This window comes from Myxocyprinus asiaticus, chromosome 6 (assembly GCF_019703515.2).
Source record: "Myxocyprinus asiaticus isolate MX2 ecotype Aquarium Trade chromosome 6, UBuf_Myxa_2, whole genome shotgun sequence".
Lineage (NCBI taxonomy): Eukaryota > Metazoa > Chordata > Actinopteri > Cypriniformes > Catostomidae > Myxocyprinus > Myxocyprinus asiaticus.
The window spans coordinates 29,080,426-29,364,077 of record NC_059349.1 but is presented as its reverse complement, the minus strand read 5'-3'; the positions used below and the strand labels follow the sequence as shown (position 1 = coordinate 29,364,077).

The 283,652-nt window shown below is 39.1% G+C and overlaps 6 protein-coding genes and 1 pseudogene across 10 annotated transcripts; 3 read left to right on the top strand and 4 right to left on the bottom strand.

Annotated features, from left to right (window-relative positions):
• Positions 1-5,102: 5,102 nt before the first annotated feature.
• LOC127442351 (zinc finger SWIM domain-containing protein 5-like) lies at positions 5,103-70,018 on the bottom strand. Of its 2 annotated transcripts, none has more exons than XM_051700307.1 (14): positions 68,624-70,018; positions 26,541-26,897; positions 24,305-24,453; positions 22,801-22,951; positions 20,192-20,368; positions 19,919-20,095; positions 18,960-19,106; positions 18,256-18,393; positions 14,310-14,567; positions 13,573-13,708; positions 9,666-9,823; positions 9,386-9,549; positions 8,908-9,031; positions 5,103-8,785 (listed from the first exon to the last, which is right to left on the bottom strand). In XM_051700307.1, exons 1-14 carry the CDS (start codon positions 69,120-69,122, stop codon positions 7,923-7,925), a joined length of 3,498 nt encoding a protein of 1,165 aa, XP_051556267.1. In that variant the 5' UTR covers positions 69,123-70,018; the 3' UTR covers positions 5,103-7,922. The 2 variants fall into 2 exon arrangements, with proteins under 2 accessions (XP_051556267.1, XP_051556268.1); XM_051700308.1 differs by having other exon boundaries at positions 8,950-9,031; positions 68,624-70,017.
• Positions 70,019-129,291: 59,273 nt separating this feature from the next.
• Positions 129,292-136,807, bottom strand: LOC127442713 (elongation of very long chain fatty acids protein 4-like; annotated as a pseudogene).
• Positions 136,808-136,910: 103 nt separating this feature from the next.
• si:ch73-382f3.1 (uncharacterized protein LOC100151273 homolog) lies at positions 136,911-151,657 on the bottom strand. Its single transcript, XM_051700360.1, has 4 exons — positions 151,165-151,657; positions 150,863-151,016; positions 140,971-141,143; positions 136,911-138,786 (listed from the first exon to the last, which is right to left on the bottom strand). The coding sequence occupies exons 1-4, from the start codon at positions 151,387-151,389 to the stop codon at positions 138,412-138,414; spliced, it is 927 nt and encodes a 308-aa protein (XP_051556320.1). The 5' UTR covers positions 151,390-151,657; the 3' UTR covers positions 136,911-138,411.
• A 198-nt stretch (positions 151,658-151,855) lies between these two features.
• Positions 151,856-159,224, top strand: LOC127442367 (target of EGR1 protein 1-like). The gene is made up of 7 exons (XM_051700339.1): positions 151,856-152,359; positions 152,484-152,524; positions 152,611-152,707; positions 152,797-152,955; positions 155,451-155,710; positions 155,833-155,995; positions 158,297-159,224. Exons 1-7 carry the CDS (start codon positions 152,246-152,248, stop codon positions 158,951-158,953), a joined length of 1,491 nt encoding a protein of 496 aa, XP_051556299.1. The 5' UTR covers positions 151,856-152,245; the 3' UTR covers positions 158,954-159,224.
• Positions 159,225-160,268: 1,044 nt separating this feature from the next.
• Positions 160,269-219,619, bottom strand: LOC127442361 (dual specificity testis-specific protein kinase 2-like). Of its 4 annotated transcripts, none has more exons than XM_051700325.1 (12): positions 219,564-219,619; positions 215,277-215,576; positions 193,817-193,938; positions 185,404-185,452; positions 172,848-172,994; positions 169,109-169,191; positions 167,882-167,966; positions 167,696-167,779; positions 167,412-167,498; positions 165,075-165,216; positions 163,844-163,903; positions 160,269-162,396 (listed from the first exon to the last, which is right to left on the bottom strand). In XM_051700325.1, exons 2-12 carry the CDS (start codon positions 215,499-215,501, stop codon positions 161,483-161,485), a joined length of 1,998 nt encoding a protein of 665 aa, XP_051556285.1. In that variant the 5' UTR covers positions 215,502-215,576; positions 219,564-219,619; the 3' UTR covers positions 160,269-161,482. The 4 variants fall into 4 exon arrangements, with proteins under 4 accessions (XP_051556285.1, XP_051556284.1, XP_051556286.1 ...); XM_051700324.1 differs by lacking the exon at positions 219,564-219,619 and adding an exon at positions 219,003-219,557; XM_051700326.1 differs by lacking the exon at positions 219,564-219,619 and adding an exon at positions 216,900-216,968.
• A 1,572-nt stretch (positions 219,620-221,191) lies between these two features.
• On the top strand, positions 221,192-231,729 carry LOC127442370 (protein disulfide-isomerase TMX3-like). The gene is made up of 16 exons (XM_051700352.1): positions 221,192-221,284; positions 221,428-221,482; positions 221,614-221,653; positions 221,770-221,893; positions 223,248-223,293; positions 223,450-223,530; positions 223,656-223,755; positions 223,908-223,985; positions 224,087-224,153; positions 225,803-225,901; positions 227,149-227,206; positions 227,335-227,388; positions 227,516-227,572; positions 227,762-227,891; positions 227,988-228,056; positions 228,257-231,729. The coding sequence occupies exons 1-16, from the start codon at positions 221,263-221,265 to the stop codon at positions 228,488-228,490; spliced, it is 1,314 nt and encodes a 437-aa protein (XP_051556312.1). The 5' UTR covers positions 221,192-221,262; the 3' UTR covers positions 228,491-231,729.
• A 103-nt stretch (positions 231,730-231,832) lies between these two features.
• Positions 231,833-240,291, top strand: LOC127442350 (dermatan-sulfate epimerase-like protein). Its single transcript, XM_051700304.1, has one exon. The coding sequence runs from the start codon at positions 233,346-233,348 to the stop codon at positions 236,949-236,951; it is 3,606 nt and encodes a 1,201-aa protein (XP_051556264.1). The 5' UTR covers positions 231,833-233,345; the 3' UTR covers positions 236,952-240,291.
• The last annotated feature ends 43,361 nt before the right edge of the window (positions 240,292-283,652 follow it).

The following is a 283,652-nucleotide window of genomic DNA, read 5'->3' as shown; positions in this document are numbered from 1 at the left end:
TTATTTCCTTTGTTTTTTACTAATCTTATGGCATGGGGAGTTATTTTCTTGATCTGTGTTTACAGTCTCTCTCTCTCTCTCTCACTCACGCACACACACACACACTCTCTGCTTTTGCATTTAGTAATAGAAATGTTAATCCCACTGGATGTATTAGTGAATGACGTATAAGCACCCTGGGTCAGCAAATCCTTAAATCCAGTTGGTTTTTGTTTGTGGGAGGGTTGGACATGGGAGTGGGATTCCCCAGCAACATATCATATGATGTGACGTGACGTATGCCAGATGTTTTTGAAAAACCCAGATCTTCAAAACAAGAATGTATTAGAATTAATAAACATGTTTCCATTGTGTTCGAGCTCTCTGAAGTGCAATTGAATACATAAAACTGTGTTCAGTTGAGATTAATTTCACTGTTTTTGTGTCCCAGAGATTCCATAGCAAATACAATTTTAAATATATATATATATATATATATATATATATATATATATATATATATATATATATATATATATAATGAATTTTTTTTTTAATGACCAAGATATTTTTTAAATGTTATCCCTTTGTTTTACACAAAGTATGCATGCACTTTTCAGAAATGTGACTAAAATGTTAAATTTGTTCCTGGCAAAAACGCATACAATAATAGTAATAAAAAAAGTGGACATTGTGTTTGGGATCAATTCTCATAAGATTAGAAACAGTCATGAAGTATCAACCTGATACTTCAATTTGAAGTATTTTTCTAGGTATTAAAATGGCTCTCTCAGACCCCAAACAGAACATGAGTGTTAAGTTGTTTACTTCAGACTGTCTGTTTTACGAGAAACCACAGATTGTAAATTGAAACAACATGATAGATATTCCTCCCCACACACATACAGTCTTTTAGCATGAAATGGTGGCAGCTGCAGCCCTCTTTTAACCTCGTCCACAGTGTGCAGTGCTGCCACAGTGCAGGGTACGTCAGGCCTTGACTGTGTGTGTGTTAGATGCTGTAAGCCCTGGTGAAAGGAGAAATGTCCTGTAATCAATTTGCTGATTAGTGTTGTAGGATTTTTAAGGCCTGCCGCTCTGTGCTTGTTTGTGTCCATAGAGCACAGCTGTGATTGAGGAGGGCTGGGCAGTTTCCTAGAGAGGCACAAGCAGATACACACACACACATGTACACACATTTATTCCATGTTACCTCAAGGGGCTCCTGGCATTATTTTTAATTGCAACAATGAATCCACTACAAAAAAAAGCTGAATTCCCTAAGGCCTCCTTTAAGAAGCCACAAGGGGGATAAGTCGTGGGGGTTTGTGGGGCTTTGGGTTCATTCTCTCAGCAAATCAGCAGGCCTGAAAATCCAATATGTTCCCCAAGACAGCAGGCTGAACATCATTTACTGCCTTTGCCTGATTTATTTATAATCATGTAATCCATAAAAAAGTAACTGTAATCTAAAAGTAAGTATTTTAAAATGTATTTTAATCTAATTATAAGTACTTGATTTTTGTAATCTGATTATGTAATCCAGATTACACGTATTCATTTCTACCCAGAACAGTTGATATTTTTTTTTATGTTAAAAATTCTGATTGGATAAGCCATGATCGAATCTGTAGTAAAACGACTCTAGAGCGCAAAAGTGTCCGCCCACTTTTTCAACCACCTTTGTTCCGGTGTCATGTCAAGTCATGTTTATTTGTCATTTCAAAGCAGCTTTACAGAAAATTATACTTTTACAGAAAAAGAGGCTGTTATATAGTGATGTCTTAGAGTCAAAATAGTGCGGTTTAATAATGAACATGATTGAAAATTGTGCCTATATATAATATTTGTATTTAGACAGAGACCTTTTAGCAGAGATGAGCCACTTCTAATAAAATAAATGGGAGAAATTGGAACACCCAGTGGTCAACGGATGTAGAAAGGAAGTCCCGCCTTACAGGTAAAAGTGCCAATCACCTTTTCGATACAGACATATTATTTTATTTATTTTTTTATTTAACGTTATCTGAGGTAAAGAAGTGCAATTTATGATTCCAGTGTTGTCAGATTTTATTGCTGATTTGAAATATATTCTTTGATCATAATCTTGACCAACCGTTTTTGCGATTTTGGTCTTTCTTCATTTACTGACTGTATTTATGTGTGCTTCAAGTAACACTTTCAAGTGATTTTAATAAGGATAATTTAGAAAATCTTACCAAACCATTTGTGCAAATTAGCTTCAGAAAAGGTGACTTTAGCTGAAAGGCTAGCAGTTTGCATCGCTGAATGACCCAAACCAACCAGCTCTGAGGTGAATCACAACATTTAATTTTATTACCAAATTTTCAGATATGCTCGACTCTATCGAGACTCGATTGCGTCATTCACTGTGCATCAGAGTAGTGGGTGGTCGCTGCTCAGCTCCTTTGCGGCAGTTTGTTTGCTGCAACTCTTTGATTGATGGATCTTTCTTTTCATGATTCATGGGTAATGAATTTCTTCACCAGGAATTCCAGTAGGATTTTTATTTTTTTATTTATTTATTTTTTGTAAATTGCAATAAAAGTTTAAATAATGTGGACTGATGAATTCAATAGAAGCATATACCACTGATCAACAACCTCAGAGCTCATGGTAGATCTTAAGGTATATTTTTCATATCTTTCATTTCTTTAAAAATAATTTCTTCTACAGAGAAAATTAATGGGATTTTACTTCCAGAACCTGACTGTCGCACTCTATAAATACAATGTAACTGCAAATTCTGTCTTAATGCACAAGATGTTACATTGCTTGGCAACTGCAAACAGCCTACAGTTTGTCAATGCACTATAGTAATTGGTGTAAGACCAGTTTATTCTTATTATTCTTATTAATAAATGTAGCTCTTTATTTAACATTGGTACCTTTTATCATACTGCTGTTGCCAATGTTTTATAAAATTATTAAGTAACACGAGTCAGGTTAGGGAACTTTATGCATGTGCCTAAGAACACCCATTTCCCGTGGTAAAATCAATTAAATGCACAATGTTTTTTTTTAGAGAGACCATGCTAATACAGCAACCCAAATTATACTTCTATCATGACTGTAATTGCATTATGGCTTGATCTTTTATCTGGTTCTCAACATATGTTCTTCCTTCCATAATTCACTACAATACTTCATGCCCGCTTCACCCTCTCTGCTAAAAAGTCCCAAGCTGCCCCACCCCTCCTTACCCAGTCTTCCAACAGCCCAATTACAGAAGGATTCTGGGAAAATCAGAGCAGCAGAACAAAGCTCTGCAAATCAGCTCCCCTAAGAACACAATGTGTGATTACGCTAAGAGCAGAACCTGCCATGCAGGGTGCAGAGGACAAGGCTCCCTCTCACTGCGCAAACCTGAAGCACAACCATTTTCAGAGTTGCCTGACAGGCTTGCTTGTTCCATGACTGCTTTTAAGACCTCCTCTTTCTGATGATGGGTTGGGATCTAATTAAAGAAAAGGCTCTCTAGTGTTCAAACATTGTTACACTTACAAACAATGCCTGTTTTCCCCCCACAAAGCCGAGCACCTACTCGTTCCAATCTGACAGCCTCACATCCCACACTGGAAACTCAAAACAAGGTGGGAAAGCCAATTACTTGTCTCTCTTTACCTGGTGTGTCACTTCTGCTAAATCACTGAGCTAAGGAAATGCCTTCTCTGTGCAGCGTGGCTAACAGCGCCAGCCCTATCCATATTTCAGCCAGCAATGCTGCCATGCTTGACAAACACTTACACAGTGGTCCTCACAGGAGCAGAGCGCTGCACCAGGTCCAAGACACAATAAAGAGCAGCAGCTGTGAGGGGACCCTGATTGATGGGATAGTTTGTATAAGCATGCCCAACGAGCATTGTTCCTGTCAACTGCATCTCTAACACAGTCTATCACTCTGACACAAGGTTTTCATGGTGTTTAGTGTGATTTTACAATAAACTTATTAGTTTCCTAAGCGGTGACAGGAGGAGAGCTGAAGATATTGTCTGGACAAGATGTGTGGGCCACTAAGTGTGCATTAATATATATTAAAGACCCCATGAAATTAAAATGAAAGTTTTGTAGGTTTTGTTCATGTCTGTTAGTTTTGAGGCCATCTATAGAGTAGTGTTCTCCTAAAGGTTGACAGAATTAACGACCATTTAAGATTCACAGTCTTTCTCTTCTAGGAAAAGCCCGAAATATTGATGAATATTGATTGGTCTTAAAAAAAAGACAACGTCCAATCCCTGTAAATTATAAATACAACCTCCTTTTGACTAGCAATAGCAAGTAGCAAATCATGGTTTATGCATGTGTTTTTGGTTGCACCAACTCCCATACTTCTTTTGGCATTACTTTGTTTCTTTCCAAATCATTAATCAATTAAATTGCAAAGAAAGTAGCTTAGTGTGCTTTTGTCAAGTTGTAGCATGAACTAAAGCCTATTGGCAAATGTGTTTTTTTTTTTTTTTGTTTGTTTTTTAAAGACAAGCCCTGTGATATGTCCTGCCCCAACTTCCTGATTTAATGGATAATATGTCAACACTTGAAAGAAAACTGCTCATTTTAGACAGTGCCTGGTTGCACCAAACCTATTACTTTAAGAAAACTTTCAGGGTTCCCGCTCTTTTCACTGCACAATTTTCCAGGACATTTTATGCATCCATCTGGTGTTATATTTAAGCAAAAACATACGAGAGGTCATGATGTATATTATGGATTTTTTCTGAATTCCGTATTTGATAGTTTAATTACATTTTATTATCAAAACGGTGACAACAGAATCATTTTAATTAATTTGATTTTTCAAATTAACATTGCATTTTTTTACATGACAAGGCAGGGCTTCGTTTATGACGGCAGCAGTGACAAATGAATTTGTGTATTTGACACCTATCCCGAGTCCTGATCTTTACCATGCTTTTCTACATGTAACAAAAACCTTGTTAGCGATGCAGTCAAACAGTTTAATTATACTAAAATATTTTCCAGGACAAATAATTGTTTTCCAGGACTGGAAAACTGCATTGCAAAATTCCATGTTTTCCAGGACGCATGGAAACCCTGTTGTTGCAACCGGCTACAACATACATTATGTTATAAGCAAGGCAAACTACGTGTTTCACACTTTATTTATAGAAAAGCACTGAAATTCAACACAAATCATATAAAATGGTAGTAGCATTACATAAATAGTAATAAATTTTTGTTTATAGACATTAGCTCAAGAGGTTGCACAAACAAAAAGTGTTGATGAACTATACTTTTGTGGCAACAAATACTGGATACCTTTTTATAATTCAGTAGCACAAAGAGGCGACAAACACTTTCCCTTAAATTAAAACGAAACAAAATTAAACAGTAGATGAACTAGTGAACAATCTCTACCAGCGATTTTTTTTTTTTTCCTTCTAAACTCTAGGGACAGATCAAAACACTGGTACAGTTAACACATACAGACACTGAGAAATTACAGAGAGAGAAATTAAAAGCCAGAGGAGGTTATTCTCTTTTTGCAATGCCATTGGACGAACTAGTTAGCTACAGAAAATGCTTGTTTTTTTCCTTATTTTGTATTTATTTATTTTTTTTTATTTATTATTATTTTTTTTTTAATCAAACAGGCAGCACTATGATCATCCTGCAGATGAATGAAAAAAAAAAAAAAGTAAAGTTTCCCTAATCTGTGAACTTTCTCGGGTCCTTCCATTGATCTCCCTGACTGAGCAGGTTGAGGAAAAAAGGCTGCATAATGTGACTTGAGGATGCCACAATTGAGGCAATTAGTATGAACTTTGAAACTAATGCTGTGAACAAAGCTGGAAACTGGAAAACCATTTAAATTAAATCGACCAACCGTAGCCATCAATATTTAGAAATCTCCTTAAGATTTAGCCATTAATGAAATATTAATGTCTTAATTAGGCAATGGTAAGTCACAACCTCTAAACAGACAGACCTTACTGCCCTCAATGAGCCCCAATACAGGATATCACGACCCTAAAGTGTGTTGAACACGTCATCACAAAGGAAAGCAGTAGCAGATGCCCTTCTTTCTTGTTTGGGCAATCTGAAGGTGTAGGTCCATTTTCAGTGCTGTACTCCATTGATATTGGCAACACAATGTCCTGAAACACATGCAGTGCTTTCAGTAAAGACTATAAGGCTTCAAAGTAGAGTCATATTTAGAGCAAAGGCTAAGTCCATCCAAACTTGCAGCTTGTGCCGATTACTTACGGATACAAACTGTTAAATTTGGGGAGAGCACCTTTACCCCCGAGCCAAACAAGGAACACCCCCAAGAGGAAAAGACAGAGGAAGATCGGGAAGAAGAGGGAAAATTCGAGAAGTGGTTCTGCATAGTCTGTTCAATAACATTTGTCCTCTCCTTTCTTCAAGCTTTACATGCTTCCTCTTGCAAAAAAAAAAAAAAAAAAAGTTTTTTTTTTCTCTTTTTTTTTTTTTTTTACAAAAAATAAAAAGGATTCAAATAAAACAGTAAATCAGAAATGTACACAGGAACACCTGAGAAATGTTTCTGAAGTCTTTCCTCTTACGGTTGTCACATTCCCAGCCCAACAAATTCAAGTATCCGAAAAGAAAAAACATACAGTTCTCATAAATAATTATAACTTTACAATTTTTTGAGTTGACACTTTCATATTTACAATATCTTAAATGCTTATGCTACTATTTTTTCTGTTTTATTTCTTTAAGTGATTCCCTGAGAATGGAGTTGAGCATCTCTCTTCTCGTTTCTTCTTTCTTTTCGCTTTCCTTCAGATGGAAGCCGCAGAGTGCATTCTAAGTGTTCGGATCCACTGGGGCACTTGTGGAGGGCGGAGGTCATGGAATGTGGAAGATATCACGGCAAGTAATTTGTCTATCTGCCAATATAGCCATTTTTGTCAAAGCATTTATCTTTAGTAATATGCACATCTATACAATTGAACTAATTTGTACACAGTAAATAATTCCTGATCCAAATGCATCATGTAAGGGGTGGAATTTAATGAAGTGCTAGTACATAAATATTATTACTGCTACTCAATCTCACACAAGTCTTTCTGTTTCTGTTTTGTTTTTCACTGAAAGGAAACAGCGAAACATATGACTGATTATGTTAGACTCTGACGGGTAAATATCGCTGTTTTGTTCAAATTCAGCAAATTTAGGAAACAGCATCCTCTGGTGTGCCCTTCACACGCAAATATAGAAGGATTTAGCAAACAGGTATTCTCTTTTCTTTTTTTTGTCGATGCATTCCACAAAAGTACTTGCACTGAATTTTGGAACAGAGATACAAGATGAGCTGATAGTAAGAAACACAGGAGAGAGGGGAGGACTTATGTCTTGTGGCTCACTCAAGTCATTGTTGGAGGTTGGAGTTATGGTTCCTTTATTTGGGTTTGAGGTGATGTGCCCATCTGAATCTCAGCCGCTTTACCCCTCCGTGGTCATTCTTAAAATCAGGCCTTTTTCAGAGAGTTAAAGCTGATCCTTAAAATACAATCGAGGAATGACATTAACACTGTGTGCGAGTGTTTTAGGAATGATCATTTGTTTCGAGTGTCCTTCCAAAACTAACCGTCACCCACGAGGGTACCCCAAGCTCAAATTTACCACAAAATCATTTGGTTTCTCTTTATGTGCCACTTTTACATTTTTATCACAATATCTCAATTAAACAAAATCAAGAACCAGCCAAAACAAAACAAAAACATAATATCATAATTACACTTGTTCTCCCCTCCAAAGGTTCGACCTGGTAGAATGACTTGGGGAACAAGGACTGTTCATGATAAAAACGAGACAAATCAAAAGAAACAAATAAAATGTAAAAATTCACCAAAGATTACAAAAAAGAAGAAGAAAATAATGCCTTAAATAAATGAAGAATGAAAGAAGAGTCCCTTGTTGTCATCAGGTGAGGTTTAACCAAAACGTTCCCGTACCAACATCATGAGTTTCTTTTTGCCCTTATAGATCTGTTTGAGGTTGTCTATAAACTGGGCAAACTGAATGTGGCCATCTTGGGCCAATAAGAAGGTCTCACGTGCCTTACTGAGGAACTCTATGAACTCTCCGTAGTGGCGTGGGCTGATGTGGGTGAGGCGGGAGTGGGTGGTGTTGATGTAGGCGCTGATGGTGGCATCCAGTAGCTGTCTTAACGGTGCTTTGTCAGTGCTCATAAGCTTGCCCGAGTTTCGCCTGCCAGGTATGCCGGCCAGACCGGGGGCAGTCATGGTACAACGGCGCAGAATGTCCGATAGCACTGTGGCACAGTGAACGCTCTTGACCACCAGGGGGATGATGGCGGCCAGTTCATTTTTACCCAGGGAGTGGCTGAGGGCGCAAGCCCACAGCACGTCGTTGATGGCCGGATGCGTGTCTTGGTTGTAGGCCAGGTTCAAGTGGGTCATGGCGAGAGACGCCAGTTTGAAGGCTCGAAGGGGGTACCCGCGGTGCTCCATGTAGCGGGCGATGGTGAAGAGCTGAGAGTAGGTCATACCCGTGGAAGCGGCGTCGATGACGATCTGATAGGCTGTCTCGAAGGCGATGTGGTCCTTCTCGCAGAGGGTGAGGGCGGACAGGGCGCAGTTTTGGGGGTCCTTCATGGCGCATTGCAGGGCCAGAGTGCGCGCACAGCTGGCGAGCTCCTCCCGCTGCGGGTAGTCGAGGCTCAGGCGCAGGATGGTGTTGTGGGACATCACTGTCGCTGCCACTATACTGGTAGCTTCAGTGGGGGTGAAGAGTGTGTACCAGCTCTGTAAGATGCTGACCAATGCTCTTAGACCTACAATGGAGCAATAGAACAAATCAGATTAAAGGTGTCCACATTTTAGTGCTCCATGCATTCACTTTATCTCAGTTAAATAATTATGTTATTGTTCATTTCTTGGAATAGAAAAGATTTACTAAAATCAGGAAGGACTGGAGTAGATTTTGCTTGACACAGACCGACTTCAGTAGCACATGTGACTAGCCAGCGAACCATCTCCCTCCGCCTCCAGTTGAGTGTGGAAAGAGTCATTCTCATCACCTACAGAGAAATGTCATATTGCATTAGACACACAAAAGATGCACAACAGTATATAGGGACAAATACACACAATGATACTAAACTAACAATCAACAATACTTTTACAGTATTTATAAATCTTGGTACTAAATTTATACAGTACACTAATACATTTAACATTAAAAGTTGTATGCGTTATTATTAATTAATGCATTATGAACTAATGTGAACTAACAATGATCAATTGGATATTTGTAAATTACCATTAACCAATGATTAATAAATGTTGTAAAAAAAAATAAAAAAAATATTGTTCTTTGTTAGCTCGTGATACTACTGTTAATGTATAAAATCTTCAGGACCAATTAAGTTTACCTGAAGGCCAAGCTCCAATGCTACATTGAGAAGAGTGATGTCAGGAGGGTTATCTGCTGGAGTGGCAATCTTGAAGGCATCCTGGGCCAGTTTGAAGATGAGGGAAGAGGAGTGGATGTGCTTCTGAATGGCTTCCAAAACAGTCCGCAATCTCAACATGTCACCTAAGACAGAACACAGACTTCTCTTAGCTAAACATGGCACAAAGCATAAAATTAAAATCACAACCGTGTTTAACATCACACTCATGAATTTGCGAGTCATTGTGTGTAGCACTCACCCTTAGCAGCAGTAAGCATGGTGGAAGCCAGCTCGCATTGCTGAGACTCCAGGTGACCCAGTGTGAACCAGCGTGGGTATCGGCTGGGCACTATGGAGATGCCATGGTGAGGGTGCCCAACGTCACCTGAGGGAGCTGTAGACTCTAGCACTGGAAGCCTGCAGTAAACATGATTAGATTGGATTAGGCAAGTCCAATATCAGCTTAACCCCTCTGTTTTCACTCATCGTGGACTGCAAAGAACTACCATTTTGTACAGTATAAAGTGAAGTGGGAAACTATGATTAGCAGTATACAGAGTGCTATTTCCACACACTTTCCCTAGTGAAGTGTGGTGTTAACACTTTACAATAAGGTTACATTAGTACTAGTAATAAATGCATTTGGCATCATGAACTAAAAATGTACATTTTTTTTTTTTACAGCATTTACTATTAAAGCATCTTCATTTATAAATATGCTGCTGTTTACTGTTAGTTTATGTTAATGTAAAATGCATTAACTTATTTTAAAGGGGACATATTATGCAAAATCCACTTTTTCAATTTTTTTGAACATAATTTTGTGTCCCCAGTGTGTGTAGTCAACCACAAAATATGGTAAAAGACCATCCCCTTGTTTCTTTCCTTTCCCCATCAATAAAAAACAGTGTCTCTGAATGAGCCGTTCAGGTTTCCAGCCCCTTATGACGTCAAAAGTGGAAAGGTACCGCACACGGCTGGCAAAAAGATCTGCCCAGGTAGCTTAGATCCACCCACTTTAAAACCTGAGCGAGCAGCGCACAGTCCGCCATATTTATCTCCTCGCTTGAGCCGCTTGTGCTAACTCGGAGTGCTTCATCAACGATGGTCAACACAAGACTGGATTTGCCTCAAAGCTAAGGATCAAGGATGGATCGATACCAACTCTGTGACCCAACTTCAGATTTGCAAGTCATAATGTTTGCACTTTAAACCTTTTTTAATATTTGCAATATGGCTTTCTGAATTTGCTTGTTTGCACATTGCGTGAAAAATGCTTGTTGTAAAAACATTGTGCTTTGTGTAATCTAGCAACTAGTCCCGGACTACATTATTCCATAACAATGAAGCTGTAGCTCTCTTTTGGTTACGATATAAACTGATCGGCATCCTCCACAGTCCCGCTTGAGTGGTCATGCAATTGAGATTTTTTTTATTAACCTTTGTTATGCACAATACAGTAAGATGATTGACTTAGTGTGATCTCTGTGTTATTAATAATGTTTTAACTGTTTAAGTTCTCCTGCATTGTTGTCGCTGGGGTATCCATGGCACCAGCAGGAAAGGTACAACCCGCTTCCAGAAAGGGGTATGGGGAGCTGCAGCTCTTTTGCATTTAAAGCTACAGACACTAAAGCAGCCCGTTTGGAAAAGGGCTACAAACAGGGGTATACAGGCATGGTAGAATAAACGATCTGTGAAGTATTTTGAGCTTAAACTTGACAGACATTCTGGGGACACCTGGGACTTATATTACATTGTGTAAAAAGGGGCATAATATGTCCCCTTTAATGCACACACTATGTAAAAAAGTATTAGTATATGTAGAAATTAACATTAAACAAGATGAATAAATGCTATAAATGTATTTTTCATTGTTAGTTCATGTTAAGTGTTGTGTTAAACTAATGGTAACATATACAACCTTATTGTAAAGTGTTACCAGTGAGGCAATATCAGTGCTCTGATTATAACTAGCTCTGTCTGATGGCATTTGTGTGGAAATACTCTATACTCTGCTACTGTCTGAGTGAACATATTAGACCACAGTAGGGTTGTGCCAATAGACGATGGTCAGAGTGATTGGCAATAGCTGATGCCTTTGACGATGTCATGACGATATTTGGCTCGTTTTTCCCATTAATGTATTCAATTATTATTATTATTATCATCATCAAATAATATTAAAAATAATTTGCCCATTGACACACAGACACGTGCTTGAAGAAACACACTTTATTATATTATTAAGAACAGATGACAGAAAAGCCGTCTATGTGCATGTATGACACGCTGTTTGTTCGGAGACATGCAGTCTTGTGGAACACGCACATGTAAAAGGTTCTCACTCTTTCTTTGTTTCTGTCTTCTGAGTTTTTTTTTTTTTGCAAGAACAGTATTGTCTATGAGTGCTGCAAATGACCTCAGACATCTCAGCTCAGGAGGTGTTTTGAGTTCAGTTCACTTTATTTCCACAGAGCAGTTCATTGTGAACACAACCCTGCAGCCTATATATCTGTGATTAAAACATAAAATAATATGAAAACACTTTCACCTCGAACCATGATTTATATTTCAGTGATTATTATCATCATTATAATTATTATTTTTACATTTATAATTGTTTTTATATCTTCATATGTGTAAGTAATTTTCTGCCTGCATGTTTAGCCGGATACTTGCCTGACGGTAAATGGAAAGGTGGTAACACACACACACACACATATATATATAATTATTGTTTTGATCACTTTTTCACTTTGATCACTTTTTCATTTGCAATTTGAATTTAGAAATGTATTTGATTTAAGTTTTTAGTTTTTTAAATAAATTCATTTAATTTTCAATGCAAAATCACTAAAGCAAGAATATTCACCGATCCCTCAGCCCCCGGTTGCCGATATTGGATTGGATATTGCGATATATATATATATATACATGTGTGTATATATCTATCTATATCTATACACTACCGGTCAAAAGTTTTGAAACACTTGACTGAAATGTTTCTCATGATCTGAAAAATCTTTTGATCTGAAGGCTTATGCTTAAATGTTTGAAATTAGTTTTGTAGACAAAACTATAATTGTGCCACCATATTAATTCATTTTGTTATAAAACTAAAATTTAATAATAAAAAAAAAGGTTTTGAAATTGATGACTTGGACCAAATAATAAAGAAAAGCAGCCAATAATTGCCCAACATAGATGGGAACTCCTTCAATACTGTTTAAAAAGCATCCCAGGGTGATACCTCAAGAAGTTGGTTGAGAAAATGTCAAGAGTACATGTCTGCAAATTCTAGGCGAATGGTGACTACTTTGAAGATGCTAAAATATAACACAGTTTTGATTTATTTTGGATTTTTTTTTTTTGTCAACATAATTCCCATAATTCCATTTATGTTATTCCATAGTTTTGATGACTTTACTATTATTCTAAAATGTGAAGGATTTTATATATATATATATATATATATAAATAAAGAATGAGTGTTTCAAAATATTTGACCGGTAGAGAGAGAGAGAGAGAGAGAGAGAGAGAGAGAGAGAGAGAGAGAGTGTGTGTGTGTGTGTGTGTGTGTGTGTGTGTGTGTGTGTGTGTGTATGTATGTATATAAAAATCGTGAAGGAGGGAACAAAACAAATTTATTCACACATGACAACTAAATACCTAACCAGTAGAGAATGCACAGATGAAGTAGGTTCTTTGCCAGAGAGATGAACTGTTGTAAAGCCATCTTTCAAAAAGTTGAACAACACACATTTTAATTGCATTTAATTTTTTTCCAGTTTCATTTAAATTTTTAGTTAAAATAAATTACCCCATAGTACCACCTAGCGTCCAACCAGTGGTAATACCAGTATTCGTCGGTTTGAACGTGAACACCACTTTTAAGATCTGAGTTGTTTTTTTTCACGCACAAATTACCATGCGCCCCATTGAGAGCGAGAACCACTAATCATGACCACAAGGAGGTTACCCCATGTGACTCTACCCTTCTTTGCAACCAGGCCAATTTGGTTGCTTCGGAGACTTGGCTGGAGTCACTCAGCACACCCTGGATTCAAACTCACGACTCCAGGGGTGGTAGTCAGCGTCAATACTCGCTGAGCTACCCAGGCCCCAGATCTGAGGTTTTTTGGTGGATAGAAATTGAGTCTCACCTCATTGCACGAAGGCCCAGTTTGTACGCCAGATCTGTGTCATGCGGTAGGAGAGCAGTGAACAGGTACTTGGCAAACGTGTGCATGGGAATGCTCTCCCTGTGAATGACCTCACCCATACCACTGAAGGGACCACCTGCACACACAGCCAGAAAGAGAGAGAAACCCACATCAGAAATGACTGAGCATGTCCATCATACAAGATTCCAGGGGAGAGTCAGGGGTGATGGACAGGAGGCTGGTTAGTCAGTGAGGACATGCACAGCAAGTGAGAGAGCAATCTGAGTGAAGTGTATAGCTCAGTGCCGGGATGGTTGGGGAGGACGAAAAGAAGGCAAACAGGCAGAAGATGCCTCATGAGCTTTGACGGAGTCTGTCCTCCCTGGTAGCAGCACAGATGTCTGCTCTAAGGTTACATTGCGTGTCAGTGGGAGGCTCAGATGCAGGGTGGCTCAGACGCAGAAGTCTGCAGATCTTTTTACAGCAATGAGATCTCTCTCGCTTTCTCTCTCTTTTCACACGCACACACACACACACACACACAGGCTGGGGAGGAGAAGGAAAAATGCAAGTAGACCTAGATCTACATGGGGGAGAAGGTTATGGGAAATATTCTAAAAAAGCAATCCTCTAAAAAACATAAAAATATATAGATATTACTCACAAAAATTAGGTAAAATAATATATTTTATTTAGAACCGAAACTTTTCAGTATTGAATTTAATGTTTATTTGTACCTTCTAAAAGAAGGATAGCTTGCTTGCGGAGTGTCTGCACTAGTACATCATCCAGCTCCATCTCCTGTAGCTTGGCCACGATCTGCTCCTCATTGCGGCACACCTTGTCCTGGGCGTACAGTCCCTCGGGCATCAGCCGCTGCTGCCCCATGCCCATTAGCGCAACCTCTAGTGCCAGCGCAAGGTACGACTCCCCTCCGTCTGGACATCCCCACACTGGCACATGCTGGTACACTGGAGGCTTGGGCTCACCCGAGTCTGTCAGGACATAATAGTGTTGTTTGTTAATTTTACGGTGATAAAATGCATGATACTGCTATCACAATGCTTACATTGTATGATGGTGACATACATCCTCTAGCTTTAAGTTATGAAAGAAGTCTAATAGGGAGATTTCACAGGGTGACAATGAGCATTAAACAGGGTTCCCACACCTTTTAACCAATGATTTTCCATGACTTCTCGATTAATGCATTTTATTAAAAAAAAATCATTTTATATACAGTACTGTGCATAGAATGCATAGAATAGAATAGAAAAACAGGGAGCCCTGCATCAGATGCATGGCCCCCACACAGCCCCCCAGTGAACACCGAGTCAGTCTGGGATTACATGAAGAGACAGAAGCAATTGAGACCTAAATACACAGAACTGTGGCGAATTCTCCAAGAATCTTGGAACATCCTATCTGCCAACAACCAAGAAAAAATGTGTCCAGGGGTACTGGTGCTGTTTTGAAGGCAAAAGTGATCACACCAAATATTGATTTAGCTTTTTTATGTTTACTGGACTTTGCATGACGTTAAAGCTGCACTACGTAACTTTGTGCTCTCTAGCGACATCTGTGGTTGAAACTTAAAATTACAAGCAATTTGCGGAAGAATATATTTTGGCAGTCATGTTCTGGCACTTCTCTTCTGGCAGATGAATCTCCCAATTTGGGCTTAACCTGGACATTGACCGTGTGTGATCATGACTGGAGCCGGAGTCATAACGTGCTATTTTCATGTTGATATTATGTTATATGATAAAACATTTGAAACGGAAATATTACTTGCTTTGATAAAGATAAACAACACTCTTATTCACATATTTGAATGAATTTTACACTTAAATAGCTTTTCTGACACTACACAAAGCACTTTTAAAAAGAGAACAAGGGACTCTCCACAGCCACCACCAGTATATCTTAATATGATTATTCAAGTGTTTTATCTACTATTAAAATTTGAATTGTACTACAATTTTCAATTTAAGAGGTTAAACTCGTGATATGGCTGATACAAATTCAATAGAATACTTAAAACTATCAAATTAAAACTAAAGACATAAAACGGGGATTCAGTAATGATGGGGATAAAATATACTTTATTAAATGTAAAAACAATATGCTTAAATATGCAATATAACAATTACAAGAAGTCAGTTTCAGAAGTCATACATATTAAACATGTCACAGTAACTTAACCAGACAACATAGATACATCGCAATCGGATAACGCTAGGGGTGTAACGGTTCTCGGTAAAAAACCGAACCATACGGTTCGCCACCCATGGTTCGGGAAGCATTGGCACCACGGTCGGTTCACCTCACGTTTAATGACGCATCTGAAGCACAAGTTTTGGTCAAGAAAACAAAGCGTCAAACAGGCACAGTCACAACCTCCGCTAATGCACCTGAATGGATACGCTCTGCCTGTGTTTCACATGGGTCAACTTGATGACTTCACTGTTCTACAAGCGTTGTGTGTAGTTGAAAATGGCAAGTGGAGAAAACGAAAAGCCAATAGAGAAGCCCCCTGCATTTCTCCTTTCTGGGTACATTTTCTTTTTGCTGTCAATTACAACAGTGATTGTCAAAAGACATTTACAAAACAGGCACTGTTTGCAGACATCACCCGACACGAGTGCCGTATACTGGTAATATGTCAATAATGCGCGAGGGTTTTCAAACGTGCACACAAGTTCTTCCTGTTTCCTCGCGCGGCTGTAATCTATCACAAGCGTCAATAATGAGCTTTGATTAATGGCATTGAAATGCCGTTATAGTTAATACATTGATTCATGATTAATAATTTACGCCGACATCACCCAGGGAAAGAGCCGCAGGTGAGCCGAAACTGCACACACTCCCTTCCATTTTTAAAAAAGGCACTCAGTGCTAATTCGGACAGACATGAAACGATACCTAAAGCATTTGTGGTGTTCATGTGGGATTTCCACGTATTATTATCAAAGCAGCATTATCAAAACATCCCTTCTCGTATGCATTTTAATAGCAAAGTTATTCAGCTTCAGAATATTGAATATATGTTGAGATGAGTTTAAAATTCACTTTATGTTGATGCATGTAGCGTATTAGTGCAGGTATTAAGGTAAAATGTTGATTTAGGAATTAGAGAATTTGTTTTTTCTTTTTTTTTTTTACAGTAGTGAATCGGGGTAAGGTAAGGACATTGTTTTGAACACTGTTTGTTGATGTACTCAATCAATAATGGCAATTTGTTATTTTTTAAACAAAAAAATCTTACATAGTGCAGCTTTAATTGATAAATTTAAACCTATGGCGTTACTTGTGTAGACATGCTCACTATGCAACATTTTTCACAAGTGCCTAAAACTTTTGCACAGTACTGTAGATTGCTCTCACAAAAAGACTATTCTTGCCATTGAAATATTTTAGAGCCAAGCATAACTAGAAAAACCTTTACTTACAATAGTAATTTCCATGACTTTTTCAGGCCTGGAAATCGCAATTTAAAAATTCCCTGATTTTCTATGACAATGGCAAGCCTAATTAAAGGAACAACATCCTGCCTAGCATCTCCTTTTGTGTTTTAAGGAAAAAAGTAAGTCACATGGGTTTGGAATGAGGGTGAGTAAATAATGACAGAACGTTCATTCTTGGGTTAACTAACTAATGGCAGTCAAGGAATTCATCCAGCCTCTCTTTCAACCGAGCAGTGCTTAACTGCTTAAAAACTACGTCCTCTTGCATTGTCGAGGGTCTCTATGTGAGTGTTTGCATGAAACCAGAGAAAAACACCATCTGTTTGATAAGAACTAAATCACCCTGGTAAATTATCTTGTTTGCCAATCCTGTTTGTACAGTGTCAGTGAACAGGGATCAAGAGGTACACCATCATCTTACTGCACTGCAGAATACATCACTCTCTCCAGTAGCTGGTCACATGAACATAAATGTCTGAACAAGTTATCCTGCTTCATAGACTCAGCAGAGATATAGAGAGCAATGTTTTGGCTTTCCACACTGCTTGTGCTACAGCTGCTGTTGCTGGTCCTGCTAAGCTAAGATCCTGACCTTCGAACATTCTGATTGGATAAAGCCAAAAGCCCGCCCCCAACCCAGCACATGCCAGATGTTTCCAACTATGCAACAGAGTCAAACAAAGAGCTGTGCTCTCTAGCACACACATACACACAAACATACACTGTATTATATACACTACAGGCACACAAAAACACACCAACAAGACAGATATAGCGGTGTGGCCAAAAGGGGAATGCTACAACGGGACAAGCACACAGATATGCACAAGCTCTTCCAAGTCACAGTACCATTTGCCAGTATTATTCAGGCACACAATGCCTCTCTGTGGGTTCCTCACTACAGTAATACAATGGCCAACACTTTCCATAGGTCTGAGCTGGGAGGGATGTATGGAATGCAAATGCTGATTGATTTTATACGTTGTACACCACTGTGTGGGCAGAATGACCTTTCTGATACAATAGCTCCCCTTAACACTGCTCAAAAAGGAGAGCAATTGTAAAGACTGGGGAGATGGGGCTCCAGTAGGCTGAATGAAGCTCTGAAAGACACTGGCCAGTTGCTGAGTGAAGAACCGAATAATGCCCAAGGCGTCTTAGAGACTCATAAAGGGACAGAATCCTGCAGACATACTGACAGCCTATAACTGTGTACCTCCAGTATCCATGGTATTGTCATCCTCCACTCGACATGTCTCCGTGAGGGTGGCGAAAAGGCAGCCGATGGGGTCGAGGGGGTGGCCCACCCAGCCCTCCAGATTGGTGGTGTTAGTCATTCCCCTTTGCAGCAGATCTGAGGACAGAACGAGATATTTATTCTCCATATCGAACATAAATGTAGAGCATATGAATGTATTTACATGCCAATGCTTTAAAATTAAAACAAGCAATCTTTTGAATTACCAGCTACCCCAAACAAAGTTCAAATATAAAGATGTACCCATTTTTGTTTTTTTAAATATGTCTACAAGTATCAGAAATGAACTTTTTTTTTTTACTTACCATCAGATTTTTTTCTAACAATATAAAACTTCATTGTCAACCATTTAAAGGCTTTAAATACATTCATTAAAATAAATTCAGTCTGAAGATTAGATAGGCTATTACCTATAAAATCTAATTAACATAAATATAATATCCATATTACTGAGTAGGCCTAAAATCGAATACAACAAAATACATTAGATGTTATTAAAAAATAATAATAAAAAAATAGATTCATTTATTAAAAGGACATCTTTTGCCATTTAAAATTTTAGTGGCATTTTAGTCTCTTTCTATGGTATTTTTGTAAGTCAGGTAAGCCTTGCATTAAGCAAAGCATAATGTTGACCGTATCTTATGGTCAGTGTGTGTTACCTTTTTTCTGATGCTTGTAAATGTCTAACTGTCGTTGTTGTTGGAGCCGGAGGGTGTTGATTATGGCTACAGCCAGTCGCAAGGCTTCCCGGGGGTAACCATGGGAACGCAGGGCATCTACCCTGGCACATGCTGTAGGCACATGATCTAGAACACAAGTCACATGACACAGTAGAAACATGAGAGGATGATTCTTTCTCACTATACTTGTCAGACTAGGGTTGCAGAATCAGACCAAACGTTAATGGAAGCTGCTTATTTCAGGTCCTGGATCACGCAGAAGTAAAATCAGACAGATTACAACACTTGAGCAGGAAGGACCTTACTGACAGGAATGTTTCCCTACTTAAACCTAAGACTCACTGATCAAGAGTACTGCTCACTATTCTGGGTTACTTCTGCTGAACTGGCTCCACAAAAAACAATCAACATGACTACACATGACTTGAAATGATGAAAAGTATGTAAATATGTCTTTAGTGAATCTTACAAAACCTGTAAAATCCGTGCCATATGTCATCACAAAACCAAAAGAAAGAAATAAAAATTAACTTTTACGAAAATTAAGCTTACTTTTAGGATTTATTTCATTGACATTATCATGAAAATTCAGCTTTATAATAATGACTAATGCAAAAAATCTCATTCTCATTGCTGTAATGCAAAAAATCTATATTGTTTTAATTCTAGAGTATATTTATATCATGGTAGTATGTTTTTGTACTGATTTAAATGATTAAAAAAACATTGTACTACAGTGCATTGTCCACTGAACTATTGGTACACTATAATATTTATTGTAATGCAGTAAAAAAAAAAAAAAAAAAAAAAACTGTTACAGTAATGAGAATCATAAAATCACATCACAATGGTCCTAAAAGGGTTCATTTTCTTAATGCAAAATTTTGGGGTGAAATGTGACCCGCACATGTTTTCACATGTTTTGACATTACACTTACCCAACCACAGTGGCAGACCCTGGGGATTGAAGAGCAGGCTCTCTCCCTCTCTCTGATAGGCTGGAGACATATAGAAGTCACTACTGATGATTCTCTGCAAGTGACTATCCTGCCAGTGCAAGTCGCAGGCTTCCATGGCTCTTGTGAAAACCGTTCTCCTAGGCCGGGCCAGTGAGTCTACATTAAGTAAAAAAACGGTCATGTGAGCCATCAGACACTGAGAAAAGTGAAGTTTAAGGAGATTTCAGATTCAGAATTATATGTAAAGCTAACCCTGTGCCAGGTTGCTCTGTGGTAGGGCGTTGGTGATGTTGGGCAGCTCGCTGCCGTAATTGCCATCCTCTAGAGGACAGATGTCCATGTCTCCCCATTTCTTTAGCTGTCTCAGCCAGCCGCTCTTCTCGTCGCTCTTACAGTGCGGATTCAGCACGATACACACCCACAGTGCACCTGCAAACCCACAGCACACAGAGGTATTTAGAACTGAAGTGTGGCTTTTAAAAGGAAGTGTGAAAGAGAATAAGTGAAAGGTAAAACGAGTATTAAGTGATGAAGACAGAAAAAGGTGAGGGGAGGTATAGAATTTTGGGTTAACCCCTTTCAAAGCTTCATACATTTTGACCCCGTTTAGTCCTAAACACTTTTGATTGGCTCCTAAAAGTTAATGGGAAATATCACTGTAGTACATTTAATGGAAGAGGCTCTAGTGCATCAATGTCAAATCACTGGCACTGCGGAGTGTATGGAATTTGGCAGGTGTAGGGTTGTCTTGTGGGCTCGTATAACTGGAGGGGCTGTGCATTGCCTTTTTGTATCTAGGTAACAGATGGCTAGTCTGCATCTTTTTCCATCACCGTCATGTTCACATAGCACAGATTGGCTGAATTGCTGAACTCCAACCAATAAGCAAGGCTGTCAAGTGAAACACTGAGACGTCTGCACATTTATTAGATGATCTGGTCATAGTGATGGGCCCAGACGACTCATCTTAAGAAATCAGAATTCATGTCACCCCAGAAGGTTTGACTTATTTACAGCTTCAAGCCTTTCTTAGGAAGAGAGAGAGAGGGAGAGGGGAGAAAGTCAGAGCAGCAGCAAAGTCCTGCTCTCAAATGAGTCTCCTCAGGATGTTCTCTCATCAGTCTCAAATGGCCCAATCAATAGGAGGCAGCTTTAAAGCTCATTGATCCTAGCCCTTTCAAGCCATCCCGATAGAGGTGAGTGGCCCGTTCTCTGCATGCACCACAGAGTAAGTCAGTCTTGCTCTGATTCACTGGCCCTGTTTGAACTGCTGCAGGTCAGACGCTACACACATAAATGTGCTTACGGTGTCTGATATTGAACCAAGGAACAGAAGAGTAAGTACTGATGTTTAAGGTTCAATTCTGTAGGACTGTATAAAAAATTGATTAGGAAGAACATTCATACTCACAAGACTGGGCAGAATACTTAATACACTCTCTTAAATGTATTCAGAAATGTATTCCGATACATCACATAAAAACAGTATTCAGAGTACAAGAATACTTTTAGAATATATATTTATAAAAGGCGAGGCACAATTGGAAACATTGTGTGTGGCAAGTCATTATCTTATCTGAAACGCTACATCTCCACTATTAACATCTAAATGAGTCTAAACAGCTAGCTAGCAATTTGTCAGAAAATTTAATGAACTTAGCACTAACTTGATTTCTTTAAATTAGACGTGGAGTTGGACGCTGATGTATTTATTTATGGAAGGCAGAAGACAATTTGCGTCTACTTTCCAACAAGAAAAATGCTGCCAAGCAGGGATGTTTGTGAATGTTCAGAGTGGCATTTGTAATGTTTTAACTATTTTTTTTGTATTTTAATCTTCTTAACCCATTATTTGATTGGACTGACAAAGATGAATACATTTTGACACAAAATGGGAAGCAAAATGCAAATGAACCATATTTTCGAGATGATAACTGGATGCCACTTATTAAACATGCAACATATCAAGGTCCTGTGAGAACAATGTAGTATATGAATGATTTTAACTAGGCTTTGCTTTTATATTTGGCCTATTTTCTACTTTTTTTTATTATTATTATTACTGACACTTGTTTTTTTGGGTACTTTTAATTCATTTACTCTTATGATTTGAATTGTCAATTTTATGTATATTTTTTGAATTACCTTGTATAATATGTTAAACAAATGTATTAACACAGCAATTACAAATCACGGGATACAATGTATCATGCGCTCGATTGTAATATTTGTGTAAAATGTGGCTGTATTGATTCTGGTACACAGCTGACTGTGTGCTGATTATGACAACATTCTGGTGTGGTTACCAGATATTCAATCCCGGAATCATTATGCATGACTAAGACTTTTCGTGATCTAGTGTCCACCATCAAACCTTTTGGTGACCGCAGTCCATTTTTGAAACATCCCAAAAACCACAACCCACAATGCCATAATTTTAACCCGTGATTGTGTTTTCAAATTAGCCCAATTTGGCATGAAACCCTGGCAACACAGCTCACGCGCTGCAGCTTCCTTAGGGAAGAGAGAATGAGAGGACAAGCGTGCACTGTTCAGAAAAACAATTTTTCATTTGATTGACAATTATTTTTTCTTTCTGCCTTATTTTGTGGTCATTATGAGAGAAGAATTATAAAAGTATTCAAAAAAAAAAAATTATAATGTAACTGTACTCTGAATACAGGTGCCTGAAAACATAACATGGGCTGAACACACTTTTTGTATTCTGAATACGTAACTTGTTAAATGTATTCCGGCACAGCCCAACCATGCGTCTCAAATGAGATCTGTGAAGTGGAACTGGTTGATTGTGACTACCACAATCACACGGCAGTTAAACTATACTGGGTCTCAAAACTCACCTAGCTCATCCCAGAGTTGTCGGCATTTGTCGGTCATGCCTGTGCCCTGTTGTCGCCATAGAGACAGGCGTGGGTCAGCCATGAACTGCTCAGTGATGAGAGTGAGCATCCGCGCCCCATTAGAGTCCCGCATCCGCAGCATCTCCCTCACCTGCACAAACATGCACCGAAAATAAATCTAATTATAACACATTCATCTTTGCAAAAGACCTGACAGGCAGCATAGGTTAATATTTTGCTCATCCTGATGTACCATGTAGAGGATGGAAGCACACTTTTACATCAAACAATTCAGCATTGTGTTATGAAGAATATAAAGCAAACACAAAGTATCTATGTATGGAAAAATATCATGATACATTTTTATTTTATTGAAAAAATGCTAACATAATTAGTACATACAGCATAATATACAGGAAGAGTAGCTCAAGTGTTTTGTTAAAAGGACTAGATTATGCTTGTGTATTAGGGCTGAAACGATTAGTCAACATTAATCGACAATAAAAAAAAGAAATTGTGTCGAATATTCGTTTGATCTCATTTAACGTAACATGAGATCACATTAAACTCTAATGATGCTGCGCAGCTCGTGCCTGACTGAGGAGAGGAAGAATTACACAGCTCACAGTCCAGATGCACTCTAAACTTTCCGAACACTTTCAGGTGATGTAGATTGCAAAGTATGTAAAGTAAAGAATATAATACACTTATATTCAAGATACATTCTCTTAAAGCAAGTCTAAATATCTTTTATGTTGCTTCTCAAGTAGATGTATATTTTTTTAAGGATTTTTAGACAATTTTAAATGGAAAACAAGACAAAAACACTTGATAACAATAGGAGTTTTTGCAGTGAATTTTTTTACTTAATTAAACTTAACAAAAAGTATGTTTTCCCCTTTAATTCAGTGAATGTCATTTAGAGGTATTTTGAAAAGATGATTTTGTCCTCTTTATTGTTAGTAAGCACATTTAATACAATCTTTTAAGTCGGGGCACAAGCTGAATAATTGGTTAAGAGCTAATGATTAATCGTAATAAATAATCGCTCGAATAGTCGAATAATCATTCTAATAATCGTTAGATTAATCGATTATCAAAATATTCATTAGTTGCAGCCCTACTGTGTATGTATCTAGATTCAACATTTATGTTGGTGCAGCTATCATTATGAGGACTCTCCATAGACATAATGATTTTTATACTGTACAAACTAGATTCTATCCCCAACACTAACCCTACCCCTAAACCTAACCCTCACAAAAAAAAAAACTTTCTGCATTTTTACATTTTCAATAAAACATTGTTTAGTATGTTTTTTTTTTTGTTTTTTTTAAGCGATTCAAATTATGGGGACACTACAAATGTCCTCATAAACCACATTTATAGCATAATACCTTTGTAATTACCAGTTTGTAACTTAAAAAAAAAGTCCTCGTAAACCACTTAAACCTGCCCCCCCCCCACCACACACACACACACACACACAGGGAGAGTGTCTCACCTTGGCAAACATGGAGTTAAGCTGCTTGCCTGAGCCATAGTATCCTCCCTGCGAGAGGAACTGCTTGACCTGCTCCCTCACTTGCTCTTCATCTAGGTGCCAGCAGTTTTCATCATCAATACTGGCTCCTGCTGTGGGATCCGGGGCCCCTGAGAAAGAAATACACCTGGTTACTTTGGAAAATTTCAGGATCAGTAGAAAATAAACTGAGCGGATGATAGAGTTACAAGCTTTTACACTACAAAATAAAATGATAACAGGGACGGTAAAATATGCTAGTACACATTCTTAACATGTAAGAATGCATACAAGCTCAGTACGTTTACTCTAAACCACATCCTAAATCAATAATATCACTTCCTGTTTGCAGAATACTCATTTTTGACCATTTCAAACTGATAATAGCACTGAATGGAGGGGAGTCAAATCACCGCTATTGAGGCTTGATTCTCAAAAGATTGCTTCCCATCACTGAGCTACAGTGTGGATAATTTTGCTTTTTCAATGAGCATCACACAGTGATTTGCAAAAGGAAAAAAAAATGGAAGAAAAGCAGAATGCATTAGAGCCAATCACTTTATCTAAGGAAGGTATTACTGTATTTCCAATATGTCAATGCACTTTAGGTTTACAGCCTCCACCATTCCAGAACAAAACACATCAGCACATTCGGCCCTATTGAATTCCACTTAAAGATGCCATGAACCTGCTTGATATACAGACTGCACAGAGAGAGCTGATCTGCCTATTGGCTCCCTTTGGGTACCCCTGTGGGTATTAAAAATATACATAAATGCTATATATGGATTCTTGATTGGTTGCATGTTTCACTGTCCTTGGCATGTGTTATATGATAAAAAGAGCCATCTTCAGATAGAGATCAGCTCTTAAAAGTCTTGGATAGACTTAGGGGAGCAATAATAACTTGCATACTGTAGATTATCATCAGTATGTGACATAAGCATTGGCATTGTATACTATGAGCCAAACAATACACAAGATATATATGGAACTGACTGTGGTGCTTACAAAAGCAAGGGCATGCTGTGCTGCATGTAAAATACAATTGGTACAAGTCAAATTAATAGCACTGAATAAAGAAAGCCTGGCAGATACTCCACATCAGACTAAGGCAGACTAATACCATACGACCCCGTTATAAAGGGACGCCAGCATAATAGTAAATTATTAGTGTACTAAATGGCTTTATAATGGCTGCGATAGGTCTTGTGAGGTGCAAACTGTTATAAACAGAGAGTCCTGTGTGTCCTTGTATAAGCAGGATTCCAGCGTAGGTGTTCGTTTGCACTTTTGATCTGCCCAAGTCCCACATCTTGGCAGGTTGAAACATTCTGCACATTCCGGAATAGAAGCGTAGCCACTGATTAAACATTGATAAGGGGCTTCTATCTGACCCCTACATTCCCATTCAAAACAAGGTCGGAGGGCAGGAGGTTGGACTTCCTTGTTTTGGAGGCTACTTGGATAAATGATCAGGAAGTGATGTGTGGAATACATTTTTTGCACAGTGCTGAATATAGCTGAAAAAAGGTAAACAATCTAAGTATCTGATCTCCTTCCCTTCTCATAAGCATTGGAAAATAATTCATAAAATTTGACAGAGGAAAATAAATTTTGGTCATGTGGCCATTATAACATTACAGAACCCCTTAGAGAACAGGGCGGGAATTTTTTTTTTTAAATAGTTTTGCGTACCCTTGCAATAGGTTTTGCGTTAACTCGCAATAAATTCACCACGGTTTTACTGTAGTAACCATGTTTTTGGCGGAAACCATGGCTTTACTATAGTAGTCACCATGACAATTCCATGTTTTTTTTTTTTTTCCCAATACAGTATACTGTCTCCATAAAGTCACGTATCTTGTAGTTACTATGGTTTTATTACAAATAACAAACAATGGCATTCGTAAACTATGGTAATAGTCAAATTAATTAGAATTTGTATTACCGTATTTTTCATTTTCCTGTATTATTACTACGGTTTCACTATGAATATAATGGTTAAAATATATTTACTGTAGTAAAAACCATGATAAATTAATTGCTAGGGAAAGCAAAACTATTGCGAGGGCACGCAGAACTATTTCAGAAAAAGATTCTCGCCATTTCCTTTAAGGGGCTTTATTCTATGAAAACTGATCCATCTGAACAGCAAAATAATCTGCACACAATGTGTTAGGCACAAACATCTAGATCTCATTAACGCAGCTCTCACCGTGTAGTTGGTTGATCTCGGAGTTGGAGGACAGGATTTCATCAGCCAATTTCTGGGCTGTGGGCAGCACTTCTGTGTGGTGGGCCGTGATAAGGTACTGCACCAGCTTTTGCAGCTGGTCTCGGTTCATCTGGAAAAGTGTCTCTGATATGGGCAGCCGCAGTTTGACTTGCTCGGGTTTGCGGATGCGGTATAAGGAGAGTGCCACCACGTGCGCACAATAGAAGATATCGCGGTTGCCACATCCGCATGTCACTGAAGTGATCTTACAGCGGTCGAAGCTGATGGCCACCTTGTGTGTCGTCTCCGGCTCAGATTGCGTGGCCAGCTCCGTGACCGTGCCACTGAGGTGAAAACCTGGATAGGAAAAAACAAAGAAAAGTGATAAATAAGCAAAGACATTTGATGTAACTGAACTCCATGAGCGTAAATGGATCTTGAGGTTGTACGTCAAGATTGGTAACCAGAAATGCCTGAAGTTATACTAGGCTGGTATGAAATCCCTATCTGATTGTTTGATTGTACAAGAGACTAGTTTGTGGTTACCAAACCACAAGATAGGTGATAGGTTTAGCATATATAGCCATGGTGAGATGTTATCAAATTGCAGAGCACAATCCATCTCTAAGTCCCAGTTGACCAACCCCCAATTGAACCAAAGAGGAAACTGGATGTGCTCCGAATGTCTTTAAAATTAAAAGGAAAAAAAAACAATACTCTTAATCATTGTTAGAAAGGGTTGTCTGGAAATATAAGATGATTACTGTAGACGTCCAACAAGAGAACCTGTAATTCAGGCTTAATTCTAAAAGGTGCTTTAGTTCAAGCATCTGCATCACATCCCAGGGAACATGGAGACTAATGCTTTAGGCAACTAGGCTCCACTCAAGACTTTTATCTCAGGAAAGAGAAATAAGCAAGAAAAATTAAGGAAGCAAGACTATGTATGCCTTTTTGACCAATAGGAGGCCTAGCTCTTCACTTTGACTGCTAAATTATTAATGACAGATGCCAAAGGAAGGGGGTTGGGAGACTAGGATTACTGTATAACTCTAAACCACTGCAATAGAGACTTTCATCACAACACACAGAAACTGTAATAGTACATCAGCTCACTCAGAAAGAGAAACATCTGGATTTCAAATACAGTGATGTGAAAAAGTATTTGCCCCCATCCTGATTTCTTCAGTTTTTGTGTATATCTCATACTAATTTTTTTTTTCTTCAAAAATTCAAAATATAAAAACACACAAAACAAAGGCAATCTGAGTAAACACAAAATACAGTTTTTAAAAGATAATATTTACTGAAGTAAAAAGTTATCAAATACCATCTGGGCCTGTATGAAGAAAGTATCTGCTCCCTTAGTTACTAAATCCCAAAATCTATGAAACTGCATTCATAATGGGGTTCAGCTGACATACAGTGCTGTGAAAAAGTATCTGATTTCTTCTGTTTTTGTGCATATCTCATACTAAATTGTTTCAAAAATTCAAACAAAATCTAAAATAAAAAACAAAGGCAATCTGAGTAAACACAAAATACAGTTTTTAAATGATAATGTTATTTATTGAAGCAAAAACGTTATCCAATACAAACTGGGCCTGTGTGAAAAAGTATTTGCCCCCTTCGTTACTAAATCCCCAAATCTACGAAACTGCATTCATAATGGGGTTCAGCTGGACTAGACACACTCAGGCCTGATTACTGCCAGCCCTGTTCAATCAAATCAACACCTAAACAGAACATTTTCAGCAGCATGAAGTTGGCTAAAAGGCCTCACCCAGTAGCACACTATGCCAAGGTCGAAAGAAATTTCAGAAATGAGGAAAAAGTTGATTGAAATACATCAGTATGGGAAGGGTTACAAAGCTATTTCAAATGCTCTGGGAATCCAAATAACCACAGTGAGAGCCATTATCTCCAAATTATGAAAACTTGGCACAGTTGTGAACCTTCCCAGAAGTGGCCGACCTTCCAAAATTCCTCCAAGAGCACAGTGACAACTCATCCAGGTAGTCTCAAAAAAGCAAAGGACAACATCCAAGGAACTGCAGGACTCTCTTGCATCAATAAAGGTCACTGTTCATGACTGCACTATCAGAAAGACACTGGCCAAAAATGGCATCCATGGAAGAGTGGCAAGGTGAAAACCACTGCCAATGCAGAAGAACATTAAGGCGGGTCTGCATTTGGCCAAAACACACTTTGATTATCCTTAAACCTTTTTGAGAATGTTCTGTGTTCATGAATTACTATTATTGTCAGTTAAGTCACAATAACAGAATTTAAGATTTAAAGTAATATATGCTTCAACATGAACTTTTCAAAATATTACTGTATCCAAGAAACATGGAATGCTATATGATATTTTAAGACAACAGGATTTCTTAATAATAATAATAATAATAATAAGGCAGAAGTTATTTGCACTAAGTGTAAATAGCAACAAAGTGCTAGACAGATACTATTTGCACCCCAAATTAAATACTAACAGGGCATCACTGCAGTGTTTATTTAGAGTCCCACAGACACCCTACACCAACCTATCACTGCGAGGAAATCAACCTTTATATTAATTTATTATTAGTAGTAGTATTAAAGAACAAATATTTAGAGTGAAGACAGAAAACAGAGGGAAAACTGGGTCAAAAGGAGGATTAGAACCCAGGTCATCCGCATAGAAAAAGCACATTCATATGGTCTTATCAGACCAAGCCATTGCAGAGACACTCAAGGAGCAGTTTGTCTTTCATTTGTTTGCTTCCCCCAGACTATTTCAGTGCAAATAGCCGCACTTTGTGGCGGGTATTTACACCTAGTGCAAACAGTCACTCTATGATAATGATAATAATAATAATAATGTTATATTATTGATATTATTGAAGTTTCTAATGCTTTCCATCATTAATATGCTGAGATGCAAGCAAAAAAAGCACAGGTGAAAGCATCTTAACAGAATGTGCATACGCGAGAAGTTGACAACAGAGGGATCCCTTCTACACACGGCCAACAGGCAGTTCAATTCTTATTCGGGTTACCACTCCAAATGCCCAGAAATGTGTCCAGCTCATGACTAAAGCTCTATACAGTATCAGAGCCTCCATGACCAGAACAACGTGTACCAGAGACAGGAGGTGTCTCTACATGTGCCCACACATGCATGTGCAGACAGACATACAGCAGCACACATCCACACATCACAATTAATTCTAAGGTTCGACAGGGGTGCCTAATAAGCAAGAGCAAAGCTGGCTGTTCCCTTGCCAAATCCCACAAAAGTCTTTTCCAGACGAGTTCTTCTGAGAATTCGGCCCCCTCCTCAGCCCGAGATTTTGCAGAAAAGAAATCCGACGTCCAATTTACTGCCAAACCCTTTCAGGCACAGCCAACACAACAGAGTCATCTGATTAAGGGGAGTTTATGGTGATGTCTGTTTTCATTTTGATAAAAGACAGAAAAAGGAGAGGGAGTGCCCCTATGTGTTGCAAATTACTTTTGGCACAATGAAGAGTTCAAAGCGAATTTGGAAAGAAAGACAAAGATTCACGGGAGTGACTATGAAAAGAGTGCTTTTATAGGGTTAATTTTTCTTTTAAGCAATATGGCGAGCGCAATCAAGCTGTGCGATTTCACTGTGATGCACTGTAAAGAACTAACATCTCTTTACGAAGAAAGCACAGCTCTAAGAGCACTGACTGCGTGAACATTATGGGAAAGATCCTGTTTGCAAACAGTAATCCATGGAGGGGGGTTTATGGCTTTTTTTTATTTTATTTTTTTTTTACCCAATTTGGAATGGTCAATTCCCAATGCGCTTTTAAGTCCTCGTGGTCGCGTAGTGGTTCGCCTCAATCCGGGTAGCAGAGGACGAATCCCAGCTGCCTCCACGTCTGAGACCACCAACCCGCGCATCTTATCACGTGGCTTGTTGAGTGCGTTGCCACGGAGACATAGCGTGTGGAGGCTTCACGCCATCCACCACGGCATCCACGCTCAACTCACCACACGCCCCAGCAAGAATGAACCACATTATAGCGACCACGAGGAGGTTACCCCATGTGACTAACCTCCCTAGCAACCAGGCCAATTTGGTTGCTTAGGAGACCTGGCTGGAGTCACTCAGCATGCCCTGGGATATGAACTAGTGAACTCCAGGGGTGGTAGCCAGCGTCTTTTACCACTGAGCTACCCAGGCACCTATGGCTTGTTTTTGACATTTGCAAGGCCAACAATGAATCACCTTGCCTACTGTGACATACAGTGCTGTGAAAAAGTATCTGATTTCTTCTGTTTTTGTGCATATCTCATACTAAATTGTTTCAAAAATTCAAACAAAATCTAAAATAAAAAACAAAGGCAATCTGAGTAAACACAAAATACAGTTTTTAAATGATAATGTTATTTATTGAAGCAAAAACGTTATCCAATACAAACTGGGCCTGTGTGAAAAAGTATTTGCCCCCTTCGTTACTAAATCCCCAAAACTACGAAACTGCATTCATAATGGGGTTCAGCTGGACTAGACACACTCAGGCCTGATTACTGCCAGCCCTGTTCAATCAAATCAACACCTAAACAGAACATTTTCAGCAGCATGAAGTTGGCTAAAAGGCCTCACCCAGTAGCACAAAATGCCAAGGTCGAAAGAAATTTCAGAAATGAGGAAAAAGTTGATTGAAATACATCAGTATGGGAAGGGTTACAAAGCTATTTCAAATGCTCTGGGAATCCAAATAACCACAGTGAGAGCCATTATCTCCAAATTATGAAAACTTGGCACAGTTGTGAACCTTCCCAGAAGTGGCTGACCTTCCAAAATTCCTCCAAGAGCACAGTGACAACTCATCCAGGAAGTCACAAAAAAGCAAAGGACAACATCCAAGGAAAGGCAAGCCTCTCTTGCATCAATAAAGGTCACTGTTCACTACTCCACTATCAGAAAGACACTGGCCAAAAATGCCAGCCATGGAAGTGGCGAGACGAAATCCACTGCTAACACAGAAGAACATTAAGGCTTGTCTGAATTTTGCTAAAACACACCTTGATGATCCTCAAACCTTTTGGGAGAATGTTCTGTGGACTGATGAGTCGAAAGTGGAACTGTTTGGAAGACTGGGGTACCATTTCATCTGGTGTAAATCAAACACAGAATTCCACAAAAAGAACATCATACCTACGGTCAAGCATGGTGATGGTAGTGTGATGGTGTGGGGACGCTTTGCTGCTTCAGGGCCAGGACGACATGCAATAATTGAGGGAAACCTGAATTCTGCTCTCTACCAGAAAATCCTAAAGGAGAATGTCCGGTCATCAGTCCGTGAGTTGAAGCTCAAGCACAACTGGATTATGCAGCAAGACAATGATCCAAAGCATAGGAGTAAGTCCACCTCTGAATGGCTCAAAGAATTAAAGTTTTGGAGTGGCCTAGTCAAAGTCCTGAATTGAACCCAACTGAGATGCTGTGGCAGGACCTTAAACGGTCAGTTCATGCATGAAAACCCTCCAATGTGGCTCAACTAAACTAGTTCTGAAAAGAAGTGTGGGCCAAAATTCCGCCACAGCATTGTGAAAGACTGATCTCCAGTAATTGGAAGCATTTTTTTTTGCAGTTGTTGCTGCTAAAGGTGGGACAACAAGCTATTAAGTTTAAGGGGGCAGTTAGTTTTTCACATGGGTGATATAGGTGTTGTATAACTTTTTTACTTCAATTAAAAATATATATTTTAAATCTGTATTTTGTGTTTACTCAGGTTGCATTTGTTTTATGTTATATCTCGTTTGAAGATCTAATACAAAAATAGAGGAAATCAGGAAGAAGGCAAATATTTTTCACAGCACTGTAAGCAAAGAATGAATTGTTTTATGTCAAAACTGCCTAAGGCAATGAGGGTGTCTTTATGCGAAACTTTGCATTATCAGATTATGCCATTCTCTTGCACTGAAAAACAACAGTTGAGACTAAATAGGCCTGAATTTGAACAGAACAATGCATCGTGCTGGGTAACACCATCAGTTTTGCTTGATCTTTCCAGTGACTGGACCGCATTAGTCACATGAAGCACACACATGCCACCCAGTATCAAATGCAGCTGACAATTGCTGAACGAGCCTCTCTACAATGATAACGTTTGCAGTAATGGTGGATGAAATATATAGATCTGTGCTTTAAATCTCCCAGCTGCTTTTAAGAGGAGTCACTCTACTATTCTGTGCTGTCGGAGTATACTCCCCCCTATATGTCATCCTTTATTAGATACAGAATCACTTCTTGCAGGGGGATGACTTAGTGCTTTTATTTTCAGACAAAGGAGAAAGAGAGAGAATTATACAGAAAAAGAGAAAGAGTAATAGAATAAAGACAAGAAATGCAACAGCAAAATAGTACAGACAATTAGAAAAGATAAAGATAAAAATTGGGAAGGGGCAACTCTCAGCTTCAAAAGCTACAACAAAGATTTTGTTTGTGTCAAAGCTATAGTGCAGTGGCTAAGTGGATGTGCTTTAAAACACTGGGCCTCCTTTAATGCAAGTCTTTAAATTTTTTTGATCGTTTTATCGTTTACCATAGGAAAATATTAAGTCAGATCTCTTAGAAAAGTAATCACTCCTCTCCTCAACAAGACGCATGATTTGAGAAATAGCACAAACAGTGCAGGATGAGTTACACGCTGAGCCTTAGCTTGTTCACACCCCTAACCTTATGTATTTGCAACAATAATAGTGTTAATAATAGTGCCTTAGCAAGCACCACTAATTAAAAAAAAAAAAAAAAAGCTCTTTTGCTCACACAGATAGCGAATTTGAGGTATGCGAGGTAGAATCGGCCACAAAAGTGTCTCTGACACGGTCTGTTGGTGGGGTTACCGAGGAACAGATGAGCCCATAGGCTCATGTGATGGGTTGCATTGGAGAGAGCATGCATCTGCTACTGATGGACATGAAGAGCCCTCCTTGTCTTTTTATTCTCTGTGTCATCACTGGCTCTCCCCCACCCTCTCCAGTGGGCTGTACGATTTGGACAAAAAGTCATATTGCTATTATTTTGAAAAATATTGCAATTATGATAGACAACAAAAAAAAAAAAAAAAAAGTAATATTTTGCATATGTTAAACTGCCAAAACATTACTGGGGTTTTAACACTTTAGTCCTCTTAAAAAGAACCAAACGGAGACCTTTTTTTCAATTCACCCACAAACAAATAGATATTTAAACAGTGAAACAAAGAAAAAACATTATCTTCTTCATATTCAAATTGTACCCATCTACATGTTTTAGTCCTTTTTGAGATAGTGTCTCAGTCCACTAATCATCATCATTAGTTTTTGAAACCCAGTCAACTGGAATATTAGGGATGCTCAAATCAGGATTTCAACATCCGATACCAATATCCAGTTTACTTTTCATCTAATCGTCTGATGCTGATAATTTAGCTTTTTATCAGCAGCTCTGTAAAAACTGGTTATACAGTTGAAAGTTTACATACACCTTAGCCAAATACATTTAAACTCAGTTTTTCACAATTCCTGACATTTAATCATAGAAAACATTCCCTGTCTTAGGTCAGTTAGGATCACTACTTTATTTTAAGAATGTGAAATGTTGGGGCCTGGGTAGCTCAGCGAGTATTGACGCTGACTACCACCCCTGGAGTCATGAGTTTGAATCTACGGGGTGCTGAGTGACTCCAGCCAGGTCTCCTAAGCAACCAAATTGGCCCGGTTGCTAGGGTGGGTAGAGTCACATGGGATAAACTCCTCATGGTCACTATAATGTGTGGTTATCGCTCTCGGTGGGGCGCATGGTGAGTTGTGCGTGGATGCTGTGGAGAATAGCGTGGGCCTCCACACGCGATACGTCTCCGTGGTAACGCGCTCACAACAAGCCACATGATGTGCAGACTGACAGTCTCAGATGCGGAGGCAACTGGGATTTGTCCTCTGCCACCCGGATTGAGGCGAGTCACTACGCCACCACTAGGACTTTGAGCGCATTGGGAATTGGGCATTCCAAATTGGGGAGAAAAAAAAAAAAAGTGAAATGTCAGAATAATAGTAGAGAGAATTATACATTTCATCTTTTATTTCTTTAATCACGTTCCCAGTGGGTCAGAAGTTTACATAAACTTTGTAAGTATTTGGTAGCATTGTCTTTAAATTGTTTAACTTGGATCAAACGTTTAGCCTTCCACAAGCTTCTCACAATAAGTTGCTGGAATTTTAGCTCATTCCTCCAGACAGAACTGGTGTAACTGAGTCAGGTTTGTAGGCCTCCTTGCTTGCACACGCTTTTTCAGTTCTACCTATACATTTTCTATCGGACTGAGGTCAGGGCTTTGTGATGGCCACTCCAGTACCTTGACTTTGTTGTCCTTAAGCCATTTTGCCACAACTTTGGAGGTATGCTTGGGGTCACTGTCCATTTGGAAGACCCATTTGCGACCAAGCTTTAACTTCCTGGCTGATGTCATGAGATGTTGCTTCAATAGATCAACATCATTTTCCTTCCTCATGATGCCATCTATTTTGTGAAGTGCGTCAGTCCCTCCTGCAGCAAAGCACCCCCACAACATGATGCTGCCACCCCCATGCTTCACAGTTGGGATGGTGTTCTTCGGCTTGCAAGCCTCACCCTTTTTCCTCCAAACATAACGATGGTCATTATGGCCAAACAGTTCAATTTTTGTTTCATTAGACCAGAGGACATTTCTCCAAAAAGTATGATCTTTGTCCCCATGTGCACTTGCAAACTGTAGTCTGGCTTTATTATGGCAGTTTTGGAGCAGTGGCTTCTTCCTTGCTGAGCAGCCTTTCAGGTTATGTCGATATAGGACTCGTTTTACTGTGGATATACTGTAGATACTTGTCTACCTGTTTCCTCCAGCATCTTCACAAGGTCCTTTGCTGTTGTCCTGGGATTGATTTGCACTTTTCGCACCAAACTACATTCATCTCTAGGAGACAGAATGCGTCTCCTTCCAGAGCAGTATGATGGCTGTGTAGTCCCATGGTGTTTATACTTGCGTACTATTGTTTGTACAGATGAACGTGGTACCTTAAGGCGTTTGGAAATTGCTCTCAAGGATGAACCAGACTTGTGGAGGTCCACAATTTCTTTTCTGAGGTCTTGGCTGATTTCTTTTCATTTTTCCATGATGTCAAGCAAAGAGGCACTGAGTTTGAAGGTAGGCCTAAAAATACTTCACAAGTACACCTCCAATTCAGTACACTTCCTATCAGAAGCTAATTGTCTAATTGTCTAAAGGCTTGACATAATTTTCTGAAATTTTCCAAGCTGCTTAAAGGCACAGTTAACTTAATGAATGTAAACTTCTGACCCCCTAGAATTGTGATGTAGTCAATTAAAGGTAAAACAATCTGTCTGTAAACAATTGTTGGAAAAATTACTCATGTCATGCACAAAGTAGATGTCCTAAACAACTTGCCAAAACTTTACATTGCTTTGGGTAAAATAACTGAATGCTGCTCCACCATCCTCTCCTTGACTGCTCTTTTCAAGCAAGCCTCCATCATGGTGTAAGCATAGATTGGACCCTTCCCCCCTTTGAGAACTTTGATCATTTGATACCTGGTTGAGAGTATCCTACCAGAGGGGATGGAATGAAAGGGAGATGAACTGTGCTGTGAAATGGAGAGAGCATGGATGTCATAGATGGAGGGTTGATGTCAGTCACAATGAGCCATGCAACGTCATCCAGACCACTGTAAGAACGCATACAAAGACGGAATACACAAATCTCTAAATTGTGTCTTGGAATCTGCAAAACAGGCTGTTGTGTCCGTAACCGGCATAAATGCATGCAAATGCACAACAGCTGATTTAGTTGTTCTTGAGAGGCCCGCTAAACTGGATTATTGGATGTACACAAGGTTGAGGCCACAAAACATGGCAATAGTGTTTAGTGTGTACTTGAAACTGGCAGCTTAGAAACTTTAGAAAGAAACTAGGTGAGACTTTGTGGCATAAACAAATGTACAGTTATCTAGAAGAAAGTAGCACACCAAACCAAACTTTAACGGCAGCAAGGTGCTAACAACAGATGCTTCCTTTCCTCACATGTGAGATATACAACAAAACCCTACACTAAAGGCCAAAGTATCCTTCGGTATTCGATATGTCGGTATGACATGCGCATAGTGTGTATGACACAAATTTCACAATCAGCACAGTATGCCTGGACTTTCCATGTAGAGACATGGACACTCTGTGTCTTTGCGCAATCATCGCTGCATGCACTTCCCATTGACGGAGCTAAAAGAGTATCACAATGCAACAATAGTGCGTATGCAATAAACACGTCCATACGGGCTCCCGGTAAAAAGAGCATACCTTGAAAGGCAGAGAGCCCAACCTTGAGAGAGACAGAATGGCACGAGGAAAAATGAAGTACACCCTAGCCTAGATATAATTTGTGCACTTCAGTACACCGAAACATGTAGTCTGGGCTTGGCTAAATTTGCAGATCTTTGCTCTGAGTAATGTGTCTCTGGGGAAGCAATGGGGGCTTACATGTCACAGTCCACATGACACAAGAGTTTTCTCTCAGGACACCGAACCCAACACTCTCGACCCAACTCTAATCTCAGCGCCAAGCTTCATGGCTTGGTTAGCAGCATCGCGAAACAGAATTATCCAGCCAGGTTGCAATTCTCTGTGTATGTGTAACAATCTTAATTAATCCGCTAGCGATTCTCACTAATGCACGCTCATCCAGCCTTGGCTTTCATAGTAATTTTAGCCACTGAGCTCCAGTGGCCATCTGTTGTGGAGGGAGGCATAGGGGGAGCTCACACTATTCTATGCAGCAATGACCACTGATCAGGGAACAGGATAGGAGGAGAAAAACGGAGAAGAGGAGTCCCCCAATTTCATTCATTTACTTGTAGTCTCACTCTATCTGCACCATCTGCCACCCCCTCGGACATGCCCACTCCAGACCCATTCAGGCAATCACAGCAAAGTCTCTACACACTCAAACCATTAACCTAAAATCAGCTGTGGAGGCTAAACAGGGTCCTTTATGGCAGGCACTGGGCCAACGCTGCACGCACGGGAGCTTTCCCCTCCTCCTCTCCTCTTCCCACCCATTCCTTCCTTTCCATCTTCCATCTGTCCCAGCAGCAATATGGTTAACACCGCATCAGCATCCCTGCTCCCCCACCCATATATCTCTACACAACAGACATGCATATGCACATGCACACACACTCAGCCGTGCACAGGGGGCTTCTATCTACTCTGATAAAGGCTTGATTGATTCATTTGTGATGGTCCTCAAACACCAGCCATGGACCGTTCACTTGAGTCATTTGTCACGATCATCCGTAATTAATTTCTGATCCACCGAATTGTGAACCACAAGAAAGAGGTGCAGAGGGCTCTATCAGCTTCCCTTTCAGTTGGCCACCACAAGTAGCAGGTCTGACTTCCGTGGAAATACAGATAAGACCAAAGAGTACGCAGTCTCCATTAGCCTGAGCTGTGTGCATTGTGCATAAAGTGAAGGGGGGAAATTAAATACAGCGCCAGGGAGTTCAAAACCAACAATTTAGCATCTGATGCAAACTAGGCCTGGCTGAAGAGCCTTTATTCTCGGATAATTCACCCAGCGAAGACTGAAAACAAGCCGGAGAGGCGGATGAATTTGAAGGCGTACAGGCAAAAAGAGGGAGATGAATCGCACTTTTGGACAGGCAGTAAGCACAACCAGATGTCCTGCTTGAGATAAAAGCAGATGCACTTGAAGTGAAAACATACAGTGTGGAAAGAGCGGTGGGGAGATATCCATTCATTGTTATTTCTGTTCAAGGTTTTCTTCTATTCCATCTAAAAAGCTAGCTGAATATGCATGTTTCCTTTCTCCTGCTCATAGAGGAGTGTATGGTACATAGAGCTTACTAGAAAGATAGTACTTCTTGGGCTGCTCTTCTCTTCATGCAGATGCTATTAAAGCAAGCAAATATGCCTTGCCATTTACATCTCAACAAACATATGACACAAAAAACAACTCTAATTCAATTAGTTACATTTTAATTTGTTTGCTTTGAAATTGAAAGAAAAAACACAATTAAACCAGCCAATGCTAGTCTCATGCATAAAAGGCATATTATCAGCCCACATCCAGAGTCGGTGCTTTAAAAGAATTTGGTTGTGTATTGTTTTAAGCCCATAACTCGACGAGGGCAGTTCGCATGTTTAAAACAATCTGACAGCTATAAAGGTCACTGGCCTGTGCATTCCCTGATCACTGATGGATTGTTTGTGAATGGCCACCATCAGCCCTTGTGCATCAGCATGTGCCCTCCAAGCACCCATCCAGCATGGACTCATATTTTTGCAGCACTTTGGCCTTTAACCGCTCAATTCCCTAAATGCAGACTTGATTCTGTTTAATATGCGAACATGTATAAACCATCTGCTTGCCTGCAATTGACAGGCAGCAGTCTGCAGGACACAATGGCTCTTTTGAACAGCACTCATGCTAGAAGCATAGCCTGCACTGATAGACAATGCTTAGTGAAGCTTATTTCATGAGTCATCCATCCGAAAAAATAAATAAATACCCAATCAATATGAAAAAGGCAAAACCGATTGGCTGATGAAATGGCTTTTGCACGTAACTTGTGTGGGCTTCTTTTCTGCTATGAGGTTCTGCTCTCCCACAGCATTCCATCCTTAACTGTTTCCTATGAGGTTGTATGACTTCAGTTAGCCCTGCAACTGTAAAACCAGTATCAGATAAAAGATGGAAAAAACCTTCTGAGGACCAATAAGCTCACATCTGTTGTGTTTGTTGTGTTTACATCTACAAGGTAAGAAAATGTCAATATGTACTCTGCGCTTGTTCCAGCTGCATTACTTTGCCTAAATTTTTTCCCCGGTGCCTTCTAAACTTAACTATTCATCCTCTTTTTATTTAAAGAGGCCTTAATCATGCTAAGAAGTTTGAAGTAGATCTTTGCGTTGTCCATTAAATAGTCCTATAATAACATCTCCAATCAACCCCTCCTTGCATTTGCCTGCAAAAAATGCTCATCAAACCAAGCTAAGCATAAGAACAAGGGGGAAAAAAAGGGAGGGGGGGCAGTGCAAACACAAAGGAATCATTCCCAACAAGCCCTTCCAGCTTAGCTTTTGCATGCATTACGGCAATGAGACCCTGAAGGTGTGTGCAGCTAAGGAATCAGCTGAGGCAGCAATGGCGGCATCTCTAATTACAAATGCTCCTCCTCCAACTATCCCCCTGTTCTTCTCCTTAAACTCCTCATTGTCTATGGCCTCCCTCCCTCTGTTTCTCTCAGACGTGCCTTTTGAGCTGGCATGCACCCGTTACCCTTGCGCTGTGTTCCCTTCAGCACTCTTAATCTGGCCCTGACCTGCTTTATTCCCCCTGCACCGGCTGCCCACTGGGCCTCCGATTCACAGGCCCCTTTTGTTGACAACCGGTCTGTCTAGGCCTCAGGCTGGGACCTGGCCTGCCATTGTTGCCCACAAAAAAGCCTGAAGCGGTTAGAAGGTGTCAGCTTGGAAGCAGGGTCCTGCGATACCACCTCTGCTGGGAGATCAGCAGCCCAGACAGAGAGGAGCAGAGGAGGACAAGGACAAACAGATAGGAGATGGAGAAATTTAAAGGAGGGACACTGGTGCCAGCACCAACTCAAGCACACAGAGGCCTAGACCAAGAGGCCTGGAGTGAGATAGTGTTCTATCAGTGCAATACAATACCCTTTTGTTAGAACAGAATGCTTGCCTCTCATGCATTGTGATAATAGTTTTTCCAGTTTGTTGACAACCTATAAAACATTATATAAAAAGTTGGGATAAAACATCTAATAAAGTTCAGATACATGCCCTGAAAAAACATATGAGATATGCCACTCTTATTTAATAAAAGCAAGCCAACCAAGACAAAGTTGTTACATTCAGAAGCATTTATGCAGGTGGTCCCCATGCATTGTTCTTAATAGATTATCTCTCATGGTCTCACTACTGCAAGAATCTGCTCAATAGTGACTGATTAATCACATCAAACTGACCAATCAGGTCACTCAGGTGTGCAATTATACAGATACGTTGAAAATATATTTGATCACTGGTTCACTGATAAATTGGACCACCTCCTTGAACATCTTTTGCATGTGTGAAAACCAAAAAAATTTGGCCAAAATAAGTAAAACTGGTTATTTCAGACTGAACTGTTTAAAGGCTTTCATTGACATTCGCATGTGCACACATACAGAATAATAGGAAATGCTCTGTAAACAATACAACACAATGCACTTTAGCTGGGCTCTGTGTACAAAGAAAGGCCTATTGCCAGACATCCATTCATTAAAACAACCCTGAAGCTCTCAAAAGAGCAGCTCACCAATGACAATCTCTCTACACCAAGCCAGGAGAGACACAAACAATCGGAGCACCAACAGTTCCACAGAATAATTTATGGAACACATTCTTGCCCAATGCAATGTTATCAATGGAAGAAAGACTATATAAAAATGTAAAAAAAAAAAAAAAAAAAAAAACACTATTTTTAACAATGACAGCTTATAAAAAGTGCTTTATGTGGAAATTTTGATTATAAATCTAAAGCTCTGGAAATAAAAAAAATAATTAAAAAAAATCTTTGTAAATGAAATAATTTAGATACACAGTTTCTCCTAGTACTATACATGTAGGCTACACAAGCACATCATTAAATTCAGTAACCTTGTCTTTTTATCCAACGCTTTGACAATGCAAAATTGCACCTCATTCAGGCTCATGAGGCTGGAACCACTTTTGAGGCTCTGATCACCAGCACAAGTGATTTAAAAACAGCCTTTGGCTGCTTCTAGCCAGAACATCTGAGTAGCATTTGGACTGTTAGGATCTGTCCTACAATGGCAGCTTGATTACAAAGTATGGCTCCTTTTCTTGAGTGTCAAAAAGGAAAAGGCCATTTGAAAGGCACTTAAACACAAATTATGTAGATTTAAACTGCTTTTAGTAACCAAGGACAGCAACATGAATATTCATAAATCGCCCTCTGTCCCTGTTTGAGAGGGCAACCAAAGGAAGGTCTCTGTAGGGAAGCTGGCCAATAAAGTACTTCTGCTCTCTCTCTCTCTCTAAGTTTGTTAAACTTTGCATATGTGTCCTGCTGGTCTAAAAAGAATGGCTTATGTCAAAAAGCATGAAGCATTCTCATGACATTTATAGTTAAAGTTAAAAGATTCTTGAAACAAAATAAAACTATAAAGTTGCAGTATGCAGGCAACAATTACAGCTCACACAATACAGTGTTTCTCACCTCAGTCTTTTGCCAAGGTCATTGCCATCGGCAAGCCACTCAGGCCAGTGACAAAACACTGCGCAACTGGGGCAGAATACAGAGCATAGTCAAACAAAGGGCCCTAGCCATGCCAGCTGGACCCTTCGGAACTTGGCACCACAGCGCCTGGGCGCCTATCGCCATGGGCAAGCTGGAAAAGCCCACCTCACTAGGTAGAGGCAGAGCCTCTAGAAACCGCGCACATCCATAAACTCCAGGGCAGAGAAACACAAGTTCAGTTTAGAGGATGAAAACCCCACTCTATCAATTGTGTATGTGATGGATAAACTGGCCTACCTCAACAGCACTTTGGTGGAAAGTGAAATTTATTTTTTCTCAACCTGAGATTAGATGACCCAGCAAGGCCTGGCAGGCCTTTAGATGAGCCATGGGAAATCTAGCAACAATAAACACAAAATATACACTCCTAATCCGAGCATACTGGTGCCTTCTATTGACCACCATGAGGGAGGATGGAATGTACACCCCACTCAAAAATGACTGCAGGGCCAGTCTTCTGGGTTTCCCATTACATTACTGACACTGTACTATCAACATGCCCTAGCAGGGAAGTGCTGAGAGGAGCAGATAGGGCCATGAGTTTCATGCATGTGTGTTGGATTCAATGATGGCTTTGTAAATTACAGAAGTCAGTCCAGAGATGTTCTAGCATTTGTGAAGTAGAACAACCTTTGTGAAAGTTTCTTTTATCCCATGAGGTAAGCTGTGGAGGTCCTGCCCAAGCAGAGGATCTGTTCAGACAATCTCTGATGAAGGCCAAGTAAAAGCTTTAAGAAACGGAAGCCCGGAAACACATCCCACTGCCAGATTAAATGTCCACATTTTCTCAAAATAACTGCTTTGCAGATGTGGGTATGTGCAGTTTATGCAGACTGAAGAGGGAAAGAAAACACAACACATCAACAATACAAGAATATAAAAGAGAAGCAGGGGGAGACAGTGATCGTTTTATCGACCTCTTCCATATTGTGTGGGGTTCAGGTTGATGGGCTGGAATAGAGGCAGTAACATTTCTCATCAATCCAGCAGTGCGGCACATAGAAATGGGGTTCTGAGTCAGCAGGAGGCATCTGCCAAGGCCCGGCAGAATTAGGCAGGGGGTGAGGGGTGGCAGGACACCCCATCCAGGGCCACGTGCCACATAATGACCCGCACACAACTGGCACAGCACTGGGCGGCAATAGGAGTGTTTTAGTATGTGTTTGTGTGTGGCAGAGGAGGGGCATCCAGTGGAATGTGTTACTTGAATTCCATGGGCACGCTGCCTCCTTTTACCACAGATACAAAGGACAGAGTGTGTGGACTTCACAGAGATGGAGGGACAGGAGGAGGAGGGAGGTCATCAATGGAGAAAAATGGGCACTGAGCCAAAATCCAGTATTACAATAGGGGAGGGAGTGACAGATGAAGAGAAGAGAGCTATGGGGAAGAGATGTAGGAACCAAGCATGACGTTCTTTTTCAAGGGTAAAGGCAATTCTATTATCAGAGAATCGTTAAAGATACAATGAGTCTTTCTAGAGGATGGGCCACAGCGCTCAAATCAAATAGTATCTACAGAAGCAAAATGAGCAGTAGATGGGGTTCTAACAATGTCAATAACCTAAGCATATTTTCCCTAATGAGACTGAGCTTTTGAGCTCTTCGACAATTCCACCAGTCACATACCTGTACTTCATAAGAAAACATTAGCTACTGCAGATATTTGGCCATCAGGCACCTGAATACTCAAGAATCTCAAACCAGCATCAACAATTGAAAACACCTCACCAACTAGTACAACATGCAACAATAAAGCTTTTCCTCTCCCAAGTGCTGATCCAGGTGCACAAAAATAAGACCATCCAAGCACTTCCCACCACAGCTGCAGAATAAGACAAAAATAGTGTGTTACAGATGATGCTGCCAAGCTGGCTGCAGCAGACACCGGTGCAGTCTGTCTCGCATGGCTGGGAGCAGGTGCCTGAGAGCTAGCATGAGGTTCCTCTTTGCCCCTCTGACCGGACATGGCTTTATTTGAATGGCCTCAGCAATAGTACGGCCGCATGACCTGATAAAACAGAGCAGCAGGCAAGATTATCCTGACTGCCGCAGTGCTGAAGTAGACTAGGGCTGGTGCACTCAGGAAATGTGACGATAGATAATTGCTCACATCCAGGTGTGTGTAGATTAAAAAATTTGTACAGAAAAACAAAACAAAAACATGTTTTGAAAAAACAACCTCAGGAATATGTCCCTACATGCTCCACTCCAATGTATTTGACATGTACAAGCAAAGCCCCATCTGTTCTGTAGCAAGGTTACACAGAACAGCTCATTACTCTCAATCTCACTCATATTATGTGGACAGCATGTGAGTTATGACCATGACACTGGACTCTGCAACTAAGGGTCATGGGCTTGAATCTTTATTGAGGTACTGTTTTTGTGTCCTTGGGATGGTGACGCTAAGTGGGGTTTTACCTATTATCATTGTATTCTTGAAGTCCATGAATGTGTGCCTCTGTTAATCAGACACTAGTTTAAGAAGGTATAACCTCCAACTGTGCCTTCTAGAGTAAAACTTTGATTCTTTCAGCAGTATTATTCAAATTCTGTTTGGGCTAATCCCAAGGGAATGCATGAAAAGCCAGTTTGGTAAAGGAAGCTTAAAGTAATAAGGGGATAGTATGGGTCAGTGCAGGCATAGCAGGGACACTGTCCTTGTAGTGTGGTTCAATGTGGTGTGTCTCAACAATATGTGTTGGGGTCCTCATTTGAGCATCTCTTCCTTTAAAGTTGCCTCTGGGAAAGAGGAAGTTTTTAATCAGCACATAAAGGCAGATCCATCAGATATGCTAATTAGAGATCTTACCTGAACAAATACCCTCAAGAGCAGTCTCACACATCTTAATTGGGGGAGGGCTCATTAATAATGCAAGCAAGGAGGCTTGAAAAAAAAGAAATTAAATATTAATGGAGGGGTGGGGGGCATAACTAGACCTGCCCCCAAAAATTCTCATTGCAGCAAAAGTTAAAATGTACTGAAAAAAAAACTTAAAGTGCACTATCCCCACTGAAATAAATGGATTCACTGCATTCTGACACAACATAAACTCTAGTGTGTGTTTGGAAGAGACTGAGATATGCTCTTTACTTTTAGATCTAATAACGATAGAGCCCGACCGATATGGGATTTTTGAGACTGATACCGATTTTAGAGGGGGAAAATTCACCAATTACCGATATGGTGGACAATATAGCTCATTTTTGAGCTGGAATGAAAACAGACCTTTTCTATGTGGATTGTGCACTGATTCTGCACCGATATGACTATGCAAAGGTACTCAGAAGGCTGCTTTCTTAAATATTTTTATCAAAGAATATTTGACATTATTATTATTAAACATTGTCAACAAATTCTAGAAACGAGCGCTTTGAAAATAAAGAAAAAATAAAAATACAATCAATAGCTAAATAAACATCAGTACTGTATGTTCAGTATCAGTCAATGGCTGACCATTTAAATAAAGAATAAATTAAAATTATAGCTAAATAAAAATCAGTCCTGTATATTCAGTATCAATCAGTTGCTGACCATTTAAATAAAGAATAAATACAAATGTAATAAATAGCTAAATAAAAATCAGTACTGTATGTTCAGTATCAGTCAATGGCTGACCATTTAAATAAAGAATAAACACAAATTAAAATAAATAGCTAAATAAACATTAATAGTACTGTTTAGTATCAGTCAAATGCTGACTATTTTAATACTGCCAGTTAATTATTGGCAGGTTGTAAAACAAGAAGCATTTACACCTGCTGAGTCAAGAGATAAACAGCGGTAGCGGTGTTACACCGTATTCTGCTATTCAAGTTATGGGGAAACTTTCAACGGTGGAAAACCAAACTTTTCAATATTACATTTTGCAAATGCAATGACTGGAATTGTCCGGTTGAAGGGGGTACCAAACTGCGAATCCTGAACAAAACAGTTTGGTGAATACATGTTTACACATTAGCTTCCACTCAGCTGAAGAGGTATGAAAGTAGCTACGTGGTTAGCTAGTTAGCTATAAACTCATTGTCACGAAGAGTAAAAGATGGACTTTATTTACTTTCCAGCATTGTGTCTAACCAACTAGGTAACAACGTAGTGTGAAATCAACACTCAATAAAAACAATCCACCAACGCACCGTTGTCTGCTGAGCTGCAAAAAGTTGCTCTGACAAACTATAGTTGGCTAACATAGCAAACAGGTGTGATAAACATGAGTGACATGGTTGTCAGGGACAGGGTTAACGTTATATTAGTTATACTGAAAAGGGGAAATGATGGGGTCATCGTTTATTAACTTTCCAGTATGTAGATCACAAACTAGTTAGCAACTTACCGTAAAGACGCCGCTTAACTCCGCACTGTCTGCAGAACCACCGTCAGCTTAGCTCTGTAACAGTGGAGTCAGAGTGTGCTCTGCTGGACAAACTACGTTATGACACCAATTCTAAAGCATTGTTTTCTGCATTATATGTTCCGAAAAAAGTTTTCATATCTGCGCATATCAGTAAACATATATGCCGATACCGATATATCTGTGAAAGGCTAATATCGGCCAAGCAACAAATAATGATAAAGTGTCAGTAATAGTCCAAGATATCAATATGCAAGTGCATCAGCATCACTTTCAATATTCCATGAGATTATTCCTTGACTGAAGCAACCTGTACGCTTTGAAGTTCATCCAAAAGACAGTGCTGCACAAAGAGACTTCTACGTTTACAACTGGGGGAACTGAGAGGCAGCCGTCCATTGTGGTGATCTATTGACTTCAAAGCCAGGGTGTGTTTATGACACATGCACACACTATTTGAATTGGGCTGAACTCCGAGAGGCTGTGGCACCAGAGGGAGAGGAGGGAAACCCCTCAAACTCCATCCCCGTTGAACATTGTGATATTAAGAAGGGATTACATGAAAGGGAGAAAGAAAGAATGGAATGGAATGAGGTTTCAACATCGCTCAAGCTGGTTTTGATTTGACGGTAGTCGAGCCCTGCAGCGTCCTGACATGAATGTTGTAACAGTAAAGGTATTTTAGTATGTAGCAAAGGGGCTACATGGCTAGCTTAAGCACTTTGATAGCTATTTCAAGTGGTGAAATAGCTAAAAGTGGTTTACCTATGATAGCACTTCAAGTGGCATTTGGCTTTGAAGCTGCAGATTTTTTTTATATGAACTAAGCCCTAAGGGATGAAGGGTGGGATTGGACAATTGAAGGGCCCTGTTGACATGGTCCAATGGCTGTTTAGCCTTGGGGAGTTCCCAGCACTGGGCTTTTGTTATAAAGTGTAGAACTAACCTCCTCAGTTTACGGAGAAAGGCAGAATTAGCTTTGCCATCTGAGAGGACAATGCAGGCTAGTGTTCAGACAGGTTTGACATTGCAAATAGTGACTTCAGACATGCCAGGTGCAAAATGGGGCCCTTAAATATCTCTATACAATGTTCATCATTGAAAGAGTACAGAGGAACATACAGTTGAAGTCAGAAGTTTAAATACACCTCAGCCAAATACATTTAAACTCACAATTCCTGACATTTAATATCAGAAAACATTCCCTGTTTTAGGTCAGTTAGGATCACTACTTTATTTTAAGAATGTGAAATGTCAGAATAATAGTAGAGAGAATGATTTATTTCAGCTTTATTTCTTTCATCACATTCCCAGTGGGTCAGAAGTTTACATACACTTTGTTAGTATTTGGTAGCATTGCATTTAAATTGTTTAACTTGGGTCAAACTTTTTGGGTAACCTTCCATTAGCTTCTCAACATAAGTTGCTGGAATTTTGTCCATTCCTCCAGACAGAACTGGTGTAACTGAGTCAGGTTTGTAGGCCTCCTAGCTCTCACACGCTTTTTCAGTTCTGGCCACAAATTTTCTATCAGACTGAGGTCAGGGCTTTGTGATGGCCACTCCAATACCTTGACTTTGTTGTCCTTAAGCCATTTTGCCACAACTTTGGAGGTATGCTTGGGGTCATTGTCCATTTGGAAGACCTATTTGTGACCGAGCTTTAATTTCCTGGCTGATGTCTTGAGATGTTGCTTCAATATATCCACATAATTTTCCTTCCTCATGATGCCATCTATTTTGTGAAGTGCACCAGTCCCTCCTGCAGCAAAGCCCCCCCACAACATGATGCTGCCACCCCCATGCTTCACAGTTGGGATGGTGTTCTTCGGCTTGCAATCCTCACCCTTTTTCCTCCAAACATAATGATGATCATTATGGCCAAACAGTTCAATTTTTGTTTTATTAAACCAGAGTACATTTCTGCAAAAAGTAAGATCATTGTCCCCATGTGCAAACTGTAGTCTGGCTTTTTTTATGGCGGAACAGTAGCTTCTTCCTTGCTGAGCAGCCTTTCAGGATATGTCAATATAGGACTCGTTTTACTGTGGATATAGATACCCCCAGCATCTTCACAAGATCCTTTGCTGTTGTTCTGGGATTGATTTGCACTTTTGCACCAAACTACGTTCATCTCTAGGAGACAGAATTAGTCTCCTTCCTGAGCAGTATGATGGCTGCGTGGTCCCGTGGTGTTTATACTTGGGTACTATTGTTTGTACAGATGAACGTGGTACCTTCAGGCATTTGGCAATTGCTCCCAAGGATGAACTAGACTTGTGGAGGTCCACAATTTGTTTTCTAAGGTATTGGCTGATTTCTTTTGATTTTCCCATGATGTCAAGCAAAACAGGCACTGAGTTTGAAGGTAGGCCTTAAAATACATCCACAGGTACACCTAAAATTCAGTACATCTCCTATCAGAAGCTAATTGGCTAACTGTCTAAAGGCTTGACATCATTTTATGGAATTTTCCAAGCTGCTTAAAGGCACAGTTAACTTAGTGTATTTAAACTTCTGACCCACTGGAATTGTGATATAATCAATTAAAAGTGAAACAATCTGTCTGTAAACAATTGTTGGAAAAATTACTCATGTCATGCACAAAGTAGATGTCCTAAACGACTTGCCAAAACTATAGTTTGCTAATATTAAATCTGTGGAGTGGTTAAAAAATGAGTTTTAATGACTTCAACCTAAGTGTATGTAAACTTCTGACTTCAACCATAATCTTAACACTTGAAACTCTTTCCTTAAAACAGCGGCTGTATACTTGGTACATGGAACAAAAACAGGCCAAATCATACGAAACTATGACACAGGTGAAGATGATGTGGTCTTAAGCCACAAAGAGGCCACAAAGGAAATAGTTACCGGTACATGAACTAGCATTATGAGCTTGACTTCCTGTGCAAGCAGCTTATTGAACTCAGGCTCCTTCCAATGCAATAGAAGTAAACACCAACCCTCTTAATGCTATAACTCACTGTAATGGTGCATTGTCTAGGCATGGTTCTTTTACTTTGTTGTTGACTGGCTGTTCTTGTGCAGGATATTTTCTGGTCAACAAATAACCCTGTAAATAAACCCCTGAAAGCTTCTAATAACTCAGAACACATTTCCAATCAAGGGAAAAGATAAACAAGTCTGAGCCATTCCAAGTTAATGTGGGCTCAGTGTTGTGCACCGTAGAATAGCAATGCAAAAAATTTATTCCAGGCCTCTCTACCTACTCTTCATTTCTGTACATGCATTAGGGCATTGTCATCCTCAGAAAGAGATAAGCATGTTGGAGTGGGAACCGAGGGGCGTCTCCCTGTTGAAACTGGAATGGAAATGAGAGACCGCGACTCCAATCAAACTGAATTATCCCAGACAGGCCTCTTCAATCACTGGATGATTTACCCCACTGACGTTTTCTCTCTTTTCCCCTCCTTCCTTCCATCTCCTTCACCTACCCGATGATGTATAGCTGTCATGAATATTCTTTTAAATTCATCTTTAAATGAAACCCCAACCCCAAGAGGACACCTGTTTCATCCATGAGCGCAGTAAGTGGTGGTGAGACCAGGGCCACAGCCATTGCCTTTCATTAGCTTGTCTTTGTGCTTTCCTGTCACGGTCACAATGATCCACCATTTACTGCTGATGAAAACAAATTGGGCACCGGGTGCTTCAATACAGCCCCAGATTGGCTAGCTCAAAATACAGCAAGACAAATCCATTACTCTGTAATATCTTTGGAATGGTAATAGTTTTATAAAGAAGGTAACGTCACACCACCAGCTCAATGTCAATATCTGAAGTCAACGTGAGGGAAGGCAAGACCAAACGAATGATTCTCCTATAAAGAGCCACTGTTAACATACTTAGCATTAACATAATTATAAAATTTAGAGTTATGTTAAAAAAATAGTGTTTATTGTATCAGTAAAACAGGACAATATACATTTACCCATAAACCTACAACAGGGGTGAGCAATTATTTTGGTACAGGGGCCAAATCGGGGGACCACATTGTACTCCTTTTGAGATACAATGTTCCACATTGATTTGGTTCTTGTATCTTTTAAGCCCAGAAATAGTTGTGTACTCAATTTTCTGAAGTGTATATGTGACGAATGGGACAATTCTGTAATTGCCTAAAGTATTGTATTGCTCTACAAATGTACATAATTTTCTATCAGGCATTAAAAAAAATGAATGAATCAATCAATTATAAATTACGTATTTTACCTTTACTTCCCTGGTAATTTATTATTCAATTTAACACTCTCTACATCAGGGGCCTGTTTTAATAAAAACAATAAAAAAAAAAACAATTATAGAACTTAAAGTTTGTTGCAAAGCAGGCCAGTTTACTTGTTTTATTCTCAAAACATTACCCCTGCATGCGCAAAAATGGTCATGATGTGGGTCTCGTCAATGGTTTGGCTTTCCATTCAGCACACAACTAAATATAACAGGCTGCATGACTATGATTAATGACTACTAAAAGAGTTAAATTAAAATACAGGTGTGAGAGACTTTTTCTTAATTACACTAATAAAAAATACATATTCATCTCTCGCTTGCTTTTGCTCATGTGTCAATGATTACCCCTCCGCGTGTCAATGATGCTGAGATCTATGTCTATATTTTATTAAAATTCATCACTGAGAAGGTTTACTCGCAAACTTAGTAGCACCAAACAACACAAGCAGCCTCAAGAATGGTCAAGGAGTGGCAGTATCACACTTTTCCTTGAGCAGAACAATAGCGCACTAGAGATCACTAGATTTTTCAAAGGGGAAAGCAAGATTACGTTTATTGTAAATTGGTATATGTCTCATCTCTGTCATGACTGCTATGTTGCTCGGAACTGCACCCAAGAATTTCACACACTATTGCGCTTGTGTATATGATTGTGTGACAATAAAAGTGATTTGATTTGAAGAGCTAGAAAGAGCGCAATTGCATGCATGGTTGCCAGATTGCACAAAATAGGTATAACATTGGGTGGAATATTTTAAATTTGCCCAAGTATAAATCTCTAATTGGGGGTTTCATCTCTTATCTGGCAACCCTGAGTATGATAAATGCTTGTGGAGTCGCATTAGGTCCCAATGTAACATAACTGAAATATCCAATAAAAAAACGCTTTTATGATAAATGAACCAGATTAAACCATGTGGTGGGCCGGGCCGTAAGTTGCCCATGTGTGACCTACAGCGTCTATGGGTTGCTTTCGACACTTTGCTAGGCTATTCTGCAATAGTGATGCACCAATCCGATACCTGGATCTATATCGGCTCTGAGACTGACATTTTTTACCAGATTGGGTATCGGTCCTATGAAACCGATCTAAATTAAAAGCTTCCGCCAAAAAAAAAAAAAAAAAAAAGGCTAATGGGTTCAACCGGACCGCATAACTATGCCACATGCAAGTGTAAATTAGTACATAAATATGCTACTGTTTTATAATAATACACAAAATTATATTTCCATAACAATTTCTTAACTTATTATTGGATTCTAGGGCTGCACAATTTATCGAAAAACTAAATCGCAATTACGATTACGGCTGCCACGATTATGTAATCGTGAAAACTGACGATTGCAGCATTCAATTCAATTGTTTCTATTTACAACGTGTTTTTGCAGCGGTTGAGTATTCTAACCAATCGCTAACATGTCCGATGAGCAATGAAACGTCAATGGCCAATCAGAGCCGCTTAAATTAGTCCTCTGTCCTATCAGTAATGACAATTGATCCTAATGCTCAAGTTTTAAACCGTCTGAATGCCCAGATGCTTGCTTTATGTTCCCCCTCTGTTCGCGGTGGCACATGAAAATTAATACTGAAGAAACATCACCTGACACTCGAAAAGAAACTGTAGAACAAAAGAGAAAAGCACTTTGGAATTATTTTGGATTCACTGCATATTGCACCGCTCGCTTTGAACGCAGATGTTAAATACACTGCAAATGAGCAACATGAAAAACTAAAAGATCCCGTTCTAATCAAGGCATAAACGCGGTGTAAATAACCGATTTATTATGCTGATTAGACAGCTTTGTTTTTAATGAAAGCATTAGCGAGAGTGCAGAACTTTGTGTGGAGCATCACTGAGCTCACGTTGAAATACAGGTCTCAAACAGTGTAAACCTGCAGTGAGTGACAGCAGTCATTGTAATGGGAGAGTTTGCCATGTTGCTCGATTTCTGTGTACAATTTATTAAAAATGTAACAGTTTTGTTTTGTCATGTTAATAAGTAGGCCAATGGGAATTTGATTTGTACAAAATAGCAATAAAGCAATTCAGCTTAACTGTTCTAAGTTTGTTTTGGAGGTGTAGCCAACATAAAGAATATGGCATGAATAGCATATTTCAGGAATCACCGTCATTATTGAGTCTGCTCTAATAAGACCCATTTGCCACGCAGCTGGTATTAGAAGATTTAACATTTTCACGAATCGCACAAACTCCGATTACAAAACAGAGAAACTTTAAATCGGCTGTTAATAAATTTGAATATTGAATATGTCATATTATTTACTGTACGTGGACTAATAATTTAAGCAGTAATTTAGCAATAATTTAATTTATTCGATACCATAGATATCCATTTAAAATACATTTTTTTTGTCCTAACATTAACAAACATTATTACAATATTTAATGCTTAAAAAAAAAACTGAAGCGCAGCTCATATCCACCATTGAAATCTGCTACTCTGAAGAACCTCACAGTTGCTTACTTTGTGACATCATGGTAATTTAATATTTTAATTGACATTAATAATCGCGATTACAATATCAAGGGCAATAATCGACAATTATGATTTTTGCTATAATCGCGCAGCCCTATTGGATTCCAAAAAATAATAATGAAAAGTGGCCTGAGACCCTATCAGTAAGTGGACAAAAACAGGTACACAGTGAACAGATACAATGTGAAGGTATTCTGGTTCTTTTTAAGAGGACTCAAAGTGAACCCTTTCTTGAAGAATATTTCTAATCGCAGTACAGCATGTTTGACCATGACTTCCTCAAAAGGAAACTTACTAGTTAAAAAAAAAAAAAAAAAAATTATAATCATAATCGCAGCACAAATCGCAATATTTTCAAAATAATCGCAATCAGATTTTTGTCCAAATCGTTCAGCCTTACTTGAAGACATATGATTTTGTGAATCACAAAGGGCTGTGCATAATACATTTCTAGGCCTATACAATCTGTTGCGTCACATTCTTACAGCACATATGGGGCTCTTAATGCATGTTTTCAGTGCTCTCAGAGTGGCGCGCAATATGTGAGAGGTCCGCACAAACACCATCTCAGATGTTGATGCTTGATAGCTTATGCATGTTATAAGCGAACCGAACCAAGTAATTACTGTAAACTACAGACAAACACTCAAGTGTTCTGCCAAAATAAAAGCCTGAGGGTTTTAAAGTTAGGAAAACTTAAATATATTAGTATATCATAAAATATTTAGTAATAAGGATAATCATAATTAATAATAATAATTGTACAAATTGCAATAATAATTAAGTTGACATGGTTCTGAAAAAATAACTGTGATTGAAAAGTGGAATGATATCCTATTACAACTAAAGTAAACAAAAAAAGAGATCTGAATCCATTCAAGTCCAGATAAAAGTTGAAAAAAAAAATAAAAATAAAAAAAATTATATATATATATACAGGTGCATCTCAATAAATTAGAATGTCGTGGAAAAGTTCATTTAATTCAGTAATTCAACTCAAATTGTGAAACTTGTGTATTAAATAAATTCAATGCACACAGACTGAAGTAGTTTAAGTCTTTGGTTCTTTTAATTGTGATGATTTTGGCTCACATTTAACAAAAACCCACCAATTCACTATCTCAAAAAATTAGAATATGGTGACATGCCAATCAGCTAATCAACTCAAAACACCTGCAAAGGTTTCCTGAGCCTTCAAAATGGTCTCTCAGTTTGGTTCACTAGGCTACACAATCATGGGGAAGACTGCTGATCTGACAGTTGTCCAGAAGACAGTCATTGACACCCTTCACAAGGAGGGTAAGCCACAAACATTCATTGCCAAAGAAGCTGGCTGTTCACAGAGTGCTGTATCCAAACATGTTAACAGAAAGTTGAGTGGAAGGAAAAAGTGTGGAAGAAAAAGATGCACAACCAACCGAGAGAACCGCAGCCTTATGAGGATTGTCAAGCAAAATCGATTCAAGAATTTGGGTGAACTTCACAAGGAATGGACTGAGGCTGGGGTCAAGGTATCAAGAGCCACCACACACAGACATGTCAAGGAATTTGGCTACAGTTGTCGTATTCCTCTTGTTAAGCCACTCTTGAACCACAGACAACGTCAGAGGCATCTTACCTGGGCTAAGGAGAAGAAGAACTGGACTGTTGCCCAGTGTTCCAAAGTCCTCTTTTCAGATGAGAGCAAGTTTTGTATTTCATTTGGAAACCAAGGTCCTAGAGTCTGGAGGAAGGGTGGAGAAGCTCATAGCCCAAGTTGCTGGAAGTCCAGTGTTAAGTTTCCACAATCTGTGATGATTTGGGGTGCAATGTCATCTGCTGGTGTTGGTCCATTGTGTTTTTTGAAAACCAAAGTCACTGCACCCGTTTACCAAGAAATTTTGGAGCACTTCATGCTTCCTTCTGCTGACCAGCTTTTTAAAGATGCTGATTTCATTTTCCAGCAGGATTTGGCACCTGCCCACACTGCCAAAAGCACCAAAAGTTGGTTAAATGACCATGGTGTTGGTGTGCTTGACTGGCCAGCAAACTCACCAGACCTGAACCCCATAGAGAATCTATGGGGTATTGTCAAGAGGAAAATGAGAAACAAGAGACCAAAAAATGCAGATGAGCTGAAGGCCACTGTCAAAGAAACCTGGGCTTCCATACCACCTCAGCAGTGCCACAAACTGATCACCTCCATGCCACGCCGAATTGAGGCAGTAATTAAGCAAAAGGAGCCCCTACCAAGTATTGAGTACATATACAGTAAACGAACATACTTTCCAGAAGGCCAACAATTCACTAAAAATGTTTTTTTTTATTGGTCTTATGATGTATTCTAATTTTTTGAGATAGTGAATTGGTGGGTTTTTGTTCAATGTGAGCCATAATCATCACAGTTAAAAGAACCAAAGACTTAAACTACTTCAGTCTGTGTGCATTGAATTTATTTAATACATGAGTTTCACAATTTGAGTTGAATTACTGAAATAAATGAACTTTTCCACGACATTCTAATTTATTGAGATGCACCTGTATATATATATATATATATATATATATATATATATATATATATATATATATATATATATATATATATATATATATATATATATATAAATAAATATATGTGTGTGTGTGTGTGTGTGTGTGTGTGTGTGTGTACAGAGAACTGACTTTTTGTCTACTGAAGACTGTCACTGGAATAATTGCAGTATTATCTAGTAGACTAATAGGCTACACTATTTCTTAATGGGCTACACATGTTTTTATCTAATAGTTTTTTGGTTTCTCTATTTTATAATGAAATAATGTGTAGTTTAAGGTTTCTGTTTCTTTACACATATGGGTCCTCCCAATCAGTTCCACACAGTGAGTTACAGATATTCTAAACTGATTAAGGAAAAAAACAACACTGGTATTGGATCGGGACTGGCCGATACCGAGAGTTCAGGTTTCGGAAACGGATCGAGAGAGAGAGTAAAATGGAATTGGTGCATAACTATACTGCTACTACAAAGTCCCTTGTATGTATGCATCAGGATTACTTTCCAATTAGACTGCTGCCTCTGTGTCTTTCAATCAAAGTAGAGGGCGTTCATTATATCGGAAGAAGAAGAAAAATAAGAGATGATGTCTTTCGCACAAAATGAGATCAGATAGTGTTTAATTGCAGCTTTCATGTGTTGTGCTTTAATGCCATTGTTGCAGACTGGTTTTATTCAGTAGATAAGGCAGCACAGTTTCAACACTGATTTACACTTTCTGACACTGCCCGCATTAATCTGCTGCCACAGCAGAAAAAGTGCTTAGTGTTCCTTCCTTCTGAGGAGAAATTACACCAGGCAAAAAAAAAAAAAAAAAAACAGACTTGAATTTAAAATCAAAAGATGCCAAAGTTGGAACGCTCTTGAAATAATTCAACAGCGATTGTGGTGCGATGGCAGAGGAGTTTATCCAAAGTGGTATCACATATTGCTCTTGCATTAGCAGAGTTATGTTACTTAAGGACGAGGAACATTTTGAAAATGTAAAAAAAATATATATATAATAATAATAATAATAATAATTTTAGACTTCAGAATCTCTGAATCATATTCTTTCCTTTTACTATTTGCTCTTATCTTTGTCTCTGATGAGCTGTTGTGTATTTGTCTTCCCCAGTGACCTCTGAGAATGGAAAGAGAAGTGAAATGTCCTCTGCGTTCGTCTCTGGTGTAGGGCTCAGAGGACATCACCACCACAAGACGAGCACAGTCCGGGTCGGTGGCCCCCAGTGCCTTTCTCCTGCAGCCTAACAATGGCTACCCTCTGCGCTCTAGGGTGGAGGGCACACTGATCCTGTTACACTATAATAAGTACCACAATCCCCCATTCAAGAGCACATATTCTCCCCCCTCTGTCATTACAAGAGCCAAGCCCATTCATCACATTGTTTTCCTTCCAGCACATGACTTCTGCATTGGACCTTGGCAAAGTCAGGTATTTGAATATGACCTAGAAACAACAGTCTGCTCACACACTGTGTACATTGTGGGTAAAGACCATCTTTGGACATTTCTGTGTCCCCGCTCAATATCGAGAACATAAAGCCCAAAGCGAATCAATTGATTCTTGCGCCAGCATTGTAGTTTTCATGCAGTACTGTTGGGGGTTAAGAGAGACTAAAACCAATTATCTGAACTGTTATTTCTGCTGAACAGTGCAAAAGTCAAACTTCTGGGTCCCATAGCACTGGTTGTGGAGGACATGGTGAATTACATTTCGAGACTGTGTCTGCGAGTCGGTCTGAAGAGGCCGGAAGCAGGCAACTTGGGTGCGGGCTGCGAAGGATGTTGAGGGTTGGAGCTCTGAAGAGTGTGTAGTGTGTTTGGGGGGGTGGTCCAGACATATAGCCCACATCAATCATGTTTGGAGTACGAGCGGATGGGAGGGGCTGGGGTAGCACCCTCTCTGCGAGTCTGCTGTTGCACTGACATGTTTGCTTCAGTCCAAGAGTCAGGGAGGGCTGGAAGAATAATGAGGTGCTCCTCTTTTTCTTTCTCTGTCTCTCTTTGACTCTTTTGCCTGCCTTTCATATTTGCCTTTTAGTTCTGTGGTACCCCTTCTCTCCTTCAACCATTTTCCTGCAGTCATCTGTTCACTCAGCTGCCTGCAAGAAACCGGTGCCTAATGGGCCATATCAGCGCAGCCACTGCGGGGAAACAGAGGCCTATCATTAGGCTATATTGAAAAAGAAGCAGGTAGGCATGGAAAGGGGAGACGGAAAGCCATTGATATTTATATTTTGCCACAGCCTGAAATATCAGCTTGTGACACCTTCCTGCAAGCCCTGCTTTGAAAAAAAGGAGCTATTAATATTTCATAAAGAATATCTTTTTAATGTTGAAATAGGGGTGGTGGTCCCGTCCACATAATACAGGATGAGTATACAAATGTAAGGTTGGCTAATGAATAGCCCTTTCATTATTCAGTAGCCAAGTAATTTTTTGCCTTTCATTTTTGAGTAATGATTGACAGAAAATGGGGATGGAAATACTTGATCCTAAATCAAAAGAAAGCGTGTTCATCTGCAACTACAATTTAGGTGCATAAACATGCCCATTTCTTTCGCCCTGATCACGTGACTGAGAACATAAGCATGTAGCACTTATGCTAAACCCCAGCAATGATCTTAAGGTGGCTGATCTTGTGAAACTCATCTCTCTGATGTGCTTCCTCCAGTTTTGTTTTCTTTCTCAACACTTGTATTGGCAGTCCGGTTACTCAAGGGGGAGGCAGGCTGTTTCAAAGTTGATATGCTGGGAAAACTGTTGACCAAGAGTCATGTTCTCCACAAGATATGCAACATACTTTGTAAGACAAAGAGAGGTCAAGACCATGAGTCACGAAACAACTTAAAAGTCTACAGAGATTAGGAAAAAAGAAACAATATCCAAGCGTTTACCACACTGCAAGGTCAGTGTGTGACAAGAGTAATCCTGGAAAATGTACAGTAAATGATGTTCAACAACAAAAAAAGCTCAGAACAAACAAAATGTCAAAGAGTCTGAACATGATAATATCAAGTAGCAAAATCAGTTGACTAACTAAGATGTGCCAATGTACCCAATCAGTGCACTCTCAGAGCTACGTCTGCTGATGTGTATTTATGTTTTGGAGGCAATTCATGTTTATTCAGAGGAGTAGAGACTGACAACCAAAAATTAGCATAACTGGGCAGTTCAACTCAATGAAAGACATGAAAACTGCGAGTGCTTATCCTCTTTTGAAATTGCGTGGTGAAGGCTAGAACAAAAAGGCACCTAAGATAGTGGTGTCAAGGCATTAGAAGCAGAAAATTCGCTAAATTCTGGCTGTAAGCTCAAAAACCCATCAGACCTTCAAAGACTCAAGCCAGACACTTCTAAAGGCCACGATATACTTCCGGAGAAGTTCTTCTTCATTCTTCGTGTAGGGGTAAAAAGAAGTTCTAAACAGCCGAGCAACGGTATACTGTTTGCAAACATTCAGGCATCCGCCACACCACTGTGTGAGGCATTTAGAAGTACATTTAATTATGAGGATGCTTCATGTAAAATCTTAAAGGAATATTCCAGGTTTAATACAAGTTTAGCTCAGTCGACAGCATTTGTGGCATAATATTGATTGTCATAAATTATTTTGACTTGCCCCTCATTTTATTAAAAAAAGCTAAATCTGGGTTCCAATGAGGCACTTACAATATAAGTGAATGGGGCCAATTAGTAAACATTAAAATACTCACTGTTTCAAAAGTATATACACACGACATAAAAATATGTCTATGTTAACATCAAAATTAAATCAAATCACTTTGTCACACAGCCATATACACAAGTGCAATGGTGTGTGAAATTCTTGGGTGCAGTTCTGATCAACATAGCAGTCGTGACAGTGATGAGACATATACCAATTTACAATAACATCAAATTAACACAACACAATTTAAACATCTGTTATACACATAATTACACTCAACAATATACAAATAATAACATACACTGTACAGTATACAATACGCACTATATAGATACACATTATTCAATAAAAATAAAAATATATAAAAAAGTATATATAGTATATATAGAATGTACAGTATTGTACTGTATTGACATTCAGGCTGTCGGTTGATAGTCAGTTGTTAAGAGAGAATATAATATAATAATAATATACAGATTTTAGTGTAATAAAATCACTTAACCATTTCTGTGTAAAGTCATCGCCAATTTTACAACTTCGTTGCCATGACGATGTAATGTCAACAAACCCTAAAATGACTGTAAAAATTACAATTTAAACAACTTTACAGCTCACATTTAATACATTAATTTTAACAGAAGAATTACAGTAATATAAGTGCTTTAATAAAACTATAAATTTCACATTTCTGCCTTAAAACCCTCCAAAAATTGGTCCCATTCACTGTAAACTTGTTTTTTGTTTTTTAAAGAAAAGGACAGACAAATCATAACTATTTTTGTGGTCAACATAATCAACATTATGCCACAAATACTGTCGATTGAGCTAAACTTGTATTGAACCCGGAATATTCCTTTAACTAATGTGACATTAAAATGCATTATCAATGACTTTTCTGCTCATAGAATGAGGCATATTCACCTGAGATCAGTAAAAGAAGTTGTTTTAACCACTCAATGATGATTTAAAGTATATTTTGACTGACGTAAACAAAATTAGCTGTAGGCCTCAAGGTAGGTGGAGCTCCAGGTCACACCTACTGATGATGTGGACCAACGGCAGTAAGGAGGTGTTTAGCAGCCAGTAAGAATTTTTCTTACAAGTTTGCCCAGGCAAGCTGTTACGAACCACAGAAACAAATGCAAAAACACCTTTTTGGCTAGATTTTGTCCTAAATGATGTCACACTCATTTGTTCTTTGATTTCGTATGAAGTATATCGAGGCCTCAAAGCAATAGTTCACCCAAAAATGAAAATTATCTCATTATTCACTTACCCTTTCTTCAGCAGAACACAAATGAAGATTTTTAGAAAATAGAGCTCTGTCAGGTCCTTATAATGGAAGTACACGGGTGCCAGCACTTTGACAGTCCAAAAGTCACATTTAGGCAGCATAAAAGTAATCCATGCAAATCGCCATTCAATGAATGTCTTCTAAAGCACATCGATAGGTTTATGTAAGAAATAAGTTGATAATTAAAACGTAAATAAAATAAGATAAATAAAAATGGCTCTGATGCTGTTTGAAATGGCCGAACTCTCGTGTGACATTCGTTCTTCTGTTGTAAATAAGTGGCGCTTCCGAATTCTCCCATGAACTCGCCGGCGCACTTACGTCACGCTTCGCATCAGCTGCTGGCAGGAAGCGCTTTTTAAAAATGTATAACGTTTAATTATCAATTAATTTTTTGCACAAACATATCAATTTGCTTCGAAGACATTCATTGATCGACTGGAATCGTGTGGATTACTTTATTCCTGCCTAAATATGACTTTTGGACCATCAAAGTGCTAGCACCCGTGTACATCCATTATAAGGACCTGACAGAGCTCTATCTTCCTCTAAAAATCTTCATTTGTGTTCTGCAGAAGACTGACAGTCATACACATCTGAAATGGCATCAGGGTAAATGAATAATACGAGAATTTTCATTTTGGATGAACTAATCCTTTAAGGCTCACAAAAAAAGGCAGGGCAAAACTGTTAAAATCTTTGCAAAGGCTTCAGATCTATTAGGCGTGCCGGCTTTATTTAAATAATCTTACTCTAAAGAACATGTATCCTAAAGTTTTAAGGGGTGGAAAAATGGACACACAAGCTCTGTTATCAATCAATTTCGTCCTTTTCTCAGATCAAATCCGGCCTTTCAACCAGTGATCCTCATGCCTAAGTGAGCCAGACAACTGGATCCTGCTCATAGCTCCATAAATATTCACGGTCAGGTTGACTTCTACCATCTGGGTGTAAATCTAATTCAAAAGGCAGTAAAATGGCTGTCTTGGATTTTGAAAGTACCCTTATTACCAAATTGAGGGTCATGTTGCTGGTGTTTGTTTTGGTTTTTTTTAAATCAGCAGGAGTGCTTTTTAAATGAGGTCACATGGCACCTGCCATGATTGGGCCTTAGGCACAAACCAACAAAATAAAGGTTGCTGAAATAGAATTTTGAAAAATGAACAGGTACCGATCAATAGCACAAGATAAAGCTATTCAATATGCAGAGACCTTTAAAGCACACAGTGCTAATGGTGGGGCCTTTAGCTAACCCGTGTTATTGATGGCTGGCAACAAGTCAAGCTAAAAACAGGAACTGCAATAGAAGGGTTTGTATGGCTAGAATAACACATATGAAGTGATGGCTTTAAAAAGTCCACAGCCACCCATATGATATTTGCATAGAGGTTTGCTTATTGCTAACTGCCACTAACTGGGGCCTCTTTCTTTCACCCTCTGGCAGGATATTTGACCCCAACTCCAATACACATTATCCTTCCTCTCTCGTCCAGACTGAGAAAATTAAGTTTCCATGCGAACTGGCCACAAAAACTCCCCGCACACAAAATCTCAGCTGGATGAAAGGCCTTCTGTGGGGGAGGGTAGCTGCCTGAGTGCTGCTTGAGTTTCCTGCACTCCGAGTTTAGTGTTACAGCCCCAGATGCAAGGATTTTCCTCCATGTCTTTACAAATTGAAGGTATGGGCCGTCCTCTATTTTCTGCCTGCCTAAACATACCTTGGCATAGTATATTACTCAATTTTCTCCGTTCAATCGCACCTCCAAAACACATTTTCCCCTCCCTCTGTTCTCACTTGGTTGATTTGCCTTCTCCTTTCTCTCTTTTTTGTTTCCTTTGGAATTCTCTTACATTTGTTAGGCAATTACTGCCAAATGAGGCCCTATTAAGGGGCGGTCACACTACACTTCGCACTCCATTCACTCCCATTCAAACGCATCCGAATGCAGCAGAGTGGAAACGCAAGCTCATGCGAAGAACTTTCGTACTATGCTGCGTACCAAAGTTCAAGCTTGGTGAACTCTGAACCGTGAATTCGTATGACAAGTGGACGCGCGACCAATAGGAGACTGAAGCGTCACACGCTGACCTCTTGGCTCAATTCAAATGATACTTATTTTTAAAGCTGCTAGATTTATTGTTGCAGGAAAGTGAGCAGACAAAATATTTTAAACATTTTTATATAATATTATTTGTTTTTTGTGATCTATTATTTACTTACACCGGAAGTCCTCCAGCGTGACATCATATTCTGGTCCGTTGCGTTGTGCAAAATTTTTTTGCATGCTCCATGCCTAGTGTGACCACCCCTTTAGGCATGTCTAGAGGCCCCTTCTGTAAAAAGAAGCAGCTCTCAGTGGCCTCTATCTCTGACAATGACACCCAAACAGAGACTCGGGCAGGAGGGAGGAAGAGAGAGAAAGGGGCATGTCCCTCTCAGCGATAAAGTAAAAAAAAGGTTTACAGCAGTTTTAAGGGCTTTGAAACATGTGTATCTTATATAAAGTCCAAGCTTTAAAGGCTCGCCAAGCTATATTCCACTTCTCCCATGGCAAAAGCATAAAAGTTCCAATAAAGATGAAATATCGACAAAATAATCAACTGCTGTGTGCAGAGATCAAAGAGGTAAAGCTATCATATGGGACCTTTAACAGCCAGCACTTTTTAACTAGGATTGTAAGGGACAATAATGCATAATGAGTATGTGTGTGTGTGCATGATTCTAAGTGAGTTTCAATAAAACACAGATAAGCTGCAGCAGAGAGAGCAGCTCACATGACTGTGCAGCCCAGTTGCACGTGGAGTAGAGCAGGGCATGGACTGGAACCTCGCCCCTGGCTCAAAATCAGAGCTCCATTTTGCAGGCATGACCAGGAGCGGAGATCCTGAAACAAACCAATGGCCCCTCACTCCTCTCTGAAGCAGACACAGCAGCATCCAGCTAAGACTCCTGCACTATGGAGTGCAACACTGATAAACTAAATCAGAGGGTATCAGGCATGCTGCAGCAAAATGCAAAGAGGGCAAGGTCGCAATTGATTTTCAGTGCCTGGGCAAGTGCCAAATCCACTGAGGGGGAAACACACACACACACACACACACACTGTCACACTGTGTGAAAAACCCACACAATGTAGCATACCAATATATCAGCTTTTCTATGAGCACGCATTCAAAAAAATCTAACTGTAAGCTACTGTATGTGGCAATGCATAACTTTTTATAATGCTTTTGCAAGTCTGAGCTCAGCGCTCAGAAACAAGGACCTGATCAAAGTCTCTGACAGGTCTTTTGTCCTAGAATGCGGCAAGTTGTTTTTCACCTTGCTCCAGTCGTCGCTAATTAGCTGACAAGCCAGCTAACCACCCTCTCTCCTATTTCCAAATTAATTTCCCTCCTTTGATAAAGACAAAGGGAAAAAAAAGTGTTTAATGGCCGTGTCCTTCAAAACTAAGAGTGCTAATAAGTGTGAAAAGGAGATTTGTTTAAGTGATTTTCTTTTAGACTTGCAGGCATGGAATTAATTACCTTGATTAAATATTGTCTGTACGGCTGATGAAAGATAGAGCAGAATTAGCGGTCCCTTGTTGAACTTGTATGGTGTTGAATGAGATGTGTCCCGATTACAAAAACCAAAATGATGGCAACACTCACAGGAGACAAAGAGCTAAAAACAGAGCCACTGACATCACAGAGCAGCCATGAGCCTAATGTTTAATGGCTGCTATCCACCAATCTCATACGCAAACTGGCCTCAAACTATCTTCCACAATAACTTTTTCAAATAGAGCTCTTCCTGAAGCACATAAACAGACATCGGGGTTCACGACTCTCTCGTGCTGGGTTTGTTGTTGCAGGCGGTGTAGCGAGCTCATCGTCACAACAGAACGGGTGAAAAGCGGCGCGACACACACTGGTGCACGCACTAAGGATGTTATTCAATAACTCACAAGTTAATATCTGGCGAAACCACATATGAACGCACACAACCCGACTGTCGCCAATGGTGTAAATTATTGTCGCATTCAATTATTTTTGTCACAATCATTTAAGTCGCAGTCTGGAGCCCTGTATTTCACTGTTATGCATGCATTATAAAAAGGGTTGGTTATTGATACAGATTTCCCGATTCTATTCCGATTCACAAGCTCTTGATTCGATTCCAATTCGATTCGATATCGATTCATAAATGTCCCTTTTGATTATATATTAAATAAATTCTCACCCAGCTAATGCTGTGAAATAAAACAGGGGACCTTCTAACTAGGTACAGTTTGAAAATATTAATTTTACTTTATTAGTTTTTTATAATTTGTCACATTTTAGCTTTTTAAAAACGAACAAATCAATATATTTAATCAATAAATACGACATTATATTGCATATATTTTGTAAAAATGGTATTGTTTAATCACATTATTTGTACTATTTATCAGTATTTATGTTGATTTGTTGAACACGTGCTAAAAACTGGTACTGTCTTTTTGAGGAAATCCAGCATTTCTGTAAACAGTGCCTTTAAATTAGCGCATGTTAACGAGAGAGACTTGAATGGCTTTATCTCATCTGTGCTATGCCTGATTACATTTAAATGTTTCTTTTTTTTTGTTTGTTTATGACCCACAACTATATGTAAAGAACAAAAAGAGAATTAAAAGAGACATTATTCAATGACAAATCGATTGCGTGGATTTCGTCTTTGGACACACATTACACGGAACAACTTTTACTCGCAACATACAGTGAAAGTATCTCGCTACAGCCTTCACGTTCTTCACGTTACAGCCATCCACTTTCGCTTCGGATACGATGAAGGTGGCCTCATGAAAGATCGATCCATGGCTTTTGAGAATCAATATCAAATCAACCACATTAAAAAATATATATATAATACTTTATCAAAAAATTTAATTTTTTGCTCAGCCCTAGTTATAAATGTGTAAAAAAAAACTCAGAACTGACAAAAACATATTTTCCAGAGTGAAAAGTATTGCTACCAATGGCAAAAGGAGAGTTCAAGTCTCCAAAACAACCTGAGACCTTCTGAGTCACTTGGCAGAAGAGTAACATAACTCAATAGACTGCCTGCCTAGGTTTTACAGAGGCACTACCCAACCTCTCTCTGGCTCTTCCAGCCCCAATCCCACAAAACTTTTGCCTCCTATCCAGAGTAGGTTTTATAAAGGCTCTTCATCGCAGCTTTGTGCTCCGCTTCAAAGAGATAAACTCTTAACCACCATCCCACCCCTCCAACACACACAACGACAACCCCCACCACTCTGTAAATGGGGGGAGCTGGGTAACAAAGCATTACCCAATAATCCTCAAGCCTGACTCAAAGCTAGAACCTCCTCTTTAAGGACTTTATAAGACACAGAGACTGTGGGCTGGGATGGTTAAATTATACCAACGAGAATTAATTTTTCTGATCAAATCAAGTTTCCTGTAGGAAGCTGTTGATATTTGGGGCAGAAAATCTGATCACTGAGCTTTCAAAGGGGCCAACAATGAATTTAGCATCTTCGCCACCCCCAGGCTTGGGTGTTGCTATATGGCTATGACTTCTGGAAAGAGTTCAAACTATGTTGTGAGCTTACTGGCAAACTTCTGTGTAAGCCTGACTTACTGTCAGTAAGCCTCTGTGTATGAATCTTCATGAGCTTTCCATTGGACGTGCTGAATAACCGTTAAAAGTCGTTTGCACTTTGTTGTGGTATCTTTGCGAGTTATGAACAGGTTTGAAGGAAATGGAGGCATTTGGTGAGTCAATGGTAAATCAAGAAGGTAGACAAAGAGAGTTTATTCAAGCATGCACGGGTGGATCTTGAGTAGTTTTAAACAGAAAATACACACCCTATGTTTACCATTTAGAGATCGCTCATTGTTAAGGACACAAGCCTATCAGATGCACACATTGCCAGTTTTTAGTTCATGTATCCACCAAAACCACCAGAATCCACACACAGAAAACAGAATTTAACCAGCTTTATCTATTTTTTATCAATTGGTGATGCTCTTTTACTTTCTGCCTGAACTATCAAGAAGATATTCTGTCCATTGGTTTAACAAACACTTAAAGGAGTAGTGCTTAAAAAACCACAATATCAAGTACATGCAAAAATGTCATAGCTTACTACATTACAATCGCCCATGTTTATGAGATTGCATATAATTAACAGCATGGAATACAAACTTAACATAAAAGAAATAACGCAAATAGGTCAGTTTGTTGGTAGCAATTAACAATTTTGACAACCTTAAAACCATGATAAAAAGCCAATGTTTTAATAGCCTATAAACATTACAAGTAATAGAGGAGAGTCTCAAGTGTATGGTAACTTTTAAAACACAAAATATCTTAAAATGGTTTTGTTTAATGTATAAAAAATTAGCTACATTTCCCTATGAAGGGAGCATTTCAAGGTTGCTAAATAAGTGCCCACGTTATTTCATTACAGCTAGGTTATCAAGTTTCTACTAACACTGGCCTTTTAAAGTGACACAGTGGATCTTTGTGAAAATAAATGAATCATGGCTTCTTTATTGAATTAGCTATACGTATACTTTCACTACTCTCGTAACACCTTCAATTATTGGAGATTTGGGGCTTCCAGTAACAGCTATTTTAAGAAATGAAAGCTTATATTATAGGAGAACTGTGGCTGGTCTTCTAACTGACTAATTTTCTTTTTTTCTTTTTTATACTGCTAGTATGTGCTATAGGCTAAATATTTAATAGTTTGAATGGGTTTGTTGATCTTAACAAAATCCTCAAACATTATAAATGCTAGGCTGGGCCTTGCAAGAGATGGTTTACCAATAGTGCGATTTTACGGCTTCAACTGAGCACTTCATCCATTATTTTGTGTTTAGGACACCTACATAAGCAATATCTATTTAAAAAAAAATAACTTTTCCCTTTCTTCTGGGTGGTATTTCACCAGTATGTGTACTGAAGTGAAGTGAGTGGGGGAGGAAAACGTATGGACATTTGGGTAGCCATTAAAACTGCCTTCGTGTTTCTAAATACCCAGGCATTTAAGTGTTACCTTTACTAGTTTCCTCATGTAGTCAGATTAAATGAGTCTTAGAAATCCTGGGACGCGTTTCTATGTTTTAGTATAAAACATGTTTATGCACATGCTGCTATTCGACGTCAGTTAATCCATGAGAACTAGCCCGATAACATGAGGGGGTAGTGAGCTATTGTGCTGTAGCTGACTACAACCCAACGGCAAATTTAAATACCACAATTTTACTAATTTTAACGCTTTTATCAAGAAAGGACCTTCAAAATAAAACGGGCGAAGGTTAGAAATAATGTGGGCACATGCTTTACCACTCGTTTTACAACGGCAAATAGGCGTCCTTTGTCTTGACTAACCAGCAAATAAACAAAAGATAAGGGATTTGGATCCAAGCGGATTGCCCAGGACTTAATTATATCAAGGAGACCAAACAACCGTCCACCAACCACACATGACCCAAAGCTAATCCCCGAAAACAACTTTACGAAAATATCACCGACAAAGTGCCAACGCAATGAGCTACAACAGAGATTCATTGTGACCACCACGTTTGTCTTTTCTTTCCCCCGACCTAGGAACATTTTTTCCGTTTTGACAGACGTCATTGCAATCGTTCAACTGTTCACTGTTTAGGATCAATTCGTGTTGATTGACATTTATGTAACCAATAAAGCATATGAGCGCTTCTATCCCGTCTTATATGAGCAGCACCGCAATTTGAAAACGCCGATTCAAATAAAGTCCTCATTGTTGCCCAACTTCCAACATGCCCAATGGGAAGCCCTTCAAACGTGCGCACCCGTTTCTTTCGCAACACGACAAGCGGTTAAATGTTCCCTTTATGAAGGGCCGGAAATGAGATGGGTTTACTTTATCAACAAAGTTATTGGATCAATGTTTATAACAATACCACTCAAAAAAAAAAAAAAAAAAAAAGTTAATTTGTTTGAAAGCGAAACAAACCAGACACTGCAAGCGGGAGCAATTATTTCTGAACTTTCAAGAGATGCAAAAAGTAACAACGTGCTTTAACACGGTTAAATCGACACTTACCGACTTGTAAGACATTGTCCACACAACCGGTTTCCAAAAGCCGGATTCCCCGGCGGAAAGGCAGTCCATCTCCGGTGCCCCCCGTCCCTGCGCTGCCGGTTGTGTTCGTAACCCCTCCGGGGACTGAAGCAGATCCAACGGAGGAGCTCGAGCCCACTACGGGGCCCTCTTCACTTGCCACTCGGCACTGAAACGACGAATACATACATATTTCCCTTTCGTTCCTCGGGAAAGACCAATAAACGATACGACGTTGAACGGGTTCGGGGATCCGCTCGAAGCGCTCCTCCACCCTCTCGAAGGCCCATTTCTCCGCTACGGCCTTAGCAGCGCAGTCCAGTAGAGATTCCGGGCAACGTAAGCGAGAGTTCGGAAATCCCGGACCAGGCCCCGGCCCCGGTCCTCGAGGAGCGGGACGCAAACACGGACGCTTGCTGGCCGGGGGTAGAGAGAGGTGAAGCGGCGGCTGAGGCAATAGCTCTCCACGTCCCTCCGCCATGACAACCAAATAAACACTGAAGTGCGGACTGTGGCTCTAAAAGCGCACAGACTGAGGCGACGCACAACGGGAGGGTCCTGGGCGAGAGCGGAGGTTCATACGTCACGACCAACAACAAACGCGTTAGAGCCAGTCGCGAGGAAGTGCTGCACTGACAGCGCGAGAGCGGAGAGGGTCCTCGCTGCAGACTGTAGCGCGATGACGTAGAGGATTTTGGTGATGTAGTAGATGTTTTGGTTTTTATGCTTTACACTGAGTACATTATTACTTATGCTGCGTTCCATTCAACTCAGAAAGTCGGATTTTCCAACTTCCTATTGGGAAAAGTGCAATGGAACGCCACTTGAAATCGTAATTCCAAATTGGATGGTCGTGCGGAAATGTTAAACTCTAAACTGAATTTCGCTGAGATTCAGGTGTGTGACGTCACACAATCATGCCGGCACCCAGGAAGATATACAAAATAAGTGATAAACATTAACTTGTATTAAATAATATCGATAAATGACTCAAAGTTCCTACATTACATGATACTAAAGTGTGTTTAACAAATGTTAGTAGAGCAGCAAGTGTTCAAAACATGGTAAATTATATTCTCTCTTTTGATAGCAGTGGATTCATTCAGGTTCCTGGGCACTACCATCTCACAGGACCTGAAGTGGGAGACCCACATTGACTCCAAAGGCCCAGCAGAGGTTGTACTTCCTTCACCAGTTGAGGAAGTTCAACCTGCCACAGGTGCTGCTGATGCAGTTCTACTCAGCAGTCATTGAGTCTGTCCTCTGCACTTCAATAACTGTCTGGTTTGGTTCAGCTATGAAATCAGACATCAGAAGACTACAAAGGACAGTTTGGACTTGCACTGTATTTGTATTTAGATTTGCACAACGTATGTGGATGTATGTATGTATGTATGTATGTGTGTGTGTGTGTGTGTATATATGTATATATATATATATATATATATATATATATATATATATATATATATATATAGTCTATTGTGTATTCTATATATACTTTATTTTCTTTTCAATATTTGTTATTTTTATTTTTTATTCAATTTTTAATTATTTTAAAAAAAAATCTTGCTGCTGTTTTGTATTGTTGTGTACTGGAAGCTTCTGTCACCAAGACAAATTCCTTGTATGTGTAAGCATACATGGCAATAAAGCTCATTCTGATTCTGATTCTGATAATCGTACACCTGTAGCACAAATGCTAGCGTTGCAAATTGTTTATGAATTGGGTTGTTAAGAGACATTTCTGGTGACAGTCAAACAACTGCTAAGCTAACGGGAGCATTGCAGTTTTGTTCCTTACACATCATCTTCCGAGCATCTGGCAAAGGAATGCATTTATATTCGGAGGTCGGCAGTATCAAGTAGAAATATCCCACATATCCCACAATGGAACGCAGCATTAGTATTAAAGTATTACACTGAGCATTTGTTTAATATAGCTTAACTTTTAAAAATGGTCATAACCATGGATTTCGTAAATTACTTTCCTTGTTTTATCTCTTCACCAACAGAAAACAAATTTATCGATTAAGCAATATACTCCTCACTATAATGTGCTTCTCATTTTAACATTTCCAGTGCTGGAACAGGGCTAAAACACAGTGTGGATATAGGTCTGACTATGTGAGACTGTAGTTTGAAGTAATCACTTTTCTTTGCATGATACATTGATTGCATTTATACGATAGCCTATGTCGGCGTTAGCTAGCTAGCCAGCTTTATCAATATCTGTTAGCTAAATTTGGTGGATGATGATAGTAGCGGTTTATAAAATAGACTGTACATTATAAATATGTTGATTCAGTATTGATGTGATTCCATCACAACTGTCATTTTGATATATCGATGCGCTATTGTTTTATAATAATAGAGTGTATATATTTTCTGTATAACCAAGTTACATTACACGAATGGAGCTTTTTGCATTATCTAATTATATCGATCGATCTGTCTGTCTGTCTACATATATCCTTAAACTTAACTTCAAACTTTAAGCTTTTAAAAATATTGGCCAGGCTTTCTCAAGCCAACATAATATTTGTCTTGACGAATTTTTTAACTAGTTTTTTTTTTTTTCCTGTTTTTAATATTATTTTATTGTCCTCTATAACAGATTTTGTAACAATTTAGTAACTGTAGATTTTATCACAACAGGTGCAGGTCCGAGACTGCATTGAACTATTGATATCACTACTATAATATTTACAACATTAGCTTTCTGCTTGTTTTAGAAAATTCAGTCACAAACTCATCCATGTCCAGTGCATGTGTTATTGATTTTTCATGAGCTAAAAGTACAAGATTTTTTTCCTTCTCGTGAAGTATTTTGCGGCAAAATGGTGTAAATATTCTTGCCAGAGTGGAGAATGAGCTCTCACATGAAGCAGTAGAAACGCCCATGACCAGGGCAGACACATACAGTTTATGAAGACCTGGAAATGCATCTTTGTATTCCTGCAAGAGTTTGCAAACAGCCGAACAGTCAACATCAGTTGGAAGCTTTTTGGTCAGCATTGGTCTGGCAACAAGAATTTCTCTATGTAGCTCACTTTTTGCAACCCCTGCAAGACTACAGAAAGGTTCATGCAGCTGAATGTCAAGAAATTTGTTGGACTTTGGCATCAAACATGAGAGGGCTTGCATCAGCTCTAAATTCTTCGCGGAAAACCTGTTTTCCATCTCTGATACAGCTGTATCAACAATGTTTAACATCTGTCGCCTTAGAGCTTCAGTGGAACATTCAGAGCCTGACCGCCCTTCTTGCCCTATAGGTGATAAAATGACATAGTCAGCATAGAAGGGATTAATAGTCCTTAGACGTTTTGGTGAGGGCTCATCAGTAGACATGCCAGTGCAGTACTGCTGCAGTTGACTGTCATTTTCTCTGATATTTCTCAGTGCACTAAGCGATACCTGCAGTACTTCAGCTGCAATGCACAAATCAACCTGGTGAGACTGTAGGATGGCATTGGCTGGTTTCAAAATGGCAAGAAGATGAATCAGAAATTTGCCAACTTCAAAAAAATGGCGTCACTTCAGCGAGGGAGAAGCCCAGAAGCTTTTTTGCGAGGACAACCGAGGCATTGTCATCATCAGAAACCTTGGAAAGAATGTCAAGAATGACTTCCTTGTTCTCCACAACACATTTGGTAACTTCAAAATGATTTTTCCAGCGGATTTCTAACAACCTCTTGAGATATGGGCAACTGTACCTCTGACAGACAAAATGATGCCTGAAGAAAGAGTACAGGGAGCCTGACAAGTCAAAGAATCTTTTGGCACAAGGTTCACTTTGAATTGCATGTATGATGGAGAGGTGGTGGTTATAGCAGTGGATGTAGGGGATATGCCTGCCCAAACTTTTTTTGCAATAAAGCCTGAACACCACCTTGCACCCCACTCATCACTGATGCTCCATCATAACACTGGCTCAGTATATTGTCAGAACTGACTCATGTATGAGACAAGTGTCTTAATAATTCGGTGGTGATGTAATCAGCATCAAGCTGCTGTAGTTCTAACAAGCCAATGAGATGTTCCTCTGGCACACCATTGCACACAAAGCGAATTACAATAGACAAATTTTCAATGTTGCACCGTTCCATGTGCCATCACTTTTTAAACAGAATGCAGGTGAATCAGCAGTGTCTTATTTCTGTTTTTTTTTTTTTTTTTTTTTTTCAGAACCATGGATGCCAGAATTTCAATCACTTCATTCTGGATGGTTTTGGAAATGTACTTTGCATATTCTGGGATACTTGACATAATGTCAGCAAGGTATTTATCTTTTTCCAATGTGTATTTAAACAGCTTGGCAAAAAGCCCCGCAGCTATGCAATCCTCCTCATTGTCAAATGTTTCCCGATCTCCACATAGTAGAAGCTCATTGACTGCTAAATATTTCACAACACCTGCCACGCTTTTTATGTAATATCGATTCTTTTCTATCTGTTGGGGGCTGAGTAAACATGTTACGGTCTCCCCAGACACCTGTCGGCGGTGAAATTCTGCCCACGCGTTTGAGGCTTGTAAATGAGCCTGGCTACAAGCATGATTTTGAAGTTTTCCAGTTTCTAAAACCCTTAGAAACAAAAGTATCCTTTTCGGAGAAAGCAACACCAAATACTCGACATGGAAAACAAAAGCATGCGTCGCGCTCTACAGAATATTCAAGCCACGGTCGTGACTGATAACAAGCGGCCGAAAAACATCTCTCCCTCCCTCCGAGAAGAGTTCGGGGATATGATTTCAGAGCCGGCTGATGAGGATTTGCCTTGTTTAAATCATTTGGGACAGAATTGCTGCATTTTTGTGTAGGTGTAATTGTGTTTTTGACACCATCCGAAGATGCTGTTGAACTTGACCCAGCTATTTCTCCGACCTCATTGCCGCAAATGGAAGAGGTGGTAGCTGCGTCCTGGTGAGCAAAAGTGCTTTTCTTTTGTCCTTTCGGAATAAGAAATCTGTGCATGTTGTGCTTTGTTTAATGTACGAGTGTTTAGTAATATGTTCACTGACTGTTAAAATGAAAGTATCGTTATTAATATTGCCGGGCCTGACGTTACCTAGTGTTGCAGTTTATTGTCGCTGTTGAATAGTGGAAGAGAAGCTACTGTCTGAGGCAAGGCTCTCGGGAGTGTGCATAAACGTCACATCCTTTGGATTTTCCTGGCAAATGCGACCCGCTCCCTTCCCATGAAAATCAGTCTACAGGTTTTAATAGGCAACCTAGGAAGTCCGGGAAGGGCTCATTTTTTAAGTTGTGTTACAAGCCGTTCACACATTGGCAAAAAAAAAAAGGCGAAAATTACATGAAAAATGTTACATATTGCACCTTTGTGGAGAACCTTTCGCAATGGGCCATGGTGTGACAAAGTTTGAAGGGTTTCTACTATAATGTGACACGATGTCTACTGCCCACCCTGGTGGCCAAGTATATAATGTCTGTTGATTGATGCTGTCAAAAGTGTATGAAAGTTTTAGAAAATTACATGTGCACTACCAGTCAAAACATTTTAGAATAACAGTAAAGTCATCACACCTATGAAAGAACACACATGGAAGAATGGGGATTATGAAGTGAGCAAAAAATTATAAACAAATCAAAACTATTATATTTTAGATTCTTCAAAGCAGTTGCCTTATGCCTTCAACTCTTGCCATTCTGTCAAACAACTTCATGAGGTAATTGAAGGAGTTTCCATGTATGTTGAGCACTTGTTTACTATTTAATTCATTGCACTTGAGAAAAAATCTCTCTCTCTCTCTCTCTCTCTCTCTCTCTCTCTCTCTCTCTCTCTCTCTCTCTCTCTCTCTATATATATATGTAAAGTATTTAGGTTTTTGACTGTGCAGTTTACTTTGTATGCAGGGGCTTACCTGGGCTTTCGTATGGGGGGCAGTCGCGGTATTGTCGAGTCGACGTTTTCGGGAGGGCGTATGTAAACGCGTTCTGCAGGAGACGCTGATGTAAACATACATAGGGTGCACAACGGATAAACCCATCCATGTTGCGCATGATCATCGAGTGAAAACTTTCTGCTCCCGCACCTTTTTGGAGCTCTGCGTGCAGCTATATCCTTCTCTTAAAACTTGCCAGAAAATAAGATTCATTTAGCTGGTTAATGCAGTGACAAGCATTTTCTTTTCTTTTTTCTTATTTTTTTTTTTAAGTTATCCCCTTTTCTCTCCAATTTTGGCATGCCCAATTCCCACTACTTACTAGGTCCTCGTGGTGCCGCGGTTACTCGCCTCAATCCAGGTGGCGGAGGACAAGTCTCAGTTGCCTCCGCTTTTGAGACTGTCAGTCCGCGCATCTTATCACGTGGCTTGCTGTGCATGACACCGCGGAGACTCACAGCATGTGGAGGCTCATGCTACCCTCCGTGATCCACGCACAACATACCACGCGCCCCATTGAGTGCGAGAATCACTTAATCACGACCACAAGGAGGTTACCCCATGTGACTCTACCCTCCCTAGCAACCGGGCCAATTTGGTTGCTCAGGAGACCTGGCTGGAGTCACTCAGCACACCCTGGATTCGAACTCGCGACTCCAGGGGTGGTAGTCAGCGTCAATACTCGCTGAGCTACCCAGGCCCCCAGCGACAAGCATATTCAACCATACTAAATTTCCCATAATTATATGTGGCTGCACAAGAATTCTAAAATAGGTATAAAGCATTAATTACACACCTAATGTGTGGCTTTGCTCTTCATTGTGTTGCATTGGTGCTAAAAAGCTTCCTGCCTTCACTAGTAAGTGAAAAAGTGAGAAAGAAATATGAAATTGCAAAGAGGGTCTGTTCTTTCCGACTAAAATCACTTGAATGCACACCACATGGTATTTAAGATTTTTTACCACATAAGTACAAACATCCCAATAGGACTTGAGTGCACCATTAAACTAACTTAACCAGCAACGCTTTCTTGATTAACCAGCTTCACCAGAAGAGCCAAACTGATTGACCAACTTTATCAGAAATAGTGAACCAGCACTAACCAACATTAACCAGACAGTACTAACATGAAAATTCATGCTGGTCTTTCCAGCATAGTGCTGACCACCTGGATATTGTATGTAATCTTACATTGAAAAGATATTAATTTAGTTATTTTTTACATGCTTTTTGCATTCAGAGAATTTTACAATGAAGTAAAATATCATATTTTGACATCAAAATAATTGATGTTGAAAATCGACACCTTGATAATTAATTTACATGAATACTCTTCCATCAAATTGAAATAACAGTATTTGGCTCTAAACACCCTTTTTATTGTTTGTGAGTTTGTTTGTTTATATGTTTATTTGTTTGCTGCCTCTTAGGAAACCAGAACAGCAGGTGTGGGGAGAAGTAATGACAGGACTCCATTTTACTGGCTGTCACATCCCAGCATGCTCGCTGCTGTCCAGTCGGATGCACCGACCGAAAGATGACAAGATGACAGCTCAGCACACAGGATACCAGGCCTCTAATGACATTCTGTGGGTTCTCTGTGTGAGTGTGTAAATCTCTGTATGTTTATATGTATAAGCATGACAGTCTGGATGTGGGAGTCTTGTCACTTCTGGTGCTTTTCAAAGTACCACAGGGTCTCAGTATACAGAAATGTCCTTGAGGGCAGAGACATCATTTTTTTATGCACAGCACCCCACATACCAATTGCAATTATTATGGAGGTGCATGCACATGGAGGTGTATCGAGCACAAAAGCTTTGTTCCAAAACAAAGTTAGTGAGCTCCCTCCGGAGGCATCATATGCACGCTCCCGACATGAAGGCTGTTCAAAAAGGTAGATAACTTAATTATGCTGCCTCCTAAGATATTCCATATTGGCCATATTCTAAGGCAGCATCATGTATGTCCTTTGCACGGAAGTCAATCTTAGAATAAACGGCGATGAGCCTGGTGAAAATAAATCCAAGATGGCAGCTGAAGCGAGATAAATTTTGATTATAAATGTACTTATAATTCATTAACATAATGTATTGATAAAAATATTTTAAAATAATATAACTATTTTAAGTATTTTCAAGACTATTTTACTCAAACATATTTGAGTATTGTGTTGTTCCTCTTGCATCACCTGCAATGAAATCATTTGTGAGTCAAGTCTCCACTGTGCTTCGCATGAGGTGTGCTATTTGTGTAGTGTGTAGAGTATGTAGCAATGTTCCAAACTGCTCACTTATGAGGTTGCATGTCAGTTAGGATGCTGCCATAGAAGTCAGCTGCCATGCAGACATGAGGCAATGAGGCAGCTCACTAGGTTTTAGAATAGACCCAATATTTTAATGCTATTAGAAATGTTAATCAACATTTTTTTTATTCAAAACCATTGCAGTTCTGTTTAAGTACTTATTACATCTAATTTTAGTGTTTCTAAACCCTATATCTCAATTATTTTGTTCAGGATCATTCATCTGGGGGAATGTTGCCACATCAACACAAATTGAACAATGGACCCAAATATAATGGTGGTGGATGCTACCAGTTTCCAAGGCAACAATTGTGACAGATTTGGGGGAGACAAGACAGGTAATTGGAAAAAGATTGATGGGGTACAAGAGAGTGGAAAAAAACCCTATCAAAGCAAGTCTCTCTGGGAATAAAAACAATACAATAAAGGGGCTCGCATCCTTTCAAGCCATCAGCAGCCTCCTGTCCATCTATTTGAGAAAAAGGCACAATGCAATGGTCTCAACACATCTGTCAGTCTTCCATCGTTTCAGAGTAAGAAAAGTCTGTAGTATCAAAAATGATCCATTCACAAAGAATGTTTACAGGCTCTACATGATTTTGAAATTTCTTGTCTGTTTTTTTGCAGAATTCACTACCATGTTTTACAGTATGGCAAGCAGTCGTGGCGCTTCTTCCTCTAGGCTGTGTTTAGACTTGGCAAACTCAACTCAACTGGGGTGTTGCTCAGCCTGACACAGTGTCTAAGAATGTTAAGAAGCCTTTAGGCTTAATAGTTGGGACTGCATCAACGACAGCTTATGTCAGTCATTTTCAGCATAACTAAATCTCCTGGGCTTGGGAGTGAGAAAACAAGTGAGAGCGGTAAGGGGATGGACTAAGAACATGTCGAAATCTTAAAGAGTGTATTGGTTGGGGACCTGGGTAGCTCAGCAAGTAAAGATGCTGACTACCACCCCTGGAGTCGCGAGTTCAAATCCAGGGCATGCTGAGTGACTCCAGCCATGTCTCCTAAGCAACCAAATTGGCCCGGTTGCTAGGGAGGGTAAAGTCACATGGGGTAACCTCCTCATAGTCACTAGAATGTGTGGTTCTCGCTCTCGTTGGTGCACATGGTGAGTTGTGCGTGGATGCCACGGAGAATAGCGTGAAGCCTCCACACACGCTACGTCTCTGCGGTAACGCGCTCAACAAGCCACGTGATAAGATGCGTGGATTGACGGTCTCAGAAGCGGAGGTAACTGAGATTCGTCCTCTGCCACCCGGATTGAGTCACTATGTCACCACAAGGACTTAGAGCACACTGGGAATTGGGCATTCCAAATTGGGGAGAAAAAGGGAGAAAATCAAAAAGAAAAAAAGAAGAGTGTATTGGTTTGTTGGAGGCTTTTGACAGTATGTCCTTCCTCCCTCCATATGTGATGATGTCAGCAGGATCAGGGCAGGTTGTGGCATTTTGCCATGCAGCAGTGAGAGAGGGAAACAATGGCAGTGTTGATAGAGAACGTAGCTCCCCCTGTAGGGCCTGATTTTTATCTGTGCGTCAGTATGGCGGACACCTCCCCCAGGCCCTTCTTGTCATCGGTCTTTGCAGTGCTCATTAAATTGAGTCAGACTTTAGCAGGATTGGAGAAACTTACTCACCCATGTGAGAAAAAAGGGAATTACCTAAACCTTTTGTCTCACAGAGTGTGGCTCAGCTAATGTCTCGAAGGCATGCAGGTCTCTTCACAAAGACTTCACCCCACACAATAGAGAAGACAGCATGTAGTTTGGCGTGCAAAACGTATAAAGCCTAACTTCTTTGTTGCCTGTGGTGAGAGGTTTTTCTGTCTCATTTGATCTGTTTGATTGGGCAGATAAGATGTCTGTCAGGGTCAGGTCAGACTGAGCATTTGTTGTGCTGACAGTGTGATGATTGAGACATTGGCGTCAATTAGGTGTTTGCGTATTGGGCAAATTCTATTATAGCGCAAGAGAGTGTTACTTTAGCAGTGGGCTTCCTCCCACAAGTGTGCCTCTGTCACTTCCTTTATTCTCCTTTGCCTGTGTATTCACTCGCTCACATGTCCTCCTCAACACACTTCCAGCCTCACAGGAGCTAAATTCATGACACAGTCCGTACTCATCCACTCAACCCCCCATCGCCGTTCAGTTCGGCAGTGTTTACACCAGACGTGACAGAAGCTCTCATCCCCTCTTCACGCATCCTCACCCTCTTTCCTCTTATGTGCTGGTGCCTTCTCAGTGTTTTCTTTCTCTCTTTTACCTTCCTCCTACCCAGTCTCACTCTTTGTTGTGGTCTAAAGCTATTTAAGGGTGCAGGATGGAGCTGTTATCTTGAGATGGCCCAGGACAAATAGTAGAAGTGTTTACTGTGGAGGCACTGATATGTCATTTGGGGCTGAGCATGCAGCTTCAGGAAAAAGCCCTGCTAAAGACACTACAGCAGGTCTGTGTGTTGTCCACTTTACCTGTCTCAAGAATCCTCAAATATTCAGCAGCTACAGAGGGAATTCAAATGGTGCCATTTAGTTAGTTTGCACATGTTTTACTCCAAAGACTATTTTTGAAAGTTGATTTCTGTATAAGCACATTCCTTAAAGGGACAGTTCACCCAAAACATGTAAAAATATGTCATTATTTATTCACCCTTATGTTTTTTTTTTTTTTTTTTGTGGAACACAAAAGATGTTAAGCAGAATGACAGCCTCAGTCACCATTTTATTTTATTTTATGGAATAAAAGATGGAATGAAAGTGAATGGTGACTGGGGCTAACAACATAAGGCTAAGTAAATGCTGACAGAATTTTAATTTTTTGGGTGAAGGCAACAAAAAGCTATTAGACATTTCCACCGTTTTTACACAGGAACAAAAATACAGTTAATTGAGCACACACTGACCGTTTGCGAGGTTTATGTGTGTTTAGCGGGGTATGTTGTCACACTATATTGGGTTGTCAAAATGGCCATTAATCAGCCTGTAGGCCAATAGGCATTTCAGCAACATTTAAACTGTGAAACAATTACGAAACACAAAACAATTCATGAAACAGCACAAATGTAAAAGGCAACGTACAAAAATATCAAAACATTGTTTTGGCCAACTAATATTGTGATTAATAAATTGTATGGATTTGTAATATTTAAAACACATGTGACAACTTGCCTCAGTAAAAATGTGACATGCCTCAATCTAATATTCATGACCAATTCACGACATTCATGATGAAATACCTTTGTCCTGAGACACAGTTCAACCTTTTGATTAAAATCTACCTTAAGATAAATATTGTTGGCCTTCGCCTGAATGTATGCTACTTTAGTTTTACTGTGTTCATTTGTTTACCTACCAGCTGTTTCAAAATATGATGATATTGGAATTTTAGTTTGTAGGATAGTATCGACAAAATTATTCTAACTTCAGAGGGTTTTTTACTTATGACTTTTTTTTGTTTGTTTGTTTATTTATTTATTTATTTTTATTTGTTTGCCTTATTGTATTAGCCCTTAAAGAAATAGTCTGGGTTCAAAACAAGTTGTGACATAATGCTGAATACCACAAAAATTAATTTCGAATTTTTGCAAGTATAGGTCTCTGCTGAACAATAATGGGTGTTTTTCAATCTTAAAACTGAGATGGGCATTTCTAATCTAGCCAGTGAAAGTAGGGAATATCAGTGTAGTTATCAGTGGGTGTTTCCAAACCAGGGTGGGCGTTTCTAAATTATCCAATGACAGTAGGGAATCTCAGTGGTTTAAAAACACCCACTAATTGGGAAAAGCCCATTTTTGTTCTGCAGAGACATAAGTCTCAATTTTTGAGTTTGGTCCCTCCTTTTGTTTATAAAAAGCAAGGATCAAGGTTAAAGTGAGGCACTTACAATGGAAGTGAATGGTGACAAATTTTGGAGGGTTTGAAGGAAGAGATGGTTATCATTTTTTAAAAGCATTTACATTAATTCATCTGTTAAAAATGGTGTATTATTTGAGCTGTAAAGTTTTTTAAATCTTTGTGCGGTATTACAGAGTTTATAGCATTATGTCGTCATGGCAACAAAGTTGAAAAGTTTATGTTAATATCAGATTTTTGCTTTTGTTTTAAAGAAAATATGGGACAATTTTAAATGAATTTTTGTGGTAATCAAATTATGCCACAAATGCTGTCGATTGAGCTTAACTTGTACTGAACCTGGAATATTCCTTTAATGAAGTATAGCTCTTGAGACAACTGCCCCAACTAGCCCCAGTCTCTCCTATTTATATTTTCTCTCTAACCAGTTTAATGTTTTCCTATAATAATCATGTTCATGTGAAGAGTACTATCGAGCTTCTGTGCGACAGGAAATGGGCACTGGAAACAGCCAGTCTCCTAAATGAGCCTCTACACAAAATAGTCTGAATGGCTTCAAAATGGCACGGACAGAAAGCACTGTTGTCTGTCTCACGCCCATGTAGTGTGATTGCTTGGATGTCTCTAATGGTGTTAGGGGGTGATTTTACACACAGCAGGCCTCTAGGCCTCACTCGCCTCCATGCATTCCAAGAGGCTTATGTGACCACTGTGATATAGGCTGTGTGGTGGTGGGTGCTCATCCTGATAACCATGATGTGTGTATTTGAGCAAAGCAGATGCCCCAGCTCTACATTATACCTCATTTGCATAATCATATAAGTAAAAAATCAGCAATAGAATAAATATCTCCAAAAGGGCAAAGCTTTAGATGAATGACAATGAGATCAGGTTGCTGAAGATTAGAAATTACTTTGGAATGCCACCCTGATCTGTGAAGCTTGTCTCTATGGATACCAGTCTAGATACAATAAAGATATGTAACCATGAAAATGAACTTACAACAGTGGTGACATACACATGATACTGGCACTGTTGTTCTTTTTTTCCCTTTTTGATAGATACCTAACTTAATTCTCCAGCTCACTGAATTGTACCGACACAAGTATCTCCTTCCTGTCTGTAATCTCTGCTGACTCTCCCCCACACCTCACAAATCTGTGTGCTTGCTTAACTGCAGGAACAGTTACAAGTCTCCATTATTTAAAAAGTTAACAGAAATAACCCAAATGAACATCCATTGTTTAATTTAACCCTCTGATGCCTGGTGTCCCATACAAGGGTGTTACATCCAATTAAACCATTAAAAATACATCATTGTGAAAAAGAAAAAAAACCCATTATGAATAGTTATATTCTTGTTTTGGAGTAAGAAAAAATATTGTGTTTTTAAATAATTCATGCATAAAAGGGTTCAAACACAATGTTGAGTTTCATCTAGCTATTGTGTGCTTTGAACATGTGCTAAGCAAAAAAACAGTCCAACATATGTAAATTCCATTTACATAGATACATTTGAAATGGTTCTCCTTTTTAATTTTCTATTTTTAAGTTTGTCTGTTGAGGTATGTGGTTTGAAATAAACAACTGGTGTCTTGAATATAAACTATACGTTTGGCATCATTCTGAGAGTGCGCAATCTCTGCAAACATTCTTTGTGAGCACAATACGTGCTGCAACCCTTGCTGAACTTTTTTCAGCCATTGTTGAAGCTTTCAGAGATAATACCTCTAGCCCTCTGCTGCCTTTTCGGTGAGGTCTCACCCTGCTGAGAGTCTGCTCTTCACTACTGCATGAATGAAAATGAGTTTGACAGAGCAGAGGAGAGAGCTGTTGCTGTGGAAGCCATGAGTCTGGGTAATGGATACAGAGGCACATCATGATCCTCCTGAAGTACATTGCCAAATTTTTACCAGCTCTATTTTTGGAATATAAATAATGGTTTTAAGATTAACCCACATATAATATTACTATTTAATGCTGCAGTGTTGAAAGACAACCATAATGATAGACTTTACAATAACATAATATAATATAATATAATATAATAATAAATGTAAAGGAGTCTGGAGTTAATGCATTCAGTATCATGAACTCACAACGAAGTAAACATTCAACATAGAACTAATAATTTTAGTGTTAATTTAATGTAATTTAAATGTTAATTTATTAATTTACTATTGTTTATTGTCAGTTCATGTTAGTTCAAAATGTATTAACTAATGTTAACATATTTATATACGTTGTTAACATATACTGTATGTTAACAACTTAATGGTACAAATGTATTAGTAGTACTGTATACAGTATATGCAGAAATTAACATTAACCAAGAATAATAAATGCTGTAAAAGTATTGTTTAGTATCAGTTCATGTTATCTATTGTGTTAAATAATAATTTTACACTGTTTTGCAATTATCCGAATTTCACAAAAGCTGAGAAAATGGGTCAGTCTTTCAGCCAATGTCTGGTTGCTTTTTAAATCTTCATGTCTGCCGTTATAGTGGAATCATGATCTGTCTGTTTTCGAGTCTTTGTCATTTAAAGTGTCAAAATTACGATAATCTATTGTTTCCTAATTCCTTTCATCACCAAACACTTTTAAAGATGCACGAGGCAACAAAACTTGCCATTTAGCTTTTCAATCTCTCTGAAGAAAAACCTACAGAAGTCCAACGGCATGGCAAGCTTAGGTAGTTCTTTGTAAACACAATTAAGCAATGCTGTGAAATCATGTTTAATTACTTTCCTGCTGTCTCCTGCTCTTTAAGGATTTCCTTTCAGACAACAACAGTATGAAGAACTGGCACCTGCCAGGCTGCTTGTTTCCCTACACCTGGTCCTGCAGAGTTGTCAACATATAAGCAGGAGGTAGTGCTCTATCCAGGTTTTGAGGTAGAGCTTTGGTCTCCACACGGCCCATAGACCTCACTACCTGCAATACCACTAATCCACTTAACAACACGCACTCTAAAAGCGCAGTAAATTAAAGATCATAAATCATGCACTTTTCATAAGAGTCTCCATCCGGCCCTTTTACTGCCTGCTACCCTCCTCCCCCAACAATGGCATTGAGCATACACAGGCCACTGCAGCGCTCGGTCCTGTCCTGGTCTTTTGACTGAACACAGTGTTCTGGACCACTGCATTAAAAGCTGATACCCCGTGCACAGCCAAATGCTCTCCATCAACCCCCATCTCTTGAGACCATTGTCTGCTATAGGAACCACCAGATGGCCTGCACCATATCGGCCAAGGTATCAGTTTTACACCAAGGGAAGCACCAGGGATATGCTCCAAAGCAATTATCATCCGAGTATAAATGAGAGATGCATTATATAGTGGTGTGGTTTTCTTGTTTTATCTCTTTTGTTTGTGTCTTATGTGTGAAGGTTACTTTGAAGAAATGGTTTATGCCTTACCAGACTTGGATGTATTAGAGTGCATTAGAGAGGTGGAGCAATAGAGGCTGAGTGGCGAGAGAAATGGGTAGAATGGTGGAAAGGTAATTCACCACTGCATAGTTCATGGCCCACATAATCTGGTGCTCACTCGCTAATGACTGATAGCATGAGGCAGGCAAGGTGTGTCAGCTCTCATCAGTCTTTCTAATTAGAGATGTGAGCACACATCTTTCATAAGCACTCCTTCCACAACACCATTAAACATGCATACACACACACATACACACTTATGTGCACACAATGGCCCATCAGTCCTGCTGTTGTTGCAGCCTCTGTTGTGAATGACCCTAAAGGAAATGCCTTGACTTTGGAATGCAGCCTCAGTGTAATTGGTCTATTCGTCATTCTTTAGATCCTCTCGTTACTTCACTGTGGTATTGATAGTTGTCTTGTGAGATAGTCTTCCACAATTGCTTATGTCCAACTATCTCGGCATCCTGGCGAGGGGAAGGGCCACTCAACTCTCTCATAGTAGAAGGGTGCAGGGTTGAAAGTTGGCTAATCTTGATAATTGAGGGAAGAAAGGAAAATAGATAATTAATTTGCAGTATTCAACTCTCTCCTGAAAGCCACTCCCCAGTGGATATAACAAGGGAGGTATAAAGTGAGCTACAAAATTTATAACTGCCGAAAGTGTATACAAGGAAGGACAGCTACAAAAAATGTATTAAATGCTTGTTGTTGTTGGTTTGTTTTGTTTTTTTGCCTTATATAAAGTCATAATATTATGAACCTTGTTGTTCATATCACAATGTATTAACAGTGTGTGAAGTGTAGAAACACTGTTGATAAAAGAATGTCAGAGCTGTGGTACAGTGCAAAGTGCATATGCACAACATACTGTATAACAGCATTTGTGCTTATGGGAATGCGGGTTCGAATTTGACCTGTCTCCGTCCGTTCACCTTCTTTTTCCCCCACTTTCATGTGGCTCTAAACTTTTCTCTACATTAAAAAGGCAGACAGACAGACAGACAGACAGACATACAGATAGATAGAACAGTAGAATGATGATAGATAGATAGATAGAACAGTAGAATGATGATAGATAGATAGATAGATTGATAGATAGATAGATAGATAGAATAGTAGAATGATGATAGATAGATAGAACAGTAGAATGATGATAGACAGACAGATAGATAGATAGATAGATAGATAGATAGATAGATAGATAGATAGATAGATAGATAGAACAGTAGAATGATGATAGATAGATAGATAAAAAGAACAGTAGAATGATGATAGATAGATAGATAGATAGATAGAACAGTAGAATGATGATGATAGATAGATATAGATAGATAGATAGATAGATTGATAGAACAGTAGAATGATGATAGATAGATAGATAGATAGATAGATCGATTGATAGAAAAGTAGAATGATGATAGATAGATAGATAGAATGATAGAACAGTAGAATGATAGATAGATAGATAGATAGACAGACAGGCATGCAGGCAGGCAGGCAGACAGACAGACAGACAGACATAGATAGATAGATAGATAGATAGATAGATGATAGACAGACAGGCATGCAGGCAGGCAGGCAGACAGACAGACAGACAGACATAGGTAGATAGATAGATAGATAGACGGACAGACAGACAGATCAGTAGAATGATGATAGATAGATAGATAGATAGATAGATAGATAGATAGATAGATAGATAGATAGGACAGTAGAATGATGATGATAGATAGATAGATAGATAGATAGATAGATAGAACAGTAGAATGATGATAGATAGATAGATAGATAGATAGATAGATAGATAAAAAGAACAGTAGAATGATGATAGATAGATAGATAGAACAGTAGAATGATGATGATAGATAGATAGATAGATAGATAGATAGATAGATAGATAGATAGATAGATAGATAGATAGATTGATAGGACAGTAGAATGATGATGATAGATAGATAGATAGATAGATAGATAGATAGATAGATAGATAGATAGAAAAGTAGAATGATGATAGATAGATAGATAGAATGATAGAACAGTAGAATGATGATAGATAGATAGATAGATAGATAGAACAGTAGAATGATGATGATAGATAGATAGATAGATAGATAGATAGATAGATTGATAGAACAGTAGAATGATGATAGATAGATAGATAGATAGATAGATAGATAGATAGATAGATAGAAAAGTAGAATGATGATAGATAGATAGATAGATAGATAGATAGATAGATAGATAGATAGATAGATAGATTGATAGAACAGTAGAATGATGATAGATAGATAGATAGATAGATAGATAGATAGATAGATAGATAGAACAGTAGAATGATAGATAGATAGATAGATAGATAGATAGATAGATAGATAGATAGATAGATAGATAGACAGACAGGCATGCAGGCAGGCAGGCAAGCAGACAGACAGACAGACATAGACAGACAGACAGACAGACATAGATAGATAGATAGATAGATAGATAGATAGACGGACAGACAGACAGATCAGTAGAATGATGATAGATAGATAGATAGAACAGTAGAATGATGATAGATAGATAGATAGATAGATAAAAAGAACAGTAGAATGATGATAGATAGATAGATAGATAGATAGATAGATAGAACAGTAGAATGATGATGATAGATAGATAGATAGATAGATAGATAGATAGATAGATAGATAGATAGATAGATAGAAAAGTAGAATGATGATAGATAGATAGATAGATAGATAGATAGATAGATAGATAGATAGAATAGTAGAATGATGATAGATAGATAGAACAGTAGAATGATGATAGACAGACAGATAGATAGATAGATAGATAGATAGATAGATAGATAGATAGATAGATAGATAGATAGAACAGTAGAATGATGATAGATAGATAGATAGATAAAAAGAACAGTAGAATGATGATAGATAGATAGATAGATAGAACAGTAGAATGATGATGATGATAGATAGATAGATAGATAGATAGATAGATAGATAGATAGATAGATAGATAGATAGATAGAATAGATAGAATGATGATAGAACAGATAGAATAGATAGATAGATAGATAGATAGATAGATAGATAGATAGATAGATAGATAGATAGATCGATAGAAAAGTAGAATGATGATAGATAGATAGATAGAATGATAGAACAGTAGAATGATAGATAGATAGATAGATAGATAGATAGATAGATAGATAGATAGATAGATAGATAGATAGATAGATAGATGATAGACAGACAGGCATACAGGCAGGCAGACAAACAGACAGACAGACAGACATAGATAGATAGATAGATAGATAGATAGATAGATAGATAGATGATAGACAGACAGGCATGCAGGCAGGCAGGCAGGCAGGCAGACAGACAGACAGACATAGATAGATAGATAGATAGATAGATAGACGGACAGACAGATCAGTAGAATGATGATAGACAGACAGACAGACAGATAGAAAGAACAGTCGAATGATGATAGATAGATAGACAGATCAGTAGAATGATGATAGACAGATAGACAGACAGATAGACAGATAGATAGATAGAAAGAACAGTAGAATGTTGATAAATCGACTGCTATGTTGCTGCTATGACTGCTATCTATCTTTCGACTGCTATGTTGATCGGAACTGCACCCAAGAATTTCACACACCATTGCACTTGTGTATATGGCTGTGTGACAATAAAAGTGATTTGATTTGATTTTGATTTGTGATAGATAGATAGAACAGTAGAATGATGATAGAGAAATAGACAGACAGACAGACAGATAGATAGATAGAACAGTAGAATGATGATAGATAGATCGATAGATAGATAGATAGATAGATAGATAGATAGATAGATAGATTTTATAACTTGAATGGCATGCCTTTTGAATGGTTTGTGATAATTATCTTAAATGCACCATAATGTGTGCTAACTTTGCTAACAAGTATAGCGATTGCTTAACATGCTAACTTCACAGATCAAAGCAACCAAAAATTGGCTTTCTGAGGCCCTTTAATTCCAGGAGTCTATTCTTTGCTGGGGTTACATTGTCCATCTTCACGTGGAAAGTGTCTCACTGTATGATCAAGGCCATATAGCCAGCCTTATGACACTAGCTAAGCTAAGCACAGCTGTTTTATCGCACACTGTTCGTGACCTATTCGCTGCCTTACCCCCGCAGGCCTCTTCGAGTGTAAGAGTAAACCAAGTGCCAGACTGACAAATGGAGATCTGCTCCAACAATAAACAGAGGGATGTGTGGACAGAGAAGCCAAGCCTCCAACCAGAAGACAGAGAGCACAGGCTCATTTCGAGGAGGTTACTAGCGGTGCAGTCATTTCACGCTTTTCAAGAGATTTTAACAGATCTGTTTACAAAGCAGAGGAGAAATGATTGGGCTCACCGAGTTTCCAATCATGGTCAATTAAAAAACCTCTCGGTTAGAAAGTCACAATAAAAGAAATCTAAATACCTCTGAAAAGAGGGTACTTTTTTTCCTGCAAATTTCTCTCCGGACTTTAATGCATTTCACAGTTTGTTTATTAGAGCGCCAGCCATGTGGAATGCAGAGTAATGGCACCACTGAGGGAACACATTGCAGGGACCATTAACTAACTGGAGCAGCTCAGACACTGGGTTTAGAGAGAGCTGTCCAAAGTGTGAGACACACATCTACTGTACACCACACACACACACACACACACACACGCACACATACACTCATAGTACATAGTAAAAGAATCAGATGTCCAAATCTGTGACAGTGATGTCACTTGGCTTGCTTTCTGAAATCCTTATGCTATGGCTTTTAAAACTTCAACACATCCCGGAGGCAAAAAGCCATGGAGTGGTGTGGAAAACATCCTGAAAAAGTTATTGACTGAGAAGTGGATAATAATTTCCGTGCTCCTCAATAGAGGAACAGTTTGGTATAAAGTGACTTCTTTCTTTGCTGAGTAGTGACTCACAGCCCAGTTCAAGCCCCTGAGCAGAGAGCACAAGCACACACACACAAGCTCTGTTCCCAAACTTAGTGAGCTGCCTACAGAGGCAGCATTTTAAGACATCATCCAGACATGAAATCTGTTCCAAAAGGTAGGCAACTCTATTATGCTGTGTCCTGTAATTCCTTGTTTTAGACATATTCTAAGGCAGCATTGTATTTGCAGAGAAGGCAATCCCAGAATGCACTATAATGTGCTCAGTGACCAAATAAATATATACTTTTTTATTTAACATACACCAATAATCAACTCAATACTGAAAAAGATTGACAAAAATAGTGATACACACTGAACAAATGTTAACCTAAAAATGTGCTTTGTGAGGAACATCTAATTTAATCGATATGATTCAAGTCAAAAATATTATTTAACATCACTGAATCAACCTGAATACATTAGGTCACTCAAACAAAACCAATTTTAAGGGTTAGATCAAGTAGAAATAGCTAGGGGCGGCACGGTGTTTCAGTAGTTAGCACTAGCTGTTTCCATCAATGCTTTTTTATGCTCATTTTAGGATATTTCATAAAATCTGCTGGATGGAAACACCAAGATGTAAATAAAATCTCCAAAATGCGCATGGAAAACTTTTTTTTTTTTAAATTTTTTATTCGATAAGAAATGCACATAACTATGATGGAAACACATTTACTGAATAAACTCTACTGAATTTAACAGAAATACAAGATGCGTATCAAAAAAATCATGTGACTGAATAATTCATTCATAACTGGATGAGCCAGCGGACCAATCATCACATCTGAATTGTTGCCCTGGTCATTCTGAAATACTGGTGTCCTAAAAATCCAAAGCCTGCACAGAGTTTGCAGAGCAAATAAGTAAAACACAAACTTGCACTTTTCCCCGAAGAGCAGGTTTATTGATGCTTTTAAAGAATATCTTATAGATCCACACCGCAAAGTCATGATGGAGGAACGCACACACACATAGTCCTCCCAGAACTGTGTGACGCGCTGTCATTTCCAGTCATGAAATGAGTTATTAAAGTGTTTTGTCTGCATGTCCTAAACCACAAGTATTTTATTAATAAAAGAGTCACACAGTCGCTACAGTTTCCCCAGAAGTGATGACTTTGTTCCTTTGAACGCAAGGGATGGAAATGCGGCTTTATCCGCACATTGTTTTTGCGATATTCTGATTTTTCACATAAATTAAATTCGCAACATGGATGGAAACATAGCTACTGTCACTTCACAGCAAGAAGGTCCCGGGTTTGAGTCCCGGCTCAACTGGGCCGTTCTGTGTGGAGTTTGCATGTTTTCCCCGTGTTCACGTGGGTTTCCTCCAGGTCCAAGTCCAAAAACATGCAGGTTAAGTGAATTGGAGACTCTAAATTGCCCCATAGGGGTTGTGCCAGGAAGGGCATCCGGCGTAAAACCTGTGCCAAGTCAAATATGTGGATCACGGACGGTCTGCTGTGGCGACCCCTAACGGGAGCAGCCGAAAGAAGAAGATCAAGTAGAAATAGCTCCTTAAGGTTACAATTGCAGATTACTACTTTTTACAGTGTTATATATAATATAACACTCACTATTATATCCAAAAAGTGTTTACACTATGTATATTTATGCTTATTAGAGTATTATGGCATTCCCTTCATACACTAACATTTAATAGAACACTTAAGACATTTCTGTTATTGAAAGAAATTGCTGCTTCTTTTCACCAAAGAATTGAAATTATTATTACTGTTTAAAATAAGTGTTTTATATTTGTATTTATTTTTTAATAAATGTTTTGCCCATGATGGTAAAGCCCTATTTTCATAGTGCACATTGAAAAAATGTTCACCTAAAAATGTGCTTATGGTAACATTTAAATTAACTGGTTTGTCAAGTCAAAAATATTATTAATCATCACTGAATCAACCTGAATACATTGTTACACCAACAAAACCAGTGGCAGGCCGTGCATTTAAAGTCTAGGCCTTCAGTGTGATTCATGCCATTAATAAAACACAGTTTCACAATGAATAAGACACCCTATGCCTTTGGGCATCATACATTATGTCGCAGCTAACTAATAATACCAATTGACATTTTAAAAACACGTCCACGCACGAAAGCCAGAACTTGAAACGACACTTAATGCTCAAGCAAGCCTAATTTTAACTGCAGCATGACTGTTTTGTGAGATGAACATCTCCCGAACAGACATTCAAAAATCATAATTCTTCATATGAATCTACCAAGAAGGTCTGTAATACCTGGAAAAATCTATCTAATAATATTTGTGATTTAAATGTTGCTTGCAATAAATTTCGTTTCGTCAGGGTACACGTTTATGCTGCGTTTCAAGTTGGATGTGGGATATTCCTACTTGATATCTCCGACCATAAATGCATTCCATTCCCCGATATTCGGTAGATGACGTTTAAGGAAACAAAACTGCAACACTTCCGTTAGCTTAGCAGGGATTGCCTCTCATTAGAGATGTCTCCTAGCAACCCAACTGATAAACAATGCTGCAGCGCTAGCATTTGTGCTACAGGTGTACGATTATCAAAAGAGATTATAATTTACCATGTTTTATACACCTGTTTCTGCAGGCATTTGTTAAACAAGCTTTAATATCATGTAATGTGGAAACGAACTCATTTATCAATATTACTTAATAAAGTGAATGTTTATCACTTACTTTGTACATCTCCCTGAGTGTCGACATGTTTGTGTGACATCATGCCCCTGCATCTCGGTGAAATCGGAGTTGATCCAGTCAGTGTTTTGCAGAAGAAAGAAAGTCATTCACATCAGGGATGGCATGAGGGTGAGTAAATGATGAGAGAATTTTAATTTTTGGGTGAACTATCCCTTTAAAGTCAACTGTGAGTCAAGTTTCCCCATGTGCTAAGCAAGCAGAGTGCTAATTGTGTGCTGCATGGAGTTGCTGCCTATGTAGATTTTTTCAGATCAGTCACTTATAAGGATTCATGTCGGTCAGGATGCTTCCATAGAAGGTAGCTGACTATGTAGGTAGAAAGCAGCTCACTAGGTTTTGGAACAGACATATACACACACTGCTCCAGTTCTACAATGTCCCTAAAGGTGATGTGAGGGGACGAGACCTGAATTCAGAATGGGGTCAGATTGATAGTGCTGGACTCCAGAAGTGACACTTCACAAGCTTTTGATTTCAAAGCGTTCACTCCTCTGCTCACAATCACTTCTGAGATGAAGATGAAAACAGTGATGTCACCAATTAGATGCAACAATAATTTGGCACCGAGCACTGCAACAGGTGTCATGACAACCAGCTGTCATGATGGAAGAAGAGAAATATGTACTGTTGCCAAACAGACAAGAGCACTATGAATGTATGTTCTAGCCAGAGAGCCTTCAAATCAGAGGGATTGAACTGCAGCATGTGATAGTGCTCTTTGTTTTTGGAGTATGTTCAAGTACTCCTTTCAGACAAGTATGTCACTTTGGCTTTTCTCCAATATACTTTATGCCCACCTCCAAACTGCCATGCATAAAGGAAGATGGGCACTTACCTTCACCAAATGGCTTTAGAAAGGCTCAATTTTATGTGAAACAAAATGATGGAGAGGCTAAGTGAATTTCATGTCGTTTACTCTGAACAATGCCCTGAGGGCTGAAATACAAGGATGACTCACATGCAATGTGATAAGAGGCTAGAAAAGACAAGGACAGTTTGGAATTTCAAGTTGTCCAACACTTATTTTCAGTAAAGTGGTGAATCTCAATGTATCACTCCACCTGCACATTTCTAAACACACTGTTGACTCACTATGAAATGAAAGACATTGGAAATGTCCTATGAGGAGAAAAAGAAAATCAGTCGTGTCTAAATTTCTCACCTCTTACATGCTCTGTATTTTTTCAAGGTGTTCACCACAGCTCTATTCTGTGCCTCTCTGAAAGTCATGCCTTGAAAGTGTTCAGCTCTAGAGGCAAAGCCCTTTCATTCAACTTCCTGCTGCAGTCAAATCTCCTATCAGTCCTCCTGTGATTGCATCTCAGATTGAAGAGGTGAGCTTGGCTTTTGATGCCCGTGATAGATGTTTTGTCTCTTCCCTTTTTCTAATATTATACGATGACTCTGTTGAGGCTTTAGGAACGATAAACTTCCCCCCATACTCCTTTTCCACCAAAATGGTGCTGATGCTGGTGCCGAAGCCGGTGCTTTTCTGGTGCCAAGCAGAGGGATCAGAAATGGCCCATGTTTCCACTTACTTAAAGGGATAGTTCACCCAAAAATAAAAATTCTCTCATTATTTACTCACCCTCATGCCATCTCAGATGTGTATGACTTTTTCTCTTCAGCTGAAAACAAATGAAGATTTTTAGAAGAATATTTCAGCTCTGTAGGTCCATACAATGCAAGTGAATGGTGACCAGACATTTGAAGCTCCAAAAATCACAAAAAGGCCACATAAAAGTAATCCATACGAATCTAGTGGATAAATCCATATCTTTAAAAGTGATATGATAGATTTGGGTGAGAAACAGATCAATATTTAAGTCCTTTTCACATTTTGAAAGTGAAAATGGAGATTTATAGTAAAAAATTATTTAAATATTCATTTTTTAATGAAAAATTAAAAAATAGTTTCTCACCCAAAGCAATTACATCACTTCAGAAGACATATATTAATCCATTGTAGTCTCATTAATTACTTTTATGCTGTCTCTATGTGATCTTTGGAGCTTTAAAGGTCTGATCATCATTCACTTGCATTGTATGGACCTGGGTGGGGTGCACCAGCTGTGCGTAAGTTCTCACGTAAGTTAGGACGTAAAGTTCACACTAAGGGCTTAGTAACTACTAGTTAGTTTGTAACTAAGTCAGTGCTTAATTTGGTTGCACCACCTGTTCTTAAGGCAAGACTTAACTAGTAGGTCGTAAGCTCTTCGTAAAGCGTAGTCGCATATTATGACGTTTACCTGTATTTATCCAATAAGCAGCCTTCAAATATATACACAGAAGTGTTAAAAAGCCGTGAACCTCAATTTGATCTTGTTATGGTTGATGTTCAAACCTTGTTTGCCCACGTAACTGTCAGATGTAATAAATTATATCCCCATTAAAATATGATACGTAATAAAAGTAGATTTGATAAATAGTATATTTTCCCTGTGTAAATAACAATATTATAGGAACTGTATCTAAAATAAATAAGGGGTGATAAATAAATACTAATACAACAGGCTGGAAAAACAGACATTTATTCATTTTAATATCCTATATATATTTTGAATGTGTTGAAACTTGACACTGCCGATGCATCCTGAAAACTGCACCATTAGAGCGGTTTCATGCTGAAGAGCTGCTTAAAAGTAAGTTTTTTCTCTCTCTCTCTCTCTCTCTCTCTCTCTCTCGTAAATGTCAACATCATAATGTATGTCGAAAGGATTGATGCCTGTCACGAAAACATGAGTTTTTTTTGTGTTCAGCAGAAGAAAGAAAGTCATACACATCTGGGATCGCATGAGGGTAAGTAGATGATCAGAGAATTTTTATTTTGGGGTGAACTTTCCCTTTAAGAGGCAAATGATGACTTTTCTAAGTTACTAAATAACCTAACCACAAATAAAGATTTAGCCTCTGTTTACAGCCTTTGTTTACAAGTTTTGAAAAAAATATTTTAGCATCCAAAGTAATTCAATTCAGTGTGATTATGAAATCACAAGCTGTTTTTGAAGCTTTTTAAAGCTGAAGTGTATAACTTTTTTGGTGTTAAACTACTTTCTCATATCCTTGCTTAATATGCAGAGACAGCTATAAGTAAGCCAGTTGTAGGTTAATTTTCTCAAAAACTGTAAATACTGTTTTTAATAACCTATCAAGGCTGACACAGCAACATTGGTTCAACCAATGGCGTGAATTGGAGGTGGAATTATCTGTTTGTTTGATCAAGACAAGACAGGGGGGTGGGCATATTCAGAAAGCTGTTTGAAAACAATGTTTATTTTCGCTATTCCATTCAGTAGCACTAGTGGCACAGAAATTACACACTTCATCTTTAAATATTGATATACACTGATCAGCCACAACATTAAAACCACCTGCCTAATATTGTGTAGGTCTCCCTCGTGCTGCCAAAACAGCGCCAGCCCGCATCTCAGAATAGAATTCCGAGATGATATTCTTCTCACCATAATTGTAAAGGGCGGTTAACTGAATTACCGTAGACTTTGTCAGGTAGAACCAGTCTGGTCATTCTCTGTTGACCTCTCTCATCAACAAGGCATTTCCGTCTACAGAACTGCCACTCACTGGATATTTTTTGTTTCTGGCACCATTCTGAGTAAATTCTAGAGACTGTTATGCATAAAAATCCCAGGAGATCAGCAGTTACAGAAATACTCAAACCAGCCCGTCTGGCACCAACCTTAATCCATGCGATTATCTAATCAGCCAATCGTGTGGCAGCAGTGCAATGCATAAAATCATTCAGATATGGGTCAGGAGCTTCAGTTAATGTTCACATCAACCATTAGAATGGGGAAAAATGTGATCTCAGTTATTTGGACCGTGGCATGATTGTTGGTGCTAGATGGACTGGTTTTAGTATTTCTGTTACTGCTGATCTCCTGGGATTTTCACACACAACAGTCTCTAAATGGTATCCCCTTTAACTGAAGACACGTCGCTTTGCCCCATTGGGTATTTATTGTGTATATTTTTGATTGATTTGTTGATTACTTTTGTTGATTATAATAAGAGTCATCTAGTTTAGTGCAAGATTTGTGTCTAGCCAGCTTCGCTAAATTAAGTTGTTGTTCTGAAAATTTGGTGCTGTTATTTTTCTTCCCTGACCTTTGACATTAGCGGTAGGAACCATTGTGGAGATGATTTTTGCAGGCCAATTTTTTTTTCAGGACGGGGCTTTTGTTTTCATCATCTTTTTTCTTCGGCTGTCCGGCCTGCGATCGATTCCTGTGTTACATTTCGGTCGGTGGTTGTGGGGCCCCTTTTTCTTTGAGCTACACACCGTGCACTTCCTGTAGTTATGCCACTGGGTGGAATGGTTGCAGATCAGGCATTGACTCCAGCATTGGCACCATGTTAGTGAAAAAGGGGCATCAGTGCTGCAGCTCTTTATCTCTCATTTTCTTTCCCTCTGTCTCACATTCACTCTCTAACTTCTTTTGCATGTTCTTACTGGCCTTGACCACCTGGCAACACTTAGTCCTCCCCCATTTGTTTCTGTATCCTATCTTCTCTCCTCAGTTCCACACACTCTCCCTTTCTTCTTCTCCTTTTACAGCTCCCCCCGGTATACGCCCTCCTCCACTGCCTTCAATCCCTCGGTCCGTGCCTCTACCTCACACTCTCCTGCTGTTGCTCCAGATATTAAAACAAATCAGCCATGAAATAAGCTCCTTCCTCTGTCCTTAGTAGAGCTGTCGGAGCTCATTCTTGTCTACATCAGGCACTTCCACCCACCCACCTTCTCTCTGCAAAGCTGCCTCCTCCACCCTTAACTTTCCCAACAGACAGCCCAACGCTGCTGGCGCTTCACCCCTTCGGCTTAATCTGATCTTTTCCCCTCTTTTCAGGGTAAGCAGGGCTGCATTAGCTTTGTGGTGCACACAGTAGCTCTTTTACAAAACCTAGTAAGCTGCCTATGGAATTTTAAGAATTTTAAGGCCACGTCCTCACTAATATGTTTTTGTCTGAAAATACATTGATTTTGCAGTGTTTATGCCTCCCATCCACACTGGAACTGTGTTTTTGTCCATCAAAAAATGGGCCCCATTTACACCTTGCATTAACATGTGTTTCATATTCGGATAGTATCTGGATATTCTTTTGAAACTTTCAGTCTCTACATACTTTGGAAAACAATGACGTTAGGAAACAAAAAATTGCGTATTCAAACAAAAACAGATTAGTGTGGAAGTGGCCTAAAGCATTATATGCACATAATGCAAAGGCTGTTCAAAACAGAGCTCAGCAAAAAATTAAATTAAATAAAAAAATACAAGATGCCAGACGAGGCAAGAGAAATTCATAATAACAAACACAGTTATATTTTATTCAACACTGAAAATTGATTTTTAACTAAAATTATTAGTAGGCCAAGTTATTTTATGCTGTGTATATTTATACAAGCATTTTGTGCTGTTAGCTTAGCAACACGCTAGCAAACTCTATTGAAATCAATTGTGAGTTGAGTTTCCCATGCAAATATTTGTGTAAAAGATGCAGAGTCTATGCCTATGCAACATTCCAAATCAGGTGACATTGACATTAAAGGGATAGTAGTACACCCAAAAAATTACAATTCTCTCATCATTTACTCACCCTCATGCCATCCCAGATGTGTAGGACTTTCTTCTTCTGAACACAAAGATTTTAGAAGAATATCTCAGCTCAGTGGCGATTTTAGGGGGTGGCCTGTGGTGGCCTGGTCCACCCCTGAAATCTCATCGGCCACCCTGTGGCCACCCCAGAACTGATTGGTAGTTCATCATGTTCATCAACACAAGAACGAAGAACCAATAGAAACACCTGTCAATCAAAGATGACATCTCAGGTCATTTGTTGATTTAGAGCCACACTGACCCAGGGTCAGTTTTATATTTCTGACCATTATAGTAGTGGTGGAACTGAAGCTGTGTGAGCTGATCTTTGATCAGTGGGGGGAGGGGCAGGCCGCGGGTGGCCAGGCAGGTGCCGCAGGTTGCGGGCAGCAGGCGCCAGGTCTGGAGTATAATGGTCGGTCAGAAGCACGAAGCTGACACGAACTAGCGTCTACCTCCAACGTCCAATGAGTTGACGACGTCGATTTGTGGTCAAAAAGAAAGCTGTTATTTGAGAGGTATGTTCATCTAATCTAACGTTTAATTTATCCCGAATTTCCATGTGAATGTGAAAACATGTTTTCATTGTTACAGTAGCTAGGTTAAAGAGTAAGCTAGACCCTACACCACATTCAGCATGTTATCTTTATATTATTTCTGCCATGTTTTCTGATTTAATGACGGAGGTGTGTAAAGCGTTTTACAGATGTATATGTTCAATAGCTAAAGTTATATATATGGCTAACCTGTGTGTGAAATGGAAGGGTTTGTGCTGTGACTTTACTTTAAATCTTTACATGAGTTATTTATGAGCTCTTTATGTGTATTATTGGTCAGTCAGACCAATAAAATCTTCAAAGTTTTTATACCTTATCTGATATTTTAAATATGCAGAGGCAGGGCAAATTGCACTTAAATGCTGCAAATGATTTGACTAACTATTTTATTTGGTAATATTCAAAGTAATTGAAGCTATCAGAACATGTGGAAAATAAACCTGAGTAGACACTGTAAATAGAGTTTTGTTTTTTATTGTATTCAGAGCTCAATCTGCAATTTTGGGGTTTCCAGACAGACACCTATAAGCCCTCGTAGCCAATTTCACACACTGATTTGTACCCAATTTAACAATATTTCTGCTGGACAGTGCAGTTATAGCTAATAAATGAATGAATAATTGATTGAATGATTGATTGAATTGCGCCTCAATCAGTTATCACCTGTACTTGTATCTTTTTATGATTATACACTATACCTGATGTTATACGCAGATTAATTCTCTACAATTAGAATAGCTCTTAAAAATTTGTAGCTGACTTTTCCTAAACAATTAATGATTTAAAAATTGATGTTTTGTTAAAATAACCAGAGATTCCCAGAAACTGTAATAGGTTGAAATAGAACAGGAATAGAAAACTGTCAAATGTCAAAACAACAGTCTGATATTGAATACAAACAATTCAGTGAATGCTAACATGAGTTTAAGAATTCATTTATTCTACATGTGTAGATGTTGAAGCAAAGCAATGCGATATTTACACATTTTGATCATGTGCCATTCATAAAGGTTCTCCCGGTATCGCCACCCCACACTAGGTCTGTGCCCCATCTTGGCCACCCCAGTAAATATGTCCTGGATACGCCACTGTCTCAGCTCTGTAGGTCCATACAGTGTAAGTGAATGGTGGCCAGAACTTTGAAGCTCTAAAAAGAACATAAAAGTAATCCATACGACTCCAGTGGTTTAATCAATGTCTTCAGAAGAAATATGATAGGTGTGTGTGAGAAACAGATCAATATTTAAGTGCTTTTTCACTATAACTTGTTATAGTAAAGAGATTTATAGTAAAAAAGGATTTAAATATTGATATTTTTCTCACCCAAAGCGATTGCACTGCTTCAGAAGACATACGGTATATATAGAAGTACTTTTTTACTATAAATGTCCACTTTCACTTCCACATTCTTCTTCTTTTGTTTTTGGCGTTTCACATTCTTTGTGCATATCGCCATCTACTGGGCAGGGAGGAGAATTTATAAACTTAAAGAAATAGTTCACCCAAAAATGAAAATTTGCTGATAATTTACTCACCCCAGAGTTTTTTCTTTATAAAAACAGAAGCACGTAATTGTTTTTTAATTATTATTATTTGGAAAAGATTTTGTTTTTATTTTATATTGTTTTGAAATTGCTTTGGACTGTTTTGGTTTGTGAACGGCACAAGTTTCTCTTGTAAACAATGACACGCTTCCTGACTCTTCCTCCACGTGACGCATGACCTTACCAATGAGATTACGTCATCCCTCTCATGAACGCACGTCACAGAGATGTACCAAAGCGAACATTTGTAGTTAGAAAGTATATAAGTATTGTTTTGTTTCTAAAAATAATCAATCGTTTGCATTCAGAAGAACTGAGTTGTGTGGATTATTTTGATGCACCCTAAATATGCATTTTGGACCGTCAAAAATTTTGTCTTAAATTCTGTTTTGATGAAGAAAAAAACTCAGATACATCTTGGATGGCCTGAGGATGAGTAAATTATCAGCAAATTTTCATTTTTGGGTGAACTATTCCTTTAAATATTGATCTGTTTCTCACCCACACCTATCATATTGCTTCTGAAGATATGAATTTAACCACTGGAGTACTTCTACGCTGCCTTTATTTGCTTTTTGGAGCACATGGAACAACAGAGATTTGATATTTTTCTAAAAATCTTCATTTAGGTTCAACAGAAGAAAGAAAGTCATTCACATCTGGGATGGCATGAGGGTGAGTAAATGATCAGAGAATTTTCATTTTTGGGTGAACTATCCCTTTAAAACATTTTAAGTGAAAAATGCTTTGATTTTGCTACGTCACTTGTTTACACTTTGCTGCTTGTTTACACTGGAACAGCGTTCCCTATCTGTCACTCACTCGATGTTGTGTCGATGTAGTGACACTAGGGGTCACCCTTGGGAGCCCGAGACACCTCTAGTCTTTGATAAAAGGCCAATGAAAATTGGCGAGTGGTATTTGCATGCCACTCCCCCGGACATACGGGTATAAAAGGAGTTGGTGTGCAACCACTCATTCAGATTTTTTCTTCAGAGCCGAATGGTCATGCTCACTGAGCTGAACTACTACTGTTCATTCACCTCTGTTGAATCTGACAGCGCATTTCAGCAGCTTCTCCCTCCTCTGCACTGGTGCACTGCAGAGAATGCCCCTGGGCGCTTCGGCAGAAAAAAGAGAGTATATTTTCTGAGAGAGTTTATTTCTCTAAAAGAGTATATTTCTCTAAAAGAGCGGCACACACGGAATGTCTTTTTAAAGACGCGTCTTTTTAAAGATGCCTTTCCGATTGTGTGTTATTCCTGGTTGCTGTCGTTATCTCTCAACTTCGGATGGTCATGATCGCTGTCTTTCGTGTCTGGGCGCGACCCACACGGAGGCAGCGTTCGTGGATGGTTCATGTTCTCACTGCGAGAGAGTCTGGCCTCTTGTTCGGAGCCCGCAAAGATGATGAGCTCTCGAGTGCAGCATCGGAGAGCGGGCTTGTCCAATCGGACGCAGAAGCCTCAGCTGGGCTCCCCCCCTCGGGGACGATTGCCCAGTCACAGGCTGATGCAGAAATGACGGACATGCTTTCCCGGGTAGCCGCGAGCGTTGGGTTAGAGTGGAACCCTCCGCTCTCCCCTGAACCCTTGTGGCTCGATGATTGGTTCCTGGGCTCGCGGCGCCGCTCAAAGCAGCCACGCTCCGCTCCAGTGCCTTTCTTCCCAGAAGTGCACGAGGAGCTGACGAAATCATGGGGGGCACTTTTTACTGCCCGGCCCCAATTCCGCAGTTCCTCCGCCCTCACTACCCTCGATGGAGGGGTGGCCAGGGGCTATACGGCGATTCCCCCGGTGGATAAGGCACTCGCGGTGCAACTATGTCCGCAGAGCGTTGCCACCTGGCGCAGACGCCCTAAGCTCCTGTCCAAGCCCTGTAGGTTCACGTTGTCCCTGACGGCTAAAGCCTACAGCGCTGCTGGACAAGCTGCCTCTGCCCTGCACGCCATGGCTCTCCTGCAGGTCCACCAAGCCAAGGTGTTGAAAGAACTGCACGAGGGTAGTTCCGCCCCAGATTTGATGCAGTAACTGCGCTCGGCGACCGACCTCGCTCCCCGAACAACGAAGGTCACGGTGCAGTCTCTTGGGCGGACGATGGCCACATTAGTGGTCCAGGAGCGCCACCTTTGGCTCAACCTGGTCGAGATGGGTGAGGCCAACAAGACACGGTTCCTTGCTGCCCCCATTTCCCAGGCTGGCCTATTCGGCGACACTGTCAAGGACTTTGCCCAGCAGTTCTCGGCAATGAAGCAGCAGACGGAGGCTATCTGGCATATCCTGCCCCGGCGCGGCTCAAGATCCCACACCCCATCTGCTCGTCGCCAAGGGCGTCCCCCTGCAGTGACTGCACCGGCTCCGCCGCAGCCCACCCCTTCGGCCCGGCCCCGGCAAGGAGCCCACCGCAGGAAGCAGACACCACCCGTCTCACAGTCGACTGCTAAGAACCCACGGAGGACGTCAAAGCGCCCCTGAGACGGGCGACCCAGGGATGAAGAAACCCACTCACCTGGAGCTGGTAAGAAGACCACTCCATCCCCCAGTGGAGGGTCAGGTGGAGAATCTTTTGTTGCCTTTTTGTTTGCTGCGGTACCCAACAGTTCAGCAAAAGAGCGGTTTCCTTCTTCCCTGGGTCACATACCCGGTGTGCACGGTCGTCATCATGACTACTGTCCATGGGTTTTTCCTTGCAGGATTGGCGCTCCAGCGGTGGTCTTCCTGCCACTGAGCGCCCAGCTGTGGCACACAGCCACCCCCGATGTGGCAGTCTCCACGGGTTACGAGGAGAGGCCTCTTCCTCCCCCGTCCCAGGCTGTTCCAGGGGTGGTCACAAGGAGCCAGGTAAGTGCTTCGATGTCCCTAGACTCAGCACGGCCACGATTCTGGCGAGCGTCTGGCATCAAGATTGGTTTGTGGCGGTAGACATGAAGGACGCGTACTTCCACGTCTCGATCCTTCCTCGACACAGACCCTTCCTGCGGTTTGCATTCGGGGGTCAGGCGTATCAGTACAAGGTCCTCCCTTTCGGCCTGTCCCTGTCTCCTCACGTCTTCATGAAGGTCGCAGAGGCAGCCCTTACCCCGTTAAGGGAGGTGGGCATTCGCATTATCAACTATCTCGATGACTGGCTAATCCTAGCTCACTCTCGGGACATGTTGTACGCACACAAGGACTTGGTGCTCTCACACCTCAGCCGACTAGGGCTTCGGGTCAACTGGGAAAAGAGCAAGCTCCTCCTGGTTCAGAGCATCTCTTTCCTCGGTTTGGAGTTGGACTTAGTCTCTTTGACAGCGTGCCTCACGAACGAGCGTGCCCAGTCAGTGCTGGCCTGTTTGAAGGCGTTCAAATAGAAAACAGCGGTTCCACTGAAACTTTTTCAGAGGCTCCTGGGGCATATGGCACCCTCAGCGGTAGCCACCCCGCTCGGGTTGATGCATATGAGACCGCTTCAGCACTGGCTTCAGACTCGAGTCCCGAGATGGGCATGGCACCGTGGGACACATCGCGTGGTCATCACACCGGTCTGTCACCATCTTTTCAGCCCTTGGACCGACCTCTCCTTTCTACAGGCAGGTGTTCCCCTAGAACTGGTCTCCAGGCGCGTCGTGGTCATGACAAATGGGCTGGGGCGCTGTTTGCAACGGGCACACAGCCGCCGGCCTGTGGACAGGCCCACAACTGCATTGGCAGATCAACTGCCTCGAGTTGTCGGCAATTCTGCTCGCCCTGCGGAAGTTTCGGCCGTTGATCCAGGGCAAGCACGTGTTAGTTCGGACAAACAACACGGCAATGGTAGCGTATGTCAACCGCCAAGGCAGTCTGCGCTCTCGTTATATGTCACAACTCGCCCGCCGTCTCCTCCTCTGGAGTCAGCAGCACCATCTGGCACCCGCGACCAGACCTCTGGAATCTCCATGTCTGGCCCCTGGATGGGATGCGGAAGACCTAAGCTGTCTACCACCCGTGGTGGTAGACACGATCACTCAGGCTAGGGCCCACTCTACGAGGCACCTGTATGCCTTTAAGTGGCATTTGTTCGCAAAGTGGACAGTCTCCATGTTTGTAGTAACTCCTCCCCTGTTGGGCAGGATCTACCTTGAAAACTCTCCACATGGTCGGCAAGACCATGTGATGTATTTTTCCACTTAAATATCCCCCCCTCTCTTTGGGCGAGGTGTGGTCTCCGCGGTGTCCTCCCCTTGGGAGGGACACCCCTCGACTAGACCTGGCGGCCCAGTTGGATAATCCCCCTTCTTTTTTAGGGAGTGGAAAAAAAGAAGGGGAAAAGAGGCCATGACTGGGTTAGCCTGTCTCTATCTTTTGGGTAGTCGACTTGTCCCTAAAGTGCCGTGCGACACTCATAATTATGTTGGGGGAGGTTACGTGTCGACCTAGTCTGCTGGCTACGAGGCACACAGTGGTCTGCCCATCACACACCGCCAGTTCACGTAACACAGTTTAGCCAGTTGTGGCGTTTCGTATAGGGACCCCTAGTGTCACTACATTGACACAACGTTGAGTGAGTGACAGATAGGGAACATCCTGGTTACTTGCGTAACCTCCGTACCCTGATGCAGGGAACGAGAAGTTGTGTCCCTCCTGCCACAATGCTGAACTACCCGCTGAAATGGCCGGACTTTGTCTCGGCTCCTCAGCATAAAACCTGAATGAGTGGTTGCATACCAGCTCCTTTTATACCCGTATGTCCGGGGGAGTGGCATGCAAATACCACTCGCCAATTTTCATTGGCCTTTTATCAAAGACCAGAGGTGTCTTGGGCTCCCAAGAGTGACCCCTAGTGTCACTACATCGACACAACGTCTAGTTCCCTCCATCAGGGAATGGAGGTTACGCAAGTAACCAGGATGTTTTCCTCCACGCAAAAAAAGACTCTTGAAAATATTCTCTAGTACCTCATACTAAACAAAACGATGTGGTTGAGAAATAGTAAACTGAGTTTTCAGCCAAAAATGTATTAGTGTGTATGTTGCCTCAGTCACTTATGAGGTTCCATGATGGTTAGGATGCTACTTTAGACAGCTACCTATGTTGGCAGTAGGCAAGGCAGCTCACTAGGTTTTGGAACAGAGCTAATATATTTAGTAAACATCTATTTTGTGTATTATTGTAAGCTATAAATATTAATGATAGCAGGACAGTGTCACCAGCAAAAAACATCTTGTTAAAATTGATCATCAATGCCTCAAACATTTTGATAAACCAGAAAGAGCATTTGCTCCCACATCAATGGACAACACAAAATGGCGGCAAGAGCAAGGAAGCAGGTGTGCAGACTCTCATGCTATTTCTATGATGTGTGTGTACTGGACTGGTACATCATGGTGTTAATGATTAGTGATGCCAGTGGCGGGTAAAATGTCATATTTCTGCAAACGTCCTTGTGATTTGTTTCAGCTCAGTGTCCCTCTGGGGGATGTTGCCTACACCAAATTTCCATTAAACAAATCCTCTACAGGGAGCTTGCAGCACAGCCAGCCCTGAGATGTCTGCTCCAATTCTTTTGGATGGAGGCAACAACAGCTGCCTGGGGGCGACTCCCCACTCTCCTCTCAGCGAAAAAGAATCAGCCAATCACAGAGCAGCAACCAACGCTCTATTTGACAATGCAAGCAAACAAAAACGATGCTCATCAAATCTGTGTGGCCACATTACAAAATGCTACGGTTAGCTGTTATTTACCTAATCATAGCTACATTTTCAAGGCTAATTATAGCTACTGTCCTTTGTTAAGCTTGTTATCTGCAACTGTGCTTCATTAAACATAGCATGTTGTTGCTATGGGATTTCAGTAGAGTAAATTAAAGGACAAATGTTAACGATTCTCAAACTTTGAGTTTGTATGAGTTCCAAATGTACTTATATATCAATTTATAAAAGTAACATTAATTTTATTAGTAGAAAAACTATACTTTTTAAGGGACAAAATAAAAATTTCTGTCATCATCTACTCACCCTAATGTTGTTCCAAACCTAGATGACTTTCTTTCTTCCAAGGAACACAAAAGGAAATGTTTGGCATAATGTTAGCCTCAGTGACCATTCACTTTAATTGCATCTTTTTCTATACAATGAAAATGAATAGTGACTGAGGCTAAAAAAACCCTACCATATCCTTTTGTTCTGCACAGAATAAAGAAAGGCATATGGGTTTAGAACAACACGACTGAACAATTAAATAATTGAACATTTTTGGGGATGAACTATGCCTTTAAGCTTTTGTTATATGTAACTGTGCTTCATTCAACAATTTATTGTTATGCAACTTTAAGATTTCGGTATCTCTGGCATTACTGTAAATTAAAAGATAAATGGTTAACTCAGTCTGAGTTTGAATGAGTTCCTAATGTATAAATATATCAATTCATATATGAAACAAATTTAATTGAAGGCCTACTATGTGTGTGTGTGTGTGTGTGTGTGTGTGTGTGTGTGTGTGTGTGTGATATATATATATATATATATATATATATATATATATATATATATACTGTATATACTGTATACTGTTTACAATAACAGTCCATTTTCTCTTAATAAGCTATTTTCATGACAAAACGTAATGGAAAAAACATTCCATCATTTGAACATGATATGTACCATGTTACTGTATGTGGGAAGCTGAATATTTGCAAAAACAACCACCCCATATGAAGCTATTTTACCAAGTAACCCATAAATTTACATGTGATTCGCTGTCACACTCACTAAGCCATAAGCATCTTATACAATATTTGTTCCTCTTGCTGCCAGGCATATATTAATCCCCACCCAAACACTCAGCCAGCACCTCACAGCATCCCACTCTGCTCTCATTGTCTCTGGCTGTTCTTATTTAATTATAGAGGTCCTGGAACCGTAGGTTCATTTTGTGTTAAATGGGTGTGCCTGGGGCTGGATTTAGCACAAGAGAAAAGGCTCCTGTCCCCACTCTATGAACTCTGCCTTCCACATAGGCCTGGCTGCATGGGGAATGCAAGGCATGAGAGGGGAACAAAGCCTTCCACTGTCCCCCATAGAGAGGTGGGGCACTGCAGGCCCTCAAATCGGCCCCTGGCCTCCAGCTCCTCCACTAAATCCAGAATATTAGCTGTACTGTGATGGGTAGCTGTGGACATATCACACAACACTATTTGAGCAACTCTTGAACAATTGCTTCATGGAAGACTGTATGCAGTGTGCCTAGAGAGGACCGCTGCATGACAAAGGAAAAGGACATAGCCCAAGTGCACAAAAGTGGAGCAGGAATGAGCAGTATCTGGAGGATCTTGTTCTCTGTGCTTTTTGCCACCATTCCTCCAGCACGGTGCCATTCACTCTGCATTCTCTCCGTCTTACCTTGCACTCTCTCACTCTGAGCGTTCTCACTCGCTTACATGCCAGGAATTTTCCTTCCCCTGTTCACAGCAAAGAGAATGCCAACAAGAATAATATCTTTATTAATCACAAGGTTCCAGTGTCTCGCTCTAACATGATTCAAACCTGTTGTTGTGTGGTTGAGACAGGACATGCTTTACAAAGGAGTCAGCTTACAGAATCACTAACGTGGGATCCAGTGACAGGAAAAACCTGAAATCTGTATCAAATTTGTATCATATGAAATCATCTTGTGGTGTACTTATGTCTGTTTCATGTTTTAAACATAATCTGGCCTTGTAGATCCGGCTGTGTTGAAGGCTTGGTTTTAGAAAATTATGTGACTGTGGCAAAATTTTTGCTAAGTGATGTTACGTGGTTCATTACACGTATCGCCATAGCTCCGAGGTGAAATGTCCACTGTGTGGTGCTAAAAGCGAGTTAATGTTCTCCCAAACAGATGAGTTTTTTAAGATTAATGCTCTATTGAGTTTTAAATCAACAAAACCTACCTCCCTACACTAAACCTAAACTTTACTAATGTTAAATAAGCAAATGTGAGACGAAGCAACAATGTCACTTTGTGGTGCTTTTATGACACTATCAACTCGCATGACATCCCATCTTCAGGACTCAAACCTTTGTCATTTGGGCAAGGGCAACACTATCAATCGAGCTGCCACCAATTTGATCACATTTGATCAAGCTTGTGTTTCTATGCAAAGATTAAAATGTATCACTTTACAAATCTTTGTAAAGAGTAAAAGTGTTTTGATGATAGTATTGTGTGAGGAACAGGGCAAAAAGTTAATGTTATTCAACTCATAATATGCTATTTTACTTGTGATTTGTGTGAAGGTAAATAAAAGTCATTATTGTTGTAGTGACTCTAGTATTTGTTTAACCAGGAAAGTGCTGCGATACCTACAACAGGCCACGTAAAAATCATTTTGCAAAAATGTAGGTATACTAAAGTGATTCTATGAGACCAAGTTGCAGATTTTTTCCAGCTGAAAGAGAATGCTTTCATTTAAAAAGCTTAATACAGCAGGCACTTTACATAATTTCCACAGTCTTTATCTGTGAACATTTGCGGATGTGACTACTTTTTTTTTTTTTTTTTTTTTTTTGTGAGAGGAAAAAAATTTCACAAACCTAAAGGCTAGCTGCCCTCATTCTGACCAAAAGAATGGGCCCGAAAGCCTGTGGCAGAGCTGTCTTTTGAGACACAAATAACTGCACACAATGCATACAACTAATGGAGGTTTAACTGTGAGCAAGGACTAATTTTCCGTCTTTTTCTTCCACACCACTTCTCAGAGAAAAGAGCACTTTCTAGCAATTATGACTCTGTTACCATGGTTATTACAAACATTTCCAGGTTATTTATGCTGAGAGTGCTAGTCACACAGAGGACTCCTCTATTAATTATTTTAGCCAGGTTATTTTCCCTGACTGCAATGTGATTTTACTTGCATGTTTATAATCACAATTTCAGAGCTTGTAGATCACAGAAATATGTCACCTTCGGAGTGGTCAGACACTGCATCATCAAATGAACAGAGCCACAATGGGCCTTCCAATGACAATGTCATCACCAAGTGGCAGGGCCTGTGACAGTGTTGTTTATATATTTCTAACATTCAGCCACTGTGGAGGAGCTAATTTAGTCTGATACAAAGTATAATCTTGAAGCGACAGATGAGTGATGGCATTTACAGTATATACAGTATGTCAGTTATAATATGCTTGGTCTGTAACACCTGTTTTCAAATTAGCTGTATTAATACAACTGCTTTGCCTGACCGAAGGACACCGAACTTTCAAGATTTTCATTGTCTGAGCTAACATAATTGTGACTGTATTGCCTTGCCCTAGACTGCAGCCTGAGGAGCCCGCCCTCAATTTATTTCACAATAATCTTCAGCTTTTTGGGCTGTGTGCCCATCCGTTGTTTTGTCTACAATATCTACTAGTAGATTTCCCCAGGATTCCCCAGTGTAGAGAGAGCTTGCAAATTGATTCTTGCAATGTTGACCTTTCCTCCATCTTAATCATTAACCTGTAAATTAGCCATTGTCTTGCTTTAAGACCCTCAGAGGTGTTTTGGAAATGAGCTGGTTAATTACCTCATCATACCTCTGGCTACAAGCCACAAATTAGGAAAAGTGAAGCTTTACATTATTTGAAAGCATCTTAATACTGTAGCATCTTCTACTTTTCATCGGGATGCTTGTGAACTGAACAGTTACTGTGGATGTTGGTGGTAGTGGAAAGACTGTTCTTTTAAAGATGAAGTTTATAATTTTTTCATTGTCTACAGGAATACCCTAAAAATCGAAAATTCTGTCATCATTTACTTACCCTTATGTTGTTCCAAACCCATATGACTTACTTTCATTTGTGGAACACAAAAGGAGATTATTCAATGATAATGTAATCCAGTCCTGTTGGCTAAATTCAATGCAATGGCAACTATAAGTTAGCCATTGGTAAACTGAATCCCAGAGAAGTGTAAAATCTTGGCTTTGTGGCGCTGTTAAAACAGCTGTTTGCTTAAGCATCTGACCAGCCTGACACAGCAATATTTGCTCAAACAATGGTGCAAGTTAGAGGCGGGGCTATTTGTTTGTTAAACCAGTGGCAGATGGGAGTATTCTGTAACCTCTTTGAAAACAGTGATTATTTTTGCAATTTAATTTGGTGATGCTAGTGGTGCAGAAATGACATTAAAATATATGCCTACATAACATTAAAGGTGTACTCAGAATTTTTTTCCTCATTAAAAACGTTTTACTCCTTAAGAAATGAATTGCAATTTTGAAACATGTATAAAATCATGAGCACTTACATGTGTTTAAGACATATTACTAATCTTATAAAAGATGTTTTTTAAATCTTATAAAAGCTGGGGGCTGCCATGTTGGGATCACATGACCAGCCAAATACTGCTCACTTAATCTCAGTTATTTGACACTTTCACTCATGGATTAAATTAATCATGATTGACTGTGAGTAAGGAATTTCTACAATGGCGCTGGTAACTGAAAACTTTTGCATTTGAGTAATGCTTCATCCATGCCCCTATGCAGTATGTCAGTGTTAGTCCAAGTCGACATGCACCATTGGTGTTATCCCTTTGTTTACAAGAGAAATATAGAGGTCAATTGGTCTTCATTGTCAAAAACTGACTGATGGGTGGACATCCATTCTTGTTCATACTTTACCTTAGCCAACACCTTTTAAAAAGAGCTACAAGCCTGCATTTATCTACTTTCATTGGCACTCATAATATGGAAGTGACAACAGGTAAAGCGTTGGGAACAACACAAATTGGATCTTTTGTCCTGATTGTTACATAAATGTCTCATCTTGCAATCAAGTGGGCCCTTCTCTTCAGCAAAGCAGCCAAAAGCATGACCATTACTCATTCTCTTCACTGCACCTGAAAACCAAAACAAATCAGGGAGCATTTAGATGGAGGCATACTTGAAAGATGAACCATTGATAAGTGGTTATGTTTCCTGTGAAAGAGGGATAATCACTGTGCGCTAGATGAAGGTAAGCACAACAATTGGTAGTTCTCAGATCTGAGCTCAGCCTCCAGGGGGAGAAGACAGGCGGCATCCCTCCCCAACTAGTCCCCTCCACATGCTTGGAAGTCTCAGAAAGTTTGGAGTGTCTGTCTTGACCACGTCTGAATTCCTAACAAGCTATGGTTCTCGGGCAAGGATCTGCTCCCTGCTGCTTCTCAGCCATGAGAACATACCACCATGCTGTTGTAGAATCTAGAACTGATACAAAGGGATGAGTAGCCATTCACTGATGAGTTCTCACATCACCCCCTGTTTGACTCAATAATTGGGGAGTGTTATTGACCCAGGCATGCCTGCCTCCCTTCTTGCCTGTAGGTGAGGGATCAGATGGGGAGGCGCCCTAGGCATCTTGTGCCCTGTTGTGCTCTACTGAGCTGGAAAGGTCACACATAGCCCTTATCCACCGAAATGGTGCTGGTTCTCGTGACAGAATCTGTGCTCTGCTGATTCTTGTAGCAAACTGGCTCACTTTTCCACTGACTTCAGAACCAAACAGTGACTTAACGGGTTACGTGGCTATGTGGTGGTTTTACGTGACAACCTAACCTGCCAACAAAAAAACATGCCACATCACAGTGTTTGTGTACAGCTTTATTTTTTAATTTAACATTAAGCAAGATTAACAAATGCTATAAAATTATTCATTGTTATGAATATGAATATAATGTGCTCAGTGACAAATTAAATCAAAAATACAACAGATATTTTTATTATTATTATTTAACATACACTAATAATCAATTCAATACTGAAAAATATTGATAAAAATAGTTAAATAGACTGTAAAAAATCATCCAGGTATTTCTCGCGTACTCTTTTATGAATACTGAGAATTAGGACACGGACATACTACCACATTAGCGTACTGTACAGTACTGTAGTAAAGTATGCATATTCGGATGCAGCATAAACACAGGGCAGACAACTTGATTACTGAAATTTCACTGACCTGAACCCTGGCGAGTAATGTTTACAAAGCATATTTCTAGTGCTGTTTCTGCCGTCTCTCCGGCTGACAGCCTTTTCTTTCGCGTAACCTTTTTTTTGTTGCTGTATTCATGAGTTATGGTTATGTAAGCTGATCATTAAAAATGGATGTTAGGTCAGGATTGAACCTGGGTCCCTTCAAACTTCCAATGAAAATATAACTAGTGGACTATCTATTCATAATAGTGATAAGATATAACTTTATATTTACAGTATCATTTATTTAAATACACTGCCTATATAGTAGTACAATATTTTTAAACAGCAAAAAGGAATTAAAAAGGGGACATGGCAGCATTTTTTTAAATTATTTTAATATTTTCCTTGAGGTTCACTTATAATATTAGTAAAGATTTTTTGCACAAAAAAACATACCGTATATTTGTAAAACACAATAATTTCCTATCCTCATTCTGACCTTCTTTCAGAAACGCTTGGTTTTGGTGCTGCTTCTTTAAGACTTGACCATAAACGCCCACTATTATGATTCTCTGCTCTTGATTGACCTTCTGTGGTCAATCAAGAGCAGAGTCTTTTTGGCAGCTTGGTTTCAATAAATGCTCTTTTTGCAGCGGGAAGGAAGTTTTGAGTTCTGAAACTTACAGTATATTTTTATTGTGCAATGACCTCTTCTATGTCAAAAGATCAAGGAAAATTTTATTCTTCATGTCATGACCCCTTTAATGATTGGTTCAGAACCACACAAAGGATGCATGTGGTGTAGAGTAAAAATTTGCATTTAATGCCCAAGGAAGTCTTGTTGGTTAAGCTAGTGAAGAAGCCTCGTGGGGACACCAGTATCCCATGCTGGGAACCATCATTCAAAACATAACATACTGTATGATGGTGATGAATTCTGGTCTTTTCAGCAGGGTACAGCCATACAGGAAGTGAGCCAGTCAGCAGCAGTAGAGTGAGAAGTACTTCTAGATAACATTAAAGGGAATAATAGCTACAGAAGGAAACCTGTAAGTATGTATGTAAGGTCTTTGAAAATTATTGAAGGTCTGTGATGAAATGAAAGCAATCTTCCTTGCGATTTGAAATGTTGGGGAAGCAGGATTGAGGGGCGTTGTCTCTACTAACATAACGCAGTGTGTGGAATGCAAAACCTGCAGTGATGATCCCAATGAGATCTGCATCCTCAAAAAGGCTCATATCACTCAAAAGAGCTGCCCCCATGTTTATACATCTACCACTTTCATCTCACTCTCCATGCATCATATCACCATGAGGAGAAGGGCAGAGACTGGGAACACTGATATGGGCGCTCCCCCCACGCAATCTCTCTCAATCTCTTTTGCGAGTGCATCATAAAAATGGGGGTTTTGCTGGAGTAAATTAACAAGAGCCCTTGATATGCAGATCAGCGCCTATTAATCAAAGAAATGAGATTAGGATTTCAAATGGGGATGAAGAAAGCCTACATTATCTTACTGGAGTGTCATGTTTAATAACGTGGAACGGCGCTGTAATTCACAGGCACGGCAGGCCCAGGAGGAGAGACCAACCCTCAGCAGGCCCCTGCTCTGCGTCAGGTGACCCTGGAAACTTGTGCTGGGGTGAGGGGGAAACACTCGATGGAGAGAGGGAGCGTGGAGGAGAGGGATGAGATAGAAAGAGAGAATCAAAAGCATGTTCCTACGGGAAAGTGGAGGCCCTGCTCATTTGGCTTTGATGTTAAAGTGTCTTGCCGTGCTCTGCGGGGCTGAATCTACACAGCACATAAATAATGGCTGGCTAAATGTAGAATCTGCTCACTCATGCAGCTGCTGAACAGACAGTGCAGTCGGTGTACATACGCTTCTGCTTGCTGTGGCAAGGCCTGAGATGGAAGCACACATCCATACATTTGCACACAAAGAAAATGCATTCAGATCTGATCACGCATATATATATGCAGATGTTTGTGCAACTCTATACAAAATAAACTGCTTTAAGATCTCGCTGCCAAGTATTTATAAAACAGAGATGAGAAAGACAATAAAAAAGATTAGATTCAATAGTCAATGTGGGATGCATGAAGGCCCTGCCATATCAGTATTGCCATAAGCTTTTAAACACGGATTTAAACACTGAATTGTCTCACCACCTGGCGCACAATTGATTTTGACAATCTTTCCGCCATTGGGAAAAACACATAATTCACTGATGACTGCAAGGCTGCACTCCTCAGCTCCTTGGGAGCCACAGAAATTATGCCAGCATTAATGTTTAATATTTCCAGGGACTCTGAAGATGCACATGTGTGCAACGTCCTTTGTCTCTGTGTCAAGCTAAATGTGCTTTGATGCAAGGCAAAAATCATTTCAAATGAAGCACGAGGAGAGTGCTTTCCCTTGGTCACTATGCAGTGAATAATGCAGAGAGGGAGGGTTTGTGCTGGCACAAACAGGCCAGGCCTCGGAAAGGCTTGGACCACTGAGAGCTGACCCACACAATTTCCTTACATAGGCTCAATGTATTAAAAGCAACATTTTGCAAACATAGAACTGCAATACTGTGAGGTTTATAGCCCTTTATTAGGAACACCTGTACACCTACTTAATCATACAATTATCTAATCAGTCAATCATGTGTAAGCAATGCATAAAATCATGCAGATACAGGTCAGGACCTTCAGTTAATTTTCACATCAACCATCAAAAAGGGGAAAAAATGTGATCTTAGTGATTTCAACTGTGGCATATTTGTTGGTGCCAGACGGGCTGGTTTGAGTATTTCTGTAACTGCTGATCTCCTGGGATTTTCATGCACAACAGTCTCTAGAGTTTTATTCAGAATGGAACTGTAATGAGGTTCAAGGAATGTGGAAGCGGGAGACAGCGATTCCAACTCAGGAATGTCACTTTTATTGAATGACAACACAATACATTCGCTTAAATGCGCAATGATATAGCTTCACATAAAAACTAGTGCCCGACCGATTTAGGCCGATATTAGCTTTCACAGATATATCGTATTGGCGTATATGTTTTCCAATATGCGCAGATATGAAAACTTTTTTCAGAACATTTAATGCAGAAAACAATGCTTGGGGTGATTTAGAGTTGGTGTCATAACGTAGTTTGTCCAGCAGAGCGCGCTCCGACTCCATTGTTTACAGAGCTGACGGTGGTTCTGCAGACAGTGCGGTGTTAAGCGGTGTCTTCACGGTAAGTTGTTAACTAGTTTGTGAAATACATACTGGAAAGTTAATAAACAATGACCCCCTCATTTTCCCTTTTAAGTATAACTAATATAATGTTAACCCTGTCCCTGACAACCATGTCACTCATGTTTCTCACATCTGTTTTCTATGTTAGCCAGCTATAGTTTGTCAGTCAGTAATGTAGCAGATTGAAAGGTAAACATCAGAGCAACTTTTTGCAGCTCAGCAGACAATAGAGCATGGTGAATTGTGTCTGTTGAGTGTTGATTTCATGCTACGTTGTTACCTAATTGGTGAGATGCAATGCTGGAAAGTAAATAAAGTCCATCTTTTACTCTCTGTGACAACGAGCATATAGGTAACTAGCTAACCATGTAGCTATGTTCAAACCTTGTCAGCTGAGTGGAAGCTAATGTGTAAACATGTATTCACCAAATTGTTTTGTTCAGGATTCGCAGTTTGGTACCCCCTTCAACCGAACAATTCCAGTCGTTGCATTTACAAAATGTAATATTGAAAAGTTTGGTTTTCCACTGTTGAAAGTTTCCCCTGAACTTGTATAGCAGAATACGGTGTAACACCGTTGCCGCTGTTTATCTCGACTCAGCAGGTGTAAATGCTTCTTGTTTTACAACCTGCCAATAATTAACTGGCAGTATTAAAATAGTCAGCATTTGACTGATATTAAACAGTACTACTGATGTTTATTTAGCTGTTTATTTTATTTATATTTATTCTTTATTTAAATGGTCAGCAATTGACTGATACTAAACAGTACTGATGTTTATTTAGCTATTTATTTTATTTGAATTTATTCTTTATTTAAATGGTCAGCCATTGACTGATACTAAACATACAGTACTGATTTTTATTTAGCTAAATTTTAATTTATTCTTTATTTAAATGATCAGCCATTGACTGACACTGAACATACAATACTGATGTTTATTTAGCTATTTATTGTATTATTATTTATTCTTTTATTTTCTCAGCGTTCATTTCTAGAATTGGTTGACAGTGTATAATAATAATGTCAAATATTCTTTGATAAAAATATTTAAGAAAGCAACCTTCTGGGGGCCTGCGTAGCTCAGCGAGTAAAGATGCTGACTACCACCCTGGAGTCGCGAGTTCAAATCCAGGGAGTGCTGAGTGACTCCAGCCAGGTCTCCTAAGCAACCAAATTGACCCGGTTGCTAGGGAGGATAGAGTCACATGGGGTAACCTCCTTGTGGTCGCTATAATGTGGTTCTCATTCTCAGTGGGGCGTGTGGTGAGTTGTGCGTGGATGCCGCGGAGAATAGCGTGATGCCTCCACACGCGCTATGTCTCCGCGGTAACGCGCTCAACAAGCCATGTGATAAGATGCGCAGATTGACGGTCTCAGATGTGGAGGCAACTGAGATTTGTCCTCCGCCACCCGGATTGAGGCGAGTCAATACGCCACCACGAGAACTTAGAGCACATTGGGAATTGGGCATTCCAAATTGGGGAGAAAAAAAAAAGCAGCCTTCTGAGTACCTTTGCATCATCATATCGGTGCACAATCCACATAGAAAAGGTCTATTTTCATTCCAGAAACTATATCGGCCACCATAATCGGTGAATTTTCCCCCTCTAAAATCGGTATCATCTCAAAAATCCCAAAACGGCAGTGGCCGTCACACACAAACAACTTCTCAGCTGGGCTCTCTCTCTCACGACTGCCGCTGTCTCCTCTCCTTAAAAGCCCCAATCACTCCTCACTGAAACACAAGACAGGTGTTAAGCACAGGAGAAAATCATTCACCACTCATCTGCCCTGCTGCACTCTCCACAGCACGGTGCTCGGCCATGCCTCCGCCTCCACAGGTGCCAAAAACAAAAAACATTCAGCGAGCGCCTTGTTGATGAGAGAGGTCAACAGAGAATTTTCAGACTGTCAGGTGCGAAAACTTCATATAAATAAAATAGCCAGCTCCTCTCTCGCTGTTGCTTGTGTGCTAGTGATTGCATAATTACAATAACATAATATAAGAAATATTTAAGATTCCACAAAATTTCGTGATCAGTAATCAAATAAGCAAATTTTTGACATTAACTGTGTTAATTCATTTTGTACAAAAGGACAGGTTTTCTTTCATTAAAGCACTTAAGATGCTATGTGATAATTCACATGTAGGATCATGATTGTATAAAGTATCCATTTGTCATACTTGAGTAAAAGTAAAGATACCTTCATGGAAATTGACTCAAGTAAAAGTATTAAAGTAACTGATATTAAATGTACTTAAGTATCAAAAGTACAAGTAAATTGCATAAATTATGGAACAGTTCATTAAACCCATGGCAACCTATGTGGTGCTCATCATTTACTCGCCCTCATGCCATCCCAGATATGTATGACTTTCTTTCATCTGCAGAACACACAACGTTTTTAGAAGAATATTTCAGCTCTATAGGTCAGTTCAATGCAAGTGAATGGTGGTCAGACATTTCAAGCTACAAAAAGCACATTAAGGAATCATAAAGTTATCCATACTACTACAGTGGTTAAATCCATGTCCTCTGAAGCGATTCAGTTGGTTTTGAGTGAGAACAAACCAAATTGTAACTCATTTTCACTATATATCTTGCCATTGCAATCTCTAGGCACGATCATGATTTCAAGCTTGATTTCACTTTCTAGTGCTTGACGCATGCACAGAGCCCTAGATGGAGCTATAGGAAGTGTAATCGAGCTTGAAATCCTGATCGCCAAGAAGACTGCTAATGTCAAGATTTGTAATCGAAAAAGGAGTTATATTTTGGTCTATTCTCACCCAAAACCAATTGGATCCATTCAGAAGACATTGGTGAAACCACTGGAGTCATATGGATTACTCTTATGTTGCATTTATGTGCTTTTTGGGGATTCAAGGTCTGGCCACCATTCACTTACACTGAATTGACCTACATAACTCATATAAATCGTGAGAGAATTTTCATTTTAAATGAAATATCCCTTTAATGGTGCATTCAAGTCACATCAGAATGATCATATTTATGGGATGAGTGTAAATGAACATCACAGTCCATAAAAATTGGAATATTGCAGGAGGGAGTTGAGTCATATTAGTGACCAGAACAGAGACTTGTCGGGGTGGGCTCTTTTCATTTGGGCTAATAAGCAACCACCCAGAACACCCTGGCAACTGCATAGCAATGTGCTGAAACACAGTTAAAACAACTTAACAACAGCATAGCAACAACCTGACAACCAACTAGAACACCATGTCAACTGCAGAGCAATCTGCAAAAAACACACAAAACAGCTTAGCAACAGCATAGTACACAGCAGATAATCTTGACAACTGCATAGCATGCCCTAGCAACCATCCAGAAAAACCTAGTTACCACATAGTGTAGCATAAATGTTCTACAAAGCAAATATAACATTTTAGCAACCACCAGAAAACTAGTTTTACTTAGGCAAAGACCATTCACATCTTCATAAAATATCAAAATAAATACTGTTGGACATTTTCATGAGTGCTGGTAATTATTCATACACATCATATCTTGTTTAAATGTAAAATGTAAACATATGTTATTGACATTTATATAAACAGGTGTCTGGAAAGGCGGGAGACTGATCGCACATAACTCATTATTTAACAGCTTTCATAATGTTTAAGCCTAAACTTACCAAATTATTTAGTCAAAAAAATAAATAAACTCATATGAGCAGTTTCTTGTCTTCCCCAGTGGAGACAGACGACGGTACACGTAATCTGGAAAGCTTCGCTTGTGATTTTGATTCAGATTCGTGATTCACAAAACGAATCATTCAGACTGCTTTTTGAAATTTTTGTTCAGTTCAAAGGAATCAAATCTAAAAGATTCGACTCAAATTATTCTTTCAGTGAATCACACATCACTATCACAGATCTGCATGCATTTTTGCATGTACAGCTGTTATTTTTCATGGTGTTCAGTCGCAAAAGTAAAGAAAGGGTCTGGAGAAATTTATCAGAGTAAAAGTATCAATTTTCTCTTCAAAATGTAGTGAAGTAAAAGTCCAAAGAAATATTTATACTCAAGTAAAGTACAAATATTAAAAAACTGTACTTAAGTACAGTAACAAAGTATTTGTACTTTGTTACTATACACCTCTGAAACTACACCTTCCTCTGTTTGTTTTGAGCGACCAGTCTCAAGAGAGACAATAAAATGAACTCGACCAATGGCATGAGTTGGGGGTGGGACTATCAATTATATTTGACCAATGGCAGATGGGATTGTTTCCAGAAAGCTGTTTTGAAAACAATGTTTATTTTTGCAGTGGCGCTAGTGGCGCAGAAATGACATACTGCAGCTTTATGGTCACAAAAGAGGATAAAAAACCTGGAAGTCATTTGTTTCTATTCATTATTGCCTACTGTATGTTGTATCAAAATTTAAAAACAAAAAAAGGTATCAATGGCATAATAAAATGGCATATCAGTCAGAAATAAGTGTTCACTACCTTTAACTGATGAGGCTGCTGCAATATTTGTTCTTTTTACATGATGACGTTACGACTGTCAAGTTGGAACTTTCAGAGAATTCAGAATTTACAACTTGAAATTACAAGTTCTACTATGACATGATCATCTTTTACAAGTCGGAATCTCGTAATTATAGTAATTCTGACATGACTTGAATGCTCTATTATTTTTTTTAAATGTTTTTTTTTTTTTTTAAGTTTACTTATTTTAACGCTGATATTTTTTTATTATTATTATTTATTTAAAAATACTTAAAGGAATATTCTGGGTTCAAAACAAGATAAGCACAATTGACAGCATTTGTGGCATAATGTTGATTACCTATATATATTTTTCAACTCGTCTGTCCTTTTTCTTAAAATAAATAAATAAATCAATCAATCAAAGTTATAGTGAGGCACTTACAATGGAAGTGAATAGGTCCAATTTTTGAAGGGTTTAAAGGCAGAAATGTGAAAGGCAGAAATTATCTTATCATTTTATAAAAGCACTTGCATTAATTCTTCTGTGAAAATTTGTGTATTATTTGAGCTGTAAAGTTGTTTAAATCTTCATTTTTACAGTCATTTTAGGGTTTTAAGGTTTGTTGACATTATATTGTCATGGCAACGAAGTTGTAAAATTGGCTATAACTTTACACAGAAAAGGTTGTTAAGTGATCTTGTCACGCTAAAATCATGTTAACATGCATATTGTTTATGTGTTGTGGATATACTTTTGAAACAGCAAATATTTTAACATTTACGGACTGGCCCCATTCACTTCCATTGTAAGTGCCTCATTGGAACCCATATTTTTCCTTTTTTTTTTTTAAGAAAAGGAGGGGCAAGTCAAAAATACATTTTGTGGTAATCAATATTATGCCACAAATGCTGGCGATTGAGTTTAACTTGTATTGAACCTGGAATATTCCTTTAATAATCTCCTCTCCCAGTTTAATATAGAGAGATAACTATAAACAAGCCATTCAAAGGTGGATTTCTATGAACAGTGTAAACATTGTGGCTCTCTGGTGCCTTCACAAGATTGCGCTATTTGTTTTAGGATCCCAACCAGCCTGGCGATGAAACATTGGCTTAAAAAATGCTGTGAAATTTTGGTGGGACTATCTGTTTGTTTGACCAATGACAGACGTTACATACTTTAGTTTTAGCTTTATTCATCAATAGTTGCACATGATTTCAGTAGCCTGATAAAGCAAGGACAAAACTGCTACTCTATGTGACTCAAAAACCAGTCAAGACAGAGAATCAGTGTCCTTATCAAAAGACCCTGGGACAGCTACGGGCCGTGCAGTATGAACACATCCTCATGTAATATCTGCATTTGAAGCTTTGAGAAAACTTGCGGCAAACTTGGGGAGATGACTCATCCACCGCTACCTCTTCGCAATCACTGATGGCACGTGGCAGCACATGGTCGTATAGTGTGTGTATGTATGTGTGTGTCTCAATGTGCTTGTGTGTGAGCAGCAGGGCCATAACAGGAGGAGTGAATCCGAGGGGCCTCCAACAGGAAGAGAAAGAGCGCTGATCTACATCCTAGTACGGTACAGTGAGGTGAAGCTCCCGGCAAAAAGCAGTAAAACTGATTGGACATGCTCCATTTCCACACCTACAGCATGACACCAACTGTCACTGTGATTACTATCAGACATCTCTGTAGAAGAAATCCAGAAGCCTAATACGAACAATAATACGATATGCAGTACAGAAAGTTAAAGTGATAGTTCATTCAAAATGAATTTACTCACCCTCATGCCAGTATGACTTTTTTCTTCCATGTGACACAAAAGGAGATGTTAGGCAGGATGTGAGTCTCAGTAACCATTCACTTTCATTGTATGGAAAAAAATTTAATTACAGTGGATTGTGATTGAGACAATTGATTGTTTTACTGCCTAACAACATAATCTTTTCCACGGAAGAAGACAAGAAAATCATAGAGTTTTGGAACAACATGTGGGTGATTAAATGATGACAGAATTTTCATTTTTGGGTGAAATGTCCCTTTAATTACAAGCATAAACTCACACATACTTCTTTGTATATATAGGCTATATATGTAAATATTATGTAATAGTACATGTTAATGAATGATATCAACTTCAGTTAACTAAGAGAGTGAATGTTGATTTAAAACTTATTGTGATTTATTGATTCCGCCCTGATTAGCCAAAACAATAATCTAGCTGGGGCAGTTGGAGGTCTCTATTAGGTCGAATCTGGGATTGAGAAAGCACTGAAGACAGATGGGGCCTTTCTCTTCGTTAATAAAGCACCAATCCTGAACCCCATAAAAGAACCTCATCGGTGAGAAATGTAATCAGTGAGCAAATTACACTGTGCCATGTGTTCTCACAAACTGAATTGTTAATATATATTTCTAAGAACACACACACATATACTGTATATACACCAATCAGCCACAACATTAAAACCACCTGCCTAATATCATGTAGGTCCCCCTTCTGCCGCAAAAACAGCTCTGACCCGTCGAGGCATGGACTCCACAAGACCTCTGAAGGTGTCCTGTGGTATCTAGCACCAAGATGTTAGCAGCAGATCCTTTAAGTCCTTTAAGTTGTGAGGTGGGGCTCTATGGATCGAACTTGTTGGTCCAGCACATTCCATAGATGCTCATTAGGATTGAGATCTGGGGAATTTTGAAGCCAAGTCAACACCTTGAACTTTTTGTCATGTTCCTCAAACCATTCCTGAACAATTTTTGCAGTGTGGCAGGGCGCATTATCCTCCTAAAAGAGGCCACTGCCATCAGGGAATACTGTTGCCATGAAGGGGTGTACGTGGTCTGCAGCAATCTTTAGTTAGGTGTTACGTGTCAAAGTAACATCCACATGAATGCCAGGACCCAAGGTTTCCCAGAAGAACATTGCCCAGAGTATCACATTGCCTCCCCTTGGCTGCCGTCTTCCCATGGTGCATCCTGCTGCCATCTCTTCCCCAGTAAACGACACACATGCACCCGGCCGTCCACATGATCTAAATGAAAACATGATTCATCAGACCAGGCCACCTCCTTCCATTGCTCCATGGTCCAGTTTTGACGCTCACATGCCCATTGTAGGTGCTTTCGGCAGTGGACATGGGTCAGCATGGGCACTCTGACCGGTCTGCGGCTACACAGCCCCATACACAGCAAGCTGCGATGCACTGTGTGTTCTAACACTTTTCTATCATGGCCAGCATTACGTTTTTCAGCAATTTGTGCTACAGTAGCTCCTCTGTGGGATTGGACCAGATGCATCAATAAGACTTGGGCGCCCATGACCCTGTCACCAGTTCACCGGTTGTCCTTCCTTGGACCACTTTTGGTAGGTACTAACCACTGCATACCGTGAACACCCCACAAGACCTGCCATTTTGGAGATGCTCTGACCCAGTCATCTAACCATCACAATTTGGCCCTTGTCAAAGTCGCTCAGATCCTTACACTTGCCCATTTTTCCTGCTTCCATCACATGAAATTCAAGAACTGACTGTTCAGTTGCTGCCTAATATATCCCACCCCATTGACAGGTGCCATTGTCTCAAGATAATAAATATTATTCATTTCACCTGTCAGTGGTTTTAATGTTGTGGCTGATCAGTGTATATTTATACAGTATATACACTGGTGGCCAAAAGTTTGGAATAATATATAGATTTTTCTGTTTCGGAAGGAAATTGGTGCTTTAATTCACCAAAGTGGCATTCAGCTGATCACAAAGTATAGTCAAGTCATTACTGATGTAAAAAACAGCACCATCACTATTTGAAAAAAGTCATTTTTGATACAATCTAGACAGGCCCCATTTCCAGCAGCCATCACTCCAACACCTTATCCTTGAGTAATCATGCTAAATTGCTAATTTGGTACTAGAAAATCACTTGCCATTATATCAAACACTGTTGAAAGCTATTTGGTTCATTAAATGAAGCTTAACATTGTCTTTGTGTTTGTTTTTGAGTTGCCACAGTATGCAATAGACTGGCACGTCTTAAGGTCAATATTAGGTCAAAAATGGCAAAAATGAAACAGCTTTCTCTAGAAACTCATCAGTCAATCATTGTTTTGAGGAATGAAGGCTATACAATGCTTGAAATTGCCAAAAAATGGAAGATTTCATACAAAGGTCTACACAACAGTCTTCAAAGACAAAGGACAACTGGTTCTTACAAGGACAGAAAGAGATGTGGAAGGCCCAGATACAACTAAACAAGAGGATAAGTACATCAGAGTCTCTAGTTTGAGAAACAGACACCTCACATGTCCTCAGCTGACAGCTTCATTGAATTCTACCCACTCAACACCAGTTACAACAGTAAAGAGAAGACTCAGGGGTGCAGGCCTTATGGGAAGAATTGCAAAGAAAAAGCCACTTTTGAAACAGAAAAACAAAAAGAAAAGGTTAGAGTGGACAAAGAAATACAGACACTGGACAACAGATAATTGGAAAAGAGTGTAATGGATCTTAACCCCATTGAGCTTTTGTGGGACCAGCTAGACTGTAAGGTGCGTGAGAAGTGCCCGACAAGACAGCCACATCTATGTCAAGTGCTAAAGGAAGCGTGGTGTGAAATGTCACCTGAGTATCTGGACAAATTGACAGCTAGAATGCCAAGGATCTGCAAAGCTGTCATTGCTGCACGTGGAGGATTTTTTGATGAGAACTCTTTGAAGTAGTTTAAGTTTTTTCAAATTGTAATAGTAATTTTTCATGTTATTAATGTTCTGACTATACATTGTGATCAGTTGAATGCCACTTTGGTGAATAAAAGTGCCAATTTCTTTCCATAAGAGCTAAATCTGTACATTATTCCAAACATTTGGCCGCCAGTGTATATATACACCGATCAGACACAACATTAAAACAAACTGCCTAATAATGTGTAGGTCCCCCTCATGCCACCAAAACAGCGCCAACCCGCATCCCAGAATAGCATCCTGAGATGCTATTCTTCTCACCACAATTGTACTGAGCGGTTATCTGAGTTACTGTAGACTTTGTCAGTTCGAACCAGTCTGGCCATTCTCTGTTGACCTCTCTCATCAACAAGGCATTTCCATCCACAGAACTGCCGCTCACTGGATGTTTTTTTGGTTTTTGGCACCATTAGGAGTAAATTCTAGAGACTGTTGTGCGTGAAAATCCCAGTAGATCAGAAGTTACAGAAATACTCAAACCAGCCCGTCTTTATCTTTAGATAAAGACCCCACTTAATCAACCCAACACTTCATCAGCAACATCCTTTATGGATTTTTGTGTATCTGTGTAAAGGTCAGAATGTCTCTCCACTTTTTTTCTAAAACCCTCACTCCTATCCTTAGGAGATCTTCCCGCTGTCCCAAATGACACACTATACACTATGCACTTACAGTATAAACTATGCACTCAACCATGTAGTATATGAATTTTAAAAGTTTAGTATTGTCCCAAATGGAGCACTTAACTTTATTTTTTTCTTCTTTTCTAACTAAACGGAAGAATTTGCTGTTTAACAGCTGGTGAAAGTGACATTTCAAACACAAGCAATGTGTTGCCGCTAGCTTTAGCACGTTAGCCAACCTCAGTTCAACACTTGTATCTCAAACAACGTACATATTCACAAAGCGTGGGGTGACGGTAGAGCATAAAACTCACATTTGTAAGGTGCTGTCTTCACTTAAGTTTCGCTGTTTGCTACATTCTCCATTATTTACAATAATTTTTTCAGACCAGCAATGCCAGGTAACTCAGCCCCTTCTGCTTACGTATGGCAAACCGCAAGCGCTGAGTGCATAAAGTGTCCAACATTCCACACTCCGTTTTGACAGTTTAAGAAGTGTATCATCCAGTGTTCTCATAGTGCACTTCTTTTTGTTGCATTTTCAGTGTTAACATACTACTCCACTACTACAAAATGACGTAGAATAGTGCAGAAGTGTGCGGTTTGGGACGCACCAATAGTGAGCAATGTGCTCCCTGATTTTTACATTGCATTCTGGGAATTTTTAGGAAGCAAACGTTTCAGTGCACTGGAAAAATGTTGTCATTGGGACAGCCTTAGAAATGGCTGACTCCCTGATCAGTGCCCCGACTGCTGAACATGGGAGCTGATTGATTCGCACCTCAGAGATTTGACAGTTGAAGAAGTGCATCATCCAGGTACTTGTAGTACACTTCTTTTTGTTGCATTTTCAACATTGACATACTACTCACACTACTTACACTAAAAAATGATGTAGAATAGTGCAGAAGAGTGTGGTTTGGGACGCACCTAATGACATCAGCATGATGACCTCATATTAGCCCTCAACCCCGTTGACACCATATTCACCAGAGCACTCTGATCATGTGAATGGTCTGACCTCCAGGAGAGTTTCTCAGGGGGCTTGGATAGTAAGCTGAGTGTGGCAGTGGCTGAGGTTTGCTAACCTTCTTGTTAACCCTCTTTGTGTGAAAACCGTGGCTCACTTAAAGCATCATCAGCAGTAGTTAATTTGCTGGTTCTCAGGGCATCTGTGATTACCAACAGGTAGCGGTAAGGAGGTCTCAGCCCCGCTTTGAGTGATTACTAATTACAGTTCAGACTGAGAGGGAGGCGACGTGCAAAGGAAACCGACCCCAGTTAAAAAACAAAACCACAATAAAGTTCATGCAGAAGGAAAACACTCCAGTTTATATATGGTGAGAAAGCAGTTAAAGGAATAAAATCCCCCAAAATGAAGATTCTGTCATCATTTACTCACCCTCATGCTGTTTTACATCTGTTTGGCTCTCTTTCCTCTGTGCCACACAAGTGCAAATATTTTGAAGAATGTATTGGTTTCTCTTTTTCATGCAATTGTAATGAATGGGGACTTTTCAAGTTTTAAAAGGGTCATGATATACTCTTTCTATAATTCTTCCCTGAGGTCCACTTAGAATGTTAGTAAAAACAATTTGCACCAAACATTGCAAAATATTCATATATAAAATATAAATATTCATATATAAAAAAATGTCCACCCTGTCTCTGGCCCTCTGTCTGAAATGTTCGGTTTTAAGCTGCCTGGCCCTTTAAGACTTCAATGTAAATGCTCACTGTTGTGATTGGCTAACATCATGCAGCCCTTCCAATACAGGCATATCTGAAATGGAATCCAAAGAAAATGAACAAACTCCACATGACATTAAAACTACATTTCAGGGTTAACACATAATGTACACCCAACACATTTCATCTGAGTGTATCAAACTGCTCATTCAAGCAGATCATAAACTATCAAACAGTCCTGACATATTAAATATTCAAGAATGAAATTGGTTACTTACAGTTTTTCATCCAGTAGTCCAATTTTAACTGCCCCATCTTTCAATAACAGTTCCTTTGCAATGCTTGAATCATACAGTATTGTGAATGTTTCACAAGCAATTCACACTGAAATCTTCGGAATACTCAAACTTAATATGGGTGCTGCAACCGGCTTCAACAGGCCAAAGCAGAGACTCTGGTCTTCACATGTCACACACAGGACTGCATGTGTTTCTCCCAGTCAGTGGCAGCAGCAGAATGAGACGTGTTTTTGAAAGTTGCGCTGGTACCTTTTAAAACACGGCGCACATCGCCGGAAATGCATCAAAACAATCAAAGATGTTTACATGCTTACAAAAGACCAACAATTAAAAATAGCACAAATGGGTGCAAAAATGGTTCAGGACGCCTTCCAGACAGCACAACAGCAAGTCAGTGCAGCCAAATGAAACACAATGGGGGATACCTTTTAGAGTTATTACTTGATATTGTATCTTTTAAAAGCGGCACGAGATTTATGATAACGGTCAAAGCTGTTCATCTAGTGCACATAAATTATATGTAGGAAAACATTTAAATCCAGACACGCACAAGGTGTCCTGTGTAAGTCCAGTTTGGACGAGTTTCCCATGACAGGCCCATCTCTCTCCTCTTCACCTGTGTGACTGACTGAGCACCAGTGGGCAGGGCCAAGGGTGCAATGATGGAAAAATAGGCATTGCATATGCAGATGTATTTGGTCCTTGTGATGTCACAAGTTCCACAAATTCCAAACGAGCCATTTTTGCAGCTTTGCTTAAATAAATGCTCTTTTTCTATTGAGTACGTTTTCTGTTCTGAAACTTACAGTATGTTTTTATAATAGAATGACCTCTTATATTTCAAAAGATCAAGGAAAATTTTATTGCTCATGTCATGACCCCTTTAAAAATGCAAAAGCACCATAAAAGTATTATTCAAGTGGTTCATATGACTTGTGTTTTATATTCCAAGTTTTCTAAAGCCATTGGATAGCTTTGGGTGAGAAACACACTAAAATGTAAATCGTTATTTAAAACATTAAATAGCAATCTGTGCTAGCTCTCCTTTTTGAGTTCATGAGAGAAGTAGGGATGTCCAATTTGTGAACTAATTGTTTTTTTGAGAATGAATCCTACGATTCGGTGCACAAAACTTTATCCGAGTTTCAACTGACTCAATGACCAAGTCGCTGTGGTTCTCGGGTTACAGCTCACTGGAAGATTATCAGTGTATAACAACTTCAATTTCTGTCTGTTTCTCACCTAAAGCTATCATAGGACTTCAGAACACCCGGAATATAGCACACAAATTGTAAGGACCACATTAATGATAGGTGCTTCTGCATCCTTTTGGAGGGTTTAAAGCTCCAGTCCACATTAATTGTAATTGCATGGAAAAGAGGAACCAGTACAATCTTCAGATTTACTCCTTTTGGGTTCCACGGAAGAAAGAAAGTCATATGGCTTTGGAATGACATGAGGGTGAGTAATTGATGTCAGAATTGTCATTGTTCCCTTGAAGAGTAACTAAGTTTCTAGATATGCCTGCAATGTGTAATTGAGATAAAGTGTCACACTAAGAATCTTCTTCAGGCATGCTTTTTTGAAACAAGAAATCTGAAAATGTGTGACCATAAAATCCAAAACAAAAGAAAATTGAAGGAGGGGTGAATGGATTCCTCGTCTTCTTTTCCTTTTTACAAGCACTTCCATTTCTGTCAGCCTGCATCAGAGGCATTCACTTCTTGCTCTTTATACACCTAAAACAAAGAGAGGCAGATGGAAGAATGGCTGTGTCTTAAAAGTGACAGCCACATTAAAGGACGACCTTCATCTGACATCTTGCAGGGTAAGTGACATTTAGAGGTGTACCTTGAGAACTGTCTGTTTACTGGAATGGCCTATGGAATGCATGAACAGAGTGCCAATTTTATATCAAGTTGATGGCATTGTAAAAAGCATACATTTCAACAGGTGAAATGCTACCTGGGCACATTCTGTCAGATGAGGGACATGTTGGAGAGGAGTTGTTGGAGAGCTTTCAGGTATTCATGTGGATGCAAAGAATTCCTCATTGCATTAAATGAATAGTTCACCCAAAAATGAAAATTCTCTCATAATTTACTCATAATTTACTCACCCTTATGCCAAACTGGATGTGTATGACTTTCTTCAGCAGAACACAAATTAATATTTTTAGAATAATATCTCAGCTCTTTTGGTCCATACAATGCAAGTGAATGGGTGCCAACATTGTGACGCTCCAAATATCACATAGGTTCACATAAAAGTAATCCATATGGCTCCAGTGGTAAAATCAATGTCTTCAGTGTGGGTGAGAAACAGATCAATATTTAAGTCCTTTAAACTATAAATTCTCTTCCCTGTTCAGTCAATTTCCACTTTAACTTTCACATTCTTCTTCTTGCATTTTGGTAATTCACATTCTTCATGTATGTGCCCCCTACTGGGCAGGGAGAAGAATTTCTAGCAAAAATTGATATAAATATTGATCTGTTTCTCACCAAATATTATCATATCACTTCTGAAGATATGGATTTAACCACTGGAGTCATATGGCACCCATTCACTTGCTTTGTATGGACCTACAGAGCTGAGATATTTTTATAAAAATCTTTGTTTATGTTCTGCAGAAGAAAGGAAGTCATACACATCTGGGATGAAATGAGGGTGAGTAAATAATGAGAGAACATTTGGGTGAACTGTTCCTTTAAACTATGCCTGTTCTTGGCATTTATGTTAAATACATTGCTCAAAGGAGAAATGGTATTTGAGAGGCCATCAATAGTACAAATGTTAAAACTGAATTACATTTAAAAGGTAATTTGGAATAGCACTGCAATATTAAGTGCCCATAACAGCATCTAATTTTATGCAGGGAGTCTAGGATACTCTAGAGCAAAATAGTCTGCAATTCCATGCCATTACCTTCGCCTGCAATGAAAGGACATTTTCACTGTTTTGACACATGTCATTCAGGTGACAGGATGCTTGCCCAGTATTTTTGGAGAACACTTGCTATTCATTTCAGCACAGAACTGACCGGACCAATTTTCTAAGAGCAACCTCCTTTCTACACTACCAATTTTTCAGTACGATAAGAAATAAAATTGTTACAATTGTACAATACAATCAGCTAGGTTTTAACGCTGAACAGTTTTATAAAGCTATAGTATGCTTTAAGCTTTAATAAGTTATGCTACACTTCCCCCCCCCCCAAAAAAAAATAAAATGTAAATGTTTGTGTTTGCCAAAGCTAATGTACAGAATATTTAAAAAGACATAGACTTAAATGAATGTTCCGGATTCAATATAAGTTAAGCTCAAACGACAGCATTTATGGCATTATTTGTCAGGGTTCTTCCCTTAGTTTTGTCTTCCTGACTTTGTTGGCAGAGCCCTGACTCTCATGTCATGTTTGTCTCTGTCTTGTGTCTGGATTCAGCCACTTCGGTTGGTTTGGTTTGTTTACTCTGTGCCTGAGTCCAGGCACTTGTGTTTTGTTTCGTGTTATGTGAATGCACTTGGTTTTGTGTTTTCTCATTTCCTTATGCATTCGTGTCTGTCTTGTCTTTAGTGATAACCCCGCCCTCTCATTTGCCTTGTTACCTGTTTGATTATTAGTTTATGGTCCCCACCTGTGTTCCCTCGTTACCCTCCTGATTTCTCTACCTTTATATTTCCCTTGTGTGCTCTGTATTGTGTGAAATTTTTCTCTCTGTCTGGCTCCCAGTTGGTCTGTTTGTTAGCACTGGTTTCTAATTCAGTTTTCCATTATTAGATTCAGGTCCAGTGCTTTTGTTTTGTTCTCTTGTTAATAATTAATTAATTTGTTTGTTTTGTTTTCTGTTTTCCCTCTCATGGGAGTTTTCTGTTTGCTACCTTTTTTTTTTTTTTTTTTTTGTCTAAATAAAGACTTGTGAAAGAGCTCTGACTGCCTGCACTTGGGTTCTTCTGACGAAAACTTGACATTGTTGATTACCACATAAAATTATTTAAACTTGTCCCTTAAATATATATATATATATATATAAGCAAAATTGCAGTTAAAGCAAGGCACTGATAATGGAAGTGAATGGGGCCAGTCCTTAAGTGTTAAAATACACTGTTTTAAAAGTATAGCCACAAGACAATCATTATACTTGTTAACGTGATGTTAAAGTGATAAAATCAGGGATGTACCAGCATTGAAGCATTTACCAGATTACAGGCATTACGTCATCATGACAATGAAGTAAAAATATTGGATATAACTTTACACAGATAAGGTTAATTACAGATTTATCACACAAAAATCATGTTACCATGTATTATGTTTACGTCTTGTGGCTATACTTTAGAAACAGTATTTTAACATTTATGGACTGGCCTTTTCACTTCCATGCCTTACTGTAACCATGATTTTTTTTTTTTTTTTTTTAAATAAACGAGGGATGAGTCAAAGTAATTTTTTGTGGTAATCAACATTATGCCACAAATGCTGTCGATTTACCTTAACCTACTTGCCTTGAACTCAGAACATTAATCAGGTAGTAAAGGATAGCTGTGGCAGAGGCAGAGCCTTAAATAAGACACTCCCTCCAGCTGCGCCATGATTGGTCGACCTGATCCAATGAGTGGTAAAACAAATGAAGTGTCACAGTGGAAGATTAGATAAATAAGTGAGTGAGGGGCAGAAGGTGAACTCGGGTTTATTTCAATTTGGCCGGATCACTAGAGCGTTGTAGGGTCTCAATCCCTAATGACCAGAGGGGGATGGGAAAGAATGGGAGTATAGAGATTTTGTGGACAACCCCTCTGTCTGGAGGAGGGGAGCAAACATAGACAAATGGTTGTGAGATAGAGAATTAAAGGGAGTCTTCAAGACAAGAGTCTCAACCGCCACATTCAGTGTGAGGGGGGTCGTTGAATATAATTTTTATTCAGACAATCAAAGGTAACAACCACATGAACCACGGTATTCATGGAGTTGGGGAAGTCACAGTCAGCAAAGAGGTTGACCGCAGTGTGAATGGTTACAATAAAGAACTGGAGCTGCATGAGGGGACAAGGAAAGACAGTGACACAAATGCAGCAAGTTATTTCATTGGAAGCAAGGCTGTGAAGAAAGTTATGGCTATTTCATGATATAGTGGAATATATAATAATGTAAATAGTCTATAAGTAAGATTTACTCAACACATCAGACTCACTAGCTGGAGAAAAGTGAGGTAGTGTTTCCACCACAAGTATTTCTGCATTTCGGAGCCTAATGCAGCCAGATAATGGTACATATACATCACCACGTGAGCAAAAGAGTTTATGAGGCCAATGAGGAAAGCTGAGGGAGAGAGAACATTGTCGTGAAACTATAATTCATTCTCATTGGTCTGGGGAAATGCTCACATTGAATTAAGCCTTGACACTTTAAAATGTATGAAACTCTTAAACAGATAAAAAAAGAAAAAGAAACCATTCACAAGATTTTTTATTAGTTGTCTAACACCAATACCTTTCTTCTGAATTCAGAATTGTTTATTTTTGAAACAAAATATCCCCTAGTGGTGTCAGAAAGCAACTGCAACCAAAGCAAATCTAAAATGTGGATTCAATGCCATATTGCATTGAATAATTTCTTAATTATTTTCTTTTTTTTATTATTGTGATACAAACGCCTTTCTCAGTATGACCTGTTTCTGGTTCACCCAAATAACTCTAATTGTAATACATCAAAACATGTTAAATCTAATACTTAATTCATTAAAAAGTCAACTGCATCTCTATTGAACATCTTTTTTCTATACTGACAGTATTGCGCATTGTTATGCTGTTCTATGTGGACTGTTGCTACTCAAGGCTGTGCATGGTGAATGTAAATATATCTGGCAATTACAATAATCTGCTTTAATTCCAATATAAGAACACTTACACTGCCCTCCTGCAACATACGTGACTCCTGCCCATCAGTTGAAAATCAATGTGCCATGATGGTAGACATGCAAAAAGGTCAGCTGATTGTTCTTCTTCCTCAGAATGAAAAACATCTGATGATAATGACATTTACTCATTAATGCTCTCAAAGCATCATAAGACATTCATAAAAAGTGTGATTTGGAACCAGAATACTAGAAGAAGATAATTTACTTACTGTATCACTAAGTTCAATAACTTTAGAGAAGTAAAACCACCAACATACTCTGGCCATCTGCACGACATCAACATTACACAGACAAACAGAAGCAATGCAGTTCTTGAGTTGTATACAATTACATAATGTGACATCCTATAAATAATGGTAAAACTTTACAATTAGTTTACATTTGTTAATATTAGTTAGCAACATTAGTTAACATGAACTAACAATGAACAATACTTTTACAGCATTTATCAATCTTGGATAATGTTAATTTCAACATATAGTAATACATTTTTAATATCTGTAGTTAAATTATTTACAATTAGTTAATGCATCATGAACTAATAATGAACAATTGTAATTTTATTATCATTCATTGTTAGTTCATGATACATAACGCATTAACTAATGTTAACGAATGAAACCTTATTGTAAAGTGTTACCGTAATAATTTACTATTACACAAATATTAACTTACAAATTATTAATATAAACAATTTAGGTTACCTGCATTGCCAGGGGACTTTCATAGTCAACAGGCTGACACAACAAAGTGTAATTTGCCAACCAAGATGATGCTGTGAACTAAGAGTTAAAACAACATCAAACGACACTAAAATAGATACATTTTCAGTAAAGTTCAAATTTCAGGTCTCATAAAAGAATATGAAATAAAAAATTAAAAAAAAATTAAAAATTAAAAAAATAACTTGCTCCATAACTCAAAGAACATAAAGGCAGAGACACACACCATGGAGAAATTGTAAATAATAAGGATCGCCTTGATATTGACTAGCTGTCTGTGTCGCATCAGTTTTGGGCCAAGCCAGACGATGAGAAGGTAACACAGGAATATGCAACTGAGAGGCACCGGAGAATAAACCAATAACCATCCATCTGTCCTCTTGCCTGAATGAATGTAAGAAGTGCTTCATTAGCCCATTAAAGTACGTTATGTAGCTGTTAAAGTAGTTTGAACAAACATTTTCATATTAGCTCCGTGAGGACATAAGTCATTTACATTTACATTTACATTTATTCATTTGGCAGACGCTTTTATCCAAAGCAACTTACAAAAGAGGAATTCATTATAAGTGAAGGAGACATCTTAAGGAGACAGTGGTACGAAAAGTGCTGCATTACAAAGTTTCACTAACATCAGATTAGTAGTATTCAAGACAGATTAAAGTGTCTTGAATTTTTTTTTAAATGACTGGTTAAGTGCTCATGGAAAAGATATGTTTTTAGCCGTTTTTTGAAGACAAAATTTGAGTCAGCTTCACAGATGGTGTTGGAAAGGTCATTCCGCCAACGTGGTACGATGAAGCCAAAAGTCCGGGAAAGTGTTTTGGTGCCTCTTTGTGTTGGAACAACAAGGCGACGTTCCTTAGCCGACCGCAGGCTTCTAGTGGGCGTGTAGCTCTGCATAAATGATTTTAGGTATGCTGGAGCAGACCCAGTGACTGTTCTGTATGCCAGCATCAGAGCCTTGAATTTGATACGTGCATCAACCGGCAGCCAGTGGAGAGAGACAAGGAGTGGTGTAACATGCGCTTTCTTTGGTTCATTAAAGACCAGACGTGCTGCTGCATTCTGGATCATTTGCAGGGGTCTAACTGCACATGCAGGGAGGCCTGCAATGAGAGTGTTACAGTAGTCCAGTCTAGTTATGACAAGTGACCGAACAAGAAGTTGTGTGGCATGTTCAGGGATGAAGGGTCTTATCTTCCTGATATTGTAGAATGTTAATCTACATGATTGCGCTGTCTTTGAGATGTGGTCGTTGAAATTTATTTGGTTATCGGTGGTTACCCCTAGATTTCTGACCATTTTGGAAGGCGTTACTGGACTTGAACCCAGCAGCACGGTGATGTTGTGTTCAACAGCAGGGTTGGCTGAAAAGAAAAGGAGCTCAGTCTTGGCTGGGTTAAGTTGCAGGTGCAGTGTTCCTTCATCCAGGCCGAGATGTCTGAAAACGAAACTTTTGAACACTTTGCTTTTTATATAGGTTACTGTAGTTTATTAAGGCGTATGAAAATAAGAAAGAGCAAATCTAAAGTAAGAAAACAGACAAAAAATACCTCCGTTTTCTAAGACCCATTGATGAAATATTTGGAGCCTTTGCCATGTTGTCGGCGATAGGGACACCTGAGTACAGAGTGATTAACAATGGATGAAACAGCACAACTAACATAACCAATAATTTATGGACACATTAAAAAATTAGCAAACAAAAAAAACGAAAGTCATTCATGATTAAAAGTGTCTTTTAGGCAATGTAAAAAATATTTAGGATGGAGATGACTTACCATTGCGCTTGCTCTGTTCATTCAGGAATGCTCAAATGGTGCCATCTATTGGATGGCTCATGCAGCTGCGCGAGAAATGTTTGAAGGTCTTAACTGCTTCAAAATGTAAGTAAGGATTGCTTTTTAAGTTCCACAAAAGATGTTCACAATGTTGTCAACGGAATAACGACGCAGAGCACTCGTTCAACACAAGTCACTGGGCCACTGATGAGTTAAGAGGCCTAGTTTACACATAACATCCTTCTCCAAGACGGATTACCAAAATACCTAGGATAACCATTTTATTCATCGCAACTGTTTTCAGCGGTGTGTCTATGCCATATCAGCAATTTTGTGATTGTGTTTTTGTTCAGTCACAATTAACTGTTGATAGGTTTAAATTATATATATATATATATATACACACACACACACATAGGGTTGGTGAGTAACTGAATACATGTAATGGGAACACGTATTTACTGTATTCCATACAGTTACAGTTTAAATCATTGGTAATCAGAATACAGTTACATTCAAAAAGTATTTTGATTACTGAAGAGATTACTTTGCATTTTATTGTGATTTGTTTCATTTAATATTTAGTCCTTTCAGATAGAAAACATTTATACATACAATATTTATACAAAATGTATACAAAGTGCATTTGAACAGTGGTGACACTTTCTTATGATGTGTTACATTCATTCGATACACAGAAAATGTTATTAAGCAATTTTATCACACTAAAATCATGTTAACACACCTATTGTTTATGTCTTGTGGCTATACATTGAAACAGTGAACATTTTAATGTTTACGGATTGGTCCCATTTACTTCTATTGTAAGTGCCTCACTGGAACCCAGATTTATTCTTCTTTTTTTTCTTTCTTTTTTTTAAAGAGGGTAAAGTCCAAATATATTTTTGTGTTAATCAACATTATGCCACAAATGATGTCGACTTGTACTGAACCCAGAATATTCCTTTAAACTAGGCCTACATACTGTATATTCAATAGTGATAATAATAATCTTATTTATTTATCCTATTATTATTATTATTTTTGTTATAAAGAAAATGAACATGCCAGGTGCTAATGTGTATTTACTCTTTACATAGCCTTTTGCATATTTTAGACCACTCACATTGCAAACAAATTTCACATTCCCTTTATTATCATAAAAATGGCAGATGGTTTAACTTTGAAATGACAATACAAACAAAAACTCTTTGGTTTAGTACTTTTAAATATTACCTATAAAAATAGGGAAAACAGATGTACAGTGTAAATATCTCCTCTGCTCAGTATCTGTATGTAGACCCCTGATTCAGGTTTACGGTTCACATTTCATTAAGAACATTGAAGAAAAACACTTGATATTTCAAACAAAAAGAACCATCAGAATTCTCACTTTAAGGTCAATATAAAAAGTCAGACACAAGAGAAGCTTTGTAAAGTTTTCCACAAACATAAAAAAAGAAAATCAAATTATAACGATTATCATCCAAAAAAGACCCATAAGACCATCCTATCTGCACAGTCACAGAGCGATACTGTAAATATACGGAACATATCAGTACACAGACCTCATTCGGTGGATGTTTGTGTGGGTAGTGTCTCTTATCCTGTGTTGTAGTGTGTTATGAACCTTTCCTTATCTGTTACTTATGGACTGACCATGTGTGAGTGAATACTGTAGGCCTTATGTCCCTGTATTGTAATAACTACATTTTCGATGAGTATGATTGGTTGGGTCCTTAGGCACTTCAGAATCACCAGCAAGACTTTTGTCATTTGGAACATGATGATGATGATGATGTTGTTGCTCATTATCATGATGATGACAATGACTGTTCCCTCCTGTGTGCGCATTGTCATTGTTTTTGCTGCTGTTAAAGCCTCCTGGTATGGTGGAGTTGGCATTTAGCTAAAACAGAGTTTGAATTAATCAACATTTTAAACATTTAAGAGATATAAATTAACACCTTTTGAAAATCATAGTGTTGTATATACACTGGCAGCCAAAAGTTTGGAATAATGTACAGATTTTGCTCTTATGGAAAGAAATGGGTACTTTTATTTACATTACATCATCATGGCAACAAAGTTGTAAAATTGGCTATAGCTTTACACTGAAAAGGGTTAGTAAGCAATTTTTTTCACACTAAAATCATGTCAACACGCATATTGTTTATGTCTTGTGGCTATACTTTTTAAACAGTGAGTATTTTAACGTTTACGGATTGGCCCTCATTCACTTCCATTGTAAGTGACTGACTGTAATGCAGATTTTTGCTTTTTTTAAAGAAGGGACAAGTCAAAATAAAATTTTGTTGTAATCAATATTATGCCACAAATGCTGTCGATTGAGCTTAACTTGTATTGAACTCGGAATATTCCTTTAATGTGTTCTGTGAATGACATTTTAGTTGAACACTAAAGGTGATGATAAAAATTGTCTGTAGAGGAAGCACCACTTTAAAGTTTTTTAAAAAACTGTTGTTCTACCAATGTCAAGGAATATGTCAAAGAGCAGTTTCTATGGTAATAATCACCTGATGAAAGAAAAATCTTTACATGAATACAAAGGAAAAATGTAACCAGAAATTATGGTTTCCTAACAGAAGTTTATTATTCAGAACAGTACCCTCGGTTTGGCAGCCGTATGTGTCATTTGTGTGTTGGGTCTATAATATGAGACAGAATACATTTGACTGCTAAACAATTTTACTACATGTGACATGGGAAAAGAAATAATCAGATTTCACTTTAAAATAGTGACTTCACAATGATCGTTATGACAAATCTAACATATACCCCGTTTCAGTTGCAAACTCCCTCATAGAAACAAGCCTGCGCTTTTTTAAAGGAATAGTTCAACCAAAAACGCAAATTCTGTTACTATTTTTCTACATTTACTCACCATCATGTTGTTTCAAACCTGTTTGACTTTCTTCCGTGGAACACAAATGGAGATAATAGGCACTTTCATTGTATGGAAAAAACTTGCTGTGAAAGTGAGTGGTGACTGAGGCTGTCAGTCCTTAACATTCTGCCTAACATCTTTTGAGTTCCATGGAAGATAGGAAGTCATATGGGTTTGGAACAACATGAGGGTGACTAAATGATGACAGAATTTTCATTTTTGGGTGAACTATCCCTTTAACAATACATTTAAGTCAGTCCTCCAACAACTGGAATGATAACTGTTGGTGTACAGGGCATATTTGACCGCTAACCGCTAAAACGAAACCACAAACAATTTATCTAAATTTTTTCAATATATGAATCAAGGGAGTACTTAGACAAATGTAGCAAAGCCAAAATATTAATTTCTTCATGGAAAAAAGAAAAACACAGAAAAGAGTGAAACAACACCAGACTGTTGTGGTATTAATGCAAACGGTTTTAAAATGCATTGACAACCCAAAATAACTTAACCCAGTAAACAAAGATGTCCTCTGTGAGTCCTTTGGCTTGTTTAAGAGACAACTTAAGCATTAGTGCAGTCTTACATTGACAGTGTCTCATGTCATAACTCCAATGAGTCCTTCATCGCTCGTTGCATTGCCCTCTGGACTGTCGCAAGCAGTTATGATGCCTAGGCCAAGCTCTGCTAGTTCATCCTGCATGCTTGTGGTCACCATCATTTTGGGCTCCAGGCGATTGCACAGTGTCCTGTAAGAAGGCAAGGGGTAGCCAAGTTCCCTGAGGTATTCATATCCTTTAACTCCCACTGTGCAGCGGATTTTTCGGGCTGTCAGTAAAGTGTCATGGGACCACACTGCTCTACGAGAGCGCTTGGCTAATGTTAGTGCACGTATCTGATCCTCATACAGGAACACCTGCAGCCCCTTTTCTATTTTGCTCAGTTTGTAAAGACGTTTCTTCATCTCCTCTGCCTGTATAACAAAGAAACAATGAATAAATCTATTGGACAAAATGTTACCTGTACAGTGGCAAGACAAATTATGTGAACCCATTGGAATTACCTGCATTTATGTATAAATTTGTCTTAAAATCTAGTTTGATCTTCATATAAGTAACAATAATGAACAAACACAATCTGTTTTGACTAATAACACACAAATTATTGTAATGTTCTTGTACATATTGAATACATCATTCAAACATTCACAGTGTAGGTTGGAAAAACTGTTAACCCCTAGGCTAATGACGTCAACAAAAGCTAGAGTCAGGTGTTGGCAAACCTGGCATCCAATTAATGAAACGAGATTGGAGGTGTGGGTTAGAGCAACTTTGACTTTTAAAAATCACTCAAATATTTTGAGTTTGCTATTCACAAGAAGCATCTGCTGATGTGGTCCATGCCTAGCAAAAACGAGATCTCAGAGGACCTACGATCAAGAATTGTTGCTTTGCATTAAGCTGGAAAGGGTTACAAAGTTATCTCAAAGAGCTTAGATATTCATCTGCCCACAGTTAGACAAATTGTCTATGAATGGAGATGATTTAATACTGTGGCTACAATCCCTAGAAGTGGCTGTCCAGCCAAGATGACACAAAGGGCACACCGCAGAATGCTCAATGAGTTAAAAAAAAAAGAACCCATAGATTGACAGCTTAAGACTTAAAGAAATCACTGGAATTGTTTAACATCTCTGTTTGGGGGCCTGGGTAGCTCAGTGGTAAAAGACGCTGGCTACCACCCCTGGAGTTCACTAGTTCGAATCCCAGGGCATGCTGAGTGACTACAGCCAGGTCTCCTAAGCAACCAAATTGGTCCAGTTGCTAGGGAGGGTAGAGTCACATGGGGTAACCTCCTCGTGGTCGCTATAATGTGGTTCACTCTCGGTGGGGTGTGTGGTGAGTTGTGCGTGGATGCCGCGGTGGATGGCGTGAAGCCTCCACGCGCGCTATGTCTCCGTGCCAACGTGCTCAACAAGCCACGTGATAAGATGCGTGGGTTGACGGTCTCAGACGCGGAGGCAGCTGGGATTCGTCCTCCGCCACCCGGATTGAGGCGAATCACTACGCGACCACGAGGACTTAAAAGCGCATTGGGAATTGGACATTCCAAATTGGGTGAAAAAAATAAAAAAATAAAAAATCTCTGTTCATGAGTCTACTATATGGAAAACATTAAACAGGCATGGTTTCCATGGCAGGACACCACGAAGGAAGCCGCTGCTTTCCAACAAAAACATTGCTGCGCACCTGACGTTTGCCAAGGACCATCTTAACACTACACAACGTTACTGAGAAAAATTTTTGTGAACTGATGAATCTAAGGTTGAATTTTTTGGGATTGTACGTATGGTGTAAGAAGGGCACCGCAGACCAACATGAAAACATCATCCCATTGGTGAAGTACGGTGGAGGAAGCATCATGATTTGGGGCTGCTTTGCTGCTTCGGGCCTGGACCGCTTGCCATCATCGAGGGAAAAATTCATTCACAAGTTTCTCAAGATATCCAATAGGATAATGTCAGGGTGGCTGTGCGTCAGCTGAAGCTCAGTAGAAGTTGGGTGATGCAGCAGGACAATGAGCCTAAACATCGAAGGAAATCCAATACAGAATGGCTTCAAAAAAAGAGAATCCACATTTTGGAGTGACCCAGTCAGACCCCAGACCTCAATCCTGTGGAATGACCTCAAGAGAGTCATTCACACCAGACATCCTAAAAATATGACTGAGCTGAAGCAGCTCTGTAAGGAAGAATGGTCCAAAATTTCTTCTGAATGTTGTGCAGCTCTAATCTGCAGCTACCGGAAATGCTTGGTTGAGGTTATTGCTGCCAAAGGAGGATCGTCCAGTTATTAAATCCAAGGGTTCACTTACTTTTTCCACAGCACTGTGAATGTTTAATGGGATGTGTGTTCGATAAAGACATGAAAGATTATAATTGTTTGTGTGATGTTAGTTTAAGCACATTGTGTTTGTCTATTCTTGTGAGTGATGAAGTTGAGATCACATTTTACAACCAACTAATGCAGAAAACCAGCTAATTCCAAAGGGTTCACATACTTTTTCTTGCCACTGTACTTACAGTGACTAATCGGGGGTTATCAGAGTAATCTATTGGTGGACAGGATATACATGATTCATAATGATAAAACATGACCTCTCTCTGTAGTCTGATTGTGTGCTGCTGTTGCTGTTCCAGCTTGGTTTTGTAATGCTGGCATAGAGAGCAGGGTCGCTCCTCCTCTGCCCTCTGAACTCCATCCTCTTCTGAGTCCAAAGGGGGCTGTCGCCGGGCATAACCATGGTCCCCCATATTCAAGTCCTTCTCCACTAAATAAACAACATTATATATTTCGTTGCAGTATACAAAGTGACATCAAGGGCATACTGACACTGAAATAAATCTATAAAAAAAACTAGGAAATATCAGTTTTAGATTTCCAAATATTCCTTTTGCAAATAGAATAGAAGTAGAACAAGGAGTCCTGCAACAGATGGTTTGGCCCTCACAGACACTGGATCTCAACATCAGTAGCCACATTTCCACTTTAGGCACAAATGAGGGCATGCTAGTGAGTGCCAGGGCCAGATGCGTTCCCAGTGTCACTTCCGGGGCTTCATGCCTCCTCTGGGCTTCTTCGGGGCCAACAGCCCACCAATTACCCTTGGGCCAAAGAAGGCCAACTGGGGATTGAGGCGGGGTCGATGTCAAAGGCATAGTTTTGCTGAGTCAGGTCTCTCTTTCCACCAAGCAAAGACCAAAATAAGCAAACAAATGGCAGCTTCATTCTCCACCATGTTCATTTCGAGGGCTAGCTAATCTCCAGGGTCTGATACCTCAATTTGAGCTTCTCTCTTGCTTGAGAAATGGGCGGGGTGTGTGACATTGGCACTAGGGCGCCGTTTTAAGGGCGGGTTTTAGGGCAACGCTGCAGGGCTATTGGCCCGAATAGTGGCTATTGGCCCTGGCTGGCCAGTTGATAGCACTAGCTCGCACTGGCCCGATAGTGGAAAAGTGACTAGTGAGTCAGTCTGGGATAACAAGAAGAGACAGATGCAATTTAGACAGCGTAAATACACAGAACTGGGGAAAGTTCTCAAAGATGCTTGGAACATCCTATCTGCCTAGGAGAATTGGTGCTGTTTTAAAGGCATAGGGTGGTCACACCATATATTGATTTAATATTCTTATGTTTACTGCACTTTTTTATGAGTTCATTAATAAAAAATATAAATAATTATTATTATGTTTTTGAAAAATATACATATACTCTCACTATACAACATTTTGCACAACTGCCTAAAACTTTTGCACAGTACTGTATGTACTATGTATATTATATACAGTTGTGCTCAAAAGTTTGCATACCCTGGCAGAAATTGTGAAATTTTGGCATTGATTTTGAAAATATGACTGATCATTTTAAGGATAGTGATCATGTGAAGCCATTTATTATCACATAGTTGTTTGGCTCCTTTTTAAATCATAATGATAACAGAAATCACCCAAATAGCCCTGATCAAAAGTTTACATACCCTTGAATGTTTGGCCTTGTTACAGACACACAAGGTGACACACGCAGGTTTAAATGGCAATTAAAGGTTAATTTCCAACACCTGTGGCTTTTTAAATTGCAATTAGTGTCTGTGTATAAATAGTAATTGAGTTTGTTAGCTCTCACGTGGATGCACTGAGCAGACTAGATACTGAGCCATGGGGAGCAGAAAAGAACTGTAAAAAGACCTGTGTAACAAGGAAATGGAACTTTATAAAGATGGAAAAGGATATAAAAAGATACCCAAAGCCTTGAAAATGCCAGTCAGTACTGTTCAATCACTTAAGAAGTGGAAAATTCAGGGATCTCTTGTTACCAAGCCAAGGTCAGGCAGACCAAGAAAGATTTCAGCCACAACTGCCAGAAGAATTGTTTGGGATACATAGAAAAACCCACAGGTAACCTCATGAGAAATACAGGCTGCTCTGGAAAAAGATGGTGTGGTTGTTTCAAGGAGCACAATACTTGTTGACCCCTCTCCAAACATAGCGCTTATAGTTGTGACCATAAAGCTCTATTTTGGTCTCGTCACTCCAAATTACAGTGTGCCAGAAGCTGTGAGGCATGTCAAGGTGTTGTCGGGCATTTTTTTGTGGAATTGGCTTCTTTCTGGCAACTCGACCATGCAGCTCATTTTTGTTCAAGTATTGTCGTATTGTGCTCCTTGAAACAACCACACCATCTTTTTCCAGAGCAGCCTGTATTTCTCATGAGGTTACCTGTGGGTTTTTCTTTGTATCCCAAATAATTCTTCTGGCAGTTGTGGCTGAATTCTTTCTTGGTCTACCTGACCTTAGCTTGGTATCAAGAGATCCCTGAATTTTCCACTTCTTCATAAGTGACTGAACAGTACTGACAGGCATTTTCAAGGCTTTGGATATCTTTTTATATCCTTTTCCATTTTTATAAAGTTCCATTACCTTGTTATGCAGGTCTTTTGACAGTTCTTTTCTGCTCCCCATGGCTCAGTATCTAGCCTGCTCAGTGCATTGTTGGGCTTTACTGGTTGTTTAGATCAGTGTTACTATCAGAAATAATTGATAATTATTTCTTTAGTTATTAATTAATATTTAAATTAATTAATTTAATCGAACTCATTCAAATCTGGGGCTCCAGTAAATGTAGTGCGCTACGTTTAGGAGCGGGTTTGGTTATTAGCAATAATTAATAATTATCAAAGTTAATTATTAAAATCAACAGAACATTGATGAGAATCAATGTTAGCTTTTTTTAATCCTTTAAATCAACAATTATTAAAGACATCACTAATCATTAACATCGTTGAAACATTAATTAAAATTAACACTATCTTATTGATCATTCAAATTCAACAATCATCAAAGATAATTATCAATTATCAAAAATCAATAGAATATTGATAAGGATTAATATTGACGGGCACCACCCTGGAATCAGGGACTAATAACCAGATAGTATAACAGTCTCAATATTACATTGTTTTCTTAGGAAAATCGACATCTGAAGAATATCGATTTTCGGAAAAAAAACAATGAATGAAGGCTTGAATCCGAGCACTGACATCCCGTCAGCATGACACAGGTGTATGCAAAACAAACCAAAACACTTCTCTTTGTAATATAACAAAGTTTATTTATGCAGTAATATCAATTAATAATTAATACAATGCAGTCAATAAACTTCCGACTTAGAAATACAAACTAAACAGTGATATGATTAGATATGGAAATCAAAATAATCCTATAACACATGAGGGTGTGTGTGTGTGTGTGTGTGTGTGAGTGTGTAAGAAGGGACGTGCACGAAATGGCAGATGTGACTCTCGTGGAGAGTATGTCATGTGAGACTTCCGGCCAGAGAATATGGCCGTGAATGTGGGCGGAGAGAAACTAGTCAATGGCATCTACCAGTTACCGCGTGTATCCACTTGTACGATAGCTTAGGGACAAAGCTGAGCTTTATCACGAAGCTATCTACTAGCCAAAAATGTGCACGAGAATGTTTGTGAGGGGTCGCGTGCGTGTGGTTAGTACGAGAGAGAGAGAGAGAGAGAATTAAGTGATGGCCCCAAAGCCGGTTTCGCGATCGTGGGAGAGAAAGCAGCTGTTAGTTTATCACTCAGAGACGCGGTGAACGGCTCGTAAACCGTCCCGTGGTCTTTGATTCTTTAATGGATAAACTCAGTTTGCCGGTCTCACCCGCGATGGCGGAAATGCACAACAGTCCGATGTGGTTGGACTACAATACAGCAAAACAAATTTGAGATAATTAATACCCTGAGTATTAATAATGAGCGGACATGGCTGTCCGTAAACTGTACAAGCAATAACCTTGATACACAAAAATAACACACTATAATATTCTATCACTGCCCAGACGTAAACCTCTGACTTGAATCGCATGAGGATGCAGAATGTGTGTTCATCCGTCCTTTAACTCAGACTCGGTTCCTCGAGGCTTGGGTGATGACGGGAGGCCGTTTCCTCGCTCTGTCGGCGAGCGGTACGCCTGCTGATTCTCGGCGGGCTGGTGGAGAAATCAGCGACGTCGACTTGATTGAAGATGGAAGAGAAATCTTTTCTCTCTTCACTTCTGCAGGCAAACGGATGAAAATGCGGATTGCTCAGCGGTCTCCTTCGGATCCATTAGAGTGTTCGGTGGAACACAGAATAATCTCAACTCATCCAGTGAGATGGAGATTGTATGGCCACAGTTTCAAGTCGTACGTTACTTCCTTGTGCCACGAGGATACACCTGAGAGCAGCGATGAGCTGCGTCTACACACGGCAAGCAAAGTTGCTGGAAGCAAATCCCGGAAGCATTTCAGAGGTATTTCTACTCCTGATGATGTAATGGTTGAGGTGCGTTCTGTCGTGTGCCTCATCCAATAGGAGTTGAGAGTCCGATCCTTTAGTGAGCAAGGCCTCATGGGATTTGTAGTCTGTTTTAGACTCCCTTTGTTTGATTTTGGCGTGGTTTTTATCAGTAAAATTTATGACTTGTTATGTGGGGGCCTGAGTTAGGTTTTACGACTGTGTTAGGCCTGCCTTTGTCTTCTATCTGAATACATGAGGGCTAACAAACTCATTGACTATTTATACACAGACACTAATTGCAATTTAAAAAGCCACAGGTGTGGGAAATTAACCTTTAATTGCCATTTAAACCTGTGTGTGTCTCCTTCTGTGTCTGTAACAAGGCCAAACATTCAAGGGTATGTAAACTTTTGATCAGGGCCATTTGGGTGATTTCTGTTATCATTATGATTTAAAAAGGAGCCAAACAACTATGTGATAATAAATGGCTTCATATGATCACTATCCTTAAATGAAAGACAGTTTTTTTTTTGCATGATCAGTCATATTTTCAAAATCAATGCCAAAATTTCACAGTTTCTGCCAGGGTATGCAAACTTTTGAGCACAACTGTATATGGGCCATTCTGACGAATTGGTGCAAACTGTGGTCCCACAATAAAAAGAACTATTAAAAAAAAAAATTTAATAAATAAAAAATAAAATAATAATAATAATAATAATAATATATATATATATATATATATATATATATATATATATATATATATATATAAATTCTGATATTAGATATGACATAAAAATGTTATGATCCACTAAAACCCAAGGCATTAATTAAAACAATTATAAGCTAAATATATACAAAATCATAATTTATACAGTACTTTTTATTAGGAGGTGGCTGTCCCAAACCCTTACCCTTAAATTTAAACATATCAAAATAACACATTTCTGTTCAGTGTTGTTTTTTAAAAGATCTTTTTAATTTCTTTTAAAGGAAATTATTTAGATTCTATTGATGGCTTAATTTGTAAATAATTAAACTTTATTTAAAATGCTGTCCCTCATTTTTATGTCACTACCGAAACACAAAATGTTTTAGTCCATTGGTTGAGCCTGATTTGAGCCACACCCCTGCATTTCTGACAAGGAAGTGAGACTGCATCTCTGCCCATCGTGGCCATATGGTGAGTAATTTGATCCCATAATTTTGAAGTAAATGTGCTCTAAAATTTGAAAAATCAGTGTAACATTAAGAATTGTCACTACCGAAACACATTCTCTGCAATTAAATCAACTTTTTTTGGTTTTAATTTATATTAATATTCTGTTTTTATGTAGGTACAGCTGTTTAAAACATATTATTATTTCCTAATAATTATTAGCTAAAATTAAAATTAGCTAAAATTGTCACTACCGAAACATATAATAATTTCCGGTAGTGACATGATTACTTTAAGCAGTGACAAAATGTTATCATCAACATCTCATTTTAAGGAAATAACTACAAGCTTTAACAAGCTGCACATACAGTGCATCCGGAAAGTATTCACAGCGCTTCACTTTTTCCACATGTTATGTTACAGCCTTATTCCAAAATTGATTAAATTCATTATTTTCCTCAAAATTCTACAAACAATACCCCATAATGTCAACATGAAAGAAGTTTGTTTGAAATCTTTGCAAATTTATTAAAAATAAAAAATGAATAAAAAAATAAATAAAAATCACATGTACATAAGTATTCACAGCCTTTGCCATGACACTCAAAATTGAGCTCAGGTGCATATTGTTTCCACTGATCATCCTTGAGATGTTTCTACAACTTGATTGGAGTCCACCTGTGGTAAATTCAGTTGATTGGACATGATTCGGAAAGGCACACACCTGTCTATATAAGGTCCCACAGTTAACAGTGCATGTCAGAGCACAAACCAAGCCATGAAGTCCAAGGAATTGTCTGTAGACCCCCGAGACAGGATTGTATCGAGGCACAGATCTGGGGAAGGGTATAGATAAATTTCTGCAGCATTGAAGGTCCCAATGAGCACAGTGGCCTCCATCATCCATAAATGGAATAAGTTTGGAACCACCGGGACTCTTCCTAGAGCTGGCCGCCCGGCCAAACTGAACGATCGGGGGAGAAGGTCCTTAGTCAGGGAGGTGACCAAGAACCCAATGGTCACTCTGACAGAGCTCCAGCGTTTCTCTGTGGAGAGAGGAGAAACTTCCAGTAGAACAACCATCTCTGCAGCACTCCACCAATCAGGCCTGTATGGCAGAGTGGCCAGACGGAAGCCACTCCTCAGTAAAAGGCACACGACAGCCCGCCTGGCGTTTGCCAAAAGGCACCTGAAGGACTCTCAGACCATGAGAAACAAAATTCTCTGGTCTGATGAAACAAAGATTGAACTCTTTGGCCTGAATGGCAAGCGTCATGTCTGGAGGAAAGCAGGCACCGCTCATCACCTGGCCAATACCATCCCTACAGTGAAGCATGGTGGTGGCAGCATCATGCTGTGGGGATGTTTTTCAGCGGCAGGAACTGGGAGACTAGTCAGGATCGAGGGAAAGATGAATGCAGCAATGTATAGAGATATCCTTGATGAAAACCTTCTCCAGAGCGCTCTGGACCTCAGACTGGGGCGACGGTTCATCTTCCAACAGGACAACGACCTGACGCACACAGCCAAGATAACAAAGGAGTGGCTCCGGGACAACTTTGTGAATGTCCTTGAGTGGCCCAGCCAGAGCCCAGACTTGAACCCGATTGAACATCTCTGGAGAGATCTGAAAATGACTGTGCACTGATGCTCCCCATCCAACCTGATGGAGCTTGAGAGGTCCTGCAAAGAAGAATGGGAGAAACTGCCCAAAAATAGGTGTGCCAAGCTTGTAGCATCATACTCAAAAAGACTTGAGGCTGCAATTGGTGCCAAAGGTGCTTCAACAAAGTATTGAGCAAAGGCTGTGAATACTTATGTACATGTGATTTATTTATTTTTTCGTTTTTTATTTTTAATACATTTGCAAAGATTTCAAACAAACTTCTTTCACGTTGTCTTTATGGGGTATTGTTTGTAAAATTGATGAAAATAATGAATTTAATCCATTTTGGAATAAGGCTGTAACATAACAAAATGTGGAAAAAGTGAAGCGCTGTGAATACTTTCTGGATGCACTGTACATAAAACATAACATTTAAGTTTAAAACCCAAACATTTTTGAGTTATGCTCAAAATTAGCTAAAATTATCACTACCGAAACATAGACATACAATATGATAAAGTTTCAATAATGACGTGATTATTTCAGTAGTGACAGTATGTTATTTTCAGCTATTAATTTTAAGGAAACAGTCATAAGCTTTGATCAGCTGTACATACATAAAAACATTAAATTGCGGAGAATACATGTTTTGGTAGTGACATTCTTAAAGTTACACACTGATTATTCAGATTTTGGAGTACATTTACTTCAAAATGATGGGATCTGACTACTCACCATACGGCCATGATGGACAGGGATGCAGTCTCACTTCCTGGTTGATGCTGGATCTGTTTGTTTTGTTACTGACTTTTTGTAGGATAAATTTGTGAACCAAGTGCTCAGAAAGTCAGACAGCTAAGGTTTAATACTAATATTATGGTTGAGCTTCTTTTTTTTTTTTTTTTACTGAAACAACGATTTATTATTTTAAACTATTTTTCACGTGCATGGAAAACAAGCTGTATGACCAAGGAGTCCTTAACTTCAATGACAATTCAAAAGTAGTGTTTGTCCTTCCAAATACGGATGATAGAAACAATTGTTATGAAATCACTACATTTTATTTATCATAAAACATTTGTGTTTGTAATATTTTCAACATAAATCTTTTTTTAATTTTTTTTTTAAGATGAAGCAAAATATGTCAAAATGCCACTGCCGAAACTGAGAGGTCACTACTGAAACACCTGGTGTTATTTCATAAATAAAGGAAAATTGAGTTATTAACATTTATGATAATGACTGATATATATATATATATATATATATATATGTAGTTTCATGAATCATTAACTCTCAAATCAGTATCATGAAGTGTATGTATTTTACAGAGAAAATTTGCGTTCAGATTTTTAGTAAACTTATAAAAAAAATTCTGAAAATATACTAGATATTTGTACATAAGATATGGTACAATCTATATGGGGACAAAGTTTTGGGGAAAAACATACCATTTTTTTTTATGTTTCCACCTTTGAGTTTGCACCAATTTGGTAGAATTGTCCAATAAAGTTTGCAATAAAGTACAGATTTTGCTGTTTCAGAAGGAAATTGGTACTTTAATTCACCAAAGTGGCATTCAGCTGATCACAAAGTATAGTCAGGACATTACTGATGTAAAAAACAGAACCATCACTATTTGAAAAAAGTCATTTTTGATCAAATCTAGACAGGCCCCATTTCCAGCAGCCATCACTCCAACACATTATCCTTGAGTAATCATGCTAAATTGCTAATTTGGTACTAGAAAATCACTTGCCATTATATCAAACACTGCTGAAAGCTATTTGGTTCGTTAAAGGAAGTTTAACATTGTCTTTGTGTTTGTTTTTGAGTTGCCACAGTATGCAATAGACTGGCATGTCTTAAGGTCAATATTAGGTCAAAAATGGCAAAAAAGAAACAGCTTTCTCTAGAAACTCATCAATCAATCTTTGTTTTGAGGAATGAAGGCTATACAATGCTTGAAATTGCCAAAAAACTGAAGATTTCATACAAAGATGCACATTGCAGTCTTCAAAGACAAAGGACAACTGGCTCTAACAAGGACAGAAAGAGATGTGGAAGGCCCAGATACAACTAAACAAGAGGATAAGTACATCAGAGTCTCTAGTTTGAGAAACAGACACCTCACATGTCCTCAGCTGACAGCTTCATTGAATTCTACCCGCTCAACACCAGTTTCATGTATAACAGTAAAGAGAAGACTCAGGAGTGCAGGCCTTATGGGAAGAATTGCAAAGAAAAAGCCACTTTTGAAACAGAAAAACAAAAAGAAAAGGTTAGAGTGGGCAAAGAAACAAACATTGGACAACAGATAATTGGAAAAGAGTGTTATGGATCTTAACCCCATTGAGCTTTTGTGGGATCAGCTAGACTGTAAGGTGCGTGAGAAGTGCCCGTCAAGACAGCCACATCTATGTCAAGTGCTAAAGGAAGCGTGGGGTGAAATCTCACCTGAGTATCTGGACAAACTGACAGCTAGAATGCCAAGGATCTGCAAAGCTGTCATTGCTGCACATGGAGGATTTGTTGATGAGAACTCTTTGAAGTAGTTTAACAAGTTCTGAACTTTTTTTTTTTTCAAATTGCAATAGTAATTTTTCACGTTATTAATGTCCTGACTATACATTGTGATCAGTTGAATGCCACTTTGTGAATAAAAGTACCAATTTCTTTCCATAAGAGCTAAATCTGTATATTATTCCAATTTTTTGGCTGCCAGTGTGTGTGTGAGACACAAACACACACACACACACACACACACAATGATGTCAAATTAATAAACTGACAAAATTGTATATTTATACTGATTTTCTTACAGATGCTTTCTTGCCAAAAGAAGTTTGGAAACATAAATAAATTGTTGTTTGTTTTGACTTCTTGAGCTTTTAAATTTGTGTTCAGTCAGATGATCTTAATAACTTTACCTGGCTCATTTTTGAGGGGAAATACTATTTGTGGGGTGACATGAGAGGGGGGGTCAGGCACATTGAAAAGTGTGGGTATAGCATTGGGTTTGAGTTTCCTTCCCCCTGCTGGTGATCTTGCAATCTCCTCAAACTGGCTCTCCTCAAAATGATCCTGCAAGTCATTTAAAGATTTATGATTAGGAAATATACCAGTAAATCAAGACTATTTCACGAGGGTGGCATAAATATTTTAATTCGCACAATATAAAACACTGCACGAAACTTTCAACGCCTTCTGTATACTCATTGTTTTCACTTGCCTGGCACAGTCTGGAGCAGGGGGTTGGTTCGAAATCACGCCGACAGTTTACAAGCCACTTTCTCATGCGCACGGGGTCTTTCGGAAAGCGAAAGAGCTGCTTTCCAATAGTTGTAGAGTTCGAGCAGTTGGGAGCAGAGCATCCACCCATTTTTAAAAACACTCGCCAAAGGTGTAATTTATCATCGGGACAAAACAACGATGACACGTCGCTGTCTGCTAGCATAAGGCTTAGCAGGTGTATTATAAAAAAGAAATTAACTTTCCACTTCAGAAAAATAGATAATAATATCTTGAGTACATGTAAACACTCACTTTACGGGCTGTCTCTTTTATGCGTTGAGTGTAAAATGCAATTAATTCAGACGAATATGTTTTTTCTAGTTAGTGAAATACAGTTTGTTTGAGCCAAAATGGCGTCTGTAACTTCTACGGGCGAATGTATGACGTACTGTGTGAGCGCTGACTACAGATATGCCTGTGTAAAATTCGCTCATATTTGGCGGCTATACATGACTGTAAATAGTTATGCCTGCACAGCATGCTTATATTGTGACATATTTATTTATAACTGTATAATTCAGTGGTTTTTCGTCTGCTTGTCATGTTAATAAAAATTGGCAAAAATGGATGTTGCCTTTGCTAGTGACGTAAACTGTAACCGGAAAGAAAATAGACTCACATGGTGCTCAGGCGGTGACACTGATGAAAGTGTGCGCAACAAGGTTATGATTTTGACGTTCATACAGAGTAGTAAACAAAGGAACAGTCAGGGAGAAATTAAAAGGAAAACAGTTATTCTGATTTGACTATGTACATAATAGATATATTCGGTTTTGGTTTGTTAGCTTGTCGATTAGTCGTCTAATGTACCGCTCCTGCACATGTACATTATTTGCATTAATAGCAAACACCTTTGTACTTAAAAACAAAAACACTGATGCAGAGCGTTTAGTTATTAATGCTGATTAAAGTGAGAGTGTTTGCTGGTCTATTGATAGTTCAGTAAACACTGTCATTTCTAAGGATTCCTGTGTTCAACATATGTCAGATATTGGTTATTTTATTAGTGAATTTAAATAATGACGTCCTCAATGATAGTCCCAGTAATAGATGTGCAAGGCAACAATTTTAAGGAGTTGTGGGGAGCAATGGTGTTAGCCATTAAAACATCTTCATTCATTGCCCTTGACACGGTGAGATTTCCCACTATTTAGAAACAAAACTGAATGAGTAAATGAAAAATATTTTGGCCAAGTTTCTCATTTTATTCCATTAGACACATTCATCACTTTTTGTCTGTTTTTTGATCTCTTTCAGGAACTGAGTGGTCTTGGACCAAGAAAAGCTCTTCTAGCAGAGTGAGTTGTGTGTTTGGGATGTCACTATCCTTCTTCCATATTGCTATGCAAATTTTCGACTGTGAAATGTTCACCTGTATTTTAAGATCCATTGAAGACAGATACAAAACCATATGCCATGCAGCTCGCACACGCTCAATACTTTCATTGGGGATTGCTTGTTATAAAGAACTTGACAACAAAGTAAGGGTCTGCATTCAACATATATTGTTCCTTTAAATGTGTAAACGGACGTGCCATTGCATTAATTCTTTCTAATTTCTTGTTTCTAGGCAGACAACACATACCTGGTCCAGGTTTACAATCTAACCCTGCTTTGCTCAGAGGAATACATAATTGAACCCCAATCAGTGAAGTTCCTTGTGCAGCATGGGTTTGACTTCAATAAACAATATGCTCAAGGCATTCCCTATTACAAGGGTAATGATAAAGTGAGTATCTTTAAACCTATGAGGAAAAAAAAATTCTGTCAAATTAACTGCAACAATACTACTGAAGTAGAAGCATCTAAATAAGATTTACTGACAGCTAGAAGTGTGGATGCAGCATCATTAAAATGCAATTATTTTTTTTGTTACAGATGTCATTATAGAAATTCACTATAGAGCTGTGCAGCCGTGACGTCAATTTGTAGGCAAACCCGGAAGTCTTAATTCGCCATGGAGTTTCCTCTGGATTTTCCTATGGTTTTTTTTAAACTTATGAGTAAAATAAGGTCTGTGGTAAACACTACTTGCCGAAACGTGAAATTTTTTTTCTACAACATAAATTACACACAATCATACCTCAAACGTGAATTATGTAGCCGCCATGCGTTTATTATTATTTTTTATGTAATTCAATACAGCTTTAAAATTCCCGTTTGCGGGATGACTGTAATTTATGTTGTAGAAAAAAACATCCATGTATCGTCAATTAATGTTTACCACAGACCTTATTTTTCTTATAAGTTCAAAATCCCCATTATAAAACCTATAGGGAAGTCCAGAGGGAACCCATGGCGAATTCCCTCTCGGGTTTTTGGACTACAAGCTGGACAGCTCAATTCACAGTCAGTTTTGATTGATTTAATCAACAAGTGAAAGTGTCCAATAACAGGGCGGTTATTGAGATTAAAGAGAGAGTTCACCTCTCATCATTTACTCACACTCACGCCATCCCAGATCTGTGTGACTTTCTTTCTTCTGCTGAACACAAATAAAGACTTTTAGAAAAATATCTCAGCTCTGTAGTTCCATACAATGCAAGTGAATGGTGGACAGAACCTTGAAGATCCAAAAAGCACAAAAAGGAAGCATAAAAGTAAGCCATATGACTTCAGTGGTGTAATCCATGTCTTCAGAAGTGATATGATAGGTGTGGGTGAGAAACGGATCAATATTTAAGTCCTTTTTTACTATAAATCTCCACTTTCACTTCACATTCTTTTTTTGTTTTTGGCGATTAACGTTCTTAATGCATATCGCCACTTACTGGGCAGGGAGGAGAATTTATAATAAAAAAGGACTTAAATATTGATCTGTTTCTTACTCACACATATTGTATCGCTTCTGAAGATTTAACCACTTGAGTCGCATGGATTACTTTTATGCTGCCTTTAAGTGCTTTTTTGGACCTTCAAAGTTCTGGCCACCATTCACTTGCATTGTAAGGACCTACAGAGCTGAGATATTCTTCTAAAAATCTTCGTTTGTGTTCAGCAGAAGAAAGTCATACACATCTGTGAGGGTGAGTAAATGATGAGGGAATTTTTTGATATTTTGAATTTGATGAAAAACGTTTTTGGGTGAACTATCCCTTTAAGCAAGTAGTATTCGGCTGGTCATGTGATCATAACATGGCAGTCCCCATGAAGGGACCCTCTCCATGTAGAATAAAACGGCTTTTTTAAGGTTACTGATATGAAAGAGTCTTCATTTCCTGTGAGTGGTAAGAATTTTATAGATAACTTTAAAAATAACTATTTCTTTAGAAGTACAACTTTTTCTGTGAGGAAAAAGTGCAACTTAAAAAAAATAATCATGACTACTCACATGAGATGAAGACTCCAGTCATGTCGGTAACCTTTTAATAGCTGTTTTATTCTACATGGAGAGGGTCCCCTCATGGGGGCTGCCATGCTAGGATCACATGACCAGCCGAATAATACTCGCTTAATCTCAGTATTCACCCTGTTTTTGGACACTTTATCATAGGCTTCATTCACACCGCAGCTGAATGTGGCCCAAATCAGTTTTTTTTTTTAGTTTTTTTTTTATTCACTCACATGTGACACAGATCTGTTAATTGAATGACCATGTGACCAAAAGCGCTTTGAATATGACATTTTCAAATCCGATCTGGGCCACTTTCATATGCGGAAATAAACCTTTCTGATTTGAAATGTACGTATATGATTTTTTCCAATGTGCCTTCAGTCGGAACAGCCAGGTCAGTTTAATGTGATTTTTTTACATCAATCTGACTCAACATTCGACATTTGCACGCTTGATTAACTGCGTAATACACCTGTCATGGTTTAAAACTTTTAACTTCAAGTCATATCTTTTCTAATTAATGCATTCAGTTCATTTTAAGACAAGAAAAGAAAATTGTAGGCTTCAACAATTGGGTTCAGCAGTTTGTTTGAATTTCACATAGTAAAATATGAGGTAAAACGGCTCTTTGTGCATGTCACTCGTACGGAAAACAGTTTCTATACTTTCTCAAACTGTATCAAAATGTGAACATAAGCAAGTCAATGGAAATTTGAAATAATTACAGGTAACAACTCAACATTTTCCTGCTGTCCTTCGATTTTATTTTGTGTTGCTCATATTACATTATTAAGCTTTAATGGTAATGAAATTCCACCATTTCCAAAAGAAATACTGAATGCACCTTTAGTAGTTGTGTTTTATCTTTCTACAATTGTTTCTTTCTTTAGGGAGGTGATGCACATGGGGTAAACATGCGATCCTTGTTTGTTGAACTGCTTAGGGTAAACAAGCCCTTGCTGGTCCATAATGGTTTGATAGACATGGTCTTCTTGTACCAGTGCTTCTATGCCCATTTACCTGAGCGCCTGGGCACCTTCACTGCAGATCTATCCCAAATGTTTCCCTCAGGCATCTATGACACCAAGTATGCAACTGAGTATGAGCTGCGGTTTGCAGCTTCATACCTGGAATATGCCTATAAGAAGTGGTAAGTGTAATACTTCAGTATGTCTGTGGCATAGTGAAGTTATAAGAAATGTACTGACCCCTTTGCTCTGCAAGTATCTGTTCAGTCCCTAAACTCTAATGTATCTTATTTATCCTCAACAGTAAGCTGGAAAATTCCAGAGCTATTGAAAGTGGTGGAAATGGGACTCATGTGTTCCTGGAGTTTTGTAAATATACTGGGAACATGCAGAGCTATATAGACTACAGGCCTTGCTTGGACAGCCAGAGTCAGGATGGTGCACACAGCGTCTGTATTCAGTTCTCTGTGAGTTCATTCAATTCATTTAGCTTATCTAGGACAGCTCTTAGAAACTTATAAGCCCCCCAAATGAATATGTATTTTCTGGCACCTAGAGTGATGGAAACATTGTGTAATTACCCTGTTCTTTACTTGCTATTGCAGTTATATGTAAAGATATCAGTTCTTGTATTAAAGATACAAGTTTAATGATAAAGTTTAATTTGCCCAACGGTTGACTCATAAAACAACTTCTTCCTCAAAAGATTCTTATAAATTATGCATGAGAGGAACTTGCAGTCATACCAACTAATAATGAGCCAGTAAACAGAGGTGCGTAGTAACACGCTACATTTACTCCGTTACATTAACTTGAGTAACTCTAACTAACTTGAATAAAAATGTACTTTGAGTAGATTAAAAATTAGGTATTTTTTACTCTCACTCAAGTAAATTTCTAATGAAAAAAATGAACTTTTACTTCTTTACAGTGGGTGGCGTTCCTGTCGTTACATTAATGGGTTTCATTTTAATAAATGTGTAATTTATTGAGAGATTATTGAATGGGACTTTTACGACAGCGGAAGGTCACTCAGCTGCACGAGCTGTCACAGACTGTCACTCAAGACGAGTCCATCACCGCTGCAGCATCAAGCTCTTCAAAGTAAAACACTTTCTTCGCTCCGCACAGTGAAAAAAGAATAGTTTCGTCATGCAATGACTTCATTTAACACCAAGACAAGTGGATATTTCAAGATTAAAATCTCAGCTTCAATTTAAGGCAGCACTCTGAGGAAAATTGTAGCTATAATGGATAACGCAGGCTTTTCTGTGTAATGTGATGTTCATTTTCAAGGTGATTCTGTAACTGGGCTCTTATAACAGTTTTTAAGTGTACATTTTAAAATCTGCAGCAATATATCAGTGCGATTTGTCCCGCATGTCATGAGCAGTATTTACGCATTTACCCTGCGCAGCTATCGCAGCTACTTCAGGCGGATTAACTATATAAATCCATGTAACCATTCAAGTTAAGTGTAAATGCCTTTTGCTCTGCCGTTCGCGTGATTGACAACTGGAGTGGGAACAGGTAGCATTTCTGCTCGTGCACAGCAAGGTGTGTGGGCACGAGGTGACTGTATGGCGAAGAGAGTGGCTGTGTCCGAAATCGTTCACTCAGTCACTATTTCCTATATAGTGAATGACAATGAGTGCACTATATATCAGCAGTGAGTGAACGAAATGAGTGAGTGAATTCGGACGCTGACGTATACACCGAGCGTCGGAGCTCTGGGGCTGTCACAGAAACAACGTCACATATGCACTTTTAAAATACTTGGGCCTTACTTGTTATTCTTATTAAATAATGTATTAATACAAAAAAATCTTCATTCTGTTTATCATTTTTAATATACATTTAATCAAATGCACATTATTCTATTTATTTGTTATACTTTAGTATCTTTAAACTCTAATTCAAGCTGGGTAGTGTTTCTGGGCGCATAGTGCCCTCATCCAACCATAAACAGTACCAAAGTTATCATAGCCTACATGTTTAACCAAATATTTAAATCATCCACAGAATTATCATTTCCACTGTGTGCAGTCTCCTGAGTTAAAATAACATCACCTCAGTGAATTATTTAGTAAATAGTCTCGGCCACCATTTTCTTTCAAAATATGGAGAAAAAAAAACACATTCACTGAAAGTAAATGGTAACTCAGGCAAACATTCTGTCTAAAATCTCCTTATTGTGTTGCATGGAAGAAAGTCATATGGGTTTGGAACAACATGATGGTGAATGATGACAATTTCCATTAATAATAATAGTTCTGTAATACATGTTAAATGTTTATTATGTAATGGAATACAGGGGAGTTAACATACATTATACCATTTGTGAAAGTAACGAATTATTCACTACTTGAGTACTCTTTTAATTGGATACTTTCTTACTCAAGTAATTATTTATGTTAGTACTTGAGTTAATTTTTTTTTTTTTTTGTAATTGTACTTTCACTTGAGTACAGTTTTTGGCTACTCTATACCTGTGTTTTACTGGCAGAGGTGGGTAAACACATAGAATAGTGCTGCTTAGTAAATGAATACAAAGAATATTAAAATGGTTTTCACAATTTTGGCCACCAGTGTATAATAGCCTGTATTATATATATTATAAAAGTTATCAGTGCTCTCAAATTAGCTCATTGAAGTGATCTTATTTCTTAAGATGTGAAATGACAAATACTGATCTTAAACTAGTATTTTCTAGGAAATATTACACATGTGGCATTTGGTAACTGTTTTCTGCTCTGCTGTGTTGGAAGGCTTATGGATGGTGTCCTAATGGCTCTCAGTGCCCTATGTCACATGACACAGACCTTATAATCCAACATGATGAAAATGCCAGAGAAGACAAGAGGAAAAAGAGGAAGCGCAAGAATAAAAAGAAAGATTCTCAAGGACAAGCAGATGTACCCCCTGAAACATGTGAGTCCCCACAAGGCAAAAGGATGCACTTGGAAGGCATGGAGGCAGAGGTGGACCAGCAGGACCAGGCAAGATCTCAACCCACACTGCCAGAAAATCAAGAGAAGACAGTAGGTCCTGAACCAACAGATGGCGGGCATGCGTTTGAGCCTGGGAAAACAGCCAGCAAGAATGGAAATGATGCATCTCAGCCACAAACATCTTCTGAAGCTCCTGATAGACCAAAGGAGAAGAAAGTCGAAGGAGGAACCCACAGAGCAGGCTTTGACGCTTTCATGACAGGTTATATTTTTGCTTTTGCCAAAACTCGTGCAGCAAAGGCAGAGGAATCCACCACTGCTCCCCTAATCCCTGGATGTCTCAATAAGCTGTTCCTCAGTGGCAAGTCTGTTCCTCTACATGTAGCCAAAAGCACCTTCTCCAAGTCTTCAAAGGCTCATATGCACAAGATGGACTATGTCTGGGGGAAAAGCACTGCTGTCAAAACTGAATGAAGTGTATAAAAAACAAAAAAACAAAAACAAAAAAAAAAAACTTTATTTTTAGGTTTCTATTCAGTGTAAAATTTTGACAATAAAGACTAGTACAGCAGTAGTTCTCAGGATCCAGATTTTACATTGGATATTAAATGACCCAACACAGAATGGAAAATTTAGCATACAAAAGTAACAAAATGTCCTTAAAATCAAAAATTGGAAATAATATTACTTACAGAAACATTTGACTATTAAAGCGCTTTCAATAAACTTAAATCTTGTTTTATAATTTTCTTAATTTTTATTTTCTCATTTGTAATTTGCTTTGGATAGAAGTGCCTGCTAAAGGATTAATTATAAATAGTCCCATCAGTATGCAAAATTATTAACATAAATAGGCTGAATTGGAAAATGTACAATGTTATAAATGCATAAACAACTGCAGAAGTGTAATTTACCAGTCTTACACATGGAACAAACATTGGACCAAATACTGTATTAGTATTAGCCATAGTACCAAATGACAGGTGAATTTGAACAAAAATACTGTTGAGTTTGACTGGACGCACAGCCTTTGACGGCGACAACTCAAGGCATTGGAAGAGTTTTCGGTAGAACTTTACAATAAGGTTACATTCGGTAACATTACTTAATGCATTTGGTATCATGAATTAATAATGATATTTTTTTACAGCATTTATTAATCTTTGTTAATGTTAGTTTATTGTGATACGTATCATATGTGTTTACATGATTTTAGTGTGATACAGTCGCTTACTAACATTATCTATGTAAAGTTATATAAAATATTACAAGCGATTCTATCACACTAAAATCATGTTTACATGCGTTTACTTTTTGTGGCTATCATTTTGAAACGGTGTATGGACTGGCCCCATTCACTTCCATTGTAAATGCCTTACCGTAACGGACATTTGTTTTTTTTTGTTTTTTTAAGAAAGTAGGGACAAGTCAAAAATATTTGTTGTGGCAATTAACATGCTACAAATGCTGCTGGTTGAACTTAACTTGTATTGAACCCAGAATATTCCTTTAAAACCATCATTGGTCTTGTTTTTATTGGCTCTTTCATGGTTCTACTTTTCAATATAATGCTTCTCTGGTCTGATGCAGTGGATCTCAACTGGTGGGTTGCAACCCAACATTGTGTAGCAGGGCTTTTCTGAAAGGGTTGCGGGCAATTGAAAAAACCCCCAATGCAAATAATTAGCAAATCATGCATGGTTAGGATGGCAAAATTAATGGGATTAACTTGTATTGAACCTGGAACATTCCTTGAAGACTGCTACATTGTTCATGGAAAACAGTACAATAAAATAGGACATTTTGAATTTATTTTGAACAAATAGGAATACACATGCTTTTAAACAATGAAAGCCACATAAATGGGGATAAGTCCTGATCTGTCTTTGGTAGAAATATACAGCTCTGATTCAGTTACAAATCTATAATCTACAAGTGTTGAAAAAACAGTCAGGACCAAAAATGCAGAAAAATAGAATTAAGAACAAACTAGCAAGAGACTAGCCATTTTCAATATTTACAGAAATCTATCAAATCGTATTCACAGACATGAAGACAGTAAAATTACTTTTTTTCTCATAAATATCAAAATAAATCCTCTCAATAAAACTATCATGCCTTGGTTAAATTTATTGCATAGAAATGTAGTGAAACAATAGATTAAAAAGTTCAAACTATTAATTTATTTCTCATTTCAAGTGCAATTAAGATTTTAAATAGATACAGACATGGACTTTTTTTGAAGACTAGAGGAGGCCGAAGAGTGAAAATGATCCAACTTGTTCTGAAATAACTATGGCACACACCATTAGCAGAGGATCGGAACTCACAGGAGCTTTTTAAGATGTCAGAGTAGGACGGATTACGACAAGACGAAAACTTGGAATGTTTGTCGCAGATTATTTTTGCCACGCCCATGCAGTGCAAAAAACATCAGAGAAAAGATGCGCAATCAGCTTTCTCCTAGAGATTTGTTCTTCACTCACTTCTGAAACAAAAGCCAACACACAGAGATGGCCAAAGCTGCTCACTTAAATATGTGCTGGATATAGTTTACAGTTTGTGGAAAAATTCTATGCTAGTTAAAAAACAAAGAAACAACAAAACAGCATTTGTGGTATGTGCAACCAATAGCATATAACATTTCAAACAACAACAACAAAAAAAAAAGTCACAGAATGTGTCTTATCATTATCCCCGTGTGTTGTCCTTTTTATCTCCCTCCATATCGAGTTCTTCATAGTGTGACGGGTAACAACTAATGCATGGACCTGATCAGTGTTTAACACCTGTTTCCAGCTCTCATTTCAGACTAATTTCTATTGTTTAGTCCAAGCCCTGTTAGCTTAGTTTACAAGGGTTTCATTCTGAAAAACAATATTAACATCTTTAGGTGTATTAAATATTTAACATGAAAATAATCTCTGTTTGCATGGCATCTGATCAGTTCAAACTTGAGTAAGTGTCTCTCCTCAGTCATGCTGGCTTGCTTCATACGACCATCTAGATGTCACACCTGGAGAGCAGGTCTGCTGATGTGGAGGCTTTGCAGGCTGTGAGTACTATCGGACAGAGTTCCTGGGGTTCCCCAGTCATGCTCAAAGTGAGGGCGTTCTTATTTGCGATCACCACGTTGTCCTGGTCTTCTGCCTCCATGTCCTCACAGGAGCCACTGATACTTCCGTTCTGCATCTTGCGGAGGATTGCCTCCTTATCATCTGCAGGACTTCCTCTGCTGCTGGAGCAGTCCATGGCCTCTGGGTCTCCCCCATCAGAGGGGACCAGAAAAGACCAGCTCTCCATTGACCCCTCTTCCTCTGTTTCACTTCGTGGTCTGTATGGAGGGATCTCCGTTACTGCATAATCTTTAGCCCAGCAACTCACAGCTCTTTGCCTGCCTTCACCGCTAGCTTGTCCTGCCTCACTCTTAGATGCGGTTTGAGATGAGAAGAAGGCCTCTGAGTGGGGCAGCTGTGGAGAGACGGGGAGAGAGTAACACCGCCGACCTGGCAGCTGCCACAGTTCCGGCCAGGAGGATGTGGAGTTGACGCCAGAGGCTCCGGTACTGATGTTTGGGTGAGGCTGGTATGAACTCTGACTGCCATGGGGCGAGTTCAAATCAAACATGAGCGAGAAGACTGACTTGCTGGGCATGTCAAAAAATTTGATCTTGCCACCTTTTAGGTCTTCTCTGGCATTGAAAGGGTTAACCTTCGGTACACCATGTATGAGCCCCCTGGGTTCGGGGTTGTAGTAAGGGTCCTGGACGTTCACTTTTCGGCTGGGCTTACGAGAGAAAATGTCTGACTGGCTGCGGGAGAGCCAGATGTTGCGACGTGGCCGGGGCGACTTGGGTGGAATCTTGTCATCTTGAAAACCAAGAGAATTTAACCTCTTTATGCCCTTTTCACCTGGTCCTACAACAAGAATGAGAGATTGAGACCATATAAGTGCGTTTCCATTCCATTTCCATGTTTAATGCTTAAGTGTGTAATGTTTTTCTATTCAATTATGTTGTCCTATGCCAGGTTAATAATAATGTAATAGTGTTTCCCAACCACTGCCCAACCACTAGTGTGCCATGAAAGATTGTCAGGTGTGCCGTGGAAAATTATCAAATTCCACAAAATAAATAAATGCATGAAAAAAAAAAAAAAAAAAAAAAAAAAAAAACAATTTCAGGGATCCAAACACCTCACCTTTCGGAGAAATTCGCCATTTTTAAACCATAATCGGTCACTTTTGTGATTGTGAAGAGCAATGATTAATGTGCAAAAGTTATATGCGTTAAGGGTCTTTCACATGACTCACGTCAGCGCTGCAGAACACAAGTTTTCACACACACGTTTTTGCTTCACCAATAATGTCTTTGAGAGTACTAAGCAACAAAAAATATTTAAAAACTGTCCAAATTTGTGGAGACATTGAATGTCTCATAATTTCTTTTAATTGAATACTACCTTATCGTTTACGAATATCGGAGACCCCAGTTAATGAACAAATTTTAATTTACCAAGAAAACGCTTAGACCTAAACATAAACGAGTCCTTTTATTACTTTCTGCTATCAAAGCAACTGCAAGCTTTTCTCTCTCTTCCAAATACATGTTTTCAATGTTTATTGTGCACACGCTTTCTGCAACTCTTGTCATGTGGAGGGCAACGCGGTGCTTGACGCTGGCGTTGAACGGGGCGTTGATGCCTCGACTCAACTCATGTGAAATGCGCTTTACAATGACGAAAGAACATTGAGACTCAAAATGATTATTATTTGTCTATTATTGTGGTCTTTTCTGATAAAAGCCATGCTCAGCAGTTTAAATAGGCTACTGTAGGAAAATGATACCGTAGATCTGCTTTGTGTTTGTAGTCCTTATACTGAAGTCAGTAGATTTGTAGCCATGCAAGTTTTAATAAAGCAGAAGGTAAGGACGTTTTTGAAACTCACTATTATTAGACTATTATTGTTGCCTTTTTGGATGAAAAATAATGCTCAGACTGAAGGAAGACTATAAATCTGCTTTGTTCTTTTAATGCTTAAACGCTATAAAGTATCTTGGTAGATTTCAGTCATGAACGACTCAAAATGATTCACTGACTCACTCATGGCACATAAGACGCTCATTTGTCGCCACTTAGTGACATTTCCAGAAGGGGTCACTGAAATATTCAGTTAATAAAATTGAACAAATTTGTGAAACAGAAGCAAACCTCACCGAAATACTCTTTATTTTGCTGCTAATTCTGCACAATTGTAAACTTGAATAAACTTGAATCACTAAAATAGCTGGAATTGGTGCTTTTAGTTTATTCTTTAAAACAAATATCCCCAAAAAATTTTTTCGTGGACCAGTGATTGTCTTACCTTTATCGCCCCTCATGAGTTTGCATCCCTGTAATTTGTTGTGGCATTGCAAGAACAAATCTACAAATTAGAAAAGAAGCAAATTTGTTGTTTTTTCATTACCCATTTAGTGCTCTTGCCACCTGTGACCTCACACAGCGTAGCCTACCTATGTGACTTTCTTTTAGTTTTTAGTTTTTTTTTGCATAGCCGAATTTCAAACATTACAAGTAAACATGCTACTAAGACAGACAGAAAACATGGACAAGTTCTTGAAAAGGAAAAATATTGACGATGGTTAGCCTATGTGGGATAGTGGTGTGCCGTAAAATTTTTTAGTTGTAAAAAGTGTGCCATCCTTATCTGTATATCGTTGCCACCTTCCGCATATCGCGGTGCCATTTTGTGGTGTGTTCTGCATAACGCGGCGGCCCATGCGGCCACATTTCGCTGCCGGCCCACAGGGAAAATTCCGGGTTCTCCCAAGGGCCAGTCCGCCACTTTTAAGCGAGATAATATGCCTCAACTACAGCTAAGTCTAGGTTTGCGGAACATAAAACTTACAGCATTATTAAAAAAGCCCAGAGCTACTCAAGTGTTACTCTCTGGATCAGAAATGGACTCAAATTTAAAGGGAGCCTGCATGAAGTGATTGTTGGATATCTGAAGCTTTCAATGAGGCTCTAATCTCTTCCAGTCACAAATCATTGCACGACTTATTCCTCGTTTGCTCAGATATGAATTAGTGCTAAATGGAAACTGGGCTGTAAAATTGCTGAGCAGAGCGGGAGTAAGGAAAGCCTGCAACCAGACACTGTCCATTATAAAAGTAATTCCCATTAGGCAAGGACATCCCAGCTCATAAAAGCTTATGGATATGGACTGTGCTACTTCCTCTGGTCCTGCTTTTCAAGCATCCTTGCTCTAAGAAATCATTGGCCCTATGGTATTACATGGAAAGAGGGTGTTGGATGGTACAGTATTTAGCAAAGACTTAGGGATGACTTACAAGCTCTTCGTCAATGTAACACCAGGATTTATTGCTTGTAAAATCTCACACTTGTTCAAAGCTTTTAGTTCAGTGCCATAAATGGTGAAAGATTGAATGAAATATTATGGAATGGACACCTACTGTTTTCATGATCATACTGAAAATTTGCAAAGCATTTCAGTTAGTCAAACCAATATTGACAGACAAATTAAAGTGTGTTTGTGTATGTGTAAACAACTGAACACCCCCCACAAAACTAACCTTTCGGGATAGGTTTTTTCTCCACCTCCCCTGCAGTTAACAGCATCCTCTCCCTCTCAGAGTCATCAAATTTCAGACTTTTCTGGATCTCCTCCAGTCTTTTTACTATGTCTGGAAATGAGGGCCTGAGCTTTGGATCCATCTGGGATATATGTGGAGGCAACAGCAACATAGAAATATATCAGCCTCTAAATCTGAAGTCACTGCATGATCTATCCTAAAAATGAAACCCTGTGGCTTCTATCCCAAGAATGCTGCACTGCACAGAAGTTATGGTGGGACAGTTTTGTTTTCATGCTAAAAATATCTAAATAGTTCTAACATCCAAGTAGTTGCTCTTCTGCGGTAAACTGATGACCTTCCATTGCAATTATTAAAAAAATAAAATAAATAAATACCACACAGAGTAGGGTTGGGAATCAATACAGGTTTTTATTCAGAACCAGTTAAAAAAAATGTTTTATATATTATTTTCATGATGTTTGGTTTCGTTAACAGTTCTTGAACTACATCTCTGTACTAAATTATCAAGGCAGTGTTTTCTGCAATGCCAATGAATCCATAGCATTAAAGCAAAATAAATTATGTTGCAAATGAAGGTTTGTAAGACTTAAACAGGAGTAATTAAAGACTGGTTGTTCATATGATAACGTGTAATTCAAGGTTTAGAACCTAGTTTTGTTGTAATATGGTATGTATTAAAATCAAATAACCTCAAAAGTACTTAAAGAAAGTGATTACTCGCCATACGTGTATGTACATTAGGGATGTCATAAAACACTGATATATCGATTATTGATCGGCATGTAATTTTATTGATATATTTTTGAGACGTCAATATTTTAAAAGTAGCCAAAATCTAATTTACATGCTTTTCAATTTACTCAGTTGGCCTTCTGTTTAACAGTCTGGTGTAATAGCATTGGGAGACCACAGGAGAGTGATATAACATTTTCTGATGCCGGTCACGGGTAGGAAAGGCACATGTATCACACACACAGAAAGAGCTGATGCCGTGCAGCAGATGGTAGCCCAAAGTTATGAAGGTATTTTTACTTTTTCAAGAATGAACAAAGTGTATTGATGAGTTTGCAGGTTAGTGTATGAAACTGGTCTAACTGTGCAAACTAAACGATTAGAAATGGCGATGTTTATTATGCAATTTGTCTGTATGTAGCCTTGAATATGTCTTTCATTCAAGCTGTTCAACCACAAAATGACATACTTCTAACTGAAAATACATTGTGTAGGCTATATGAAAGATACATATACACAATATATCATTAAGTGATAGCTAGAGTAAATAATCTCTGTCTTTGATAATGATTTGGGTCGAATTTAAGGGAAAACTATGCGAGTTGCGCTCCGTGGCATTGCCGAGCACTGGCAGTGTGTGCGTACCTTTGTAGAAAATAATTGTTTTGAATTTTAGAATGCACCATGTTGTCAACCAGACGTGTATGGTGTGTGATCCCCTTTAATTTACCCTGCCTCTCACACTTTAACAAAGTTGTGTTCCGAAATAGGTTTGTAAAGACAAAGACTACTGAGCAACGAGCAGCCCTATTTACATCTGAAAAAAATCCTGATATATATATATTGATAATCATCGGGGGAAATCTTCCGATCATCGATCCCAAGCCTAATGTCCATTTCTGTTTGACAGACGTCTTTGGCTGCTGAATTGCATCTCGTTCCAGTGTCTCGCATATTCAATATTACAGGCTGGTGTAATGTAGTCTGTTACAAAAAAGTATAACAAAATCACAATATTTTGCATCATATTTTGTCATTATGTGAAGACTTGCTGCCCAACTCAAAAGAATGTTCAGAGAGCGAATCTATCTGCTCTTCCTTCAGGTTACCGTTATTATCGTAAAAAGGTGTGCACCACTGTTTTCGTCGTGGCTGGCCAAAGAGTGCATTTTAAAACTGCGGTTAGTTTGACCGGGGATGCTACAACTATTGCGTTTTTAATACACTGTGTTAAGTTAAAAATAGTTTTGAAGACCCTGCGTTCTGCGTTCAGACGGCTGGTCGGACTAAACTCCACGAGTAAGGGCACACAACATTTTTCCCTCCTAACACCGGCCTATTATTGAGGTATAATCTAAGATAGGCTTGCTTTTAAATGGCACGTAGGAATGAAACAAAGTGTGATTAATCACTTCAAATGTCATTCAGATGGCTCTTCCAGTCTAAGAGGGTGGTTCTATGCCAGAATAAGCTGCAATACGCCCCAGACCTTTTGCTGTACAAAGGTCTAGATAAGCGAGACTATTTGATTCCCATTCCCAACAGTGAAATATGGCTTGGTAAAAAAAAATGCTCTCTCACATTGCAGCAGTTGAAGGCGAGCTGTAGGAAGTCAGGAGGACAATCTCCAACCATGTGCTCAAACGCGAGGTAATCCAGGCCAAAGTTCTGCAAGGAATGTATGAAGAAAATCAAAAAAACTTCATACAGAGAAAACTGTCATTACACCTCTACTCCGTCCTATCATGAGCAAGCCATGTAGTTTCTCTGAAAAACATTTACAGGACTTCATAAGAGGTTTATAACGGTGCTGAATGGCATAACATAAACTGAATAAATAAATGATAGTGCTGATTTTGACTCACTTCAGTGCGTGGTAAGAAGTCTGGGTCAGCCTGTATCCTCGCAATGATCTCGCATAAAATAATGCCATATGAAAAGACATCAGCCTAGAAATGAATATAGAAGAATAACAATAAGTTCTGCTACATGCTGTAAAAAAACTGAGCCTTGTGATAGTGCTGAATGCAGAGTACAGCTGAGAATCGAACCTTCTCGTTGTATGGCTCGTCTCTCAACACTTCTGGAGCCATCCAGTATGGAGATCCCACCACGGACAGCTTCTCCCCTTCATAACTGAACACACAGAATAATGGTGTTCAAACATGAACAGAGAAGTATTCAATGTCAGAATGCTTACACACTTTACATAAATACAGGTACTTAATGGGATAGTCCACCCAAATGAAAAGTTTGCAATCATTTGCTCACCCTCCAGGTTTGGAATGTTGTTCCAAACCTGCATGACTTTCTTCTGTGGAACACAAAAAGTAATGTTAGGCAGAATGTTAGGGACTGACATTCTCAATTGACATTTCTCCCAATTTGGAGTGCCCAATTCCCACTACTTAGTAGGTCCTCGTGGTGGCACGGTTACTCACCTCAATCCGAGTGGCGGAGGACAAGTCTCAGTCGCCTCCGCTTCTTAGACCGTCAATCCGTGCATCTTATCACATGGCTCGCTGTGTATGACACCGTGGAGACTAACGACATGTGGAGACTCATGCTACTCTCCGCGTTCCACGCACAACTTACCAGGTGCCCCATTGAGAGCGAGAACCCCTAATCGTGAACACGAGGAGGTTAACCCATGTGACTCTACCCTCACTAGCAACCGGGCCAATTTGGATGCTTAGGAGACCTGGCTGGAGTCACTCAGCATGCCCAGGATTCAAACTCGTGAAACCAGGGGTGGTAGTCCATCAACATTCTTAGAAATATTTACTTGTGTTCCACAGAACAAAAAGTCATACAGGTTTTGAACAAGTATGAGTAAATGAGGACCCTTTAAACATCTTACACTGATTGAATGGCACCTGAAAGTTCAGTTAGGCCAGCAGTCCTTTAAAAAGGGAAGTCTTTGATCAAGCTAACATGTGGTGAGCAGGTTATGAGAGAGAAAGGGTCTTGGGTCCTTGAGCTGCACTGGTATTATTAGCTCTCTAAAAGTTGAATTTGGACAGCATGTTCCCTCCGAATCAGATGGCCCAGCCCCCTCTGTCCATATTGCTTACAATCTCACCATCCTGTTTGCCTTTAAATTGCCATTAACAAAACACAGGGGTGCCCAATCTACCATTTTACACAGCAAAACTCCACATTAACCATGGCTGCTGGTATAATCAGTGCATAGGTGACACTGTGAAATTATCAGAGCATATTTGACTAATTTTCTAAGTTGGAGGAAAAGTATACTCCCCACATTGCTTGTTACTCACTCATGACTGGGAATTTTCTCAGCAAGGCCAAAGTCTCCGACGACTGCAGTGTAACCATTCTCATCTGATTTAATCAGGCAGTTCTGCGATAACATCAAAAGGAAGAAACAGTACATAAGAGAACATATTGCTCCCCCCACAGGACACCTTACACTTCAGATTCATGCTGCAGTCTGTTAGCATAATGTTAACAGAAAGTAATGGTGTAGTATTTGTTGAATCCAAGAGGAGATTCTCAGAGCTTATAATTATGGGAAGTCCCATAAGTGCTGCAAAGAGAGAATGCAAAGGTAGAGACATGTCTGTATGTGTCAACGACAAGAGAACTGTGAGGACTAAATTACAACCATCTGTTTTAATGCAGATTTATATCCTCCTCCTGTTTATAAAAGTATTAAAGGTGCATTCAGCAAATTTTTCATCATTAAGAAAGATTTACCCATAAAGAAATTAATAGAGCTTTAAAAATCTGTTTCAGTTATATCATAAGCCTAAAAAAAATGGTTTTATTCCACATGGAGCTGGGCTACCTCACGTGGGCCGCCATGTTGGGATCAAATGACAAGCCAAATGCTACTCGATTTATATTGGTAACCCCCTAATAATGGACAAATCACGACCCCTAACCACATCCTCCACAGTTTTAGCAATAAATGCATTGAGTATATTATGTGTTATTAGTAAAAATTGTATATTCTTTCTTATATGCTAAAATGATAACTTTCCTGACCCATGACTTATAAATGGTGTATTTTTTTTTATGTTAAAAATATATTTATTTTAATTTTTTCGATTATTTGTCTTCTTTATCTTATGTATACATTCTGGATGGTTTATACATATTTTTTAATTTTTTTTATAATTTTTATTTAATTTGGTTATTTTTTTCCTTCACCTGTACTTGTCTTTATGATTGTATTCATACACTGTTTGATCTTACTGAACATTCATATAGAAAAACTCCACAGTTTTACCACCATTTGTGGACTTTTCAGACGGTTCCTTACCACACCCTCCACAGTATTAGCACAATGTGTGGACTTTTCAGACGGTCCCTTGCCCACCATAGGCAAATTTTCCAACTTATATCAATGTTAAATTGGCGATCTGGAACAATTTCACGTGACGCCATCTGACCAGCTTAAATACGGGACAAATCACGTCCCATATTGATTCAATACAGGATGCATCATTTTATCTTTAAATACGGGACAATCCCATATTTTACGAGACGGGTGGCAACCCTATTTTTATTATGTGCCATTATTTTTCATGATTACTTGGTAAATTTCATCAAAAATTAATATGTTGTTGTTGTTGATGATGATGTGGACATTTATGAATGTAAATCAACACATAATTTGTTGAACTTCATCCAAAGCGAGTGCAGTTAGCTAACTTTCTGCCCGGAACTACAGTATGTGGAGAGTTTGTTTCTGGCAGGACACTTATAAGCAGCGCTCTCTACCGTTGGTGTTTGCTGTTTGCCACGCTTCTCTGCAATGGCATTTTTAATCTGAAAATATTGGTTGTTTTGTTAGACCAAATTAATGACTAAAGTAAGGGTCACACACATCATGTTATGCACAATGTTTAAATGTGTTTTGTTATTTGAAAGTTTTATGTACTAACATTAGCCTATTAGCATTGACATCCAGTAAGATGGGGAGAGACGAAACGAACAATATAAATCATCTAAAAGTGTCTTGTACAGTTGTGTTCAAAAGTTTGCATACCCTGGCAGAAATTGTGAAATGTTGGCATTGATTTTGAAATCAGTGCATTCACGTGAGAGCTAACAAACTCATTGACTATTTATACACAGACACTAATTGCAATTTAAAAAGCCACAAGTGTGGGAAATTAACCTTTAATTGCCATTTAAACCTGTATGTGTCACCTTGTGTGTCTGTAACAAGGCCAAACATTCAAGGGTATGTAAACTTTTAATCAGGGCCATTTGGGTGATTTCTGTTACCATTATGATTTAGAAAGGAGCGAAACAGTTATGTGATAATGAATGGCTTCATATGATCACTATCCTTAAATAAAAGACAGTTTTTTTTTTGCATGATCAGTCCCATTTTCAAAATCAATGCCAAAATTTCACAATTTCTGCCAGGGTATGCAAACTTTTGAGCACAACTGTATGTCTTTACAGCTAAGTTTCAGGGTTCCTATGAGTCTGTATATGTTTAAAGTTAGATTTAATTCAATGTAGTTTACTTGCATTTCATATTTCTTTAAAAAGAGATTTAATTTAATTCATGTAGTTTACACACAATATTTAATTTTTGCCTTTTTTATGTTTAATATAACATTATAAATAATTAAAAAGAAAATTCTACTTTTTTGAGATGGGAAAATATGTATAGGCCTATTTATTTTCTTTAATCTATATTCTGTCTGCATAATTATTATTATTATTTTTTTAATCATAGAAAAGCATGGCTGATGCACATAGGGTCATTCATCGAAAATGCCTTAAACATGTCTTCACAGAATTATTCCTGGGAAATATAAAAGAACAGATCTCAGTTCCTGGTGTCTGTCATTCTTTCATCATTAAAGTCTAACTGCAACACTTCCTGGCCCCATTCTTGCATGGAAACAATGACAAGTCCATTCTTCAGTAAATTTCTCCTTTAGTGTTCAACAGAAGCAAGAAAGTATGAATACATGTTTGGAATGATATGACAAAAAGTTTAACTTGAAGCATTTCAAAACACAGCTTTATGAAAGATGAACTCTTTTGTCTTTCATTATTGTTTTGTCACATTAAAGGTGTTTTTCCCCCTTTGAATTTTGTAACTTTTTTTTTTCATCACTTTTTAACACTTTCTTAAATGATTTGTTAATGTAACAATGTCATGACTTTACTTAGAGGGGCACATCATTAACTAATTATTAACTACTCATATACTTTACCGTTGATCTCATTAACTACACAAGTACTTCACTAGTATTCATGTCAGTTAAATCACATATTTTTTTATAATCTTTTGGTGGTTTGTCATGAAGTTGTAGTCATAGCATGCATGTTTATGGTGAGTAAAACGAGTTGTGGGACCAACAGTGGTAGGGTGAGGTAATGGGATGAAGAATCATGCAAAATGGGTTAAATAATGCATGTTTAATTCAAGGTTGAAGTACTGGATATTCTTTCTGATAAAGAATGTTTTGATTTAACATGTAATATAACAAACATTTGATGTAGCATTTTGGGAGTTTACTATCATATGTTAATTAATGCATTAACTATCAAACATGTACTAACATGTAATTAAGTTGGCCGTTATTCATGCATGAATCCATATTACTCCAGTCGTACTTAAAGTTAGCGCTTCATTAGTTCTTGATTAGTCCATGGCTTAACTCATCAATAATTCATGCTTAAGTAAGTATTAATTCAGGTATTAATTCATCATTATTTACATACCCTTATTGTAAAGTGTTACCCAGAGAACTATTGCTTTTGCATGATGCTGCATCCACAGCATATCGCCAAGTGCAGAATAAACAAAAAATACTGATTGCCTTTTACACCTTTAATGCCAGAGGTATTGTAGTACTTCAAGTATATCCAATTAGCCCCTGTCCTACTGGGATAATTCAATTGTGCAACCTTATCAAGGCCCTTCATGATTTTTGTAACCTCAAGCAATTTAAAGACAGCCATAAAGGTAATTTGCTTTTATGACTCTGAGTAAGAGCAATAACAAAGATAAGAGTCCTGTACCTTGGAGGTGAGATCTCTGTGGAAAATGCCCCTGGAGTGAAGGTAACTGAGGCCCATAGCAATCTCTAAGGCCAGCTTGACCCGCGTGGCCCAGCTCAGGTACTTACTGCTGTCCAGCAGCTGCTCCAAGTTGCCACCATTAATGTACTGACAAAAAGAAAGACACAACATATGATAAACATCAGAGGACAATCCTCTCTGAAGTGCTCAAAGGGCCCATACTGTATTCAAGAGAGTACAATAGATAAAAATGATTGGACAATTAGGAAAAGGAAAAAGAGAACAAAATACAGTGGCAAAAAAAAAGTATGTAAACCCTTTGGAATTAGCTGGTTTTCTGCATTAATTGGTCATAAAATGAGACCACATATTCATCAAAGTCACAGGAACACACAAACAATTCTAACCTTTCATGTCTTTATTGAACACATCCCATTAAACACTCACAGTGCTCTGGAAAAAGTAAGTGAACCTTTGGATTTAATAACTGGTCGATCCTCCTTTGGCAGCAAAAACCTCAACCAATCATTTCCGGTAGCTGAGGATTAGACCTGCACAACGTTCAGAAGGAATTTTGGACCATTCTTCCTTACAGAACTGCATCAGCTCAGCCATATTCTTAGGATGCCTGGTGTGAACAGCTCTCATCACAGCATCTCTATTGGGTTAAAGTCTGGGCTCTGACTGGGCCAATCTAAAATGTGGATTTTCTTTTTTTGAAGCCATTCTGTAGTAGATGTACTTCTATGTTTAGGATCATTGTCCTGCTGCATCACCCAACTTCTACTGAGCTTTAGGTGGCATATAGCCAACCTGACATTATCCTGTAGGATATCTTGATAAACTTGGGAATTCATCTTTCCCTTGATAATGGCAAGTGGTCCAGGCCCCCAAGCAGCAAAGCAGCCCCAAATCAAGATGCTCCCTCCACTGTACTTCACCATTGGGATGATGTTTTCATGTTGGTTATGCGGTGCCCTTTTTCCACCATACATAGTGCTGCATGTTCTTCCCAAACAATTTAACCTTATTTTCATCAGTTCACAAAACATTTTCCCAGTAACATTGTGGAGTGTCAAGGTGGACTTTGGCAAACTTTAGGTGTGCAGCAATGTTTTTGTTGGAAAGCAGTTACTTCCTTTGTGGTGTCCTGCCATGGACACCACCTGCGTTTAATGTTTTCTATAGAGTAGACTGATGAACAGAGATGTTAACCAGTTCCAATGGTTCTTTCAAGTCTTTAGTGGTCACTCCATGGTTCTTTTTTTACCTCACTGAGCATTCTGCAGTTTGCCTTTTGAGTCATCTTGGCTGGTCTGCCATTTCTAGGGAGAGTAGCCGCAGTACTAAATCGTCTCCATTTTCAGACAGTTTGTCTAACTGTGGACAGATGATTATCCTAGCCCTTCGAGATAACTTTGTAAACCTTTCCAGCTTTATGCAAAGCAACAGTTCTTGATCGTAGTTCTTCTGAGATCTCTTTTTTTTTTTTTAGAGGCATGGTTCACGTCAATAGATGCTTCTTGTGAATAGCAAACTCAAAATGTTTGAGTGCTTTTTATAAGTCAAAGTAGCTCTAACCCTCACCTCCAATCTCGTTTCATTAATTGGATGCCAGGTTTGCCAACTCCTGACTCTAAGTAGCTTTTGTTGACATCACTAGCCTAGGGATTCACATACTTTTTCCAACCTACACTGTGAATATTTGAATGATATTCAATATGTACAAGAGCAATACAATAATTTGTGAGTTATTAGTTAAAACAGATTGTGTTTGTTCATTTTTGTAACTTAGATGAAGATCAAACCAGATTTTAAGACACATTTAAACATAAATGCTGGCAATTCCAAAGGGTTCACATACTTTTTCTTGCCACTGTAAATGCACAAGTTTTTCTATCAATGTTGAATATTTTTTTTTCTAAAATTAAAAAAAATTAATAATTGGCAGTAATGAAATCTGTCATGACTCTAATCTTGGCATCATGATGATTATAATTCTTTAAATGGTCAGTATGGTTTACAGTACATAACTGAATCGAATCAATTACCCATGGCTAAATGTAGCATTCCATGCCAACTCTCCGGTGGACTGGGTTTAAGGAGTCACAAAAGCATGCAAAATTGCAGGGCCCATTTCAGTTCTTGATATTCATGTTATGTTTCACATAGTGTATTTGCATGACAGCACTATCAAATAATTAGCTAATTATTCTGTAAGAGACATTATTACAATCCTTTTGCAGCAGTGTATGGTTTATGTTGGATCTTTGAAACAAGTCCTTGAGAGCTTAGTTACTGTGGCAAACATGCCATTAACTAGGAGCCTGATGCATTCACCACAGGGCAATGTTCTCATCGGTGTCCTAATTTTGGGTTGCCTGAAATGATCTATGCTGACACATACAGGGCTCCACATTTAAATAACAAAATTAGCCAAGGTTGAATAAACTGAGATCTCAGGTCACTATGGTAAGACACCAACAGCAAGACAAGATAGCCGAGTTAAAATAATAGCACCATCCAAATTCCCATGAAACACTGATGCCATGAACCAGGAGCTCAGGTTGTCAATAGACCTGCTCCTTAGCACTTCATCTATTCTAATCATTTCTAAACCATATAATTGGAGTGATTAATATCACCAAATAGGGTGTGGGCTTGTTGTCTGACGACTCATTCATATTACTACAATGCAAAACTAAGGTAAAAACTTATCACTTAGGTAAAAGTCATCACTTTCTTAGAATTTGCTGTCATAACCTTCAGATCATCAAGAGCAAAACTCAGTAACACTAAAATGGGTTATTAGGGTTGTATACGTTAACATTAATTCAATAGTTAACATGTACAAAAAATAGGACTGTTAAAGTTAATGTTGACACATGCTAATTATGTATGGTGAAAGTTATTTTAAAAAAATAACTACGCCATAGACACATTTATTCAAATTGACATTACAACCGTTACATTCAGTTCTGTTTCTAGAAATTGATCTGAACCTTTAAAGCTGATCAGAACTACAGCATTTAGTGATTTTAGGAGGATAAGTGTTAGTTTATCTTGTTCCAAACATACAGTTTTGGATTCGGGGCTAAATATATATGCCCCCTCACTTCACCTCCTTGGGCATGTCTATTTTTGCTCTGTTTACTTCAGTCAGCAGATGGGTGGCCAAAACACAGCCAATCAGTACAGGGACCCAAACAAGCATAGTAAGAACATTGCACTTTTACCACTAATTGGCTAGCACTGTGTATATGGGTGTTTCTTCAACATCAAGCAATTCCATGTCCCAGGGGGTTGATTATTAAAACTAATAGATTTAAACTTTTTTTCTTTTTGTTATATGAATATCACATTAAAACTGAATTAGAAACTTTTTTACAATGCTTTCATTTATTTCTGTTACTTTCAAATGCCTGTTATGTAAAGATTTTATTGTTTTAGCCTTGTCCCAGATCCAGACTTTGAATATTAAAATAAATATTTCGGGTTCAATACAAGTTAAGCTCAATCAACAGCATTTGTGGCATAATGTTGTTTACCATGAAAAATAAAAAAAAATAAAATCAAGGTTACAGTGAGGCACTTCCAATAGAAATGAGTAGGCGAAATTTCTGGAGGGTTTAACATGAAACAAACTGTTTTTTTTTTTAAAGTACTAACATTTATTCTTCTGTTAAAACTTGTGTATTATTTGAGCAGTAAAGTTGTAAAATTGGATATAACAAACAGAAAAGGGTTAGTAAACGATTTTTATCACACCAAAATCAGGTTAACACCTATATTATGTCGTAAACGTTAAATAGTGTGTATTTTAACGTTTACGGATTTTTCCCAATTTGGAATGCCCAATTCCCAATGTGCTTTTAAGTCCTCGTGGTCGCGTAGTGATTCACCTCAGTCCGGGTGGCGGAGGACAAATCCCAGTTGCCTCCGCGTATCTTATCATGTGGCTTGTTGAGCGCATTGCCACGGAGACATAGCCTCTTCACGCCACCCACCGCGGCAACCACGCTCAACTCACCACGCGCCCCACCGAGAACGAACCACATTATAGCGATCACGAGGAGGTTACCCCATGTGACTCTACCCTCCCTAGCAACCGGGCCAATTTGGTTGCTTAGGAGACCTGGCTGGAGTCACTCAGCACGCCCTGGGATTCGAACTAGCGAACTAGCTTTTTCTTTTCTTTTTTTTTTTTTTTTAAGGAAAAAGGAGGGACAATTTTTTAATTTTAAATATTTTTCAATATGCCACAAATGTTGTTGATTGAGCTTTAAGTAAAAATGAAAATTCTCTCATAATTTACTCTCATGCCATCCCAGGTATGTATGACCTTTCTTCTGCAAAAACACAACCAAAGATTTTTAGAAGAATATCTCAACTCTGTAGGTCTGTACAATGCAGCGATCTAATCGGTTTTGGTAAGAACAGACTAAATGTAACTCCTTTTTCACTACAAAACTTGACATTTACAGTCTCCTTGGCTATCATGATTTCAAGCTCAATTACACTTCCTATGCCATCTAGCACTCTGCAGCTGTGTATCTTTTGGAAGGATGCGTCCTCCGGAGGTTGCATTTGTCGGCCGCATACGTCATCAAGGCTGTCTCGTTTCATAAAAGCGAGTAGGATACTTTGAATGCAACCTTCGAATGCGACCTTCTTTCACAGGAATTCGGAGGATGCATGAGGTGGATACTTTGTGGGCACTCACCACCCACAATTCTTTGCTTCAACGGAAATGTCTAAAAAAAAAAAATAAATAACGTCAATTTGCCCGTAAATATGATGTTCAAAACGCAAGTAATGTTAATTCCCAAGTTGAAGTACCTCAGTAGATGGGTGCAGAGTATATAATATGTATTTTTATATTAATATATAATTAAAATAAAGTATTAGACTAAAAGTACACCTGTAAAATCTATTTTCTTTTCTCTTTACATCTTATAACTCTCCTAAATTTAACCTCATACATTCCCTTCTAAAGGGAATTTGTTACCTTCTCACTCAAAATGCTTGTTAAAGAGTGGCGTGCTTTCATAGCAACCAAGTTACGTCCCGTTTCCGTTTGTTCTACAAAGGCCTTCTCGTTTAAACGAGATTTGTTTAAAGGAGGACACTGGGTATACTGCAGCCTTCAAAGGACATGTCCTACCTAGCAAGCAGCCTTTGAAATGAGACACAGCTTGTGCATCCGTCAAGCACTAGGAAGTGCAATCAAGACTAAAATCATGATTGTGCCTACAATGACTACAAAGACTGCAATGGCAAGATGTACAATGAAAAATGAGTTATATTTTGTCTGTTCTCACACAAAACCGATTGTATTGTACTGCACCCAGAATATTCCTTTGAACTATGAAAATCCATTATGAAAATACAAATTATTACATGTTTAAAACTACGATGAAAGTCATGGTACTTGCTAACCACATCAATAAATGTGTTAGTAAAGAGCTTGTTTAAGATTAAAACATGACACGAGTAAATACAGAATTTGAGATGAGGTGGAAATGGCAGTGGTGGGGATGTTCATGACTTAAAAAAAAAAAAAGAAAAAAAAAAAGACAAATCTCCTGTGATGCATGTACTGCACATACAATAATGGACATTGTTAGTAGACAAATTAAGTAAACTGGCATTTTATTTTTTATTTTTTAACAAGACTTCAAGTCAACATTGCTAAAAGTGCCCGAAGTTAAAGAAACACCCATAAAATAAATATCAGCTATCTCAAAATCTGTGTTTTGGGCTAAAAAGAGCCTGCATTGGCCTTGATCGGTTGAGTGTACACTATATTGCCAAAAGTATTCGCTCACCCATCCAAATAATTGAATTCAGGTGTTCCAATCTCTTCCATGGCCACAGGTGTATAAAATGAAGCACCTAGGCATGCAGACTGCTTCTACAAACATTTGTGAAAGAATGGGCCGCTCTCAGGAGCTCAGTGAATTCCAGCGTGGTACTGTGATAGGATGCCACCTGTGCAACAAGTCCAGTCGTGAAATTTCCTCGCTACTAAATATTCCACAGTCAACTGTCAGTGGTATTATAACAAAGTGGAAACGATTGGGAATGACAGCAACTCAGCCACGAAGTGGTAGGCCACGTAAAATGACAGAGCGGTGTCAGCGGATGCTGAGGCGCATAGTGCGCAGAGGTCGCCAACTTTCTGCAGAGTCAATCGCTACAGACCTCCAAAGTTCATGTGGCCTTCAGATTAGCTCAAGAACAGTGCGTAGAGAGCTTCATGGAATGGGTTTCCATGGCCGAGCAGCTGCATCCAAGCCATACATCACTAAGTGCAATGCAAAGCGTCGGATGCAGTGGTGTAAAGCACGCCGCCACTGGACTCTAGAGCAGTGGAGACGCGTTCTCTGGAGTGACGAATCACGCGTCTCCATCTGGCAATCTGATGTACGAGTCTGGGTTTGGCGGTTGCCAGGAGAACGGTACTTGTCTGACTGCATTGTGCCAACTGTGAAGTTTGGTGGAGGGGGGATTATGGTGTGGGGTTGTTTTTCAGGAGCTGGGCTTGGCCCCTTAGTTCCAGTGAAAGGAACTCTGAATGCTTCAGTATACCAAGAGATTTTGGACAATTCCATGCTCCCAACTTTGTGGGAACAGTTTGGGGATGGCCCCTTCCTGTTCCAACATGACTGCGCACCAGTGCACAAAGCAAGGTCCATAAAGACATGGATGAGCGAGTTTGGTGTGGAAGAACTTGACTGGCCTGCACAGAGTCCTGCCCTCAACCCGATAGAGCACCTTTGGGATGAATTAGAGCGAAGACTGCGAGCCAGGCCTTCTCGTCCAACATCAGTGTCTGACCTCACAAATGCGCTTCTGGAAGAATGGTCAAAAATTCCCATAAACACAAACCTAAACCTTGTGGAAAGCCTTCCCAGAAGAGTTGAAGCTGTTATAGCTGCAAAGGGTGGGCTGACGTCATATTAAACCCTATGGATTAAGAATGGGATGTCACTTAAATTCATATGCATCTAAAGGCAGATGAGTGAATACTTTTGGCAATATAGTGTATGTCAAGACCTGCACATGTGCTTGCTAAACGTTTAGCAAAGTACAATCACACCATGTGGCTGGCTGACCCCTCTAATCCCTTTTCTCTCCCTCTCACTCTCTTCCTTCCTAAACACTTGATCTCATGTCCAATGTCCATCTCCATCCTAGCTGAGGAACTCTTTCTTCTGGAGCTTCCCTGCTTCTGCTGTCTGCCCACTTCTCAAAGGGTTAAAACTCCGACTAATCCTGCTTCCTGCGTTGCCCCATTTGATCAGCACTGACTTCATCCAATGTACTGCCTGACTGGTCAAACCAAGCAGAGCATCATGGCCGAGGTTAGGTCTAAAGCTTTGCTACTCAAGGTGATTAGATCATTGATGCACGTCCACCTACTCCTCTATATAAAGCTAATCCTCTCAGTGACCGGTAACCTTTAGTGTCTGAGAGTTGTTGGGTGTTGATGCAGGCTAAAGCAAAGGATGGTGAAAACCTTCATGCACTTTGGATACCTTAGCTGCTGAGTGATGAGAGGGTTCAATTAATATGCTGTCAACTCACTAAACAGTCTTTAAATAAGGTGCCTTTACTGGTATAATAATTAAGGGGGAAAAAATGACAGAAATTTCTTAATGGCATGAGCAACATAAGGACGTAGTGGCTTTAAATAATAGAATAATCCCTCAGCAGGCCAGTGATTACCCACGATTACTATTGCACTAATACCTCTTTTACATTAATGTGCATCAGAAAAGCAGAGCAAAGGTCACAGGGCTAAATGGCAAGAGCAAAGAACAGAGCATCTAGAAAAGAAAGGCTGACATACAGGTATTTATTGTTTTTCCAGCATGTCTGTGGATGTTTGTAGTGTTGCTAAAATTTAATATTTGTGCAGCTGCATAGTTTTGAATGTCTCTATTCTCCTCTTCATGATTATTCAGTTTTCTTCATTAGAAGCAAAACCCCCTCTAGGATCTTTTCCCGTGTAATCAATGCTAATCCTTAGCATAAGACTATCCATTACCATACAGAAGGGCTATTCGTCATCAACACAGTCTGCGCGGACAGTCCGCGGGTGGCCAAGATTTTCCCGACACGCGGACAGTCCTCGCCTGTATGCATTGTCAGCGCATGTGTATCACAAAGCAGTCATAGTGTGCATGCGTCGAACACGTTCATATTTGCTTGCGGTCAAAAGAGTAAACCTTGAAAGGCAACGCGGTCGTCCAAGTGCGATCCCATCCGGAATGCAGAAAAACTAAGTATACACGGGCCTTAAGATTGCAGCCTTTCGTGGTTTAATAATCACACTTGAACTTATAACGATTTTAACAGGATTAATTATGCATTTCAGTGTAAAAGGAGTAACAGAGCACATGCTCAAATTAGCATGTGAGCATTTAAAAGCAGTCGTGTGCCAGACAGACAGCGTGCTGGGACCGAATTAAGTTGGTGCTCTGTACTACCGATACTGCAGAAACACTTTTTTTAATTCTAGTACCGACTTGGTACCTAAGTACCGGTACTTTTGACAATACTAGAGGTAAATTTAACAACAATCGTGTCTCGCACAATTGCATTTAGTGGTGAGTTTAACAACACTCAATGGCGCATTCAGCTGTCATCAGTTTGCGCTCAGATTCTGAACAGTGCAGTACTGTTTTTTACTACCTAGGATTGCTATGGTTAGGGGTAGGTGTGGCCTTTAGGGATAGGGACCAATGACTCAGAAAGAAAAAACAATGAAAAGTAAACCTTTAAAGAAAATGCACAGAAAAGCTTTTACTCTCCCTCCATGTGTTAAACGGGCGTGTCGCATCTGTTCAGCATCTGTAGAGCTCGTAAAAAGTGCTAACGTCACTGAATCTGCATTCTGTACATGCAGATACCCTGACTATTTTATTCTACATAAAGATGTGTGTCAGTGTTCTTTATCCCAAATATCATCAAATCAATTTTCTGCCTACCAATGATTATCTGCACAAATATTTTCCTGCACTAGATCCTGTGTGCAAATGCACAAGGCTCATTTTCTCCTCACTGAATGGGAGAAAGAGGAAGACATTTTCTCATTTTTGTTTTTGTTTTAAATTTATTCTTATGTAAAATGAGAGTTCTATATTAGATGTCCATTGTTTACTTATGTGGTTCGATACCGAAGAAATGGGCTTTAACAGATCTAAATGTTCCTCTTAGTTTTCATACTGTAGTTTTTAAACAATAGCCCTGATATGTTAAAATGATCATGATGTTTTTTATTTTCCAAAAGTTGATCAATACCCATTTGTTAGTTAAGGATATGAAGTCATGCTTTTTCTGCAGCAAGATCTTAAAAAAGAATTTATGACCAGAACTTAAATGTTAAGTGAATACCTTTATTTTAATGTAAAAAAAAAAATAAAAATAAAAATTATATATATATATATATATATATATATATATATATATATATATATATATATATATATATATATATATACATATATTTGCCCTTGATCCTGTATTTGCCCTGATCCTGTTTTTGTGTATATCTTATAATAATTTAACAAAAATCTAACATAAAACAAAGGCAATCTGAGTAAACACAAAATACAGTTTTTAAATGATAATGTTATCTATTGAAACAAAAAAAGATATAAAATACCAACTGGGCCTGTGTGGAAAAAGTATTTGCCCCCTTAGTTACTAAATCCCAAAATCTATGAAACTGCATTCATAATGGGGTTCAGCTGGATTAGACACACTCAGGCCTGATTACTGCCAGCCCTGTTCAATCAAATCAACACATAACAGAACTTTTTCAGCAGCATGAAGTTGGCTAAAAGGTCAGCACCCAGTAGCACACTATGCCAAGGTCTAAAGAAATTCCAGAAATTATGAGGAAAAAGGTGATTGAAATACATCAGTCTGGTAAGGGTTACAATGCTATTTCAAAGGAACTGTTTGGAAGATGGGTACCGTTACATCTGGCGTAAATCAAACACAGAATTCCACAAAAAGAACATCATACCTACGGTCAAGCATGGTGGTGGTAGTGTGATGGTGTGGGGATGCTTTGCTGCTTCAGGACCAGGGTGACTTGCAATAATTGAGGAAAACATGAATTCTGCTCTCTACCAGAAAATCCTAAAGGAGAACATCTGGGTCATCAGTCTGTGAGTTGAAGCTCAAGTGTAACTGGATTATGCAGCAAGACAATGATCCAAAGCATAAGAGTAAGTCCACCTCTGAATGGCTCAAAAGAAGCTAAATTAAAGTTTTGGAGTTGCCTAGTCAAAGTCCTGACTTGAACCCGATTGAGATGCTGTGGCAGGACCTTAAACAGGCAGTTCATGCATGAAAACCCTCCAATGTGGCTGAACTAAAGCAGTTCAGCAAAGAAGTGTGGGCCAAAATTCCACCACAGCATTGTGAAAGACTGATCTCCAGTTATCGGAAGCATTTTTTTTGCAGTTGTTGCTGCTAAAGGTGGAACAACCAGCTATTAAGTTTAAGGGGGCAGTTAGGTTTTTCACATGGGTGATAAAAGGTGTTGGATAACTTTTTTTGCTTCAATAAAAAAAAAAAATATACATATTTGAAAACTGTATTTCGTGTTTACTCAGATTGCCTTTGTTTAAATGTTACATCTCGTTTGAAGATCTAAAACAACTTAGTATGGAAACTTCCATAAAAATAGAAGAAATCAGGAAGGGGGCAAATACTTTTTCACATCACGGTACTTGCAATGAAAGTGCTAACTGAGATAAATACAAAAAAATGTTTGGCCACCGCCAAGTTTTCATTTAAAAAATGAAACCCAAGAGAGCCCTGACATACAGTGTTGCTGTACAGTACATCTATACAGGCTTAACACATCCACACAGTCTGAGATGGTAAAAATACATCATGCCTTGGGGGACTGCCTGTGGGCTCTTTAATAGATAACTTTTCCTTGGGCCATTCTGAACAAAGACTAAACTGTTCAATGTCACAGTAAGTCATTCGATTCACAGGGGTATATGCCACTGATTTAGGAATCAACGATTCCTGCAAGCACATTTAGATCAACGTTTGTGCAACCATTTGCGGGGATAAATTCTAAACCTGATTTCTCCATGAAAAAGGGCTAGGTATTGATACAGATTTCCCGATTTGATTCTGATTCATATGGGTATATTTCTGTCCTAATGTTCATTTTGCTTGCATATGAAAGAAATTCTTCCACAGCAAATTCAAAGGACCTTCTAATTAGGTACATTACAAAAATATTAATTTTAAAATTTTTATTTGATCATAAGTATAATATTTATATATATATATATATATATGAGTAAATAGTTAAATGCTTATTGTTTACATGCATAATTTGTACTCTTTACAAGTATTTACGATTTGTTGAACACATGCTAAAATGACACGGCCTCTTTAAGAATACCGGCAGTTCAGCCAGCATTACAAAAGTGTTTTGGTTGAGCACACATTAACAAGAGCATCTTTACCTCATCTGTGCAGTGTGTGATTAGAATTAAATGTAAATTATTTGTTGTTTACGATCAATAACTGACTGTGAAGAACATAAAAGATAGAGACATTGTTCAATGACAAATTGATTGTGTGAATTTTGTATTTGGACACACATTAAATGGAACGAGTAAAACCAAACAGGTAGTGAAAGTTTCTCAGTGCTAAACTTCTTTGCCACTATACTACTTAATCCCTAGTGATTGAAAACTGAACATTTACCAGACAGTGGCTTATCACAGATACTTTTGTAGCGTAGCGTGGAATTTGGTTGCATATGCGAATGATTTACGTGAGTGGATTGCTGCATAGAGTTAAAGATTGATCTTGGGATTTAAGAATCGATATAGAGATCAGAACATCGGTAAATAATTTTTTTTACCCAGCCCTACGTTGAAAATACAATACAGCACTATCGGTAAAAAAGGACAGCAGGTAACTTAATTAGCCAAACTCTAACACCAACTAGACTCGATGCAGTAAAATTTCAGCAACACACAACTTTTCTGTCCATACTGAATGTGATAGTACAGCGTGACAGAACAAATTAGATTTTTATTGTACAGTTTTGAGGAGCTTTTGGACCAATGACATTTTACAGTGGGTGGGGCTACCTGACACAACACCTTAGAAATAGAAGCCGAGCGATCAACAGAATGTCCCAAACCCAGAGTTGCTGCCTAGGTAGAGCATTCCAAGTCAGTCACTTATGAGATTACATGATGGTCAGGATGCTGCCTTCGAAGGCAGCTACCAATAATGCAGACAGTATACAGCGAGGCACCTCACTAGGTTGTCACAGACCTAATATTTTGCAAAAATACTTTCAATGTCTTTGTTTATTAAATCCCATCTCCTTTTGTTTATGTTTATTCAAAGGACCTGCATTATTTCATTAAAGAGCAGTAAATGTGAAACTGTATAGTCTTGCTCAAGGTGCTGCCCATGCAGAAGGGTCAAATGCCTCTTGATCAGATGTGTGGTGGATGAAACATGTCTGAGCCTGTTTGCTGAAGGTACTTACCTCTGTGAGAGCATGGAGCTGACCTTCCTGTACACACACACCCATGAATCTACAAGATCACAATAAAGGAAAAGAACAGAGATAAATGTTAGTTTAATGCTCTCTTGTTTACAAGTATTGCTCTGAAAAAGCAGCTGCTACAAGTTGGAACATATTATTCTTAAGGTACATCCTTAAGTAAAAACCTTTCTGAAATTGCATGAGGGCATTCAGCATCATCACCTACTAGACCAGACATGGGCAACTTACGGCCAGCGGGCCGGATCCAGCACTCCACATGGTTTAATCGTGCCCACGGCTCATTTATCCTAAAAGCGTTTTTTCATTGGATATTTCAGTTACCTTGCATTGGGACCTAACACGGCTCCACATGCATTTAACATGCTCAGGAATGCCAGATAACAGATGCAAACCCCTCATTTAGAGATTTATACTTGCGCAAATTTTCCGTCTAATGTTATACTTATTTTGTGCAATCTGGCAACCATGCATGGGAGCGCGCTCTTTCTAGCTCTCGCTAGTGCGATATTCTGCTCAAGGAAAAGTGTTATACGGCCACTGTGTCAATTCTTGAGGCTGCTTGTGCTGTTTGGTGCCACTAAACCTTCTCAGTGATGAACTTTAATAAAATATAAACATAGATCTCAGCATCACTGACACATGGAGGGGTAATCATTGACACACGAGCAAAAGCCAGCGAGAGATGAATATGTATTTTTCATTTGTGTAATTTAGAAATGTTGAAGTCCCTCGCACCTGTATTTTAATTTAACTCTTGCAGTAATCATTTATCAGTCATGCAGTCTGTTTTGTTCAGTTTTGTGCACTGGCGGACAAACTATTGACGAGACCCGCATCATGACCATTTCAGCGCGTAAACGGGTTACGTTTTGAGAATAAAATAAGTAAACTGGCCCGCTTTGCGACAAACGTTAAGTTCTATAATTTTTTTTTTTTTACTAAAACAGGCCCCTGATGTAGAGAGTGTTAAATTGAATAATAAATTACCAGGGAAGTAAAGGTGGTAAAATAAGTAATTTATAATTGTGCTCTGCCTTCATAATTTTTTTTTAATGCCTGCTAGAAAATTATCTACATTTGTAGAGCAATACAATACTTTAGGCAAACTGCAGAATTGTCCCATCTGTCACATATACACTTCAGAAAATTGAGTACACAACTATTTCTGGGCTTAAAAGATACAAGAACCAAAAGGAGTACAATGTGGCCCCCTATGCACTACTTAAGCCCGATGTGGCCCCTGTACCAAAAGTTGCCCACCCCTGCACTAGACTGAGCTGTTACTGTCTACACCAGCACTGACATTCTATTATGTTCCTGTCCAACAGGCTTATTTTATACTCTACACTTATTTCACCTGTCAGAAACCGCTTTTAAAAATTACACGATAAAATGTGTAGGAAGGTGAAAGGTAAGCATGGTAAAGCAAGATTTTAGGGTTAAAGGATCTCAATGAAAGTTTTTTCTGGATGTGTACAGTAACACGTCAAATGTTTTTAATTTTATTGAACATTGATGGATAAACAATTCATGTGAACAGACATGATAAAATAAGCTGGTTTTGATTATAGGGCAATGGCATCCAGGGTCTACAGTGATACGGCAAAATGTGTCACCATATGCAAATACTTTTTTTAAAAAGGTGATATTCTGGAGTAACATGACTAAAAAACAAACAAAAAAAAAACAAAAAAAAAACCATTGCCTGATCATTTCAAACAACATATGTCATTTAATTAGAGTTGGGAACCGAGAACAGGTTCCATTTTTTTGAAAAATAAATTCCAGCCGCAGCGCTGCTACCTTCTAAATCTACAGCGTGAAACGCGCAGAGCACCCAGTGTTGTCCGATTCCTGAATGAATGATCTTATTAGCCTGTTCTTTTGAATCAGTAGCATGAAACACAATGCACCCAGTGCTTTCCGATCCTGAACAAATGACTCCTATGAGCAGGTTCTTTTTAGTGATTTAAAACATTAAAACACTTATACATCAGTCAGAGCAGTTACTGAATTAATCTTATACTGATGCGCAAGTTATAAACATCCAAATGGAAATGAAATAAGAACTGTTGAAGTCCCACTAGCCTGAAGTACACCATTAGGCTACATAACAGTCTAAACGGTGTTTATTTAATGTTTTACTCCAGACCTGTGAGACTTCAATCAGGCAGTGCAGTTACTTACACATTTACATGCACTTAAGAAAGCAGTTTATTCCAGGGTTTTTGCAGAAAGCAGAGTTCTAAAACTTGCCAATGCAATTTCAAGAATGCCAATTTCCTTACGTTGTTTAAGGGATTAAGAGAAAGTGGTTTATCACAACTAGGTTTCTCCCGGAGAAAGCTACTTATGTGGACATGTAAACACATAAGCGGCGTTCTAACAAGTTTCTGAAGAGTGCACATATGCATGGAACAAACATCATAGGATGGAGCCCAACAACAAGTCAACAAAACATTTCTGGGAGTACAGTGGGAAAAGCACATACTAGGGCTGCCCCCTAACAGTCGACCAAACGTTAGTCGATGAGAAGAATCTTGGTCGACCAAGTTTTGATTGGTCAGTTGGTCGCAGAATAAAAAAATAAATAAATAAATAAAACAAAACTCCACAGGAAACAGACGAACAGCATTATTAGCGCTGGTTGGACGCTAGGTGGTACTATGGGGTAATTTTCGTTAAGCAGGGTTAGGGTTAAGCCTACACAATAAAGCAAGACACCTTGATTTCAAACTTTGAACTTTATTTTTTATTTAAAAAAAAAAATTAAGTGCACTTAATTTGTGTTGTTGTGTTGTGTGTTTTACAACAGTTGTGAAGGACAACATCTCTCTGGCATAGAACCTACTTCATCTGTGCATTCTCTACCGGTCGGGTATTTAGTTGTCTGGGAAAATACATCATGTGTGAATAAATTTGTTTTGTTCCCTCCTTCACGATATATATATATATATTTATTTATATTATCTCTCGCAATATCCAATAACATTGAGAGCTGAGATGTCGGAGGTCATTTGCAGCACTCATAGACGATACTGTTCTTGCAAAAAAAAAAAAAAAAAAAAAAAAAAATTCAGAAGACAGAAACAAAGAAAGAGTGAGAGCCCTTTACATACACGTGTTCCACGAGACTGCACGCCTCAAACAGCGTGTCATAGACGCATAGACGGCAAGCTGTTCTTAATATAATAGTGTGTTTCTTCAAGCGCTGTGTGTCTAACGGCAAAATATTTGTAATATTAATTTGATAATAATAATATTAATAATTTAATACTTTAATGGGAAAACGAACCAAATATTGTCTTGGCATCGTCAAAAGCATCAGCTATTGGCGATCAATCTGACCATCGTCGACCCCCGAGATCATCATCTTTCGGCACAACCCTAACGTGCATTTCTCTCTATAAATTAACAAAATGTTCAGACAGTCTCCTTGGTGATTTTTCTGACACATTCAGAAGCATTACAGCTTTTGCCGGTGTCCCTGCGGCTCTTTTCATGCGTGCGCTTGTAAAATGTATATTTTAAAGGCTCATTATTACAGTTTAGTATTTCTCTGTAATGTAGAACAGTGTTAGCAATGTTACTTATAACATTCTTTCTCAGCCCTGGAACTCAAACCATTTTCTGATGCCCCCCAAAATATATATATTTAAGTAATTAAATTAATATCATAAACATGCGACAACTAGTTGACTAATGGCTTAAACTAACGCCTACTAGTCGACTAGAAAAATCTTTGGTCGGGGGCAGCCCTAGCACATACACTATAAACTATGCCCATTTATAAACACCACTGTAAAATATCGATGGTCCCTCACCTTCACGTATATGTGCTCATACACTGAGGGAATCACTGAGTTTTATGTAAAGGGAAACCTCACTACTGAAGCACAATTCCGCTGCAGGTCATGATAGAAAGGTAAGGAAACAAACACAGCAACAACTCTGGAATATCTGGAAATAAATTGAAGCAACAGAGAATAAAATAATGAAGTCTTCCTCAGATACCATGTTTGTTATTCACCCAAGTGTCACAGGGAAATTATGTTGCAGTGGAGAAGGCTGTTTACGGACTGATCCGCATGTATACAGGAGTAAAGAGTACAACGTTAAACAGTGCATGTAAGCCTTCTTGCAATAACCTGCTTTCTACTGTCCATGTAAACGTAGTCACTGACTGCTTGTACATACACAGCCTGGCCAAAAAAAAGTCACAGTTTGGATTTAAATAAGCAGATACTTAAGAGCCTATGATTGGATCATTATTGCAGTGATTAATATGTGTCAGCTGGCAAAAATTATTTTAACCCTATCTGATGCAGTGTGTAGCTTCTCATTTCTTAAACATGTCAGAAGATATATCCCGTGGTCGTGGAAAATGTGTTACTGTGTTTCTGAAGGGGCAAATTATTGGATTGCATCAAGCAAAGAAAACAACTAAGGAGATTGCTAAAATCTAGAATTGAGTTAAGAAGTGTCCAACGCATTATTAAAACCTGGAAGGATAGTGGTGAACCATCAGCTTCATGGAAGAAATATGGTTGGAAAAAAATCTTGAATGATCGTGATCAGAGATCACTAAAACGCTTGGGGAAGTCACATCGTAACAAATCTACAGTAGAACTCACAGCTATGTTTAATAGTGAAAGTAAGAGCATTTCCACAAGCACAATGTGACGAGAACTTACAGGATTGGGACTAAACAGCTGTGTGGCCACAAGAAAGCCACTTGTTAGTGAGGCTAATCTGAAAAAATAACTTACATTTGCTAGGGAGCATAAAGATTGGACTCTGGAGCAATGGAAAAAGGTGGTCTGTGAGTCCAGATTTACCCAATTCCAAAGCGATGGGTGCATCAGGGTAAGAAGGGAAGCGCATGAAGAGATGCACCCGTCATGCATAGTGCCCACTGTACAAGCCTCTGGAGGCAGTGATATGATCTGGGGTTGCTTCAATTGGTCAGGTCTAGGCTCAGCAATGTTATGCAGCATTAAAATGAAGTCAGCTGACTACCTGAATGTACTGAATGACCATGTTATCCCATCAATGGATTTTTTCTTCCATGATGTCACGGACATATTCCAGGATGACAATGCCAAGACTCATCAGGCTCAAATTGTGAAAGAGTGGTTCAGGGAGCATGAGGAATCCTTTTCACACATGAATTGGCCACCACAGAGTCCTGACCTTAACCCAATTGAATGTCTTTGGGATCTGCTGGAGAAGACTTTATGGAGTGGTTCGACTCTCCCATCACCAATAACACAATGCCACAACGAATGCATGCCATAATCAAAGCTAAAGGCGGTCCAAAGAAATATTAGAGTATGCAACTTTTTTTTGCCCAGGCAGTGTATGATAATGTGTAGTTTAATGAACATGTGCCCAATTATACATGCAGTAGCTCTTTCACTAATTTGTTCTCAGCCAGGACACAATGTATCAATGTCACGGAAAGGCCACCCCACACAAGTCATTGCACAGGATACAAATTTGCCTGTGTTTTTAGAGTTATGGCCCCATAAACCCCAGGCCTCGCTTTTATTGCAGGCCTGTGTTGGGATTTGTTTAACAAAAATCCCCTCAGCCCTCTCCTGTCTGCCCTAGAATCCTTCCACATACATTCAACAAGAGTTTATTTCATACAATGGCATGATTGTAAAATACAAACAGACCCTCTCTCTTTTGCTTTCGTCCCCTCTCTTGTTCACCCACAAACTCAAATTCAGCTCTACAAACACACAGCCAAAAGGAAAGAATACCAAATGCTTTAAACTAGGGCTGTGAATCAATTAATAAATGTAACTAATTAATCGCAGAGATTTCTATTCAATTTCGATCAAGCTTTATTGGCAAGAAGTGTACATTGCCAATGCATAATAAGATACTGTTCAATACAGCTATAAAACAAATTGAATGCTCAATTTTAATTTGCTTAAGTTTAATATTTCAAAACTCTGGCTGCTGTTCAGTCCCTATCGTGCACATAATGGGTTTAGCTTTTGACCCTGGTTCATACGACAGTGAGTAAGCGTTTTCAGGTGATGAAAAGAGATACGGCAGCTTGCCCGTGTTTCTCACACACCTGGCTCACCACTTGCAGGTGAATCTCCAGTCTCCGTATAGTAAATTCACTCCCATGTTTATTATGTCCCATGCGTCTTGCATATTGAATAAGCGTGCACTGCTTCACACAGTCAGTTTTTGTGCTAGGATGCGCAGTTGAGTCGATCGTGCACCTCCTGTAAATATATATAATGCTAAAATCAACCGTTCACTATCACATTGATCTTTTTTTGTCAATTTATGGATATTCAAAATAGCCATGTTTTGGTTTACACCCTGTATAGCTCTGCTAAACAGGGCATCCCACCATTGTGGAGCGCATGCACGCACGCACGGCCAAAAATTTGGAATAATGTACAGATTTTGCTGTTTCAGAAGGAAATTGGTACTTTAATTCACCAAAGTGGCATTCAACAGTAAAGAGAAGACTCAGGAGTGCAGGCCTTATGGGAAGAATTGCAAAGAAAAAGCCACTTTTGAAACAGAAAAACAAAAAGAAAAGGTTAGAGTGGGCAAAGAAACACAGACATTGGACAACAGATAATTGGAAGAGTGTGTAATCGATCTTAACCCCATTGAGCTTTTGTGGGATCAGCTAGACTGTAAGGTGCGTGAGAAGTGCCCTACAAGACAGCCACATCTATGGCAAGTGCTAAAGGAAGCGTGGGGTGAAATGTCACCTGAGTATCTGGACAAACTGACAGCTAGAATGCCAAGGATCTGCAAAGCTGTCATTGCTGCACGTGGAGGATTTTTTGATGAGAACTCTTTGAAGTAGTTTAAGTAGTTAAGTTTAAGTTTATTTTTTTCCTTAAGGGAGGAAGGAATGTTAGGGTTTTGATAGGGATAACTAACACACTGACACGAGAGGCTGTAGGGGATGTGCCAGCTGATTGGTTGGAGCGGTCTAAAGGAGATGACGGTAAGCGCTTGGGTGGGGTTCCAGGTGAGAACAAGAAAACCCTGTGGGACCTGAGCAAGCGTTATGCGTCGCTGTTTGGAAGTTTGTTTGGTTCAGTTTATTTTTTTGTTTATTTGATACCCACCTTCCCTTCAAATATTTGTATATAAACAATGAACTGTTGGACAGGACCTTTCGAGAGAAAGCAAGGACCCTGCTTGCCGATTAATTCAATATCATCCGTGGACAAACCGGTAAGCTGAGTGTTTTTCCCCTCTGTGGTCTCTGTCTGTATGCATCCACCACTTCGCACACACACTGATTTAAACTTACGTCAACATCAAGTACATACACCCCAGGGATAGTTACAAGTGGGCCCTAGCTAGATAGTAATTCAACAACAAACCCTAGACTGAGCAGGAGTAGCTAGGTTTCCCTGGTGAGTTATTGGTTAGCCAGGTAGCATGTGTTGTAACAGTACCATGTTTGCTCTTGTTATATATGTCAATGTAAATACTTGTAAATCGTACAAATTATGCATATAAACAAACATGTAAAAAATTGGGTAATGTAGTAAATGTAATGTGTAAATATATAAATATTTAAAGGGGCAATCATACATTATGCAATATTTTAACTTCAACAAACACTGTAAATGTTGAAGTATTTAACAAATAGACTCTTGCAACGTATATGCAGTTGTTTGGTAGAAACCGGTGCAAAGCCCTGCCCCATAAACCTAATGTGGTTTTTTTGTTTGGTTTTTTCATAGTACTAGTAGCACTAAAATTTTATATGTGGAATTCTATTATCATGATTAGGCTCCAACCTTGTGTATATTTTGTGTTAGAAATGTGTTTGAATTTCAAACAGTGACAACAATCATTGTATCATTTTTATAAATGCAATTACATGATATGTAAATTGATAGAATGAAATTGTGAAATTTGTACAGTTTTAAAAAAAGCTAAAATGTGATTAAAATGATAAAGCTAAATATTATATAAAATATACACTCTCATATACTATATAGCGTTTGAAGTCATATACTGTATATGAATATTTTAAGTGAAGATGCCCCCTTCCCAGTTTGCTTCTCTTTTTCAGTTGCATTACGCTTCCATGTCAACAAAAGTCTGGCGAGTAAAAACAAAAATGCACTAGCCATTGGCGATTCTTTCTTCAGCGTGTCCGTATATGGTTGTTTTGGGGTATTTTGTGATATTTAGTTCAATGACCCCAACAACTGTACAACATCGTGGTAAAACACTTGCCACCACAACAGCTCTATACATTGGTCACATTCAACTACACATAAAAGCATGAGAATTTGCTTCAATATATTTACAGAGAAGACTGAGAGAGAAGACACTGAGTATGGTGTTACACTGAGTGCAATGGATTTGAGAGTGAGCAAACCTGAGGATGTTGGGGTGGGAGAGTCGGTTCATCAGCTGAACCTCTCGCAGCATGTTGGCACGGTTACTGCTCAGCTTGTTCATCTTCAGAGCCATTACCTGGTCCGAGGCTTTGTGACGCACCTAAAACACACAGACCAACGAGCAATTATATGCCACACTTCCTAATATAATGGCACTAACTAATAAAATGGGTAAAAGGATGTTGTTTTATGCTCTGAATGTATGCATAATGCATTTTAAAGGAATACAATACAGCTCTATGTTCAGTGTATCTCGGCCGATTGCTTCTCATGTGCTACTATGATTTCAAGGATTGTCCTTAAATTGCAAGAGAGAAAGTGAAACCCATATGAATCCTGTCACATTAAACCAACAATACCACTGAACTGAGATGTGCCATACATTGCAATAGCAAATGAGATACGAAAAAAAGATGGTTTCTAAAAATGGTTATTACACAACCAATATTCTAGCATGACCCGAAGAAAGGAAATCAACACAAACACTGCCTTAGTGAAGATCTGCTTAATGACAAATGTCAGTTTCGCAACTTCTCTGAAATGTGCTTCTGCAGAACTCTCCCAGTTTCCTCTTTGTGCATTCATTGAGCTGACTAATAAAAATACATTAAAGTAAAAATATCAACCACAGGATGTCCTCATGAGTGAAAAAATATGAATCTCCTATATCTGTAAAATGCTGACTTCCTCAAGCTGTAAGCAGAGCTGGATGGACACAACACAGCTTAAGGATTACTACAAAGGCATTTGTAGTATACTCAAATTCAGTCTAGGGAGTCAAAACATTGAAATCTGTGGTTAACTTTTGTGACAACTGAAGCAGTAAATGTTTTCAAGAGTGTTGACTCTTCTAAGCATGATACTGATAAAGGCCTACCAAGAGGTGACATAAAAATGCAAAAGATACTTTGTTTCCTGTATTGAAACCAACCCCACTTCTAGCCCCAGCAGCCGAGGAGTCTGTTTTGTGCATCCACCTAACCACCCACCTGCAGTGAGAGCGCCTGTTAGATGCACAGCCCCAGATGCTGCCTTCTCTACACAACCCAAACTCACAATCTGTTCTGCTATTATCATGTCACAGCTTGTCTCCATGCAACAAATCCAGTGTCCTAGGAAAATGTTTCAGTTCCTCAAATGAAAATGGATTTCAACATTGAGCAACATGATTATTTAGGGATTCTCCAACTTCCTCTGGGGGTGTTGAAGATGTTTGTACAAGCTCCTGATGTTGTCTGTACAGAATCAGACTCATTTGTTTAAATCGACTGAGACAGAATATAATTGCATTAGCTTTCCAGACAGGTTCCTGGAGAAGCCCCCAACTCAGCTGGCATTTTGCTCACCGCATTACCCCTTCTTGTACCACATGCAGACACCCCCTGCCTGCCACCCTAAAGCCATCCACTCTGTTCTAAATCTCAGCCACTTAAGTAGGGAAGGGAGGGAACAAGTAAATGGATAGGCCTATACTTAATGGATATAGAAATCCCTGAGCAGCAATGCCTATCTATCAGAAGTCCCCATCCTCCGTACAGTAAATCCGGTCCCGTGTTTATTATCCCTGGAACATGCGTCATTTGTAATAAGCATTTACTACTGCACACAATCAATTTCTTTGGAAGGATGTGCAGTTGAGCGTGTACCTCCTGGAAATTTATATATGCCAATTTTAGTCATAGGAAGTAGGGGAAAATGGATACTGCATTAATTGTGTTAACTTTTTAACATTTAAACTGTTAACTGTTAATCGCAGAAATTAACACATAAAATTTCCCAGCCCTGATCATTTTCCTTAGCACAGACTATTCGATTAGACCTTTAAACAAGACTTATGAAAACTGGTAGTTTTGCACATTCCTATATGTAAGCAAAATGGACATAATACTGTAACTGAAATACAGGTGCATCTCAATAAATTAGAATGTCATGGAAAAGTTCATTTATTTTAGTAATTCAACTCAAATTGTGAAACTTGTGTATTAAATAAATTCAATGCACACAGACTGAAGTAGTTTAAGTCTTTGGTTCTTTTAATTGTGATGATTTTGGCTCACATTTAACAAAAACCCACCAATTCACTATCTCAACAAATTAGAATATGGTGACATGCCAATCAGCTAATCAACTCAAAACACCTGCAAAGGTTTCCTGAGCCTTCAAAATGGTCTCTCAGTTTGGTTCACTAGGCTACACAATCATGGGGAAGACTGCTGATCTGACAGTTGTCCAGAAGACAATCATTGACACCCTTCACAAGGAGGGTAAGCCACAAACATTCATTGCCAAAGAAGCTGGCTGTTCACAGAGTGCTGTATCCAAGCATGTTAACAGAAAGTTGAGTGGAAGGAAAAAGTGTGGAAGAAAAAGATGCGCAACCAACCGAGAGAACCGCAGCCTTATGATTGTCAAGCAAAATTGATTCAAGAATTTGGGTGAACTTCACAAGGAATGGACTGAGGCTGGGGTCAAGGCATCAAGAGCCACCACACACAGATGTGTCAAGGAATTTGGCTACAGTTGTCGTATTCCTCTTGTTAAGCCACTCCTGAACCACAGACAACGTCAGAGGCGTCTTACCTGGGCTAAGGAGAAGAAGAACTGGACTGTTGCCCAGTGGTCCAAAGTCCTCTTTTCAGATGAGAGCAAGTTTTGTATTTCATTTGGAAACCAAGGTCCTAGAGTCTGGAGGAAGGGTGGAGAAGCTCATAGCCCAAGTTGCTTGAAGTCCAGTGTTAAGTTTCCACAGTCTGTGATGATTTGGGATGCAATGTCATCTGCTGGTGTTGGTCCATTGTGTTTTTTGAAAACCAAAGTCACTGCACCCGTTTACCAAGAAATTTTGGAGCACTTCAGGCTTCCTTCTGCTGACCAGCTTTTTAAAGATGCTGATTTCATTTTCCAGCAGGATTTGGCACCTGCCCACACTGCCAAAAGCACCAAAAGTTGGTTAAATGACCATGGTGTTGGTGTGCTTGACTGGCCAGCAAACTCACCAGACCTGAACCCCATAGAGAATCTATGGGGTATTGTCAAGAGGAAAATGAGAAACAAGAGACCAAAAAATGCAGATGAGCTGAAGGCCACTGTCAAAGAAACCTGGGCTTCCATACCACCTCAGCAGTGCCACAAACTGATCACCTCCATGCCACGCCGAATTGAGGCAGTAATTAAAGCAAAAGGAGCCCCTACCAAGTATTGAGTACATATACAGTAAATGAACATACTTTCCAGAAGGCCAACGGTTCACTAAAAATGCTTTTTTTTTTTTTATTGGTCTTATGATGTATTCTAATTTTTTGAGATAGTGAATTGGTGGGTTTTTGTTAAATGTGAGCCAAAATCATCACAATTAAAAGAACCAAAGACTTAAACTACTTCAGTCTGTGTGCACTGAATTTATTTAATACACGAGTTTCACAATTTGAGTTGAATTACTGAAATAAATGAACTTTTCCACGACATTCTAATTTATTGAGATGCACCTGTATATACAAATTAATCAGAATCGAATTAAGAGGTTTTGAATCGGATATTAAGTCTTGTTTTGAGAGAAATCAAACTAAATTTAGCAAGTAGGAATTCACCGCTATGGAATTTTTGGGCCGATACAGATAACCAATAATTCACAGCTCATTGTGGACGATACGGTAACCAATATTTTTTTTTAAAGTTATAATTTTTAATACTTCAACCCTGAACTGCTAGAGAATTAATTTAAAGCAGATTCTTTTAAAAGCTTGGAATTTGGACTTGTTGCTATTTAAGGTTTAGCAGATGTACCATGAAACAGAAATGTGCATATATAACAGAGGTATGCTGATTTGAATGAGGAATAAATGATAGTACACTTGCATAAATTATATGGTGCTCATTTATATGAGTGTTTACATAATTCTGATGAATCGCTCACAGAGAGAATAATTAACTTCTAACAGCTATAATAATGCATTAAACAGCATGTACAAACATGAAACAACAAAGCACACAATACAAACACTAATCTCTGTAAACATGGTGCAATATGCTAGCAGGCAGAATGTGAGTGCAGCGGTGGTTTGTGTGATTATGTGTGTGTAAGCACTGTGCTCATGAGCGTCTCATTCAAAGACACTTGTTACAGCGCTCATCTGTGACTGTTCCACTGTATCACTTATGAAATGTGATCACAATAAAAATAATGGGAATAGGTAAGATCATACTCAAACAGTCATGAGTTATAATGTTAGAAAAGTCTCAAATCGTAAAATACAAGCACATTCGTTTCGCACACAAACTAGTGTGACTGCGCACTGTTGCTTGGGGCTGCCTGAGTCCCTACCTGAAGGTATGTAGGTAAATAATTGCTTAATGTCATGTCAGCAGCTAAGGCCATTCTCATGACAAGAACTGTGCTGTTCACAAGGGTTTGAGTTTATCAACAAGTACATAAAGATCTAATATATATATATATATATATATATATATATATATATATATATATATATATATATATACACACACACACACACACACACACACACACACACACACACACACACACATATAACCGGTCAAATGTTTTGAAACACTTACTCATTCTTTATTATAATTGTTTTGTTTTTTTCCTTCACATTTTAGAATAATAGTAAAGTCATCAAAACTATGGAATAACATAAATGGAACTATGGGAATTATGTTGTGACTAAACAAAATCCAAAATAAATCAAAACTGTGTTATATTTTAGCATCTTCAAAGTAGTCACCCTTTGCCTAGAATTTGCAGACATGTACTCTTGACATTTTCTCAACCAACTTCTTGAGGTATCACCCTGGGATGCTTTTTAAACAGTATTGAAGGAGTTCCCATCTATGTTGGGCACTTATTGGCTGCTTTTCTTTATTATTTGGTCAATGTCATCAATTTAAAAAAATATATATATATTTTTTTTTATTAAATTTTAGTTTTATAATAAAATAAATTAATATGGTGGCACAATTATATTTTTGTCTACAAAACTAATTTCAAACATTTAAGCATACGCCTTCAGATCAAAAGATTTTTAAGATCATGAGAAACATTTCAGTCAAGTGTTTCAAAACTTTTGACCGGTAGTGTATACATATACACAGTACTGTATATATACAAAATGTTGCATAGTGAGAATGTCTTCAAAAATAATGATATAAATAGTTTTCCTTTATCACTTTATATCATACAAAGTCCAGTAAACATAAAAAAAATAAATAAATCTAAAATCAATATTCGGTGTGACCACCTTTGTCTTTAAAACAGCACCAATTTTCCTAGGTACATCTGGACACAGTTTTTCTTGGTTGTTGGCAGATAGGATGTTCCAAGCTTCTTGGAGAATTCGCCACAGTTCTTCTAACCATTTAGGCTGTCTCAATTGCTTCTGTCTCTTTGTTATCTCTGACTAACACGATGTTCAGTGGGGTCTTTGTGGGGGCCATGACATCTGTTGCAGGGCTCCCTGTTCTTCTATTCTAATCTTTTCTATTTGCAAAAGTAATGTTTGGGAATCTAACATTTATATTTCCTACTGACACATTAAAGCTGAAGATATAAATAACCATCTTAAGACAAATTCTTTTGTGAAACATCTTATGTGCCTAAGACTTTTGCACAGTACTTTGCACACACACACACACACACACAAGTTTGGAATAATGTACAGATTTTGATGTTTCGGAAGGAAATTGGTACTTTATTTCACCAAAGTGGCATTCAACTGATCACAAAGTATAGTCAGGACATTACTGATGTAAAAAAACAGCACCATTACTATTTTTTAAAAAAACTTTTTTGACTACTAAACAAGAGGATAAGTACAACAGAGTCTCTAGTTTGAGAAATAATGTCCTCATGTCCTCAGCTGACAGCTTCATTGAATTCTACCTGCTCAACACCAGTTTCATGTACAACAGTAAAGAGAAGACTCAGGGGTGCAGGCCTTATGGGAAGAATTGCAAAGAAAAAGCCACTTTTGAAACAGAAAAACAAAAAGAAAAGGTTAGAGTGGGCAAAGAAACAGACATTAGACAACAGATGATTGGAAAAGAGTGTTATGGATCTTAACCCCATTGAGCTTTTTGGGATCAGCTAGACTGTAAGGTGCGTGAGAAGTGCCCGACAAGACAGCCACATCTATGGCAAGTGCTACAGGAAGCGTGGGGTGAAATGTCACCTGAGTATCTGGACAAACTGACAGCTAGAATGCCAAGGATCTGCCAAGCTGTCATTGCTGCACTTGGGGGATTTTTTGATGAGAACTCTTTAGTTTAAGAAGTTCTGAACATTTTTTTCAAATTGTAACAGTAATTTTTCACGCTATTAATGTCCCGCCTATACATTGTGATCAGTTGAATACCACTTTCGTGAATAAAAGTACCAATTTCTTTCCATAAGAACAAAATCCGTACATTATTCCAAACTTTTGGCCGCCAGTGTTTTATATATATATATATATATATATATATATATATATATATATATATATATATATATATATATATATATATATATATAAAATAAATACAGCGGGGTAAAAACTATATAAGATGTTTCAAATGTGCATGAGAAAAATTCTAAAACTTTACGTTTTTCTAAATTAATTATAATTTAATTACCTTAATAAACACATCCTTCAGAGTGTTCTCTGAATAAAATCGTTCCTTGCCTGAAGAAAAGCCGCCGCAGGCAATCAGAGATTCTCAGCTACAAGCAAAAAGCCGTAACAAATTATTGGCGAAAATATCGGTGGTTATTCCATTATCGGAGCGATAATAATATTTTGATTTTCCCAGTTATCGGCCGCTGATATATTATGCATCCCTATTAGTAAGGTTGATGCTTAAAACAAGAAAAAAAAAAAATCTACAATATGTTAAAAAAAACATACTTAATTCAATGCTAAAAACTTTTATTTTTCTTACACCATTATCAGATTTTTTTTTTTTTTTTAAGCATAAACAATTTTTTCAGATTTCTCTAAAATATATGACTTAATATCTTATGCCATTTTGCTTGTCAAGTAAACATATTTTGTTTTAAGAATGTTTAGATATTTTTACTAGAAAGCAAAAATTTGCAGTGTAATTATATGTTCTTTTCCTAGTCGACGAATAGCTCAGACAATTCATCGACTAATTGATTACGAAATTTGGTAGTTTGCACATCTCTACCTTTTATCTGCAATTTCTGTATTACAGAATGAAATTGTCATGACAGACAACTATTTTTCACTAAACATTTCTTTCTAAAAAAGGGGGGTTAACAGGTAAATATGACATCAAATTGCAGTACTTACAGAATCCCAATATATATAGAATCTGCAACTAAATGTTGTTGAAATATCAAATCGGGAGGTCTGTGGCAATTCCCAGCCCTACTGTTTACATTACCTCCTAACCAATTACTCCATGAGCACTCTCAAACTAGTAAAATATAGATTTTTTTATTTTAGTAATCAATCTCAGGACTGTCCAAATGAAGATTGAATGAATAATATGAAATTTTAGTCCAAATTTTAGTCCAATAGGATAACTAGCATTTTCAGGCAAAAGAAAATCCTCTTCGGGTCAAAATGACCAAAAGACAACATGAGGGTTAAACCAACACCCTACAGATTCTAAAGCCGCCTCCAACATTCACATACAACTGTTTTTTTTCCTCCCCCATATAGTGGCAGTCGTGTAGTGATGGGTCATTCATGAACAATTTGTTAATTTTTAACAAATCTTTTATATGACTCGGGAATAAAGTAGTCTCAGAGAGTGATTTGATCTTTTTGTTGAGGCAGCGCATTGTCTCCTCACCCGTGTACCGCCCATGCATTGCTATGCTAATCTTGTAGCTTCACTTGATAGAAGGGCTCTGAATGTGCATGCGATTGCCACTTGTTGTGTCTGCGTGCAATGTGCAGGCGCTGACTCAAATGGAGCGTGTCAAAATCTTTGCATATGTAGCTGTAACCTGTGTTAGCCTGTGCTTTCACTGCTTTGTGTGTAGATAATAATGAGAAAGACACCAGTATAAAAACTCAAACTTGGCTTATTTATATGCCGCTGTGATCTGTGTCGATATATCAAAGTATGTGTTTTAATTAATGGATTGTCCCATCCTGTGAAATCATTCCTATCAGTCTTAAAGGTGCACTCAGTAATTCTAATCCAATACACTTTGTCAAATTCTGCAAATATCTCCTCATAGTCTGCTAGCTGTCCGTTCTGTGGGTGGGCTGAAAAACAATTCTAGTATTTGTACACAGCCCTGGCTCTGTAAATGGGACGAAAACAAAGTGGATCACACCAATCCACACAACACTACTACCAGACAATCAGCAACAGGAGGTGGTTCTTACACATGCACAGGATGGGGGCCAGAGCAGCCATTACAAATGGCTGAGTAACAGACCAAAAGGAAAAGGTCAGACGAATATAAACTAAAAAAAGAAGGATTATGATAAGTTGAGGGTTGGGAGCCGTGTCAACATCGGCGAGGCTTTTCAGCAGTGGAGAGACCTCAGAGAGGTAACAGGCTTGAAGACGGATGCAGAAGTTGCTCTTTTTCTTCTCGATAGAAGAAAAAGTACCCATATATGCTGTTGTTGTGATGTTAAGATTTAATAGCAGGAGAGTTGTGAGTGTCTGGAGCTGGTGTGCGTAAAACCGTCTCGCATGCATGAATTTGGGGGCGGAGCTTCCAAAGGAGCACTGAAAGGAGGGGTGTGTTAGTTTTGGCAGTTGAGTTTGAATATCATCATTGTTTCTCAGGAATTGCTGAGTGCACCTTTAAGTTCAGCGTGGACTGACAGCACGTTAAACCAAAGAAGAAAGCGTATGTATACGGCAAGCACTTCTGGACATAATTTGTTAAATAAAAGCCCCACACTGAATGAACTCATTTTGAAATTAATACGAACATGAGTTAGTATAAAAATAAAATGGGAGTCACGTGATGCTATGCGAGTTTCGGACACGTGAACGGCGAGCTCTGCGCACTTTGCTGGTTTTAATACTTTTTATGTCATAAACCGGTGAGATTCAACACACCCTGATCCTTAACTGTTCTAGGAAGACAATGTGTCAAAGAATTAAAAATCCTCGGGCTCTGGAGACATTAAAAGACACTTATGTGCTCAAGCTGACGCTCCTGAGCAGCAGGCCACAAGCCCGGGAGCTGATTTGGCCGGTGATATGAGGAAAATTCTGTGAGAATTGCTGAACATGTGGGCAATGCCTACGAAGGTCGTTGCTGACTTGGAGGATCTTGCTGTAATATGTCGATCGATCACTGTCATGGAAATTAAATTCACAAGAGTGGGGGATGTCGAGAAACGGATCGATTATCTGGAGTCAACGGAGAGGGAATAAGCTGCTAATCCGCTAGCAACCAAGGTGGCTTTGGAGCACATCTGGGAAAAGTTGGAAGGACTTGGAGAATCATAACTGGTGGAATAACGTCCGATTTGTTGGAATTCCTGAGGACGAAGAAGGTCGGGATATGGTGAAATTCCTGGACAGGCTCTTCCCGAGTCTGCTCGACATAACAGGCCATAAACTGGAAATCGAGCGAGCTCACAGGGTTCCGGCTCGGCGATCCGCTGAGGGAGACAGGCCCCGATCAATTCTGGCCAAATTTCTGAGATCGTGTTACGCGAGGAGAAAAAGAAGGCTTTCTTGGAAGAACCACTGCATTTTCTTGTTTCCAGACTTTCCAGACTTTGCGAATTCGACGAGAGAAGCATGATCGGTTCAAGGAATGCAAGAAACTCTTACATCAACGGAAGCTCGCTTTTGCAATGATGTTCACGGCCAAATTGAGAATAGATGCTAAGGATGGCTGCAAAATATTTACATGTCCCCAGCAAGCGATGTTCTTCAAAAAGTCAATGGACTGAGTAAGTTATTTCGTGGTACTCACCTTGCAGCCAAGTGGACCGACTCACTGAACATTCACTTGACCGTCCGAGGAAACTGAGTGCCTATTTGTTTCTTTTTGTGCTGGTTCCGCCTAGCGGCAGGAGTTGTTTTGTGTAGTAGCACTCCTTCGGGACAGTGTTGTGGATGAATCTGCACGTTCTTTGTGCTTATGCCTCCTACTGGTTGGAGCTTGTTTTGTGGAGCATTTCTTGCAGGACACTGGAGTGACTAGGTCATTTGTTGCACTCATGTAGCAGCTGAATGAGCCGGTTCTCTGAACATTCGTTTGACTGCCCGAGGAAACTGAACGGCCTTTTTGTTTTGGTTTTTTTTGCCGGTTCCACTAGCGGCTGGAGCTTGTTTTGTGGAGGAACACACCTTCGGGACAGTTATGTGGATGAATCTACACGTTCTTTGTGTTTATTCCGCCTATTGGCTGGAGTTTGTTTTATAGATTATCTTCTGTTGTGTAATTCTGTCTCACAAAATTTGTATAGATACACCGGACTTAAGCAATCCGATGGCAAAGTTGTCGCGGGGGCTCTCGTAGGCGTACATGGACTGTTTGAGTTTAGAAGGATGGACGCCAGTTGGTGCTGTAATGCACTGGGTTAAAGCACACATTTTTCCTTTTTCTGTTTATTTGGTTCGGGGGGAAGTTTGGGGTTTGATTGTTGCACTAATGTTGGAATGTGGTCTTTATAATTTTATTTTTTACACACAATCTATTTTTTTCTAATACGTCAAAATGTCAAATGTTAATATGAGTGGATCATCTCTCTCCACGTGAAATGTGAATGGGTTGGGGCACCCCATAAAAAGGAAGGTTATTTATCATCTTAAACGTAAGAAATACGATATAGTGTTTCTTCAAGAAATGCATCTTTCCCCACAGGAAGCTGAAAAATTTGGGATGATATGGGGTGGACATGTTTTCTTTAGTGCTGGCTCAAGTAAGAGCAGGGGAGTCATTACACTGATAAGTAAGCATCTACAATTCAAATGTCTCAAACAGATTAAAGATAAATTAGGAAGAGTCATTATTGTTTTAGCAGATTCTAAATTCAGGGTCAAAGGTTGATTTTGGCTGATATTTACACACCTAACGCTGATGATCAGGGCTTTTTTTATAGATCTTGAAGGGATGTTGCAAGCCACTGGCACATAATATTGGGAGGAGACTTTAATCTATTGATGGACTCAGTCCTTGATCATAGTGAAGTAAAAGTGGGTAAGCCCCCTAGAGCAACAGTGACGCTTCACAGGATGTGTAAAAATCTTGGTCTTACAGATATTTGGAGACTTTTGAACCCATCTGTTAGGGACTAAATTTTTTCATCAGTCCATAATATTTATTCTAGATTAGATTGTTTTTATATATCTAAGTCCCTCATTTCATCTGCTGTTGATTGCTCAATTGAAAACATCTTAGTTTCAGATCACGCCCTGGTGAGTTTAGAGGTGTTGCCACATATGGAGAAAAATAAATCATATAATTGGCACTTTAATGTATCCCTTTTGCAAAATCCTGAATTCCAACAAATGTTAAAGGCTGAAATCAATGTTTATATGGAGACCAACTGGTCCTCAGTATCCTCTGTGGGTGTGGCTTGGGAGGCACCTAAGGCGGTTCTTAGGGGTCGGATCATACAGTATGCCTCATTCACCAAAAAATCCAAAGCATGAGAACTTGTGGAGTTGGAAGGGAATATTAAAAGTGCCAAGGCAGAGCTGAAGCACCAAATGTCATCTGATAGCCTCAGAAAATTGACCCAATTGAAATACAGATATAATACTATTTTGTCACGGAAGGTGGAGTTTTGGCTATTCAGGGCAAGACAGTCATATTTTGAGTCGGGGGACAAAGCAGGGAAGCTAGATATATAAAGCAGAGAGAGTGTTTTTCTACCATTCCCTCAGTGAAATCTGCTGGTGGTAAAATATTTACCTCTGCCACTGATATTAATAATGCTTTTAAAGAATACTACCTTGATCTCTATAATTCCATGTCTTCGTCTACTGATGAAGATATTAGAAACTTTGTGGAACCATTAGAACTCCCTAAACTGACAACTAAGCAAAACAATTCTATTGATTCTGAGAAATTTTGGCTAACTGATTAAGTTAACTACATATAGATCAGGTGGGGTTTATTTGGGACCGCAGCTCTTCTGATAACATTAAGCGTATCATCAATATCATGTGGTCAGTGACGAATGATCAGACTCCGGTCGCTGCGTTTGATATGGTAGAATGGGATTATCTTTTTAAGATTTTGGAAATATACGGGTTCGAGAATACTTTTATTTTATGGATTAAGTTACTTTATAGACACCCGGTAGCGTCGGTACAAACAAAAGGATTAATTTCAGATTATTTTACTCTGGATAGGGGCACCCGACAGGGTTGCCCTCTTTCCCCATCATTGTTCTGTTTTGCCCTGGAACATTAGCAGCCGCGATAAGGAAGATGATTTTCCAGGGGTGGTGGCGGGAGGTATGGCGCATAAGCTTTTGCTTTACGCTGATGATATTTTATTATTCGTCTCCGACCCCATTTGATCTATGCCTTGCCTCCACAGAATTATTCATTCCTTTTCTAAGTTCTCAGGATACAGAGTCAATTGGTCTAAATCCGAAGCTTTAACTCTGACAGCGTACTGCCCAGTAACGCTTTTCACCCGGCGCCTTCCAGTGGCCCAAACAGGGCATTAAGTATTTGGGCATTTTATTTCCAACAAATTTGTGTGATTTAGTTAGGGTTCATTTTGACCTCAAAATAAAAAGGTTTGAGCGATGTGGGCAGGTGGGCTTCATTACATTTATCTATGACTGGGAAGATTAATGTTATTAAAATGAATTGAATTCCAAAATTCAACTACCTGCTACAATCTCTCCCTGTAGATGTCCCCCTCACTTATTTCAAGCAATTTGATAGCAAAGCCCTTCATTTGGAATGGTAAATGTCCCAGATCACATTTCAATAAGTTACATAGGCCGATTGACAAAGGTGGTCTAGGCCTACCCAAGGTTTTGTTTTATTACTATGCATTTGGTCTCAGACATTTGGCTCATTGGTCGCTTCCACCTGAGAGAGCCCCTCCCTGGTTTGGTATTGAACAGGAAGTTCTTGCCCCTATTTTGCCATTGCAAAGCCTTTCTATCAAACTAATCTGAGAAGTTGCACCCCGTTATCTCGCATTTTCACTCGGTATGGACAAAAGTGTCTGTAGCGTTTAATTCGGACATTTATTTAAATGTTGCCTCCAGCATATGGCTGAACCCCAAATTATGTATTAATAAAGTCCCCTTTCTTCTGGTCAGAGTGGACTGTGAGGGAGGTTAATAAGCTTGGTGACTATATGAGAGTGAAGTGTTTGGTTCAACATTTTGGGATTCCCAGATCTCAGTTCTTTATGTATTTACAGCAGCGCCACCTGCTCTGTACTATTTTTGGGAGTAGCATACACCCCCCTAAAGCGGCAGATACTCTGGGAGAGGTGATTACTGCTTTTGGAAAAGGTCATGAGGCATCAGTGTATTACTCCCTGCTAATTCAGAGTCTGGGGGACAGAGCTTTAACTTCTATCAAGAGATTATGGGATTTAAAATTGGTACTGGAGGAGGGAGTGTGGGCTAGGATTCTAAAAAACATCAAGTTTGTATCTAGAGATGCAAGGGTGCACCTTATGCAATTCAAGATTTTACATAGATTCTATTGGACCCCCTCTAGATTGTATAGGCTTGGTCTTAAAGACATGCCCACCTACTGGCAATGCCAATCAGAAGATGGAGACACAACCCATGTTTTTGGGGGGTGTGTTAAAATCCAGGAATTTTGGTTAAAGGTTCAGAGTTCTGTGTGTGACATATTGGGCACTCAAATTTCATTTTGCCCCATACTCTGCATTTTGGGCAATGGGGCGGTCATCAATATGGGAGATAACCACAAAAATGTGGGTTCTGACCAGTGTTATGATAGGCAGACAGATTATTTTAAGGGGATGGAAGTCAGCTGGAGCGCCCTAATTTCGGGAGTGGTGTGCGGAGATGGGGAGGGTGGCAGCTTTCGAGGAAGTGTCATGTAGAAGGCTGGGGATCTGAGATTTGTTTGATGGGAAATGGGGCAGTTATTTGCCGTTTTTGGGGGACTCTCGGGGAGGGGCTGTGGAGAGAGAAGTATAGTTTTAAATGTGTATGATTACACACATATATATATATATATATATAAAAAATTTTGTGTGTGTGTGCTTATATGTGACCATAGGGATGGTCGTTGAGGGTCAGGGTGGGGTTGGTGAATGGGGAGGGGTAATAGTGGGGGCTAAATGTTGATTCAGTGTATATGTGTTTTTTTTCTTTGTTATATCTTTAAAAAAATAAAATAAAATATTTTACAACACAGATTATTTTAGGATATCCCACAATATGGTGAAATTAACTTTATATTCATAAGCTTGTTACAAAAAAAATACAAAAATATTTAAAGATTAATTTTAATATCTGCTACATAGCTAATGGTAAAACTGTACATATTATCAATACAATTATTGTCTATATGCAGTTTTTTAACAAAACACAACTATGTTTAAGATTTCTAGTATAGATGGTCCTTTTTTATTCCAATAAACTTTTATTTGGGCAGTGTGGGTTCCGTTGTTCTGCATGCTCCGATGACGTCGTCATAGGATTATCATATCGCACATCACATTTTTCCTCCATATCATGCAGCCCTAGTACACATTTATCCCTTTTGTCATAGTATATTTGCAATGTCAATGATAATTTCTGAGTTCTACAATCATAACCGTCAAATCTGTCAATGTAGCAGTTGTTTAGAATAAAGTTCAGGATGACAACCGTTGATATTTCTCACTTCGCGCTCATTGTTTTGAATGAATACATCACATCTAGTCGTGTGGTCACATATGGTCTAGTTGCAGGAGTTGAAATATTTTAATGCATCTGAAACTCAAATCGGATCAAAAAATTCTACACCCACAGATGTTCGGAAGCCCACGCAGCCTCTGACTCTCCACTGGAAATTAATGGCTTCCAGTCTGTCTGTCGTTTGTTGGATACAGTGAAAAGGCTAGAAAATGAACAAGTTGCAAACAGGGTGAGAGCGAGTTATTTAAACTGATAAATAATGTCTTTATAGGGCTCCACAGTTAATCATTTGCATTGCAAATTTGTAATCACAATTTGCATTTATTTTAACTCATCATAAGCTTAAACTTCTGCATTTCTTTCATTCTTTTAATTAAATAAAAACTATGGCGGAGATGTTACTCCTTGAGAAAGCACCTGTGAGATTTGTGATGAACATTTATTTGAAAATGCACTCCTACACTTCTTGCATCCCTGTAGATGCAGCCTGATCTAAACATTACTAAGATGTAAACTCTAAATGACTTAATACCTTGACTAAGCAGCAAATCTTGGCTTGTTCATGACAAAAACCACATAAGCTAAAATAAAAACTGATGAAGCATGCGCATGTACATTTGAAATCAGAAGTTTACATCAAAACTCATTTTTTAACCACTCCACAGATTTAATATTAGCAAACTATAGTTTTGGCAAGTCATTTAGGACATCTACTTAGTGCATGATACAAGTAATTTTTCCAACAATTGTTTACAGACAGATTGTTTCACTTTTAATTGACAATATCACAATTCCAGTGGGTCAGAAGTTTACATACACTAAGGGTGTGTTCAAACTTGTAGTTCGGTTCTCTTGGTCCGGACCAAAAAAGAAAATGATACATTTAGTCCTGGTTCGCTTAGCGTTCACACTGGCATTTTTAACACCGTACCTAAGGGGGCTTTCACACTGGGCACGTTTGCTGCGGTCCGATTCCGAGTGCGATTGTTCCCAGTGCCCCCCGCAGCTTTGGTCTGGTTTCACACTCACTTGATTCTATCGAACCCCAGTCCATTTGTGTTCATCTTACGTCATCACAAATACGCATGGAGAACACAACGCGACTCATCCTTTGTTTTTTTGGTGCCATTATGCACAGCAGAGTGAACGACAACTGCGTATATGTGCACTTCATGGTGTAACTCATCAGATGTCCAGGGGAAGGCAGCTTGCTGCTGCTCGCAAACGGCGTTTTTGCATCTTTGTTTACACTGCACCCTTACTCACGCTCGTGTACAAGGTGAAGTTGTCACCACTGTCATCTCCTATTATACCCTATATTTATAACCTATAATAGTATTTATATATAGTATTTATAAGGTGTATAGATAGATAGATAGATGTCGTCATCGGCTAAAAGGCATGCACTTTACTTCCTGAACGATGCGCACCAGAGTTGCTTTCAATTTCACACGAATTGCGCTACAGTTCCATTGCAACCGAACTCAGACCACCTCCTACAGGTAGTCTCAGGTTTTGTACCGCGGTGCGCTCCCCGGTCCGCATGACAGCTTTCACATTACCAATTTTTCATGCAAACCGTGCTGTGTTTCGAACTTAAAGATACAAAACCAAAGGCATCAGGAAAAAGTCACAACCTGATTGGACAGATTTTATGACGTATATTTTTTGACGGAACTTGCCGATCATCCAAAACAATGCTGGCTGCTGGGCGAAATGCGCTCATTATATTTATATATGGTGTTATTTTTACCAACTGAGAACAAACAAAGAGCTAATAAAATGTGTAAAGGAGACAAAACAGCACCAGGAATTCCTCCGTTGCACACACAAACAAAGATATGCTGCAAGGACGGCTGACGGTGGTTCCGACGCCTGTATCAAACTAAAGAACCAGGTATGCTTGAGGTCAGTATTAGGCAAATTACTTCCCGTTTTTGGTCAGTTTAGATGTCTTTGGTCCATGTTGCGGTCCATGTTGCGTTCATATATCAATCGAACTGCACCAGAGTTCGTTTGGAAGTGGACCGAGACCCATTATTCAGGCGGTCTCGGTCCGCTTGTTTGGTGCGAACCAAGGTTCGGATGGCAGCGTTCACACTTGTTCAAATGAACCGCACTAACAGAGCAATCGTACCTCAGAAACAAACAAAGACCTCAGAAAAAAAATTGTGGACCTCCACAAGTCTGGTTCATCCTTGGGATCAATTTCCAAATGCATGAAGGTACCTCGTTCATCTATACAAACAATAGTATGCATGCATAAACACCATGGGACCACGTGGCCATCATACCGCTCAGGAAGGAGACACATTCTGTCACCTAGATATGAATGTAGTTTGGTGTAAAAAGTGCAAATCAATCCCAGAACAACAGCAAAGGACCTTGTGAAGATGCTGGAGGAAACAGGTAGACAAGTATCTATATCCACAGTAAAATGAGTCCTATATCGACATAACCTGAAAGGCTGCTCAGCAAGGAAGAAGCCACTGCTCCAAAACCGTCATAAGAAAGCCAGACTACAGTTTGCAAGTGCACATGGGGACAAAGATCTTACTTTTTGAAGAAATGTCCTCTGGTTTAATGAAACAAAAATTTTACTGTTTGGACATAATGACCATCGTTATTTTTGGAGGAAAAAGGGTGAGGCTTGAAAGCCGAAGAACACCATCCCAACCGTGAAGCATGAGGGTGGCAGCATCATGTTGTGGGGGTGCTTTGCTGCAGGAGGGACTTGTGCACTTCACAAAATAGATGGCATCATGAGGAGAGAAAATTGTGTGGATATATTGAAGCAATATCTCAAGTTCATCAGCCAGGAAGTTAAAACTCAGTCACAAATGGTCTTACAGATGGACAATGACCCCAAGCATACAGTGCATCCGGAAAGTATTCACAGCGCTTCACTTTTTCCACATTTTGTTATGTTACAGCCTTATTCCAAAATGGATTAAATTCATTATTTTCCTCAAAATTCTACAAACAATACCCCATAATGACAACATGAAAGAAGTTTGTTTGAAATCTTTGCAAATTTATTAAAAATAAAAAACGAAGAAAAAAAACAAAAACAAACAAACAAAAAAAAAAAACATGTACATAAGTATTTTTCGTTTTTTATTTTTAATCAATTTGCAAAGATTTCAAACAAACTTCTTTCATGTTGTCATTATGGGGTATTGTTTGTAGAATTTTGAGGAAAATAATGAATTTAATCCATTTTGAATGAGGACATTTTGTTATTACATAACAAAATGTGGAAAAAGTGAAGCGCTGTGAATACTTTCCGGATGCACTGTACCTCCAAAGTTGAGGTAAAATGGTTTAAGGACAACAAAGTCAAGGTATTGGAGTGGCCATCACAAAGCCCTGACCTCAATCAGATAGAAAATTTGTGGGCAGAGCTGAAAAGCGTGTGCAAACAAGGAGGCCTACAAACCTGACTCAGTTACACCGGTTCTGTCTGGAGGAATGGGCCAAAATTCCAGCAACTTATTGTGAGAAGCTTGTGGAAGGCTACCCAAAATGTTTGACCCAAGTTAAATAATTTAAAGGCAATGCTACCAAATACTAACATATTGTATGTGAACTTCTGACCCACTGGGAATGTGATGAAAGAAATAAATGCTGAAATAAATTATTCTCTCTACTATTATTATTTCACATTCTTAAAATAGTGATCCTAACTGACCTAAGACAGGGAATGTTTTCTATGATTAAATGTCAGGAATTGTGAAAAACTGAGTTGAAATGTATTTGGCTAAGGTGTATGTAAACTTCTGACTTCAACTGTACATAGAAGCCCTGCAGAGACTAAGAACTGGCCATAAGATAGGCTGATGCATGGATGTGTGAAAGGACCGATGAAATTGTATGACAGAGGAATTGATCTTGGTAATGGGCAGCATGATTAAACACTGTTCTCCCAGGGCTTTTCTGACCTCCAAACTTTATTGGGTTATTCAGTAAATATAAACCCTCAGAGCTTACTGTACTACTGATGCTTAGAATCAAGGGGAGTGTTCAGTTCAATTTAATGTTGGAGGTCAACAGGACTTTACATACAGGAAACAGCTAACCAATACCAAAGTAATAGAGGTTTAGCCACTCTAAACACCTCTACAGTGCACAAAGCTCTTTGTATACAACATCTCTGTATTATGTTATACCACAGGAATGACAATATCTGACTGTTCTACACTTCCCCTGGTAATAAGAACAGCCTTTTGTTTCCAGGCACACACAATATGTAACATGGTACCATCAATAACACACACTGAGAACTGTGCAGATACTAGTTGTATCAAGGAAAGCCAGCAAACCACCAGACAGCTACTTTAGCCTGAAAAACTCAGTGAGAAGCCACTATGAAGGAGGTGCGAAAAAGTACCGGTTGTCACAAAACTTAAACTTCTTTAAGCAAACCTTCTTAAAAAGAAAAGGCAAGGGACTAACTAAAACTATCCTCTAATATATTAAAGTATCTAAACATACATTTTAATGGGCTTTTAATGCCTTTATATGCAAGGACAAGCAGTCAGAGACAGAAAACTATTGGGATTAGAGAGGAGGGAATAGGATCGGGACAGAAGGCCAGATTTGAACCTTTGAACCATGAGCCAATTGCTATTATGCATTGAGAGCACATGCACTACATTGTACGCCACAGCTCCAACTGTATCTAAAAAGCTTTAAAGTGGAGTAAAACCTCTACTTAAAAATAAATTGAGATACACAGATGTTTAGGTCAAACATCTAATGAAGACCTCTTCCATTAATTTCTCTCCATCTTGGAAACCAGCTACACCTCAAGTTGCTTAATAACTGTAGAAGTTATCCTAGATTAGAGATTTTCAAATTTTGATGCCTTGAAACCCCTGAATATGATGATCAAAAATCTGTATTTTGTATAAAGTTTAGTGTTTTTTCCATACCATATTATTTTAACTATTAATATTTGTACAAAACCTTAAGAGAAACTTTCTAATTCAGAAACTATTCAGAAGTATTTGTATAATGCTTTAACAATAAATATTATTTTAAAGCTGCTTTACTGAGAATATGAACTTACAACCCCCCATGAGCAAGATAAAGGTGACAGCTAAAAGTTAAAGAAATATTTTTTCACAAATCTTTATGCAGATTTTTTTTAATTATTTATTACAGTTTAAACTAGGGCTGCCAAAGGAATCATCAAGATTAATCTCATTATTTCCAACAAGTCTTTATAAAGCAGAACGAAACTTCGGTAATGTCAAACATATTTACACTTTTATTTTTTGAACATTTCCACAGACCCCCTAGTGGTCCCCTGGGGGTACCTGGACCCCAGTTTAAAAAACCCTGTCCTAGATGACAAAAATGTAACTCTATTGGCACTTTTCCACTGCACGTTACAGTTTGACTCGACTCAGCTTGCTTTACTTTTCTGAGCTTGCTTTTCCAATGCAGTTTAGTGCTGCCTCAACGTGGGTGGGATTATAGGCTGATCGTCATAGTTGCGCCACCTCTATTGCCGTGACATCATCTTAAACGCGACACAGACATTACTGACCATAAACAATAACATGACCTCTAGCTGTTAGCTACTAGCTCATTGTGCTGCATAAAGCAGTTGTTGCCTGGTGATGTTTTACACAAGTGTAACAGTTAAATTGGCCTGGTTGTTTTAGAAGCAAGCTTTCCAGTAGCTGGTCAACTAATTAAAGTGAAGCTTTCAAGCAGAATATAGAGTTAACATAACAAAACGTACCATCCTCCATCGTGGACTCTAACAACGCCGAGTCCAGGGCACTCTCCCTCCCATTGCTCGCCGGTCTATTGCCATAGATAGCGTCCATTTGGTCAAACCACTTCCACTTTTTTCTGTTTGAACCACTCCAGCTGTTGTGGTCCTTGATGGTTCTGTAGTCACTTAAGTTTTTTTTAACTTTTCCCTACACTGTTGGTAGGTCCGGTGGTAGCCGTGTGCAGCCAACAGCTGAGACACTTCCTGAAAGACTTTTTCGTTTCGCATCATTTCATTCGTCGCTAACGAGAGGAATGTCTGCACCTCGTTTATTGACCACGGCGTGGTTTTGCGCCAAGACATTTATTTTTACAATTCGAAAGTCACGTGAACAAATTATATTGCTGTCGCTGTTACTAACTTTAAAACTAGCGGGTCGATGTCCCGTGTCGCAAATCCAGTGACGCTGGTAGTGACGATTCTCTCTGACCAATCAGTGATCTGCAGTGTTGACGTCACATTTAGTATCGGCTAGGCTCCCTTGGAACCTCGACCGAGGTGGTACTAAAAAAAAAAGTACCAGGTACTATCCACAGTGGAAAATCCCCAACAAGCGAGTAGAGTCGAGTCGAGCTGTATCGTGCAGTGGAAAAGCCCCATATAACGGCTGAAAAAGCTCATCAACATAAGCTTAAGTGTGTTGCAACTAAACTCTGGTTCGAACAAAATGCTGGAGGTGGTTCTCCAGGAGCAGGACTAGAGCATCAATGCTCTACTGAGCTCTTGGTGTTCTTCCTGGAAATATGTGCACCTTTCAAGTAATTTCGGTAAGACAGTGTCAACATGATTAAGAAATTTAAATGTCAATGACACATTGTTGTCAGACAATCATCTTACCTTGTAGACCTCTGAAAAAAACCCAGAGCCAATCCACTCGCAGACGAAGTCATCAAGTCGGGTCAGGCAAGAAAAGGCACTGATGAGAGCCCTGTAGGAAGAGGGACATACTCTGTCCAGCTGTGGCGGACAAGTTTCTGCCCCAACTCCTATGCCATCAAGGTCCTCCAGCCGATCTGGCCGCGTGGGGAACCCAGCAATGGAGTTGCGTTTGCTCCGCTCCATTGCTTCTGGTGGACAACTAATCAGGTAGAGTACCCCTCAATCACCCGTTCACATTTTTGACTGTCCTTGGCAGACCTAGAGAGAAACAAAAAGTACAATATTTATGTTAAATGTGGGATCTCCCCAGTTAGCCATTCTTACAATAACTGGATATTTGATTACTTGCGTCATTGATTCAAATAGCGAAGCAATCTATTCAAAGAAGGTCAAACAGAAACAGTAGACTAAAGATTATGAAACAAGCTTTATCTTGAAAAGAATATGGCCTCTGTATTCATAGAGAAATAAACTATGCTTCCAGGGTCATTCTATTTAAGTTCTTTGAGAGAACTTTGTTCTAAATCAAACTGTTTGGTTGGATAACAATTATTCACACTACTAAGGACTATTTGCCGAATTATTGAAGCATTAAATTATTAACAGATTAAAGAGAGAGTTCAGCCAAAAATAAAAATTCTCTCATAATTTACTCAAAATCATACACATCTGGGATGGCATGGGGGAGAGTAAATGATGAGAGAATTCTCATTTTTGGATGAACTATCCCTTTAAGGCAAATAGGTGAAAATAGCACAAAATTTTTTTTTTTTAAATAAAAAAATAAGTAGGAATTAAGCATCGTCCTCCTAACTGGAAAAAATAAGAACAGCAAAGAGAGCTACAGTGCAGACAACATATTACTGTGTAGCGCAACACAAGCTTAATTTAAATCTGTTACACAAACCAAATAATAATAATGTCCACAGGCATGAAAATATTTTTGTCTTAGACAAATTCTCTGCTACATTTCTTCAAACAGATCACAGAATCAAAAAAAAAAAAACAAACAAAAAAAAGGACGGATTTAATATAAATTGTCCCTTCAACATTCCATTTCGAAGCTTGGAATGAAACATGGAAATAAATAAATAACACACACACACACAAAAAAAAAAAACTCTCCCAGTATCTAAATGCTGCCTTTCTACTCTTGCAGTTGAGTGCCGCACCCCAGTAAAAAACCACTTTAAAAAGACCAAACATTCATGCAGGCTCTAGGCCGCTCAACAGCTGGCTGTACTCACTACAGTGAGAAATCAACCAAGTCCATTTCTTTATATGTCTCATGTGGTTTTCAATGTTGTAAGGAAGGGGCAAATCTTTTGGCAAACTACTGATAAAAATCCAGGTGAGCTGTCTCTCTCAGTTTCTGCTTCAGAAAACATGCACAGAAACATTACAGTAGAAAGTGAAGTGTCTAAGATGGGTTGGGCCTATGAAGAGAGGCCCAAAGCAGCTGTTTTGATTACAATTCCAGTGGTAACTTTTCTATGAGCTCATTTCAAACTTGACCTTTAAATAATATGATTTAAAGGGTAGTTCACCCAAAAAACGAAAATTCCCTCATCATTTACTCACCCTCATGCCAGATGTGTATGATTTTCTTTCTTCTGCTGAATGCAAACAAAGATTTTTAGTAGAATATCTCCGCTCTGTAGGTCCTTAAAATGCAAGTGAATGGTGATCAGACCTTTCAAGCTCCAAAAATCAAATAAAAGCAGCATAAAAGAAATAATACATACAATCCCAGTGGTTAAATCTATATCTTCAGAAGTGATATGATAGGTGTGTGTGAGAAAGTTTTGAGATTAATATTCAAAACTTTTTTTACTAAAAAATATTCGTTTCCGGCCAGCTCCTTGACAAGGGTGGAGTTCAAACTGCCTCTCGCGTGATGCAAGCACGTTAGCCTCCTCTGCATAAATATTCATACATAGGTACCTTAATAGCAGCTACTGTTTCCACACAAACACATTTTATGCAGCGGCCTAAGCAAGGAGCTCAGTCTGAGGCATCTCCTTCATTCACTTACATTCAAACAGCTCTCCTTGTTGATCGTTCCAAGATGGCGCCACAGTTGCCGTATCCAAACCAGCCTAATGAGGCATCTATGTATGAATATCTATGCTCCTCTGTTGTAAACAACACCAAGCACAGTGTTGTTTACAACAGAGGAGCATAGATATTCATACATTAATACTGTATTTTTTCATATTTCACAAGTCAGTTCTCACGTGAACTTGCCAACACTCTAATGTCACACTAGAGGCTGCGTGACCTCGACCCTCTTGAATTTTTTGTTAAAAAAGTTTTAAATATTGATCTATTTCTTATACCTAGCGTTTCGCTTCAGAAGACATTAATCCCTGAAGTCGAATGGATTACTTCTATGATGGATATATATGCTTTTTGGAGCTTAAAATTTTTGGCACCCATTCAATTGCATTTAATGGACCTACAAAGCTGAAATATTCTCCCAAAAATCTTTGCTTGTGTTCTACTGAAGAAAGAGAGTCATAAATATCTGGGATGGCATGAGGGTTAGAAAATGAGAGAATTTTAATTTTTGGGTGAACTATCCCTTTAAGGACAGAAAACATACAGGCCACTATACAATGTCCAGCTTACCGATCTCTCATTTCCCCAAAATAACCTTCTAAACCTTGACATAAGGATGTCACACAGGGAGGCAAGGATAATACGGTACTATAAATGAGTTCCCCTGAACCAAAACAATGCCAGTTAGCTGACATTTGCATGGTTATTTTGATCTAGCAATACTACAATTTCTGACTCATGGTATCTTAACAGCCAAGCAGGCAAGAAAGCTAACCAGGATAGAAAGGAATAACATAAATTCCAACAGAGATTGTAATGCCTTAACACTTTACAGAATGACACACAGGTATTTTAAATCACGTGATTAACTTCTTTTACATGCTGAGGATGTGAACAACAGCACATTCCAGAGATTTGAAATACAAATTTAGAAGGACTTAGCTGCCTTGTAGAGCCAGGCATTTTTCTGCTCATACCAGAAATTTCTGCATGCATTTGACATACTTTCCAGTGAGGAAAAACAGCAAGGTATTGTTGTAATGAGCTTTCTTTAACACTTCCAAATCTGCTTACTATATGTTTTTCAGAAAAGCTCACCAAAAACATTCCATCTTTAATAAACATGGCTAAATACCTTTAGTGGTGGAGCAAAGTACTGTTATGTTGCACAATATAATGTAATGGTTTCCTAGTAATCTAGCTGAACTTTGCACACTTGTATCTGCAGGTGTTGGATAAACCAGTCAAACGTCATGGCAATTTTTACACACGTTTCACTGTTACATAGTTACTAGGGAAGCCAACAGCAGAGGTTAAAAACAACTCGGAAGTGCAAGTGCTGCAACCCAAGATCGCATAATTGATGCCGACTGAAAGTAAACTCTAATGCTGCATCTCGTCGTCTGAGCTGCAAAACAATACGCGCAAAATAACGCTGAGAATAGCGATCAGGTGCAACAGCATGCTGTCATCAAACTGCTACGCACATAGGCGAATACTTATCGCACTTCAATTGTTTACTGGCACAAGCGATTGGGCGCCAGTTTTTGTTTTTACGTTTAACGCAATTTCAAAGCAAGAGCAAGACACCCATTTGATTCCTATCAAAGTTCAAAGTCTTACCTGGTCATCTGGCTTGAAACTGAAGCAAAGATATACTGACGGTCGAAAGGCCTTACTTAGTTCCATTGCATTTCGCCAAAGTCGACGAGGTCCATACACTGCAATCCATTTATTTACATGCAGGCAGACATAATTGCATGCTTTGTCCAAGCGTCAGCTAGGCTATGTTTGAACTCACCCACAGACACCGCGTGAGCTGCTTAAAACTTAATTTATGGCGAGTATCACAAACTTTCCGTGGCAAAATAGACTGAAACTCAATTCTGAGTGTTGAACATGCACACGCGGACAACTGCGTATGTTTTGTCTCGCTGTCCACAACAATTTTTTTTTTTTTAAATGAAGTGGTCAAGAGAAAATAAACAACGCGCGAGCACTTTCCACAGATATCTTTTTTGTCCTGTCAGGCTCAGCTCTCGCCCAGTTTCTATATCCCTGACTAATTCAGGAAAAAGTGCCACCCCAGACGGTATTCCACTTAGAGTAAATTAAAATACAGAGAGTAAATTCAAGAGACGGCCACTTCCATAACAGTTGCCTCTCCCCACGGACCAAACTTACGTTTTCTTTTCATTTGATGGAGACAGACGTCAGCTTCGGCCATAGAGATTCAAGAGACTTCTTAAAGGGTATTGTTTTGAACCAATCAGCGGGGAGGAAGATCTCATGGGCGTGTAATTTGATAGATTGATTTGACTTTACACGAATCAAAATGTTCCCAACATTGGCAGTTGTCCAATGAAAGGTTTGATGGTATGCCATTCTACTGTCTATCACGGAATACACAAACAATACATAGTTAGGCGGTCTTCAGCATCTCTGTAGGCTTTTAGGTTATTATTTCATGTTATTATGTAAGATGTTCGTGGTAAGAACGATACACATTCGGGAAAAAAAGTAAATCTACTGACATTTAAAAAAAAAAATTATTAGAAATAAACCAGGCAAAACATAAGACTAATGAACTATGAGTAAATCTCTACGGATACAAGATGAATCCAATGATGTGCGCTTCTTTTAGCACAGTTGTGCCTTTGAATGTAAAACGAAGACGAATTGCAAATGTTTTTATAATGGCGCCATCTATTGGGAGACTACGCGGCATTTTCAGAATAATGGAATATTCCGGACATATACAAGTTCAATTTAATCAACAGCATTTGTGGCATAATAATGATTTTGAATTTCTTAAATAATAATAATAATAATAATAATAATAATAATCTGGGTTCCAGTGAGGCACTTACAATGGAAGTCAATGGGGCCAATCTGTAAACGTTCAAATGTTCACTGTTTCAAAAGTAAAGCCACACGACATAAACAATATGCCTGTTAACATGATTTTAGTGTGATAAAATCACTTACTAACCTTTTCTGTGTAAAGTTATAGACAATTTTGCAACGTCGTTGACATGACAATATAATATCAACCCTAAAACGTCTGTAAAAATGATCATTTCAACAATTTACAGCTCAAATAATACAAAGGAATGAATGCAAGTGCTTTTATAAAATTATAGGCTTCACATTTCTGCCTTTAAACCCTCCAAACATTGGCCCCATTCACTTCCATTGTAAGTGCGTCATTGTAACCTCTATTTTTTATTTAATTTTAATTTTAATTTTTTTAAAGAAAAGGAGGGACAAATCGAAATTATTTGTTGTGGTAATCAACATTATGCCACAAATGCTGTCGATTGAGCTTAATTTGTATTGAACCCGATGTTTAAGTTTATAAGTCTTATAGCCTACATGTTTCTGTAGTACATTGTATAAAAATAAGTCACATTTTGCTCATACAACGTTTTATCCCATTATGTACTTTGTTATTTAGTTGGTCCACTTTGTAATGTTAAATGATATATAGACATATAGAATATATAGACAGGCTGAAGAACATAGTGGTAACAGACCCAATCTAGAGTGTTTGCTTTTGTTCAAGCCATTAATTTTCTTTGGCAATATTTAGTTGTATACAAAACCTGTGAAGTAAGATAGATAGTTGAAATGTGTCTATAATACATTTAATAAATACAACGAATTTAGCTTGCTTGATGAGACCCTTCACAGTGCATAATCATTTTGCGCCCTAATTCTGTCATTTCCAACCCAAGGGGTAATGGGGTTAATCTGATACATGGCCAGTCGGTCAACAGCTTACTAGCAGTCTGATGATTATGTCACTAACCTAACACTGAACCTGCTGTCTGTAACATACTGGATACGTCGCGGTTAATGACAACATACAAGGATAGCAGGAATGAGAAACGTAATACTTTCAGGTGTGAACTGTTAGTAAATTATTGTATCGACACCTTCATGTTCGCCATACAACATACAATTGCAAAATACTACTCTTTAACTCAGCCGATTGACACCATAATCTAAATGTCACTATTAATATCTCGGCATTTCTTTTTAACAGCGCTTCTGTCGGTCATTGCTGTGGTGTCAGGATACGTGGAGGAACTAGATGACAAGTAAGTGATGCACATTGTAAAGGTTAAATACAGTTTATATGTAGCCTGTATTTAAAAATAGATAGATAGATAGACAGACAGACAGACAGATGTCTCCTAGTCTGCATTTAAAAGAAAATGAACTTTTACAGGTTCAAGGAGAACCGACATGATGAACTCTGGTTGGTCGAGGTGAGAGTGCATGCAGTGGGACCTAATTTATGCATTGTTATGGCTGTGTGATGTGTTATGTAACTTTATGTGTCAAGCCAACAATATGTGTGATATTATGATGTTTTATTTTGCAGTTTTATGCTCCATGGTGTGCGTACTGTCACACATTTGAGCCAATATGGTATGAAGTTGGCGCAGAGCTGAAGAGTCTGGGCTCTCCTATTAATGTTGGCAAGATTGACACCACAGTGCACCCAAGTGGGTTCAATACTAATGTCTATAAATGTGTATGTTTGAAAGCTTTAATTGCAATGAATGTATTCCTAAAATAATATTTAAGATCAGCAACAAGTGTGGGGTTCCTTTAGGAGACTTAAATGGAAGATATATCTCCTAATGTAGCTTGGTTTGAGATGACAGTATGGTAAGGCCGCTCCAGGCCGTTGCATAGCAACCAATAATTAAATGGCAGGATAGGCTTACCTGCTGTGTAATGGGATTAGTTAAGCAAATCTCATGTGTTCATAAGAGTTAGTTCATCGAACTGTGTACCGATTTAGTATTGAGCCGAGTGTCTTGTTAACCAGAAGGCCATATGGCATAAGTTGCATTTTCAGCAATTAAAAATCCTTTTAGTCACTGATGTTTCTTGGAATTAGTTTTTTTTTTTTTTTTTTTTTTTTTTTCATATTTGTCTTTTACTGTCCTCTCAGTTTAAATCCTCTTCCTGGGGCTATTTTTAAGTTCAGGCATAAGCCTTCTGGGTAAATAAAATGTAGTCCATTCATTTTTGGGTGAACTATTCCTTTAATGCATCGATGGAAAAACATTTCACAATGGAGATAATAATGTTTCTTAATGTTAGAACTTGTCGTATGACATCAGTATAAGTTCTAACATTAAGAAAATTCTCTCATAATTTACTCACCCTCATGCCATCACAGATGTGTATGACTTTCTTCTGCAGAACACAAACAAAGATTTTTAGAAGAACTCTGAAGCTCCAAAAAGCACATAAAGACAGTATAAAAGTAACCCATAAGACTCCAGTGGTTTAATCCATGCCATCTGAAGCATTCCAATTGATTTTGTGTGAGAAAAGACCAAAATGTAAATAAATTTGACTGTAAACCTTGCCATTTCAATCTTTAGGCATGGTCATTATTTCAAGCTTGATTACATTTCCTAGTGCGTGACGCATGCGTAGAGCACTAGATGGCACTAGAAAGTGTAATCGAGCTTGAAATCATGATCACCAAAGAGACTGCAGATGTCAAGATTTTTTGTGAAAATTGAGTTACATTTTGGTCTGTTCTCACCTCAAATTTTTTGGATCACTTCAGAACACATGGATTAAACCACTGGAGTCTTACTTTTATGCTACCTTCATGGGCTTTTTGGAGCTTCAAAGTTTTGGTTGCCGTTCACTTGCATTGTATGGAGCTGCAGAGCTGAAATATTCTTCTAAAAATCTTTGTGTTCTGCAGAAGAAATAAAGTCATCCACATCTGGGATGGCATGAGGGTGAGTAAATTATGAGAGAATTTTCATTTTTGGGTGAGCTATCCCTTTAATACAAAAATAAATAAATAAATGTTTTCTGCCTCATTAGGTATTGCTTCAGAGTTTAATATTCGTGGATATCCAACAATAAAACTGTAAGTGTTTACAGGAGCTCAATTATTATCACAATAATTATTATACAAAGATATTTGACATCTCTAAACTATTTGTATGAAACAATTGTTTATGGTGTATTGTGTCTTTGACTCATGAACTATTGCTACTTTCTCTTTCTATATTTAAAAAAAAAGGTTTAAAGGAGAGCTGTCTTTTGACTACAAAGGACCAAGAACAAAGGATGCAATTATTGATTTTGCCAATAGAGTTGCAGGGTAATGCTGGAATTAATATCATCATAATGGATTGCCTTTCTTGTGCTCTGCATAGACTTTAGTGTCATTCCAATGCTATTTATGATCTCTGCTTGTTATCCCTGTGTCCTTTCTGTTGAAACTAGACCTGTGGTAAGACCACTCTTTAGTGTTCAGTTGTTCCAGCATGTTATGAGTCGTCATGATCTTATCTTTGTTTACACTGGAGGGGAGTCACCCCTTAAGGTAAGCATTATGTAAAAAGAATGTGAATAAATAGATGTAATTTCTATGTACAGTCAATAAATTAATTATGATGGAATATGCATGAAATGCATTTGAAATTAATTTCAACTAAATCAGTTTTAGCCTACACTTATTGTCATACTCCATTTCAGGAGGAATACTATAAAGCTGCGGCTGAGTATATTGTCCACACATATTTCTTCACTGCCTCTAAAGAAATTCTTCCAAAAGTAAGATTTTCCTTTTTCTTTGGAAACAAATCTCAGCCGTAATCAGATAAGTACTTGTTTGAACATAAACAGATCAATCTCATCAATTCTTGTCATCATAGGCAGTGACTCTGCAGGAAATTCCTGCTGTTGCTGTGTTCAAAGATGGGACGTACCACCTGTACAATGGTAAGATTTACTGCAGTAAGCAGCAAAAAGTCTCTCAGCGTCTCAGCTCCAGGCTGTTTCCTCTCATTGCTTCTTGAAGGGTGCCATTCCACTGGGGCACAGAGGGCAGATGGTAGTGAAATGCCAGAGCATCAAGGCAGAGTGTCACTAGGAAAGGGCACCAATAATGGGCATTAGAGAGGCGTGAAGAACGATGCAGCACCCTCAGAACAAACACTAGCCCACAATAGCCATTTATCCTCAAGGTGTTGATCTGCTGCACTTCCCCATTGTTGAAGAAGGTCTTATGGAGCCAGTAGTTTAGCAGAAATGGGTCAGCACACTGAACCTGGACCTGGAACACAGCACTGGCAGATGAGTCCTCCACAATATGAATAGTTAGCACATCCATGAAGCCAAGTTAAAAGATAAGGGGTAGAATGTGGAGGCTCCAACAGGTATTATGTATATCTTCTAGATCACCTGAAAATTAATACAGAGTATAATAGAATTTTAGAATAAAAAGGGTTGCTCTGTTTGTTGTTTGAGCATAGATAGTGGCTGTGTCTCCTTTCGAAGGCTGCGTGCTAGATAGGACGCGTCCTTTGAAGGCTGCAGTATACCGAGCGTCCTCCTTTAAACAAATCTCGTTTAAACGAGACGGCCTTCATAGGACAAACGGAAACGGAACTTAACATGGTTGCTATGACAGCACTCCACTCTTTAACAAGCGCGAGCACGTCGAGTGAGACGGTAACAAAGTCCCTTTAGAAGGGAATGTATGAGGTAAATTTTAGGAGCGTTATAATGATGTAAAGAGAAAATAAAATAGATTTTACAGGTGTACTTTTAGTCTAATACTTTATTTTAATTATATAGTAATATAATTATACATATTATGTACTCTGCACCCATCTACTGAGGTACTTCAACTTGGGAATTAACATTACTTGCGTTTGAACATCACATTTACGGGCAAATAGGCGTTATTTTTTTTTAGACATTTCCGTTGAAGCAAAGAATTGTGGGTTATCAGTGCCCACGAAAGATACACCTCATGCATCCTCCGAATTCCCGTGAAAGAAGGTCGCATTCGAAGGCTGCATTCGAAGTGTCCTACTCGCATTTCTGAAACGAGACCGTCTCGATGATGTATGCGGCCGACAAATGCGACCTCCGGAGGACGAAGCCTTCCAAATGAGACACAGCCTGTGTTATATTATGGCCCAGTATTACAGCCCACTCTTGTCTTAGTATTGCAAAGAAATTCCTGACAATCATCCAGTACTCTGTGGGAATTTGCAATAGTAAGTGACTAGAGAAAAGTGTTTTGAAGACATAAAAATTGTGTTCTTACCTTTCTTTTCCAAACGATGAGAATACAGAGACAGTGCTCCAGCTCTGTTCTGTCATTTGGCTTATTTAGTCTATCACCCAAAACCCTCCCTTTAAGTCAATATCTTCAATGTGTGCATGTAAGATATTTTGCATAACTGAATGCATGGTCAGTGAACAGAAACAGCTTGTCTGGTAATAAAATGTGTGATAATTTGTTTTTTATGAAAATATATAAAACAGTTCTGAGTACTTTGCATATGATGTTGCTTAATGACACATTCATGATTCACATTTAAAAAAGTCTAATCCACCCTTTCTTATCATTTATATAGAATTTATTGATGGCGATCTGTCTTCCTGGGTAAATCGGGAGCGTTTCCTCTCATACTTCCAAATTGATAGCTACAGTCTCTACCAGATGGGGGAACTAAGTAAGCCTGTTTTTTATTTTTTTATTTTTTTTATCATCAACATGAGCAGCCCCACTTTATATTAGGCGTCTTTAACTACTACTGTATGTACTACCAATAAAATATAAACAATTGAATGTATTTATTGTGTAACTACATGTTGTTCCGCAAAATTCTCAAAAGATTCACATTTACTGCTGAGGTTAAAGTACGGGTAGGTTTAGGGGTAGGGTTAGGGTTTAGATTAAATTAGGCATAGGGTTTAGGTTTAGGGGTAAGGTTAGGTTTAGGTTTAGGATTAGGGGTAAGGTTTACAATGTAACTATATATATAATTAAATCCAGGTACTTTGAAGGTTTAGTTCTCCCAAAAATGAAAATTCTCTCATCATTTACTCACCCTCATGCCATCCCAGATGTGTATGACTTTCTTTCTACAGCTGAACTTAAATGAAGATTTTTAGAAGAATATCTAAGCTCTGTAGGCCCACATAATGCAAGTGAATGGTGACCAGAACTCAAAAAGCTCCAAAAAGGAGATAAAGTCAGCATAAAAGTAATCCATAAGACTCCAGTGGTTTGATCAATGTCTTCTGAAGCGATCCAGTTGGTTTTGTGTGAGAACAGACCAAAATATAACTCCTTTTTCACTATAAATCTTGACATCGCAGTCTCCTTGGCGATAATCATTTCAAGCTTGATTACACTTCCTAGTGCTTGACGGCACTAGATGGCGTTTTGGTCACCATTCACTTGCATTGTGTGGACCTACAGAGCTAAGATAGTCTTCTAAAAATCCTTGTTTGTGTTCAGCAGAAGAAAGAATGTCACACATCTGGGATGGCATGAGGGTGAGTAAATTATTTTTTCATTTTCGGGTGAACTATCACTTTAAATGTAAGTATGATGCAGCAACATGTATGCACATAATAAGTACATTGTATCAAATGCTTAAGTACATAGTAATTAAAGACACCTAATATAAAGTGGGTCCACATAAGTTAACTTTTTTTCTTCATTTATTTGTCCTTAAACCCATCATAATTAACACACACTGCATTGTAATGAATTAACACAATTTTCATGATTGCTATCTTTCTACCACTAGGTGATAAAGTGCAACTTTGACACTTAAGATCTGACATTCACCCAAGACATATATGTGTGAAAATGATGCTTTGAAAGATTTTGTTTGTGTGAGCATTTTGCATACATGCATAATCTGTTGTATAGCTTAAGTATTTAACATTTCTCACACTTCCCTCACAGGTAAACTTGTGGCATTGGCAGTAGTAGATGAGAAGAATCCTTCAGAAGAGAGCATTCGGTGAGAGACTATTTATGCAAAAATATGACAGGTTTTATTTAAAAATGTGCATAAAAGACCTCAAATCCATGACAATAGCAAGTTTTCCCCTATTTTTACACCAAAACATAAAAATGCTTTCCTTCTAGTTACAAAACTCTGATGGAAAGGCTGGCTACAGAATACAGAGATCATTACAAAAAGTAAGTAGCAAATAAACTAGAGAAGCATGAAAAGAAAGCACCAGATGTGATTTGTTTCATTGTTTGCTTGCTCTTACTTTAAAATAAACTAAGACAATCAATATTGAAAATGAGCTTTATTCAACAGTGATTACCAATTTGGTTATATGGATGGCAATGACTATATCAACGGTTTAATCATGGGGTGAGTTAAATGGGCCACTTCAGGTTACACAACAACCTTCAGGGGGTACAATGTGCAAGGACCATATTTAAAGCCAATGACATGATGATGAATATCAAATAGCAGATATACTACAGAGAAGTTTGATCTCTCTGTCTAACTATCGTGGTGTATGGTTGATGATCATTTGCTTTTGTTTCTTCTCCTTAGAGAAGTTCTGATGCCCTCCATTATTGTGTTGAATTTGTCCATTGATGGATACTTTCTACCACAAAGTAAGATTGAGACCATTGAGGATTTACTTTATTTCCTCAACAGTGTTCTGGATGGCAGAGAAAAGGTATGAGAAGTGGGAAGACTTTTCTCTCTGTTGTCTTTCATATATATTTTTACCTCTACTTCTTTTTTCTGATAACATTTTCTTTACCCCAAACAGTTACTCGGAGGCAATGGATTATTGCAGCACACCAAGAGACTTTATTATAAAGCAAAGGATACTGTGGTGGTAAGACTACTCACACTCTTTATGGGTAGATTCACTCTTATATAATTTTTTCCCCAAATATTTACTAACATAACAAGCACAGATCATTGAAACCAAAACACACAGCTGATCACATCCTCATCAAATATTTACTTACAGCTAATATTTAGGTCACTGTTGTCTGTTGTCCTAGTTACTAATACAAATCTCTCTGATCGTAGTCGATGTTCCAGACAGCCCCAGTCTTCTCCTTGTTTCTGTTTGGATTGCCAGCGAGTATAGTTGTAATGGTTATCTGGGGTACGTGCACTGCTGTACCAGCAGATGATGAGAAACCAGAGGAAGGCGCTCTGTTGGCCACAGGCAGTACTGCTGCAGATGCAGATGGCAAGAAGGAAATAGAATTGCAGCCTGACAGCAGAGAGAAGACCTCAGAAGAAAAGAAACAGGATTAACATGGACTGTTAACTTATGATCAAATAAACTGGGCAAACCAAATTTGCTTTGCGATGATTTGCATCCATCAGTTAAAACAAGTCTAAATCTTTGAAATCAAATAAATATAAAACACGTTCTCTAGTTGTGTTCATATACAGGTGCATCTCAATAAATTAGAATGTCGTGGAAAAGTTCATTTATTTCAGTAATTCAACTCAAATTGTGAAACTCGTGTATTAAATAAATTCAATGCACACAAACTGAAGTAGTTTAAGTCTTTGGTTCTTTTAATTGTGATGATTTTGGCTCACATTTAACAAAAACCCACCAATTCACTATCTCAAAAAATTAGAATACATCATAAGACCAATAAAAAAAAACATTTTTAGTGAATTGTTGGCCTTCTGGAAAGTATGTTCATTTACTGTATATGTACTCAATACTTGGTAGGGGTTCCTTTTGCTTTAATTACTGCCTCAATTCGGCGTGGCATGGAGGTGATCAGTTTGTGGCACTGCTGTGGTGGTATGGAAGCCCAGGTTTCTTTGACAGTGGCCTTCAGCTCATCTGCATTTTTTGGTCTCTTGTTTCTCATTTTCCTCTTGACAATACCCCATAGATTCTCTATGGGGTTCAGGTCTGGTGTGTTTGCTGGCCAGTCAAGCACACCAACACCATGGTCATTTAACCAACTTTTGGTGCTTTTGGCAGTGTGGGCAGGTGCCAAATCCTGCTGGAAAATGAAATCAGCATCTTTAAAAAGCTGGTCAGCAGAAGGAAGCATGAAGTGCTCCAACATTTCTTGGTAAACGGGTGCAGTGACTTTGCTTTTCAAAAAACACAATGGACCAACACCAGCAGATGACATTGCACCCCAAATCATCACAGACTGTGGAAACTTAACACTGGACTTCAAGCAACTTGGGCTATGAGCTTCTCCACCCTTCCTCCAGACTCTAGGACCTTGGTTTCCAAATGAAATACAAAACTTGCTCTCATCTGAAAAGAGGACTTTGGAACACTGGGCAACAGTCCAGTTCTTCTTTTCCTTAGCCCAGGTAAGACGCCTCTGACGTTGTCTGTGGTTCAGGAGTGGCTTAACAAGAGGAATACGACAACTGTAGCCAAATTCCTTGACATGTCTGTGTGTGGTGGCTCTTGATGCCTTGACCCCAGTCTCAGTCCATTCCTTGTGAAGTTCACCCAAATTCTTGAATCGATTTTGCTGGACAATCCTCATAAGGCTGCGGTTCTCTCGGTTGGTTGTGCATCTTTTTCTTCAACACTTTTTCCTTCCACTCAACTTTCTGTTAACATGCTTGGATACAGCACTCTGTGAACATCCAGCTTCTTTGGCAATGAATGTTTGTGGCTTACCCTCCTTGTGAAGGGTGTCAATGATTGTCTTCTGGACAACTGTCAGATCAGCAGTCTTCCCCATGATTGTGTAGCCTAGTGAACCAAACTGAGAGACCATTTTGAAGGCTCAGGAAACCTTTGCAGGTGTTTTGAGTTGATTAGCTGATTGGCATGTCAAAATATTCTAATTTGTTGAGATAGTGAATTGGTGGGTTTTTGTTAAATGTGAGCCAAAATCATCACAATTAAAAGAACCAAAGACTTAAACTACTTCAGTCTGTGTGCATTGAATTTATTTAATACACGAGTTTCACAATTTGAGTTGAATTACTGAAATAAATGAACTTTTCCACGACATTCTAATTTATTGAGATGCACCTGTACATATTCATTTTTTCATTGTACCTTTTGTTGGAGCTCTCAGTTTATTGCAGTTTTTTTTTCTCATTAAATGAATATTCCGGGTTCAATACAAGTTAATCTCAATTGACAACATTTGTGGCATAATGTCAATTACCACAAAAAATAGTTTCGACTTGTCCCTCCTTTTCTTAAAAATAAATAAATAAATAAATAAATAAATCAAGGTTACAGTGAGGCACTTACAATGTAAGTGAATGGGGCCAATTTTTGGAGGGTTTAAAGGAAGAAATGTGAAGCTTATAATTTTATAAAAGCACACATTAATTCTTCTGTTAAAACTCTTGTATTATTTGAGCTGTAAATTGTTGAAATTGTAATTTTTCAGTCATTGTAAGGTTTGTTGACATTACATTGTAAGTGATTTTATCACACTAAAATCATGTTAACACACATATTGTTTATGTCTTGTGGCAATACTTTTGAAACAGTGAGTATTTTAAAGTTTACGGATTGGTCCCTTTCACTTTACACAAAATTACTCACCTTACTTAATTTACTCAAATTAAACTTGAGTAAAACTGAAATCATAATTATTGGACCATCAACACTAACAAAAAATCGAATTAATGTCCCTCGCTGTGACACTGATGGTACTCTAATGTTCCCATCTGCCACAGTCAAAAACTTATGTATCATTCTTGACCCTTCATTGACCCTAGATGCCTATATTAACAAACTCTCTAAAGCAGCATTTTCCCAACTACGTCGTATCGCCCAAATTCGTCCCTATATTAGCCCGAAAGATGCTGAATCATTATTCCATGCATTTATTACATCTCGCCTTGACTACTGTAAGGCTCTTTTTTCTGGACTACCAGCACACTCTATCTCCCGCTTGCAATATGTTCACAATTCTGCTGCGAGAGTACTAACTTACACTAAACGACCTGCACATATTACACCCATCCTATTTAACCTTCACTGGCTACCTGTCGCATCCCGTATCGCATACAAAATTCTACTGCTTACATTTAAGTCACTCCACAGTCTAGCTCCTTACCTTTCTGATTTACTTTCTCCCTATACTCCCATTCGCTCACTCCGATCTTCTGGGTGCGATCTTCTTCTTGTTCCTAGATTCCATCTTTCGTCAATGGGCGGCAGGTCTTTTTCTGTTTTGGCACCTAAGACATGGAACTCAATTCCCCTGGCACTCCGAACTATACCTCCATCACTGAATTAAAAACTAAGCTCTAAACCTATTTGTTCTCTCAGTATTATCAGTTATAATGTGTATATGCATCATGTACTGCTCATTGTATTTGCATGCTTACTTCTACTGGATTGAAGTGACTAATTCCTTGTATGATCTGTTACCTGCTATATGCAACTGCATTTGCTTTCTGTTCTGGACTGGGCAACTGTCCACTGTCCATATGATTGTCTATATGTTTGTTATGTTACTGTTCTTTATTGTGAAGTGTCCTTGAGCTCTGGAAAGGCGCTATATAAATTAAACATATTATTACTTCCATTGTAAGTGCCTCATTCATTGTAACCCAGATTTTTATTTTTTTTTTTTTTTTTTTTTTGAAAGAAAAGGAGGGAAAGTCCATTTTATTTTTTGTAATTGTTTTTTATTTTTTTTTATTTTTTTTGTAGTAATCAATTTTATGTTACAAATGTTGTCGGTTGAGTTTAACTTGTATTGAACCCGGAATATTCCTTTAAGGCCAAGTATCTAGAAAGCACAAAGCACAATTAACAACATCCTGACTGTGACCTGTGTATTCTGTGTATTTGATATCTTTAGGTTACTAATTCAGACTGCATACATATATTCTGAACTGTGCCTAAAATAAATTAAATTAGGAATATAAAATGGACTTGAAATTATTATGCCAATTTTATTTAATTTATTAGCGACAATTCGTAATCAAACCTGAAAACCTTAACATCTGAAAACGAAACCATTTAATGTGGTATTAAGGCGCCATCTGTCGAGAACATTAAACCACTAATACTGAAAGTGATGGTTTTACTACATAACTTGGAAGATGGAAAAAGTGACCTGCATTAGCCATAACATATAGAGACAGTTCTGTGAAGGGAGCTCTGCTTGCTGATTTTGAAGAAGGCAAATTAATACAAAAACTGAAGGGAAAAAAGTAGTAGTTTAACGTATAGTGACCGCGCAAAAACCTTATGGACTACTCTTAGAGACTTCCTGTTCATATTTGTATCTACTTAAAATCAACAGAGATCCAAAAATATCCCTATTCGGACAAACATCTCATCAGGCGGTGAGTTGCCTTCACCTTAGAAAGTGGATTAGTGGATTATCTCGCCTTCCGTGTTACAAAATGAGTAAGGCGTTAACAGTCACTTTATGGTGTGCTATAAACAGCGATGGAAAATAACTACCACCAAATACTGCAAGATTTTTTTCTTCTGGAAAACTGTCTTCCACAAAACCAGAGGAAAACAGAACACGAAAACTGGAATTATTGACTTTGTTTCAGGTACAGACAACGGAAGTTGCTTTGACATATTTAACTCCGCATGGATGATGCATTATTTCCGTTGACGTTTCCGTAATGGTACGCGGGTTTCAAATATTGTGGATGCTTTTAATTATTAGTGAGCCTTAAAATATTATTATTATTATTATTTAAATAATACAAGAATGTACAAATGAATCCGAGAGAATGCGCTCTGCACGGTTGTTAAAAGACACTAATTTCCGTGGTGGTATCAACTTTTGCTTTCTCTAAACACTCAAAACGGCCATAAATTGAAATGCAAGAATATATAAACACCCTCCAACATCTCCTGCCTTATTTTAACCATTCATTATTTACTTAATTTAAGTAGTCGAGTCTTGTAAAGCAAGCCAAATCTGTTTACCTTCATCATGAATATGTGAACTCGAAGACATTTAAAGCATAATTTCTCAAAGAAATATTAACACTTCTTACTGGCTACATAAACATGGCCATAGACACTCGAGGAAGAAGTCTAAAATGGAAAAATATCTGCTGCCCTACATGTGTGTACAAGTTTGACTTATAACATCTTTTTGGAGGCTGCAGAGGAGCTTACCAAGTGGAAAAAGAAAAAAGAAAGAAATCCACATCTGTTTCTTGGATCATGGCTATGGAGTGTGCACAGAGGTCGGTGGCTCTGCTCTGTCTCTTGGCTGCACAACTGGCTTTCTTTGGAATTTCATCTGCCTCAGTCAGATATGTGTCTTTGAATGAGGGGACAGAAGAAATTGAACATAAAATAGGCAATATCACCATGTCCGCACATCTTCACCCCAAACTTTACTTTGATCAGACACAGGTGCATTTGATGAAAAAGAGGGCCATCACCACACACAGACACATTTTTAAAGTTATCCGAAATGCTGTTTCTACCATGTTGTCCAATGCTGCCATTTACCAGCCACCAGTAAACCATGAGGACTTTGGCAATAAATGGAATGAGATTTACGGCAACAACTTGCCCCCTCTTGCGCTATACTGTTTGCTTCAGCCTGAGGATGCTGCTGCCTCTCAGTTTTTGATTGAGTACATGGACCGAATGGTGGAGTATCCGGACTGGATGGTGTCTAGTGCCCCAAATGATGAGGTACCGATGGCTCACTCCCTCACTGGGTTTGCCACAGCATATGATTTAATTTACACCTTTCTTGACACACAGAGACAATTACGATATCTCAAGAAAATACGATCAGTTACAGAGGAGATTTTCGAACTGTCCAAGCACAGAGGGTGGGGAAAGCAGTTTCTACAGAACCACCAGACAACTAATATATTAGCCATCCTCATTGGAGCTCTTGTGGCAGGGGAGCATAATGATCCTGAAACCATGATATGGAAGCAAGTAGCTGTAAACTACATGGAAAAGACCATGTTCCTCCTCAACCACATTGTTGATGGCTCCCTTGATGAGGGTGTTGCATATGGCAGCTACACAGCAAAATCCATTACTCAATATGTTTACTTAGCATTGCGCCATTTTCAGATAGACAACACGCACATCAACTGGCTGAGAGCTCACTTCATGTTTTACTATGCTACTTTGCTTCCTGGATTTCAAAGAACTGTCGGCATTGCTGACTCCAACTACAACTGGTTCTATGGGCCAGAGAGTCAACTTGTTTTTTTGGATGCCTATGTGCTCCGAAATGGCTCTGGGAACTGGCTGGCACAGCAGATTAGGAGACATCGTCCTAAAGATGGACCCATGATGCAATCAGCAGCCCAGCGCTGGGCTACTTTACATACAGAGTACATATGGTATGATTCTGAGTTACTTCCACAGCCTCCACCTGACTTCAGCAAAGCAAACATGCACATTTTCTCCAACTGGGGTGTGGTGACATATGGGGCAGGGTTACCTCGAGCCCTAGGAAACACATTTGTCTCCTTTAAATCAGGAAAATTAGGAGGGCGAGCTGTGTATGATATTGTCCATGCTCAACCTTACTCGTGGGTGGAAGGCTGGGCAAACTTCAACCCAGGGCATGAGCATCCTGATCAGAACTCCTTCACATTTGCTCCAAATGGACAGGTTTTTGTCGCTGAGGCCTTGTATGGTCCTAAATACAGCTATCTTAACAATGTACTAGTGTTTGCCCCCTCTCCCACCAGCCAGTGTAATCAGCCATGGGAGGGGCAGTTGGGGGAATGTTCCAAGTGGCTGCGATGGGGAGAAAAGGAAGTTGGAGGCACTGCCGGGGAAGTCATTGATGCCTCATCTCATGAGGACATGTTGTTTGTGAGTGGAGAGTCTGTGTCAGCCTATTCATCTGCCATGAAGCTAAAGAGTGTGTATCGGGCCCTGGTGCTTCTTAACTCTCAAACGTTACTGGTGTTAGACCATGTCGAGAAACAAGCACACTCCCCTCTCAATTCTTTCAGTGCATTTTTTCACAATCTTGACATCGATTTCAGGTATGTTCCTCACAGATCTTTTGAAAAGTACAATGGAGTGCTGATGGATGTGTGGGATGCCCATTACAAAATGTTTTGGTTCAACAAGCAAGGATCAAGCCCAGTTGCCAGTATACAAGAGGCAGAGCAGGCGGCAGAATTCAAGAAGAGATGGACGCAGTTCATAAACGTGACCTTTCCCATGGAGAGCCCTGTCACCAGAGTGGCTTACTTGATGCATGGCCCATATGTCAAGGTTTCAGACTGTAGATTCACAGACGACAGTAAAAATGGAGTAAGGCTGTCAGTGATCTTAAATGACACAGAGACTATTGTGTCAGTTGCAACAAACTATAAGGATATTGAGGCTAGATTCAGCTACTTGGGCTTTGCAGGCTTTGCTAAAGCAGAGGACAAACACAGAATAGTCCAGTTTGGCCATGGAATTCAAACCTTGCCAGGTCAAATCACAAAAGATTTAGTATTTGACTTTGGATTGCTGGTTAATATCTCTGCAATACTAACTCTATGTTCTGCCTTGGCTTTTGTGATAAGAAAAAGAAGGCTTCATGTGTCGTTCAATATGCTCATCCATTGCACTCTGATCTGTGTGCTGTTCTTATGGGTGACTGAACTTTTGTCCATTTTTTATGGTTGCAAACAGCTCCTGTGTGATGTTAAACAGAGAGACCACAGCGCAGATGATGACACTATTGCCTCAGGGGAGATCACGAACATCCTCCCTGTCATCACCATCACATCCATGCCAGGCTCAGGCGCTGAGATCCTTCAGCCCCTTTTTGATAACAGCTCTGACTTTGTCTACCTCAGAATCCCTTCCACTTACCTGCGATTCCCTGCATCCCCATTAATCTCTCTGGTGGACTCTTGTGAGTGGTCCAGAGCAGATGCAACGAGTGGACGATTTGGCGTCATTCAAGGATGGTTCCACTCTATAGTCCACAATGTGAAGCTGCACCTGCAGAACATCGAGTTGCACAAGAGCAGTGATGAGTCAGGGAATAAAATCAGAGAAAAAAGTGAGCGACGAAACAGAAGGATGCTGCTTTCAGAGCAAACAAGGACTGGTGGCAGCAAGGTTGCCCACTTAGGATACATACAGGAGCTGAGGCAGCACCTGGTCAAGTACCCAAATGCCCGACCAGTGATGAGCATGGGCAGTGGCGGATGGTTTTTAAAGCTGCCATTTCTTCAAGAAGTCATTGGTCGCTCTCTTCGCTCAGTTCATGTGGTCAGAGACCCACGTGCATGGATTTATCTAATGCTGTACAGCAGCAAGCCAAGCCTGTACTTGCGTAAGAATATTAAAAGGCACATAGGCAACATTTTTAAAAAGAACAGTGATGGTGTGGACCAAGGGTGTGCTGCAATGGACCCAGAGTTTCTTTCTTTAAAAAAGATCCTCTCTCAGCCAGATCCAAATCCTTTGCAGCTGCTTGCTCGGTTATGGCTTGCACACAATTCTGCTGGACTCAGAGTGAGCAAAAGTCTCCCTACACACACTTACCTTATAGTCAAATTTGAGGATATTGTTTATTTTCCTGAAGAGACAGCAGAAAGGATACACAACCTTCTTGGAATACCTGTTGCACCAGCTGCCTTAAACCAGCTGGCATTTGCTACATCCACTAATCTGTATAATCTATTATATGAAGGAGATATATCACCTGCCAAAATCAATATGTGGAAAGAGAATATGGTTTCTGATGAGATTAAAGACATTGAAGATACATGTTGGCCTGCTATGGAGAAGCTGGGTTATAAAAGACATACAGGAAGTCACTCTTTTTTGTAAATCAATGCCAGTGTTTTTATGCATTTTTCATAATGTGCCTATAGATTATACTTTTTATTAGTCTGCCTTTGCTAACAGTTCATATGAAAAGATTCACCATAAGATTTACAAAGATTAGACCAATTATGCTTTGATTCCAGTAAATGAATCATATAATGTATAATGTTTACATCTTAAAATGTCATAGACAAAACTATGAGTCATGAATGTAGTAAATGTGCTAAAGAACAAGGAGTGGTCACTCCCGTTGACAATAAGAAACATCTGCAAATCCTGGACCTTAAAAGCATGTGTTCTGAATGGAGGACAAAATTATGAAGTATTTCCCACCCGATTGTTGCCATCAGCATTTTTCAGTTCTGTTATGAGACGTTTTGTTATTGATTGTATTATGGTATTGAGATTGCATACTAGAATACATTGTTATTTTTCCACCAAGAGGTCTTATTGTTTGCAATTTGAAGAGTAATGTGAAAAGAACTAAACAACCCTCAAAAATAATTCAAAGAGAGATGATCATGCAAATAGTTCAGCTGTGTCCAGTTTTAGTGAAAGTCTGTTTCACCTGCACTTCTAAGCAAATTACTATGACCAGTAATGAGAGGTGGAATAGTTCATGTGTAAAAATAAGCCAGAAGATGTACTTTATGTGATTATATCAAAGCACTTAAAGGGATAGTTCACACAAAAATGAAAATTCTCTCATCATTTACATTTCATCCCAACATTTTGAAGCACCAAAAAGCACATAAAGGCAGCATAAAAGTAATCCATAAAACTTCAGTCATTACATCTATATCTTCAGAAGTGATATGATAGTTGTAGGCGAGAAACAGATCAATATATAAGTCCTTTTTATTATAAATTCTCCTCCCAGCGAATCACCGGGGGGGACTGGGTAGCTCAGCGAGTAAAGATGCTGACTACCACCCCTGGAGTTGCAATGTCGAATCCAGGGCGTGCTGAGTGACTCCAGCCTGGTCCCTAAGCAACCAAATTGTCCTGGTTGCTAGGGAGGGTAGAGTCACATGGGGTAACCTCCTCATGGTCGCTATAATATGGTTCGCTCTCGGTGGGGCATGTGGTGAGTTGTGCGTGAATGCCACGGAGAGTAGAGTGAAGCCTCCACACGTGCTATGTCTCCGCGGTAACACGCTCAACAAGCCACGTGATAAGATGCGTGGATTAATGGTCTCAGACGTGGAGGCAACTGAGATTCGTCCTTTGCCACCCTGATCGAGGCGAGTCACTACGCCACCACGAGGACTTTGAGCACATTGGGAATTGGGCATTCCAAATTGGGGAGAAAAAGAGGAGAGAAAAAAAAAGCGAATTACCAAAAACAAAAGAAGAAGAATGTGAAAGTGAATATTGATAGTAAAAAACACCACCTACTGGGCAGGGAGAATAATTTTCACCAAAAGCTGACTTAAATATTGACCTGTTTATCACCCACACCTATCATATCGCTTCTAAAGATATGGATTCAACCACTGGAGTCATATGGATTTATTTTATGCTGCCTTTATGTGGTTTTGGAGCTACCAAATTTTGGTACCCATTGTGAGGACCTACAGAGCTGAGATATTCTTCTAAAAATCTTTGTTTGTGTTCAGCAGAAGAAAGAAAGTCAAACACATCTGGGATGGCATGAGGGTGAGTAAATGATGAGAGAATTTTCATTTTTGGGTGAACTATTCCTTTCAGTGACTGAAAGAAAAAAATCATTTGTCTTGACACATCAATATCTTTATTATTATTATTCTTTTTTTATGTGGATTTAAAAAAAAAAAAAATTACATCTTTTTTTGGATAACTAAATGTATCTTTATGTAAACTATATGACAAGCATTGACTTGTTTTACTTGTCTTAAATTGAATCAGTTTTCTCATGTAATCATACATGGAACATTTCACAACCCAAATAAGTAAAATCATAAAACATCACATTTCTCATCTTAATGGGGAACTATATTAATGCAGTCTGAATAGGCTACTAATGTGAAATGTTTTCGAAGCCACAACGCAAATGGATTTTCCATGGCACCACATGAATATGGAGTGTAATCATCACTGTGGGATAACTGAAATGAAGGAAAATAAAGACAATTTATGTGATATTAACGCATTTGCAAAGGCTGCTTTGTGTGTGTGTGTGTGTGTGTGTGGTGAAGTTATTTTCAGAGTTTTGGACTAAACTCAATTCTTCAAAGAATAGAAAATCTATGTGGAGAATATTAAGTTACACTGCATGGTAAAAAAAAAAATAAAAACCATGCATACTCTAGTATTTCATTGGAACACCTTTAGCTTTGATTACGGCATGCATTCGTCTTGGCATTACTTCGACAACCTTATGCAGTCCAGAGTTACATTAATTTTTGTCCGAGATCTTGTATTGATGACAGGAGAGTCGAACCACTCCGTAAAGTCTTCTCCAACACATCCCAAATGGAGTTAAGGTCAGGATCCTGTGGTGGCCAATTCATGTGAAAAAATGATTCCTCATGCTCCCTGAACCACTCTTTCACAATTTGAGCCTGATGAATCTTGGCATTGTCATCCTGGAATATGTCCGTGCCGTCATGGAATAAAAAAATCCATTGATTTCTGGTAGGAAACTCCTCCGCCCCTGGCAGGCGGCCGGCAGCGAGCCCCTCCTCCCCTTGCGGATGGCGGCCGTTCCTCCGTGTCCAGGCGGTCGGCAGCAACCCCTCCATCCCCCGGCGGATGGCCGCAGCTGCTCCTTTGGGTGGATGGCAGTGGCGAGGACTCCACAACAGCACATCCCTCCTCCTTCCCGGGTTTCGGCACCAATGTAACGAAGTTCAATGGAAAGGAGGAGGCGAGAACCGGCTTGACAATATAAATAATAATTTAATAATAAACTTAAACAAAAAGACAAACACAAACATGGCAGCTGCCCGTAACTCTCTCTCTCTGGAACTGCCGCCTCCGGTCGCCATTATCCCTCACGAGAACTTGATTAGCAGCATCACGACCCAGCCCTGCCCTCCTCCCTGCCACACTGTGGTTCTCAAAAAACCCCCCCAAAAAAAAGATAAAAAAGAAGTTGCATGGCAAATGTGAACTCTGTGAAACAGTAACTTTTAGGTGATATGTCCTTATTATCCTGATTCATTTACGATGTTTTACATTTTATTGAGCTACCATAGCTCAATACACAGTGTGATATGAACTTCGAAGTGATGTGATGTCTTTATCAGAGTAGCTCAACAACAACAAACATAACCTATGTATCATAACCTTTATGGTTATTATTTTGTTATGAAAATTACCCTTGTATTTACAGTATATAGCATATCAGCAAATGTTTCTGGAATAAAGAATCCTATTTCCAAAATTATTCTTTGCAATCTTATGTCTGCTTTCCCATTACTTTAAAACCACGTTGTTTTGTTGTTTACCATGGATTTTGCCAAATTGACAAACCAGCAAGCTATGTCACACAGCTACATCATGCTATTTATTCCCAGTGAAATATTCACAAAGTTCTCAGAATGTGAAATATGTTGATGCCCAGGCTAATGATATGAAACCTTGCAATTCAAGTTCTTATGACCAAATGTAAGAATTTAATAATCACCCATGGAAAAACCCATATCAATAGACCACTGTTATGAATAAATGTGCACTGACTGTGCACATTTATTTGTTCGCACTAAATTTCATTGAACTTATACTAAGAGCATTTTACATAGAAAGCACTCTTCATATTTGCAGTGGTTTTATGTTTTACACTGCTGGAGCCCATGTGCAGGCCTACAGGCTAGCTACCAAATGTATTTTTAGATATTCATTTAAAATGATGGATACTCTTAGCAAAGTGTTTTGGGCAATAGCGCCATCTACCTCTTAATAAGGGTCCAGAGTGAGACAAAATATTGTCTAAGAGTTGTTAATACACACCATGTTATTGACCCCGAATAGTAGACTATATAGCATTATTGCTTTAGAATTATAAAAATATTTTAAAAAGATGATAATATCAAAGCTTATATTGGAGAGACATCAGTTAAGAAGCATCCTATATTCCTTTCGATTCAATTTAAGGCTGAAACATTTTTATTTTATTATTTATGTATTTTTATTCCAAATTATGTCTTTAGTGTCATTTTGCTTTTAGCTAAAACATAAAAGTAATGAATCACACATTTGTTACAATTCTTACTGTATTTCCATTATTCAATTACCACTATGCAGTTAAAAATAGTATTAGCTGTTGGTTTCTGGGGATGAAAAATAGTTTAAAGTTGGTATCAGATCTCTGGTGTGCACAAAAGAAGGACATGAAAGATTTTGTCTTAAATTTTTATTTTTTGCTCAAGACCTACAATTGTGAATCATAAATATGAATCCAGCAGAGGGCAGCAGATAAATATCCCATGCCATGCACTTGAGCAGAATTTTAATATTGTACTTAACAGTTTAACATCAGTAGTACTTCACTTGCATCAGCTGCAGATCCTGTAAAAATGGAATAAAGCTTACTCATTGGTGGCAACTTCACTTTTCCTTGTAACGCTAAAATACCTAAGACATTCACACTACGCTGTGATGAGTTGAGTCTAGGGCAGTCAGTCATATCTTACTGTGGTTTCCTAGGTGCTAACATAATACTTTGCAAATGTATTTAACTCACTACAGTCTCTCTGGAAGAGCCAAACAATGAATGTGTGTTAAAGACAGACATACAGCAACAGCTCATGCATTCAAATTAACAAATCTTGCCTCAAAGCAAGATATCTTGCTAGATTTAGCCAGAAAAATTGATTTGTTTTCCAATTATTGTATTGAAACCCTAGAACCGTGCACCTCTAATGCGTCTCATGAAAGGGATTGATAGTTTTCCTTATTAGCAGACAGTTCTCGTGCCTTCTAATGCACCGGTGCCTTCAGAGCGAGCCAAGAGCCCAGTGTTTGATCATTCACACTGGGCATGTACCCGTGGCAGCGACATTGATGAATTAGGTGGTGCTGTGAAACCATTACTATTTATTCTTCTTAATGTCAAGCCCTTGGAAAGAGCATACTGATAGAAACATGTTTTAGCATTATCTATTGCAATGAAGTATCCACATGGGCTTCGAAAGTAAAGATGAATGAACTTTATTCTTTTCATGGTCATGTGGTTTTAGTGGATGTTATATTTATACTAATAAATGTATCATATGATAAGATTAGTGTCTGAGATCAAATCAGCGATCTATGCTGCTCCCAAAAGTGAAATCTCATGAAGTGGTTTTTAAAAGCACTGTTAAATACTATGAACTAAATATATGATTAGTGCATAAAGGCAGGTCTCAGATGGCTTGAGATAACAGACCAGTTTCCATTAAAAACAACAAAACTGGTGCTGGACATTACATTTCTCAATGGAAAACATAACATTTGCTCTGTGTAAATGCATCCATTTACTGACAGTTTTGAAAATCTACTTCTAAATCTGCTGCTTTCAAACCATCTGTAGCCTCCCCTCTTTTGAATCAAACTAAATACAATCTAAATGCTAATCAATTTCAGCAACAAGCCCTTTTAGTGCTTACAGATTTTTCTGCCGCGCTCTCCACTGTCCAGGGGGACAAACTTTGTTGGTGTACTGGAGATCAGTGGACCTTAAACAGTTTTCTTTAGGGAATAAAAAGTTTAACTATACAGTATGTGCTTCCAACATCTACCATGTATCAAAATGAGAATATAAAAACTCTTTCAAGACTTTGTAATGATTTTAAAAAGTACATCTGTTCCCTTCAGGGGAATGCATGTAACAGGATTACGTATTTAAAATACTAAATATTAGTAACTGTATTCCACTACAGTTACAATTTAAATCATTGGTAATTAGAATACAGTTACATTCAAAAAGTATTTTGATTACTGAAACCTTTTATTGTAATTTTTTTCATTTAATATTTAGTCTATTCCGTTAGAAAACATTTATCCATAAGATGCGAATAATGTGATCCGAGGAGCTTTTGAACAGCAGTGAAACACTTTCTTTTGATTTGTTTCATTCATACGAGCGCTTTCACACTGTTGTGATTGTATGGATATGACGTAATTGAAGAACTTAACCTTGGAAGCTTAATAGAGGAGCTACATAATGTTTCTACAGCTTATCAAAAAAGTATTGACAGAATAAAAATAATTCCAATAAATACACTATTACATGCATTGTCATTGTTTTTTTTATGCGATTAGGGTATTTTATAAAATTTTGTTTACAAGAAATGCTAACCAATGTAGCCTTTAACATTTTATAGAAAGCTACAAATAAAATATTTTCTAACTAATTCTATGAACAGAATCCACATACAATCAGAAAAGTATGTTGTTGTGTACACTATGTGGGGTTTTGACGTTTGGAGCAGAACAAATAGTTAACCATGTGTAAATTGTCTTGTAAACAGTTAGCTTTATGCTAAGCTAAAATGATATTTCTTGCTTTTACATGCATCTGTTACCAGGCCATATTATATTTTTTAATGAACTCTATGAAGAAAATTAATGTTAGAGCATAAATTTTTTTATTTTTTTTTATTAAACAAACTATAGTCATGAATGTTTTACATGCACACCCCAAAGTAGCTGTAGAGCAGTGTTTTTTCTTTTTTTTTCCTAAGGGCCACAGATTTTACATTGGACATCAAGTGGTGACCTAATACAGTGTTGAATATTTTTATTGAAACAAAGCAAAGCACCCAACAACATGCAAAATTATTAACATGTCAGACTGAATAGGAAAATTAATGTCTAAATGTCTCTTGAATGTTGATGGTTTCATGCTCTCGGCAGCCAATAATTCACCTCACAAAGCAAACTGTGGTCGGCACAAACCATGTTTATCCTTGCTGCAAGTGCTGTATTTAGTGTGTAACCAAGTAATAGACATATTTGTATCAAAATACTGTAAGGTTTAATTGGACGCAGAGCCAGTGGACGTCAACAACAAAAGATATACGTAGGAAACATTTACTCCTCTTTTTTAAAAAAGCTTACTTATTTTTTTATGTTATTGTTAGCATTTTATTATTTTCATTTAACATGTTTTTGCCCCTGCTGTCTACTACCCTATCAGAAGAGATCTGTAACCCACCAGTTTCCAACCACCGGTGTAGAGCACATATTTTATTACATTAGTTATTATAGCTTTAAACATCTAGTGTCCGTGAAGAGACGAGCAGAGCACACAAGGTGAGCTGTGAAAGACAGTGGATAAAGTGGGATCCATACTCCATTTTGGAGGATCAGTGCTCCAGGAGACCATGAGGAGAGATGGATTACGCTAATAACACTAATAACCATGGTTGGGCCTTTAACAATGCCAATCTCCGAAACTCAGCTCACTGAAAGCCGCTTTATCATTTGACTATAACCTTTATTTCAACTTTGTAATTAACTTTATTGTGGAAAGCTATGTTTACACTGTAAATTCCACCATATTACTGATTTTTATTCTATTGATTAGAGTTCATTGTTTCCTAAATATGCCATTTAAAGGAGATTGGGCCATTATTATTACCTAATGATTCAGAATTGTCAAAACCCTGCACTAACATGGGGCACAACACACCCAGAATTAATTAAATTATCAGCCTTGTCCTCTGGGCACGGTAGTCCAGTTCACACTGTGCCAGAAGAAGGGCAAATTGAACATAACCTCAATCTAAGATTTTCCTCAAATGAAATAGTGAAACCACCGCGCTCAGTAATTAAGGAGACGGTGTCCCCTCAGTGCCCTCCTCCTGGCCCTGCATCAGCTCACGAGCCTTTAATATTTCATCAAGATCTCGGCAGTCCTAACCTCTATAGAGAATAGCAGATGCTAGAACAAAGCTTTCCTCTTTCACTTTCTCAAAACCATTGGTTTGACCCCAGAGACTCCAGCTGACTCCCCCCAATCTAACAGCAATTACCTGTTACACACATCTACTTCCCACATCTTTCCAGCAAGGACGACTCTATTCTAAAAAAATACAATGATAAACTAACACAAAAAGATAGCGTTTCAATGGGTCCATGAAAAAATAAAAATAACTTTTACTGACAAAATGATCAGAAGCAGTATAAGGGGGAGGAGATAGACCACTCATAGAATGAATGGGACACATTGTAACGCTCAATATGGAGGCTGCAGGAATGAAAGGGAAGCCTTTATGTGAAAACAGCCGATGGTCTGTTTGCTTACTCTAGGATGCGTATTCACATTAGCTGGACAAGCCTGATTTTTTATAATTTTTTATTATATCATTATTGTCAAATTTTACTGGTGATTTCACATATGTTATTGAATGGTAATTTTGGCAAACAGAGTTTCTCCATTCATGTTGGTAGGAGCTGTACTTGTTTGCCAAATGTCTATGTAGAAAATGGCTAGATGCCCACCAAGTGAACCAACTTGCCCAAACGGGATTTTGGTATTACTCTCTGGATGAAGTAACATGCAGTGTTTGCTACTTTCCAATAGACAAAGCTATCACAGAAATATAAACTTATACTTCTAACGTAAAGGATAGTTCACCCCAAAAAAAATTTAACCAAAAATTATGTCATTATAAACGCATATGACTTTCTTTCTTCTGTGGAACACAAAAAGGATATATTTTTTCAAATGTTGTGATCACTGATTTCCATACAGTAGTATACAAAAAGCACCCAAAAGTTTCATAAAAGTAGTCCATGTGGCTCTTGCGTCATATAGAGTACCAAGTGCCCTGAAGGCATACAATAACTTTGTATGATGAACAGACCGATTTTTAAGTCATTATACACTATCAAAACAAATAATTGATCAACTCATGTATACAGAGTCCAAATCAAATGTGGAAACACTTTAATAACATCAAACCTTGTGTTCTTGTGTCATGATGCCTGCCTTCAGAAGACTTGGAATATTACACACGTGTCGCATGGACTACTTTTATGCCACTTTTGGGTGCTTTTGTAAGCTTTAAAGTGAAGCACAATCCACTGCCATTGTATGGGAATCAGTGATCATGACATTCTTTAAAATATATCCTTTTGTGTTGTGCAAAAGAAAGAATATCATATGGGTCTGAAACAACATGAGTAAATAATGTTTTCATTTCCAGGTGAACTATTACTTTAAATTAATCTCCAATAAATGTAGCCGCCTCTCTTTTCTCTAGACAAAAATATTAAGCATCGCACATTTGAATCACACTGACATAACTACACTGCATTTGGTGAAATATAAAATGTCATGACAAAGAGTACTTGTTGGTAATATTTATACAGGAACCTCACAACAATTTAGGTATCACAACCGTTTGATCTTTAAAATTAGCTCTCTAAAAGCTTTCATTTTGAAGAGAGCATCGGGTCTCAGCAGTACACTGAGAGCTAGTGATGGGAGGCAGAAGCGTTAGTAAATCATCAGAGTAAACAGAGATGCTGTGGCATGGCAGTCGTTTGAGTGAGAGTCACACTTCTCTGGCCAAAACTATCCCTGCACACCTATCAGTCACAGACTGTGATGAGTGCTCAACACATCCACCCACTCAGTGGTACTTGTCTTCTGCACATTAAAGTTATGGGTCACTCGTATGGAGCACTCTACCCGATAGATATTGCACTTTGGAACCATAATACTGCGTTTACCACATATATTGGAAGTGCCTGCCCAAATGAGACAGGCTATATAATAGATGGGATAATCTGTTTCCTATTACACTCAAAGCCCTTTGCAGCCATGCTGGTGAATTGTAACAAGCCATAAACAAACAAAAGCAATTCAAAGAAACCAGCAAATCACTATTATTTTTATCAAAGCGCAGTTTGCAAGCTCTGTTTTTTTGGGTCATGATTTTATATATTGTGTCTATGGAGCTATAACTCATCACTTAATAATACATAAAGAGGCATAAATAAGAATCAAGACACCACAAACAAATACACTACATATTTATCCCTTAAACCTTGCCTTCAAACAGTTATTGTTCCTCTCCGAGGCATCTTTAAACCAGGAAACCAGGTATTGGTTTTGTTAACAACATAATGACCTGAGAACTCCTTAACATATACATCTTAAACCATCTCAGTGTTTTTCTGTTCCCTTGCAAAGTGGAGAATGCATGTCCTATACAATCTCTGCAGGCAGCATAACCTCGTCCTGCTGTGCGGCTAAGAGTGGGGAGTTATGGAGACCAGAATTACGAGGATTTTCATTACATGCTTGTCGATCCACAATGTTCCAAACAAGCTTGCTTACTGAGTTGTAAAAAATGGGCGACCTTTCTGGTTTTGATGTGAAAGTCCATACAACAAGCCTTATTGTGATACTTGTGTTAGCGTATGCTAGATCTCATACATTTAATGTTTTGCGGTAACAGTTTACAACAAGGTTCCATAAACATTCGTTAATGCATTAGGTATCATAAACTAACAATGAACAATTTATTTGTGCAGCTTTTATTAATCTTAGTTATGTTAGCTTATAAAAAATACTGTTGTTCACTGTTAGTTAATGCTAGTTCATAATGCATTAAACAATGTTAACGTATACATTTTATATTTTTTTTTATACAAAACAAAAGTATTAGTATATGTTGAAATTAACATTAATCAAGATTAATAAATGCAGTAACACTGTACAGGTTCCATTGTTAACATGTTAACAACATTAGTGAACATGAACAAACAATGAACAACTGACATTTCTTTTGCAAAAAGATAGAAGAACAGGGAGCCCTGACGAGTCCAGTTGAGTCCCTTTTCAAAAAATATACAGTGAATGCTTCGACTTATCTGACAATGTTTTTTTTTACATAATATCAGAGATCTTGACGATTGTCCTGCATTTCAGTCTGCTGCATAGAATCAGAACTAGTGATGCCCAGTTCACAAATAAATCATTATATTGAGTCAGTTCATTTCAACGAACTGGCAAACAGGTTAAAAATAAATGTCTGAATCGATTGGCTATTCAGTCCGATTAGTTCGGACTGCTATCTCACTGAATAATTTCAAAATATTAAAAAAACACCGGGCTATTTTAGAAAATGGAAAAAAACCAATCGTTGGATAAAGTAGATATTTACCTACAGTCAACAAAAGACTGCTTTTTTGAAAGGTAACTTTGAGAAACTGGTGGTTACATTTGGTGCGGTGTCTTGTTAATAAGGGGCTGTTCACAACAAACGCATTGTTACGTCCATCCATGCTGTTTTTCAGTTGTTTTTCTATGTAAACATGATAAGTGCATGCCTTTGACCGTTGCATTACGTATCAATGTGTTTTTGAAGCAGAAATGTTTACTTGACTTACAATAAATGAAATATAGTAGTGCAATTGAGGAAATTGTTAACAAATTGAATGTACAGTTGAAGTCAGAAGTTTACATACACTTAGGCTGAAGTCATTAAAACTGATTTTTTATCCACTCCACAGATTTAATGTTAGCAAACTATAGTTTTGGCAAGTTGTTTAGGACATCTACTTTGTGCATGACACAAGTAATTTTTCCAACAATTTTTACAGACAGATTGTTTCACTTTTAATTGATTATATCACAATTCCAGTAGGTCAGAAGTTTACATACACTAAGTTAACTGTGTCTTTAAGCAGCTTGGAAAATTCCAGAAAATGATGTCAAGCCTTTAGACAATTAGCCAATTAGCTTCTAATAGGGGGTGTACTGAATTGGAGGTGTACCTGTGGATGTATTTTAAGCTGAAGAACACCATCCCAAAGCATGGGGGTGGCAGCATCATATTGTGGGGGTGCTTTGCTGCAGGAGGGACTGGTGCACTTCACAAAATAGATGGCATCATGAGGAAGGAAAATTATGTGTATATATTTGAGCAACATCTCAAGACATCAGCCAGGAAGTTAAACTTGGCTGCAAATGGATCTTCCAAATGGACAATGACCCCAAGCATTCCTCCAAAGTTGTTGCAAAATGGCTTAAGGACAACAAAGTCAAGGTATTGGAGTGGCCATCACAAAGCCTTGACCTCAATCCGATAGAAAATTTGTGGGCAGAACTGAAAACGCGTGTGTGAGGAGGCTTACAAACCTGACTCAGTTACACCAGTTCTGTCTGGAGGAATGGGCCAAAATTCCAGCAACTTATTGTGAGAAGCTTGTGGAAGGCTGAAATAAATCTTTCCCCCTATTATTATTCTGACATCTCACATTCTTAAAATAAAGTAGTGATCCTAACTGACCTAAGACAGGGAATGTTTTCTATGATTAAATGTCAGGAATTATGAAAAACTGAGTTTAAATGTATTTGGCTAAGGTATATGTAAACTTCTGACTGTAAATGTTTATGTTAACTTTCTGCACAAACATTGTCATATTTAATACATTATTGTTTGGTTTTTAGGCCTATTTTAGTTATAGTACAGTAATACTCTATTTTGTACAGCAGAAATATTTACATGACTTGAATGGAATATAATAGTATACAGAAGCTGGTAGTTTGTATTGCCATGCTAAGCCACATAGGCACTTTGAACCAATTTTCATATATATTTAATATATTCATAAAAAACTTTGACAGACTCAACCCTCTTCTGGTTTTGGTCTCGGTCTTGACCTGAACTCTACCTACTCTGGTCTCACACTGAACTTGAACTCGGATGAGCTGGTCTTGACTACAACACTGGTACTGTATATCATTATTTATCGCCACATGTAATATCGCTTTTAATGCCTATTCAAAGTAATTTACAAAGTAGGCTAAAACAAAATACAAAGTAATTGATTTTTTGAAAGATTACTTAATGAATGATAACACAGCACCTCTGTGAACACAACTATTTGTAATGACCTTCATTTGAAAGACAATTTTGTTTTTTGTCATCATTCAACACAATGTCTAACATTTTTCTCTACTGTTTTGCAGTTTGTAGTTTTGTGGTGTGTGGTGTTCTAGCACTGCTAAGATTCTGTATGACTCTACATTATTTTTCATGTGTGTTTGAATTTTTCATACTCTAATTTCTAAACCACCTTGAAAAGCGCCTGCTAAATGAATAAAAGTGTAATTTCTGTGCCACTAGCATAACCAAACCAAATTGCACAAGTAATGACTATTTTCAAACTGCCATTGTTCAGACAGACATCACACTGGAATAGTCATGTTACTTCCGAAAGTGCATGTACCCTTAAATCGACCCTATTCTGCCAAATTACTGACAAGCACCAACCTTCATCAAACATTTTTGCATCAGCGCTGCTGATAGTGTGTTGCGTGACCAATCTCTGAGACATGGGTTCTGGTCCCATGGGAACCAGGAAGTAGTCGTGTTCACATAAACAATGTTAAGCATGATTAGGAGGGTGTTTTCACTCTCAAAAAAACTTTGATTCCACTGATGCTTAGGTTTATGGTTGGGGTTTAGGTTATGGGGTAGAGATAATAAAATATGCATGGCATCTCGCTTGGCACCACTGTGTGGACATTACACCCATTAACTGGAGTGCACACGTGCCCATACCTTCAACAACAGTCCCAGCTTAGGCCACTGGGGGCAGTGATTTGAATTTCGGTAAACTGACAGATTTTAGCAGCAGAACTTTCAAACTACTGAATTCACAGTGAGATCAGTTTGACAGACAGATAGTCCTGCCCCAAACTCACACATGTTTTATTTATGGAATGTCCGTCTGTAGCAATTCTTAAAAAGTAGGTAAGATTCTGCAGTAAGTAACTATCCCTCAATTGTTGAGGGGTGAGGAAGTATAGTCTCACCTTATTTAACACTAGATTTCGTACATACCTTAGTTTCAGAAATACTTATTATTGTTTACTTAAAACAGGTTTATTCATAATGGCTGATTGTTTATAGTTTGCTGGAAGTAGTGCCATGAGACGTAAGTACAGTATATTGTGGATAAAACTTCTATTGCAGAACACGGCAGTCCATCAGGTGAGGGGTTTCTTACATTCCTTTAAAGCCCATCTGTAACGTTAGGGACTTTATCCTGCTCTATGGCATTCATGGCCCTCCGGGTGATGACTCACCTAACTTGTGAAAATGAAATCTTTTCACATACTGGCCGATTGTTACAGAGAGCTGGCATAGGTGCTTTACCTTTGTGCCTTGAAAAAGGTGCTGCATCATGTGTGTTGCACGGGCACCATATTTCAGAGTGAAATTCATTCTGTCACAGAAAAAAACAACAACAAAAAAAAAAAAAAATCATGACCGCTCAATGAAATGTTAACAAATTAACTTTAAAATAAGTATTGTTTTCAACACAGCACTGTTTAAAGTGCTTTGTGGGTTGTTATTGTTTTGTGTCTTCATGACAAACATGCAATTGCAAAAACTAATTGAGGGTATGGTGACTTACAGACATTCTTTCCTCTTTTTCAGGCCATAAAAAAGGATAATTCCTGGAAAAGCAAACAAAGAGTACATTGGAAGAACAAATCCCCTCCCAATACGGGCAAACAGGCAAGCCTCTTTAACTCAAAACTGTAAAACATATTCATACAATGACTGTAAAATCATGAGATGAGGTCGTGCTGTCATATAGCTCAGATTGAGATTTTTCAGAAATTGGTAAACCTGCAGACACCTAATATGTCCTCTTATCTGTATGTCATGAAATTCTTATTATTTCTCCTCTCTCTGGAACTGTGAATGTTGCATTCTCTTATGGGTTTCTTCCATCAGTAATATGGGATTTTAATTGGCAATATGAGGACTATTCAGCTTGGTAATAGGAGAATTTCAATTCCAGACCAATGGTTTTCCCAGCGCGTTGGCCTGTCTTCAGATGAGTTTCGTCTTCTTTAATATTATGTCCAATTTGTCCTCCATTTTGTGTTCCCCACTTTTTTCAGATATCTTCTAAGGAAAGATGCCTCGTTTATGAGATTACAGTCCTTTATTATGATTTTACAGATTATATACACTTTTTTATAAAATTTTGTCCGATAGGAAAATATAACATCCATCCTGAAGAATTTTTTAAAGTGCGATTTTGCAGATGCAGCTAGTAAAGACGAATTTTAAAATGTTCCCCCGTTTAACACAACTGATTTAACTTAGTATGTAGAGTAAATCAAGTCAGTGTCATCGCATTGTAAGGTGGTGTGTAAACCCCCAGAGGAAAGAAGCTGCTATTCTGATAGATACATTTTCATAACTTCTTAGTAACACTAAGTGACAAGTCTAATAGATTTCCTCAATCAATTTGCAGAAGCAGAAGATATTATCCCGAAGAGCGTAATCTTATGAATGGTGATATGATAATAATGGGTTTTCTCTCTTATTGATCATCTGTTGTGTTCCCTGATATGTTGATACAGTTGGTTTCCATCTGTTAACATAGGTTCACTCAGTCTTATATTACAGCATACTATAACATGAAGCTCCAGAGAAACTATGGGTTTAGGATTGAGTTCCTTTAACGGTGAAAGGTTAATAATGATATCAATTATGTTTTAAGGCATTATACGCTCTGTTAGCCTCTTTTGTGGGTGGACTTTTGATGCAAGCTAATGAATAATGTTCAAGAAATGTCAGCAGTGGGATTTTATGAATATAACACTTATTATACGGATGTGACACCAGCAGAGAAGCTGTTGGTATTTGTCTGCCTGACCCTTAACTGAGATGATTTTCATGCCAGTTACACTTTTAATTAGAGAGATTATACTGTAATTGAGCCGCTACAGGGCTGTCACGTCCCCCCACTGCAGAGCGCGCAGTACAGCTCAGGCAATGTTGCCCCTGGAGACCACAGGGCAAATGCTCTAAATCCTCTCAACAAAATATTCATGCAGGAGACGGAACATAAAAAATTGGGAAACAGAGTAATGGCCTTTAGAAGAAAGGAGAAAAGCGAGGCACATGTAATTCCATGTGAAGTCTTGTACTTATTTCTATCAGGTGGCTTGTAAACTAACAGCTCTAGGGGGCAAAGAAGATGACAAATATTGTTCATAATGGTTGAAAACTAATGAAGCGTGAGATGCCAGCAAGAGCTAGGAGGGGGCCAGAGGCGATCGCACTCTGTTGTGTGCTTCCCTCCCTTTCTCCCTCCCATTTCCTTTTATATCCCCCTCCTTTTCTCACCAGAGCCGACTCCCTCTCGTTCTTCATCCCCTTTTTCTCCACATTCATATTCCACGTTTTTTTTTCTCCTTCAGCAAAGGCTGCTCAGAGCGTGGTGCACAACAAGTCAGTGTAACATGCTGTTCAGGGAGAAGGGATTAGCTTGCTACCAAACACCAAAAAATAAACAAAGTCACTGTTATACTTTTTTAATCATGACATGTCATTTTGCAGCTCAACATCCGGTCATTAAATGAATAGTTCAGCGCTGTGGGGTAGCTATTTTCTCTAGAAACCCATGTCATAAAAGTGCAGCTCCTATCTACTTGAATGGGTAAAGACCGAAATCTCCAAAACGGTTGGTCAAGATTACAATCAAATAACATATTTCAAATCAGTAGTAAAATCTGACAACAATGGTATCATAAATTGTGCTTCTTTAGCTCAGATCAAGCTAAAAAAAAAAAAAAGAATTTCAGGCTGGTCCTGCTAATGCGCATTCCTGAGTTAACTGACAAGCGACAGATCTGAATCTTAAAGATGATTGGCTCTTTAACTTCTTCCACTCTGGGGCATTTTTGGGCTGCTGCCTGCAATTTTTCACATTCAAATGTAAAAGTTCACCATTTACGCATACTGTTGACTAATTGCCAAAAAAAAAAAAAAAAAAAAAGACTCTGGTTATTCATAAATAATATTGTATATGTTTACAATCTTATGATGAATAGAATTTATTTTTTAAATCTTTTTTTTTTTTTTTTGTCCTAACTTTGTCAGCATGTAATTTTGTCTCTGTTCACTCCATCTCCCTCCAAAAAGTCATATTTTATTTCACTTGATGGCAGCAAGTACTAGAAAAAAAAGAAACAAAAACAGCTTTCCTCTATCACCTTCCATCACAAAATGCCGATCTGAAATGTAGGTGGCACTCTAACGCATTTTAGCCCTCACAAATGTGCTTGTCCATAGACATTCAGTTTAATTGTCAATTCATGCACCGCCCCCATTGTTCTATCAAATATCTCAGCCTCTGTGTGGATTTGAAGCTCAATCTAGGCTCAATCAGTAGAAAGCTGAAATCTTCTTCTTTGTGATGATGTATAACATTTTATCATTAATAGTCGAAAACATATATTTCCAATTATTTGTTTAGCATGCTTTTCCTGCTGGACCACATATTTTGTTCTGGATATCTAAAATATAACATTGGACTATTCACACAAGCATGCTCATAGACAAGTAAAAATGGCAATTTTTTTAGAAAACCGCCTAAGGTAAAAGCAGATATAAAGTTTTTTGCTGTTTGCAGCTACAGCAGCAGTGATCAGTGCATTAAAAAGATGTTTGTATTTGATGACATTTCACTTTGTGATTCTTTTGAAAATCTTTCGAACTGTGGTACTAGGGCAACAAAATAAACTGTACAGTCGCATTGCTGAGAATGAGAGCCTTCATTCGATATATGACTTGTCTATTTAAGTGCTATTTGAAAGACTTTTATATTCATATTTCTACCACATAACCTCTAGGTTGTGCTTATTTGCGACGCAAATGTTTTTAGGCCTTATTTAGTTATTTTATGTAACATAAATGCAGATTATAAGCTTTCATACAATACCACATATGCCTGACCTATTCATACGGAGACTTGAATATTTTAAGCGTAAACTTTTTTGCAATATAGCGCCACCTTTTGGACCCGACGGTGGGACTGTAAGGCAAGACTTCCTTTTGTTACATCCCCCATATTGTGATTTCCTTTTTCTCCCATTCATTTTAATATAAGTGGTCCGTCTCTGGGCTAAATAGTCTCTGACAAACATTCTATACAAGTGTAGCAGGCTGTCACCTCCCTGTAAAAGTGATGCTTTCCCCCTCAGGTGACTCTGATTATGGTCAACCAATCAGAATTATGCTTAATTTGTATATTAAGGCTCAGATATGTCACCTGGAAGGGTGTCACAGTCATCTGTCCACCGTTCTGGGGCTGGGCCAGATCACCTGGGAGCCATGCATTGTTAGCAGTTTGGCTAACTGCTGCCCCTTGTTTTATGCTTGTGCAAATATTAGCCTTCCTGTTGGAGTGGACGTTGGAGATGTTTCAGTATTTTTAAACTACTCCTTTCAACATATTATTTTCCAAGTTAACTTGCATCCTCTGGTGTGCCAGTAAACTCTCAGCTGCTCATAGTTTTGCTACTGATTACATATGGAGTTAATTAACAGAGGTTCGGGAGGAGCATGTTAATTTTAATCTGACAAATCACAGCCCATGAGCAGGAGTATATAAGCTGCTGCTTACCTGCTTCCTGTGACAACTCTCCTGACATCCCACCTCCACCCCATCTCCACCTATTCTCTAGATTCATTATCTAAATAAGTAAAGTCCAGGGGGGGTAATCAGGACTCGAGTCGAGTCTTGAACTCCGAGCCCTCCAGTATATGGACAGCAAGCCAAATACGTTTACTGCTTCAACACAAGATTACATTAACATACGAACTACTAAACAGCATGGTTTAATGAATTATCGTATCTTCAGTTGGCTCTGTGGTTTGGTATGGCCGGCTGTTCCCTTCAATTGCCTGGGTTATGAAGTTGAACTTTAGTCATCTTCAGGAAGTGCTGCTGTTTTGTTCCTAGTATTTTGTTCCTTTTTTTTTTTTTTTAAGCTTTTGGTTTGTATTATTAAATGTGTATCTGGTGGTTTGGGTGCTACTGAGCCCAACCCCTTGATTTGTCTTTTGTGTTTGCAGGAGTTGTGTGCCCAAGGCAGAGAGGCAGTTTCTACATTTTCCCCCTTCATTGGTGGTGTTTCTCTCACTGAGTGCTGTGCTCATCACTTACATTAAATTGATTGTGTGTGTGTACACGTTTGTGTGTGTGTGTGTGGGCTGTGATTTTTGAGACCCATCATCCCTTTATGTCAGCTGGCCTCTCTTCTGATAAGCCTCAGCCCTGCAGTTGTTTAATACTGCATTTGTTTGTATGTATGATTCTGAAGTGTTGTGATGTACAGTATAATTGTTATTCCCTTATAACACAGTATATACAGTCAGAAGACCGGTGATTCTACTTGAATTGCATGTGCAACTACCAAGTGCTGCTGCTTTATTGATCTGAATCTTACCTGATGTTGGCCATTTTTAATTGTTTTTAAATAAAAATTACTTTTGTATTTGAACCCACATCTCTTGCCCTTATTACGTGTAGAACGAACCTGTGTGACCTTTTTGGTCAGGTGTTAAGAGTTCCCTGTGTGAAATTCCCAAGGTGGCGTAGTCGGACTGACTAATTTTTCGAACTTAAACTCAAATAGTCATTTTTACACTGCTCGCAGCCCCGCTACACAAGCTCAGTTACTACACATACAAGAAGGAGGGAAGCTTATCAGAGAACTACATACATTTCAGTCTGTTTATTGCTCAAGCTATCGTATGGCTTTAAAAGACTTAGCGCACACAATACAGCACATAAGACTACTTTTTTTGGTGCTTTATGGTGTTTTATGTTGTCTTTTTTGGAGAATAACTACCGTGGTCATGAAGTGCAAAACAAAACAACAGTTAGAATCAGAAAGCACAATGGCAAATCCAGAATCAAAACAAGTCAAAAAACACAACAGCAAGACAGAAAACAAAACAAAACAACAAGTTAGTAGAAACAGAAAGGGTAGGTACCATAGCTTCTCACCTGATTGGCTGTGTGATGATACCTAGCCCTTTCTTTATGATTGGTTCAATGTCCACTTAGCAATTATTTAATTTTCCATGTCAAAAGCTTACTGAGTGAAGTACTGAATCATCTGGCGTGGTTTCTCACTCAGTCAAAGAGTAATGGGATACTTTAGAACACAGAGAGCAAAAAAAAAAAAAAAAAAAAATACTGTTGGGATAAAGTTAGTTTTAGGTACAACATCCATTTTTGGTGAGTAGGGTACCATCTAAAAAGTCCACAAACTGTGCTAAAACATCAGCAGAGTCCAAGCATTCATTCAATTGACTTACACATTCTTACTTAACAAACACTGTTATTAAAAAAAGCATTTTCACATTCTAAAGTTGAAGTATGGTGCCAGTGTGATGGCAAACTTTCTACATATGACGTTTTGCCAGCATGTCCAATTATATGTACGCAGTGTTCAATTATTTAAAAAAAAAAAAAAAAAATAAATAAAATGAAATTCAGCTAGATATTATTTTCACATTGTAAAGGTTGTAGTAGGCTGCTAGTGGATAGGCTGATTTATTTTAGGTGAAAGTCTCCTAGTATTGGCAATCATACAAAAACAGTATTCAATTTATTTTTATTGTTTTGAATAAATTACAAAAATTCTTCAAGTTAGTCAGTCATTCATACCACTGGCAGCTTACTACAAACTTTGGAATGTGAAAATAAAATCTTGATGAATTTTAGTTTTCTAAAATAATTGAATACTGTATCCATATAATTGGATATACTGGAATAATATATCCCCTAAAGTAAGCCAGTCTATCCACTGGCAGCCAACTGCAACCTTCATAATTTTGATTTTTTTTATTTGATTTTACTTTTTATTAGAGCTGTCAGAATAAATGTGTTAACGCATGTAATTAATTAAAAAAGTTTAATGTGTTAATTTTTCTTAATTTTATTTGTTTCGTCTTGCTGTTGTGTTTTCTGACTTGTTTTTTTGTTTTTGGATTTGCCATTGTGTTTTCAGATTTGTTGTTTTGTTTTGCACTTCATGGACACAGTACATAATAGACATGGTCACAATGAACTGTTGTTGTATGGAAAGAGCTAAGTAATGATTCTTAAAATTAAATCTACTTTTGTGTTACACAGAAAAAAAAAGAAAAAAAAAACCTGTATGGTTTAAATTGATATGAGGGTGAGTAAATAATGACAGATTTGTCTTTTTTTTTTTCAGATGAAGACAAGTCAAGTAATTTTTTACGCTTTCCACAACACACATCGTTTCAAAGCAGCTTTACAGAAAATCATGCATTAACAAAAACATTAAACTGTAATATCTAGAAAGTCTTACAGTGACAATTGTGGAGTTTGATTAAATATGATTGTAAATTGTGTATAGAAATTAAATAATTAAATAAAAATTGTATTTAGAACCCATGTGAGCATGCTGAAGGTGACTGTGGAAAAGGAACACAAAACTCCATAAGATGTTGGTTAATGGAGAAAAATAACCTTGGGAGAAACCACGCTCACTGTGGGGGCCAGTTCCCCTCTGGCTAACATCATGAATATAATGCCAATATTACTTATGTATAGTGCAAGTGATGGTTTAAAATTATTAAACTAAGTAAGTGTTGAGGTCCAGTGTTTAAAAAATAAAAAATAAAATAGATTTTTTATTAACTGTAAGATTAATGACTGATGTCTTTGAAGTCCATCCCAGATTAACTGCAGAAGTTCACATAGATGCATTGTCCTTGTTAGTTGGCTGATGAAGGCTTTTGTTTGCAATTAAATGATAGTCTATGTATTCCATTTCAAGAGTGTAGTCCATCAATAGACAAAGGTGATGCAGGCAGAGATCAATGAGGTGCATTACAAGTCCAAGGTTCAGGCAATGGCATATGAAGTATCCGATGTCTTACAGTTGGAGTTGGCATCAGTTCATCCTCTGAAGTTCATCATAAAAGACTGAAGTGATGTCTGGCTAGCACCGGCTGCATTTAGTCATCATGACTCAGAGACACACAGCAGTGGAGTCCAACACCAAGCAGGAATGGAGCTGGATCTGGCCGGCTCTGGTAACCTCAGGATATGAATATAGATCATCATCTATAATTCTGGAAATGCGTTCAAATTACATGTTTGACATTTTTGAACTAACGAGAGCAATTCTTCATGATGCTAAAAGAAGAAAATGATAAATTCTTCATGATAATTTATTTTTTGATTGTTACATTAATTAGGCTGTCACGGAAAACATGGTTCCTTTAAAAATCAAAAAGTACTTGTGTGCTGTGGCCAGGCTCCTGCGTAATAGTTTGCATATCTGCCTCTTATTCTGAAGGTTTCAAGGCTGAATTTCGATCAGTGAAAAACAGGATCCATCACAGTGTTGCTGAGACCTTAAATAATTTGCAGGGAAAGAAGCTAATTTATCAGTTGCAGTATACAGTAGAAGCTGTTATGGTAGACAGATTCCCCTATGAGACTAAAGGATCACTGCAATTAAAGAGATGCACTAGCCTTTTGGTTCACTGTCTAGTGCACTAAGCTTGAGGGTCCCAAGTGTAAACAAATGTTGTACAGAACAAAACAAAATTCCATTTATCTTGCTTCAGATTTCATGAGGATTTTTAAATGATATCAGGTATTAATAATAATTTGGATGATTGGCGTCTGCATTTGCAGTGGACATTGTTCTCTTCTGTCATATTTCAAACCATACTTTGAGCATAGATCCTTTGACTTTATTGGATTTTTTTGTTGAGATTAAAAAAATTAAAAAGGTTTACCCCTAAGAAATGAAGAGAAACTTTTGAAATATATTTGAAATCATGTACGCTCACACGAGATGAAGAATCCACTCTATCAGTAGCCTAATAAAAGTGGTTTTATTTTACATGGGAACTGAGATCACATGACCAGGCAAATGTTAATTTAATCTGTTACCCCCTATTAGCAGACACTTTCTCTCACAGATTTCTCACAATTTGACAACAATGGCAAAATAAATGGTGCTTCTTTATCTCAAATCATATGCCAAAAATTGTTACTTTTCTGGCTGGTCTAGCTTATTGCAGGCAATGTATGCAACAAACAGGCAATTGGCTCTTTTAACCGTAGGTGGAAGAGATGTCATTTTAGTGTAACAATTTCTCCCATTTATTTGTATATGAGAGGCCTGTTTTCTCCTCTTTTGTATAGTCCTCCCCTGCTATAGACAAATCACTCATGCATATTTGCAAAGTAAATGACTAAAGCTCAATATGACAAAACAAATCAGACTTTCACAATTCATTAATCTCTGTAGCTTTCAGATGCAATTGCAACAAGAGCTGCTTGTGTGTGCTGCACCTCAATAGCCAGGTGCATTGACTGAATGATTAATTAAGTTTTCTCAAAATAAACCCATCAATGGACTTGTATTGGATAGCATATCGTGCTGCATTACGCCTTTATTACAGGTTTTATTTTTCGTGAATCTTACAGAAATTTTATTGCATTATTTGGGTCTAGTCTTTAAAAAAATTATTGAATTATCCATTGGTACCTTTGAGACAAAGAGAAAAATTTAAAACTATAATGCATTATTCATATTTTGCTCTGGAAACTCATTAATTAAAACAGTCCACACCATGTTTATGAATGATAACCCTTTTTATTTGTAACTATGTATGAGCTTCTTGTTTCCAGAAAAAGGATATCTAACCACTGCAAAGTGCAAGTTATTTTTGCACAGTTTTTCTGGTCATTCTGCTCAAACTCTTAAATTACTGTAATAACAGAACACCCAAATGCTGTTTGTTCAAAGAGAATAATGTGTATAAACTAACCTATTAGGCACAAAATACACAATGCTCGTAAGACACTAATGTGCCTTTAGTTTAGCCTTGTTTAAAGCAGAAGAAATTTCTGTGTTGCAAGTCTCACCAAACGTATTTGCAAAAATAATGATTTTTTGAACGCTCCCCCTCCATCTACCATTGGTCATTCAAACAGATAGTCGCGCCCCAAACTCATGCGATTGATTGAGCCGATATTGCTGTGTCGGGCAGGCTGGAATGCTCAAACAAAAAGAGCAGTGTTTTGATTGTGCCACAAAACCACACTTTTGGGGGAAGTCTCTGTATCTTAAGCAAGGATATGAAAGTACTTTGACATTTTACTTAGTACACCCAAAAATGAAAATTGTGTCATAATTTAGGCTGACTCACCCTTTTGTTGTTTCAAACCTGTATGACTTTCATTCTTATGCAGAAAACAAAAGGAGATGTTTTAAATAATATCTCAGTCCATTTTTTCAATTCAGTTGTAGTGGATTGTGCCTTAACTTTAAAGCTTAAAGAAGGACCCAATAGTATCATAAAAGGCACTATCCACTGCCATTGAATTGGAAAGACAGACTGAGATATTCATTAAAACATCTTTTGTGTTCCACATAAGAAATAAAGTCATACAGGTTTGGAACAACATGAGAGTGTGTAAATGATGACAAAATTTTCATTTTTGTGTGAACTATTTGTTTAAGTGACATGTAGAGTTTGCATTAGGCTTACCTTTCGTAACTATTTTAAAACCCCAGTACTACCTCATCCCAAAGACCAAGAGACAGAATACCAAATGAATACAAATGAGTGAGTTGGACTGCAAAGTTGATTACACTAATTTGATCTGCTATTCAAAACAGTTTTATCACAGCTCTTGACAAATTGCTTTATAGAAGAGGAGAAAAAAGACCCAAGCAGCAAAAAAAGCAAACCACCTACACAATTGTGTTGGAGCAAATAACAAAGACTTATGCCCATCAAGTGGCTTCCTGATCCAAAAGGTAATGTGTGCTCATGTGGACTGACATGAGTCAGGGAGAGCAAATTTTTCACTGTCATGACTCAACCACATCTTGCTGAGATGACAAACATTCTGTTGGAGGTCACTCAACTCAACTCAAATGGAAAGAGAGCTGTTGGAGAAATATTTAGAATAAAACCCTGAAGTTCTGCAGCAGACTGACCATAACAGCACAATGCAAAAAATGTCTGTAATTTAAATAGAATAAGAATCAGTGTTGGGCTACTAAAAAAAGTAATCCACTACAAATCACCAACTACTTCTCTAAAATCATAATCAGATTACTTTACTAATTACTTCATTGAAAAATGTATCTCATTACTAATTACTTTTAAGTTACTTTCTAAAACACTAAATAATGTCAATTTTCTCCTTGTTCATTGTCACACACCCTTCAGAAGATCAGAACAACGCACCCTATGAACATATGAATTCACATTTTAATTGTATTACACATAAATAATATTATTTTTAGAAATATTTGTAACCCAAGTAATGCACTTAATAGTAATTGTTGTCATTGAAAGTCAGTAACTGTAATCTGATTACAAGAATTTAGAATGTAATGTGTTACACTAATTTTTGTGCCTCAAAGTAATTAGATTACAGTAACTAATTACTTTGTAATCCAATCACACCCAACACTGATAAGAATATACAGCAATGTACAGCTGTAGTAAAACCTGTTAACTGGTTAATGGTAAGTTAACTTACTATATACGGTAAAACAAATTACTGTATGAAAACTGTAAAAGTTGTGTAACGCTTGAAATTAGATTAGATTTACTACACATAGTTATGTTTCTTTTTAATTTTGTCATCAGTTATTTACATTAGGGTTAGTTGTGTGCTACCCTGGTGGTGTTTTGTTTATGTGTGGGTGACTGTTCACTGTCGTTTCACTGTCATTTCACTGGTGTTCATTTATTATTATCAATTTTGATGAACTTTGTCACAAAGAAAAAATATTAGCCTAAAAAATGTGCTCCATGTGGTAACATCTAAATTAAACTGGGATTATTCAAGTCAAATTCACTGAACAGCTGATAGCTGATAGCCTTTGCGTACAAAGTTAACTCTTGAAACTGGTTTCTGACAGGCTTCCGAGGCAGCACTATGTAACATTGTTGCTAAGATACCAGCATTAATTCAGTTCAACCAAAGTCTTTCTAGCAAGTCAGTCCACTTTCGGCCATCTTTGGAATGCTCTCGGGAGGCTATTTTCTGTCATGATAGTGCAACTCCTATCTACTTGAATGGGCAAACACTTAAATTTCAAAAACGGTTGGTCAAGCTTAAGATCAAAGAACATATTTCAAATCAGCAGTAAAATCTGACAACACTGGAATCTTACATTTGGCTTTACCTCAGATTATGCTAAAATGAAAACCTGTTATTTTCCAGGCTGTATAGCTAATGCTCATGTGTGTTCTCGAGATGATTGACAGATGATGTCTGTATCTAAAAGGTGATTGGCTCTTTTATCTGCAATGTGGGACTTCCTTTCTACATCCACTGGCCATTGGGCATTCCAATTTCTCCCATTCATTTTAATAGAAGTGGCCCTTAGATACCGACACCAAACAGAAGAGAAGCATTAGTGTGTGTTTCCACGGTTGTCAAATGTAACAGTAGCAAACAACTGACAACTATTATGAATCTGAATATGGCATTAAGCCTCTATGATCCTCTTCAAGTACATCACTATGAGAACACACAAAATGACTGACAGGTAGAAAGTGTTGCAGTGCAGACATGCAAACAGTTATTCCATCAACGTGCGCTACCCTGATGTCTGTCGCTGTTGCGCACTGTATCTGTGTTTATATCCGCGTCTCCTGCTGAATGCATTTAGATGTACTCTACTACATGGAGCAGCCTAAATGTACCCCCTTATTGGCTGCCCTGGTTATCAGTATATTTTAAAGTAGAAGATTTTTAGTAGTTCAAGTTTGCATATTACCATTATATTGTATCAGTTAATGAAATGGTTATGAACTGTGAAATACACAGGCACTTTTTGGAAACTTTTTACCAGGCCTTCATTATTTATTTAAGTAGTTTTCTGTATGGTATCATGCATTTTATTGTGTGTTTATTTGCATCTCCACCCAGACTTTCAACAATAAACTATGAAAATCTATAAAAATCTGTTGGGCCTCATGTATTCAGATAGAAGACAAAGGCAGGTCTAACACAGTCGTAAAACCTAACTCAGGCCCCCACACATCAAGTCATAAATTTTACTGATAAAAATCGCACCAAAATCAAACAAAGGGAGTCCAAAACAGACTACAAATCCCATGAAGCCTTGCTCACTAAAGGATCAAACTCTCAACTCCTATTGGATGAGGCACACGACAGAACGCACCTCAACCATGACATCATCAGCAGTAGAAATACCTCTGAAATGCTTCCGGGATTTGCTTCCAGCAACTTTGCTCATCGTGTGTAGACGCAGCTCATCGCTGCTCTCAGGTGCAGCCTTGTGGCACAAGGAAGTAACGTCCGACTTGAAACTGTGGCCATACAATCTCCATCTCGCTGGACGAGTTGAGATTACTCTGTGTGATTACTCCACCGAACACTCTCACGGATCCGAAGGAGACCGCCGAGCAATCCGCATTTTCATCCGTTTGCCTGCAGAAGTGAAGAGAAAAGATTTCTCTTCCCTCTTCAATCAAGTCAATGTCACTGATTTCTCCGCCAGCCCGCCGAGAATCAGCAGCCATACCGCCCGCCGACAGAGCGAGGAAACAGCCTCCCGTCATCACCCAAGCCTCGAGGAACCGAGTCTGAGTTAAAGGACGGATGAACACACATTCTGCATCCTCATGCGATTCAAGTCAGAGGTTTACGTCTGGGCAGAGATAGAATATTATAGTGTGTTATTCTTGTGTATCAAGGTTATTGCTTGTACAGTTTACAGACCATGTCCGCTCATTATTAATATTCAGGGTATTAATTATCACAAATTTGATTTGCTGTATTGTAGTACAACCACATTGGGCTGTCGTGCATTTCTGCCATCGCGGGTGAGACTGGCAAACTGAGTTTATCCATTAAAGAATCAAAGACCACGAGACGGTTTACGAGCCGTCCACCGCGTCTCTGAGTGATAAACTAACAGCTGCTTTCTCTCCCACGATTGTAAAATCGGCTTTGGGGCCGTCACTTAATTCTCTCTCTCTAGTACTAACCACACACACACACACACACACGTGACCCCTCACAAACATTCTGGCACACATTTTTGGCTAGTAGATAGCTTCGTGATAAGGCTCAGCTTTGTCCCCAAGCTACCATTGACTGGTTTCTCTCCACCCACATTCGCGGCCATATTCCCTGGCCGGAAGTTTCGCATGACATACTCTCCACGAGAGTCACGTCCGCCATTTTGTGCGCGTCCCTCCTTACACACACACACACACACACTCTCACACACACACCTTATGTGTTATAGGATTATTTTAGTTTCCATATCTAATCATATCACTGTTTAGTTTGTAGTTGTAAGTTGTAAGTTTATTGACTGCATTGTATTAATTATTAATTGATATTACTGCATAAATAAACTTTGTTACATAACAAAGAGAAGTGTTTTGGTTTGTTTTGCATATACCTGTGTCATGCTGATGGGATGTCAGTGCTCGGATTCAAGCCTTCATTCATTGTTTTTTCCCGAAAATCGATATTCTTCGGATGTCGATTTTCCTAAGAAAACAATCTAATATTGAGACTGTTATACTATCTGGTTATTAGTCCCTGATTCCAGGGTGGTGCCTCGTCAATGTTAATCCTTATTAATATTCTATTGATTTTTGATAATTGATAATTATCTTTGATGATTTTTGAATTGGAATGATCAATAAGCTAGTGTTATTTTTAATTAATGTTTCATCGATGTAAACAATTAATGATTATCTTTGATAATTGTTGATTTAAAGGATTAGAAAAAGCTAACATTGATTCTCATCAATGTTCTATTGATTTTATTAATTAATAATTATCTTTAATTATTAATTATTGCTAATAAACAAACCCGCTCCTAAACGTAGCACACTACATTTACTGGAGCCCCATATGAGGTTTTAATGAGTTAGATTCAATTAATTAATTAAAATATTAATTAATAACTAAATAAATAATTATTAATTATTTCTGATAGTAACACTGATCTAAACAACCAGTAAAGCCCTACATAAACCATAATAAAGACAAAGACTAGGACCGACTGGGAACAGGAACAAGACTTGAACAGGAACAGACAAACTTACTAAAAAAAGAATTCAACAAACACAAGAGGAAAAAGAGCAGGATATATATAGAGCAAGATACACGAGGGACAGGTGCAGACAATCAACATGAGGAGGACTAAACGAGGCGGCGTGACAGGAGGAAACAAGCAGACAGGGAAAGCAGAGCGCATGGCAGACATAAAACACAGAGCCATGCGCTCAAACACAGAACAGAAACTAACACATTAATAGACAGAAAGGTCTGTCTGTTAGGCCGAGGTATAATTATTTAAGGTATATTTGATATAAGTTGAAAAATTTGCCTACGGTGGGTAAAGGACCGTCTGAAAAGTCCACACATTGTTCTAAAACGTGCTAATACTGTGGAGGGTGTGGTAAGGGACCGTCTGAAAAATCCACAAATGGTGGTAAAACTGTGGAGTTTTTTCTATATAAATGTTCAATAAGATCAAACAATGTATGAATACAATCATAAAGACAAGTACAGGTGAAGGAAAAAAATAAACAAATAAAATAAATAAATGTTTTTTTTTTTTTAAATATGTATGTAACATGGGGTAAAAAGGCAAGGAAGAGGCGAGAACTGGACGAAGCATCAAAGTAATGTTTAATTAAACAAAAAGATACAAACATAAACACATACAGGGGAGCTGCCTGTAGCTCTCTCCCTCTCCCGAACTGCCGCCTCCGGCTGCCTTTATCCCTCTTGCGGGCTTGATTAGCCTAATTAGGGGCCGGGAGTGCGTCATCACGGCCCAGCCCCGCCCTCCTCCTTGCCACACTCCTCCCTCCTTTGCTTCAGGCCAGGGAGCCCCTGGCATGACGTACATCCCCCCTCCTTTGGTTGGTATATACAACAGCCTGCCGGCAGGTCCTCCCCGACTTCTCGGACCTGGGAAGGAGACAAGGAAAAAAAAAATAAAAGAGAGGGAAAGGCCAACACGGAGCGACAACGAGAGAGAGAGAGAGAGAGAGAGAGAGAGAGAGAGAGAGAAAAAAACATACTCGCTGGTTCTCTGATACACCGTAGCCTGGTCCTCGGTCACTCCTCCACCTTCTAGTGGATGACAGCCACTCCTCCCCGGGTGGATCAGAGGCAGTCCTCCGGCCCCTGGCGGACGGAACGCCCCGCTGCTTTTTGGTGGATAGTAGGGGTCTTCCCCGCCCCTGGCAGCGGTTCTCCTGTTCCAGGTGATCAGCAGTGAGCCCCTCCCTGCTTGCGGACGGTGGTCTTCTCTTTGACCCTGCCGCATGTTAGCGGCCAGTAGGGGTCTCCTCCGCCCCTGGCAGCAGCCCGGGAGCCCCTCCTCCCTCGTGGTTGGTGGTCATTCCTCCATTTTCAGGCGGCTGGGCTCCTCAGTCCCCCGGCGGATGGCCGTGGCTGCTCCTTTGGGGTGGATGGTAGTGGCGAGGACTCTATTACGGCGCATCCCTCCTCCTTCCTGGGTTTCGGCACCAGTGTAACACGGGGTAAAAGGGCAAGGAAGAGGCTAGAACCAGACAAAGCATCAAAGTATTGTTTAATTAAACAAAAAGACATAAACATAAACACATACAGGGCAGCTGCATGTAGCTCTCTTTCTCCCGAACTGCCGCCTCCAGCCGGCTTTATCCCTCTCGCGGGCTAGACAAATATCCGAAAAAATGCCTATTTAAGTGTCCCTTATTTCAAAACTTCAAAAGTGGCAACCTACTCTCACGAGACTTAGGCTGTGGGGGTGTTACCTTCGAGAAACAGCCTTAGCAAGACAAAGGAGTCAGCTATTTTATTTTATTTTCAAGTTTATGTCAAGTCAAGTTCATGTTTATGTTTTATTTACATTTGTAATTAGGGTTTATGGATATCATGATTTGAATAAATTTGCACTTGGGTTCTTTACTTCATTGTCTTTGTCATTACCAGTGCCAGCAACATATGTTACAGAATACCTGACCGATAAAAATGAACCCAGCAATCCAACTCCTATGCCTATGTCAGGAGAATCGTTCCCTGGAGGATTACGTGGAGGACTTTTGCACTCTGGCATGCTAGGTGGACTTTAATGAGGTTGCCCTCAAAGACATTTTCCATTTTGGATTAAATGATCCATTCACTTTGCTGATGCCAGGCGGTCAGAGTACCCACAACCTGGCTCAGTATATCAACATTGCCCTGCAGATTATTGGTTCTATGTTCACTGTGGGGGAGGTGGATGCCAAGCCAGAGTTCCACGTCATGGCCGCCAAGCCAGAATTCCACGTCATGGCCTCCAAGCCAGAATTCCACGTCATGGCCGCCAAGCCAGAGTTCAACGTCATGGCCGCCAAGCTAGAGTTCCACGTTATGGCCTCCGAGCCAGAATTCCACGTCATGGCCTCCAAGCCAGAGTTCCACGACATGGCCGCCAAGCCAGAGTTCCACGACATGGCCGCCAAGCCAGAGTTCCTCATCATAGTTGCTGAGCTAGCGCCATCTTTTGTCCCGGATCCTGAGCCTGCTCCGTGCCATGTCACAGCCACGCCTGAGCCTGCTCTGTGCCACATCACAGCCACGTCTGAGCCTGCTCCGTGCCACGTCACAGCCATGCCTGAGCCTGCTCCATGCCACGTCACAGCCACGCCTGAGTCTACTCCACACCATGTCATAGCCATATCTGAGCTATTGGACCTGGAGATGGTTCCCGCCCTTGTACCCACCCTATGGACGCTTCCTCAGGATCAGACAAAGGGAACTTCTGATCCTCCGAATTTGCCTAGACCCTCCGAGCCCTGGACTCCGCCTTGGTTCTCTGAGCCCTCAATTTCACCTTGGCTCTATGTCCTTTCGGCTCCACCATGGTCCTTCGGCCAGTCGGCTTCTCCGGGGTCCCTCGTCCCTCCAGCTCCGCTTTGGTCAGTCACTCACCTGACTCCGCCTGAGCTCTCCAATCCCACAGCTACGCTTCGTCAATCTGAGCCTGCGGCTTCACCGGGGACCTCCTCCCCTATGGCTCCGCCTTGGTCCTCAGTCCCACTGGCTCTGCCTCTGTCCTCCGATCCCCCAGCCACGCTTCAAGACCACCCCCCCCAGCTCCCTACAGAACTTTGGGTTTATGCCATGTTTAATGTGTTTTGTTCATGTGTTGGGGCATCGGGAGCCGCCCCTTAGTGGGGGGGATATGTCATGTGTATTTTGTTGGTTCATGTTTTTCATGTCTTTTATTTTGAAAATCTAGTTCCTGTTTCATATCATGTTTTCCTCCATGTACATGTGTCTTGTTTTCATTGGTTTATTGTCTCGTTATCTTGTTTAGAGTTCTTAGTGTTTATTGGTTATCTTTGTCATGTGTTCTCCCATGTCCATGTATTTAACCCTCATGTTTTTCATTGTCCAGGGTCAGGTATTGTTTGTATGTAATTTTGTTTGAGAGTTCAAGTTTATGTCAAGTCTAGTTTATGTCAAAGTCAAGTTTATGTCAAGTCATGTTTATGTTTTATTTACATTTGTAGTTAGGGTTTATGGATATCACGATTTGAATAAATTTGCACTTGGGTTCTTTACTTCATCGTCATCATCTTTGTCATTGCCAGTGCCAGCAACATACGTTACATCTACCATGTTGTTCATCAATGGTATATGCTTCCGTGAAGAAATCAGTCTGCTTTATTTCAACTTCATTGTTTCAAAATCGTGTTTGATAGCGGAATTCATGGTAAACAGCTACATTAGTGACCGCCCACTATGATGCACTGTGAATGACGTAATTGAGGCGATGTCTCTTCACCCTTAAACTGCTTATTTATTTGTACATTTCAGAATATTTTGCATTAAACTTAATATATAGTTTCTATATTTATAATTAAAAACCTTGATTAAAAATCAATAGTTTTATATAATCCCATCGTTTTTTATTTAACGACATTATTTGCAATGCTTCATGGCATTATAGTCCATGCTCTCATGAAAGACGGTAAGTACACAGTGTTGTACCTTTGTCTTTTTGTCTGATTTTCAAATACTTTTTTACCTGAACACAAAGTTCATGATGTTGTAATTTAATTCGGAGCTGACTGGTTTGGTTCATGGCTTACAACCCTTTTATGAAGGATTTTATAAAAAGTCTATGGGAAAAAATGAATGGGAAAAATACTTCCGGTGGGCACCGTTGCACTCTACTGATGGATTGATGAGATGGAGGAGAGGCTGTGGTAACACTGTAAGACAATCATTGTGCAGGCTTAAACAAATTTGCTACTATTACCAACTTAAATATTAAAGTTTAAAACATAATAATGATCTATGGAAATGCATTATTAAGGTTTTGCTTCCTTGGCTTTGGTAATAGAATTCTTCCTGATGGAACCTGGCAGAATGATGCACGAATATGGATTTGAAGGATTATGGAGCACTGTCACACTTACAACTCAGGACACTGATAGCTGCAGATTAGATTTTTGCATCCTCATCCTGCCCAGGTTCAGCGGCGTCTGCTTCACCTCGGTGAAGGGCAAGAACGCCACTACCTTGCATGCGGAGATAACTACCCTTCTGTGCAAGGGCGCGATAGAGCCTGTCCCTCCAGCCGAGATGAAGAAAGGGTTCTACAGCCCTTACTTCATCGTACCAAAGAAAGGCGGTGGGTTGCGACCAATCCTGGACCTGCGAGTGCTGAACCGGGCTTTGCACAGACTCCCGTGCAAGATGCTGACGCAAAGGCGCATTCTAGCAAGAGTCCGGCATCAAGATTGGTTCGCGGCGGTAGACCTGAAGGACGCGTACTTCCACGTCTCGGTCTTACCTCGACACAGACCCTTCCTGCGGTTTGCCTTTGAAGGCCAGGCAAACCAGTAAAAGGTCCTCCCCTTCGGCCTGTCCCTGTCCCCTTGCATCTTCACGAAGGTCACAGAGGCAGCCCTTGCCCTGCTAGGGGAAGTGGGCATCCGCATCCTCAACTATCTCGATGACTGGCTGATCCTATCTCACTCTCGAGAGTTACTGGGCGCACACAGGACCGCATGCTTTGGCACCTCAGCTGACTGGGACTTCAGGTCAACTGGGAAAAGAGCAAGCTCTCCCCGGTTCAGAGCATCTCTTTTCCCGGCTCCTGGACTGGCCCGCGGCTGCATTGGCACATCAACTGCCTAGAGTTGTTGGCAGTACTGCTTGCCCTGTGGAGGTTTCGGCCGTTGATCCAGGGCAAGCACGTGTTGGTCCGGAAGGACAACACGGCAACAGTAGCATACATCAACCGCCAAGGCGGTCTATGCTCCCATTGCATGTCACAACTCGCCTGCCGTCTCCTCCTCTGGAGTCAGCAGCACCTCAAGTCGCTACAAGCCACTCACATCCCGGGTGACCTCAACACGGCAGCGGATGCGGTGTCATGTCAGGTTACCCTCAGGGAAGAGTGTTGACTCCACCCTCAGGTGGTCCAGTTGATTTGGAGTTGATTCGGTCGAGCACAGATAGACCTGTTTGCTTCCTGGGAATCCTCCCACTGCCCACTTTGGTATGTCCTGACCCAGGCACATCTCGGTATAGATGCGTTGGCACACAGCTGCCCCCCTGGGCTATGCAAGTATGTGTTTCACCCAGTGAGCCTACTTGCACAGGTCCTGTGCAAGGTCAGGGAGGACGGGGAGCAAGTCATCGTAGTAGCACCCTACTGGCCCACCCAGACATGGTTCTCGGATCTCACGCTCCTCACGACAGCCCCCCCCGGTGAATTCCATCTGGCACCTGTGACCAGACCTCTGGAATCTCCACGTCTGGCCCTAGGACGGGACGTGGAGGACTTAAGTGGCCTACCGCCTGTGGTGGTAGACACGATCACTCAGGCTAGGGCTCCCTCTATGAGGCGCCTGTATGCCTTGAAGTGTTGTCTGTTCGCTAAGTGGTGTTCTTCCCGACGTGAAGACCCCCAGAGATGCGCAGTTGAATCAGTGCTTTCCTTCCTGCAGGAGAGGTTGGAGGGGCGGCTATCCCCCTCCACCTTGATGGTGTATGTAGCCGCTATTTCGGCTCATCACGATGCGGTAGATGGTAAGTACTTGGGGAAGCACGACTTGATCATCAGGTTCCTGAGAGGCGCTAGGAGGTTGAACCCCTCTAGACCTCTCTGTAGTCCTTCAGGTTCTACAGGGAGCTCCCTTTGAGCCGTTGGAGTCAGCTGAGCTTAAGGCACTCTCTTTGAAGACTGCCCTCCTGACTGTGTTCACTTCCATCAAGAGGGTAGGGGATCTGCAGGCGTTCTCTGTCAGCAAATCGTGCCTGGAGTTCAGTCCAGGTTACTCTCATGTGATCCTGAGACCCCAACCAGTCTATGTGCCCAAGGTTCCCACGACCCCTTTTAGGGATCAGGTGGTGAACCTGCAAGCGCTGCCCCAGGAGGAGGCAGACCCAGCCTTGGCGTTGCTGTGTCTGGTGTGAGCTTTAAACATCTATTTGGATCGCACGCAGAGCTTTAGAAGCTCCGAGCAGCTCTTTGTCTGCTTTGGTGGACAGCGGAAAGGAAGCGCTGTCTCCAAACAGAGGATCGCCCACTGGGTCATTGACACCATCACGATGGCATATCAGGCTCAGGACGTGCCACCCCCTGAGGGGTTACGAGCCCACTCTACCAGGAGTGCGGCCTCCTGGGCCCTGGCCAGTGGCGCCTCTTTGGCAGACAACTGCAGAGCAGCAGGCTGGGCAGCACCCAACAACTTTGCGAGGTTATACAATCTCCGGGTTGAGCCAGTCTCGTCTCGAGTAGTGGCAGGCACGAGCAGGTAAGTTCTGGGACAACTGGCCAGGTGTACCGCTTGCGCATAGCACCTTTCCCCTCCCTTGAGGGGAAGACGTGCGCTCTTGACTCCCAGTAGTGTTCACAGACTGTGATCCTTGGATGACTTTCCTCCTTAGCTCTGTGGCAGTTGAGTTTGCGGAGAAACTCGCTGCCGGCTCAGTAAGTGCGCTAATGAGGCCCTGTACTGAGGTAGGTGCTCCGCATGTGCTGGTTCTCCCGAAGGCAACCCCATGTGATATTTTCTGCAAAATCGTTTCCCTGTCAGTAAACTGCATCTTCCTTGGGCAGGGACCCCTCTGCCCCCGGTCACCATGCTTTGTAGAAACTCCAACCCCCTTTGGGTAGGACCTACCATGGGACCTCTCCACATGACATACTTCTGACAAGGCTCGGTAAAGACCATGTGATGTATTTCCACTCAAAATACCCCCCCCCCTTTCTTGGGCGGGGTGTGGTCTCCGAGGCACACAGCAGTCTGCCTGTCACACACCGCCACTTCACGTAACACAGTTCAGTTAGTTGTGGCGTTTTGTATAGGGACCCCTAGTGTCACTACATCAACACAACGTCGAGTGAGTGACAGATAGGGAACGTAATGGTTACTTTCGTAACCTCCGTTCCCTGATGGAGGGAACGAGACGTTGTGTCCCTCTTGCCACAACGCTGAACTACCTGCTGAAATGGCCGGGACCTTATCTCGGCTCCTCAGCACAAAACCTGAATGAGTGGTTGCACACCAGCTCCTTTTATACCCGTATGTCCAGGGGAGTGGCATGCAAATTCCACTCGCCAATTCTCATTGGCCTTTTAAAAAAAAGATCAGAGGTGTTTGGGGCTTCCAAGAGTGACCCCTAGTGTCACTACATCAACACAACATCTCGTTCCCTCCATCAGGGAACGGAGGTTACGAAAGTAACCATGACGTTTTTCATGATGTTAAGAGAAACGCATGAGGTCCCAGTGGTGTTCCCTTAGGAGGGAGCGACAATTGTTTCACAGAGCTGTTTTTGTTTGGATTCTAATTCTAGACAGATTAAGACAGCACACTTGGATCAGTTTGTGAGCTACTGGTTGTTAGAGAAAAAGCGGAAAAAGCTTGTCTGTTTGGTTGTATGACGCTGTTGCAATGGAAGATTGGAATAAAAAGACTGAGTTTGACCGAAGGCGAATCTTGAGTTTCAACTTTAAACCATGCCCACAAAAATTCCAGCACTTTTTGTCATGAAGTCTTGTTTTTGCCCATTAAAAACCAAAATACCTGTGTAAACATATCTGGAAACTGCATTTATCTGGGGGCTTCTTCTGTCAAAAAAGAGCCTCTGATGTTTCTCCCTAGATATATTGTTGTGTAGTTCAAGCAAATGGAAAGGCAAGTTTTCAAAACTGTATTTAAAGTGTTTTCTGTGTAAATTGTTGACTCTCTGTGCTACTGAGATATAGCATTTCCCAAACTACCTCTCATTTAAATCATCAACAAATTGTCTCTGAAAGTCTCTTCATTTTCTCTTTTCCTATAAAGGCTTTAGAACAATCTGTTCAGGCTTTAGCAAATGCTATTTTTCAATCCGGCTGATATTACTGAGCAGCTGTATGCTATGAACATCCTGGTTAATTTAACGTGTATTGGCATTTCAGTGTGGTCTGATTGTGAATTCCCATCTACATTTTCGAGACCTCAAAAACAACCTGGCTGGATGCCAGACTTTGTATTTTCTGATAGCAGATGTTTACAAGAATAGTGAAACATCTTGACATGTCACAGCTATTTCATCATTTTTCTGTGCAGCTAAATCTGGCCCAGAATCACCTCCTGTGCCTGGAGAACAGCCTGACAATGGGGCCAAGCCCTCCGATGAGAATGACAAACATGGAATATCAAATTCAATGTACTGCCTAAACAAAAGGAGCTGCAATGAACTCCAAGGAGACTCGGTTGGAAGATTGCACATGTTCAGAACAAATTTACTGCCAAGATACTCAACAGAGGGCTTAAATTTGAGCGTGACATCCTACAGATATGCCAAGCAAATAACATTAGGTGTTGAGAATTAATTGTATCTTTTCAGGAAGGAGGATTTTCAAATGCAAATGTCAGCTCATTTTAGCAGGTAATACAAAACTGCCAGAAGGCACTAGGAATGCTGTCTCTCATCATTAAACCAAGCTGCCGGATTTATTCACATTTGCAGAGGATCTGCACTTCCCCGACAGCAGTCGCCGTGATCTCCCTTGTCATTTTTTTCCCCTTTTCCCAAACCCGGTACTCTTACTAAATTGATTTAGCTCGCTCACTCGCGGCTCTTTGTGCTTTATCATTTAGAGCGATAAGTTTAATTTGTATGTTATCGCATTAGGGCATTATTATTGCAGCTTTGCCAATTAGCTCACATAGTCGATGCAAAAAGACTGAACGGAACACAATATTGCTTTATGAAAAATCACACCAATTCAGCCAACAACTAAATTATGACCTGCAATGTACACTGATGCCTGTCCTTGATTAATAGGTGTATTACACCTGCTTCAACATCTTGCACAAAGAATTTATCGTTGACACTCACATGAATGGGTCGTTCTCTGAAAGATCAAGCCGTGACTGCTGGGGCTGAGAGAGACTGAGCATTTTATCTGCCCTGGCTCACAGCCAGCCACACTCTACAGATTCATTTAGGAGTAATGGCTTATCCAAAACAAGTGTGCATGTTGGAGTCAGGGAGGGAGGAGCCCCAATGAGCGGAGAGGAGAGCTATCTGTTTAATCTCCCTTTTCATCAGGAATCGATTAACTGGTCCAATAAAATTAATTACGTTCAGACTTCAGCATAATTACCAACATGATGGCTGTCTCCTAAAATGTGGATCAAATTTCCTAGGTACAAAGAGAAACTAAAATTGGAGGGGAAATGGAAATTAACATATATGTAATGTACTGATGCAAAAGATACAGGGTCTTTCCCACCCCCCACCACAAACTACACAAGGGATGCTTACAGATTTCCACCTTTCCTCTTGGAGAAAGTGACAGACACTCGTTATCATATCAAAGCAACATTTTTCACCTGTAATCTATGCAAATGTTCATTTGATGTGACAAGCAATGCTAGATGTTTGCGCGATGTGCAATCGTACCAGCTGCTGAAATTTCTTATGTGGTTCAGTTGCAGTTTAAAGGGATAGTTCACCCAAAAATGAAAATTCTGTCATCACTGACTTACCGTCATGCAGGGGTGTAAAATAATTGAGTTAAGATACTTAAGTATAATTTTTTTGGGATTTGTACTTTACTCGAGTGCAGTTTAAACATAATCCTTGTACTTTTACTTAATTACATTTCCAAAGAAAAAATAGTACTTTTTACTCCTTACAATTTTATTTAAACTTGAAAAGTACTCATTACATTTTTGCAGATAATTTTCTTTCATCTTACTGGAGTGATGCCACCTTTTCATTGCATCCGACAAACAACAGATGACAGACCAGAGGTCAATCATTTCAAATGTGTCGCACGGCGGCTGTGTGGAGTTCCGACCATCTGCAGAGGTGGCATTTCAGATCTGATTTGGGCTTCAGATACATAAACATTTTTGTGCGACTAGACTACACATGACCGCCCAACTGAATGTGATGTATTCATTCAAAACTTTAAGCACAAAGTGAGAAACACTAACGGTTTTTGTCCTAAACTTTATTCTAAACGCCTTCTACTTCTACAGATTTGACAGCAACTCCCATGCAACGAACACTGCATGACTGTGGCAACATTTCTAAAAAATAAAATGATGTTGTTCATTACTTGTCTCCGAAGTGAAATGTCGACTGTGTGGTGCTAAAAGCGAGTGAAATGTTCTCTTGAACAAATTAGGTTTTAAAGTTAATGTTCTATTGAGATATAAATCAACAAAACCTACCTTCCTACCTTAAACTTTAAGCCTAAACCTAACCGATAGTGTCATAAAAAGCAAAAATGTGAGATGAAAAACACAATTTCTGAAGCAACCACATAATTTTGTGGTGCTTTATGACACTTTCGGCTCACATGTTGAAGTGTTTGATCACACTTAAACAAGCTTGTAAATGTAGTTGGTTATGTAATGCAAATGTTAAAATGAGTCATGCATAGTAAAATGGTAAAATGTCATAAGATAGCAATGTGTGAGGAACAGAGCGAAAAGTAAGTGTTTATGAACTGAAAATCTGCTGTTTTACTTGTGATTTGAGTGAAAGGGGATAAAAGTCGTTGTTTTAGTGCCTCTAGTGTTCATTCCACCAGGAAATTGCTGTGTTACATACTACAGGCCACATAAAAATCATTTTGCAAAAACTTAGTTATTGTAGCATGATTTTATGACTAGGTTGCAAATGCCACTGGTGGAGAAATATGACAGTCATCAGAGATAGTAAAAAGGCTACTTAACAAACCAACTGAATTTAACAACATCATCTCTCACACAATCTCCTCTCTTGATTTCATTCTAGCTTGGAAAAAAGTTACTTTTTTTTCCTTTTATTTTTTTTTTTAAATACTTGAGTACAATTTAATGTGAAAACGTTTTCACTTTCACTCAATTATGTTTTGGCTATATAAGTATGAAATTCATACTATATGAGTAAAAATTTCACTCAGTATCTATACTTTCACATAGGTATAATTTCTGAGTACGTTTTACACACCTGCGTTCATGCCGTCCCAGATTTTCTTTCTTTCCCAAAAACTTTCTTTCTTCTGCTGAAAACAAAAGAAGATTTTTAGAAGAATATCTCAGCTCTGTAGGTCCACACAATGCAAGTGAATGGTGGCCAGAACTTTGAAGCTAAAAAAGCATATAAAGTCAGCATAAAAGTAATCCATAAACTTTCAGTCCTTTTTTCCTATAAATGTCCACTTTCACTTCCACATTTCTCTTTTTTTTTATGTTGGTGATTCGCATTCTTCATGCATATCGCCACCTGCTGGGCAGGGATGAAAATTTATAGTAAAAAAGGATATAATTTATAGTAAAAAAGGATGTAATTATTGATCTGTTTCTCAAACACACCTACCATATCGCTTCTGAAGGTATGGATTTAATCACTGGAGTCATATAGATTACACTTATGCTGCCTTTATATGCTTTTTGGACCTTCAAAGTTCTGGCTACCATTCACTTGCATTGTATGGACCTTCATTTGTGTTCTGCAGAAGAAAGAAAGTCATACACATCTGGGATGGCATGAGGGTTAGTAAATGATAAGAGAATTTTCATTTTTGGGTGAACCATTCCTTTAAAGTATTTGTGGCAAACAAGTTGATGATGTCCTGATGAGTGGATTTGATTCTGAAATGGCCTTCAGGAGGTCACTAATTGCATTTACAGTAAGCTTATGTAGCTGTTAATGGTATGAGTATTAGCATCTTAAATGGAATTTGCCTTGATCTTTTGAAATTAGTTTGATGTACTATGCAAACAGAAATTCAAAACTCCCAAATCCAAAAATACCCATTTATTGAAATTGAGCTGCAAAAATGTTTAATGTTATGAATACTAGTACGTACATTAAGTAAAGTAGGATAGATACTATAATTCCTAAACACCATAAGAAGAAGATGCTCTTATGCTAGTTGGTGTTTATCTAACATTAAGTGTAAGATGAGAAAATCATTGATTTTTATGCGTGTGGGGTATGCAGCTCTATAATGTTAGAAACAAGTGGGTGAAGTTTAGTTTAATTTAACCAATTTCTGCAACCTTAACAGTTTGTGCAGCACATTTCTGCATGGATTGTTTTTTAACCTGGCACATCAACAGTCTTTGCAAAGCAGATGTTATTGAAAAATGGGGCCAATTATATTGGACACTACAGCAAACCGACAACCTGTAAGTAACCTATAATAAAGCAATTAATACTCATTTCACATGGACAGCAGTAAAAAACAACAACAACAAGAACAACAACAACAACAACAAAAAAAAAAAAAAACAGCCTGTTTAAGGGAGGGCAGGAAATGGTTATATTAAACAAAATTAAGACTGTTTTGGGTGCAAAAAAAAACTTGATTAACATTATACATGTATAAAAAAATTATAAAATGAGTTACCGCTCAGGCTAAAACAAAAGCTTTTTGTTTGAAAATATGTAGGTGGCATTGATACAGAATTAAAAGAGAGTGTTGATATTTCAAGGCACTTCTTACAGCTTGCCAGTAACGGCAATTATGGCACATGAAACACAAGCAGTTGTGCAAATAATCACAGTTCAAGCACATAAAACAATCCTAGATCTTGATTACATCTCTCAACAAAGCCTGTCCTGTTTGTTTATTCACACCAGATTTTGGACTGAAACAAGCACTTTAATTCAAGACCACAAGCCATCATGTTTCTGTGAGTACATTCATTATATCGGTGAGGAAGTTTAACCACAGGGCTGCTGTTTATGGTCATAATTCACAACCACAAGCTGTCATGAGGCTGCTCATTACATAAATGTGTGAGTAGACTGTAAGAGAGATGGTTGCAGACACCAGCTACAAACCCTGTTAATTATATTTCTCCTGACAGGAGTGTAGGCCGCACCACAAAATTAAATTAATAGGTTTTAAAGCTAGCTGTGAAAACATAGCAGGACAGGATCTCAAACATTGGGAGCATACACCTAAACCTGCAGGAGGCTCAACTATATTTGCTCTGCCCACAGGAAGTGTCACACTCAGTAGGCCTACTAATATACAAAAACGATGTTGTTTTCATGGATTTGTCCCAGTTCATTATATATTGTTTTATACTGGTTTCAGTCCTTTGTCTGACAAGACAGACAAAAAAGTTTAAGACAATACACAGCATATTGTTTACGTCTTGTGGCTATACTTCGTTGAGTATTTTAACATTTAAGGATTGGCCCCTGTAACAAGGAAGGACACCAGGTAGCCTTTTAACTGTCTCTGACGACTGTCATATTTCTCCACCAGTGGCATTTGCAACCTTGTCATAAAATCATGCTACAATAACTAGATTTTTGCAAAATGATTTTTATGTGGCCTGTAGTATGTAACACAGCAATTTCCTGGTGGAATGAACACTAGAGGTGCTAAAACAATGACTTTTATCCCCTTTCACTCAAATCACAAGTAAAACAGCAAATTTTCAGTTCATAAACACTTACTTTTCGCTCTGTTCCTCACACATTGCTATATTATGACATTTTACCATTTTACTATGCATGACTCATTTTAACATTTGCATTACATAACCAACTACATTTACAAGCTTGTTTAAGTGTGATCAAACACTTCGACACGTAATCCGAAAGTGTCATAAACACACTAACTCATCAGCTTTACACTAACACATCAGCTTCACAATAACACATCAGCTTCACAGTAAGGCTCTTGACCCAGTTTCTCTCTCTCGATCTGGCGCTGGCATGGTCCTTTTATGCCGCTCTCCCCAATCTCACTACAATTACAGACAGGTGTTAGTCATAATCTGGCTCAGGTGTATGCACCCTTACCACTCTCTCTCTCCCGACGGGCGCTGACCACGGTGGGGATATGCCACATATCCCCCACCGCCCGACTCAGGCCGGGGAGACATCCGGTCTGCCTACCACTCCCCCCCATTTCTGGACAGGATGTCAGCGACAGCCATCTGCGCTCCCGGTCTGTGGACCACCTTGAATTTAAAGGGCTGGAGTGCCAGATACCACCGCGTGATTTGCATGTTGGTATCCTTCATGCGGTGGAGCCATTGGAGTGAGGCGTGATCTGAGCAGAGAGTGAAGGCCCACCCCAGCAGGTTTCACTCAAGGAGAGCTTGCGGCTGATGTACAGCACCGGGCGCTCCTCCCCTCCACCACCTGCGAGAGTACGGCCCCCAGCCCCCTGTCTGAAGTGTCCGTCTGTAATACAAAAGGGAGAGAGAAATTAGGTGCATATAAAAGTGGCCCCCCGCAAAGTGTGCCTTTAACCTGCGTAAACGCCTGTTGGCACTGCTCCGTCCACTGGACCGGGTCTGGAGCTCCCTTTTTAGTGAGATCAGAATAGTTAGGCACAAATCTCCTATAATAGCCAGCCAGCCCCAGGAACTGTCTCACCCCCTTTATGGTCTTGGGTCTCAGGCAGGTTGCAATCGCCGCCGTCTTGTCAATTTGGGGACGCACCTGCCTGTGGCCCAAGTGGAGCCCCAGATACCGTACCTCCACCCGCCCAATCGTGCACTTCTTAGGGTTTGCTGTGAGCCCCGCCCGTCGCAGCGACCTCTGAACTGCCCTCAGATGCTGCATATGTATACTGAATGCGGTCTGAGGATTCGGTCCATGAGGCACTGAAACATAGCCGGAGCCCCAAACAAACTGAACGGTGTGGAGAAAGCCATTTTTTCATGGGAAATTGTGTCAAGGGGATCTTTCAATAACCCTTTGTCAAATCCAGTGTCGAGTAAAAATGAGCAGTGCCCAACCGATCGAGCAACTCATCAATACGAGGCATTGGGTAGGCATCAAATTTAGACACCGCATTGACTTTTCTATAATCCACACAGAACCATACAGTCCCGTCGCTCTTAGGCATCAGAACAACTAGGCTGGACCAGTCACTGTGGGATTCCTCTATTACTCCTATATCGAGCATTGCACCCAATTCTTCCCAAACTATTTTCTTTTTATGTTCGGGCAATCGATATTGACGCGTACGTACCACCACCCCCGGCTCGGTCTCGATGTGGTGTTGGATGAGGTTTGTGCAGCCCGGTAGAGGGGAAAACACATCCATGAATTCTTGTTGTAGTTTGGCAACCTCTGCGAGTTGGCACGGTGAGAGGTGGTCTCCGCAAGTGACCGGGGTGACGTGATTGTGTTTTGTGTTTATCTCCGGCCTGAGCTCCGCCCTCTCCGGAACTACCATAGCTAACGTCACCAGGGCCGCCTCCCTCCACAATTTCAGGAGGTTGAAGTGATAAATTTGACGTGTGCCCCCTCTATCGGTTCGCTTTACCTCATAATCGAGTTCCCCCACTCATCGTGTGAACTCAAAGAGTCCTTGCCACTTGGCGAGTAATTTGGAGCTCGATGTAGGGAGTAATACGAGTACCTTATCTCCCGGTGCAAATTCCCTTAGCTGAGTTCCTCTGTTATACAGTCGGCTCTGTCGTTCTTGAGCTTGGAGCAAATTCTCCTGTGTTAGTTGCCCCAAGGTGTGGAGTTTTGCTCTAAGATCAAGAACGTACTGAATTTCATTCTTACTGTTCGAAGGTCTCTCCTCCCAAGCTTCGCGTATGACATCAAGCACGCCGCGCAGGCGTTGCCCATATAGCAGCTCGAATGGGGAAAACCCAGTGGAGGCTTGTGGGACCTCTCGTACTGTGAATAAGAGGGGATCGATCCATTTGTCCCAATTTCTAGCATCCTCATGCATGAAATTACGAATCATGTTTTTAAGGGTTTTATTAAATCGTTCCACCAGGCCATCTGTTTGTGGATGGTAAACGCTGGTGCGGATCGATTTAATGCCCAATAATTTGTAAAGCTCGCGTAGTGTTCGTGACATAAAGGTTGTGCCCTGATCGGTGAGGATTTCTTTCGGAATCTCCACCTGGGAGATTATTTTGAAGAGTGCCTCCGCAACACTACATGCTGAGATGCTGCGCAGAGGCATTGCATAGTCCACTAGGACCAATACAAAGTGATATCTGCATGCTGACCGCTCTAATGGCCCGACGAGGTCCATTCCAATTCTCTCGAAGGGGACCTCGATCAGCGGAAGAGGATATATAAGAGGATATATATAATAGTGCGACATTCGGCCAGAGTTGTTGACCATCGATCACTGTCACTTGGTCAAAGGCGTGCTTGAGCGTTTCGTCTCGCAACTGCTCCAAAGGGAAATCCCCTTTGGGAAATCCCCTGAGGATGGGAGGGGCTGCAGCCTCTCTCCCCCTCACGTCATCCTGACGTGGAGCTGACGAAGATGGCCCTGGCTCCGCCTCCCCTGCCAGAGCGTCACACATTTCACATCTCGTCGCTTTTGTGCAGGACCCATCCATGCATATTCCCTTTAATACATTTCTGAATTCAGGCCAATTAGTCCCCAAAATCAGCAGATGGGTGAGACGGGAACTAACCGCGGCCTCCACTCTATGCTTTGTTCCCCTAAATTTAATAACAACGGTCACCACAGGGTAGTTGTGAATATCCCCATAAACACATTTCACCCTCACCGTTTTAGTTGTGCCCAAAGCCTCGTGTTGAACCAAGCATTGGTGGATAGTGGTCTGGTTACAACCTGTGTCCACCAAGGCTTGGTGTGCACTCCCCTTGATTCTTACTGGTATCCTGTACCCTCCAGCCTGATTGGGGGCAGCCTGTGGTGTGTCGGGGATCCAGACTACAGTTCCCAACTCCATCACAGGACACTGATCCCGGAAGTGTTCTGGATCCCCGCAACACCAGCAGGCCGGCCCAGGCACTGCACTCGCACTTGTGGGGGCGGGTACATCCACATGAGGGGGAGAGTGGGTAGACCCTGAAGTTGCCGGGAAAGGGTTAAACCGGCGCAATCGAGGAGCCGGCTTTGGCAGCGGGTTTCCACGCCTCTGGGGTGCAGGTACAGGGCCTGGAGAGAGGACAGACTGAGAGGGGAGAGGGGAGTGGAAAGAGACAGGAGAAAAAAACAGGGGGAGGGGAGAGAGAGAGAGTGCTCCTCCGTGCTTGGGCACACCGCACACCGCCATATGGTCCTCCACCAGCTGGACCGCTTCCTCTAGCGACGCCAGGTGATGGCACTGGACCCACTCCACCATCCCTTCTGGAAGCCAGCAGATCAGCTGCTCCAGCACCACTTGGTCGACCACTCCCTCAATGTTGCGGTCCCCCGCCCGCAGCCATTTCCGGCAGGCATCATGGAGCCACTGAGAAAAGGCAAACGGGTGACCGGATCTCCATCGAGCGGAACAGTTGACGGTATTGCTCTGGGCTCCGGCCGACCCGCTGCAGGATGGTCTTCTTCAGGTTGCTGTAGACCAGGAGATTAGCCACCGGCAGTTGTTGTGCTGCAAGCTGGGCTTCCCCGGACAGCAGAGGGATGAGCCGGGCTGCCCACTGAGCATGCGGCCAGCCCCAGATTTCAGCGGTATGCTCGAA

What these genes read in the sequence shown, in the direction of transcription:
- LOC127442350 (XM_051700304.1), top strand. Translation starts at nt 233,346, where the DNA reads ATGGCTATGGAGTGTGCACAGAGGTCGGTGGCTCTGCTCTGTCTCTTG.
- LOC127442351 (XM_051700307.1), bottom strand. Translation starts at nt 69,122, where the DNA reads ATGGCGGAGGGACGTGGAGAGCTATTGCCTCAGCCGCCGCTTCACCTC. An exon ending in ACAACTCTGGGATGAGCTAG is followed by an intron (nt 20,369 to 22,800) that starts GTGAGTTTTGAG and finishes GTGGGTTTGCAG; the next exon opens with GTGCACTGTGGGTGTGTATC. An exon ending in CTGGGCCTTCGTGCAATGAG is followed by an intron (nt 9,824 to 13,572) that starts GTGAGACTCAAT and finishes TGTTTACTGCAG; the next exon opens with GCTTCCAGTGCTAGAGTCTA.
- LOC127442370 (XM_051700352.1), top strand. Translation starts at nt 221,263, where the DNA reads ATGAGAAACGTAATACTTTCAG. An exon ending in GACGTACCACCTGTACAATG is followed by an intron (nt 224,154 to 225,802) that starts GTAAGATTTACT and finishes TCATTTATATAG; the next exon opens with AATTTATTGATGGCGATCTG. An exon ending in TACAGAGATCATTACAAAAA is followed by an intron (nt 227,389 to 227,515) that starts GTAAGTAGCAAA and finishes TTTATTCAACAG; the next exon opens with TGATTACCAATTTGGTTATA.
- LOC127442367 (XM_051700339.1), top strand. Translation starts at nt 152,246, where the DNA reads ATGACGTCCTCAATGATAGTCCCAGTAATAGATGTGCAAGGCAACAAT. An exon ending in ATAAAGAACTTGACAACAAA is followed by an intron (nt 152,708 to 152,796) that starts GTAAGGGTCTGC and finishes TCTTGTTTCTAG; the next exon opens with GCAGACAACACATACCTGGT. An exon ending in GCGTCTGTATTCAGTTCTCT is followed by an intron (nt 155,996 to 158,296) that starts GTGAGTTCATTC and finishes CTGTGTTGGAAG; the next exon opens with GCTTATGGATGGTGTCCTAA.
- si:ch73-382f3.1 (XM_051700360.1), bottom strand. Translation starts at nt 151,389, where the DNA reads ATGCTAGCAGACAGCGACGTGTCATCGTTGTTTTGTCCCGATGATAAA. An exon ending in TCCCCTCAAAAATGAGCCAG is followed by an intron (nt 141,144 to 150,862) that starts GTAAAGTTATTA and finishes TTGTTTATTTAG; the next exon opens with TGGAGAAGGACTTGAATATG. An exon ending in CAATCAGACTACAGAGAGAG is followed by an intron (nt 138,787 to 140,970) that starts GTCATGTTTTAT and finishes TTTGTTATACAG; the next exon opens with GCAGAGGAGATGAAGAAACG.
- LOC127442361 (XM_051700325.1), bottom strand. Translation starts at nt 215,501, where the DNA reads ATGGAGCGGAGCAAACGCAACTCCATTGCTGGGTTCCCCACGCGGCCA. An exon ending in ACAGAGATCTCACCTCCAAG is followed by an intron (nt 169,192 to 172,847) that starts GTACAGGACTCT and finishes ATGTTATCGCAG; the next exon opens with AACTGCCTGATTAAATCAGA. An exon ending in GAAAAAACCTATCCCGAAAG is followed by an intron (nt 163,904 to 165,074) that starts GTTAGTTTTGTG and finishes TCTAATTTGTAG; the next exon opens with ATTTGTTCTTGCAATGCCAC.